The 288,358-nt window shown below is 40.9% G+C and overlaps 3 long non-coding RNA genes across 4 annotated transcripts; 1 reads left to right on the top strand and 2 right to left on the bottom strand.

The window, feature by feature from the left end:
- The first annotated feature begins 83,313 nt into the window (after nt 1-83,313).
- Nucleotides 83,314-252,337, top strand: LOC308096699. Its single transcript, XR_013934144.1, has 3 exons — nt 83,314-83,335; nt 83,603-83,779; nt 252,196-252,337. It is a non-coding gene; the product is annotated as an uncharacterized lncRNA (long non-coding RNA).
- Nucleotides 109,020-112,528, bottom strand: LOC308097548. The gene is made up of 9 exons (XR_013934224.1): nt 112,414-112,528; nt 112,038-112,074; nt 111,762-111,792; nt 110,839-110,901; nt 110,571-110,619; nt 110,328-110,374; nt 110,148-110,198; nt 109,750-109,825; nt 109,020-109,652 (listed from the first exon to the last, which is right to left on the bottom strand). It is a non-coding gene; the product is annotated as an uncharacterized lncRNA (long non-coding RNA).
- Nucleotides 113,510-274,056, bottom strand: LOC308096698. 2 transcript variants are annotated; one of them, XR_013934142.1, is made up of 3 exons: nt 273,887-274,056; nt 272,958-273,134; nt 113,510-113,651 (listed from the first exon to the last, which is right to left on the bottom strand). It is a non-coding gene; the product is annotated as an uncharacterized lncRNA (long non-coding RNA). The 2 variants fall into 2 exon arrangements; XR_013934143.1 differs by lacking the exon at nt 273,887-274,056 and adding an exon at nt 273,402-273,423.
- Nucleotides 274,057-288,358: the final 14,302 nt, after the last annotated feature.

Genomic DNA, 288,358 nt, shown 5'->3' with positions numbered 1-288,358 from the left:
GCCAAAAGGACACTGATGCCAAAAGGACACTAATGCCAAAAGGACAATGATAAGTGCCAAAAGGACACTGATGCTAAAAGGACACTGATGCCAAAAGGACAATGATAAGTGCCAAAAGGACACTGATGCTAAAAGGACACTGATGCCAAAAGGACATTGATGCCAAAAGGACACTGATGCCAAAAAGACACTAATGCCAAAAGGACAATGATAAGTGCCAAAAGGACACTGATGCTAAAAGGACACTAATGCCAAAAGGACAATGATAAGTGCCAAAAGGACAATGATAAGTGCCAAAAGGACACTGATGCTAAAAGGACACTAATGCCAAAAGGACAATGATAAGTGCCAAAAGGACACTGATGCTAAAAGGACACTGATGCCAAAAGGACATTGATGCCAAAAGGACACTGATGCCAAAAGGACACTAATGCCAAAAGGACAATGATAAGTGCCAAAAGGACACTGATGCTAAAAGGACACTAATGCCAAAAGGACAATGATAAGTGCCAAAAGGACACTGATGCTAAAAGGACACTAATGCCAAAAGGACAATGATAAGTGCCAAAAGGACACTGATGCTAAAAGGACACTAATGCCAAAAGGACAATGATAAGTGCCAAAAGGACACTGATGCTAAAAGGACACTAATGCCAAAAGGACAATGATAAGTGCCAAAAGGACACTGATGCTAAAAGGACACTAATGCCAAAAGGACAATGATAAGTGCCAAAAGGACACTGATGCTAAAAGGACACTAATGCCAAAAGGACAATGATAAGTGCCAAAAGGACACTGATGCTAAAAGGACACTAATGCCAAAAGGACAATGATAAGTGCCAAAAGGACACTGATGCTAAAAGGACACTAATGCCAAAAGGCCAATGATAACTGGGGTTATGTTTGTAACCTATAAGTGCCAAAAGGACACTGATGCCAAAAGGACACTAATGCCAAAAGGACAATGATAAGTGCCAAAAGGACACTGATGCTAAAAGGACACTGATGCCAAAAGGACATTGATGCCAAAAGGACACTGATGCCAAAAGGACACTAATGCCAAAAGGACAATGATAAGTGCCAAAAGGACACTGATGCTAAAAGGACACTAATGCCAAAAGGACAATGATAAGTGCCAAAAGGACACTGATGCTAAAAGGACACTGATGCCAAAAGGACATTGATGCCAAAAGGACACTGATGCCAAAAGGACACTAATGCCAAAAGGACAATGATAAGTGCCAAAAGGACACTGATGCTAAAAGGACACTAATGCCAAAAGGACAATGATAAGTGCCAAAAGGACACTGATGCTAAAAGGACACTAATGCCAAAAGGACAATGATAAGTGCCAAAAGGACACTGATGCTAAAAGGACACTAATGCCAAAAGGACAATGATAAGTGCCAAAAGGACACTGATGCTAAAAGGACACTAATGCCAAAAGGACAATGATAAGTGCCAAAAGGACACTGATGCTAAAAGGACACTGATGCCAAAAGGACATTGATGCCAAAAGGACACTGATGCCAAAAGGACACTAATGCCAAAAGGCCAATGATAACTGGGGTTATGTTTGTAACCTATAAGTGCCAAAAGGACACTGATGCCAAAAGGACACTAATGCCAAAAGGACAATGATAAGTGCCAAAAGGACACTGATGCTAAAAGGACACTGATGCCAAAAGGACAATGATAAGTGCCAAAAGGACACTGATGCTAAAAGGACACTGATGCCAAAAGGACATTGATGCCAAAAGGACACTGATGCCAAAAGGACACTAATGCCAAAAGGACAATGATAAGTGCCAAAAGGACACTGATGCTAAAAGGACACTAATGCCAAAAGGACAATGATAAGTGCCAAAAGGACAATGATAAGTGCCAAAAGGACACTGATGCTAAAAGGACACTAATGCCAAAAGGACAATGATAAGTGCCAAAAGGACACTGATGCTAAAAGGACACTGATGCCAAAAGGACATTGATGCCAAAAGGACACTGATGCCAAAAGGACACTAATGCCAAAAGGACAATGATAAGTGCCAAAAGGACACTGATGCTAAAAGGACACTAATGCCAAAAGGACAATGATAAGTGCCAAAAGGACACTGATGCTAAAAGGACACTAATGCCAAAAGGACAATGATAAGTGCCAAAAGGACACTGATGCTAAAAGGACACTAATGCCAAAAGGACAATGATAAGTGCCAAAAGGACACTGATGCTAAAAGGACACTAATGCCAAAAGGACAATGATAAGTGCCAAAAGGACACTGATGCTAAAAGGACACTAATGCCAAAAGGACAATGATAAGTGCCAAAAGGACACTGATGCTAAAAGGACACTAATGCCAAAAGGACAATGATAAGTGCCAAAAGGACACTGATGCTAAAAGGACACTAATGCCAAAAGGACAATGATAAGTGCCAAAAGGACACTGATGCTAAAAGGACACTAATGCCAAAAGGCCAATGATAACTGGGGTTATGTTTGTAACCTATAAGTGCCAAAAGGACACTGATGCCAAAAGGACACTAATGCCAAAAGGACAATGATAAGTGCCAAAAGGACACTGATGCTAAAAGGACACTGATGCCAAAAGGACATTGATGCCAAAAGGACACTGATGCCAAAAGGACACTAATGCCAAAAGGACAATGATAAGTGCCAAAAGGACACTGATGCTAAAAGGACACTAATGCCAAAAGGACAATGATAAGTGCCAAAAGGACACTGATGCTAAAAGGACACTGATGCCAAAAGGACATTGATGCCAAAAGGACACTGATGCCAAAAGGACACTAATGCCAAAAGGACAATGATAAGTGCCAAAAGGACACTGATGCTAAAAGGACACTAATGCCAAAAGGACAATGATAAGTGCCAAAAGGACACTGATGCTAAAAGGACACTAATGCCAAAAGGACAATGATAAGTGCCAAAAGGACACTGATGCTAAAAGGACACTAATGCCAAAAGGACAATGATAAGTGCCAAAAGGACACTGATGCTAAAAGGACACTAATGCCAAAAGGACAATGATAAGTGCCTAAAGGACACTGATGCTAAAAGGACACTGATGCCAAAAGGACAATGATAAGTGCCAAAAGGACACTGATGCTAAAAGGACACTAATGCCAAAAGGACAATGATAAGTGCCAAAAGGACACTGATGCTAAAAGGACACTAATGCCAAAAGGACAATGATAAGTGCCAAAAGGACACTGATGCTAAAAGGACACTAATGCCAAAAGGACAATGATAAGTGCCTAAAGGACACTGATGCTAAAAGGACACTGATGCCAAAAGGACAATGATAAGTGCCAAAAGGACACTGATGCTAAAAGGACACTGATGCCAAAAGAACATTGATGCCAAAAGGACACTGATGCCAAACGGACCCTAATGCCAAAAGGACAATGATAAGTGCCAAAAGGACACTGATGCCAAAAGGACACTAATGCCAAAAGGACAATGATAAGTGCCAAAAGGACACTGATGCTAAAAGGACACTAATGCCAAAAGGACAATGATAAGTGCCAAAAGGACACTGATGCTAAAAGGACACTAATGCCAAAAGGACAATGATAAGTGCCAAAAGGACACTGATGCTAAAAGGACACTAATGCCAAAAGGACAATGATAAGTGCCAAAAGGACACTGATGCTAAAAGGACACTAATGCCAAAAGGACAATGATAAGTGCCAAAAGGACACTGATGCTAAAAGGACACTAATGCCAAAAGGACAATGATAAGTGCCAAAAGGACACTGATGCTAAAAGGACACTAATGCCAAAAGGACAATGATAAGTGCCAAAAGGACACTGATGCTAAAAGGACACTAATGCCAAAAGGACAATGATAAGTGCCAAAAGGACACTGATGCTAAAAGGACACTGATGCCAAAAGGACATTGATGCCAAAAGGACACTGATGCCAAAAGGACACTAATGCCAAAAGGACAATGATAAGTGCCAAAAGGACACTGATGCTAAAAGGACACTAATGCCAAAAGGACAATGATAAGTGCCAAAAGGACACTGATGCCAAAAGGACACTAATGCCAAAAGGACAATGATAAGTGCCAAAAGGACACTGATGCTAAAAGGACACTAATGCCAAAAGGACAATGATAAGTGCCAAAAGGACACTGATGCTAAAAGGACACTAATGCCAAAAGGACAATGATAAGTGCCAAAAGGATACTGATGCTAAAAGGACACTAATGCCAAAAGGACAATGATAAGTGCCAAAAGGACACTGATGCTAAAAGGACACTAATGCCAAAAGGACATTGATGCCAAAAGGACACTGATGCCAAAAGGACACTAATGCCAAAAGGACAATGATAAGTGCCAAAAGGACACTGATGCTAAAAGGACACTAATGCCAAAAGGACAATGATAAGTGCCAAAAGGACACTGATGCTAAAAGGACACTAATGCCAAAAGGACAATGATAAGTGCCAAAAGGACACTGATGCTAAAAGGACACTAATGCCAAAAGGACAATGATAAGTGCCAAAAGGACACTGATGCTAAAAGGACACTAATGCCAAAAGGACAATGATAAGTGCCAAAAGGACACTGATGCTAAAAGGACACTGATGCCAAAAGGACATTGATGCCAAAAGGACACTGATGCCAAAAGGACACTAATGCCAAAAGGCCAATGATAACTGGGGTTATGTTTGTAACCTATAAGTGCCAAAAGGACACTGATGCCAAAAGGACACTAATGCCAAAAGGACAATGATAAGTGCCAAAAGGACACTGATGCTAAAAGGACACTGATGCCAAAAGGACAATGATAAGTGCCAAAAGGACACTGATGCTAAAAGGACACTGATGCCAAAAGGACATTGATGCCAAAAGGACACTGATGCCAAAAGGACACTAATGCCAAAAGGACAATGATAAGTGCCAAAAGGACACTGATGCTAAAAGGACACTAATGCCAAAAGGACAATGATAAGTGCCAAAAGGACAATGATAAGTGCCAAAAGGACACTGATGCTAAAAGGACACTAATGCCAAAAGGACAATGATAAGTGCCAAAAGGACACTGATGCTAAAAGGACACTGATGCCAAAAGGACATTGATGCCAAAAGGACACTGATGCCAAAAGGACACTAATGCCAAAAGGACAATGATAAGTGCCAAAAGGACACTGATGCTAAAAGGACACTAATGCCAAAAGGACAATGATAAGTGCCAAAAGGACACTGATGCTAAAAGGACACTAATGCCAAAAGGACAATGATAAGTGCCAAAAGGACACTGATGCTAAAAGGACACTAATGCCAAAAGGACAATGATAAGTGCCAAAAGGACACTGATGCTAAAAGGACACTAATGCCAAAAGGACAATGATAAGTGCCAAAAGGACACTGATGCTAAAAGGACACTAATGCCAAAAGGACAATGATAAGTGCCAAAAGGACACTGATGCTAAAAGGACACTAATGCCAAAAGGACAATGATAAGTGCCAAAAGGACACTGATGCTAAAAGGACACTAATGCCAAAAGGACAATGATAAGTGCCAAAAGGACACTGATGCTAAAAGGACACTAATGCCAAAAGGCCAATGATAACTGGGGTTATGTTTGTAACCTATAAGTGCCAAAAGGACACTGATGCCAAAAGGACACTAATGCCAAAAGGACAATGATAAGTGCCAAAAGGACACTGATGCTAAAAGGACACTGATGCCAAAAGGACATTGATGCCAAAAGGACACTGATGCCAAAAGGACACTAATGCCAAAAGGACAATGATAAGTGCCAAAAGGACACTGATGCTAAAAGGACACTAATGCCAAAAGGACAATGATAAGTGCCAAAAGGACACTGATGCTAAAAGGACACTGATGCCAAAAGGACATTGATGCCAAAAGGACACTGATGCCAAAAGGACACTAATGCCAAAAGGACAATGATAAGTGCCAAAAGGACACTGATGCTAAAAGGACACTAATGCCAAAAGGACAATGATAAGTGCCAAAAGGACACTGATGCTAAAAGGACACTAATGCCAAAAGGACAATGATAAGTGCCAAAAGGACACTGATGCTAAAAGGACACTAATGCCAAAAGGACAATGATAAGTGCCAAAAGGACACTGATGCTAAAAGGACACTAATGCCAAAAGGACAATGATAAGTGCCTAAAGGACACTGATGCTAAAAGGACACTGATGCCAAAAGGACAATGATAAGTGCCAAAAGGACACTGATGCTAAAAGGACACTAATGCCAAAAGGACAATGATAAGTGCCAAAAGGACACTGATGCTAAAAGGACACTAATGCCAAAAGGACAATGATAAGTGCCAAAAGGACACTGATGCTAAAAGGACACTAATGCCAAAAGGACAATGATAAGTGCCTAAAGGACACTGATGCTAAAAGGACACTGATGCCAAAAGGACAATGATAAGTGCCAAAAGGACACTGATGCTAAAAGGACACTGATGCCAAAAGAACATTGATGCCAAAAGGACACTGATGCCAAACGGACCCTAATGCCAAAAGGACAATGATAAGTGCCAAAAGGACACTGATGCCAAAAGGACACTAATGCCAAAAGGACAATGATAAGTGCCAAAAGGACACTGATGCTAAAAGGACACTAATGCCAAAAGGACAATGATAAGTGCCAAAAGGACACTGATGCTAAAAGGACACTAATGCCAAAAGGACAATGATAAGTGCCAAAAGGACACTGATGCTAAAAGGACACTAATGCCAAAAGGACAATGATAAGTGCCAAAAGGACACTGATGCTAAAAGGACACTAATGCCAAAAGGACAATGATAAGTGCCAAAAGGACACTGATGCTAAAAGGACACTAATGCCAAAAGGACAATGATAAGTGCCAAAAGGACACTGATGCTAAAAGGACACTAATGCCAAAAGGACAATGATAAGTGCCAAAAGGACACTGATGCTAAAAGGACACTAATGCCAAAAGGACAATGATAAGTGCCAAAAGGACACTGATGCTAAAAGGACACTGATGCCAAAAGGACATTGATGCCAAAAGGACACTGATGCCAAAAGGACACTAATGCCAAAAGGACAATGATAAGTGCCAAAAGGACACTGATGCTAAAAGGACACTAATGCCAAAAGGACAATGATAAGTGCCAAAAGGACACTGATGCCAAAATGACACTAATGCCAAAAGGACAATGATAAGTGCCAAAAGGACACTGATGCTAAAAGGACACTAATGCCAAAAGGACAATGATAAGTGCCAAAAGGACACTGATGCTAAAAGGACACTAATGCCAAAAGGACAATGATAAGTGCCAAAAGGACACTGATGCTAAAAGGACACTAATGCCAAAAGGACAATGATAAGTGCCAAAAGGACACTGATGCTAAAAGGACACTAATGCCAAAAGGACAATGATAAGTGCCAAAAGGACACTGATGCTAAAAGGACACTAATGCCAAAAGGACAATGATAAGTGCCAAAAGGACACTGATGCTAAAAGGACACTAATGCCAAAAGGACAATGATAAGTGCCAAAAGGACACTGATGCTAAAAGGACACTAATGCCAAAAGGACAATGATAAGTGCCAAAAGGACACTGATGCTAAAAGGACACTGATGCCAAAAGGACATTGATGCCAAAAGGACACTGATGCCAAAAGGACACTAATGCCAAAAGGACAATGATAAGTGCCAAAAGGACACTGATGCTAAAAGGACACTAATGCCAAAAGGACAATGATAAGTGCCAAAAGGACACTGATGCTAAAAGGACACTAATGCCAAAAGGACAATGATAAGTGCCAAAAGGACACTGATGCTAAAAGGACACTGATGCCAAAAGGACATTGATGCCAAAAGGACACTGATGCCAAAAGGACACTAATGCCAAAAGGACAATGATAAGTGCCAAAAGGACACTGATGCTAAAAGGACACTAATGCCAAAAGGACAATGATAAGTGCCAAAAGGACACTGATGCTAAAAGGACACTAATGCCAAAAGGACAATGATAAGTGCCAAAAGGACACTGATGCTAAAAGGACACTAATGCCAAAAGGACAATGATAAGTGCCAAAAGGACACTGATGCTAAAAGGACACTAATGCCAAAAGGACAATGATAAGTGCCAAAAGGACACTGATGCTAAAAGGACACTGATGCCAAAAGGACATTGATGCCAAAAGGACACTGATGCCAAAAGGACACTAATGCCAAAAGGCCAATGATAACTGGGGTTATGTTTGTACCTATAAGTGCCAAAAGGACACTGATGCCAAAAGGACACTAATGCCAAAAGGACAATGATAAGTGCCAAAAGGACACTGATGCTAAAAGGACACTGATGCCAAAAGGACAATGATAAGTGCCAAAAGGACACTGATGCTAAAAGGACACTGATGCCAAAAGGACATTGATGCCAAAAGGACACTGATGCCAAAAGGACACTAATGCCAAAAGGACAATGATAAGTGCCAAAAGGACACTGATGCTAAAAGGACACTAATGCCAAAAGGACAATGATAAGTGCCAAAAGGACAATGATAAGTGCCAAAAGGACACTGATGCTAAAAGGACACTAATGCCAAAAGGACAATGATAAGTGCCAAAAGGACACTGATGCTAAAAGGACACTGATGCCAAAAGGACATTGATGCCAAAAGGACACTGATGCCAAAAGGACACTAATGCCAAAAGGACAATGATAAGTGCCAAAAGGACACTGATGCTAAAAGGACACTAATGCCAAAAGGACAATGATAAGTGCCAAAAGGACACTGATGCTAAAAGGACACTAATGCCAAAAGGACAATGATAAGTGCCAAAAGGACACTGATGCTAAAAGGACACTAATGCCAAAAGGACAATGATAAGTGCCAAAAGGACACTGATGCTAAAAGGACACTAATGCCAAAAGGACAATGATAAGTGCCAAAAGGACACTGATGCTAAAAGGACACTAATGCCAAAAGGACAATGATAAGTGCCAAAAGGACACTGATGCTAAAAGGACACTGATGCCAAAAGACATTGATGCCAAAAGGACACTGATGCCAAAAGGACACTAATGCCAAAAGGACAATGATAAGTGCGAAAAGGACACTGATGCCAAAAGGACACTAATGCCAAAAGGACAATGATAAGTGCCAAAAGGACACTGATGCTAAAAGGACACTAATGCCAAAAGGACAATGATAAGTGCCAAAAGGACACTGATGCTAAAAGGACACTAATGCCAAAAGGACAATGATAAGTGCCAAAAGGACACTGATGCTAAAAGGACACTAATGCCAAAAGGACAATGATAAGTGCCAAAAGGACACTGATGCTAAAAGGACACTAATGCCAAAAGGACAATGATAAGTGCCAAAAGGACACTGATGCTAAAAGGACACTAATGCCAAAAGGACAATGATAAGTGCCAAAAGGACACTGATGCTAAAAGGACACTAATGCCAAAAGGACAATGATAAGTGCCAAAAGGACACTGATGCTAAAAGGACACTAATGCCAAAAGGACAATGATAAGTGCCAAAAGGACACTGATGCTAAAAGGAAACTGATGCCAAAAGGACATTGATGCCAAAAGGACACTGATGCCAAAAGGACACTAATGCCAAAAGGACAATGATAAGTGCCAAAAGGACACTGATGCCAAAAGGACACTAATGCCAAAAGGACAATGATAAGTGCCAAAAGGACACTGATGCTAAAAGGACACTAATGCCAAAAGGACAATGATAAGTGCCAAAAGGACACTGATGCTAAAAGGACACTAATGCCAAAAGGACAATGATAAGTGCCAAAAGGACACTGATGCTAAAAGGACACTGATGCTAAAAGGACACTAATGCCAAAAGGACAATGATAAGTGCCAAAAGGACACTGATGCTAAAAGGACACTGATGCCAAAAGGACACTAATGCCAAAAGGACAATGATAAGTGCCAAAAGGACACTGATGCTAAAAGGACACTAATGCCAAAAGGACAATGATAAGTGCCAAAAGGACACTGATGCTAAAAGGACACTAATGCCAAAAGGACAATGATAAGTGCCAAAAGGACACTGATGCTAAAAGGACACTGATGCCAAAAGGACATTGATGCCAAAAGGACACTGATGCCAAAAGGACACTAATGCCAAAAGGACAATGATAAGTGCCAAAAGGACACTGATGCTAAAAGGACACTAATGCCAAAAGGACAATGATAAGTGCCAAAAGGACACTGATGCTAAAAGGACACTAATGCCAAAAGGACAATGATAAGTGCCAAAAGGACACTGATGCTAAAAGGACACTAATGCCAAAAGGACAATGATAAGTGCCAAAAGGACACTGATGCTAAAAGGACACTAATGCCAAAAGGACAATGATAAGTGCCAAAAGGACACTGATGCTAAAAGGACACTGATGCCAAAAGGACATTGATGCCAAAAGGACACTGATGGCAAAAGGACACTAATGCCAAAAGGACAATGATAAGTGCCAAAAGGATACTGATGCTAAAAGGACACTAATGCCAAAAGGACAATGATAAGTGCCAAAAGGACACTGATGCTAAAAGGACACTAATGCCAAAAGGACAATGATAAGTGCCAAAAGGACACTGATGCTAAAAGGACACTAATGCCAAAAGGACAATGATAAGTGCCAAAAGGACACTGATGCTAAAAGGACACTAATGCCAAAAGGACAATGATAAGTGCCTTAAGGACACTGATGCTAAAAGGACACTAATGCCAAAAGGACAATGATAAGTGCCAAAAGGACACTGATGCTAAAAGGACACTAATGCCAAAAGGACAATGATAAGTGCCAAAAGGACACTGATGCTAAAAGGACACTAATGCCAAAAGGACAATGATAAGTGCCAAAAGGACACTGATGCTAAAAGGACACTAATGCCAAAAGGACAATGATAAGTGCCAAAAGGACACTGATGCTAAAAGGACACTAATGCCAAAAGGACAATGATAAGTGCCAAAAGGACACTGATGCTAAAAGGACACTAATGCCAAAAGGACAATGATAAGTGCCAAAAGGACACTGATGCTAAAAGGACACTAATGCCAAAAGGACAATGATAAGTGCCAAAAGGACATTGATGCCAAAAGGACACCGATGCCAAAAGGACACTAATGCCAAAAGGACAATGATAAGTGCCAAAAGGACACTGATGCTAAAAGGACACTAATGCCAAAAGGACAATGATAAGTGCCAAAAGGACACTGATGCTAAAAGGACACTAATGCCAAAAGGCCAATGATAACTGGGGTTATGTTTGTAACCTATAAGTGCCAAAAGGACACTGATGCCAAAAGGACACTAATGCCAAAAGGACAATGATAAGTGCCAAAAGGACACTGATGCTAAAAGGACACTGATGCCAAAATGACATTGATGCCAAAAGGACACTGATGCTAAAAGGACACTAATGCCAAAAGGACAATGATAAGTGCCAAAAGGACACTGATGCTAAAAGGACACTAATGCCAAAAGGACAATGATAAGTGCCAAAAGGACACTGATGCTAAAAGGACACTAATGCCAAAAGGACAATGATAAGTGCCAAAAGGACACTGATGCTAAAAGGACACTAATGCCAAAAGGACAATGATAAGTGCCAAAAGGACACTGATGCTAAAAGGACACTAATGCCAAAAGGACAATGATAAGTGCCAAAAGGACACTGATGCTAAAAGGACAATAATGCCAAAAGGACAATGATAAGTGCCAAAAGGACACTGATGCTAAAAGGACACTAATGCCAAAAGGACAATGATAAGTGCCAAAAGGACACTGATGCTAAAAGGACACTAATGCCAAAAGGACAATGATAAGTGCCAAAAGGACACTGATGCTAAAAGGACACTGATGCCAAAAGGACATTGATGCCAAAAGGACACTGATGCCAAAAGGACACTAATGCCAAAAGGACAATGATAAGTGCCAAAAGGACACTGATGCTAAAAGGACACTAATGCCAAAAGGACAATGATAAGTGCCAAAAGGACACTGATGCTAAAAGGACACTAATGCCAAAAGGACAATGATAAGTGCCAAAAGGACACTGATGCTAAAAGGACACTAATGCCAAAAGGACAATGATAAGTGCCAAAAGGACACTGATGCTAAAAGGACACTAATGCCAAAAGGACAATGATAAGTGCCAAAAGGACACTGATGCTAAAAGGACACTGATGCCAAAAGGACATTGATGCCAAAAGGACACTGATGGCAAAAGGACACTAATGCCAAAAGGACAATGATAAGTGCCAAAAGGACACTGATGCTAAAAGGACACTAATGCCAAAAGGACAATGATAAGTGCCAAAAGGACACTGATGCTAAAAGGACACTAATGTCAAAAGGACAATGATAAGTGCCAAAAGGACACTGATGCTAAAAGGACACTAATGCCAAAAGGACAATGATAAGTGCCAAAAGGACACTGATGCTAAAAGGACACTAATGCCAAAAGGACAATGATAAGTGCCTTAAGGACACTGATGCTAAAAGGACACTAATGCCAAAAGGACAATGATAAGTGCCAAAAGGACACTGATGCTAAAAGGACACTAATGCCAAAAGGACAATGATAAGTGCCAAAAGGACACTGATGCTAAAAGGACACTAATGCCAAAAGGACAATGATAAGTGCCAAAAGGACACTGATGCTAAAAGGACACTGATGCCAAAAGGACAATGATAAGTGCCAAAAGGACACTGATGCTAAAAGGACACTAATGCCAAAAGGACAATGATAAGTGCCAAAAGGACACTGATGCTAAAAGGACACTAATGCCAAAAGGACAATGATAAGTGCCAAAAGGACACTGATGCTAAAAGGACACTAATGCCAAAAGGACAATGATAAGTGCCAAAAGGACACTGATGCTAAAAGGACACTAATGCCAAAAGGACAATGATAAGTGCCAAAAGGACACTGATGCTAAAAGGACACTGATGCTAAAAGGACACTAATGCCAAAAGGACAATGATAAGTGCCAAAAGGACACTGATGCTAAAAGGACACTGATGCCAAAAGGACACTAATGCCAAAAGGACAATGATAAGTGCCAAAAGGACACTGATGCTAAAAGGACACTAATGCCAAAAGGACAATGATAAGTGCCAAAAGGACACTGATGCTAAAAGGACACTAATGCCAAAAGGACAATGATAAGTGCCAAAAGGACACTGATGCTAAAAGGACACTGATGCCAAAAGGACATTGATGCCAAAAGGACACTGATGCCAAAAGGACACTAATGCCAAAAGGACAATGATAAGTGCCAAAAGGACACTGATGCTAAAAGGACACTAATGCCAAAAGGACAATGATAAGTGCCAAAAGGACACTGATGCTAAAAGGACACTAATGCCAAAAGGACAATGATAAGTGCCAAAAGGACACTGATGCTAAAAGGACACTAATGCCAAAAGGACAATGATAAGTGCCAAAAGGACACTGATGCTAAAAGGACACTAATGCCAAAAGGACAATGATAAGTGCCAAAAGGACACTGATGCTAAAAGGACACTGATGCCAAAAGGACATTGATGCCAAAAGGACACTGATGGCAAAAGGACACTAATGCCAAAAGGACAATGATAAGTGCCAAAAGGATACTGATGCTAAAAGGACACTAATGCCAAAAGGACAATGATAAGTGCCAAAAGGACACTGATGCTAAAAGGACACTAATGCCAAAAGGACAATGATAAGTGCCAAAAGGACACTGATGCTAAAAGGACACTAATGCCAAAAGGACAATGATAAGTGCCAAAAGGACACTGATGCTAAAAGGACACTAATGCCAAAAGGACAATGATAAGTGCCTTAAGGACACTGATGCTAAAAGGACACTAATGCCAAAAGGACAATGATAAGTGCCAAAAGGACACTGATGCTAAAAGGACACTAATGCCAAAAGGACAATGATAAGTGCCAAAAGGACACTGATGCTAAAAGGACACTAATGCCAAAAGGACAATGATAAGTGCCAAAAGGACACTGATGCTAAAAGGACACTAATGCCAAAAGGACAATGATAAGTGCCAAAAGGACACTGATGCTAAAAGGACACTAATGCCAAAAGGACAATGATAAGTGCCAAAAGGACACTGATGCTAAAAGGACACTAATGCCAAAAGGACAATGATAAGTGCCAAAAGGACACTGATGCTAAAAGGACACTAATGCCAAAAGGACAATGATAAGTGCCAAAAGGACACTGATGCTAAAAGGACACTAATGCCAAAAGGACAATGATAAGTGCCAAAAGGACATTGATGCCAAAAGGACACCGATGCCAAAAGGACACTAATGCCAAAAGGACAATGATAAGTGCCAAAAGGACACTGATGCTAAAAGGACACTATTGCCAAAAGGACAATGATAAGTGCCAAAAGGACACTGATGCTAAAAGGACACTAATGCCAAAAGGCCAATGATAACTGGGGTTATGTTTGTAACCTATAAGTGCCAAAAGGACACTGATGCCAAAAGGACACTAATGCCAAAAGGACAATGATAAGTGCCAAAAGGACACTGATGCTAAAAGGACACTGATGCCAAAATGACATTGATGCCAAAAGGACACTGATGCTAAAAGGACACTAATGCCAAAAGGACAATGATAAGTGCCAAAAGGACACTGATGCTAAAAGGACACTAATGCCAAAAGGACAATGATAAGTGCCAAAAGGACACTGATGCTAAAAGGACACTAATGCCAAAAGGACAATGATAAGTGCCAAAAGGACACTGATGCTAAAAGGACACTAATGCCAAAAGGACAATGATAAGTGCCAAAAGGACACTGATGCTAAAAGGACACTAATGCCAAAAGGACAATGATAAGTGCCAAAAGGACACTGATGCTAAAAGGACACTAATGCCAAAAGGACAATGATAAGTGCCAAAAGGACACTGATGCTAAAAGGACACTAATGCCAAAAGGACAATGATAAGTGCCAAAAGGACACTGATGCTAAAAGGACACTAATGCCAAAAGGACAATGATAAGTGCCAAAAGGACACTGATGCTAAAAGGACACTGATGCCAAAAGGACATTGATGCCAAAAGGACACTGATGCCAAAAGGACACTAATGCCAAAAGGACAATGATAAGTGCCAAAAGGACACTGATGCTAAAAGGACACTAATGCCAAAAGGACAATGATAAGTGCCAAAAGGACACTGATGCTAAAAGGACACTAATGCCAAAAGGACAATGATAAGTGCCAAAAGGACACTGATGCTAAAAGGACACTAATGCCAAAAGGACAATGATAAGTGCCAAAAGGACACTGATGCTAAAAGGACACTAATGCCAAAAGGACAATGATAAGTGCCAAAAGGACACTGATGCTAAAAGGACACTGATGCCAAAAGGACATTGATGCCAAAAGGACACTGATGGCAAAAGGACACTAATGCCAAAAGGACAATGATAAGTGCCAAAAGGACACTGATGCTAAAAGGACACTAATGCCAAAAGGACAATGATAAGTGCCAAAAGGACACTGATGCTAAAAGGACACTAATGTCAAAAGGACAATGATAAGTGCCAAAAGGACACTGATGCTAAAAGGACACTAATGCCAAAAGGACAATGATAAGTGCCAAAAGGACACTGATGCTAAAAGGACACTAATGCCAAAAGGACAATGATAAGTGCCTTAAGGACACTGATGCTAAAAGGACACTAATGCCAAAAGGACAATGATAAGTGCCAAAAGGACACTGATGCTAAAAGGACACTAATGCCAAAAGGACAATGATAAGTGCCAAAAGGACACTGATGCTAAAAGGACACTAATGCCAAAAGGACAATGATAAGTGCCAAAAGGACACTGATGCTAAAAGGACACTGATGCCAAAAGGACAATGATAAGTGCCAAAAGGACACTGATGCTAAAAGGACACTAATGCCAAAAGGACAATGATAAGTGCCAAAAGGACACTGATGCTAAAAGGACACTAATGCCAAAAGGACAATGATAAGTGCCAAAAGGACACTGATGCTAAAAGGACACTAATGCCAAAAGGACAATGATAAGTGCCAAAAGGACACTGATGCTAAAAGGACACTAATGCCAAAAGGACAATGATAAGTGCCAAAAGGACACTGATGCTAAAAGGACACTAATGCCAAAAGGACAATGATAAGTGCCAAAAGGACACTGATGCTAAAAGGACACTGATGCCAAAAGGACATTGATGCCAAAAGGACACCGATGCCAAAAGGACACTAATGCCAAAAGGACAATGATAAGTGCCAAAAGGACACTGATGCTAAAAGGACACTAATGCCAAAAGGACAATGATAAGTGCCAAAAGGACACTAATGCTAAAAGGACACTAATGCCAAAAGGCCAATGATAACTGGGGTTATGTTTGTAACCTATAAGTGCCAAAAGGACACTGATGCCAAAAGGACACTAATGCCAAAAGGACAATGATAAGTGCCAAAAGGACACTGATGCTAAAAGGACACTGATGCCAAAAGGACATTGATGCCAAAAGGACACTGATGCCAAAAGGACACTAATGCCAAAAGGACAATGATAAGTGCCAAAAGGACACTGATGCTAAAAGGACACTAATGCCAAAAGGACAATGATAAGTGCCAAAAGGACACTGATGCTAAAAGGACACTGATGCCAAAAGGACATTGATGCCAAAAGGAAACTGATGCCAAAAGGACACTAATGCCAAAAGGACAATGATAAGTGCCAAAAGGACACTGATGCTAAAAGGACACTAATGCCAAAAGGACAATGATAAGTGCCAAAAGGACACTGATGCTAAAAGGACACTAATGCCAAAAGGACAATGATAAGTGCCAAAAGGACACTGATGCTAAAAGGACACTAATGCCAAAAGGACAATGATAAGTGCCAAAAGGACACTGATGCTAAAAGGACACTAATGCCAAAAGGACAATGATAAGTGCCTAAAGGACACTGATGCTAAAAGGACACTGATGCCAAAAGGACAATGATAAGTGCCAAAAGGACACTGATGCTAAAAGGACACTGATGCCAAAAGAACATTGATGCCAAAAGGACACTGATGCCAAAAGGACCCTAATGCCAAAAGGACAATGATAAGTGCCAAAAGGACACTGATGCCAAAAGGACACTAATGCCAAAAGGACAATGATAAGTGCCAAAAGGACACTGATGCTAAAAGGACACTAATGCCAAAAGGACAATGATAAGTGCCAAAAGGACACTGATGCTAAAAGGACACTAATGCCAAAAGGACAATGATAAGTGCCAAAAGGACACTGATGCTAAAAGGACACTAATGCCAAAAGGACAATGATAAGTGCCAAAAGGACACTGATGCTAAAAGGACACTAATGCCAAAAGGACAATGATAAGTGCCAAAAGGACACTGATGCTAAAAGGACACTAATGCCAAAAGGACAATGATAAGTGCCAAAAGGACACTGATGCTAAAAGGACACTAATGCCAAAAGGACAATGATAAGTGCCAAAAGGACACTGATGCTAAAAGGACACTAATGCCAAAAGGACAATGATAAGTGCCAAAAGGACACTGATGCTAAAAGGACACTGATGCCAAAAGGACATTGATGCCAAAAGGACACTGATGCCAAAAGGACACTAATGCCAAAAGGACAATGATAAGTGCCAAAAGGACACTGATGCTAAAAGGACACTAATGCCAAAAGGACAATGATAAGTGCCAAAAGGACACTGATGCTAAAAGGACACTAATGCCAAAAGGACAATGATAAGTGCCAAAAGGACACTGATGCTAAAAAGACACTAATGCCAAAAGGACAATGATAAGTGCCAAAAGGACACTGATGCTAAAAGGACACTAATGCCAAAAGGACAATGATAAGTGCCAAAAGGACACTGATGCTAAAAGGACACTAATGCCAAAAGGACAATGATAAGTGCCAAAAGGACACTGATGCTAAAAGGACACTAATGCCAAAAGGACAATGATAAGTGCCAAAAGGACACTGATGCTAAAAGGACACTAATGCCAAAAGGACAATGATAAGTGCCAAAAGGACACTGATGCTAAAAGGACACTGATGCCAAAAGGACATTGATGCCAAAAGGACACTGATGCCAAAAGGACACTAATGCCAAAAGGACAATGATAAGTGCCAAAAGGACACTGATGCTAAAAGGACACTAATGCCAAAAGGACAATGATAAGTGCCAAAAGGACACTGATGCTAAAAGGACACTAATGCCAAAAGGACAATGATAAGTGCCAAAAGGACACTGATGCTAAAAGGACACTAATGCCAAAAGGACAATGATAAGTGCCAAAAGGACACTGATGCTAAAAGGACACTAATGCCAAAAGGACAATGATAAGTGCCAAAAGGACACTGATGCTAAAAGGACACTGATGCCAAAAGGACATTGATGCCAAAAGAACACTGATGCCAAAAGGACACTAATGCCAAAAGGCCAATGATAACTGGGGTTATGTTTGTAACCTATAAGTGCCAAAAGGACACTGATGCCAAAAGGACACTAATGCCAAAAGGACAATGATAAGTGCCAAAAGGACACTGATGCTAAAAGGACACTGATGCCAAAAGGACAATGATAAGTGCCAAAAGGACACTGATGCTAAAAGGACACTGATGCCAAAAGGACATTGATGCCAAAAGGACACTGATGCCAAAAGGACACTAATGCCAAAAGGACAATGATAAGTGCCAAAAGGACACTGATGCTAAAAGGACACTAATGCCAAAAGGACAATGATAAGTGCCAAAAGGACAATGATAAGTGCCAAAAGGACACTGATGCTAAAAGGACACTAATGCCAAAAGGACAATGATAAGTGCCAAAAGGACACTGATGCTAAAAGGACACTGATGCCAAAAGGACATTGATGCCAAAAGGACACTGATGCCAAAAGGACACTAATGCCAAAAGGACAATGATAAGTGCCAAAAGGACACTGATGCTAAAAGGACACTAATGCCAAAAGGGCAATGATAAGTGCCAAAAGGACACTGATGCTAAAAGGACACTAATGCCAAAAGGACAATGATAAGTGCCAAAAGGACACTGATGCTAAAAGGACACTAATGACAAAAGGACAATGATAAGTGCCAAAAGGACACTGATGCTAAAAGGACACTAATGCCAAAAGCACAATGATAAGTGCCAAAAGGACACTGATGCTAAAAGGACACTAATGCCAAAAGGACAATGATAAGTGCCAAAAGGACACTGATGCTAAAAGGACACTGATGCCAAAAGAACATTGATGCCAAAAGGACACTGATGCCAAAAGGACACTAATGCCAAAAGGACAATGATAAGTGCGAAAAGGACACTGATGCCAAAAGGACACTAATGCCAAAAGGACAATGATAAGTGCCAAAAGGACACTGATGCTAAAAGGACACTAATGCCAAAAAGACAATGATAAGTGCCAAAAGGACACTGATGCTAAAAGGACACTAATGCCAAAAGGACAATGATAAGTGCCAAAAGGACACTGATGCTAAAAGGACACTAATGCCAAAAGGACAATGATAAGTGCCAAAAGGACACTGATGCTAAAAGGACACTAATGCCAAAAGGACAATGATAAGTGCCAAAAGGACACTGATGCTAAAAGGACACTAATGCCAAAAGGACAATGATAAGTGCCAAAAGGACACTGATGCTAAAAGGACACTAATGCCAAAAGGACAATGATAAGTGCCAAAAGGACACTGATGCTAAAAGGACACTAATGCCAAAAGGACAATGATAAGTGCCAAAAGGACACTGATGCTAAAAGGACACTGATGCCAAAAGGACATTGATGCCAAAAGGACACTGATGCCAAAAGGACACTAATGCCAAAAGGACAATGATAAGTGCCAAAAGGACACTGATGCCAAAAGGACACTAATGCCAAAAGGACAATGATAAGTGCCAAAAGGACACTGATGCTAAAAGGACACTAATGCCAAAAGGACAATGATAAGTGCCAAAAGGACACTGATGCTAAAAGGACACTAATGCCAAAAGGACAATGATAAGTGCCAAAAGGACACTGATGCTAAAAGGACACTGATGCTAAAAGGACACTAATGCCAAAAGGACAATGATAAGTGCCAAAAGGACACTGATGCTAAAAGGACACTGATGCCAAAAGGACACTAATGCCAAAAGGACAATGATAAGTGCCAAAAGGACACTGATGCTAAAAGGACACTAATGCCAAAAGGACAATGATAAGTGCCAAAAGGACACTGATGCTAAAAGGACACTAATGCCAAAAGGACAATGATAAGTGCCAAAAGGACACTGATGCTAAAAGGACACTGATGCCAAAAGGACATTGATGCCAAAAGGACACTGATGCCAAAAGGACACTAATGCCAAAAGGACAATGATAAGTGCCAAAAGGACACTGATGCTAAAAGGACACTAATGCCAAAAGGACAATGATAAGTGCCAAAAGGACACTGATGCTAAAAGGACACTAATGCCAAAAGGACAATGATAAGTGCCAAAAGGACACTGATGCTAAAAGGACACTAATGCCAAAAGGACAATGATAAGTGCCAAAAGGACACTGATGCTAAAAGGACACTAATGCCAAAAGGACAATGATAAGTGCCAAAAGGACACTGATGCTAAAAGGACACTGATGCCAAAAGGACATTGATGCCAAAAGGACACTGATGGCAAAAGGACACTAATGCCAAAAGGACAATGATAAGTGCCAAAAGGACACTGATGCTAAAAGGACACTAATGCCAAAAGGACAATGATAAGTGCCAAAAGGACACTGATGCTAAAAGGACACTAATGCCAAAAGGACAATGATAAGTGCCAAAAGGACACTGATGCTAAAAGGACACTAATGCCAAAAGGACAATGATAAGTGCCAAAAGGACACTGATGCTAAAAGGACACTAATGCCAAAAGGACAATGATAAGTGCCTTAAGGACACTGATGCTAAAAGGACACTAATGCCAAAAGGACAATGATAAGTGCCAAAAGGACACTGATGCTAAAAGGACACTAATGCCAAAAGGACAATGATAAGTGCCAAAAGGACACTGATGCTAAAAGGACACTAATGCCAAAAGGACAATGATAAGTGCCAAAAGGACACTGATGCTAAAAGGACACTAATGCCAAAAGGACAATGATAAGTGCCAAAAGGACACTGATGCTAAAAGGACACTAATGCCAAAAGGACAATGATAAGTGCCAAAAGGACACTGATGCTAAAAGGACACTAATGCCAAAAGGACAATGATAAGTGCCAAAAGGACACTGATGCTAAAAGGACACTAATGCCAAAAGGACAATGATAAGTGCCAAAAGGACACTGATGCTAAAAGGACACTGATGCCAAAAGGACATTGATGCCAAAAGGACACCGATGCCAAAAGGACACTAATGCCAAAAGGACAATGATAAGTGCCAAAAGGACACTGATGCTAAAAGGACACTAATGCCAAAAGGACAATGATAAGTGCCAAAAGGACACTGATGCTAAAAGGACACTAATGCCAAAAGGCCAATGATAACTGGGGTTATGTGTGTAACCTATAAGTGCCAAAAGGACACTGATGCCAAAAGGACACTAATGCCAAAAGGACAATGATAAGTGCCAAAAGGACACTGATGCTAAAAGGACACTGATGCCAAAAGGACATTGATGCCAAAAGGACACTGATGCCAAAAGGACACTAATGCCAAAAGGACAATGATAAGTGCCAAAAGGACACTGATGCTAAAAGGACACTAATGCCAAAAGGACAATGATAAGTGCCAAAAGGACACTGATGCTAAAAGGACACTGATGCCAAAAGGACATTGATGCCAAAAGGACACTGATGCCAAAAGGACACTAATGCCAAAAGGACAATGATAAGTGCCAAAAGGACACTGATGCTAAAAGGACACTAATGCCAAAAGGACAATGATAAGTGCCAAAAGGACACTGATGCTAAAAGGACACTAATGCCAAAAGGACAATGATAAGTGCCAAAAGGACACTGATGCTAAAAGGACACTAATGCCAAAAGGACAATGATAAGTGCCAAAAGGACACTGATGCTAAAAGGACACTAATGCCAAAAGGACAATGATAAGTGCCTAAAGGACACTGATGCTAAAAGGACACTGATGCCAAAAGGACAATGATAAGTGCCAAAAGGACACTGATGCTAAAAGGACACTGATGCCAAAAGAACATTGATGCCAAAAGGACACTGATGCCAAAAGGACCCTAATGCCAAAAGGACAATGATAAGTGCCAAAAGGACACTGATGCCAAAAGGACACTAATGCCAAAAGGACAATGATAAGTGCCAAAAGGACACTGATGCTAAAAGGACACTAATGCCAAAAGGACAATGATAAGTGCCAAAAGGACACTGATGCTAAAAGGACACTAATGCCAAAAGGACAATGATAAGTGCCAAAAGGACACTGATGCTAAAAGGACACTAATGCCAAAAGGACAATGATAAGTGCCAAAAGGACACTGATGCTAAAAGGACACTAATGCCAAAAGGACAATGATAAGTGCCAAAAGGACACTGATGCTAAAAGGACACTAATGCCAAAAGGACAATGATAAGTGCCAAAAGGACACTGATGCTAAAAGGACACTGATGCCAAAAGGACATTGATGCCAAAAGGACACTGATGCCAAAAGGACACTAATGCCAAAAGGACAATGATAAGTGCCAAAAGGACACTGATGCCAAAAGGACACTAATGCCAAAAGGACAATGATAAGTGCCAAAAGGACACTGATGCTAAAAGGACACTAATGCCAAAAGGACAATGATAAGTGCCAAAAGGACACTGATGCTAAAAGGACACTAATGCCAAAAGGACAATGATAAGTGCCAAAAGGACACTGATGCTAAAAGGACACTGATGCTAAAAGGACACTAATGCCAAAAGGACAATGATAAGTGCCAAAAGGACACTGATGCTAAAAGGACACTGATGCCAAAAGGACACTAATGCCAAAAGGACAATGATAAGTGCCAAAAGGACACTGATGCTAAAAGGACACTAATGCCAAAAGGACAATGATAAGTGCCAAAAGGACACTGATGCTAAAAGGACACTAATGCCAAAAGGACAATGATAAGTGCCAAAAGGACACTGATGCTAAAAGGACACTGATGCCAAAAGGACATTGATGCCAAAAGGACACTGATGCCAAAAGGACACTAATGCCAAAAGGACAATGATAAGTGCCAAAAGGACACTGATGCTAAAAGGACACTAATGCCAAAAGGACAATGATAAGTGCCAAAAGGACACTGATGCTAAAAGGACACTAATGCCAAAAGGACAATGATAAGTGCCAAAAGGACACTGATGCTAAAAGGACACTAATGCCAAAAGGACAATGATAAGTGCCAAAAGGACACTGATGCTAAAAGGACACTAATGCCAAAAGGACAATGATAAGTGCCAAAAGGACACTGATGCTAAAAGGACACTGATGCCAAAAGGACATTGATGCCAAAAGGACACTGATGGCAAAAGGACACTAATGCCAAAAGGACAATGATAAGTGCCAAAAGGACACTGATGCTAAAAGGACACTAATGCCAAAAGGACAATGATAAGTGCCAAAAGGACACTGATGCTAAAAGGACACTAATGCCAAAAGGACAATGATAAGTGCCAAAAGGACACTGATGCTAAAAGGACACTAATGCCAAAAGGACAATGATAAGTGCCAAAAGGACACTGATGCTAAAAGGACACTAATGCCAAAAGGACAATGATAAGTGCCTTAAGGACACTGATGCTAAAAGGACACTAATGCCAAAAGGACAATGATAAGTGCCAAAAGGACACTGATGCTAAAAGGACACTAATGCCAAAAGGACAATGATAAGTGCCAAAAGGACACTGATGCTAAAAGGACACTAATGCCAAAAGGACAATGATAAGTGCCAAAAGGACACTGATGCTAAAAGGACACTAATGCCAAAAGGACAATGATAAGTGCCAAAAGGACACTGATGCTAAAAGGACACTAATGCCAAAAGGACAATGATAAGTGCCAAAAGGACACTGATGCTAAAAGGACACTAATGCCAAAAGGACAATGATAAGTGCCAAAAGGACACTGATGCTAAAAGGACACTAATGCCAAAAGGACAATGATAAGTGCCAAAAGGACACTGATGCTAAAAGGACACTGATGCCAAAAGAACATTGATGCCAAAAGGACACTGATGCCAAAAGGACACTAATGCCAAAAGGACAATGATAAGTGCGAAAAGGACACTGATGCCAAAAGGACACTAATGCCAAAAGGACAATGATAAGTGCCAAAAGGACACTGATGCTAAAAGGACACTAATGCCAAAAGGACAATGATAAGTGCCAAAAGGACACTGATGCTAAAAGGACACTAATGCCAAAAGGCCAATGATAACTGGGGTTATGTTTGTAACCTATAAGTGCCAAAAGGACACTGATGCCAAAAGGACACTAATGCCAAAAGGACAATGATAAGTGCCAAAAGGACACTGATGCTAAAAGGACACTGATGCCAAAATGACATTGATGCCAAAAGGACACTGATGCTAAAAGGACACTAATGCCAAAAGGACAATGATAAGTGCCAAAAGGACACTGATGCTAAAAGGACACTAATGCCAAAAGGACAATGATAAGTGCCAAAAGGACACTGATGCTAAAAGGACACTAATGCCAAAAGGACAATGATAAGTGCCAAAAGGACACTGATGCTAAAAGGACACTAATGCCAAAAGGACAATGATAAGTGCCAAAAGGACACTGATGCTAAAAGGACACTAATGCCAAAAGGACAATGATAAGTGCCAAAAGGACACTGATGCTAAAAGGACACTAATGCCAAAAGGACAATGATAAGTGCCAAAAGGACACTGATGCTAAAAGGACACTAATGCCAAAAGGACAATGATAAGTGCCAAAAGGACACTGATGCTAAAAGGACACTAATGCCAAAAGGACAATGATAAGTGCCAAAAGGACACTGATGCTAAAAGGACACTGATGCCAAAAGGACATTGATGCCAAAAGGACACTGATGCCAAAAGGACACTAATGCCAAAAGGACAATGATAAGTGCCAAAAGGACACTGATGCTAAAAGGACACTAATGCCAAAAGGACAATGATAAGTGCCAAAAGGACACTGATGCTAAAAGGACACTAATGCCAAAAGGACAATGATAAGTGCCAAAAGGACACTGATGCTAAAAGGACACTAATGCCAAAAGGACAATGATAAGTGCCAAAAGGACACTGATGCTAAAAGGACACTAATGCCAAAAGGACAATGATAAGTGCCAAAAGGACACTGATGCTAAAAGGACACTGATGCCAAAAGGACATTGATGCCAAAAGGACACTGATGGCAAAAGGACACTAATGCCAAAAGGACAATGATAAGTGCCAAAAGGACACTGATGCTAAAAGGACACTAATGCCAAAAGGACAATGATAAGTGCCAAAAGGACACTGATGCTAAAAGGACACTAATGTCAAAAGGACAATGATAAGTGCCAAAAGGACACTGATGCTAAAAGGACACTAATGCCAAAAGGACAATGATAAGTGCCAAAAGGACACTGATGCTAAAAGGACACTAATGCCAAAAGGACAATGATAAGTGCCTTAAGGACACTGATGCTAAAAGGACACTAATGCCAAAAGGACAATGATAAGTGCCAAAAGGACACTGATGCTAAAAGGACACTAATGCCAAAAGGACAATGATAAGTGCCAAAAGGACACTGATGCTAAAAGGACACTAATGCCAAAAGGACAATGATAAGTGCCAAAAGGACACTGATGCTAAAAGGACACTAATGCCAAAAGGACAATGATAAGTGCCAAAAGGACACTGATGCTAAAAGGACACTAATGCCAAAAGGACAATGATAAGTGCCAAAAGGACACTGATGCTAAAAGGACACTAATGCCAAAAGGACAATGATAAGTGCCAAAAGGACACTGATGCTAAAAGGACACTGATGCCAAAAGGACATTGATGCCAAAAGGACACCGATGCCAAAAGGACACTAATGCCAAAAGGACAATGATAAGTGCCAAAAGGACACTGATGCTAAAAGGACACTAATGCCAAAAGGACAATGATAAGTGCCAAAAGGACACTGATGCTAAAAGGACACTAATGCCAAAAGGCCAATGATAACTGGGGTTATGTTTGTAACCTATAAGTGCCAAAAGGACACTGATGCCAAAAGGACAATGATAAGTGCCAAAAGGACAATGATAAGTGCCAAAAGGACACTGATGCTAAAAGGACACTGATGCCAAAAGGACATTGATGCCAAAAGGACACTGATGCCAAAAGGACACTAATGCCAAAAGGACAATGATAAGTGCCAAAAGGACACTGATGCTAAAAGGACACTAATGCCAAAAGGACAATGATAAGTGCCAAAAGGACACTGATGCTAAAAGGACACTGATGCCAAAAGGACATTGATGCCAAAAGGACACTAATGCCAAAAGGACAATGATAAGTGCCAAAAGGACACTGATGCTAAAAGGACACTGATGCCAAAAGGACACTGATGCCAAAAGGACACTAATGCCAAAAGGACAATGATAAGTGCCAAAAGGACACTGATGCTAAAAGGACACTAATGCCAAAAGGACAATGATAAGTGCCAAAAGGACACTGATGCTAAAAGGACACTAATGCCAAAAGGACAATGATAAGTGCCAAAAGGACACTGATGCTAAAAGGACACTAATGCCAAAAGGACAATGATAAGTGCCAAAAGGACACTGATGCTAAAAGGACACTAATGCCAAAAGGACAATGATAAGTGCCTAAAGGACACTGATGCTAAAAGGACACTGATGCCAAAAGGACAATGATAAGTGCCAAAAGGACACTGATGCTAAAAGGACACTGATGCCAAAAGAACATTGATGCCAAAAGGACACTGATGCCAAAAGGACCCTAATGCCAAAAGGACAATGATAAGTGCCAAAAGGACACTGATGCCAAAAGGACACTAATGCCAAAAGGACAATGATAAGTGCCAAAAGGACACTGATGCTAAAAGGACACTAATGCCAAAAGGACAATGATAAGTGCCAAAAGGACACTGATGCTAAAAGGACACTAATGCCAAAAGGACAATGATAAGTGCCAAAAGGACACTGATGCTAAAAGGACACTAATGCCAAAAGGACAATGATAAGTGCCAAAAGGACACTGATGCTAAAAGGACACTAATGCCAAAAGGACAATGATAAGTGCCAAAAGGACACTGATGCTAAAAGGACACTAATGCCAAAAGGACAATGATAAGTGCCAAAAGGACACTGATGCTAAAAGGACACTAATGCCAAAAGGACAATGATAAGTGCCAAAAGGACACTGATGCTAAAAGGACACTAATGCCAAAAGGACAATGATAAGTGCCAAAAGGACACTGATGCTAAAAGGACACTGATGCCAAAAGGACATTGATGCCAAAAGGACACTGATGCCAAAAGGACACTAATGCCAAAAGGACAATGATAAGTGCCAAAAGGACACTGATGCTAAAAGGACACTAATGCCAAAAGGACAATGATAAGTGCCAAAAGGACACTGATGCTAAAAGGACACTAATGCCAAAAGGACAATGATAAGTGCCAAAAGGACACTGATGCTAAAAAGACACTAATGCCAAAAGGACAATGATAAGTGCCAAAAGGACACTGATGCTAAAAGGACACTAATGCCAAAAGGACAATGATAAGTGCCAAAAGGACACTGATGCTAAAAGGACACTAATGCCAAAAGGACAATGATAAGTGCCAAAAGGACACTGATGCTAAAAGGACACTAATGCCAAAAGGACAATGATAAGTGCCAAAAGGACACTGATGCTAAAAGGACACTAATGCCAAAAGGACAATGATAAGTGCCAAAAGGACACTGATGCTAAAAGGACACTGATGCCAAAAGGACATTGATGCCAAAAGGACACTGATGCCAAAAGGACACTAATGCCAAAAGGACAATGATAAGTGCCAAAAGGACACTGATGCTAAAAGGACACTAATGCCAAAAGGACAATGATAAGTGCCAAAAGGACACTGATGCTAAAAGGACACTAATGCCAAAAGGACAATGATAAGTGCCAAAAGGACACTGATGCTAAAAGGACACTAATGCCAAAAGGACAATGATAAGTGCCAAAAGGACACTGATGCTAAAAGGACACTAATGCCAAAAGGACAATGATAAGTGCCAAAAGGACACTGATGCTAAAAGGACACTGATGCCAAAAGGACATTGATGCCAAAAGAACACTGATGCCAAAAGGACACTAATGCCAAAAGGCCAATGATAACTGGGGTTATGTTTGTAACCTATAAGTGCCAAAAGAACACTGATGCCAAAAGGACACTAATGCCAAAAGGACAATGATAAGTGCCAAAAGGACACTGATGCTAAAAGGACACTGATGCCAAAAGGACAATGATAAGTGCCAAAAGGACACTGATGCTAAAAGGACACTGATGCCAAAAGGACATTGATGCCAAAAGGACACTGATGCCAAAAGGACACTAATGCCAAAAGGACAATGATAAGTGCCAAAAGGACACTGATGCTAAAAGGACACTAATGCCAAAAGGACAATGATAAGTGCCAAAAGGACAATGATAAGTGCCAAAAGGACACTGATGCTAAAAGGACACTAATGCCAAAAGGACAATGATAAGTGCCAAAAGGACACTGATGCTAAAAGGACACTGATGCCAAAAGGACATTGATGCCAAAAGGACACTGATGCCAAAAGGACACTAATGCCAAAAGGACAATGATAAGTGCCAAAAGGACACTGATGCTAAAAGGACACTAATGCCAAAAGGACAATGATAAGTGCCAAAAGGACACTGATGCTAAAAGGACACTAATGCCAAAAGGACAATGATAAGTGCCAAAAGGACACTGATGCTAAAAGGACACTAATGCCAAAAGGACAATGATAAGTGCCAAAAGGACACTGATGCTAAAAGGACACTAATGCCAAAAGGACAATGATAAGTGCCAAAAGGACACTGATGCTAAAAGGACACTAATGCCAAAAGGACAATGATAAGTGCCAAAAGGACACTGATGCTAAAAGGACACTGATGCCAAAAGAACATTGATGCCAAAAGGACACTGATGCCAAAAGGACACTAATGCCAAAAGGACAATGATAAGTGCCAAAAGGACACTGATGCTAAAAGGACACTGATGCCAAAAGGACATTGATGCCAAAAGGACACCGATGCCAAAAGGACACTAATGCCAAAAGGACAATGATAAGTGCCAAAAGGACACTGATGCTAAAAGGACACTAATGCCAAAAGGACAATGATAAGTGCCAAAAGGACACTGATGCTAAAAGGACACTAATGCCAAAAGGCCAATGATAACTGGGGTTATGTTTGTAACCTATAAGTGCCAAAAGGACACTGATGCCAAAAGGACACTAATGCCAAAAGGACAATGATAAGTGCCAAAAGGACACTGATGCTAAAAGGACACTGATGCCAAAAGGACATTGATGCCAAAAGGACACTGATGCCAAAAGGACACTAATGCCAAAAGGACAATGATAAGTGCCAAAAGGACACTGATGCTAAAAGGACACTAATGCCAAAAGGACAATGATAAGTGCCAAAAGGACACTGATGCTAAAAGGACACTGATGCCAAAAGGACATTGATGCCAAAAGGACACTGATGCCAAAAGGACACTAATGCCAAAAGGACAATGATAAGTGCCAAAAGGACACTGATGCTAAAAGGACACTAATGCCAAAAGGACAATGATAAGTGCCAAAAGGACACTGATGCTAAAAGGACACTAATGCCAAAAGGACAATGATAAGTGCCAAAAGGACACTGATGCTAAAAGGACACTAATGCCAAAAGGACAATGATAAGTGCCAAAAGGACACTGATGCTAAAAGGACACTAATGCCAAAAGGACAATGATAAGTGCCTAAAGGACACTGATGCTAAAAGGACACTGATGCCAAAAGGACAATGATAAGTGCCAAAAGGACACTGATGCTAAAAGGACACTGATGCCAAAAGAACATTGATGCCAAAAGGACACTGATGCCAAAAGGACCCTAATGCCAAAAGGACAATGATAAGTGCCAAAAGGACACTGATGCCAAAAGGACACTAATGCCAAAAGGACAATGATAAGTGCCAAAAGGACACTGATGCTAAAAGGACACTAATGCCAAAAGGACAATGATAAGTGCCAAAAGGACACTGATGCTAAAAGGACACTAATGCCAAAAGGACAATGATAAGTGCCAAAAGGACACTGATGCTAAAAGGACACTAATGCCAAAAGGACAATGATAAGTGCCAAAAGGACACTGATGCTAAAAGGACACTAATGCCAAAAGGACAATGATAAGTGCCAAAAGGACACTGATGCTAAAAGGACACTAATGCCAAAAGGACAATGATAAGTGCCAAAAGGACACTGATGCTAAAAGGACACTAATGCCAAAAGGACAATGATAAGTGCCAAAAGGACACTGATGCTAAAAGGACACTAATGCCAAAAGGACAATGATAAGTGCCAAAAGGACACTGATGCTAAAAGGACACTGATGCCAAAAGGACATTGATGCCAAAAGGACACTGATGCCAAAAGGACACTAATGCCAAAAGGACAATGATAAGTGCCAAAAGGACACTGATGCTAAAAGGACACTAATGCCAAAAGGACAATGATAAGTGCCAAAAGGACACTGATGCCAAAAGGACACTAATGCCAAAAGGACAATGATAAGTGCCAAAAGGACACTGATGCTAAAAGGACACTAATGCCAAAAGGACAATGATAAGTGCCAAAAGGACACTGATGCTAAAAGGACACTAATGCCAAAAGGACAATGATAAGTGCCAAAAGGACACTGATGCTAAAAGGACACTAATGCCAAAAGGACAATGATAAGTGCCAAAAGGACACTGATGCTAAAAGGACACTAATGCCAAAAGGACAATGATAAGTGCCAAAAGGACACTGATGCTAAAAGGACACTAATGCCAAAAGGACAATGATAAGTGCCAAAAGGACACTGATGCTAAAAGGACACTAATGCCAAAAGGACAATGATAAGTGCCAAAAGGACACTGATGCTAAAAGGACACTGATGCCAAAAGGACATTGATGCCAAAAGGACACTGATGCCAAAAGGACACTAATGCCAAAAGGACAATGATAAGTGCCAAAAGGACACTGATGCTAAAAGGACACTAATGCCAAAAGGACAATGATAAGTGCCAAAAGGACACTGATGCTAAAAGGACACTAATGCCAAAAGGACAATGATAAGTGCCAAAAGGACACTGATGCTAAAAGGACACTGATGCCAAAAGGACATTGATGCCAAAAGGACACTGATGCCAAAAGGACACTAATGCCAAAAGGACAATGATAAGTGCCAAAAGGACACTGATGCTAAAAGGACACTAATGCCAAAAGGACAATGATAAGTGCCAAAAGGACACTGATGCTAAAAGGACACTAATGCCAAAAGGACAATGATAAGTGCCAAAAGGACACTGATGCTAAAAGGACACTAATGCCAAAAGGACAATGATAAGTGCCAAAAGGACACTGATGCTAAAAGGACACTAATGCCAAAAGGACAATGATAAGTGCCAAAAGGACACTGATGCTAAAAGGACACTGATGCCAAAAGGACATTGATGCCAAAAGGACACTGATGCCAAAAGGACACTAATGCCAAAAGGCCAATGATAACTGGGGTTATGTTTGTAACCTATAAGTGCCAAAAGGACACTGATGCCAAAAGGACACTAATGCCAAAAGGACAATGATAAGTGCCAAAAGGACACTGATGCTAAAAGGACACTGATGCCAAAAGGACAATGATAAGTGCCAAAAGGACACTGATGCTAAAAGGACACTGATGCCAAAAGGACATTGATGCCAAAAGGACACTGATGTCAAAAGGACACTAATGCCAAAAGGACAATGATAAGTGCCAAAAGGACACTGATGCTAAAAGGACACTAATGCCAAAAGGACAATGATAAGTGCCAAAAGGACAATGATAAGTGCCAAAAGGACACTGATGCTAAAAGGACACTAATGCCAAAAGGACAATGATAAGTGCCAAAAGGACACTGATGCTAAAAGGACACTGATGCCAAAAGGACATTGATGCCAAAAGGACACTGATGCCAAAAGGACACTAATGCCAAAAGGACAATGATAAGTGCCAAAAGGACACTGATGCTAAAAGGACACTAATGCCAAAAGGACAATGATAAGTGCCAAAAGGACACTGATGCTAAAAGGACACTAATGCCAAAAGGACAATGATAAGTGCCAAAAGGACACTGATGCTAAAAGGACACTAATGCCAAAAGGACAATGATAAGTGCCAAAAGGACACTGATGCTAAAAGGACACTAATGCCAAAAGGACAATGATAAGTGCCAAAAGGACACTGATGCTAAAAGGACACTAATGCCAAAAGGACAATGATAAGTGCCAAAAGGACACTGATGCTAAAAGGACACTAATGCCAAAAGGACAATGATAAGTGCCAAAAGGACACTGATGCTAAAAGGACACTAATGCCAAAAGGACAATGATAAGTGCCAAAAGGACACTGATGCTAAAAGGACACTAATGCCAAAAGGCCAATGATAACTGGGGTTATGTTTGTAACCTATAAGTGCCAAAAGGACACTGATGCCAAAAGGACACTAATGCCAAAAGGACAATGATAAGTGCGAAAAGGACACTGATGCCAAAAGGACACTAATGCCAAAAGGACAATGATAAGTGCCAAAAGGACACTGATGCTAAAAGGACACTAATGCCAAAAGGACAATGATAAGTGCCAAAAGGACACTGATGCTAAAAGGACACTAATGCCAAAAGGACAATGATAAGTGCCAAAAGGACACTGATGCTAAAAGGACACTAATGCCAAAAGGACAATGATAAGTGCCAAAAGGACACTGATGCTAAAAGGACACTAATGCCAAAAGGACAATGATAAGTGCCAAAAGGACACTGATGCTAAAAGGACACTAATGCCAAAAGGACAATGATAAGTGCCAAAAGGACACTGATGCTAAAAGGACACTAATGCCAAAAGGACAATGATAAGTGCCAAAAGGACACTGATGCTAAAAGGACACTAATGCCAAAAGGACAATGATAAGTGCCAAAAGGACACTGATGCTAAAAGGACACTGATGCCAAAAGGACATTGATGCCAAAAGGACACTGATGCCAAAAGGACACTAATGCCAAAAGGACAATGATAAGTGCCAAAAGGACACTGATGCCAAAAGGACACTAATGCCAAAAGGACAATGATAAGTGCCAAAAGGACACTGATGCTAAAAGGACACTAATGCCAAAAGGACAATGATAAGTGCCAAAAGGACACTGATGCTAAAAGGACACTAATGCCAAAAGGACAATGATAAGTGCCAAAAGGACACTGATGCTAAAAGGACACTGATGCTAAAAGGACACTAATGCCAAAAGGACAATGATAAGTGCCAAAAGGACACTGATGCTAAAAGGACACTGATGCCAAAAGGACACTAATGCCAAAAGGACAATGATAAGTGCCAAAAGGACACTGATGCTAAAAGGACACTAATGCCAAAAGGACAATGATAAGTGCCAAAAGGACACTGATGCTAAAAGGACACTAATGCCAAAAGGACAATGATAAGTGCCAAAAGGACACTGATGCTAAAAGGACACTGATGCCAAAAGGACATTGATGCCAAAAGGACACTGATGCCAAAAGGACACTAATGCCAAAAGGACAATGATAAGTGCCAAAAGGACACTGATGCTAAAAGGACACTAATGCCAAAAGGACAATGATAAGTGCCAAAAGGACACTGATGCTAAAAGGACACTAATGCCAAAAGGACAATGATAAGTGCCAAAAGGACACTGATGCTAAAAGGACACTAATGCCAAAAGGACAATGATAAGTGCCAAAAGGACACTGATGCTAAAAGGACACTAATGCCAAAAGGACAATGATAAGTGCCAAAAGGACACTGATGCTAAAAGGACACTGATGCCAAAAGGACATTGATGCCAAAAGGACACTGATGGCAAAAGGACACTAATGCCAAAAGGACAATGATAAGTGCCAAAAGGACACTGATGCTAAAAGGACACTAATGCCAAAAGGACAATGATAAGTGCCAAAAGGACACTGATGCTAAAAGGACACTAATGCCAAAAGGACAATGATAAGTGCCAAAAGGACACTGATGCTAAAAGGACACTAATGCCAAAAGGACAATGATAAGTGCCAAAAGGACACTGATGCTAAAAGGACACTAATGCCAAAAGGACAATGATAAGTGCCTTAAGGACACTGATGCTAAAAGGACACTAATGCCAAAAGGACAATGATAAGTGCCAAAAGGACACTGATGCTAAAAGGACACTAATGCCAAAAGGACAATGATAAGTGCCAAAAGGACACTGATGCTAAAAGGACACTAATGCCAAAAGGACAATGATAAGTGCCAAAAGGACACTGATGCTAAAAGGACACTAATGCCAAAAGGACAATGATAAGTGCCAAAAGGACACTGATGCTAAAAGGACACTAATGCCAAAAGGACAATGATAAGTGCCAAAAGGACACTGATGCTAAAAGGACACTAATGCCAAAAGGACAATGATAAGTGCCAAAAGGACACTGATGCTAAAAGGACACTAATGCCAAAAGGACAATGATAAGTGCCAAAAGGACACTGATGCTAAAAGGACACTAATGCCAAAAGGACAATGATAAGTGCCAAAAGGACATTGATGCCAAAAGGACACCGATGCCAAAAGGACACTAATGCCAAAAGGACAATGATAAGTGCCAAAAGGACACTGATGCTAAAAGGACACTAATGCCAAAAGGACAATGATAAGTGCCAAAAGGACACTGATGCTAAAAGGACACTAATGCCAAAAGGCCAATGATAACTGGGGTTATGTTTGTAACCTATAAGTGCCAAAAGGACACTGATGCCAAAAGGACACTAATGCCAAAAGGACAATGATAAGTGCCAAAAGGACACTGATGCTAAAAGGACACTGATGCCAAAATGACATTGATGCCAAAAGGACACTGATGCTAAAAGGACACTAATGCCAAAAGGACAATGATAAGTGCCAAAAGGACACTGATGCTAAAAGGACACTAATGCCAAAAGGACAATGATAAGTGCCAAAAGGACACTGATGCTAAAAGGACACTAATGCCAAAAGGACAATGATAAGTGCCAAAAGGACACTGACGCTAAAAGGACACTAATGCCAAAAGGACAATGATAAGTGCCAAAAGGACACTGATGCTAAAAGGACACTAATGCCAAAAGGACAATGATAAGTGCCAAAAGGACACTGATGCTAAAAGGACACTAATGCCAAAAGGACAATGATAAGTGCCAAAAGGACACTGATGCTAAAAGGACACTAATGCCAAAAGGACAATGATAAGTGCCAAAAGGACACTGATGCTAAAAGGACACTAATGCCAAAAGGACAATGATAAGTGCCAAAAGGACACTGATGCTAAAAGGACACTGATGCCAAAAGGACATTGATGCCAAAAGGACACTGATGCCAAAAGGACACTAATGCCAAAAGGACAATGATAAGTGCCAAAAGGACACTGATGCTAAAAGGACACTAATGCCAAAAGGACAATGATAAGTGCCAAAAGGACACTGATGCTAAAAGGACACTAATGCCAAAAGGACAATGATAAGTGCCAAAAGGACACTGATGCTAAAAGGACACTAATGCCAAAAGGACAATGATAAGTGCCAAAAGGACACTGATGCTAAAAGGACACTAATGCCAAAAGGACAATGATAAGTGCCAAAAGGACACTGATGCTAAAAGGACACTGATGCCAAAAGGACATTGATGCCAAAAGGACACTGATGGCAAAAGGACACTAATGCCAAAAGGACAATGATAAGTGCCAAAAGGACACTGATGCTAAAAGGACACTAATGCCAAAAGGACAATGATAAGTGCCAAAAGGACACTGATGCTAAAAGGACACTAATGTCAAAAGGACAATGATAAGTGCCAAAAGGACACTGATGCTAAAAGGACACTAATGCCAAAAGGACAATGATAAGTGCCAAAAGGACACTGATGCTAAAAGGACACTAATGCCAAAAGGACAATGATAAGTGCCTTAAGGACACTGATGCTAAAAGGACACTAATGCCAAAAGGACAATGATAAGTGCCAAAAGGACACTGATGCTAAAAGGACACTAATGCCAAAAGGACAATGATAAGTGCCAAAAGGACACTGATGCTAAAAGGACACTAATGCCAAAAGGACAATGATAAGTGCCAAAAGGACACTGATGCTAAAAGGACACTAATGCCAAAAGGACAATGATAAGTGCCAAAAGGACACTGATGCTAAAAGGACACTAATGCCAAAAGGACAATGATAAGTGCCAAAAGGACACTGATGCTAAAAGGACACTAATGCCAAAAGGACAATGATAAGTGCCAAAAGGACACTGATGCTAAAAGGACACTAATGCCAAAAGGACAATGATAAGTGCCAAAAGGACACTGATGCTAAAAGGACACTGATGCCAAAAGGACATTGATGCCAAAAGGACACCGATGCCAAAAGGACACTAATGCCAAAAGGACAATGATAAGTGCCAAAAGGACACTGATGCTAAAAGGACACTAATGCCAAAAGGACAATGATAAGTGCCAAAAGGACACTAATGCTAAAAGGACACTAATGCCAAAAGGCCAATGATAACTGGGGTTATGTTTGTAACCTATAAGTGCCAAAAGGACACTGATGCCAAAAGGACACTAATGCCAAAAGGACAATGATAAGTGCCAAAAGGACACTGATGCTAAAAGGACACTGATGCCAAAAGGACATTGATGCCAAAAGGACACTGATGCCAAAAGGACACTAATGCCAAAAGGACAATGATAAGTGCCAAAAGGACACTGATGCTAAAAGGACACTAATGCCAAAAGGACAATGATAAGTGCCAAAAGGACACTGATGCTAAAAGGACACTGATGCCAAAAGGACATTGATGCCAAAAGGACACTGATGCCAAAAGGACACTAATGCCAAAAGGACAATGATAAGTGCCAAAAGGACACTGATGCTAAAAGGACACTAATGCCAAAAGGACAATGATAAGTGCCAAAAGGACACTGATGCTAAAAGGACACTAATGCCAAAAGGACAATGATAAGTGCCAAAAGGACACTGATGCTAAAAGGACACTAATGCCAAAAGGACAATGATAAGTGCCAAAAGGACACTGATGCTAAAAGGACACTAATGCCAAAAGGACAATGATAAGTGCCTAAAGGACACTGATGCTAAAAGGACACTGATGCCAAAAGGACAATGATAAGTGCCAAAAGGACACTGATGCTAAAAGGACACTGATGCCAAAAGAACATTGATGCCAAAAGGACACTGATGCCAAAAGGACCCTAATGCCAAAAGGACAATGATAAGTGCCAAAAGGACACTGATGCCAAAAGGACACTAATGCCAAAAGGACAATGATAAGTGCCAAAAGGACACTGATGCTAAAAGGACACTAATGCCAAAAGGACAATGATAAGTGCCAAAAGGACACTGATGCTAAAAGGACACTAATGCCAAAAGGACAATGATAAGTGCCAAAAGGACACTGATGCTAAAAGGACACTGATGCCAAAAGGACATTGATGCCAAAAGGACACTGATGCCAAAAGGACACTAATGCCAAAAGGACAATGATAAGTGCCAAAAGGACACTGATGCTAAAAGGACACTAATGCCAAAAGGACAATGATAAGTGCCAAAAGGACACTGATGCTAAAAGGACACTAATGCCAAAAGGACAATGATAAGTGCCAAAAGGACACTGATGCTAAAAGGACACTAATGCCAAAAGGACAATGATAAGTGCCAAAAGGACACTGATGCTAAAAGGACACTAATGCCAAAAGGACAATGATAAGTGCCAAAAGGACACTGATGCTAAAAGGACACTGATGCCAAAAGGACATTGATGCCAAAAGGACACTGATGGCAAAAGGACACTAATGCCAAAAGGACAATGATAAGTGCCAAAAGGACACTGATGCTAAAAGGACACTAATGCCAAAAGGACAATGATAAGTGCCAAAAGGACACTGATGCTAAAAGGACACTAATGTCAAAAGGACAATGATAAGTGCCAAAAGGACACTGATGCTAAAAGGACACTAATGCCAAAAGGACAATGATAAGTGCCAAAAGGACACTGATGCTAAAAGGACACTAATGCCAAAAGGACAATGATAAGTGCCTTAAGGACACTGATGCTAAAAGGACACTAATGCCAAAAGGACAATGATAAGTGCCAAAAGGACACTGATGCTAAAAGGACACTAATGCCAAAAGGACAATGATAAGTGCCAAAAGGACACTGATGCTAAAAGGACACTAATGCCAAAAGGACAATGATAAGTGCCAAAAGGACACTGATGCTAAAAGGACACTAATGCCAAAAGGACAATGATAAGTGCCAAAAGGACACTGATGCTAAAAGGACACTAATGCCAAAAGGACAATGATAAGTGCCAAAAGGACACTGATGCTAAAAGGACACTAATGCCAAAAGGACAATGATAAGTGCCAAAAGGACACTGATGCTAAAAGGACACTAATGCCAAAAGGACAATGATAAGTGCCAAAAGGACACTGATGCTAAAAGGACACTGATGCCAAAAGGACATTGATGCCAAAAGGACACCGATGCCAAAAGGACACTAATGCCAAAAGGACAATGATAAGTGCCAAAAGGACACTGATGCTAAAAGGACACTAATGCCAAAAGGACAATGATAAGTGCCAAAAGGACACTAATGCTAAAAGGACACTAATGCCAAAAGGCCAATGATAACTGGGGTTATGTTTGAAACCTATAAGTGCCAAAAGGACACTGATGCCAAAAGGACACTAATGCCAAAAGGACAATGATAAGTGCCAAAAGGACACTGATGCTAAAAGGACACTGATGCCAAAAGGACATTGATGCCAAAAGGACACTGATGCCAAAAGGACACTAATGCCAAAAGGACAATGATAAGTGCCAAAAGGACACTGATGCTAAAAGGACACTAATGCCAAAAGGACAATGATAAGTGCCAAAAGGACACTGATGCTAAAAGGACACTGATGCCAAAAGGACATTGATGCCAAAAGGACACTGATGCAAAAGGACACTAATGCCAAAAGGACAATGATAAGTGCCAAAAGGACACTGATGCTAAAAGGACACTAATGCCAAAAGGACAATGATAAGTGCCAAAAGGACACTGATGCTAAAAGGACACTAATGCCAAAAGGACAATGATAAGTGCCAAAAGGACACTGATGCTAAAAGGACACTAATGCCAAAAGGACAATGATAAGTGCCAAAAGGACACTGATGCTAAAAGGACACTAATGCCAAAAGGACAATGATAAGTGCCTAAAGGACACTGATGCTAAAAGGACACTGATGACAAAAGGACAATGATAAGTGCCAAAAGGACACTGATGCTAAAAGGACACTGATGCCAAAAGAACATTGATGCCAAAAGGACACTGATGCCAAAAGGACCCTAATGCCAAAGGACAATGATAAGTGCCAAAAGGACACTGATGCCAAAAGGACACTAATGCCAAAAGGACAATGATAAGTGCCAAAAGGACACTGATGCTAAAAGGACACTAATGCCAAAAGGACAATGATAAGTGCCAAAAGGACACTGATGCTAAAAGGACACTAATGCCAAAAGGACAATGATAAGTGCCAAAAGGACACTGATGCTAAAAGGACACTAATGCCAAAAGGACAATGATAAGTGCCAAAAGGACACTGATGCTAAAAGGACACTAATGCCAAAAGGACAATGATAAGTGCCAAAAGGACACTGATGCTAAAAGGACACTAATGCCAAAAGGACAATGATAAGTGCCAAAAGGACACTGATGCTAAAAGGACACTAATGCCAAAAGGACAATGATAAGTGCCAAAAGGACACTGATGCTAAAAGGACACTGATGCCAAAAGGACATTGAATGCCAAAAGGACACTGATGCCAAAAGGACACTAATGCCAAAAGGACAATGATAAGTGCCAAAAGGACACTGATGCCAAAAGGACACTAATGCCAAAAGGACAATGATAAGTGCCAAAAGGACACTGATGCTAAAAGGACACTAATGCCAAAAGGACAATGATAAGTGCCAAAAGGACACTGATGCTAAAAGGACACTGAATGCCAAAAGGACAATGATAAGTGCCAAAAGGACACTGATGCTAAAAGGACACTGATGCTAAAAGGACACTAATGCCAAAAGGACAATGATAAGTGCCAAAAGGACACTGATGCTAAAAGGACACTGATGCCAAAAGGACACTAATGCCAAAAGGACAATGATAAGTGCCAAAAGGACACTGATGCTAAAAGGACACTAATGCCAAAAGGACAATGATAAGTGCCAAAAGGACACTGATGCTAAAAGGACACTAATGCCAAAAGGACAATGATAAGTGCCAAAAGGACACTGATGCTAAAAGGACACTGATGCCAAAAGGACCATTGATGCCAAAAGGACACTGATGCCAAAAGGACACTAATGCCAAAAGGACAATGATAAGTGCCAAAAGGACACTGATGCTAAAAGGACACTAATGCCAAAAGGACAATGATAAGTGCCAAAAGGACACTGATGCTAAAAGGACACTAATGCCAAAAGGACAATGATAAGTGCCAAAAGGACACTGATGCTAAAAGGACACTAATGCCAAAAGGACAATGATAAGTGCCAAAAGGGACACTGATGCTAAAAGGACACTAATGCCAAAAGGACAATGATAAGTGCCAAAAGGACACTGATGCTAAAGGACACTGATGCTAAAAGGACACTAATGCCAAAAGGACAATGATAAGTGCCAAAAGGACACTGATGCTAAAAGGACACTGATGCCAAAAGGACACTAATGCCAAAAGGACAATGATAAGTGCCAAAAGGACACTGATGCTAAAAGGACACTAATGCCAAAAGGACAATGATAAGTGCCAAAAGGACACTGATGCTAAAAGGACACTAATGCCAAAAGGACAATGATAAGTGCCAAAAGGACACTGATGCTAAAAGGACACTGATGCCAAAAGGACATTGATGCCAAAAGGACACTGATGCCAAAAGGACACTAATGCCAAAAGGACAATGATAAGTGCCAAAAGGACACTGATGCTAAAAGGACACTAATGCCAAAAGGACAATGATAAGTGCCAAAAGGACACTGATGCTAAAAGGACACTAATGCCAAAAGGACAATGATAAGTGCCAAAAGGACACTGATGCTAAAAGGACACTAATGCCAAAAGGACAATGATAAGTGCCAAAAGGACACTGATGCTAAAAGGACACTAATGCCAAAAGGACAATGATAAGTGCCAAAAGGACACTGATGCTAAAAGGACACTGATGCCAAAAGGACATTGATGCCAAAAGGACACTGATGGCAAAAGGACACTAATGCCAAAAGGACAATGATAAGTGCCAAAAGGACACTGATGCTAAAAGGACACTAATGCCAAAAGGACAATGATAAGTGCCAAAAGGACACTGATGCTAAAAGGACACTAATGCCAAAAGGACAATGATAAGTGCCAAAAGGACACTGATGCTAAAAGGACACTAATGCCAAAAGGACAATGATAAGTGCCAAAAGGACACTGATGCTAAAAGGACACTAATGCCAAAAGGACAATGATAAGTGCCTTAAGGACACTGATGCTAAAAGGACACTAATGCCAAAAGGACAATGATAAGTGCCAAAAGGACACTGATGCTAAAAGGACACTAATGCCAAAAGGACAATGATAAGTGCCAAAAGGACACTGATGCTAAAAGGACACTAATGCCAAAAGGACAATGATAAGTGCCAAAAGGACACTGATGCTAAAAGGACACTAATGCCAAAAGGACAATGATAAGTGCCAAAAGGACACTGATGCTAAAAGGACACTAATGCCAAAAGGACAATGATAAGTGCCAAAAGGACACTGATGCTAAAAGGACACTAATGCCAAAAGGACAATGATAAGTGCCAAAAGGACACTGATGCTAAAAGGACACTAATGCCAAAAGGACAATGATAAGTGCCAAAAGGACACTGATGCTAAAAGGACACTGATGCCAAAAGGACATTGATGCCAAAAGGACACCGATGCCAAAAGGACACTAATGCCAAAAGGACAATGATAAGTGCCAAAAGGACACTGATGCTAAAAGGACACTAATGCCAAAAGGACAATGATAAGTGCCAAAAGGACACTGATGCTAAAAGGACACTAATGCCAAAAGGCCAATGATAACTGGGGTTATGTTTGTAACCTATAAGTGCCAAAAGGACACTGATGCCAAAAGGACACTAATGCCAAAAGGACAATGATAAGTGCCAAAAGGACACTGATGCTAAAAGGACACTGATGCCAAAAGGACATTGATGCCAAAAGGACACTGATGCCAAAAGGACACTAATGCCAAAAGGACAATGATAAGTGCCAAAAGGACACTGATGCTAAAAGGACACTAATGCCAAAAGGACAATGATAAGTGCCAAAAGGACACTGATGCTAAAAGGACACTGATGCCAAAAGGACATTGATGCCAAAAGGACACTGATGCCAAAAGGACACTAATGCCAAAAGGACAATGATAAGTGCCAAAAGGACACTGATGCTAAAAGGACACTAATGCCAAAAGGACAATGATAAGTGCCAAAAGGACACTGATGCTAAAAGGACACTAATGCCAAAAGGACAATGATAAGTGCCAAAAGGACACTGATGCTAAAAGGACACTAATGCCAAAAGGACAATGATAAGTGCCAAAAGGACACTGATGCTAAAAGGACACTAATGCCAAAAGGACAATGATAAGTGCCTAAAGGACACTGATGCTAAAAGGACACTGATGCCAAAAGGACAATGATAAGTGCCAAAAGGACACTGATGCTAAAAGGACACTGATGCCAAAAGAACATTGATGCCAAAAGGACACTGATGCCAAAAGGACCCCTAATGCCAAAAGGACAATGATAAGTGCCAAAAGGACACTGATGCCAAAAGGACACTAATGCCAAAAGGACAATGATAAGTGCCAAAAGGACACTGATGCTAAAAGGACACTAATGCCAAAAGGACAATGATAAGTGCCAAAAGGACACTGATGCTAAAAGGACACTAATGCCAAAAGGACAATGATAAGTGCCAAAAGGACACTGATGCTAAAAGGACACTAATGCCAAAAGGACAATGATAAGTGCCAAAAGGACACTGATGCTAAAAGGACACTAATGCCAAAAGGACAATGATAAGTGCCAAAAGGACACTGATGCTAAAAGGACACTAATGCCAAAAGGACAATGATAAGTGCCAAAAGGACACTGATGCTAAAAGGACACTGATGCCAAAAGGACATTGATGCCAAAAGGACACTGATGCCAAAAGGACACTAATGCCAAAAGGACAATGATAAGTGCCAAAGGACACTGATGCAAAAGGACACTAATGCCAAAAGGACAATGATAAGTGCCAAAAGGACACTGATGCTAAAAGGACACTAATGCCAAAAGGACAATGATAAGTGCCAAAAGGACACTGATGCTAAAAGGACACTAATGCCAAAAGGACAATGATAAGTGCCAAAAGGACACTGATGCTAAAAGGACACTAATGCCAAAAGGGACAATGATAAGTGCCAAAAGGACACTGATGCTAAAAGGACACTGATGCCAAAAGGACATTGATGCCAAAAGGACACCGATGCCAAAAGGACACTAATGCCAAAAGGACAATGATAAGTGCCAAAAGGACACTGATGCTAAAAGGACACTAATGCCAAAAGGACAATGATAAGTGCCAAAAGGACACTAATGCTAAAAGGACACTAATGCCAAAAGGCCAATGATAACTGGGGTTATGTTTGTAACCTATAAGTGCCAAAAGGACACTGATGCCAAAAGGACACTAATGCCAAAAGGACAATGATAAGTGCCAAAAGGACACTGATGCTAAAAGGACACTGATGCCAAAAGGACATTGATGCCAAAAAGGACACTGATGCCAAAAGGACACTAATGCCAAAAGGACAATGATAAGTGCCAAAAGGACACTGATGCTAAAAGGACACTAATGCCAAAAGGACAATGATAAGTGCCAAAAGGACACTGATGCTAAAAGGACACTGATGCCAAAAGGACATTGATGCCAAAAGGACACTGATGCCAAAAGGACACTAATGCCAAAAGGACAATGATAAGTGCCAAAAGGACACTGATGCTAAAAGGACACTAATGCCAAAAGGACAATGATAAGTGCCAAAAGGACACTGATGCTAAAAGGACACTAATGCCAAAAGGACAATGATAAGTGCCAAAAGGACACTGATGCTAAAAGGACACTAATGCCAAAAGGACAATGATAAGTGCCAAAAGGACACTGATGCTAAAAGGACACTAATGCCAAAAGGACAATGATAAGTGCCTAAAGGACACTGATGCTAAAAGGACACTGATGCCAAAAGGACAATGATAAGTGCCAAAAGGACACTGATGCTAAAAGGACACTGATGCCAAAAGGACAATGATAAGTGCCAAAAGGACACTGATGCTAAAAGGACACTGATGCCAAAAGAACATTGATGCCAAAAGGACACTGATGCCAAAAGGACCCTAATGCCAAAAGGACAATGATAAGTGCCAAAAGGACACTGATGCCAAAAGGACACTAATGCCAAAAGGACAATGATAAGTGCCAAAAGGACACTGATGCTAAAAGGACACTAATGCCAAAAGGACAATGATAAGTGCCAAAAGGACACTGATGCTAAAAGGACACTAATGCCAAAAGGACAATGATAAGTGCCAAAAGGACACTGATGCTAAAAGGACACTAATGCCAAAAGGACAATGATAAGTGCCAAAAGGACACTGATGCTAAAAGGACACTAATGCCAAAAGGACAATGATAAGTGCCAAAAGGACACTGATGCTAAAAGGACACTAATGCCAAAAGGACAATGATAAGTGCCAAAAGGACACTGATGCTAAAAGGACACTAATGCCAAAAGGACAATGATAAGTGCCAAAAGGACACTGATGCTAAAAGGACACTGATGCCAAAAGGACATTGATGCCAAAAGGACACTGATGCCAAAAGGACACTAATGCCAAAAGGACAATGATAAGTGCCAAAAGGACACTGATGCCAAAAGGACACTAATGCCAAAAGGACAATGATAAGTGCCAAAAGGACACTGATGCTAAAAGGACACTAATGCCAAAAGGACAATGATAAGTGCCAAAAGGACACTGATGCTAAAAGGACACTAATGCCAAAAGGACAATGATAAGTGCCAAAAGGACACTGATGCTAAAAGGACACTGATGCTAAAAGGACACTAATGCCAAAAGGACAATGATAAGTGCCAAAAGGACACTGATGCTAAAAGGACACTGATGCCAAAAGGACACTAATGCCAAAAGGACAATGATAAGTGCCAAAAGGACACTGATGCTAAAAGGACACTAATGCCAAAAGGACAATGATAAGTGCCAAAAGGACACTGATGCTAAAAGGACACTAATGCCAAAAGGACAATGATAAGTGCCAAAAGGACACTGATGCTAAAAGGACACTGATGCCAAAAGGACATTGATGCCAAAAGGACACTGATGCCAAAAGGACACTAATGCCAAAAGGACAATGATAAGTGCCAAAAGGACACTGATGCTAAAAGGACACTAATGCCAAAAGGACAATGATAAGTGCCAAAAGGACACTGATGCTAAAAGGACACTAATGCCAAAAGGACAATGATAAGTGCCAAAAGGACACTGATGCTAAAAGGACACTGATGCTAAAAGGACACTAATGCCAAAAGGACAATGATAAGTGCCAAAAGGACACTGATGCTAAAAGGACACTAATGCCAAAAGGACAATGATAAGTGCCAAAAGGACACTGATGCTAAAAGGACACTGATGCTAAAAGGACACTAATGCCAAAAGGACAATGATAAGTGCCAAAAGGACACTGATGCTAAAAGGACACTGATGCCAAAAGGACACTAATGCCAAAAGGACAATGATAAGTGCCAAAAGGACACTGATGCTAAAAGGACACTAATGCCAAAAGGACAATGATAAGTGCCAAAAGGACACTGATGCTAAAAGGACACTAATGCCAAAAGGACAATGATAAGTGCCAAAAGGACACTGATGCTAAAAGGACACTGATGCCAAAAGGACATTGATGCCAAAAGGACACTGATGCCAAAAGGACACTAATGCCAAAAGGACAATGATAAGTGCCAAAAGGACACTGATGCTAAAAGGACACTAATGCCAAAAGGACAATGATAAGTGCCAAAAGGACACTGATGCTAAAAGGACACTAATGCCAAAAGGACAATGATAAGTGCCAAAAGGACACTGATGCTAAAAGGACACTAATGCCAAAAGGACAATGATAAGTGCCAAAAGGACACTGATGCTAAAAGGACACTAATGCCAAAAGGACAATGATAAGTGCCAAAAGGACACTGATGCTAAAAGGACACTGATGCCAAAAGGACATTGATGCCAAAAGGACACTGATGGCAAAAGGACACTAATGCCAAAAGGACAATGATAAGTGCCAAAAGGACACTGATGCTAAAAGGACACTAATGCCAAAAGGACAATGATAAGTGCCAAAAGGACACTGATGCTAAAAGGACACTAATGCCAAAAGGACAATGATAAGTGCCAAAAGGACACTGATGCTAAAAGGACACTAATGCCAAAAGGACAATGATAAGTGCCAAAAGGACACTGATGCTAAAAGGACACTAATGCCAAAAGGACAATGATAAGTGCCTTAAGGACACTGATGCTAAAAGGACACTAATGCCAAAAGGACAATGATAAGTGCCAAAAGGACACTGATGCTAAAAGGACACTAATGCCAAAAGGACAATGATAAGTGCCAAAAGGACACTGATGCTAAAAGGACACTAATGCCAAAAGGACAATGATAAGTGCCAAAAGGACACTGATGCTAAAAGGACACTAATGCCAAAAGGACAATGATAAGTGCCAAAAGGACACTGATGCTAAAAGGACACTAATGCCAAAAGGACAATGATAAGTGCCAAAAGGACACTGATGCTAAAAGGACACTAATGCCAAAAGGACAATGATAAGTGCCAAAAGGACACTGATGCTAAAAGGACACTAATGCCAAAAGGCCAATGATAACTGGGGTTATGTTTGTAACCTATAAGTGCCAAAAGGACACTGATGCCAAAAGGACACTAATGCCAAAAGGACAATGATAAGTGCCAAAAGGACACTGATGCTAAAAGGACACTGATGCCAAAAGGACATTGATGCCAAAAGGACACTGATGCCAAAAGGACACTAATGCCAAAAGGACAATGATAAGTGCCAAAAGGACACTGATGCTAAAAGGACACTAATGCCAAAAGGACAATGATAAGTGCCAAAAGGACACTGATGCTAAAAGGACACTGATGCCAAAAGGACATTGATGCCAAAAGGACACTGATGCCAAAAGGACACTAATGCCAAAAGGACAATGATAAGTGCCAAAAGGACACTGATGCTAAAAGGACACTAATGCCAAAAGGACAATGATAAGTGCCAAAAGGACACTGATGCTAAAAGGACACTAATGCCAAAAGGACAATGATAAGTGCCAAAAGGACACTGATGCTAAAAGGACACTAATGCCAAAAGGACAATGATAAGTGCCAAAAGGACACTGATGCTAAAAGGACACTAATGCCAAAAGGACAATGATAAGTGCCTAAAGGACACTGATGCTAAAAGGACACTGATGCCAAAAGGACAATGATAAGTGCCAAAAGGACACTGATGCTAAAAGGACACTGATGCCAAAAGAACATTGATGCCAAAAGGACACTGATGCCAAAAGGACCCTAATGCCAAAAGGACAATGATAAGTGCCAAAAGGACACTGATGCCAAAAGGACACTAATGCCAAAAGGACAATGATAAGTGCCAAAAGGACACTGATGCTAAAAGGACACTAATGCCAAAAGGACAATGATAAGTGCCAAAAGGACACTGATGCTAAAAGGACACTAATGCCAAAAGGACAATGATAAGTGCCAAAAGGACACTGATGCTAAAAGGACACTAATGCCAAAAGGACAATGATAAGTGCCAAAAGGACACTGATGCTAAAAGGACACTAATGCCAAAAGGACAATGATAAGTGCCAAAAGGACACTGATGCTAAAAGGACACTAATGCCAAAAGGACAATGATAAGTGCCAAAAGGACACTGATGCTAAAAGGACACTGATGCCAAAAGGACATTGATGCCAAAAGGACACTGATGCCAAAAGGACACTAATGCCAAAAGGACAATGATAAGTGCCAAAAGGACACTGATGCCAAAAGGACACTAATGCCAAAAGGACAATGATAAGTGCCAAAAGGACACTGATGCTAAAAGGACACTAATGCCAAAAGGACAATGATAAGTGCCAAAAGGACACTGATGCTAAAAGGACACTAATGCCAAAAGGACAATGATAAGTGCCAAAAGGACACTGATGCTAAAAGGACACTGATGCTAAAAGGACACTAATGCCAAAAGGACAATGATAAGTGCCAAAAGGACACTGATGCTAAAAGGACACTGATGCCAAAAGGACACTAATGCCAAAAGGACAATGATAAGTGCCAAAAGGACACTGATGCTAAAAGGACACTAATGCCAAAAGGACAATGATAAGTGCCAAAAGGACACTGATGCTAAAAGGACACTAATGCCAAAAGGACAATGATAAGTGCCAAAAGGACACTGATGCTAAAAGGACACTGATGCCAAAAGGACATTGATGCCAAAAGGACACTGATGCCAAAAGGACACTAATGCCAAAAGGACAATGATAAGTGCCAAAAGGACACTGATGCTAAAAGGACACTAATGCCAAAAGGACAATGATAAGTGCCAAAAGGACACTGATGCTAAAAGGACACTAATGCCAAAAGGACAATGATAAGTGCCAAAAGGACACTGATGCTAAAAGGACACTAATGCCAAAAGGACAATGATAAGTGCCAAAAGGACACTGATGCTAAAAGGACACTAATGCCAAAAGGACAATGATAAGTGCCAAAAGGACACTGATGCTAAAAGGACACTGATGCCAAAAGGACATTGATGCCAAAAGGACACTGATGGCAAAAGGACACTAATGCCAAAAGGACAATGATAAGTGCCAAAAGGACACTGATGCTAAAAGGACACTAATGCCAAAAGGACAATGATAAGTGCCAAAAGGACACTGATGCTAAAAGGACACTAATACCAAAAGGACAATGATAAGTGCCAAAAGGACACTGATGCTAAAAGGACACTAATGCCAAAAGGACAATGATAAGTGCCAAAAGGACACTGATGCTAAAAGGACACTAATGCCAAAAGGACAATGATAAGTGCCTTAAGGACACTGATGCTAAAAGGACACTAATGCCAAAAGGACAATGATAAGTGCCAAAAGGACACTGATGCTAAAAGGACACTAATGCCAAAAGGACAATGATAAGTGCCAAAAGGACACTGATGCTAAAAGGACACTAATGCCAAAAGGACAATGATAAGTGCCAAAAGGACACTGATGCTAAAAGGACACTAATGCCAAAAGGACAATGATAAGTGCCAAAAGGACACTGATGCTAAAAGGACACTAATGCCAAAAGGACAATGATAAGTGCCAAAAGGACACTGATGCTAAAAGGACACTAATGCCAAAAGGACAATGATAAGTGCCAAAAGGACACTGATGCTAAAAGGACACTAATGCCAAAAGGACAATGATAAGTGCCAAAAGGACACTGATGCTAAAGGACACTAATGCCAAAAGGACAATGATAAGTGCCAAAAGGACATTGATGCCAAAAGGACACCGATGCCAAAAGGACACTAATGCCAAAAGGACAATGATAAGTGCCAAAAGGACACTGATGCTAAAAGGACACTAATGCCAAAAGGACAATGATAAGTGCCAAAAGGACACTGATGCTAAAAGGACACTAATGCCAAAAGGCCAATGATAACTGGGGTTATGTTTGTAACCTATAAGTGCCAAAAGGACACTGATGCCAAAAGGACACTAATGCCAAAGGACAATGATAAGTGCCAAAAGGACACTGATGCTAAAAGGACACTGATGCCAAAATGACATTGATGCCAAAAGGGACACTGATGCTAAAAGGACACTAATGCCAAAAGGACAATGATAAGTGCCAAAAGGGACACTGATGCTAAAAGGTCACTAATGCCAAAAGGACAATGATAAGTGCCAAAAGGACACTGATGCTAAAAGGACACTAATGCCAAAAGGACAATGATAAGTGCCAAAAGGACACTGATGCTAAAAGGACACTAATGCCAAAAGGACAATGATAAGTGCCAAAAGGACACTGATGCTAAAAGGACACTAATGCCAAAAGGACAATGATAAGTGCCAAAAGGACACTGATGCTAAAAGGACACTAATGCCAAAAGGACAATGATAAGTGCCAAAAGGACACTGATGCTAAAAGGACACTAATGCCAAAAGGACAATGATAAGTGCCAAAAGGACACTGATGCTAAAAGGACACTAATGCCAAAAGGACAATGATAAGTGCCAAAAGGACACTGATGCTAAAAGGACACTGATGCCAAAAGGACATTGATGCCAAAAGGACACTGATGCCAAAAGGACACTAATGCCAAAAGGACAATGATAAGTGCAAAAGGACACTGATGCTAAAAGGACACTAATGCCAAAAGGACAATGATAAGTGCCAAAAGGACACTGATGCTAAAAGGACACTATGCCAAAAGGACAATGATAAGTGCCAAAAGGACACTGATGCTAAAAGGACACTAATGCCAAAAGGACAATGATAAGTGCCAAAAGGACACTGATGCTAAAAAGGACACTAATGCCAAAAGGACAATGATAAGTGCCAAAAGGACACTGATGCTAAAAGGACACTGATGCCAAAAGGACATTGATGCCAAAAGGACACTGATGGCAAAAGGACACTAATGCCAAAAGGACAATGATAAGTGCCAAAAGGACACTGATGCTAAAAGGACACTAATGCCAAAAGGACAATGATAAGTGCCAAAAAGGGACACTGATGCTAAAAGGACACTAATGTCAAAAGGACAATGATAAGTGCCAAAAGGCCACTGATGCTAAAAGGACACTAATGCCAAAAGGACAAACTAAAAGGACACTAATGCCAAAAGGACAATGATAAGTGCCTTAAGGACACTGATGCTAAAAGGACACTAATGCCAAAAGGACAATGATAAGTGCCAAAAGGACACTGATGCTAAAAGGACACTAATGCCAAAAGGACAATGATAAGTGCCAAAAGGACACTGATGCTAAAAGGACACTAATGCCAAAAGGACAATGATAAGTGCCAAAAGGACACTGATGCTAAAAGGACACTAATGCCAAAAGGACAATGATAAGTGCCAAAAGGACACTGATGCTAAAAGGACACTAATGCCAAAAGGACAATGATAAGTGCCAAAAGGACACTGATGCTAAAAGGACACTAATGCCAAAAGGACAATGATAAGTGCCAAAAGGACACTGATGCTAAAAGGACACTAATGCCAAAAGGACAATGATAAGTGCCAAAAGGACACTGATGCTAAAAGGACACTGATGCCAAAAGGACATTGATGCCAAAAGGACACCGATGCCAAAAGGACACTAATGCCAAAAGGACAATGATAAGTGCCAAAAGGACACTGATGCTAAAAGGACACTAATGCCAAAAGGACAATGATAAGTGCCAAAAGGACACTGATGCTAAAAGGACACTAATGCCAAAAGGCCAATGATAACTGGGGTTATGTTTGTAACCTATAAGTGCCAAAAGGACACTGATGCCAAAAGGACACTAATGCCAAAAGGACAATGATAAGTGCCAAAAGGACACTGATGCTAAAAGGACACTGATGCCAAAAGGACATTGATGCCAAAAGGACACTGATGCCAAAAGGACACTAATGCCAAAAGGACAATGATAAGTGCCAAAAGGACACTGATGCTAAAAGGACACTAATGCCAAAAGGACAATGATAAGTGCCAAAAGGACACTGATGCTAAAAGGACACTGATGCCAAAAGGACATTGATGCCAAAAGGACACTAATGCCAAAAGGACAATGATAAGTGCCAAAAGGACACTGATGCTAAAAGGACACTGATGCCAAAAGGACACTGATGCCAAAAGGACACTAATGCCAAAAGGACAATGATAAGTGCCAAAAGGACACTGATGCTAAAAGGACACTAATGCCAAAAGGACAATGATAAGTGCCAAAAGGACACTGATGCTAAAAGGACACTAATGCCAAAAGGACAATGATAAGTGCCAAAAGGACACTGATGCTAAAAGGACACTAATGCCAAAAGGACAATGATAAGTGCCAAAAGGACACTGATGCTAAAAGGACACTAATGCCAAAAGGACAATGATAAGTGCCTAAAGGACACTGATGCTAAAAGGACACTGATGCCAAAAGGACAATGATAAGTGCCAAAAGGACACTGATGCTAAAAGGACACTGATGCCAAAAGAACATTGATGCCAAAAGGACACTGATGCCAAAAGGACCCTAATGCCAAAAGGACAATGATAAGTGCCAAAAGGACACTGATGCCAAAAGGACACTAATGCCAAAAGGACAATGATAAGTGCCAAAAGGACACTGATGCTAAAAGGACACTAATGCCAAAAGGACAATGATAAGTGCCAAAAGGACACTGATGCTAAAAGGACACTAATGCCAAAAGGACAATGATAAGTGCCAAAAGGACACTGATGCTAAAAGGACACTAATGCCAAAAGGACAATGATAAGTGCCAAAAGGACACTGATGCTAAAAGGACACTAATGCCAAAAGGACAATGATAAGTGCCAAAAGGACACTGATGCTAAAAGGACACTAATGCCAAAAGGACAATGATAAGTGCCAAAAGGACACTGATGCTAAAAGGACACTAATGCCAAAAGGACAATGATAAGTGCCAAAAGGACACTGATGCTAAAAGGACACTAATGCCAAAAGGACAATGATAAGTGCCAAAAGGACACTGATGCTAAAAGGACACTGATGCCAAAAGGACATTGATGCCAAAAGGACACTGATGCCAAAAGGACACTAATGCCAAAAGGACAATGATAAGTGCCAAAAGGACACTGATGCTAAAAGGACACTAATGCCAAAAGGACAATGATAAGTGCCAAAAGGACACTGATGCTAAAAGGACACTAATGCCAAAAGGACAATGATAAGTGCCAAAAGGACACTGATGCTAAAAAGACACTAATGCCAAAAGGACAATGATAAGTGCCAAAAGGACACTGATGCTAAAAGGACACTAATGCCAAAAGGACAATGATAAGTGCCAAAAGGACACTGATGCTAAAAGGACACTAATGCCAAAAGGACAATGATAAGTGCCAAAAGGACACTGATGCTAAAAGGACACTAATGCCAAAAGGACAATGATAAGTGCCAAAAGGACACTGATGCTAAAAGGACACTAATGCCAAAAGGACAATGATAAGTGCCAAAAGGACACTGATGCTAAAAGGACACTGATGCCAAAAGGACATTGATGCCAAAAGGACACTGATGCCAAAAGGACACTAATGCCAAAAGGACAATGATAAGTGCCAAAAGGACACTGATGCTAAAAGGACACTAATGCCAAAAGGACAATGATAAGTGCCAAAAGGACACTGATGCTAAAAGGACACTAATGCCAAAAGGACAATGATAAGTGCCAAAAGGACACTGATGCTAAAAGGACACTAATGCCAAAAGGACAATGATAAGTGCCAAAAGGACACTGATGCTAAAAGGACACTAATGCCAAAAGGACAATGATAAGTGCCAAAAGGACACTGATGCTAAAAGGACACTGATGCCAAAAGGACATTGATGCCAAAAGAACACTGATGCCAAAAGGACACTAATGCCAAAAGGCCAATGATAACTGGGGTTATGTTTGTAACCTATATGTGCCAAAAGGACACTGATGCCAAAAGGACACTAATGCCAAAAGGACAATGATAAGTGCCAAAAGGACACTGATGCTAAAAGGACACTGATGCCAAAAGGACAATGATAAGTGCCAAAAGGACACTGATGCTAAAAGGACACTGATGCCAAAAGGACATTGATGCCAAAAGGACACTGATGCCAAAAGGACACTAATGCCAAAAGGACAATGATAAGTGCCAAAAGGACACTGATGCTAAAAGGACACTAATGCCAAAAGGACAATGATAAGTGCCAAAAGGACAATGATAAGTGCCAAAAGGACACTGATGCTAAAAGGACACTAATGCCAAAAGGACAATGATAAGTGCCAAAAGGACACTGATGCTAAAAGGACACTGATGCCAAAAGGACATTGATGCCAAAAGGACACTGATGCCAAAAGGACACTAATGCCAAAAGGACAATGATAAGTGCCAAAAGGACACTGATGCTAAAAGGACACTAATGCCAAAAGGACAATGATAAGTGCCAAAAGGACACTGATGCTAAAAGGACACTAATGCCAAAAGGACAATGATAAGTGCCAAAAGGACACTGATGCTAAAAGGACACTAATGCCAAAAGGACAATGATAAGTGCCAAAAGGACACTGATGCTAAAAGGACACTAATGCCAAAAGGACAATGATAAGTGCCAAAAGGACACTGATGCTAAAAGGACACTAATGCCAAAAGGACAATGATAAGTGCCAAAAGGACACTGATGCTAAAAGGACACTGATGCCAAAAGAACATTGATGCCAAAAGGACACTGATGCCAAAAGGACACTAATGCCAAAAGGACAATGATAAGTGCGAAAAGGACACTGATGCCAAAAGGACACTAATGCCAAAAGGACAATGATAAGTGCCAAAAGGACACTGATGCTAAAAGGACACTAATGCCAAAAGGACAATGATAAGTGCCAAAAGGACACTGATGCTAAAAGGACACTAATGCCAAAAGGACAATGATAAGTGCCAAAAGGACACTGATGCTAAAAGGACACTAATGCCAAAAGGACAATGATAAGTGCCAAAAGGACACTGATGCTAAAAGGACACTAATGCCAAAAGGACAATGATAAGTGCCAAAAGGACACTGATGCTAAAAGGACACTAATGCCAAAAGGACAATGATAAGTGCCAAAAGGACACTGATGCTAAAAGGACACTGATGCCAAAAGGACATTGATGCCAAAAGGACACTGATGCCAAAAGGACACTAATGCCAAAAGGACAATGATAAGTGCCAAAAGGACACTGATGCCAAAAGGACACTAATGCCAAAAGGACAATGATAAGTGCCAAAAGGACACTGATGCTAAAAGGACACTAATGCCAAAAGGACAATGATAAGTGCCAAAAGGACACTGATGCTAAAAGGACACTAATGCCAAAAGGACAATGATAAGTGCCAAAAGGACACTGATGCTAAAAGGACACTGATGCTAAAAGGACACTAATGCCAAAAGGACAATGATAAGTGCCAAAAGGACACTGATGCTAAAAGGACACTGATGCCAAAAGGACACTAATGCCAAAAGGACAATGATAAGTGCCAAAAGGACACTGATGCTAAAAGGACACTAATGCCAAAAGGACAATGATAAGTGCCAAAAGGACACTGATGCTAAAAGGACACTAATGCCAAAAGGACAATGATAAGTGCCAAAAGGACACTGATGCTAAAAGGACACTGATGCCAAAAGGACATTGATGCCAAAAGGACACTGATGCCAAAAGGACACTAATGCCAAAAGGACAATGATAAGTGCCAAAAGGACACTGATGCTAAAAGGACACTAATGCCAAAAGGACAATGATAAGTGCCAAAAGGACACTGATGCTAAAAGGACACTAATGCCAAAAGGACAATGATAAGTGCCAAAAGGACACTGATGCTAAAAGGACACTAATGCCAAAAGGACAATGATAAGTGCCAAAAGGACACTGATGCTAAAAGGACACTAATGCCAAAAGGACAATGATAAGTGCCAAAAGGACACTGATGCTAAAAGGACACTGATGCCAAAAGGACATTGATGCCAAAAGGACACTGATGGCAAAAGGACACTAATGCCAAAAGGACAATGATAAGTGCCAAAAGGACACTGATGCTAAAAGGACACTAATGCCAAAAGGACAATGATAAGTGCCAAAAGGACACTGATGCTAAAAGGACACTAATGCCAAAAGGACAATGATAAGTGCCAAAAGGACACTGATGCTAAAAGGACACTAATGCCAAAAGGACAATGATAAGTGCCAAAAGGACACTGATGCTAAAAGGACACTAATGCCAAAAGGACAATGATAAGTGCCTTAAGGACACTGATGCTAAAAGGACACTAATGCCAAAAGGACAATGATAAGTGCCAAAAGGACACTGATGCTAAAAGGACACTAATGCCAAAAGGACAATGATAAGTGCCAAAAGGACACTGATGCTAAAAGGACACTAATGCCAAAAGGACAATGATAAGTGCCAAAAGGACACTGATGCTAAAAGGACACTAATGCCAAAAGGACAATGATAAGTGCCAAAAGGACACTGATGCTAAAAGGACACTAATGCCAAAAGGACAATGATAAGTGCCAAAAGGACACTGATGCTAAAAGGACACTAATGCCAAAAGGACAATGATAAGTGCCAAAAGGACACTGATGCTAAAAGGACACTAATGCCAAAAGGACAATGATAAGTGCCAAAAGGACACTGATGCTAAAAGGACACTGATGCCAAAAGGACATTGATGCCAAAAGGACACCGATGCCAAAAGGACACTAATGCCAAAAGGACAATGATAAGTGCCAAAAGGACACTGATGCTAAAAGGACACTAATGCCAAAAGGACAATGATAAGTGCCAAAAGGACACTGATGCTAAAAGGACACTAATGCCAAAAGGCCAATGATAACTGGGGTTATGTTTGTAACCTATAAGTGCCAAAAGGACACTGATGCCAAAAGGACACTAATGCCAAAAGGACAATGATAAGTGCCAAAAGGACACTGATGCTAAAAGGACACTGATGCCAAAAGGACATTGATGCCAAAAGGACACTGATGCCAAAAGGACACTAATGCCAAAAGGACAATGATAAGTGCCAAAAGGACACTGATGCTAAAAGGACACTAATGCCAAAAGGACAATGATAAGTGCCAAAAGGACACTGATGCTAAAAGGACACTGATGCCAAAAGGACATTGATGCCAAAAGGACACTGATGCCAAAAGGACACTAATGCCAAAAGGACAATGATAAGTGCCAAAAGGACACTGATGCTAAAAGGACACTAATGCCAAAAGGACAATGATAAGTGCCAAAAGGACACTGATGCTAAAAGGACACTAATGCCAAAAGGACAATGATAAGTGCCAAAAGGACACTGATGCTAAAAGGACACTAATGCCAAAAGGACAATGATAAGTGCCAAAAGGACACTGATGCTAAAAGGACACTAATGCCAAAAGGACAATGATAAGTGCCTAAAGGACACTGATGCTAAAAGGACACTGATGCCAAAAGGACAATGATAAGTGCCAAAAGGACACTGATGCTAAAAGGACACTGATGCCAAAAGAACATTGATGCCAAAAGGACACTGATGCCAAAAGGACCCTAATGCCAAAAGGACAATGATAAGTGCCAAAAGGACACTGATGCCAAAAGGACACTAATGCCAAAAGGACAATGATAAGTGCCAAAAGGACACTGATGCTAAAAGGACACTAATGCCAAAAGGACAATGATAAGTGCCAAAAGGACACTGATGCTAAAAGGACACTAATGCCAAAAGGCCAATGATAACTGGGGTTATGTTTGTAACCTATAAGTGCCAAAAGGACACTGATGCCAAAAGGACACTAATGCCAAAAGGACAATGATAAGTGCCAAAAGGACACTGATGCTAAAAGGACACTGATGCCAAAAGGACATTGATGCCAAAAGGACACTGATGCCAAAAGGACACTAATGCCAAAAGGACAATGATAAGTGCCAAAAGGACACTGATGCTAAAAGGACACTAATGCCAAAAGGACAATGATAAGTGCCAAAAGGACACTGATGCTAAAAGGACACTGATGCCAAAAGGACATTGATGCCAAAAGGACACTGATGCCAAAAGGACACTAATGCCAAAAGGACAATGATAAGTGCCAAAAGGACACTGATGCTAAAAGGACACTAATGCCAAAAGGACAATGATAAGTGCCAAAAGGACACTGATGCTAAAAGGACACTAATGCCAAAAGGACAATGATAAGTGCCAAAAGGACACTGATGCTAAAAGGACACTAATGCCAAAAGGACAATGATAAGTGCCAAAAGGACACTGATGCTAAAAGGACACTAATGCCAAAAGGACAATGATAAGTGCCTAAAGGACACTGATGCTAAAAGGACACTGATGCCAAAAGGACAATGATAAGTGCCAAAAGGACACTGATGCTAAAAGGACACTGATGCCAAAAGAACATTGATGCCAAAAGGACACTGATGCCAAAAGGACCCTAATGCCAAAAGGACAATGATAAGTGCCAAAAGGACACTGATGCCAAAAGGACACTAATGCCAAAAGGACAATGATAAGTGCCAAAAGGACACTGATGCTAAAAGGACACTAATGCCAAAAGGACAATGATAAGTGCCAAAAGGACACTGATGCTAAAAGGACACTAATGCCAAAAGGACAATGATAAGTGCCAAAAGGACACTGATGCTAAAAGGACACTAATGCCAAAAGGACAATGATAAGTGCCAAAAGGACACTGATGCTAAAAGGACACTAATGCCAAAAGGACAATGATAAGTGCCAAAAGGACACTGATGCTAAAAGGACACTAATGCCAAAAGGACAATGATAAGTGCCAAAAGGACACTGATGCTAAAAGGACACTGATGCCAAAAGGACATTGATGCCAAAAGGACACTGATGCCAAAAGGACACTAATGCCAAAAGGACAATGATAAGTGCCAAAAGGACACTGATGCTAAAAGGACACTAATGCCAAAAGGACAATGATAAGTGCCAAAAGGACACTGATGCTAAAAGGACACTAATGCCAAAAGGACAATGATAAGTGCCAAAAGGACACTGATGCTAAAAGGACACTAATGCCAAAAGGACAATGATAAGTGCCAAAAGGACACTGATGCTAAAAGGACACTAATGCCAAAAGGACAATGATAAGTGCCAAAAGGACACTGATGCTAAAAGGACACTGATGCCAAAAGGACATTGATGCCAAAAGGACACTGATGCCAAAAGGACACTAATGCCAAAAGGCCAATGATAACTGGGGTTATGTTTGTAACCTATAAGTGCCAAAAGGACACTGATGCCAAAAGGACACTAATGCCAAAAGGACAATGATAAGTGCCAAAAGGACACTGATGCTAAAAGGACACTGATGCCAAAAGGACAATGATAAGTGCCAAAAGGACACTGATGCTAAAAGGACACTGATGCCAAAAGGACATTGATGCCAAAAGGACACTGATGCCAAAAGGACACTAATGCCAAAAGGACAATGATAAGTGCCAAAAGGACACTGATGCTAAAAGGACACTAATGCCAAAAGGACAATGATAAGTGCCAAAAGGACAATGATAAGTGCCAAAAGGACACTGATGCTAAAAGGACACTAATGCCAAAAGGACAATGATAAGTGCCAAAAGGACACTGATGCTAAAAGGACACTAATGCCAAAAGGACATTGATGCCAAAAGGACACTGATGCCAAAAGGACACTAATGCCAAAAGGACAATGATAAGTGCCAAAAGGACACTGATGCTAAAAGGACACTAATGCCAAAAGGACAATGATAAGTGCCAAAAGGACACTGATGCTAAAAGGACACTAATGCCAAAAGGACAATGATAAGTGCCAAAAGGACACTGATGCTAAAAGGACACTAATGCCAAAAGGACAATGATAAGTGCCAAAAGGACACTGATGCTAAAAGGACACTAATGCCAAAAGGACAATGATAAGTGCCAAAAGGACACTGATGCTAAAAGGACACTAATGCCAAAAGGACAATGATAAGTGCCAAAAGGACACTGATGCTAAAAGGACACTGATGCCAAAAGAACATTGATGCCAAAAGGACACTGATGCCAAAAGGACACTAATGCCAAAAGGACAATGATAAGTGCGAAAAGGACACTGATGCCAAAAGGACACTAATGCCAAAAGGACAATGATAAGTGCCAAAAGGACACTGATGCTAAAAGGACACTAATGCCAAAAGGACAATGATAAGTGCCAAAAGGACACTGATGCTAAAAGGACACTAATGCCAAAAGGACAATGATAAGTGCCAAAAGGACACTGATGCTAAAAGGACACTAATGCCAAAAGGACAATGATAAGTGCCAAAAGGACACTGATGCTAAAAGGACACTAATGCCAAAAGGACAATGATAAGTGCCAAAAGGACACTGATGCTAAAAGGACACTAATGCCAAAAGGACAATGATAAGTGCCAAAAGGACACTGATGCTAAAAGGACACTAATGCCAAAAGGACAATGATAAGTGCCAAAAGGACACTGATGCTAAAAGGACACTAATGCCAAAAGGACAATGATAAGTGCCAAAAGGACACTGATGCTAAAAGGACACTGATGCCAAAAGGACATTGATGCCAAAAGGACACTGATGCCAAAAGGACACTAATGCCAAAAGGACAATGATAAGTGCCAAAAGGACACTGATGCCAAAAGGACACTAATGCCAAAAGGACAATGATAAGTGCCAAAAGGACACTGATGCTAAAAGGACACTAATGCCAAAAGGACAATGATAAGTGCCAAAAGGACACTGATGCTAAAAGGACACTAATGCCAAAAGGACAATGATAAGTGCCAAAAGGACACTGATGCTAAAAGGACACTGATGCCAAAAGGACATTGATGCCAAAAGGACACTGATGCCAAAAGGACACTAATGCCAAAAGGCCAATGATAACTGGGGTTATGTTTGTAACCTATAAGTGCCAAAAGGACACTGATGCCAAAAGGACACTAATGCCAAAAGGACAATGATAAGTGCCAAAAGGACACTGATGCTAAAAGGACACTGATGCCAAAAGGACAATGATAAGTGCCAAAAGGACACTGATGCTAAAAGGACACTGATGCCAAAAGGACATTGATGCCAAAAGGACACTGATGCCAAAAGGACACTAATGCCAAAAGGACAATGATAAGTGCCAAAAGGACACTGATGCTAAAAGGACACTAATGCCAAAAGGACAATGATAAGTGCCAAAAGGACAATGATAAGTGCCAAAAGGACACTGATGCTAAAAGGACACTAATGCCAAAAGGACAATGATAAGTGCCAAAAGGACACTGATGCTAAAAGGACACTGATGCCAAAAGGACATTGATGCCAAAAGGACACTGATGCCAAAAGGACACTAATGCCAAAAGGACAATGATAAGTGCCAAAAGGACACTGATGCTAAAAGGACACTAATGCCAAAAGGACAATGATAAGTGCCAAAAGGACACTGATGCTAAAAGGACACTAATGCCAAAAGGACAATGATAAGTGCCAAAAGGACACTGATGCTAAAAGGACACTAATGCCAAAAGGACAATGATAAGTGCCAAAAGGACACTGATGCTAAAAGGACACTAATGCCAAAAGGACAATGATAAGTGCCAAAAGGACACTGATGCTAAAAGGACACTAATGCCAAAAGGACAATGATAAGTGCCAAAAGGACACTGATGCTAAAAGGACACTAATGCCAAAAGGACAATGATAAGTGCCAAAAGGACACTGATGCTAAAAGGACACTGATGCCAAAAGGACATTGATGCCAAAAGGACACTGATGCCAAAAGGACACTAATGCCAAAAGGACAATGATAAGTGCCAAAAGGACACTGATGCCAAAAGGACACTAATGCCAAAAGGACAATGATAAGTGCCAAAAGGACACTGATGCTAAAAGGACACTAATGCCAAAAGGACAATGATAAGTGCCAAAAGGACACTGATGCTAAAAGGACACTAATGCCAAAAGGACAATGATAAGTGCCAAAAGGACACTGATGCTAAAAGGACACTGATGCCAAAAGGACATTGATGCCAAAAGGACACTGATGCCAAAAGGACACTAATGCCAAAAGGCCAATGATAACTGGGGTTATGTTTGTAACCTATAAGTGCCAAAAGGACACTGATGCCAAAAGGACACTAATGCCAAAAGGACAATGATAAGTGCCAAAAGGACACTGATGCTAAAAGGACACTGATGCCAAAAGGACAATGATAAGTGCCAAAAGGACACTGATGCTAAAAGGACACTGATGCCAAAAGGACATTGATGCCAAAAGGACACTGATGCCAAAAGGACACTAATGCCAAAAGGACAATGATAAGTGCCAAAAGGACACTGATGCTAAAAGGACACTAATGCCAAAAGGACAATGATAAGTGCCAAAAGGACAATGATAAGTGCCAAAAGGACACTGATGCTAAAAGGACACTAATGCCAAAAGGACAATGATAAGTGCCAAAAGGACACTGATGCTAAAAGGACACTGATGCCAAAAGGACATTGATGCCAAAAGGACACTGATGCCAAAAGGACACTAATGCCAAAAGGACAATGATAAGTGCCAAAAGGACACTGATGCTAAAAGGACACTAATGCCAAAAGGAACAATGATAAGTGCCAAAAGGACACTGATGCTAAAAGGACACTAATGCCAAAAGGACAATGATAAGTGCCAAAAGGACACTGATGCTAAAAGGACACTAATGCCAAAAGGACAATGATAAGTGCCAAAAGGACACTGATGCTAAAAGGACACTAATGCCAAAAGGACAATGATAAGTGCCAAAAGGACACTGATGCTAAAAGGACACTAATGCCAAAAGGACAATGATAAGTGCCAAAAAGACACTGATGCTAAAAGGACACTGATGCCAAAAGAACATTGATGCCAAAAGGACACTGATGCCAAAAGGACACTAATGCCAAAAGGACAATGATAAGTGCGAAAAGGACACTGATGCCAAAAGGACACTAATGCCAAAAGGACAATGATAAGTGCCAAAAGGACACTGATGCCAAAAGGACACTAATGCCAAAAGGACAATGATAAGTGCCAAAAGGACACTGATGCTAAAAGGACACTAATGCCAAAAGGACAATGATAAGTGCCAAAAGGACACTGATGCTAAAAGGACACTAATGCCAAAAGGACAATGATAAGTGCCAAAAGGACACTGATGCTAAAAGGACACTAATGCCAAAAGGACAATGATAAGTGCCAAAAGGACACTGATGCTAAAAGGACACTAATGCCAAAAGGACAATGATAAGTGCCAAAAGGACACTGATGCTAAAAGGACACTAATGCCAAAAGGACAATGATAAGTGCCAAAAGGACACTGATGCTAAAAGGACACTAATGCCAAAAGGACAATGATAAGTGCCAAAAGGACACTGATGCTAAAAGGACACTGATGCCAAAAGGACATTGATGCCAAAAGGACACTGATGCCAAAAGGACACTAATGCCAAAAGGACAATGATAAGTGCCAAAAGGACACTGATGCCAAAAGGACACTAATGCCAAAAGGACAATGATAAGTGCCAAAAGGACACTGATGCTAAAAGGACACTAATGCCAAAAGGACAATGATAAGTGCCAAAAGGACACTGATGCTAAAAGGACACTAATGACAAAAGGACAATGATAAGTGCCAAAAGGACACTGATGCTAAAAGGACACTAATGCCAAAAGCACAATGATAAGTGCCAAAAGGACACTGATGCTAAAAGGACACTAATGCCAAAAGGACAATGATAAGTGCCAAAAGGACACTGATGCTAAAAGGACACTGATGCCAAAAGAACATTGATGCCAAAAGGACACTGATGCCAAAAGGACACTAATGCCAAAAGGACAATGATAAGTGCGAAAAGGACACTGATGCCAAAAGGACACTAATGCCAAAAGGACAATGATAAGTGCCAAAAGGACACTGATGCTAAAAGGACACTAATGCCAAAAGGACAATGATAAGTGCCAAAAGGACACTGATGCTAAAAGGACACTAATGCCAAAAGGACAATGATAAGTGCCAAAAGGACACTGATGCTAAAAGGACACTAATGCCAAAAGGACAATGATAAGTGCCAAAAGGACACTGATGCTAAAAGGACACTAATGCCAAAAGGACAATGATAAGTGCCAAAAGGACACTGATGCTAAAAGGACACTAATGCCAAAAGGACAATGATAAGTGCCAAAAGGACACTGATGCTAAAAGGACACTAATGCCAAAAGGACAATGATAAGTGCCAAAAGGACACTGATGCTAAAAGGACACTAATGCCAAAAGGACAATGATAAGTGCCAAAAGGACACTGATGCTAAAAGGACACTAATGCCAAAAGGACAATGATAAGTGCCAAAAGGACACTGATGCTAAAAGGACACTAATGCCAAAAGGACAATGATAAGTGCCAAAAGGACACTGATGCTAAAAGGACACTGATGCCAAAAGGACATTGATGCCAAAAGGACACTGATGCCAAAAGGACACTAATGCCAAAAGGACAATGATAAGTGCCAAAAGGACACTGATGCTAAAAGGACACTAATGCCAAAAGGACAATGATAAGTGCCAAAAGGACACTGATGCTAAAAGGACACTAATGCCAAAAGGACAATGATAAGTGCCAAAAGGACACTGATGCTAAAAGGACACTAATGCCAAAAGGACAATGATAAGTGCCAAAAGGACACTGATGCTAAAAGGACACTAATGCCAAAAGGACAATGATAAGTGCCAAAAGGACACTGATGCTAAAAGGACACTGATGCCAAAAGGACATTGATGCCAAAAGGACACTGATGCCAAAAGGACACTAATGCCAAAAGGCCAATGATAACTGGGGTTATGTTTGTAACCTATAAGTGCCAAAAGGACACTGATGCCAAAAGGACACTAATGCCAAAAGGACAATGATAAGTGCCAAAAGGACACTGATGCTAAAAGGACACTGATGCCAAAAGGACAATGATAAGTGCCAAAAGGACACTGATGCTAAAAGGACACTGATGCCAAAAGGACATTGATGCCAAAAGGACACTGATGCCAAAAGGACACTAATGCCAAAAGGACAATGATAAGTGCCAAAAGGACACTGATGCTAAAAGGACACTAATGCCAAAAGGACAATGATAAGTGCCAAAAGGACAATGATAAGTGCCAAAAGGACACTGATGCTAAAAGGACACTAATGCCAAAAGGACAATGATAAGTGCCAAAAGGACACTGATGCTAAAAGGACACTAATGCCAAAAGGACATTGATGCCAAAAGGACACTGATGCCAAAAGGACACTAATGCCAAAAGGACAATGATAAGTGCCAAAAGGACACTGATGCTAAAAGGACACTAATGCCAAAAGGACAATGATAAGTGCCAAAAGGACACTGATGAAGGACAATGATAAGTGCGAAAAGGACACTGATGCCAAAAGGACACTAATGCCAAAAGGACAATGATAAGTGCCAAAAGGACACTGATGCTAAAAGGACACTAATGCCAAAAGGACAATGATAAGTGCCAAAAGGACACTGATGCTAAAAGGACACTAATGCCAAAAGGACAATGATAAGTGCCAAAAGGACACTGATGCTAAAAGGACACTAATGCCAAAAGGACAATGATAAGTGCCAAAAGGACACTGATGCTAAAAGGACACTAATGCCAAAAGGACAATGATAAGTGCCAAAAGGACACTGATGCTAAAAGGACACTAATGCCAAAAGGACAATGATAAGTGCCAAAAGGACACTGATGCTAAAAGGACACTAATGCCAAAAGGACAATGATAAGTGCCAAAAGGACACTGATGCTAAAAGGACACTAATGCCAAAAGGACAATGATAAGTGCCAAAAGGACACTGATGCTAAAAGGACACTGATGCCAAAAGGACATTGATGCCAAAAGGACACTGATGCCAAAAGGACACTAATGCCAAAAGGACAATGATAAGTGCCAAAAGGACACTGATGCCAAAAGGACACTAATGCCAAAAGGACAATGATAAGTGCCAAAAGGACACTGATGCTAAAAGGACACTAATGCCAAAAGGACAATGATAAGTGCCAAAAGGACACTGATGCTAAAAGGACACTAATGCCAAAAGGACAATGATAAGTGCCAAAAGGACACTGATGCTAAAAGGACACTGATGCCAAAAGGACATTGATGCCAAAAGGACACTGATGCCAAAAGGACACTAATGCCAAAAGGCCAATGATAACTGGGGTTATGTTTGTAACCTATAAGTGCCAAAAGGACACTGATGCCAAAAGGACACTAATGCCAAAAGGACAATGATAAGTGCCAAAAGGACACTGATGCTAAAAGGACACTGATGCCAAAAGGACAATGATAAGTGCCAAAAGGACACTGATGCTAAAAGGACACTGATGCCAAAAGGACATTGATGCCAAAAGGACACTGATGCCAAAAGGACACTAATGCCAAAAGGACAATGATAAGTGCCAAAAGGACACTGATGCTAAAAGGACACTAATGCCAAAAGGACAATGATAAGTGCCAAAAGGACAATGATAAGTGCCAAAAGGACACTGATGCTAAAAGGACACTAATGCCAAAAGGACAATGATAAGTGCCAAAAGGACACTGATGCTAAAAGGACACTGATGCCAAAAGGACATTGATGCCAAAAGGACACTGATGCCAAAAGGACACTAATGCCAAAAGGACAATGATAAGTGCCAAAAGGACACTGATGCTAAAAGGACACTAATGCCAAAAGGACAATGATAAGTGCCAAAAGGACACTGATGCTAAAAGGACACTAATGCCAAAAGGACAATGATAAGTGCCAAAAGGACACTGATGCTAAAAGGACACTAATGCCAAAAGGACAATGATAAGTGCCAAAAGGACACTGATGCTAAAAGGACACTAATGCCAAAAGGACAATGATAAGTGCCAAAAGGACACTGATGCTAAAAGGACACTAATGCCAAAAGGACAATGATAAGTGCCAAAAGGACACTGATGCTAAAAGGACACTGATGCCAAAAGAACATTGATGCCAAAAGGACACTGATGCCAAAAGGACACTAATGCCAAAAGGACAATGATAAGTGCGAAAAGGACACTGATGCCAAAAGGACACTAATGCCAAAAGGACAATGATAAGTGCCAAAAGGACACTGATGCCAAAAGGACACTAATGCCAAAAGGACAATGATAAGTGCCAAAAGGACACTGATGCCAAAAGGACACTAATGCCAAAAGGACAATGATAAGTGCCAAAAGGACACTGATGCTAAAAGGACACTAATGCCAAAAGGACAATGATAAGTGCCAAAAGGACACTGATGCTAAAAGGACACTAATGCCAAAAGGACAATGATAAGTGCCAAAAGGACACTGATGCTAAAAGGACACTGATGCTAAAAGGACACTAATGCCAAAAGGACAATGATAAGTGCCAAAAGGACACTGATGCTAAAAGGACACTGATGCCAAAAGGACACTAATGCCAAAAGGACAATGATAAGTGCCAAAAGGACACTGATGCTAAAAGGACACTAATGCCAAAAGGACAATGATAAGTGCCAAAAGGACACTGATGCTAAAAGGACACTAATGCCAAAAGGACAATGATAAGTGCCAAAAGGACACTGATGCTAAAAGGACACTGATGCCAAAAGGACATTGATGCCAAAAGGACACTGATGCCAAAAGGACACTAATGCCAAAAGGACAATGATAAGTGCCAAAAGGACACTGATGCTAAAAGGACACTAATGCCAAAAGGACAATGATAAGTGCCAAAAGGACACTGATGCTAAAAGGACACTAATGCCAAAAGGACAATGATAAGTGCCAAAAGGACACTGATGCTAAAAGGACACTAATGCCAAAAGGACAATGATAAGTGCCAAAAGGACACTGATGCTAAAAGGACACTAATGCCAAAAGGACAATGATAAGTGCCAAAAGGACACTGATGCTAAAAGGACACTGATGCCAAAAGGACATTGATGCCAAAAGGACACTGATGGCAAAAGGACACTAATGCCAAAAGGACAATGATAAGTGCCAAAAGGACACTGATGCTAAAAGGACACTAATGCCAAAAGGACAATGATAAGTGCCAAAAGGACACTGATGCTAAAAGGACACTAATGCCAAAAGGACAATGATAAGTGCCAAAAGGACACTGATGCTAAAAGGACACTAATGCCAAAAGGACAATGATAAGTGCCAAAAGGACACTGATGCTAAAAGGACACTAATGCCAAAAGGACAATGATAAGTGCCTTAACACATTAACTGCCAAGACCGTAGTCCTACGGGCCGTTAAATCCAACTGTTAAGCGCCGAGACCGTAGCCCTACGGGCTGCGGTCTTTTCGCGCATGCGCGGTCCGGGTGCACTTTCGGAATTTTTTTGATCCACTTCCGTTTCCGGTTTGATGACAGGAAATAGAATTATTTGGGATCCGGTTTTCACGATCACGCCCGCCCTCGTTCTACAGACGAAACTGAAACTCAATTCTCTTCCTGTAGTTTTTTCTCCTCGCATTTCACTGTTTAACGTAATCCGCTCTAACTCAAACATGGATGCCCCGTTTGACACGTGGTTTTCACTGGGAGATACAGGGAGATCGCGCGGATGTAAACAGACTGTGTAGCGCTCAATCTTAAGGATTTTAACAAGATCTATGGCGACATGAAAAAAACAAAAAAACAACAAAAACACCTTGGCACTGGTGAGTACATTATGAGATTAGCCCTTGGCAGTGGATGTGTTAAGGACACTGATGCTAAAAGGACACTAATGCCAAAAGGACAATGATAAGTGCTAAAAGGACACTGATGCTAAAAGGACACTAATGCCAAAAGGACAATGATAAGTGCCAAAAGGACACTGATGCTAAAAGGACACTAATGCCAAAAGGACAATGATAAGTGCCAAAAGGACACTGATGCTAAAAGGACACTAATGCCAAAAGGACAATGATAAGTGCCAAAAGGACACTGATGCTAAAAGGACACTAATGCCAAAAGGACAATGATAAGTGCCAAAAGGACACTGATGCTAAAAGGACACTAATGCCAAAAGGACAATGATAAGTGCCAAAAGGACACTGATGCTAAAAGGACACTAATGCCAAAAGGACAATGATAAGTGCCAAAAGGACACTGATGCTAAAAGGACACTGATGCCAAAAGGACATTGATGCCAAAAGGACACCGATGCCAAAAGGACACTAATGCCAAAAGGACAATGATAAGTGCCAAAAGGACACTGATGCTAAAAGGACACTAATGCCAAAAGGACAATGATAAGTGCCAAAAGGACACTGATGCTAAAAGGACACTAATGCCAAAAGGACAATGATAAGTGCCAAAAGGACACTGATGCTAAAAGGACACTAATGCCAAAAGGACAATGATAAGTGCCAAAAGGACACTGATGCTAAAAGGACACTAATGCCAAAAGGACAATGATAAGTGCCAAAAGGACACTGATGCTAAAAGGACACTAATGCCAAAAGGACAATGATAAGTGCCAAAAGGACACTGATGCTAAAAGGACACTAATGCCAAAAGGACAATGATAAGTGCCAAAAGGACACTGATGCTAAAAGGACACTGATGCCAAAAGGACATTGATGCCAAAAGGACACTGATGCCAAAAGGACACTAATGCCAAAAGGACAATGATAAGTGCCAAAAGGACACTGATGCTAAAAGGACACTAATGCCAAAAGGACAATGATAAGTGCCAAAAGGACACTGATGCTAAAAGGACACTAATGCCAAAAGGACAATGATAAGTGCCAAAAGGACACTGATGCTAAAAAGACACTAATGCCAAAAGGACAATGATAAGTGCCAAAAGGACACTGATGCTAAAAGGACACTAATGTCAAAAGGACAATGATAAGTGCCAAAAGGACACTGATGCTAAAAGGACACTAATGCCAAAAGGACAATGATAAGTGCCAAAAGGACACTGATGCTAAAAGGACACTAATGCCAAAAGGACAATGATAAGTGCCAAAAGGACACTGATGCTAAAAGGACACTAATGCCAAAAGGACAATGATAAGTGCCAAAAGGACACTGATGCTAAAAGGACACTGATGCCAAAAGGACATTGATGCCAAAAGGACACTGATGCCAAAAGGACACTAATGCCAAAAGGACAATGATAAGTGCCAAAAGGACACTGATGCTAAAAGGACACTAATGCCAAAAGGACAATGATAAGTGCCAAAAGGACACTGATGCTAAAAGGACACTAATGCCAAAAGGACAATGATAAGTGCCAAAAGGACACTGATGCTAAAAGGACACTAATGCCAAAAGGACAATGATAAGTGCCAAAAGGACACTGATGCTAAAAGGACACTAATGCCAAAAGGACAATGATAAGTGCCAAAAGGACACTGATGCTAAAAGGACACTGATGCCAAAAGGACATTGATGCCAAAAGGACACTGATGCCAAAAGGACACTAATGCCAAAAGGCCAATGATAACTGGGGTTATGTTTGTAACCTATAAGTGCCAAAAGGACACTGATGCCAAAAGGACACTAATGCCAAAAGGACAATGATAAGTGCCAAAAGGACACTGATGCTAAAAGGACACTGATGCCAAAAGGACAATGATAAGTGCCAAAAGGACACTGATGCTAAAAGGACACTGATGCCAAAAGGACATTGATGCCAAAAGGACACTGATGCCAAAAGGACACTAATGCCAAAAGGACAATGATAAGTGCCAAAAGGACACTGATGCTAAAAGGACACTAATGCCAAAAGGACAATGATAAGTGCCAAAAGGACAATGATAAGTGCCAAAAGGACACTGATGCTAAAAGGACACTAATGCCAAAAGGACAATGATAAGTGCCAAAAGGACACTGATGCTAAAAGGACACTGATGCCAAAAGGACATTGATGCCAAAAGGACACTGATGCCAAAAGGACACTAATGCCAAAAGGACAATGATAAGTGCCAAAAGGACACTGATGCTAAAAGGACACTAATGCCAAAAGGACAATGATAAGTGCCAAAAGGACACTGATGCTAAAAGGACACTAATGCCAAAAGGACAATGATAAGTGCCAAAAGGACACTGATGCTAAAAGGACACTAATGCCAAAAGGACAATGATAAGTGCCAAAAGGACACTGATGCTAAAAGGACACTAATGCCAAAAGGACAATGATAAGTGCCAAAAGGACACTGATGCTAAAAGGACACTAATGCCAAAAGGACAATGATAAGTGCCAAAAGGACACTGATGCTAAAAGGACACTGATGCCAAAAGAACATTGATGCCAAAAGGACACTGATGCCAAAAGGACACTAATGCCAAAAGGACAATGATAAGTGCGAAAAGGACACTGATGCCAAAAGGACACTAATGCCAAAAGGACAATGATAAGTGCCAAAAGGACACTGATGCTAAAAGGACACTAATGCCAAAAGGACAATGATAAGTGCCAAAAGGACACTGATGCTAAAAGGACACTAATGCCAAAAGGACAATGATAAGTGCCAAAAGGACACTGATGCTAAAAGGACACTAATGCCAAAAGGACAATGATAAGTGCCAAAAGGACACTGATGCTAAAAGGACACTAATGCCAAAAGGACAATGATAAGTGCCAAAAGGACACTGATGCTAAAAGGACACTAATGCCAAAAGGACAATGATAAGTGCCAAAAGGACACTGATGCTAAAAGGACACTAATGCCAAAAGGACAATGATAAGTGCCAAAAGGACACTGATGCTAAAAGGACACTAATGCCAAAAGGACAATGATAAGTGCCAAAAGGACACTGATGCTAAAAGGACACTAATGCCAAAAGGACAATGATAAGTGCCAAAAGGACACTGATGCTAAAAGGACACTGATGCCAAAAGGACATTGATGCCAAAAGGACACTGATGCCAAAAGGACACTAATGCCAAAAGGACAATGATAAGTGCCAAAAGGACACTGATGCCAAAAGGACACTAATGCCAAAAGGACAATGATAAGTGCCAAAAGGACACTGATGCTAAAAGGACACTAATGCCAAAAGGACAATGATAAGTGCCAAAAGGACACTGATGCTAAAAGGACACTAATGCCAAAAGGACAATGATAAGTGCCAAAAGGACACTGATGCTAAAAGGACACTGATGCTAAAAGGACACTAATGCCAAAAGGACAATGATAAGTGCCAAAAGGACACTGATGCTAAAAGGACACTGATGCCAAAAGGACACTAATGCCAAAAGGACAATGATAAGTGCCAAAAGGACACTGATGCTAAAAGGACACTAATGCCAAAAGGACAATGATAAGTGCCAAAAGGACACTGATGCTAAAAGGACACTAATGCCAAAAGGACAATGATAAGTGCCAAAAGGACACTGATGCTAAAAGGACACTGATGCCAAAAGGACATTGATGCCAAAAGGACACTGATGCCAAAAGGACACTAATGCCAAAAGGACAATGATAAGTGCCAAAAGGACACTGATGCTAAAAGGACACTAATGCCAAAAGGACAATGATAAGTGCCAAAAGGACACTGATGCTAAAAGGACACTAATGCCAAAAGGACAATGATAAGTGCCAAAAGGACACTGATGCTAAAAGGACACTAATGCCAAAAGGACAATGATAAGTGCCAAAAGGACACTGATGCTAAAAGGACACTAATGCCAAAAGGACAATGATAAGTGCCAAAAGGACACTGATGCTAAAAGGACACTGATGCCAAAAGGACATTGATGCCAAAAGGACACTGATGGCAAAAGGACACTAATGCCAAAAGGACAATGATAAGTGCCAAAAGGACACTGATGCTAAAAGGACACTAATGCCAAAAGGACAATGATAAGTGCCAAAAGGACACTGATGCTAAAAGGACACTAATGCCAAAAGGACAATGATAAGTGCCAAAAGGACACTGATGCTAAAAGGACACTAATGCCAAAAGGACAATGATAAGTGCCAAAAGGACACTGATGCTAAAAGGACACTAATGCCAAAAGGACAATGATAAGTGCCTTAACACATTAACTGCCAAGACCGTAGTCCTACGGGCCGTTAAATCCAACTGTTAAGCGCCGAGACCGTAGCCCTACGGGCTGCGGTCTTTTCGCGCATGCGCGGTCCGGGTGCACTTTCGGAATTTTTTTGATCCACTTCCGTTTCCGGTTTGATGACAGGAAATAGAATTATTTGGGATCCGGTTTTCACGATCACGCCCGCCCTCGTTCTACAGACGAAACTGAAACTCAATTCTCTTCCTGTAGTTTTTTCTCCTCGCATTTCACTGTTTAACGTAATCCGCTCTAACTCAAACATGGATGCCCCGTTTGACACGTGGTTTTCACTGGGAGATACAGGGAGATCGCGCGGATGTAAACAGACTGTGTAGCGCTCAATCTTAAGGATTTTAACAAGATCTATGGCGACATGAAAAAAACAAAAAAACAACAAAAACACCTTGGCACTGGTGAGTACATTATGAGATTAGCCCTTGGCAGTGGATGTGTTAAGGACACTGATGCTAAAAGGACACTAATGCCAAAAGGACAATGATAAGTGCTAAAAGGACACTGATGCTAAAAGGACACTAATGCCAAAAGGACAATGATAAGTGCCAAAAGGACACTGATGCTAAAAGGACACTAATGCCAAAAGGACAATGATAAGTGCCAAAAGGACACTGATGCTAAAAGGACACTAATGCCAAAAGGACAATGATAAGTGCCAAAAGGACACTGATGCTAAAAGGACACTAATGCCAAAAGGACAATGATAAGTGCCAAAAGGACACTGATGCTAAAAGGACACTAATGCCAAAAGGACAATGATAAGTGCCAAAAGGACACTGATGCTAAAAGGACACTAATGCCAAAAGGACAATGATAAGTGCCAAAAGGACACTGATGCTAAAAGGACACTGATGCCAAAAGGACATTGATGCCAAAAGGACACCGATGCCAAAAGGACACTAATGCCAAAAGGACAATGATAAGTGCCAAAAGGACACTGATGCTAAAAGGACACTAATGCCAAAAGGACAATGATAAGTGCCAAAAGGACACTGATGCTAAAAGGACACTAATGCCAAAAGGACAATGATAAGTGCCAAAAGGACACTGATGCTAAAAGGACACTAATGCCAAAAGGACAATGATAAGTGCCAAAAGGACACTGATGCTAAAAGGACACTAATGCCAAAAGGACAATGATAAGTGCCAAAAGGACACTGATGCTAAAAGGACACTAATGCCAAAAGGACAATGATAAGTGCCAAAAGGACACTGATGCTAAAAGGACACTAATGCCAAAAGGACAATGATAAGTGCCAAAAGGACACTGATGCTAAAAGGACACTGATGCCAAAAGGACATTGATGCCAAAAGGACACTGATGCCAAAAGGACACTAATGCCAAAAGGACAATGATAAGTGCCAAAAGGACACTGATGCTAAAAGGACACTAATGCCAAAAGGACAATGATAAGTGCCAAAAGGACACTGATGCTAAAAGGACACTAATGCCAAAAGGACAATGATAAGTGCCAAAAGGACACTGATGCTAAAAAGACACTAATGCCAAAAGGACAATGATAAGTGCCAAAAGGACACTGATGCTAAAAGGACACTAATGTCAAAAGGACAATGATAAGTGCCAAAAGGACACTGATGCTAAAAGGACACTAATGCCAAAAGGACAATGATAAGTGCCAAAAGGACACTGATGCTAAAAGGACACTAATGCCAAAAGGACAATGATAAGTGCCAAAAGGACACTGATGCTAAAAGGACACTAATGCCAAAAGGACAATGATAAGTGCCAAAAGGACACTGATGCTAAAAGGACACTGATGCCAAAAGGACATTGATGCCAAAAGGACACTGATGCCAAAAGGACACTAATGCCAAAAGGACAATGATAAGTGCCAAAAGGACACTGATGCTAAAAGGACACTAATGCCAAAAGGACAATGATAAGTGCCAAAAGGACACTGATGCTAAAAGGACACTAATGCCAAAAGGACAATGATAAGTGCCAAAAGGACACTGATGCTAAAAGGACACTAATGCCAAAAGGACAATGATAAGTGCCAAAAGGACACTGATGCTAAAAGGACACTAATGCCAAAAGGACAATGATAAGTGCCAAAAGGACACTGATGCTAAAAGGACACTGATGCCAAAAGGACATTGATGCCAAAAGGACACTGATGCCAAAAGGACACTAATGCCAAAAGGCCAATGATAACTGGGGTTATGTTTGTAACCTATAAGTGCCAAAAGGACACTGATGCCAAAAGGACACTAATGCCAAAAGGACAATGATAAGTGCCAAAAGGACACTGATGCTAAAAGGACACTGATGCCAAAAGGACAATGATAAGTGCCAAAAGGACACTGATGCTAAAAGGACACTGATGCCAAAAGGACATTGATGCCAAAAGGACACTGATGCCAAAAGGACACTAATGCCAAAAGGACAATGATAAGTGCCAAAAGGACACTGATGCTAAAAGGACACTAATGCCAAAAGGACAATGATAAGTGCCAAAAGGACAATGATAAGTGCCAAAAGGACACTGATGCTAAAAGGACACTAATGCCAAAAGGACAATGATAAGTGCCAAAAGGACACTGATGCTAAAAGGACACTGATGCCAAAAGGACATTGATGCCAAAAGGACACTGATGCCAAAAGGACACTAATGCCAAAAGGACAATGATAAGTGCCAAAAGGACACTGATGCTAAAAGGACACTAATGCCAAAAGGACAATGATAAGTGCCAAAAGGACACTGATGCTAAAAGGACACTAATGCCAAAAGGACAATGATAAGTGCCAAAAGGACACTGATGCTAAAAGGACACTAATGCCAAAAGGACAATGATAAGTGCCAAAAGGACACTGATGCTAAAAGGACACTAATGCCAAAAGGACAATGATAAGTGCCAAAAGGACACTGATGCTAAAAGGACACTAATGCCAAAAGGACAATGATAAGTGCCAAAAGGACACTGATGCTAAAAGGACACTGATGCCAAAAGAACATTGATGCCAAAAGGACACTGATGCCAAAAGGACACTAATGCCAAAAGGACAATGATAAGTGCGAAAAGGACACTGATGCCAAAAGGACACTAATGCCAAAAGGACAATGATAAGTGCCAAAAGGACACTGATGCTAAAAGGACACTAATGCCAAAAGGACAATGATAAGTGCCAAAAGGACACTGATGCTAAAAGGACACTAATGCCAAAAGGACAATGATAAGTGCCAAAAGGACACTGATGCTAAAAGGACACTAATGCCAAAAGGACAATGATAAGTGCCAAAAGGACACTGATGCTAAAAGGACACTAATGCCAAAAGGACAATGATAAGTGCCAAAAGGACACTGATGCTAAAAGGACACTAATGCCAAAAGGACAATGATAAGTGCCAAAAGGACACTGATGCTAAAAGGACACTAATGCCAAAAGGACAATGATAAGTGCCAAAAGGACACTGATGCTAAAAGGACACTAATGCCAAAAGGACAATGATAAGTGCCAAAAGGACACTGATGCTAAAAGGACACTGATGCCAAAAGGACATTGATGCCAAAAGGACACTGATGCCAAACGGACACTAATGCCAAAAGGACAATGATAAGTGCCAAAAGGACACTGATGCCAAAAGGACACTAATGCCAAAAGGACAATGATAAGTGCCAAAAGGACACTGATGCTAAAAGGACACTAATGCCAAAAGGACAATGATAAGTGCCAAAAGGACACTGATGCTAAAAGGACACTAATGCCAAAAGGACAATGATAAGTGCCAAAAGGACACTGATGCTAAAAGGACACTGATGCTAAAAGGACACTCATGCCAAAAGGACAATGATAAGTGCCAAAAGGACACTGATGCTAAAAGGACACTGATGCCAAAAGGACACTGATGCCAAAAGGACACTAATGCCAAAAGGACAATGATAAGTGCCAAAAGGACACTGATGCTAAAAGGACACTAATGCCAAAAGGACAATGATAAGTGCCAAAAGGACATTGATGCTAAAAGGACACTAATGCCAAAAGGACAATGATAAGTGCCAAAAGGACACTGATGCTAAAAGGACACTAATGCCAAAAGGACAATGATAAGTGCCAAAAGGACACTGATGCTAAAAGGACACTAATGCCAAAAGGACAATGATAAGTGCCAAAAGGACACTGATGCTAAAAGGACACTAATGCCAAAAGGACAATGATAAGTGCCAAAAGGACACTGATGCTAAAAGGACACTAATGCCAAAAGGACAATGATAAGTGCCAAAAGGACACTGATGCTAAAAGGACACTAATGCCAAAAGGACAATGATAAGTGCCAAAAGGACACTGATGCTAAAAGGACACTAATGCCAAAAGGACAATGATAAGTGCCAAAAGGACACTGATGCTAAAAGGACACTAATGCCAAAAGGACAATGATAAGTGCCAAAAGGACACTGATGCTAAAAGGACACTAATGCCAAAAGGACAATGATAAGTGCCAAAAGGACACTGATGCCAAAAGGACACTAATGCCAAAAGGACAATGATAAGTGCCAAAAGGACACTGATGCTAAAAGGACACTAATGCCAAAAGGACAATGATAAGTGCCAAAAGGACACTGATGCTAAAAGGACACTAATGCCAAAAGGACAATGATAAGTGCCAAAAGGACACTGATGCTAAAAGGACACTGATGCTAAAAGGACACTGATGCTAAAAGGACACTGATGCCAAAAGAACATTGATGCCAAAAGGACACTGATGCCAAAAGGACACTGATGCCAAAAGGACACTAATGCCAAAAGGACAATGATAAGTGCGAAAAGGACACTGATGCCAAAAGGACACTAATGCCAAAAGGACAATGATAAGTGCCAAAAGGACACTGATGCTAAAAGGACACTAATGCCAAAAGGACAATGATAAGTGCCAAAAGGACACTGATGCTAAAAGGACACTAATGCCAAAAGGACAATGATAAGTGCCAAAAGGACACTGATGCTAAAAGGACACTAATGCCAAAAGGACAATGATAAGTGCCAAAAGGACACTGATGCTAAAAGGACACTAATGCCAAAAGGACAATGATAATTGCCAAAAGGACACTGATGCTAAAAGGACACTAATGCCAAAAGGACAATGATAAGTGCCAAAAGGACACTGATGCTAAAAGGACACTAATGCCAAAAGGACAATGATAAGTGCCAAAAGGACACTGATGCTAAAAGGACACTAATGCCAAAAGGACAATGATAAGTGCCAAAAGGACACTGATGCTAAAAGGACACTGATGCCAAAAGGACATTGATGCCAAAAGGACACTGATGCCAAAAGGACACTAATGCCAAAAGGACAATGATAAGTGCCAAAAGGACACTGATGCCAAAAGGACACTAATGCCAAAAGGACAATGATAAGTGCCAAAAGGACACTGATGCTAAAAGGACACTAATGCCAAAAGGACAATGATAAGTGCCAAAAGGACACTGATGCTAAAAGGACACTAATGCCAAAAGGACAATGATAAGGGCCAAAAGGACACTGATGCTAAAAGGACACTGATGCTAAAAGGACACTAATGCCAAAAGGACAATGATAAGTGCCAAAAGGACACTGATGCTAAAAGGACACTGATGCCAAAAGGACACTGATGCCAAAAGGACACTAATGCCAAAAGGACAATGATAAGTGCCAAAAGGACACTGATGCTAAAAGGACACTAATGCCAAAAGGACAATGATAAGTGCCAAAAGGACACTGATGCTAAAAGGACACTAATGCCAAAAGGACAATGATAAGTGCCAAAAGGACACTGATGCTAAAAGGACACTAATGCCAAAAGGACAATGATAAGTGCCAAAAGGACACTGATGCTAAAAGGACACTAATGCCAAAAGGACAATGATAAGTGCCAAAAGGACACTGATGCTAAAAGGACACTAATGCCAAAAGGACAATGATAAGTGCCAAAAGGACACTGATGCTAAAAGGACACTAATGCCAAAAGGACAATGATAAGTGCCAAAAGGACACTGATGCTAAAAGGACACTAATGCCAAAAGGACAATGATAAGTGCCAAAAGGACACTGATGCTAAAAGGACACTAATGCCAAAAGGACAATGATAAGTGCCAAAAGGACACTGATGCTAAAAGGACACTAATGCCAAAAGGACAATGATAAGTGCCAAAAGGACACTGATGCTAAAAGGACACTAATGCCAAAAGGACAATGATAAGTGCCAAAAGGACACTGATGCTAAAAGGACACTGATGCCAAAAGGACATTGATGCCAAAAGGACACTGATGCCAAAAGGACACTAATGCCAAAAGGACAATGATAAGTGCCAAAAGGACACTGATGCTAAAAGGACACTAATGCCAAAAGGACAATGATAAGTGCCAAAAGGACACTGATGCTAAAAGGACACTAATGCCAAAAGGACAATGATAAGTGCCAAAAGGACACTGATGCTAAAAGGACACTAATGCCAAAAGGACAATGATAAGTGCCAAAAGGACACTGATGCTAAAAGGACACTAATGCCAAAAGGACAATGATAAGTGCCAAAAGGACACTGATGCTAAAAGGACACTGATGCCAAAAGGACATTGATGCCAAAAGGACACTGATGCCAAAAGGACACTAATGCCAAAAGGACAATGATCAGTGCCAAAAGGACACTGATGCTTAAAGGACACTAATGCCAAAAGGCCAATGATAACTGGGGTTATGTTTGTAACCTATAAGTGCCAAAAGGACACTGATGCCAAAAGGACACTAATGCCAAAAGGACAATGATAAGTGCCAAAAGGACACTGATGCTAAAAGGACACTGATGCCAAAAGGACAATGATAAGTGCCAAAAGGACACTGATGCTAAAAGGACACTGATGCCAAAAGGACATTGATGCCAAAAGGACACTGATGCCAAAAGGACACTAATGCCAAAAGGACAATGATAAGTGCCAAAAGGACACTGATGCTAAAAGGACACTAATGCCAAAAGGACAATGATAAGTGCCAAAAGGACACTGATGCTAAAAGGACACTGATGCCAAAAGTACATTGATGCCAAAAGGACACTGATGCCAAAAGGACACTAATGCCAAAAGGACAATGATAAGTGCCAAAAGGACACTGATGCTAAAAGGACACTAATGCCAAAAGGACAATGATAAGTGCCAAAAGGACACTGATGCTAAAAGGACACTAATGCCAAAAGGACAATGATAAGTGCCAAAAGGACACTGATGCTAAAAGGACACTAATGCCAAAAGGACAATGATAAGTGCCAAAAGGACACTGATGCTAAAAGGACACTAATGCCAAAAGGACAATGATAAGTGCCAAAAGGACACTGATGCTAAAAGGACACTGATGCCAAAAGAACATTGATGCCAAAAGGACACTGATGCCAAAAGGACACTAATGCCAAAAGGACAATGATAAGTGCGAAAAGGACACTGATGCCAAAAGGACACTAATGCCAAAAGGACAATGATAAGTGCCAAAAGGACACTGATGCTAAAAGGACACTAATGCTAAAAGGACAATGATAAGTGCCAAAAGGACACTGATGCTAAAAGGACACTAATGCCAAAAGGACAATGATAAGTGCCAAAAGGACACTGATGCTAAAAGGACACTAATGCCAAAAGGACAATGATAAGTATGGAAGCGAATACATGCCATAATTAAAATGAAATTGCAAATTTGAAAATGCAATTGAAATAAGACAAATGCTTTTTAATCTTCAGGAAATTAACGCATTTTTTGAGACAAAAATAAATGTAAAATGCAATAGCATTTGCATTTAAACTACAGGTCTGCTCATTCTATGACAGAATTAAAATGATAAATAAAAGATCATTTGATTTTTTATTTTCCAAAAATGCCCAGCTAAATAGTGGACAATATTAAAAGGAAAATGCAATTTTGAAAATGAAAATGAAATATGAGAAATGCGTTTTAATCTTCAGATAATGAACGCATTTGTTGAGACAAAAATAAATGTAAAATGCAATAGCATTTGCATTTAAACTACAGGTGTGCTTATTCTATGACAGAAATAAAACGATAAATAAAAGATCATTTGATTTTTAATTTTCCAAAAATGGCCTGCTAAATAATGGACAATATTAAAATGAAAGGTTTATTTTGAAAATGTATATTAAATAAGGCTATTGCTTTTTCATCTTAAGCTAATAAATGCATTTTTTGAGACACAAATGAATGTATAATTCAATAGCATTTACATTTCATCTCCAGGTGTGCTCATTCTATGACCGAATGAAAAAGCAAAAGCAAATGACATTGCATTTTCATTTTCGAATCCTACCCTGCGCAGTGGGTGACAGAATTCAAATGCCTCCTTGTCTATTGATGGCGCGGGTAAGTGACGTCATTGGACGAATCCTTCAAGCTCTTCTCCTCCAACCGTGACATACCCAACCCGGTACGCTAGGTGGCAGTATTCCACTGCAGGTAGTCTCAGCTATCATCTGCACCCTGGCTTCCCAAGACTGAAGCCCAGGCAGGCAGGCATGAAGTCAGTTACGTCGGGAGCTATGAACCAGCGAAGAGACTCGATGAATGCTATCAAAAAAGAAATGTTTAATGGTATGCACCGTATGCACGCACACTTTATAACTACGCCAGCCTAAAGCAGGTTGCAATCCGCTTTGGAGCAGCAGCAAGAACATCTGTTTACCACCGTACCTTAGGCCTAAGGTAAAAAGCTAACTTTAGCTTTTAGCATCAACGGCAACGCTACGCTAACGCTACACAACAACATTGTTATTAGCATAGTATTTTTTAGCAACAAACTAATATGTATGTTTTGATTGTGATTTGTGTGCTATGGTTCACTCTGTATTGTATTATGTAACGTTATGGAAAGTATATATGATTATTTGGTGCTAGACACCTAGTGGTGGAAAACGTTTTTTACTCAAGTAAAAATATCAACGGCAATGCAGAAATAAGTAAAAGTCCGGAATTCAAGTATTGGCATCAACATGTACTTAATTTCACAAGTTTTCGAATGTTTAAAAATGTTATGAAAATAGCAGATCTACAAGCTCACAATGCATTGTAATGGAGCTTGTAGATCGGCCATTTTCATATGGCCGAAATGTATATAGGGCTGAAGTGGTTAATGTATGTTATGTAATAACAATCCAAATCTACAAAGTAACAAAAATTTCAAATAATTGAAGTGGAGTAAAAGTGCAATATTTGCCTCTGAGGTGTAGTGGAGTAGAAGTAAAAGTATTGGAAATACTCCAGTGAAGTAAAAAATACCTCAAAATTGTACTTTAGTACAGTACTTGAGTAAATGTACTTAGTTACTCAATACCACTGTAGACACCCCCATAAGAGTGGCATATGCCAGGGGTCTTCAACGTTTTTCAGGTCAAGAACCCCTTAGCTGAGAAATAGGTGAAGCAGGGTCCCCCACTACATATTGTATAAATGTGTTGCAAATTAAACTTTTTCATAGATTTCATCGATGGTTTCATAGACTTATTTGACAGCACTATCATCAGTGTTCATGTTTTTTTGTTTACACATAATCTATTAATATTTTGGATTCATGTCAATGCTTATTTCCAGACATTTAATGACTTGAACCCTCAATACTTGGTAAACTTGACCTTTGGCTATGTGCTTGGTTTACAATTACGTTGATTTAATCAACCATCAGTAATTCAAACTTTATGGTTTAGTTATTTTAATTGGTTAATCAATGTCATAGCTTTTTAATGCATTAATGATATTTGATATTTATATTTCTAACAGAACTTTGACGTGGGGCAAGGAACATCATCAGGAACGTCACCAGAACCAGGAAGGAACCACGTTGACATTTGTGAAAAGTAAGACATAAATTTCCATTTCCATTCATAAGAATTCTCTCACACATCACATTAACCTAAAACATCACTGGGCACAAGGTTACACATTCTAGATTTTTCTGCAATATTCCTCTGCTATACCACCACTAACACACGTCAAAAGACCCCATCACTCGTTCCTGTAGGTTCACACTATAACATTCAAAGGATTAGACCCTTCCTCAGCACAGCTCCTTATCCAGCCATCAGTCATATCAAAACCTGACTATTGTAACTCTCTCCTTACAGGCCTCCCGGCATGTGCACTTAAGCCTCTCCAAATGATCCAGAATGCAGCAGCACGCTTGGTCTTCAACCAGCCAAAATGTTCACATGTCACCCCCCTTCTCCTCTCCCTCCATTGGCTCCCAGTTACTGCCCGCACAGAGTACAAAACACTGACGTTGGCCAACAAAGCAACCAAAGGTATGGCACCACCGTATCTTCAAAGCCTGATCCAACCCTACAAGCCCTCCCGCTCTCTCAGATCAGCTAACACAGGGAAGCTTTCAGAACCTTCGCTAAAACATCCGGGCCAACGCTCCACACGTCCAAGACTCTTCTCCCTTCTGGCTCCCAAACTATGGAATGAACTCCCCATTGCAATTAGAACTGCAGACTCACTCCGTAATCTGAAGACTCACCTCTTCAGATTCCACCTCAGCCCGTAGCACTTGCCCTAGCCTTGATGACCTTGCAAGATTATGCAAAGGCTAAAATGTAACTTAGATAGCATGTTATGTAGACAGATGCCAGGTCATTGTTGACCTGGCATCCTATAGTGTGTATAGTTTCAATGTAGGCTGCATTTGATGTATTATTGATGTATTATCTTGTGTCCTTGCTTACTAAATCGCTCTGGATTAAGAGCGTCTGCTAAATGCCTAAACTGTAAACCACAATGGAAATAAGATCTCAAGCTTTGTGTTATTTTGACAGATATATAAAAATGATGAGGATGTTAATCAATGTCCAAGCTTTTTAATGGATTAGCTATATTTTATATTTATTTTTCTAACAGAACTGTGATGATGGGGAAAGAACGTCATCGGGAACTGCACAGAACCAGGAAATACACCAGGCAGTTCAGAGGGAACATCTTCGGTAGCCCAGCCTTCAACTTCAGGGTCGCTGTCAGACAGAAGAAGGATGCTGGAGAACTCGCAAAGGAACCCTGAGGGTCCCTGAACCCCACTTTGAGAACCACTGCATTACAATGTCATCCAGGCTTTAACTGGATTGTTATAGCCTAGTAACAGGCTCTGTGCTAACTTAAGTCCCAGGTTTCCAGTAGGTAGCATCCATTTCCTGCTGCGGTCCATTGTCCCATAGCTTCGTCTGATTGACTTGACAGCAGATTTAAACGGGTAACAATATTGACACCTGTATGTGTGTTAACCGTTCAAAAATCTGCTGCCGAGCCAATCGAATGATGCTATGGAAAAATGCCACGTTCTGATGTGAGATTATATAGTGTAGGAGGAAATGCTATATCTTGTGTAATTCAACACACAATATGGAAGTGTATGCCCAATGACATGAAACATTTGCATAATTAGGTGTACATTCCGTACAGATTTAGGTCCCAAAATCTGAGGTTTCCCTTAACCACAATGTTATTTGGAAGAAAGCTTTTACACAACTATATGTGGACTGTCAATACTAATGGTGAAAAAAGGGCATTTGTGTGTTGTTATGTGTGTTGAAATGTGTCATTTTCAACAACAAAAACAGTACAATATTTGTCTTTGAAATGTAGTAAAGTTAAAGCCATAAAACCCCCAAAATAGTATATTATAGTACCATTTCCAAGATCTGCAGCACAAGTGAGACCCAGAGGTAATTTTCTTATTACTGTACATTAGACTGTTAAGCACTATACATTATGACTTCATGAGACCCAGGTGTGATGGCAGTAGTGATATGACATATCAATTGTGTAGACTGGGGCCCCTTTAAAAACAAGCAACATAAAAAAACACTACATGTTAACTAATTTGGCATTTCTTAAATAAGTTCAAAGGTTCAATTCATAAATTACCGTTGCTCAGTGATCACAATTTAAGAATAAGTGATCACAATTTGTGCAATGTCCTGGTACATATTGCAATGCAAACCTTCATAAATATGCATGTTATTCTGTGATGCTTTAAAGGTCCAGTATAGATGTTCTGTCAAATGTGGAAGGCACAGATTCATGGTCCAACACATGCTTAAAAATGAACTGCTTTGTTGTAATGCATTTTACAGTGCAGGCTAGCATTGTTGCCATCCATAGCTTTATAAAAAGTTGATGTGTTTTACCATGCAAGCATACTACTGCACATAGTTTTATATTTACTTTTAAAATGTTTGGAGTTAATGTTACCACACCCGTTTTGTGAATGTTTACAGCTAGACTGAACTTAACATGTTGCACTATGCTGTGCCTTGAAAAATAGTTGCATTGATGTTTACCAAAGATTTACTGTAGTTTCAGGATATACACATTTAAGCTGATGTAGTTTTGTCAAGGAAATGTAATGCTAGATGTAGTCATAAAGTCAGACAAGCTCTGCAAAATGCAGGGTTGGGAGAGAAGAAAATAACGTTCCCAGGTTGGTCAAACTATTTTGTGTCTAAACTAATCCCACTGCTACAGATCAAATGAATGTATCCGTTGACCTTGCTTATTGTAAGTTGCTCTGTATAAGAACGTCTGCTAAATTATAAATGCATTGTAATGTTGAGCTCATTAATGAGAAACACAAAATATACTGCAAATAATCCAAAATCTAATAGTATTTGAGCCCTCTGAAACCTCTTGATTCTCAAATATTTGTCAAGGACTCACATTTATATGCAATTGATTTTGTGAAAAAATTAATAATACTAAATATTTGTTGTGCTATCTGCATTGTTATGTCTCTCTTACTCACCTCTTGGACCTACACTATCCTGACTAAGAATCAACCTGGGGACTGTAGGTTAAGATAAATACTTTCTTTTCTCCCTGTGTCACAGTTTTGATATTCTTGGCTATTAGAGTACAGTCTGATGTCATTTTCTGGCTAAAACCTAGTCCTGAGTTCTTCAGGTATGTCAGTGTGGAAAAAAATGTTCTCACAGAGATATGTAGTTGCAAAAAGATAAAACCTGGTCCCTGTTAGTGATGAGCCAAGACTTCGAACCATCAGTAAGGCCCTGCCCGAGGATCTCAGGTAGCAAATAATACATACTTATAGACCATTTACATTCACTGCCATTGGCAAAGGAACATGCTCTCTAGAACTCATTTCTAGACTGATCCAGTCTAGAGGCAAAACACTCTAAATGTGCTGTTCTTTACCAGAGACCTAGTGGTGCAACCGCTGGTATAAATCTACGGCTGACAAAAGCCCTGAGTTTACCATCAACTCAGAACTTATTTGTGTGTATGACCTACATGAGACATACACCTACCTAGGTCATACATTTAATATTGCAGGGGAATGGAAAGAACAGGTTGATTACATCACAACTGAGTTTACAGCTAGTCTGAATCTGATCAATACTTGGCACTGCTGATTGATTGAATATTTTATTAGGCAAAAATGTAAAACAGCACAATTAAATTTAAAATACTTTGTCTAAAAGGTCCGTTCAAAAAAGTGTTTCCAGTGAGGTCCTTGGACTCCACGATGCAGTTGGAGGCTATTAGGCAGGTGGCCCTGTCTAGAATTCAACACCTCTTCTCCAACGTTCACCTAGAATGCCAGTAATACTATTACATTATATTTCATGACCTCAAACATTGCTTACATAATTAGTGAAAAAGGGTAAAACATGTTGTCAGCTGGCAGCTCTCAATATGAAGCTTAATATGAATATGAACCACTTAGTGAACTAAATGACAAAATAGTTTATTTTGTGAGGAAGTGGTTTGGATTTAACACCCACACCACCAGAGACATTATTTTCCAGTCCAAACGGGGGTGGGTTTGGTTTCGTGGTTTCGTGGAGTGGACAACGCTGGCTCACTTGATGAGCATGCTGAACAGTGATGACAAAACTGTCAGGGAACTTGCAAGATCTTCTCTGTTTATAGATATGAAGCGGCGTAAAGTGCCCCTGGAAACTTTCCTGGGGTTCAGAAGAAAACCTAAGCTTAGAATGGACACACATGCTAGTGGGTTCTGTTAGATTGGCCTGACCTCAATGACCTTTGTGTGAGAACAGGATTATCCCTGCACTGTGTACGACCTGACTCGGTCACTGTAGATGTCTCTGAGGAGGACATTATTACCAACTGTTTGATCTCAGTAAGGGCTATTGCAAGTGATACCGAACACCATTTATCACCAGCTAATGCACAGAGGTATCTTGTAATGTTACAACAGCAAAAACAACACTGGACTGGTTTAAAACTACAAGGAAAGCTAACTTGCCTTCCTTCTGGAGATCACACCGTGTCTCATACACTATTCAAAGATTATGCAGTTGATGAGGATATAGTCATCGTTAAAGTCAAAGCCAGATTACAGATCCTTCGAACCACACTCAATCTTTCTCTGTGGTACCCTATTATGTTTCCTCCTCATTGTCTGCACCATGACCATAATCCAGTTACTTAAACTCTGTCACATATTCTGAATGGCTGCTACTGTATGTATATAAGGGAATGTATATTGCAACAGGATTGTGGATCTATTAGTTAAGGACATGTAAGTTCATATGTTTCATCATGTGTCAAAATGTATAAGCACTCTTGTGTCTCAACTGCCATGTTCAAACTGTGCAATATGAAAATGATGCCTTTTCAGATGTTACAGCTAATACAGCAGATGTTGTTGTTGATGGGAACAGTAGAGAAGTGACCCTTTTGGAAATGGGTTGTACATTCGGGAAATCCTTACCAAGCTGCTAAAGTAGGCCTACCAACGTCTTAAGGATGCTATTATACAGCTTGGTTACACATGTGAACTGCTTGTGTTCATATTTGGAAGCCTGGTAATGTCCATACTCCATACATTTGTTGTGAGAGGCCTGCAGATTGCAGAAATGCCCAAGCTGAGAGCTAAGGCAAACACTTATTGTTGAGTTTCCCAAGTTTGTGCATCTACTACTGTTTGTGTTCAAGAATCTTTTGGTTAAATGTGAACACAAATAAAGATGCGTGTGTGTGCGTGTGCGTGCGTGCGTGCGTGTGTGTGTGTGTGTGTGTGTGTGTGTGTGTGTGTGTGTGTGTGTAACGTGTGAGCGTGTAGATAGGGAGGTAGGTAGGAAGGTAGGTAGGTAGGTAGGTAGGTAGGTAGGGTATCTAAGTAATGTACAAACTGTATGTATGTTCATTGTATGTAGCATGATGGGACTGACCATCAATAACCAACACACAGGTAATGTGTCAGATGGGCAGTTGTGGAAAGTAAATAAGTACATTTACTGAAGTACTGCACTTAAGTACAATTTTGAGGTATTTGTACTTTACTGGAGAATTTTTCATTTTCAATAATTTTACTTCTACTCCACTACATCTCAGAGGCAAATATTATACTTTTACTCCACTACATTTATTTGAAAACTTTAATTACTAGTTAGTTTTTTGTTTTTGATTATTATTACAAAACATACATTAACCACTTCAACCATATACATTTCGGCCCTTTGAAAATAGCCCATCTACAAGCTTACAATGTGTTGCGATGCGCTTGTAGATATACTTTTTTCAAAAGATTTTAATATATTTTATACACATTCGAAATCTTGTGAATGGGACATTCTGCATAATGAGTACTTTCTACTTTTGTACTTTAAGTATATTTGGATACCAATACTTTTGTACTTTTACTCAAGTACATTTTGAATTCAGGACTTTTACTTCATAGTATTTCTACATTGCAGTATTGATACTTTTACTTAAGTAAAACATTTGAGTACTTTTCCCAGCACTGCAGAAGGGTGCCAGCCTCCCTATTAAGTATAATATCACACCTGCACAGTGGTTAATGACAGTTTGAAAATGTTTTGTAGTGGAGCAGAATAATTTAAAATTTGATATACTCTGGTAAACTACCCCTCTCACTCTTTCACGTCTAAGCTGTCAGTACCAGAGGTGTCCACAAGAATTTTCGTAAAGTGCTCTTCCGGTGCAGGGAGACCATTTTTGGTGCATAGGGGCGGTCCTCTTCCCGCATCCAGCCAATTGCAAGCAGGTAGGGCGGTGCTGGGAATGACACTGGTGTCAGCGCCGTATCTGACTGGTGTAGGCTAAAATTACGCGGGATCCACAGCTGGGTTAAAAGAAAAAGGCGCGCAGAAGCAGAAGTAAACAGAAGCGGCCAAGGACACTGAGGGGAACGCATTCGCAAGCAGACACAGGATCAACAAAATGGCGAAGCCAATGTACCAGATGCTAAGGGAGGCCGCCGATGCTTTGGAGGAGCAGGATAGGCACAATTCTGTGGACACAACACCACCGCCAGCAGTAGCACCACCTTCACCCAATATCAGCAGTGGACCGACCGCTCCAGACCGCCACAGCCGCGGCACCATAGCTCACGGTAAGGGGTTAGCTTTTAGCTTCCATGCTACAAACAAATATGTATATTTTGGTTGTGTTTCACCAGCTTGCTTGCAGAGCTGGTCTTTATCAATATTCACTTGCTTGCTGCAACCACGGTTATAATATATCGGTGTATAGTTTGTGTTATTGCCACTTAACCTTTTATCCTTTTTTCTTTTTGTTCATATCACCACCAGCTGAGGTGAGGGCGATGTTTACCCCTTACGCGAGTCCCGCCAGAGGATTGCGTAGATCATCTATGATCCCACCAGCCACGGTGCCCAAAAAAGTGAAGAAGCTCACATATACACATATCTTCTTCTGCCTGGCCGGTAGGAAGGACTGTGAGGTCCCTACTTCTCGTTCAGTCAGACAAGATCTGCAAAATGCAGGGTTGGGAGAGAAGAAAATAACGTTCCCAGGTTGGTCAAACTATTTTGTGTCTAAACTAATCCCACTGCTACAGAGCAAATGAATGTATCCGTTTACCTTGCTTATTGTAAGTTGCTCTGTATAAGAACGTCTGCTAAATTATAAATGCATTGTAATGTTGAGCTCATTAATGAGAAACACAAAATCTACTGCAAATAATCCAAAATCTAATAGTATTTGAGCCCCCTGAAACCTTGATTCTCAAATATTTGTTAAGGACTCACACATTTATATGCAATTGATTTTGTGCCAGACACCACCATAGGGATGATTTGTGAACATGTTACAAGCTCAACTTGACTATATAGCCAAAAATAATGGTTTAAACTTGTATCCATTTTGCTGGGGACCCCTGGAATGCCATCAAGGACCCATGGTGGTCTTGTGAACCCACTTTGAAAACCACTGCCCTAAGCATGCCATAAACGGGGGGAGGGGGCTTCTGGCAGAGAATCAACTCTTGATACCTATGGGATGTGAAAATGTGTAGTCATGATGTGTTTATTTTTTTTACTCCCTTAGACAAACAGTGCCATTCTTCTGAGTTCTCTGACACTCTTCAACACAACTTCCCACAACTGAAGGAATGTGGGGGTTTTGTGCTGTTGCGGAGCCGAGGTTCAACGAGGTCCAAGGCCTTGGATCTGATACCCTGTCCACAGGAGGGATATACACCGGTGTACCTGTGTCGCCAAGAGCTTGGTGTCGGTGCAGCTGTACTCTACATAAGGCCTCTACAAAAGGACATTGACCTTGAGGTAACTTTGTGGTTAAAGGAAAACTTCAAATGTTTTAACCTAAATATGTACGGAATGTAAACCCAAAACGATGTGTTTGGTGTCATTAGGCATACACTTCCATCATATTTCATGTCTAAATACACAGAAGATAAGATGGCATTTCCTCCTACACTATATGTATATCTCACAACAAAAAAGTGGAATTTTAGGTTCAAAATCTCTGAAATTTCCCTTAAGATGTAGTTTTGTCAAGGAAATGTATTGCTAGATGTAGTCATGTGACATTAATTCAGGTAAAACCTAGGGGAAAACTGCGGTTAATTTCTGTGTATTAACATATTTGTGGTCTTTTACTAGAGTCATCCCGATCAGCCAATGACTCAACAGGGAAGTGGCCCCTTTGTTGAGTGCGTCTACTGTGCAGAGATCATCGAGATGTCCCAAATGGAGGACCATGTCGATATTTGTGAAAAGTAAGACTTAATATGCAATTTCCATTTATAAAAATTGTCTCACATCACATTAACCTAAAACATCACTGCGCACAAGGTTACACATGATGTTGTGGTACTGTAGGACAGGTGATGCCTTGGACATTTTATTAAATTAATGTTTCGATTTTTCTGCAATAATCCACTGCTACACCGCCATAACACACAATGGAAATAAGATCTCAACAAGCCTTATTTTGACAGATATATAAAAATGATGAGGGATGTTAATCAATGGCTTTGCTTTTTAATGCATTAACTATATTTTCCTATTTCTAACATGCCAAGGAAATCCAACTTTGATGCGGGGGAAGGAACGTCGTCTGGAACAGGACCAGGAACGGCTTCAACAGGACCAGACCAGGCTTCAACTTCAGGGTAGGCCTCTCACTAATGTAACATAATATCATAATTGCCTAATCACAAATTTTGAATATCATCAATTGTTTCCATGTAGAACAACTTTTTCCAAGTGGTGGAAATGGCAGATCTACAAGCTCACTTAAATAGGCCTATTTTGACATTACAGTCAGTAATTTCTTTTATTTTTAAGGTATTTGCCCATACAACCTGGAACTGCAGAGGGGAGTTCATCAGGTACTTCAGAGGCAGAGGGGAGCTCAGCAGGAACCCAGCGTTCAGCGATGTCATGGGAAAAGCAGCCTTCAGGATATGAAGGTACCCAAGTTAGCTCATCAAGTAGAAAGTTAAAGTGTCTTTGAAGATGTCACTTTTTTTTTGTTCATGACTACATATGCTATGCAAATAAATGGGTGCTATGTATAACATTTTAATTCCAGTCTTGCAAAAGTTAAAAGCTTAAGCTAACAGAAGTATTTGATCTTATTTATTGGCTCTTTTTTTCAGAGTGGAAGACTGAGCCAAACCTCTTTAAGGCAGCATACCTCTTCCGCAGGCACTTAGTCCACGGGGCCCAACGGAACAGGGAGTTGGTGGTACGCCTGGACATTAGGTCCAGTGAGGAGGAGAGAGAACGGGAAATTCTCTCATTCTATAAAAGGCCAGGGATTGACTGGGCAAGCCCATTTGCGCTTGTAATGGATGGTAGGTATATCATTGAATGCTTTCCACTGTAAGTAGGTCAGAGTGTCTTTCATTTTTGGCTTCAGCTGTGCAATCACACTGACCCGACCAGGACATGATTCTGTGAACACAGAATCATGTCCTGGTCTGGTTGGTGTGATTAGCCACACACAGGTCACAGACAATCAACGAGACACTCGTACAGAGGAGTGTGATTGTCTGACACCTCTGAACGTGTGTATATGGGACCTTTTAAATTGTATGAACTAAAATTCATTTCACCCTGATATCATACACATTGCTTTAATCTGGATCAATACCCATTATGTTTTCTATTTCAGGTGAAGCAGCGTTTGGTGATGGCCTAAAAAAACAGTTCTTTCAGACAGTGATGGAGAAAGTAGAAACCGGCTTCGAGCTGAATCTTGGTGAGTTTTCAAAATGTATTATGTAAATTACCTAATTTGAACTCTATAGCAACACTTGCTAACATTATTTTAGGAAAGAATCACCCCAGTCCCCCCTTTTCCCATCAATCCTAGACAACACAGGCGGAACGTGGCTTTTCAACGGGGCAGAGGATCACAAGATCCCTTCTACATCTCGCGTCCTTGAAGAAGGAGACCTCTTCAGGGTGGCTGGGCGCATCTTTGGGCACTCCTTCCTGCATGGCGGTCCTACTTTCACTGGCCTGAGTCCAGTAGTTTTGCAGATCATCCAAGGTACAGCACTTCAGATATTTACATACTAGTTCATATATAGACATAGCTATGACTTTCCCCATATTATATGGAAATGATTAAAAATGAGCGTACTGATAGGGCAGCTGTACAGGAAAAGGAGTATTGACATCACGAGTGGAGGAAGTTGCTAGCTGTGCATAGTTTCTTGGTGTACAATATTGGCCTACATGTGTACATTGTAAATGTGTTGCATTCAAAACCAGCTACTTTTTCAATGCTTAGTCTTGAACCCTTTTTACATGGGGCTTGAGTAAGTAAGACTTCTTCCATTGCTAACATCGCATCCTTGAGTATGGGAATTGAGAGGGTGGGGCAGAGTTGGCCATTAAAACACAGATTTCCAATATTTTATAAATATTTATTTATGAGACTGCCAAATTATAACAAACAGGTGCCGTTTGTGCTCAATTGCTGAATTTCTAGCATTTACAGATTTATTTACAATTTCTGTTGCCCTGTCTTTAAAGGTGATAAAGACAATTTCCATGCCTTGGATCTCTGTGACTGCCCTGACACAGATGTTGTGGAGGTGGTGTCTCTAGTAAGTTATTCTTCCTGTAAAAATAATAATCAAAACACTTCATATGTTTAAATGATTGAAATAGAACTCTAGGATTCTTATGATTTAAAACTATGCTAACTTTTTTACTTACTGTGATGTACAAGAAAATACAACTGTTATACAACTATGCTCTTTAAATTGCAGCTTGAGAGTCAGAGGGATTTGACCCCCGAGGAAAAGTCCCAAGTAGACAGCCTCGGCGTGGCATGGTATTTCCCAGCCGTCAACAATGAGAACAGGAGGTGGTTGGCAGTCAACATCCTGCAGTATGCGGTACGTGTGAATGGATCTGGGCTTGAATTTTACATTACTTGAGTTCTGTACTTTCCTTTTTTTTGTTTCACTCTGCTACATTTCAAATAGAAATGTCACACTCTTGACTCTACTACATTTGTAGGAAGCGACTCCTGAGCCCCGAACTTACAAAAACATTATGAATTACTCCATTTGAATTGGTAAATAGCTGATCTACAAGCTCACAATTGCTTTTTGGGGCTGTACAGCAATGCATTGATATTAACAAGAAAATGTACTTCGGAGTATATACTTTGTCCATCACTGATGGTAGGACATCACTGGAGCTTTATGTAATATTCTAACATCTCCTGTCCCTCGCCCATCAATCTTCACTGAGGCTGTCTCTAGTCCAGTGAAGGATTTTTCTGCATTGAAAAAAGCTGAAAACATGGACTTGCATTACATGGAGATTAGATACTGTAATCTAAATAGTTTAATTTTAGAGCTAATGGCTAATTTAATTGCTTGACTTCTCCAGGTAATTGAACGGCGTAAAACCCAGGTCAAACAACTCCGTAAGGGGCTGAAGGACACAGGAGTACTTGAGATGGTAAAGGAGCGCCCCGCCCTGGCCGAGGTCCTCTTTCCAAGAGCAGCCTCAAAAGTGATATACCCAGAGGTAATTTTCTCATTACTGTACATTTGACTATACATTATTCTTAAAAAATCCAATCATATGGATATCGCTGAGATCTACATTGGAACGGCGTGGCTCCAATGTGGATCTCAGACTTCATGTGACCCAGGTGTGATGGTGTCAACATCAGCTGTGTATGACATATCAAGGCTTTTTTAAACGTTTTAGCATGATAAAAGTTGCCCTTTCTGCTCCCCCCCCTTCTCTAAACAAATTACATTACTTTTATTCTCAAATGTTTTATTCTCTAGATGGTGTTGAAGCGGATTATCTGGCCAATGACAGATAGTGACGACGAGGATGGCAATGTGGAGGAGACGTGCCGGGTCACAGGCTTTTTGCGTACCTACATCGAGACTGGTGAGGAGAATATGAATGCAAACCTAAACTTATGCATGTTTTGTGATACACTAATGGTTTTAAAAGTCCACTTCTGAAATATGACCATGTTTCTGTAGGCTCTTCTGATGACCTTAGAAAGCTGCTGGAGTTTTGGACAGCATGGACTGTCTTGCCCCAGCAAGGCGATTACCTCTACGTCGAAGTGGACCCAAAAGCGGAATTGCCGAAGGCCTCAACCTGCTCCACTACACTCAGACTGCCGTTGAACACCTGCACTTACCAGGAGTTCACCAAAAACTTGATGGCATCTGTGGAAAGCACCAAGTTTTGGTTTGGCATGGTCTGAAAAAAAAAAGGAAGGGGAAAAAAAAAAAAAAAAAGTGTGGGGTGGATCTCTAGGGCATTGTTCCTATCATTCTCATGGAAAGAACTCGAGTGGGTGGGGAGGGAGGAGAGGTAGAGGAAGGCCGAGGCAGCTGACCGTTGGTCGCGGTGAAGCTCATGTCCACTTTGGATTCTGTGGGGTCGGCTCCAAGGAGCTGGTTGGACCTCGGAAAAGTTCCTTCCTAGGTTTTATAAAATGTTTGCACTTTGTACCTGCGTACCTGTTTGCACTGACTTAGGTTACGGTTAATTAAATTGCACTGCAATTGTTGTTTACAAAAAATGTGTGTGTTGGCACTGGCTACATTCTGCGCCACATTACCAATCATGCACTTTACATGTGGTAAACTGTGAGTGTATATTTGTAAAAAAAACAAATAAAAGATGCACTGTCTGAATTTTGATGTCCCTTTTTAAAAATGCACCTCTTAACCACAAAAACCTGGTCTGTAGTTATCAAAAACAGCCAATCCACAAGCTCGCAATGTGCATATCGTGACATGTCGTGAGCTTGTAGATCTGCTATTTTTGGCAGAGATATGTAGAGAAAAGGAGTGTCTAGTACAGACTTCTGGGCACACTGGGAAGTATATAGGGTAAAAACAATACATTGAATATGAGAAATGGTGTTAAAGGGATTTGTGACATGAAAATGCATTAAAGTATGCTCATTCGGATAGAATGCCAAATAAGTTAGTCTGGCCTGAGGTGGGGTATGAAGTTTGGTATGGTTTTCTTTTATGGCCAAATGTCTACATTCATGAAACCACCGGCTGTCAGCATTGAACAAATGTCTTTGTATAGGGGTTATATGTATGTTACCGTATTACAAAAACACACTACTTGAATTTTCCTGTGCTCAAATGTTTTCTACCAACTTTATTATTGAAAGGTAATACATAGGCCAAGTATGAAATTAATATTGAACTGAGTGGCTTTGTTTTCTCAGTGTTGCAGACAGATCTCCCTTAACATTTGTAAAACGGAGCCAGACTGGCTGTGCAACCAAATGCCTTGGTTTTACTCCCAGGTTTTTTTTAAAATATTTTTTATTCAGCATATAGGTAGTAGTAGAAAAAAACATATGTAGTACTCATGCTTTTTCTCCCCCTTTTTTCCTACATACGACATCTAGTCAATGGTAATCTCTCAAGAACAGATTCTGCTGTGAGATAGTACAAACAGCAGAGGGTGCTGTTTTTCCTTCTCATTGGCTCAGGGTTCCCAGATTGAGTCAATGGTAATGTGACTGGTTGGAGAGACTTATTTGCCTTATTCCTCTCTCACCCATACTCAGTGGGATCTGCATTTTGGGGGCAGTCATTGAGGTAACATCGTACAAATGCATTTTGTTAATTGGGATACGACCGCTTCTATGGCTGCTGTCAGATCCCCAAGCAAACTTATGCTGCACTTGGCACCTTGAACAGTGAGTTTAAGGCATAGTCAATGGGGGCTCTTTCTTAGCGTGTCAGAATTAATGTCATGGTGCAGTGAAGTGATTGATAGGCTGTAGTAGTGACAAAGCTGCATAATGTAGACCAGAGGTCTTCAACAGGGGGTCTGGGACCCCTAGGGGGTCCTCAGAGTTACTACAGGGGGTCTGCCAAATCTTTGTGATTTTTACATTAACCACTTCAACCAAGCATCCATATTCTGAGGAGAACTTTAGCCAAAGTGGTTCGGTATAGGGGGAAAAAGAGTGAAAGTACAGAAAGTACAGAGTGAAAGGTCAGGTTTACTAAGTATTGTTTTTAGAGCATGGTTAAATGTCTGGAAATACACATTAACATGAATCCAACATGATAGTGCTGTGAAACAAGTCTATGAAGCTGCCTATGAAATCTATGAAAATAAAAAATACTTCATACAATATATAATGCGGGTCCCTGCTTTCTCTCTCAGCCAAGGGGTCCTTGGCCTGAAAACGTTGAAGACCCCTGATGTAGACATTGGTGTCATCAGCAACAACTCCAACACACGTTCCCTCCTCGGTTGCTGCATAGCCTGTGCCACGACTATTTCATCTGCCTCCTCATGGGTGATCTTTAGATCCTCTCTTGATATAGTGATGCCACCTGCTGATATCTCAGTGGGGGTAGGGTCCTGGCCACTATAACAAGTCTGCTCTGGTATCCTCCAGGAATTGTGGCTTCAGTCACAAGAACTTCTACTATGATCTGAATAAGTTGCTTCTTATTCTCTGGGATATTGAGAACTTGGTTGTGAGCAGGGAGTGGAGAGTTGGAGGACAGTTGGAACACCCTGTAGCCCCACGCCTCTAGCCTTGCGAGCAGAACACAGTGCTATACCTATCAAACACAATATAAACATTTCCAATTCTCAATTTGTGTTGCAGGTACTGCATGAAAGACTCCACATAGTCACTGACAAGAGCTTGGTTTGTTTTACTTGATGCTGGCCATGGGACAACCCATTGCACAGCCAACCAGAATAGTACAGTCGATCTGGTGAGCATTCCTCGAAGACACCTCAACCCTTGTCTTCAAATGTACTTTGGACTTGCATATCCTCATTTCCCCATAGTCATCAAATAGCTGTTGGGATGGGTGCTAGTACATTAGAGAGAACATCTTTGGCTATTAATATTCTAATTATGCACATTTCCCAACATTACATTTTTAGCAAACATTTCATATTTCATACACTAGGCCTATGGATTACATTTCAATAATAGAAAGTTAAAACTACATTCACTCAAAAAAATCCTAGTAGTGTATTTTTTTTAATAAAGAAATTGCTCAATGTTGACAGTCGGTTAGCAGGTGGTTTCATGAATGTATTTAGGCTATATAAAACTATATACCAAATGTCATACTATATACCAAATTTCATTAAAAAAAAAGGCCCTTTGGCTGCCGGACTGTTTTTATTTATCTTATTATCCTTCCACTCCAACGGTGGCAAGGTGGCATACCCACCCCGGTACGGTAGGTGGCGGTATGCCCGTGAAGACACCATATTTTAGAGACGGTACCTCTTTGAGGTGCCAGTCCCATACATAAAGACAGCTGAAGAAGTCCCATTGACCCTTGACAGCGAGAAGATGGCGTTCCTTGGAAGAGTCGCGCAGTCTTTAGTGCAGTTGGCTCATCTGGTGGAACAGAATAATATTTCTGAATCCAATGCTCATGACCGAGTTGAACAAATAATAGAGAATTTGGCAGAATATTCTGCCGTCACAGACACGAACATCAACGAGGTAGCTATCTCCAATCTCTTAGCTATCCGTGATCAACTTGTTGATGTGTTGCCTGCTCCGGTCATTGAAAGGGGACGGCCAGCTATTTACATCCCATTCGAAGTGATCGAGAGGTATTTACTGCAAGGGTTTAAAGTGAAGGAGATAGCAGAGCTGTTTGGCGTAAGCCTCCGGACCATCCATCGGAGAATGCAAACCAACGGATTGAGGTAAATTCTACTACTCGACTGTATGTGTAGCCACAAGCAACTTAGATCCTACATGCATCTATTCAGTGGTGGAAAAAGTACTCAAATTCTCTACTTAAGTAAAAGTACCAATACTGCAATATCAAAATACTCTGTTACAAGTAAATTCAAAATTTACTTGAGTTAAAGTACAAAAGTATTGGCATCAAAATGTACTTAAAGTACCAAAAGTAAAAGTACTAAATATTTGAAAATAGCAGATCTACAAGCTCACAACGCTTGTAGATCTGCTATTTTCAAATAGCCTAGGTATAAAATAGGGCTAAAGTGGTTAATGTGTGTTTCATAATATCATAATTTATATCTGAAAAGTAACTAGTAACTAAAGTTTTCAAGTAAATGTAGTGGAGTAAAAGTACAATATTTGCCTCTGAGATGTAGTGGAGTAAAAGTATTGGAAATTGGAAATACTAGTAAAGTACAAATGCCTCAACATTTTACTTAAGTACAGTACTTAAGTAAATGTACTTAGTTACTTTACACCACTGCATCTATTATCCTCCATTCTTGACACCCCATGTGATTGTATCAAACGGCGACAAAATAACCAATATTGCACCTGTACGGACAGCTTGGATTATCCTCTTTGTCTCAGTCAAGACTTTGTTTGAAAAAAATGATTGAAAATCATTCAACGTCTTGCGTACCACCTGTTACAAACATAAACACTACATGTATGTATGTATTATTAATGCATGTATGTATTGATATGTATGTATTCTTTTTTTACAGAGTATCTGACACATACTCTGAAATGAGTGACGTCGAGCTAGATGAAGTTATAGCTGACATTCATATAGCTCACCCTAACACCGGATACAGAATGATGGGAGCATTCTTGCGTGCCAGAGGCCTGCGAGTGCAAAGTAAGTGTGTGTGTGTGTGTGTGTGTGTGTGTGTGTGTGTGTGTGTGTACAAATGCAGTATATAAAGTAATATTTCGATTACTTGGGGTTCTATTTTGTTATAGTAATCATTGATGTAGTGTTTATTCAGTAACTGGTCTCTTCAGCTCTTTAATGAACATAAAATACACTTGCAGGTGGGACACCAATTTAATCCAACCAGGAGAGAGAACTCATTTATAAGCATACATTTGTATAGTGTTGTGGTTCCAATTAGTCCACTCATTGTTTGGTTTCATCACTTCCAATTTCACTTGTTTATACTATAACATGTATGAGTTCCCTCTCCTCATTGGATGAAATAACACAACAGGTATTGTCTGTTCACTAAAGGAAACTGAGAAACCGCCTTTACTGAACAAACACTCCATACTATATCAATGATTACAATATAGAGAAATGTAACACTTACTACACTTACTTTAAGAAAAAACATTACTTACTGCACCTTTTATTGGTGCATGTTTGTCATGTTTGGTGAGCATTTCTTTTCTCCCCCCCGCGTAGTTCCAAGAGTGCGCGATTCGTTAAGAAGAGTGGACCCAGATGGGACGGAATTGCGAGCCATAGCCAACCGCACTCTGAGACGCAGGCAATATTCTGTTCCAGCACCTAATGCAATGTGGCACATTGATGGAAACCATAAATTAATCCGGTATTTTCTTCCAGTATTTTTACATGCCTCAATACATGTATTACATTATCTGAGTATTCTTTCAAAGTAGGCATATTGTAACCTCCCTTTCTTTCTACACTACAGTACACTACAGTATGTTAAACACCCAGTTTTCTATTAGTATGAATACTTTTCAAAGTTCTAATGTCTTTTACATTTTAGTGTGGGATGTCATCCCCCTTAAGAGAGTCAGATTGTTTTAAAGCTTTGTGAATGATAAACTAGATTGGTATATCCTAGTAATTGTGATTAGAAAATAGTCAGTCAAATGTAGTTCTAATCTGTAATGTACTCTGTCCTTTTCTCCTTCTTATTAATAGCTGGAGATTTGTGGTTCATGGTGGAATAGACGGCTTCAGTCGTTTGATTGTTTTTCTGTCTGCTGCTACGAACAACCGAGCCTCTACGGTACTGCAGAGTTTCCTTGGTGCAGTCAACACATTTGGTTTGCCGTCTCGTGTACGCTCGGACAAGGGTGGTGAGAACGTTGACGTCGCCCATTTCATGGTGGAAAACCGGGGTCCGAACCGGAACTCGCACATTACAGGAAGGAGTGTCCATAACCAACGGTATGCTTTTCATAGTACTGTGTTTTAACCACTTGAACACTAGCACCGCTATTCTGGGAGGAACATTCTCTGAAAATTGTAGATTCGTTGTGAACTTGTAATGTTGTATTGATTTTTTTTCGGCTAAAAGATATTTAGTTGACGGAAAAAAGACCGGAAAAAGTACACATAGCCGACCCCGGTCAACTAAGTATTACCCTATTAAGTATAGAGGTTTATGTTGTTAAGAAAACTATGCTGGCTTCTATTTTCATTTAGAGCACATGAGACAAAGCTTATTGTTCTCCAATTAAATGTGGTTCCTTGAAAACAACTTTTGGGTACAATCCTTCTACACTGTTTAAGCGAGACATACCATTCAAACTTTTAAAATGTAGCTTTGATCAACTTGATACCAGACATAATACTAGTTTTACATTTTAAGTAAGGACTCCTAGGGTAGACCAGCCAGACATGTTCTGAAGCCACAAGTGCTCATTCCCTCAGAAAGCAATAATTGAACATTAAATTCCACTCAGAACATTCTAAAGGCCTACCATTTTAAACGTCAGCCAACCACCCCAGACTACCGTTCATAACTGCCAAGGAATCAGACCAAAGTGCTTAATTGTTTGTACTGTCACTCAATATTATTCACTTGTCTTTTATTTTTTTTATCAAAATTGTAGGATAGAGCGCCTATGGAGGGATGTGTACATGCAAGTCCTTGATGTGTTCCATCTTCTCTTCCGTAACCTTGAGAGAGAGGGGATGTTGAATCCTGATGACGAGGCACATCTTTTTGCACTCCATTGGACTTTTCTGCCTCAACTGCAGAGACAACTGGACTTCTTTATGGAGGCCTGGAACCATCACGGCTTGAGAACAGAAGGTAGCCAGTCTCCATACAGACTTTGGACACGATTCAGAAACCTTGAAGACTCGGATCAGGTATGACAACTGTTGGTTGTTACATTGTTTTAGGAACCACTATTTTGAATTGCAGCTTAAGGGCATATTGGCAACCGACCGTGTTGTCTTTGAATACGCTTTCACTGTTTATTGGTCATGCTACTCCTACAACATTTAATGCCATTTCAACTTGAAGGGAAAGGCCACCAATGCTAAATGTCTGCAGATATGCCTTTGACCAGCCATAGAGTGGCACACAAAACACAAATGTTTTGTGGAATTCCCCTTTAGAAATGTACATGTTGTCCGGTTAAGTGGAGTGCACTCGCACACAGAAAGGCCCAACTAAACATTCTGAAACAGTTAAAAGTTGCCACAGCCCGAATATTAGAGCTACTTAAGTATCCAGTCTGCTGAAACGACAAAAGTTGAATAAACTTTGCATTCTAATTGTCTTACAAGGTGGAGGCAGATTATGGAATTGATTGGACTGGACCATATGGCCACGATGACCGTGGAGGTTCTGGAGAACTACTTCGAGTCCCAGAAGTGCAGCTGCAGCGACCTCTTACTGCAGAGGACATTGCCAGATTACCCAACCCCAATGTTGACTTATTGGATTCACTTGACATCTACAATGCTACAGTGCAGCAGTTAACCACTTAAATAAAGTACAAATAATAGTTTTTGGTTTGAACAAAGTTGTTTATTTTTTATATATATATATATTCAGATGGTAATCATTGCTAGTGTTTTAACAGTGGTCTCCCCATCTTTACAGCGCTTTAATAAACAGACATTACGTTTTCAGGTGGGTTGCCAATTTCATATAATTTAACTTGTTTTTCATGAAATTGGTATCCTTAACTGGAAATGCAGTTTGCTGGTTACTCAAAAGCCCTATACAGAATAGAGATCTAGTTAACATAAATATGTAATGTGAAACACTGTGGCTATGATAAAAGCATTACTGATTGTACTGAAACAATCATTTTGCTGCATTTAAAACCTGTGAGCTTGTACATACCCTTGTATGATGTAGAGGTCTTCAACAGGGGGGGGGGGGGGGGGGGTCCAAATATTTTTGATTAGAACTTTTTTTTACATTAACCACTTGAACCATAGTATCTCTTCTGAGGGAAATATTTGCCAAAAATAGCTGATCTACAAGCTCACAATGCCTCGCACTGCAAGGCGTTGTGAGCTTGTAGAACGGCTATTTTTGGCAAAAACTTTTGGTGTAGAGGTAAAAACGGAGAACACCAAGTACAGAGCCAATGGTACGACCATCAATCTAACAATAGAGAAGTCAACAAACTAAAAAATAACATTAATTTACTCATCAGATGATAGTGCTGTCAAACAAGTCTATGAAATATATTAAGTTTAGTTGACTGTTTGCCCCAAAATACAGACACCAGGTACTTGTGGTTACAACACTGACATGAGTGCAGGATCAAGAGGCGTATTTATAAAGTGACATCATAAAAAATGCAGCCAGCACAATTATTCTTAATTGTGATCACTGAGCAACGGTAATTTATGAATTGCCAAATGTGTTAACATGTAGTGTTTTTAATGGGCCCCCAGTCTACACAAATAACGTTGATGGATATTGTGGTATCTGAACAGTGTGCAATTTAAAACATATTAAGAAATGATACTAAAGTAAAACCCTCATAACATAATGTACAAATCTAAAACCATATGTTAGCAGTACTGGGATCACAAGTCCACTTTGGCCTGTACACAGGAGAGCTTATTCAGAGGTGGCTGATGGGCCTAGCCAGGTGGGGGTGGAATTAGCATTCCCAATTGGGGAGACAAAAGGTCTCCACTCCCTTCCTCCATGCACTTGCAAATCATGTCACCTAATGTTCAAAGAAGTTAATCAACAGGTGGTGGGGGCTCTCCCCCACCCCACAGTCTGTGTTCTAAATGTAAATGTGAAATACAGGGCATAAAAGTAAACTGTAATGTGACTTTAGGAACACTCTCACAAGCCGTCAGGCTGGGGGGTGGACAGGGGCTCTGCTCCTGGCTGCTCCTCTGTATGCTGTTTGTTTGATGCTGAATAAACCACTGAAGGAACCTGGAAACCCTGACGTCTGTCTCTGTCTGTCTCTTCTCCTCCACTTCTTATAACAACTACAAGCCTGCTAACCTGCAGTTTATGCCTCATAATATACGACATTTGGCGAACCAGCGGCTATTGTTGCTTTCCATTTCGGAGGCGCTTTAGAGAAGAACCTGTGTATTTTGAGGTGGCCGTGATGCGGGCCTGTGAGGAGGATCGGGTCCGTGGATGTCTTCCTACGGCGAGGAGGACCGCCGCGGAGCAGACCATGGAGACTTCAGGGCGACCTACGATGAATGCCTTGCGACGGCGACGTTGTGATGACTGCGCGGCCGCTCGTGACCGGATCTCGGATGGCTACTCAACTAACTACTCTTCTCTGCGGAGCGCCTGGCTGTGGAGACGGCGGAGCGGAAAACTTTCTGTCGAAGTTGTCCGTGGGGGGAGGTGGTGAGAAGAGCGGCTATCTTTTTGGCTGGAACAATGATATCACCTGGAACTGCGCTCAGCTATTCTGTTGACGTGCGTGGACATTGAAATAGAGGCGACGAAAGCAGCATTTTTGGATGGAACACTGAACATTCGGGACAAGAGGTTGTATTTTAGTGATAAAGTGATTTGAACCACGGAGCGTTATTTTTGTTGCCGTGCGTAAAAGTGTGATGTGAGGATTTAGTTGTTACACTCTCTGGTCTATTTCATTGAAGAAACACTTTCTTCTGTTCAATGTCGGCACCTCCGTTGGTAGTTAGCATGTGTAGTTAATAGGAGTACTCGAAAGGTTCTATCTTTGGTTACAAGTTTGGTGACTCGGCGTGGGGGGACATTGGTAGAGGGAAGGGTTATCTTTAGTGTGAGAGTTTAAAGTAAACAGAGACCTGCGCACTATTGAATGAGAATGCATTTTGACTGGTGTTTTTATTTTCGAGACATGGTTATGATGAATTGAAGAAGTGGTATAAAGAGAAAGTTCAGCACCGTATTGATGTATTTTCTGTGAATAAGGTTTTCTGAGTTGTTTTATATTTTAAGCTTGTTTTATTTTTAAATGGTTTCAGTCTTTGCCTTTGGTGTCAGTCGAAAGTCATGTGATCCATGACGCACGCGTCCAATGTTAGCCGATCCGTTACTAAATACTGATATTCTTGCTTGATTTTGTGAAGCAGTTTGTCTATTTTATTTTGAAATTTAAGGTAAATCACTGTATGACCATTATGTAATTTTGATGCTTGTATCTAAGTTGTTTTGTCTGATGTGATGTTTGATGTTAATTCTTCCTAAATGTTCTTTGTTTAGGTTTCAGCCATTGATTGGTCTTGGGGGGTGTAGCAGGATGTTGTTTTTTGGTGTTTTCTCTTGCAAACTGTTCTATTTAATATACCTGGTTGCGGAAGAAGTTAAATTCTTCCGTGGGGGGAATAGTTGTGTGGTATCTGAACAGTGTGCAATTTAAAACATATTAAGAAATGATACTAAAGTAAAACCCTCATAACATAATGTACAAATCTAAAACCATATGTTAGCAGTACTGGGATCACAAGTCCACTTTGGCCTGTACACAGGAGAGCTTATTCAGAGGTGGCTGATGGGCCTAGCCAGGTGGGGGTGGAATTAGCATTCCCAATTGGGGAGACAAAAGGTCTCCACTCCCTTCCTCCATGCACTTGCAAATCATGTCACCTAATGTTCAAAGAAGTTAATCAACAGGTGGTGGGGGCTCTCCCCCACCCCACAGTCTGTGTTCTAAATGTAAATGTGAAATACAGGGCATAAAAGTAAACTGTAATGTGACTTTAGGAACACTCTCACAAGCCGTCAGGCTGGGGGGTGGACAGGGGCTCTGCTCCTGGCTGCTCCTCTGTATGCTGTTTGTTTGATGCTGAATAAACCACTGAAGGAACCTGGAAACCCTGACGTCTGTCTCTGTCTGTCTCTTCTCCTCCACTTCTTATAACAACTACAAGCCTGCTAACCTGCAGTTTATGCCTCATAATATACGACAATATTCTTCTCAGCATTCTCAATGTAGCTTTGTAAAGAACCTGTGATTTGGTAGGTCTCTTCCATATTGCTGTCGTGGTCCTCATCTTCACTATCTAGCCTTGATATGTCATATCACTACTGCCATCACACCTGGGTCTCATGAAGTCATAATGTATAGTGCTTAACAGTCTAATGTACAGTAATAAGAAAATTACCTCTGGGTCTCACTTGTGCTGCAGATCTTGGAAACGGTACTATAATATACCATTTGGTTTTTTGTATGGCTTTAACTCTACTACATTCCAAAGACATTGTACTTTTTGGGTTGTTGAAAATGACATTACAATACACAAATGCCTTTTTTCACCATTAGTATTGACAGTCCACATATATTTGTGTAAAAGCTTTCTTCCAGATAACATTGTACACACATTGTCTACACTATCCCACTGAGCATTTTTCGGGCTATTAGACGTTTAAATGACGTCTAAACGTCACCTAGCCGTCTAGGCTAAATCCGGTTTATGAGTGGTCTAGAATTGAAAGTTTTTTCAACGTCTAAACCTAGCCTAGACGTTATTTCAACGTCGTTTGGACGTCTAGATATAAATATATAACCGTTCAAATGACGTTGAAAGAACGTCTAGGCTTAGCCTAGACGTCGAAAAAACTTTCATTTTTAGACCACTCATAAACCGGATTTAGCCTAGACGTTATTTAGACGTCTAATAGACGCTCAGTGGGTTAAACCCTATTATAGACTATGAACGTTGTTTAGACGTCATGTAAACGTCTATTTAATAAGGATACTTATAATTAAATCATATGTTTAAATAACATCTAAACTTGTAGGCAATATACACCTTTAAGATCTATCAAATTATTCACACGAAACCTATATTAATGGATTTAAATGCCTCAATTTTAATGCAGATTCAGGTTCTCTACAAAAACTACCTGATGGACCAAATTTGACCTGTTTTGCTTACCTTGGTAGTAGTGTAGTCCCATGATGTTCTGATAATTTGTTAACATTATGTTGTTATCTTTCTGGATCTTTTAAATAGGTTGCAGTGTGACACTAATGTCATGCTACTCTTTATTGTACCACTGGATGAAATCATGTTTCTTAATGTTAACATTGATCTACTCTGAACATAACTATCCTTCATCCCTCCCGGTGAGCTGCGGGGTTCCTCAAGGCAGCATTCTAGGGCCGTTACTGTTCCTTCTATACATTAACGACATGAATGCTGCCTGTAACTGCAAACTGTTCCTGTTCGCTGATGACTCGGCACTCCTGATCTCGGGTGAGGACAAGTTGCAAGTTGAGGAAGCTCTCAGCTCTGAACTCTCAAAAATCCGTACCTGGCTTACCGATAACAAACTGTCTCTACACCTTGGGAAAACTGAATCCATCCTATTTGGGACAAAACATTCCCTCAGTAAAATGAAGGTAAATGACTTCAAGGTCAAAGTCGATGACACAATCATCACTAGCAAAGAAGAGATTACCTATTTGGGATGTATTCTGGACAAATACCTGTCAGGTGAAAGCATGGCAACAAAGGTGGTCAAAGGAGTAAACCAGAGAACCAGATTTATGGGCAGAGTTTCCTCTTTTGTCAACCCTCAGGCCCTCAGGACCCTCTCAGGGGCCCTGATTCAGCCCCTTTTTGACTATGCTAGCTCCTCTTGGTACTCCAACACCTCAGTGTCACTGCAGACTAAGCTTCAAACCTCCCAAAACAAACTGATCCGACTACTTCTCGGACTGGGGCCCATGACCCACCTCTCTCCCATTCACTTTGCCAGCCTAGGCTGGCTCAGGGTGGAAGACAGGGTTAAACAACTAAAAATGGGTCTGGTCTTCAAAATTGTAAATGCAGATTTGCCCGATATGCCCCCTATACCCGCATATCTGTATAAATACCTCGAAAAAGTTAGTGACACCCACAGCCACGAAACTAGAGGGAGCGTAAACAACAATCTGGTACCACCCACCCATAAAACAAACATGGGCAAATTCTCCTTCTATAGCACAGCCACCAAGGAATGGAATAGTCTAACCCCATCCCTCAAAAAATGCAGTTCGCTGGGCTCATTCAAAACAGCCCTAAAAACCCATCTTTCTGGAGGCCGAAAGAGGAGCTAGTACCAGTTTCCCTGTAGACAGACGACCCCCCCCCCTCCTCATTTTGTACATATTTTGTATTTCCTCATGCTTTTTTTGTATATAATTTTTTATTTTTCCATGCTTCCCCCCCCCCCTTCTTTTTGTACATATATTTTTAAATGCTTTTTTTGTACATAGTGGTACTTTTTCTGTATTATCTGTATTTTCATGTTGATTTTTGAACTGTTTGGTTGCTACTATATATGTCTATGAAATTAACTCAAGGACCCCAACGGAAACAAGTCCGCAAGGACTTTTTTGGCCGGACCTTTTAGACAAAAGCATTATAAATGTAACTGTGTTGTTTTACATTCTTTTGCCTAATAAAAATTTCAATCAAATCAATCAATCAACTGTAATTTCAATCACAATACATATTTCAACAAAAAAAAAAACATACCAAAGCTTGTACAATCGTTCTTTAATTTCTGCGCCTCTTAATGCTTTAAGCCATTAAGACCTGTCATGTTAGATTTTAAACACTTTAACACAGGGGTCTTCAACGTTTTCAGGCCAAGGACCCCCTAGCTGAGAGAGAGATGAAGCAGGGACCCCCATATCTATAACATTGTGTTGTAGATTCATCTTTTTTTCCCCCTCTACACCAAACCTCTTTGCCAAAAATAGCAGATCTACAAGCTCACAACGCCTCGCAGCGCAAGGCGTTGTGAGCTTGTAGATCTGCTATTTTTGGCTAAAGCTCTCTTCAGAAAAAGGATGCTAGGGTTCAAGTGGTTAATGTAATAGATATCATATCACACAAAGATTTGGCGGACCCCCTGTAGTAACTCTGAGGACCCCCTAGGGGTCCCGGACCCTCTGTTGAAGACCTCTGCTTTAACACATCTTATACTTGAGCTATTCAAAAATAGCAGATCTACAAGCTCATAGCACGGCACTCGGCGCTAGTAGATCTGCTATATTTTTGTTTTAACAATCTTGAACATTTTTGCAAATCTTTGAATGTATGTTTTTACGTCAAATCTTTGCTTTGCCTAGACTTGAGTTATAAATGTATATATATATATATATTTATTCAAAGATTTACACTTTTTTTTAATCTTCAAAAAATAGCAGATCTACAAGCTCTTAGCGCGGCACCGAGTTCCGCGCTATGAGCTTGTATATCTGCTATTTTTTGAATAGCCAAAGAAATCTTAAGTGACACAGATGCTTTCCCTGTCTTAATGCGTTAAACAACAAGAAAATACAAGTTTTAACAAAATGTTTTGACCAAATAATAACATTGGATTTGCTTCAAGGCGTTGCCCTCTTCTTGTATCCCCCTCCACCACTTCTACCAGGCGCCTGCTTGAAGTGGTCTGACCAGGTTCTCTCTGAATGTCTTCTGAACGGCTTCTGCAGTCAAAACAATGACAAATAACTCTCATACACACCGGTGTACAACATGAATAAGCAATCAACAAATAGCTAGCACTGACAAAGTTATTTTTACCATTGATGACAGAAAGATAGAAGGTAGTGCTTTTGAAAGCTCTCTCCTGCTGTCCGGCACCATGCTAGGCACCAGTCTGAAACAAAAAAAAACGTGAAGCTAAATTGTCAATAGGCATACTCTGCCAACAATAATGTTGATATGAAACAGAAATAATACACTAACACAGTGGAAAGTGATAAATAATACTTCCATTCTTACTTTTCTCCGACATGGGAAACTGAAATAAACAAACCTTGTGACAGTCTGCCTGTAATTTAGGATGTGAGGCTATACTTTGGCTGGTGCAGATCTTAATAAACAACATTACTTGTTTTACAAGTTCAACATCATCATCATCTCTCCCCAATTAAATCTTTGCCACAGTAAGATGACTTCCAAAGTTTATCCAAAGGTACCTTTTGAAATCCTGTGACTGTTTCTCCTCGGAGTTCTGATAAGATTTCCTGCTGGTGAAAGACAAGGCAATTACATGTCATACTTGCTACTTACTGTTGGGGGGAGAAAAGGAAATTAAACATCTTACTTGCACCATTGCAACCCATTTTGCTCACTGCTACAGTCAATTTTAAATTTACCTTGTGGTGTTATTTCTTCATTGGGGCTGGAGTAAGGCTTCGATTCACTGTTGGGGGTAAAGGAAATAAATTAGACATAGTCACCGTTATGATCACTCCTAGACTTAAAATCTAACTTGTGTAGGTAGTCCTTGCTCCATTTCATCTTGGAGTAAGGCTAAGATTCTGTTTGGTGGGGGTAGTTACTCATCTCACTTACAAACTCACCATTTATATCACTGCAAAACTCAAATAAAATTGTACCTTGTGGTTGTGTAGTCCTGGCACTGCTTTGGCATACGCCTTTGTTACACTGTTGAGGAGAAAACAAAGTAAATTACATGTCATAATTACACCATCACTATTGTGCTCAGCTATAGCAAATCAAATTCTACATTGTGTAGTCCTGACTCTTGCTTGCACCGGACTGAAGCCACAATTTACTATTAGGGGTGGAAGACAATGAAATTACATATTCAACAATGTTTTCAATGTCATCTCCAAATATCTCCACTTTGCCATCTACACATACCTTGTGATCTCTGTGTCCTCAGTCCATTCAGGGCAGCTTGAGCAAGCAGTGTATTGCTGTGATCTGTTTGAAAACAATGTCATTATTAATTTCACAGCTTGTCTCAGCCCCATATAGCAGTACTGACTCCACTGTAAATGGATCCACAACAGCACTGTTCCTCCGTAGCCTGGCCAAAACAAAATCTAAATGGCTTCTGCAATGAACATATAAACAAATTAATTAATTCTAAGATTGGGAGTATCAATAGCATAGGTTATGTAATCTAGAGTGTACACTGTACAGCTTGAAAATGAAATATATTTTTTTAGCCCTGACAATTACTGCAACATCACCCTGTTGACATAATGGTGATGTCTTTTTGAACTTCCTTTCCCTTGTTGACCTCCTCCATTCAAATTAAAGTGTGTCATAGGTGAGTAAAGAGTCCAACAACACTGGAATGACTCTTAACTAGTGTTGAGATTATTACAAACATGCATTTCTACAGGATATAAGACATTAAAGTTTGTAGTCATGTCATTCAATTGAATGTACAAGTGGCCAATACAAAGTATAAAGAGCTCCATTCTGATTGTTACTGATTAGCATGAGCCAAGTCTGTAGGAATTTGCTACATCTCAACATATGTGATACAAGAGGCTCCTGGATACTATAATAGCAGTTTAATTCAAATGTACAATTTTGCTGAACTACCAAGGAGACATAACATGTTTGTTTTAAACACCTTTGTGGTGTTTACAGCCTATTGCAAGTATGACCTGGTGTTGAGGTGTGGATAGGGGCTGTCAACGTGGTATTATGTGGGCAGTGTGTATAGTTTAAAAACAATCTGTAGAGTTTAGTTGTATAACTATCTAAACATTGGCACAACATCCACCACAGGACATGACAGCGTGGTTACATAATATAGCCAAACTCACATCTTTCCATCACCCTTTGCCATTTGTGTTCCTGAAACAAGATTGACAAAACAGACAGTTGTATGGCCTAATATTTCACATGTAGTCCTCACAAGAGGTGATAGCATTAACATTGGATATCACAAGTAGTGACAGAAGTGGTCTACACATTCCCTGAAATTAATTTGGTGGTTTTGGTGTCACTTTAAACAGAAGAGATCTATACATACATGGACAGTCACTTTATTCCAATTAAAAATAGTTAAAAATGATAAATCAACTAAATATTAGGCCTACCTTTCACGACACCTTCAACATGTTGGTACATGTTAGCCTGCAAATTGTTTAAGAGCAATAATTTATTACACTGTACCATATTCAACAAGGTTCACTCCAATTGGAACAAAATAAAAGATTATACACAATTTATGTTCCGTGGTTTTACTCATTGCAGTAAAGTAGTGGATGTACAAGCTCACACCGTGATGCAGATGCAAAGCGTTGAGCTTGTAAATCGACGTTTTTCACGGACTGCAAGTTAGCTGCTAGCTTTAGTTAGCTGCAACTAGCAGCTTAGCTAGCTAGCTGCAGCAGCTAGCAGCTAACTTTAGTAGTTATAAGCTTGCAAGCGGCTTAAGAAACGTTTTAAAATCAATAAGGAAAGAACACTCACCTCTATAGTCGTATTGCCATTTAAATAATTAAACTTCATGGTGATGAAAATCGTGATAACTCGCATGAAATGTATCTAGTTGAGTGTTGTCGTCCGTGCCGTGGCCGCGCTGGCTGGAACACTGTGTTATTATTGTGCTTGCAACGACCCACTAATGTTGCCATGTCTCGTCAGAGAAATCAGAAAAAACAACCTCCGAAACCAATCTGCGGTTTACTGTTGTTGTCAAACTAGCGTTGCCAAGTCTCATGAGAGAAATAAGCAAGCCGAACTATTAAAAAAATAAAAAAATAAGTAAATGTCATGGTTTAAAACGGGTCTAAATGTAGACGTTGATATATGGTTTTGATTTAAACGTCTAAATCTAGGCTAAATTTAAACTATACTGTATATTGATAAATGGCTATTCAAATTATTTTAGTCCAATATTTGGAGATCAGTTGTGCAGCTTCAGTTGTTTTTTTAATCAAAGTTTTCAAACAACATGATAAAAAAATTAAGTAAATGTCATGGTTCAAAACTGGTCTAAATGTAGACGTTGATATATGGTTTTGATTTAAACGTCTAAATCTAGGCTACATTTAAACTATACTGTATATTGATAAATGGCTAATCAAATTATTTTAGTCCAATATTTGGAGATCAGTTGTGCAGCTTACAGTTGTTTTTTTTAATCAAAGTTTATGGAATAATGGATTAAATTCAATCGTCTAGATTCGGTCTATAAAACGACCGAATCTAGACGGGTGAAATTAGGTCTAAACAAAAACTAGACGTCTAAATACCGACTATGGCTCACTGGGTATATAATCTCACATCAGAACGTGGCATTTTTCCATAGCATCATTCGATTGGCTCGGCAGCAGATTTGAACGGTTAACACACATACAGGTGTCAATATTGTTACCCGTTTAAATCTGCTGTCGAGTCAATCAGACGAAGCTATGGGACAATGGACCGCAGCAGGACTGGAAACCTGGGACTTAAGTTAGCACAGAGCTTGTTACTAGGCTATAACAATCCAGGTAAAGCCTGGATGACATTGTAATGCAGTGGTTCTCAAAGTGGGGTTCAGGGACCCTCAGGGTTCCTTTGCGAGTTCTCCAGCATCCTTCTTCTGTCTGACAGCGACCCTGAAGTTGAAGGCTGGGCTACCGAACATGTTCCCTCTGAGCTGCCTGGTGTATTTCCTGGTTCTGTGCAGTTCCCGATGATGTTCTTTCCCCAGCATCACAGTTCTGTTAGAAAAATTAATATAAAATATAGCTAATGCATTAAAAAGCTATGACATTGATTAACATCCTCATCATTTTTATATATTAGTCAAAATAACACAAAGCTTGAGATCTTATTTCCATTGTGGTTTACAGTTTAGGCATTTAGCAGACGCTCTTAATCCAGAGCGATTTAGTAAGCAAGGACACAAGATAATACATCAATAATACATCAAATGTATAGAAATAGTAATCTAGTAATAACTAATACATACGTAAACCCGGAACTTATCATCAGCCTACATTGAAACTATACACACTATAGGATGCCAGGTCAACAATGACCTGGCATCTGTCTACATAACATGCTATCTAAGTTACATTTTAGCCTTTGCATAATCTTGCAAGGTCATCAAGGCTAGGGCAAGTGCTACGGGCTGAGGTGGAATCTGAAGAGGTGAGTCTTCAGATTACGGAGTGAGTCTGCAGTTCTAATTGCAATGGGGAGTTCATTCCATAGTTTGGGAGCCAGAAGGGACAAGAGTCTTGGACGTGTGGAGCGTTGGCCCGGATGTTTTAGCGAAGGTTCTGACAGCTTCCCTGTGTTAGCTGATCTGAGAGAGCGGGAGGGCTTGTAGGGTTGGATCAGGCTTTGAAGATACGGGGGTGCCATACCTTTGGTTGCTTTGTTGGCCAACGTCAGTGTTTAGTACTCTGTGCGGGCAGTAACTGGGAGTAGAGAAGGGGGGTGACATGTGAACATTTTGGCTGGTTGAAGACCAAGCGTGCTGCTGCATTCTGGATCATTTGGAGAGGCTTAAGTGCACATGCCGGCAGGCCTGTAAGGAGAGAGTTACAATAGTCAAGTTTTGATATGACTGATGGCTGGATAAGGAGCTGTGCTGAGGAAGGGTCTAATCCTTTGAATGTTATAGTGTGAACCTACAGGAACGAGTGATGGGGTCTTTTGACGTGTGTTAGTGGTGGTATAGCAGAGGAATATTGCAGAAAAATCTAAACCGTGTAACCTTGTGCCCAGTGATGTTTTAGGTTAATGTGATGTGTGAGAGAATTCTTATGAATGGAAATGGAAATTTATGTCTTACTTTTCACAAATGTCAACGTGGTTCCTTCCTGGTTCTGGTGACGTTCCTGATGATGTTCCTTGCCCCACGTCAAAGTTCTGTTAGAAATATAAATATCAAATATCATTAATGCATTAAAAAGCTATGACATTGATTAACCAATTAAAATAACTAAACCATAAAGTTTGAATTACTGATGGTTGATTAAATCAACGTAATTGTAAACCAAGCACATAGCCAAAGGTCAAGTTTACCCAAGTATTGAGGGTTCAAGTCATTAAATGTCTGGAAATAAGCATTGACATGAATCCAAAATATTAATAGATTATGTGTAAACAAAAAAACATGAACACTGATGATAGTGCTGTCAAACAAGTCTATGAAACCATCGATGAAATCTATGAAAAAGTTTAATTTGCAACACATTTATACAATATGTAGTGGGGGACCCTGCTTCACCTATTTCTCAGCTAAGGGGTTCTTGACCTGAAAAACGTTGAAGACCCCTGGCATATGCCACTCTTATGGGGGTGTCTACAGTGGTATTGAGTAACTAAGTACATTTACTCAAGTACTGTACTAAAGTACAATTTTGAGGTATTTTTTACTTCACTGGAGTATTTCCAATACTTTTACTTCTACTCCACTACACCTCAGAGGCAAATATTGCACTTTTACTCCACTTCAATTATTTGAAATTTTTGTTACTTTGTAGATTTGGATTGTTATTACATAACATACATTAACCACTTCAGCCCTATATACATTTCGGCCATATGAAAATGGCCGATCTACAAGCTCCATTACAATGCATTGTGAGCTTGTAGATCTGCTATTTTCATAACATTTTTAAACATTCGAAAACTTGTGAAATTAAGTACATGTTGATGCCAATACTTGAATTCCGGACTTTTACTTATTTCTGCATTGCCGTTGATATTTTTACTTGAGTAAAAAACGTTTTCCACCACTAGGTGTCTAGCACCAAATAATCATATATACTTTCCATAACGTTACATAATACAATACAGAGTGAACCATAGCACACAAATCACAATCAAAACATACATATTAGTTTGTTGCTAAAAAATACTATGCTAATAACAATGTTGTTGTGTAGCGTTAGCGTAGCGTTGCCGTTGATGCTAAAAGCTAAAGTTAGCTTTTTACCTTAGGCCTAAGGTACGGTGGTAAACAGATGTTCTTGCTGCTGCTCCAAAGCGGATTGCAACCTGCTTTAGGCTGGCGTAGTTATAAAGTGTGCGTGCATACGGTGCATACCATTAAACATTTCTTTTTTGATAGCATTCATCGAGTCTCTTCGCTGGTTCATAGCTCCCGACGTAACTGACTTCATGCCTGCCTGCCTGGGCTTCAGTCTTGGGAAGCCAGGGTGCAGATGATAGCTGAGACTACCTGCAGTGGAATACTGCCACCTAGCGTACCGGGTTGGGTATGTCACGGTTGGAGAAGAAGAGCTTGAAGGATTCGTCCAATGACGTCACTTACCCGCGCCATCAATAGACAAGGAGGCATTTGAATTATGTCACCCACTGCGCAGGGTAGGATTCGAAAATGAAAATGCAATGTCATTTGCTTTTGCTTTTTCATTCGGTCATAGAATGAGCACACCTGGAGATGAAATGTAAATGCTATTGAATTATACATTCATTTGTGTCTCAAAAAATGCATTTATTAGCTTAAGATGAAAAAGCAATAGTCTTATTTAATATACATTTTCAAAATAAACTTTTCATTTTAATATTGTCCATTATTTAGCAGGCCATTTTTGGAAAATTAAAAATCAAATGATTACATTACATTACATTACATTACAGTCATTTAGCAGACGCTTTTATCCAAAGCGACTTACAATAAGTGTATTCAACATAGGTAGGGAACGAAAACTACTAATCACCAGAAGTCTTTAGTGCATTATCTGCAAAAACAAGCAACCAAGAGTATACCTAGCGCTAAGGTAAAAGTGCAATATATCAGCTACCTATTTCCTTAAACAGATGAGACAAAATAGCTAAATCAAATGAGCATGAGCTAAAACAAATAAGTGAATCGACTAAACAAGATCCAATAAACAATCCAATAATCCAATAAACAATACAGCAATAGAAAACAAGCGTTCGTACAACTAGTTAACAACAAGTAGGTCAGGCAGAGAGGAAGGGTAGTGTTTCCTGAAGAGGTGAGTTTTCAGCCTGCGGCGAAATATGGGCAGTGACTCTGCTGTCCTAACATCAGTGGGAAGTTCATTCCACCACTGTGGTGCCAGAACAGAAAAGAGTCGTGACCGTGTGGATCGGCCAGAAGGACCCTTGAGTGACGAGGCAATCAGTCGCCCCGAGGTGGCAGACCGAAGTGGTCGGGCAGGGGTGTAGGCATCGACCATAGCCCGGAGGTAGGAAGGAGCTGTTCCTTTCACTGCCCTATAGGCTAGCACCAGGGTTTTGAACTGGATGCGAGCCGCTACGGGGAGCCAGTGTAGAGAGCGGAGAAGGATGGTTGTGTGGGAGAACTTGGGGCGGTTGAACACCAGACGAGCCGCAGCTTTCTGAACAAGCTCCAGGGGTTTGATGGCAGATGCCGGAGCACCAGCAAGGAGGGAGTTGCAGTAGTCCAGGCGGGAGATGACGAGAGCCTGGATGAGCACCTGGGCTGCCTTCTCCGTGAGGAAGGGGCGAATCCTCCTGATGTTGTAGAGCAGGAATCTGCAGGACCTCGTCACTGATGCGATGTTTGCCGAGAACGTCAGTTGATCGTCCAGGGTCACACCCAGATTCTTCGCAGTCCGAGTTGAGGTCACCACAGCATTATCAATGGTGATGGCCATGTCTCGGTGCGGACAGCCCTTCCCCGGGAGGAACATCAGCTCGGTCTTGTCCAGGTTGAGCTTCAGGTGGTTTGTCGACATCCACTCCGAGATGTCAGCCAGACAAGCAGCAATGCGTGTCTCCACCTGGGTATCAGAGGGGGGGAATGAGAGGATTAGCTGGGTGTCATCGGCATAACAGTGGTAGGAAAAGCCATGGGAGTGGATGACAGCACCCAGAGATGTAGTGTAGAGAGAGAAAAGAAGAGGACCCAGAACCGAGCCTTGGGGAACCCCAGTTGTGAGCCTGTGTGGTTCTGACACAGACCCTCTCAGCATCACCTGGTAGGAGCGACCCGTCAGGTAGGATGCAAACAGGGAGAGTGCAGAGCCTGAGACACCCATCCCCTCGAGGGTGGAGAGGAGGATCTGATGGTTCACCGTGTCGAACGCTGCAGACAGGTCCAGGAGTATCAGAACGGAGGAGAGAGAGTTCGCTCTAGCGGCATGGAGCGACTCCGTCACTGCCAGGAGGGCAGTCTCTGTCGAGTGACCCACTTTGAACCCAGACTGGTTGGAGTCCAGGAGGTCGTTCTGGTGGAGATAGGAGGACAGTTGTTTAAAGACAGCACGTTCGAGAGTTTTAGATAGGAAGGATAGAAGGGAAACCGGTCTGTAGTTCTTGATCTCAGAGGGGTCAAGTGTCGGTTTCTTCAGGAGGGGGGTGACTCTGGCAGTCTTGAAAGTAGAGGGAAAGTAGCCAGATGTCAGAGAGGTGTTAATAAGGTGGGTTAAGAAGGGAAGAAGTTCAGGTGCAATAGACTGCAACAGAGTGGATGGGACCGGGTCCAGAGAGCATGAGGTGGGGCGACTAGGTGATCTTTTATTTATCGTTTTATTTCTGTCATAGAATAAGCACACCTGTAGTTTAAATGCAAATTCTATTGCATTTTACATTTATTTTTGTCTCAACAAATGCGTTCATTATCTGAAGATTAAAACGCATTTCTCATATTTCATTTTCATTTTCAAAATTGCATTTTCCTTTTAATATTGTCCACTATTTAGCTGGGCATTTTTGGAAAATTAAAAATCAAATGATCTTTTATTTATCATTTTAATTCTGTCATAGAATGAGCAGACCAGTAGATTAAATGCAAATGCTATTGCATTTGACATTTATTTTTGTCTCAAAAAATGCGTTAATTTCCTGAAGATTAAAAAGCATTTGTCTTATTTCAATTGCATTTTCGAATTTGCAATTTCATTTTAATTATGGCACGTATTCGCTTCCATAGATAAGTGCCAAAAGGACACTGATACTAAAAAGACACTAATGCCAAAAGGACAATGATAAGTGCCAAAAGGACACTGATGCCAAAAGGACACTAATGCCAAAAGGACAATGATAAGTGCCAAAAGGACACTGATGCCAAAAGGACACTAATGCCAAAAGGACAATGATAAGTGCCAAAAGGACACTGATGCTAAAAGGACACTAATGCCAAAAGGACAATGATAAGTGCCAAAAGGACACTGATGCTAAAAGGACACTAATGCCAAAAGGACAATGATAAGTGCCAAAAGGACACTGATGCTAAAAGGACACTAATGCCAAAAGGACAATGATAAGTGCCAAAAGGACACTGATGCTAAAAGGACACTGATGCCAAAAGGACATTGATGCCAAAAGGACACTGATGCCAAAAGGACACTAATGCCAAAAGGACAATGATAAGTGCCAAAAGGACACTGATGCTAAAAGGACACTAATGCCAAAAGGACAATGATAAGTGCCAAAAGGACACTGATGCTAAAAGGACACTAATGCCAAAAGGACAATGATAAGTGCCAAAAGGACACTGATGCTAAAAGGACACTAATGCCAAAAGGACAATGATAAGTGCCAAAAGGACACTGATGCTAAAAGGACACTAATGCCAAAAGGACAATGATAAGTGCCAAAAGGACACTGATGCTAAAAGGACACTAATGCCAAAAGGACAATGATAAGTGCCAAAAGGACACTGATGCTAAAAGGACACTGATGCCAAAAGGACATTGATGCCAAAAGGACACTGATGCCAAAAGGACACTAATGCCAAAAGGACAATGATAAGTGCCAAAAGGACATTGATGCTAAAAGGACACTAATGCCAAAAGGACAATGATAAGTGCCAAAAGGACACTGATGCTAAAAGGACACTAATGCCAAAAGGACAATGATAAGTGCCAAAAGGACACTGATGCTAAAAGGACACTAATGCCAAAAGGACAATGATAAGTGCCAAAAGGACACTGATGCTAAAAGGACACTAATGCCAAAAGGACAATGATAAGTGCCAAAAGGACACTGATGCTAAAAGGACACTAATGCCAAAAGGACAATGATAAGTGCCAAAAGGACACTGATGCTAAAAGGACACTGATGCCAAAAGGACATTGATGCCAAAAGGACACTGATGCCAAAAGGACACTAATGCCAAAAGGACAATGATAAGTGCCAAAAGGACATTGATGCTAAAAGGACACTAATGCCAAAAGGACAATGATAAGTGCCAAAAGGACACTGATGCTAAAAGGACACTAATGCCAAAAGGACAATGATAAGTGCCAAAAGGACACTGATGCTAAAAGGACACTAATGCCAAAAGGACAATGATAAGTGCCAAAAGGACACTGATGCTAAAAGGACACTAATGCCAAAAGGACAATGATAAGTGCCAAAAGGACACTGATGCTAAAAGGACACTGATGCCAAAAGGACATTGATGCCAAAAGGACACTGATGCCAAAAGGACACTAATGCCAAAAGGACAATGATAAGTGCCAAAAGGACACTGATGCTAAAAGGACACTAATGCCAAAAGGCCAATGATAACTGGGGTTATGTTTGTAACCTATAAGTGCCAAAAGGACACTGATGCCAAAAGGACACTAATGCCAAAAGGACAATGATAAGTGCCAAAAGGACACTGATGCTAAAAGGACACTGATGCCAAAAGGACATTGATGCCAAAAGGACACTGATGCCAAAAGGACACTAATGCCAAAAGGACAATGATAAGTGCCAAAAGGACACTGATGCTAAAAGGACACTAATGCCAAAAGGACAATGATAAGTGCCAAAAGGACACTGATGCTAAAAGGACACTGATGCCAAAAGGACATTGATGCCAAAAGGACACTGATGCCAAAAGGACACTAATGCCAAAAGGACAATGATAAGTGCCAAAAGGACACTGATGCTAAAAGGACACTAGTGCCAAAAGGACACTGATGCTAAAAGGACACTAATGCCAAAAGGACAATGATAAGTGCCAAAAGGACACTGATGCTAAAAGGACACTAATGCCAAAAGGACAATGATAAGTGCCAAAAGGACACTGATGCTAAAAGGACACTAATGCCAAAAGGACAATGATAAGTGCCAAAAGGACACTGATGCTAAAAGGACACTGATGCCAAAAGGACAATGATAAGTGCCAAAAGGACACTGATGCTAAAAGGACACTGATGCCAAAAGAACATTGATGCCAAAAGGACACTGATGCCAAAAGGACACTAATGCCAAAAGGACAATGATAAGTGCGAAAAGGACACTGATGCCAAAAGGACACTAATGCCAAAAGGACAATGATAAGTGCCAAAAGGACACTGATGCTAAAAGGACACTAATGCCAAAAGGACAATGATAAGTGCCAAAAGGACACTGATGCTAAAAGGACACTAATGCCAAAAGGACAATGATAAGTGCCAAAAGGACACTGATGCTAAAAGGACACTAATGCCAAAAGGACAATGATAAGTGCCAAAAGGACACTGATGCTAAAAGGACACTAATGCCAAAAGGACAATGATAAGTGCCAAAAGGACACTGATGCTAAAAGGACACTAATGCCAAAAGGACAATGATAAGTGCCAAAAGGACACTGATGCTAAAAGGACACTAATGCCAAAAGGACAATGATAAGTGCCAAAAGGACACTGATGCTAAAAGGACACTAATGCCAAAAGGACAATGATAAGTGCCAAAAGGACACTGATGCTAAAAGGACACTAATGCCAAAAGGACAATGATAAGTGCCAAAAGGACACTGATGCTAAAAGGACACTGATGCCAATAGGACATTGATGCCAAAAGGACACTGATGCCAAAAGGACACTAATGCCAAAAGGACAATGATAAGTGCCAAAAGGACACTGATGCTAAAAGGACACTAATGCCAAAAGGACAATGATAAGTGCCAAAAGGACACTGATGCTAAAAGGACACTAATGCCAAAAGGACAATGATAAGTGCCAAAAGGACACTGATGCTAAAAAGACACTAATGCCAAAAGGACAATGATAAGTGCCAAAAGGACACTGATGCTAAAAGGACACTAATGCCAAAAGGACAATGATAAGTGCCAAAAGGACACTGATGCTAAAAGGACACTGATGCCAAAAGGACATTGATGCCAAAAGGACACTGATGCCAAAAGGACACTAATGCCAAAAGGACAATGATAAGTGCCAAAAGGACACTGATGCCAAAAGGACACTAATGCCAAAAGGACAATGATAAGTGCCAAAAGGACACTGATGCCAAAAGGACACTAATGCCAAAAGGACAATGATAAGTGCCAAAAGGACACTGATGCTAAAAGGACACTAATGCCAAAAGGACAATGATAAGTGCCAAAAGGACACTGATGCTAAAAGGACACTAATGCCAAAAGGACAATGATAAGTGCCAAAAGGACACTGATGCTAAAAGGACACTAATGCCAAAAGGACAATGATAAGTGCCAAAAGGACACTGATGCTAAAAGGACACTAATGCCAAAAGGACAATGATAAGTGCCAAAAGGACACTGATGCTAAAAGGACACTAATGCCAAAAGGACAATGATAAGTGCCAAAAGGACACTGATGCTAAAAGGACACTGATGCCAAAAGGACATTGATGCCAAAAGGACACTGATGCCAAAAGGACACTAATGCCAAAAGGACAATGATAAGTGCCAAAAGAACACTGATGCTAAAAGGACACTAATGCCAAAAGGACAATGATAAGTGCCAAAAGGACACTGATGCTAAAAGGACACTAATGCCAAAAGGACAATGATAAGTGCCAAAAGGACACTGATGCTAAAAGGACACTAATGCCAAAAGGACAATGATAAGTGCCAAAAGGACACTGATGCTAAAAGGACACTAATGCCAAAAGGACAATGATAAGTGCCAAAAGGACACTGATGCTAAAAGGACACTGATGCCAAAAGGACATTGATGCCAAAAGGACACTGATGCCAAAAGGACACTAATGCCAAAAGGACAATGATAAGTGCCAAAAGGACACTGATGCTAAAAGGACACTGATGCCAAAAGGACATTGATGCCAAAAGGACACTGATGCCAAAAGGACACTAATGCCAAAAGGACAATGATAAGTGCCAAAAGGACACTGATGCTAAAAGGACACTAGTGCCAAAAGGACACTGATGCTAAAAGGACACTAATGCCAAAAGGACAATGATAAGTGCCAAAAGGACACTGATGCTAAAAGGACACTAATGCCAAAAGGACAATGATAAGTGCCAAAAGGACACTGATGCTAAAAGGACACTAATGCCAAAAGGACAATGATAAGTGCCAAAAGGACACTGATGCTAAAAGGACACTGATGCCAAAAGGACAATGATAAGTGCCAAAAGGACACTGATGCTAAAAGGACACTGATGCCAAAAGAACATTGATGCCAAAAGGACACTGATGCCAAAAGGACACTAATGCCAAAAGGACAATGATAAGTGCGAAAAGGACACTGATGCCAAAAGGACACTAATGCCAAAAGGACAATGATAAGTGCCAAAAGGACACTGATGCTAAAAGGACACTAATGCCAAAAGGACAATGATAAGTGCCAAAAGGACACTGATGCTAAAAGGACACTAATGCCAAAAGGACAATGATAAGTGCCAAAAGGACACTGATGCTAAAAGGACACTAATGCCAAAAGGACAATGATAAGTGCCAAAAGGACACTGATGCTAAAAGGACACTAATGCCAAAAGGACAATGATAAGTGCCAAAAGGACACTGATGCTAAAAGGACACTGATGCTAAAAGGACACTAATGCTAAAAGGACAATGATAAGTGCCAAAAGGACACTGATGCTAAAAGGACACTAATGCCAAAAGGACAATGATAAGTGCCAAAAGGACACTGATGCTAAAAGGACACTAATGCCAAAAGGACAATGATAAGTGCCAAAAGGACACTGATGCTAAAAGGACACTAATGCCAAAAGGACAATGATAAGTGCCAAAAGGACACTGATGCTAAAAGGACACTGATGCCAATAGGACATTGATGCCAAAAGGACACTGATGCCAAAAGGACACTAATGCCAAAAGGACAATGATAAGTGCCAAAAGGACACTGATGCTAAAAGGACACTAATGCCAAAAGGACAATGATAAGTGCCAAAAGGACACTGATGCTAAAAGGACACTAATGCCAAAAGGACAATGATAAGTGCCAAAAGGACACTGATGCTAAAAAGACACTAATGCCAAAAGGACAATGACAAGTGCCAAAAGGACACTGATGCTAAAAGGACACTAATGCCAAAAGGACAATGATAAGTGCCAAAAGGACACTGATGCTAAAAGGACACTGATGCCAAAAGGACATTGATGCCAAAAGGACACTGATGCCAAAAGGACACTAATGCCAAAAGGACAATGATAAGTGCCAAAAGGACACTGATGCCAAAAGGACACTAATGCCAAAAGGACAATGATAAGTGCCAAAAGGACACTGATGCCAAAAGGACACTAATGCCAAAAGGACAATGATAAGTGCCAAAAGGACACTGATGCTAAAAGGACACTAATGCCAAAAGGACAATGATAAGTGCCAAAAGGACACTGATGCTAAAAGGACACTAATGCCAAAAGGACAATGATAAGTGCCAAAAGGACACTGATGCTAAAAGGACACTAATGCCAAAAGGACAATGATAAGTGCCAAAAGGACACTGATGCTAAAAGGACACTAATGCCAAAAGGACAATGATAAGTGCCAAAAGGACACTGATGCTAAAAGGACACTAATGCCAAAAGGACAATGATAAGTGCCAAAAGGACACTGATGCTAAAAGGACACTGATGCCAAAAGGACATTGATGCCAAAAGGACACTGATGCCAAAAGGACACTAATGCCAAAAGGACAATGATAAGTGCCAAAAGAACACTGATGCTAAAAGGACACTAATGCCAAAAGGACAATGATAAGTGCCAAAAGGACACTGATGCTAAAAGGACACTAATGCCAAAAGGACAATGATAAGTGCCAAAAGGACACTGATGCTAAAAGGACACTAATGCCAAAAGGACAATGATAAGTGCCAAAAGGACACTGATGCTAAAAGGACACTAATGCCAAAAGGACAATGATAAGTGCCAAAAGGACACTGATGCTAAAAGGACACTGATGCCAAAAGGACATTGATGCCAAAAGGACACTGATGCCAAAAGGACACTAATGCCAAAAGGACAATGATAAGTGCCAAAAGGACACTGATGCTAAAAGGACACTAATGCCAAAAGGCCAATGATAACTGGGGTTATGTTTGTAACCTATAAGTGCCAAAAGGACACTGATGCCAAAAGGACACTAATGCCAAAAGGACAATGATAAGTGCCAAAAGGACACTGATGCTAAAAGGACACTGATGCCAAAAGGACAATGATAAGTGCCAAAAGGACACTGATGCTAAAAGGACACTGATGCCAAAAGGACATTGATGCCAAAAGGACACTGATGCCAAAAGGACACTAATGCCAAAAGGACAATGATAAGTGCCAAAAGGACACTGATGCTAAAAGGACACTAATGCCAAAAGGACAATGATAAGTGCCAAAAGGACACTGATGCTAAAAGGACACTGATGCCAAAAGGACATTGATGCCAAAAGGACACTTTGGAGAAGCACCAGGGGGCGCTACAGCGTAGAAAGCTCAGGTGGGCTGCGGAACACGGAACCAGGCATGACTTTGGTTACACCTGGCAGAGTGCTGTCCTCTTAAGGGGCCTCGGTTTGGCGTGGGGGGCCCCGCAAAACTGCATCTTCTGCAGTTTCGACTTAGAAGAATTCAGGGATATAAATGGATTTGTACCCCCCTGTCCCCGGGCCGAAATTGGCTTATACTCCCCTGTCCCCGGGCAACTAGCGCCCGCGGCTGTGGGTCCAGACTCCGGGGGGGGTGCTTAAGAGTGGGTCCCCGGGTTCGGATGGAGAGCCAGGTAGAGGACTTAGCTGGGCTCTGGCTGGGCACCCCGGTGGGGGCCGGAGGCTCCCCGGGGCCGCGTGGAGAGCCGGGCAAAACCCCATCTTTCGCCGTTTTGACTTCTGGACATAGTCATTTTCACAGATTTTGACTTCTGGACATAGTCATTTTCACAGATTTTTCCACAATCCAAGCCATAGAGGCTGCACTGATCGATCGATCGATCGATTGATCGGTTTGATCGGTCGAACACTTAACCCCGCCACACGGGCCCTCCCCTACCCGCTCTGTGGGCGTGGCCTATCGCTTCGGGGGGTGTGGTTTGAAGCCGGGGGCGTGGCCTATCGGTGAGGAGGGAGTGGGTTGGAGCTGTGGGCGTGTCCTATCACCCGGGGGGGGGGTGGTTTGGAGCTGTGGGCGTGGCCTGTCGGCTTGGGGGCGTGGCCTATCACCTTGGATTGGGGTTTTAAGCCGTGTGCTTGTCCTCTCTCGGCGAGGGGGGTGTGGTTTGAAGCTGGGGGCGTGGCCTTTCACCATCGGGGCGTGTTTTGGAGCCGTGGGCGTGGCTTATCAGCCTGGGGGCGTGGCCTATCACCTTGGATTGTGGTTTTAAGCCGTGTGCTTGTCCTCTCTCGGCGAGGGGGGTGTGGTTTGAAGCTGGGGGCGTGGCCTATCACCATGGGGCGTGTTTTGGAGCTGTGGGCGTGGCTTATCGGCCTGGGGGCGTGGCCTATCACCTTGGATTGTGGTTTAAAGCCGTGTGCTTGTCCTCTCTCGGCGAGCGGGGTGTGGTTTGAAGCTGGGGGCGTGGCCTATCACCATGGGGGCGTGTTGTGGAGCTGTGGGCGGGGCTTATCGGCCTGGGGGCGTGGCCTATCACCTTGGATTGTGGTTTAAAGCCGTGTGCTCGTCCTCTATCGGCGAGGGGGGTGTGGTTTGAAGCTGGGGGCGTGGCCTATCACCATGGGGGCGTGGTTTGGAGCTGTGGGCGTGGCCTATCACCTCGGGGGCCACTTGGGGGGACTTTGAAGCATTAAAAAATTTCGAAAAATAATTTTAAAAAATCTAAAATATTTTTTTTTCTCTATTTCCTCAAAATAGTTAAAAATGAGGAACGCTTCACGAATTTGCGTGTCATCCTTGCGCGAGCGGAAATTGGAGCGATACAGAGAAGATCAGGCAAATAGGACAAATAGGACACAAATTGGAACGATACAGAGAAGATTGGGACCCACCACAGGAATGAGCGGAAATTGGAGCGATACAGAGAAGATCAGGCAAATAGGACAAATAGGACACAAATTGGAACGATACAGAGAAGATTGGGACCCACCATAGGAATGAGCGGAAATTGGAGCGATACAGAGAAGATCAGGCAAATAGGCCACGCCAAATCATGCTATGTCGGCTTCTGTAAAGTAGCTAAAACAACACGTAAGGGAAAGGTGTCCGTTTGGCAGGAATTTTGTGTCCTTTTGGCTAATAAGCCCAATGCCAAAAAGACAAAAAGTCAACGCAGACCGCCGCGTTGGAGATAATTCTGACTTTTTGTCCTTTTGGGTATTAGGCAAGTGCCAAAAAGACTGTCTTTTTGGCATTTTTTGCCAAAAAGACAGTCTTTTTGGCTAGTAAGTTGTGTCCATTTGGCAAAAGGTACCTGCAGTCACATCCCTTTGGGGGGCAGCAGCGAGTTTTGTAGTGCCAAAAGGCCAGTGCCAAAAGGACACTGGTGCCAAAAGGACAATGATGCCAAAAGGACACTGATGCCAAAAGGACACTGATGCCAAAAGGACATTGATGCCAAAAGGACACTGATGCCAAAAGGACACTAATGCCAAAAGGACAATGATAAGTGCCAAAAGGACACTGATGCTAAAAGGACACTGATGCCAAAAGGACAATGATAAGTGCCAAAAGGACACTGATGCTAAAAGGACACTGATGCCAAAAGGACATTGATGCCAAAAGGACACTGATGCCAAAAGGACACTAATGCCAAAAGGACAATGATAAGTGCCAAAAGGACACTGATGCTAAAAGGACACTAATGCCAAAAGGACAATGATAAGTGCCAAAAGGACACTGATGCCAAAAGGACACTGATGCCAAAAGGACACTAATGCCAAAAGGACAATGATAAGTGCCAAAAGGACACTGATGCTAAAAGGACACTAATGCCAAAAGGACAATGATAAGTGCCAAAAGGACACTGATGCTAAAAGGACACTAATGCCAAAAGGACAATGATAAGTGCCAAAAGGACACTGATGCTAAAAGGACACTAATGCCAAAAGGACAATGATAAGTGCCAAAAGGACACTGATGCTAAAAAGACACTAATGCCAAAAGGACAATGATAAGTGCCAAAAGGACACTGATGCTAAAAGGACACTAATGCCAAAAGGACAATGATAAGTGCCAAAAGGACACTGATGCTAAAAGGACACTGATGCCAAAAGGACATTGATGCCAAAAGGACACTGATGCCAAAAGGACACTAATGCCAAAAGGACAATGATAAGTGCCAAAAGGACACTGATGCCAAAAGGACACTAATGCCAAAAGGACAATGATAAGTGCCAAAAGGACACTGATGCCAAAAGGACACTAATGCCAAAAGGACAATGATAAGTGCCAAAAGGACACTGATGCTAAAAGGACACTAATGCCAAAAGGACAATGATAAGTGCCAAAAGGACACTGATGCTAAAAGGACACTAATGCCAAAAGGACAATGATAAGTGCCAAAAGGACACTGATGCTAAAAGGACACTAATGCCAAAAGGACAATGATAAGTGCCAAAAGGACACTGATGCTAAAAGGACACTAATGCCAAAAGGACAATGATAAGTGCCAAAAGGACACTGATGCTAAAAGGACACTAATGCCAAAAGGACAATGATAAGTGCCAAAAGGACACTGATGCTAAAAGGACACTGATGCCAAAAGGACATTGATGCCAAAAGGACACTGATGCCAAAAGGACACTAATGCCAAAAGGACAATGATAAGTGCCAAAAGGACACTGATGCTAAAAGGACACTAATGCCAAAAGGACAATGATAAGTGCCAAAAGGACACTGATGCTAAAAGGACACTAATGCCAAAAGGACAATGATAAGTGCCAAAAGGACACTGATGCTAAAAGGACACTAATGCCAAAAGGACAATGATAAGTGCCAAAAGGACACTGATGCTAAAAGGACACTAATGCCAAAAGGACAATGATAAGTGGCAAAAGGACACTGATGCTAAAAGGACACTGATGCCAAAAGGACATTGATGCCAAAAGGACACTGATGCCAAAAGGACACTAATGCCAAAAGGACAATGATAAGTGCCAAAAGGACACTGATGCTAAAAGGACACTAATGCCAAAAGGACACTGATGCTAAAAGGACACTGATGCTAAAAGGACACTAATGCCAAAAGGACAATGATAAGTGCCAAAAGGACACTGATGCTAAAAAGACACTAATGCCAAAAGGACAATGATAAGTGCCAAAAGGACACTGATGCTAAAAGGACACTAATGCCAAAAGGACAATGATAAGTGCCAAAAGGACACTGATGCTAAAAGGACACTGATGCCAAAAGGACATTGATGCCAAAAGGACACTGATGCCAAAAGGACACTAATGCCAAAAGGACAATGATAAGTGCCAAAAGGACACTGATGCTAAAAGGACACTGATGCCAAAAGGACAATGATAAGTGCCAAAAGGACACTGATGCCAAAAGGACACTAATGCCAAAAGGACAATGATAAGTGCCAAAAGGACACTGATGCCAAAAGGACACTAATGCCAAAAGGACAATGATAAGTGCCAAAAGGACACTGATGCTAAAAGGACACTAATGCCAAAAGGACAATGATAAGTGTCAAAAGGACACTGATGCTAAAAGGACACTAATGCCAAAAGGACAATGATAAGTGCCAAAAGGACACTGATGCTAAAAGGACACTAATGCCAAAAGGACAATGATAAGTGCCAAAAGGACACTGATGCTAAAGGGACACTAATGCCAAAAGGACAATGATAAGTGCCAAAAGGACACTGATGCTAAAAGGACACTAATGCCAAAAGGACAATGATAAGTGCCAAAAGGACACTGATGCTAAAAGGACACTGATGCCAAAAGGACATTGATGCCAAAAGGACACTGATGCCAAAAGGACACTAATGCCAAAAGGACAATGATAAGTGCCAAAAGGACACTGATGCTAAAAGGACACTAATGCCAAAAGGACAATGATAAGTGCCAAAAGGACACTGATGCTAAAAGGACACTAATGCCAAAAGGACAATGATAAGTGCCAAAAGGACACTGATGCTAAAAGGACACTAATGCCAAAAGGACAATGATAAGTGCCAAAAGGACACTGATGCTAAAAGGACACTAATGCCAAAAGGACAATGATAAGTGCCAAAAGGACACTGATGCTAAAAGGACACTGATGCCAAAAGGACATTGATGCCAAAAGGACACTGATGCCAAAAGGACACTAATGCCAAAAGGACAATGATAAGTGCCAAAAGGACACTGATGCTAAAAGGACACTAATGCCAAAAGGCCAATGATAACTGGGGTTATGTTTGTAACCTATAAGTGCCAAAAGGACACTGATGCCAAAAGGACACTAATGCCAAAAGGACAATGATAAGTGCCAAAAGGACACTGATGCTAAAAGGACACTGATGCCAAAAGGACAATGATAAGTGCCAAAAGGACACTGATGCTAAAAGGACAATGATAAGTGCCAAAAGGACACTGATGCTAAAAGGACACTAATGCCAAAAGGACAATGATAAGTGCCAAAAGGACACTGATGCTAAAAGGACACTGATGCCAAAAGGACATTGATGCCAAAAGGACACTGATGCCAAAAGGACACTGATGCCAAAAGGACACTAATGCCAAAAGGACAATGATAAGTGCCAAAAGGACACTGATGCTAAAAGGACACTAATGCCAAAAGGACAATGATAAGTGCCAAAAGGACACTGATGCTAAAAGGACACTGATGCCAAAAGGACATTGATGCCAAAAGGACACTGATGCCAAAAGGACACTAATGCCAAAAGGACAATGATAAGTGCCAAAAGGACACTGATGCTAAAAGGACACTAATGCCAAAAGGCCAATGATAACTGGGGTTATGTTTGTAACCTATAAGTGCCAAAAGGACACTGATGCCAAAAGGACACTAATGCCAAAAGGACAATGATAAGTGCCAAAAGGACACTGATGCTAAAAGGACACTGATGCCAAAAGGACAATGATAAGTGCCAAAAGGACACTGATGCTAAAAGGACAATGATAAGTGCCAAAAGGACACTGATGCTAAAAGGACACTAATGCCAAAAGGACAATGATAAGTGCCAAAAGGACACTGATGCTAAAAGGACACTAATACCAAAAGGACAATGATAAGTGCCAAAAGGACACTGATGCTAAAAGGACACTGATGCCAAAAGGACATTGATGCCAAAAGGACACTGATGACAAAAGGACACTAATGCCAAAAGGACAGTGATAAGTGCCAAAAGGACACTGATGCTAAAAGGACACTAATGCCAAAAGGACAATGATAAGTGCCAAAAGGACACTGATGCTAAAAGGACACTAATGCCAAAAGGACAATGATAAGTGCCAAAAGGACACTGATGCTAAAAAGACACTAATGCCAAAAGGACAATGATAAGTGCCAAAAGGACACTGATGCTAAAAGGACACTAATGCCAAAAGGACAATGATAAGTGCCAAAAGGACACTGATGCTAAAAGGACACTGATGCCAAAAGGACATTGATGCCAAAAGGACACTGATGCCAAAAGGACACTAATGCCAAAAGGACAATGATAAGTGCCAAAAGGACACTGATGCCAAAAGGACACTAATGCCAAAAGGACAATGATAAGTGCCAAAAGGACACTGATGCCAAAAGGACACTAATGCCAAAAGGACAATGATAAGTGCCAAAAGGACACTGATGCTAAAAGGACACTAATGCCAAAAGGACAATGATAAGTGTCAAAAGGACACTGATGCTAAAAGGACACTAATGCCAAAAGGACAATGATAAGTGCCAAAAGGACACTGATGCTAAAAGGACACTAATGCCAAAAGGACAATGATAAGTGCCAAAAGGACACTGATGCTAAAAGGACACTAATGCCAAAAGGACAATGATAAGTGCCAAAAGGACACTGATGCTAAAAGGACACTAATGCCAAAAGGACAATGATAAGTGCCAAAAGGACACTGATGCTAAAAGGACACTGATGCCAAAAGGACATTGATGCCAAAAGGACACTGATGCCAAAAGGACACTAATGCCAAAAGGACAATGATAAGTGCCAAAAGGACACTGATGCTAAAAGGACACTGATGCCAAAAGGACATTGATGCCAAAAGGACACTGATGCCAAAAGGACACTAATGCCAAAAGGACAATGATAAGTGCCAAAAGGACACTGATGCTAAAAGGACACTAATGCCAAAAGGCCAATGATAACTGGGGTTATGTTTGTAACCTATAAGTGCCAAAAGGACACTGATGCCAAAAGGACACTAATGCCAAAAGGACAATGATAAGTGCCAAAAGGACACTGATGCTAAAAGGACACTGATGCCAAAAGGACAATGATAAGTGCCAAAAGGACACTGATGCTAAAAGGACAATGATAAGTGCCAAAAGGACACTGATGCTAAAAGGACACTAATGCCAAAAGGACAATGATAAGTGCCAAAAGGACACTGATGCTAAAAGGACACTGATGCCAAAAGGACATTGATGCCAAAAGGACACTGATGCCAAAAGGACACTAATGCCAAAAGGACAATGATAAGTGCCAAAAGGACACTGATGCTAAAAGGACACTAATGCCAAAAGGACAATGATAAGTGCCAAAAGGACACTGATGCTAAAAGGACACTGATGCCAAAAGGACATTGATGCCAAAAGGACACTGATGCCAAAAGGACACTAATGCCAAAAGGACAATGATAAGTGCCAAAAGGACACTGATGCTAAAAGGACACTAATGCCAAAAGGCCAATGATAACTGGGGTTATGTTTGTAACCTATAAGTGCCAAAAGGACACTGATGCCAAAAGGACACTAATGCCAAAAGGACAATGATAAGTGCCAAAAGGACACTGATGCTAAAAGGACACTGATGCCAAAAGGACAATGATAAGTGCCAAAAGGACACTGATGCTAAAAGGACAATGATAAGTGCCAAAAGGACACTGATGCTAAAAGGACACTAATGCCAAAAGGACAATGATAAGTGCCAAAAGGACACTGATGCTAAAAGGACACTAATACCAAAAGGACAATGATAAGTGCCAAAAGGACACTGATGCTAAAAGGACACTGATGCCAAAAGGACATTGATGCCAAAAGGACACTGATGACAAAAGGACACTAATGCCAAAAGGACAATGATAAGTGCCAAAAGGACACTGATGCTAAAAGGACACTAATGCCAAAAGGACAATGATAAGTGCCAAAAGGACACTGATGCTAAAAGGACACTAATGCCAAAAGGACAATGATAAGTGCCAAAAGGACACTGATGCTAAAAAGACACTAATGCCAAAAGGACAATGATAAGTGCCAAAAGGACACTGATGCTAAAAGGACACTAATGCCAAAAGGACAATGATAAGTGCCAAAAGGACACTGATGCTAAAAGGACACTGATGCCAAAAGGACATTGATGCCAAAAGGACACTGATGCCAAAAGGACACTAATGCCAAAAGGACAATGATAAGTGCCAAAAGGACACTGATGCCAAAAGGACACTAATGCCAAAAGGACAATGATAAGTGCCAAAAGGACACTGATGCCAAAAGGACACTAATGCCAAAAGGACAATGATAAGTGCCAAAAGGACACTGATGCTAAAAGGACACTAATGCCAAAAGGACAATGATAAGTGTCAAAAGGACACTGATGCTAAAAGGACACTAATGCCAAAAGGACAATGATAAGTGCCAAAAGGACACTGATGCTAAAAGGACACTAATGCCAAAAGGACAATGATAAGTGCCAAAAGGACACTGATGCTAAAAGGACACTAATGCCAAAAGGACAATGATAAGTGCCAAAAGGACACTGATGCTAAAAGGACACTAATGCCAAAAGGACAATGATAAGTGCCAAAAGGACACTGATGCTAAAAGGACACTGATGCCAAAAGGACATTGATGCCAAAAGGACACTGATGCCAAAAGGACACTAATGCCAAAAGGACAATGATAAGTGCCAAAAGGACACTGATGCTAAAAGGACACTAATGCCAAAAGGCCAATGATAACTGGGGTTATGTTTGTAACCTATAAGTGCCAAAAGGACACTGATGCCAAAAGGACACTAATGCCAAAAGGACAATGATAAGTGCCAAAAGGACACTGATGCTAAAAGGACACTGATGCCAAAAGGACAATGATAAGTGCCAAAAGGACACTGATGCTAAAAGGACAATGATAAGTGCCAAAAGGACACTGATGCTAAAAGGACACTAATGCCAAAAGGACAATGATAAGTGCCAAAAGGACACTGATGCTAAAAGGACACTAATACCAAAAGGACAATGATAAGTGCCAAAAGGACACTGATGCTAAAAGGACACTGATGCCAAAAGGACATTGATGCCAAAAGGACACTGATGACAAAAGGACACTAATGCCAAAAGGACAATGATAAGTGCCAAAAGGACACTGATGCTAAAAGGACACTAATGCCAAAAGGACAATGATAAGTGCCAAAAGGACACTGATGCTAAAAGGACACTAATGCCAAAAGGACAATGATAAGTGCCAAAAGGACACTGATGCTAAAAAGACACTAATGCCAAAAGGACAATGATAAGTGCCAAAAGGACACTGATGCTAAAAGGACACTAATGCCAAAAGGACAATGATAAGTGCCAAAAGGACACTGATGCTAAAAGGACACTGATGCCAAAAGGACATTGATGCCAAAAGGACACTGATGCCAAAAGGACACTAATGCCAAAAGGACAATGATAAGTGCCAAAAGGACACTGATGCCAAAAGGACACTAATGCCAAAAGGACAATGATAAGTGCCAAAAGGACACTGATGCCAAAAGGACACTAATGCCAAAAGGACAATGATAAGTGCCAAAAGGACACTGATGCTAAAAGGACACTAATGCCAAAAGGACAATGATAAGTGTCAAAAGGACACTGATGCTAAAAGGACACTAATGCCAAAAGGACAATGATAAGTGCCAAAAGGACACTGATGCTAAAAGGACACTAATGCCAAAAGGACAATGATAAGTGCCAAAAGGACACTGATGCTAAAAGGACACTAATGCCAAAAGGACAATGATAAGTGCCAAAAGGACACTGATGCTAAAAGGACACTAATGCCAAAAGGACAATGATAAGTGCCAAAAGGACACTGATGCTAAAAGGACACTGATGCCAAAAGGACATTGATGCCAAAAGGACACTGATGCCAAAAGGACACTAATGCCAAAAGGACAATGATAAGTGCCAAAAGGACACTGATGCTAAAAGGACACTGATGCCAAAAGGACATTGATGCCAAAAGGACACTGATGCCAAAAGGACACTAATGCCAAAAGGACAATGATAAGTGCCAAAAGGACACTGATGCTAAAAGGACACTAATGCCAAAAGGCCAATGATAACTGGGGTTATGTTTGTAACCTATAAGTGCCAAAAGGACACTGATGCCAAAAGGACACTAATGCCAAAAGGACAATGATAAGTGCCAAAAGGACACTGATGCTAAAAGGACACTGATGCCAAAAGGACAATGATAAGTGCCAAAAGGACACTGATGCTAAAAGGACAATGATAAGTGCCAAAAGGACACTGATGCTAAAAGGACACTAATGCCAAAAGGACAATGATAAGTGCCAAAAGGACACTGATGCTAAAAGGACACTGATGCCAAAAGGACATTGATGCCAAAAGGACACTGATGCCAAAAGGACACTAATGCCAAAAGGACAATGATAAGTGCCAAAAGGACACTGATGCTAAAAGGACACTAATGCCAAAAGGACAATGATAAGTGCCAAAAGGACACTGATGCTAAAAGGACACTGATGCCAAAAGGACATTGATGCCAAAAGGACACTGATGCCAAAAGGACACTAATGCCAAAAGGACAATGATAAGTGCCAAAAGGACACTGATGCTAAAAGGACACTAATGCCAAAAGGCCAATGATAACTGGGGTTATGTTTGTAACCTATAAGTGCCAAAAGGACACTGATGCCAAAAGGACACTAATGCCAAAAGGACAATGATAAGTGCCAAAAGGACACTGATGCTAAAAGGACACTGATGCCAAAAGGACAATGATAAGTGCCAAAAGGACACTGATGCTAAAAGGACAATGATAAGTGCCAAAAGGACACTGATGCTAAAAGGACACTAATGCCAAAAGGACAATGATAAGTGCCAAAAGGACACTGATGCTAAAAGGACACTAATACCAAAAGGACAATGATAAGTGCCAAAAGGACACTGATGCTAAAAGGACACTGATGCCAAAAGGACATTGATGCCAAAAGGACACTGATGACAAAAGGACACTAATGCCAAAAGGACAATGATAAGTGCCAAAAGGACACTGATGCTAAAAGGACACTAATGCCAAAAGGACAATGATAAGTGCCAAAAGGACACTGATGCTAAAAGGACACTAATGCCAAAAGGACAATGATAAGTGCCAAAAGGACACTGATGCTAAAAAGACACTAATGCCAAAAGGACAATGATAAGTGCCAAAAGGACACTGATGCTAAAAGGACACTAATGCCAAAAGGACAATGATAAGTGCCAAAAGGACACTGATGCTAAAAGGACACTGATGCCAAAAGGACATTGATGCCAAAAGGACACTGATGCCAAAAGGACACTAATGCCAAAAGGACAATGATAAGTGCCAAAAGGACACTGATGCCAAAAGGACACTAATGCCAAAAGGACAATGATAAGTGCCAAAAGGACACTGATGCCAAAAGGACACTAATGCCAAAAGGACAATGATAAGTGCCAAAAGGACACTGATGCTAAAAGGACACTAATGCCAAAAGGACAATGATAAGTGTCAAAAGGACACTGATGCTAAAAGGACACTAATGCCAAAAGGACAATGATAAGTGCCAAAAGGACACTGATGCTAAAAGGACACTAATGCCAAAAGGACAATGATAAGTGCCAAAAGGACACTGATGCTAAAAGGACACTAATGCCAAAAGGACAATGATAAGTGCCAAAAGGACACTGATGCTAAAAGGACACTAATGCCAAAAGGACAATGATAAGTGCCAAAAGGACACTGATGCTAAAAGGACACTGATGCCAAAAGGACATTGATGCCAAAAGGACACTGATGCCAAAAGGACACTAATGCCAAAAGGACAATGATAAGTGCCAAAAGGACACTGATGCTAAAAGGACACTAATGCCAAAAGGCCAATGATAACTGGGGTTATGTTTGTAACCTATAAGTGCCAAAAGGACACTGATGCCAAAAGGACACTAATGCCAAAAGGACAATGATAAGTGCCAAAAGGACACTGATGCTAAAAGGACACTGATGCCAAAAGGACAATGATAAGTGCCAAAAGGACACTGATGCTAAAAGGACAATGATAAGTGCCAAAAGGACACTGATGCTAAAAGGACACTAATGCCAAAAGGACAATGATAAGTGCCAAAAGGACACTGATGCTAAAAGGACACTAATACCAAAAGGACAATGATAAGTGCCAAAAGGACACTGATGCTAAAAGGACACTGATGCCAAAAGGACATTGATGCCAAAAGGACACTGATGACAAAAGGACACTAATGCCAAAAGGACAATGATAAGTGCCAAAAGGACACTGATGCTAAAAGGACACTAATGCCAAAAGGACAATGATAAGTGCCAAAAGGACACTGATGCTAAAAGGACACTAATGCCAAAAGGACAATGATAAGTGCCAAAAGGACACTGATGCTAAAAAGACACTAATGCCAAAAGGACAATGATAAGTGCCAAAAGGACACTGATGCTAAAAGGACACTAATGCCAAAAGGACAATGATAAGTGCCAAAAGGACACTGATGCTAAAAGGACACTGATGCCAAAAGGACATTGATGCCAAAAGGACACTGATGCCAAAAGGACACTAATGCCAAAAGGACAATGATAAGTGCCAAAAGGACACTGATGCCAAAAGGACACTAATGCCAAAAGGACAATGATAAGTGCCAAAAGGACACTGATGCCAAAAGGACACTAATGCCAAAAGGACAATGATAAGTGCCAAAAGGACACTGATGCTAAAAGGACACTAATGCCAAAAGGACAATGATAAGTGTCAAAAGGACACTGATGCTAAAAGGACACTAATGCCAAAAGGACAATGATAAGTGCCAAAAGGACACTGATGCTAAAAGGACACTAATGCCAAAAGGACAATGATAAGTGCCAAAAGGACACTGATGCTAAAAGGACACTAATGCCAAAAGGACAATGATAAGTGCCAAAAGGACACTGATGCTAAAAGGACACTGATGCCAAAAGGACATTGATGCCAAAAGGACACTGATGCCAAAAGGACACTAATGCCAAAAGGACAATGATAAGTGCCAAAAGGACACTGATGCTATAAGGACACTAATGCCAAAAGGACAATGATAAGTGCCAAAAGGACACTGATGCTAAAAGGACACTAATGCCAAAAGGACAATGATAAGTGCCAAAAGGACACTGATGCTAAAAGGACACTAATGCCAAAAGGACAATGATAAGTGCCAAAAGGACACTGATGCTAAAAGGACACTAATGCCAAAAGGACAATGATAAGTGCCAAAAGGACACTGATGCTAAAAGGACACTGATGCCAAAAGGACATTGATGCCAAAAGGACACTGATGCCAAAAGGACACTAATGCCAAAAGGACAATGATAAGTGCCAAAAGGACACTGATGCTAAAAGGACACTAATGCCAAAAGGCCAATGATAACTGGGGTTATGTTTGTAACCTATAAGTGCCAAAAGGACACTGATGCCAAAAGGACACTAATGCCAAAAGGACAATGATAAGTGCCAAAAGGACACTGATGCTAAAAGGACAATGATAAGTGCCAAAAGGACAATGATAAGTGCCAAAAGGACACTGATGCTAAAAGGACAATGATAAGTGCCAAAAGGACACTGATGCTAAAAGGACACTAATGCCAAAAGGACAATGATAAGTGCCAAAAGGACACTGATGCTAAAAGGACACTAATGCCAAAAGGACAATGATAAGTGCCAAAAGGACACTGATGCTAAAAGGACACTAATGCCAAAAGGACAATGATAAGTGCCAAAAGGACACTGATGCTAAAAGGACACTAATGCCAAAAGGACAATGATAAGTGCCAAAAGGACACTGATGCTAAAAGGACACTGATGCCAAAAGGACATTGATGCCAAAAGGACACTGATGACAAAAGGACACTAATGCCAAAAGGACAATGATAAGTGCCAAAAGGACACTGATGCTAAAAGGACACTAATGCCAAAAGGACAATGATAAGTGCCAAAAGGACACTGATGCTAAAAGGACACTAATGCCAAAAGGACAATGATAAGTGCCAAAAGGACACTGATGCTAAAAAGACACTAATGCCAAAAGGACAATGATAAGTGCCAAAAGGACACTGATGCTAAAAGGACACTAATGCCAAAAGGACAATGATAAGTGCCAAAAGGACACTGATGCTAAAAGGACACTGATGCCAAAAGGACATTGATGCCAAAAGGACACTGATGCCAAAAGGACACTAATGCCAAAAGGACAATGATAAGTGCCAAAAGGACACTGATGCCAAAAGGACACTAATGCCAAAAGGACAATGATAAGTGCCAAAAGGACACTGATGCCAAAAGGACACTAATGCCAAAAGGACAATGATAAGTGCCAAAAGGACACTGATGCCAAAAGGACACTAATGCCAAAAGGACAATGATAAGTGCCAAAAGGACACTGATGCTAAAAGGACACTAATGCCAAAAGGACAATGATAAGTGCCAAAAGGACACTGATGCTAAAAGGACACTAATGCCAAAAGGACAATGATAAGTGCCAAAAGGACACTGATGCTAAAAGGACACTAATGCCAAAAGGACAATGATAAGTGCCAAAAGGACACTGATGCCAAAAGGACACTAATGCCAAAAGGACAATGATAAGTGCCAAAAGGACACTGATGCTAAAAGGACACTAATGCCAAAAGGACAATGATAAGTGCCAAAAGGACACTAATGCTAAAAGGACACTAATGCCAAAAGGACAATGATAAGTGCCAAAAGGACACTGATGCTAAAAGGACACTGATGCCAAAAGGACATTGATGCCAAAAGGACACTGATGCCAAAAGGACACTAATGCCAAAAGGACAATGATAAGTGCCAAAAGGACACTGATGCTAAAAGGACACTAATGCCAAAAGGACAATGATAAGTGCCAAAAGGACACTGATGCTAAAAGGACACTAATGCCAAAAGGACAATGATAAGTGCCAAAAGGACACTGATGCTAAAAGGACACTAATGCCAAAAGGACAATGATAAGTGCCAAAAGGACACTGATGCTAAAAGGACACTAATGCCAAAAGGACAATGATAAGTGCCAAAAGGACACTGATGCTAAAAGGACACTAATGCCAAAAGGACAATGATAAGTGCCAAAAGGACACTGATACTAAAAGGACACTAATGCCAAAAGGACAATGATAAGTGCCAAAAGGACACTGATGCTAAAAGGACACTAATGCCAAAAGGACAATGATAAGTGCCAAAAGGACACTGATGCTAAAAGGACACTAATGCCAAAAGGACAATGATAAGTGCCAAAAGGACACTGATGCTAAAAGGACACTAATGCCAAAAGGACAATGATAAGTGCCAAAAGGACACTGATGCTAAAAGGACACTGATGCCAAAAGGACATTGATGCCAAAAGGACACTGATGCCAAAAGGACACTAATGCCAAAAGGACAATGATAAGTGCCAAAAGGACACTGATGCTAAAAGGACACTAATGCCAAAAGGCCAATGATAACTGGGGTTATGTTTGTAACCTATAAGTGCCAAAAGGACACTGATGCCAAAAGGACACTAATGCCAAAAGGACAATGATAAGTGCCAAAAGGACACTGATGCTAAAAGGACACTGATGCCAAAAGGACAATGATAAGTGCCAAAAGGACACTGATGCTAAAAGGACAATGATAAGTGCCAAAAGGACACTGATGCTAAAAGGACACTAATGCCAAAAGGACAATGATAAGTGCCAAAAGGACACTGATGCTAAAAGGACACTAATGCCAAAAGGACAATGATAAGTGCCAAAAGGACACTGATGCTAAAAGGACACTAATGCCAAAAGGACAATGATAAGTGCCAAAAGGACACTGATGCTAAAAGGACACTGATGCCAAAAGGACATTGATGCCAAAAGGACACTGATGACAAAAGGACACTAATGCCAAAAGGACAATGATAAGTGCCAAAAGGACACTGATGCTAAAAGGACACTAATGCCAAAAGGACAATGATAAGTGCCAAAAGGACACTGATGCTAAAAGGACACTAATGCCAAAAGGACAATGATAAGTGCCAAAAGGACACTGATGCTAAAAAGACACTAATGCCAAAAGGACAATGATAAGTGCCAAAAGGACACTGATGCTAAAAGGACACTAATGCCAAAAGGACAATGATAAGTGCCAAAAGGACACTGATGCTAAAAGGACACTGATGCCAAAAGGACATTGATGCCAAAAGGACACTGATGCCAAAAGGACACTAATGCCAAAAGGACAATGATAAGTGCCAAAAGGACACTGATGCCAAAAGGACACTAATGCCAAAAGGACAATGATAAGTGCCAAAAGGACACTGATGCCAAAAGGACACTAATGCCAAAAGGACAATGATAAGTGCCAAAAGGACACTGATGCTAAAAGGACACTAATGCCAAAAGGACAATGATAAGTGTCAAAAGGACACTGATGCTAAAAGGACACTAATGCCAAAAGGACAATGATAAGTGCCAAAAGGACACTGATGCTAAAAGGACACTAATGCCAAAAGGACAATGATAAGTGCCAAAAGGACACTGATGCTAAAAGGACACTAATGCCAAAAGGACAATGATAAGTGCCAAAAGGACACTGATGCTAAAAGGACACTAATGCCAAAAGGACAATGATAAGTGCCAAAAGGACTGATGCTAAAAGGACACTGATGCCAAAAGGACATTGATGCCAAAAGGACACTGATGCCAAAAGGACACTAATGCCAAAAGGACAATGATAAGTGCCAAAAGGACACTGATGCTAAAAGGACACTAATGCCAAAAGGACAATGATAAGTGCCAAAAGGACACTGATGCCAAAAGGACACTAATGCCAAAAGGACAATGATAAGTGCCAAAAGGACACTGATGCTAAAAGGACACTAATGCCAAAAGGACAATGATAAGTGCCAAAAGGACACTAATGCTAAAAGGACACTAATGCCAAAAGGACAATGATAAGTGCCAAAAGGACACTGATGCTAAAAGGACACTGATGCCAAAAGGACATTGATGCCAAAAGGACACTGATGCCAAAAGGACACTAATGCCAAAAGGACAATGATAAGTGCCAAAAGGACACTGATGCTAAAAGGACACTAATGCCAAAAGGACAATGATAAGTGCCAAAAGGACACTGATGCTAAAAGGACACTAATGCCAAAAGGACAATGATAAGTGCCAAAAGGACACTGATGCTAAAAGGACACTAATGCCAAAAGGACAATGATAAGTGCCAAAAGGACACTGATGCTAAAAGGACACTAATGCCAAAAGGACAATGATAAGTGCCAAAAGGACACTGATGCTAAAAGGACACTAATGCCAAAAGGACAATGATAAGTGCCAAAAGGACACTGATACTAAAAGGACACTAATGCCAAAAGGACAATGATAAGTGCCAAAAGGACACTGATGCTAAAAGGACACTAATGCCAAAAGGACAATGATAAGTGCCAAAAGGACACTGATGCTAAAAGGACACTAATGCCAAAAGGACAATGATAAGTGCCAAAAGGACACTGATGCTAAAAGGACACTAATGCCAAAAGGACAATGATAAGTGCCAAAAGGACACTGATGCTAAAAGGACACTGATGCCAAAAGGACATTGATGCCAAAAGGACACTGATGCCAAAAGGACACTAATGCCAAAAGGACAATGATAAGTGCCAAAAGGACACTGATGCTAAAAGGACACTAATGCCAAAAGGCCAATGATAACTGGGGTTATGTTTGTAACCTATAAGTGCCAAAAGGACACTGATGCCAAAAGGACACTAATGCCAAAAGGACAATGATAAGTGCCAAAAGGACACTGATGCTAAAAGGACACTGATGCCAAAAGGACAATGATAAGTGCCAAAAGGACACTGATGCTAAAAGGACAATGATAAGTGCCAAAAGGACACTGATGCTAAAAGGACACTAATGCCAAAAGGACAATGATAAGTGCCAAAAGGACACTGATGCTAAAAGGACACTAATGCCAAAAGGACAATGATAAGTGCCAAAAGGACACTGATGCTAAAAGGACACTAATGCCAAAAGGACAATGATAAGTGCCAAAAGGACACTGATGCTAAAAGGACACTAATGCCAAAAGGACAATGATAAGTGCCAAAAGGACACTGATGCTAAAAGGACACTGATGCCAAAAGGACATTGATGCCAAAAGGACACTGATGACAAAAGGACACTAATGCCAAAAGGACAATGATAAGTGCCAAAAGGACACTGATGCTAAAAGGACACTAATGCCAAAAGGACAATGATAAGTGCCAAAAGGACACTGATGCTAAAAGGACACTAATGCCAAAAGGACAATGATAAGTGCCAAAAGGACACTGATGCTAAAAAGACACTAATGCCAAAAGGACAATGATAAGTGCCAAAAGGACACTGATGCTAAAAGGACACTAATGCCAAAAGGACAATGATAAGTGCCAAAAGGACACTGATGCTAAAAGGACACTGATGCCAAAAGGACATTGATGCCAAAAGGACACTGATGCCAAAAGGACACTAATGCCAAAAGGACAATGATAAGTGCCAAAAGGACACTGATGCCAAAAGGACACTAATGCCAAAAGGACAATGATAAGTGCCAAAAGGACACTGATGCCAAAAGGACACTATTGCCAAAAGGACAATGACAAGTGCCAAAAGGACACTGATGCCAAAAGGACACTAATGCCAAAAGGACAATGATAAGTGCCAAAAGGACACTGATGCTAAAAGGACACTAATGCCAAAAGGACAATGATAAGTGCCAAAAGGACACTGATGCTAAAAGGACACTAATGCCAAAAGGACAATGATAAGTGCCAAAAGGACACTGATGCTAAAAGGACACTAATGCCAAAAGGACAATGATAAGTGCCAAAAGGACACTGATGCTAAAAGGACACTAATGCCAAAAGGACAATGATAAGTGCCAAAAGGACACTGATGCTAAAAGGACACTAATGCCAAAAGGACAATGATAAGTGCCAAAAGGACACTGATGCTAAAAGGACACTGATGCCAAAAGGACATTGATGCCAAAAGGACACTGATGCCAAAAGGACACTAATGCCAAAAGGACAATGATAAGTGCCAAAAGGACACTGATGCTAAAAGGACACTAATGCCAAAAGGCCAATGATAACTGGGGTTATGTTTGTAACCTATAAGTGCCAAAAGGACACTGATGCCAAAAGGACACTAATGCCAAAAGGACAATGATAAGTGCCAAAAGGACACTGATGCTAAAAGGACACTGATGCCAAAAGGACAATGATAAGTGCCAAAAGGACACTGATGCTAAAAGGACACTGATGCCAAAAGGACATTGATGCCAAAAGGACACTGATGCCAAAAGGACACTAATGCCAAAAGGACAATGATAAGTGCCAAAAGGACACTGATGCTAAAAGGACACTAATGCCAAAAGGACAATGATAAGTGCCAAAAGGACACTGATGCTAAAAGGACACTGATGCCAAAAGGACATTGATGCCAAAAGGACACTGATGCCAAAAGGACACTAATGCCAAAAGGACAATGATAAGTGCCAAAAGGACACTGATGCTAAAAGGACACTAATGCCAAAAGGACAATGATAAGTGCCAAAAGGACACTGATGCTAAAAGGACACTAATGCCAAAAGGACAATGATAAGTGCCAAAAGGACACTGATGCTAAAAGGACACTAATGCCAAAAGGACAATGATAAGTGCCAAAAGGACGCTGATGCTAAAAGGACACTGATGCCAAAAGAACATTGATGCCAAAAGGACACTGATGCCAAAAGGACACTAATGCCAAAAGGACAATGATAAGTGCGAAAAGGACACTGATGCCAAAAGGACACTAATGCCAAAAGGACAATGATAAGTGCCAAAAGGACACTGATGCTAAAAGGACACTAATGCCAAAAGGACAATGATAAGTGCCAAAAGGACACTGATGCTAAAAGGACACTAATGCCAAAAGGACAAAAGGACATTGATGCCAAAAGGACACTGATGCCAAAAGGACACTAATGCCAAAAGGACAATGATAAGTGCCAAAAGGACACTGATGCCAAAAGGACACTAATGCCAAAAGGACAATGATAAGTGCCAAAAGGACACTGATGCTAAAAGGACACTAATGCCAAAAGGACAATGATAAGTGCCAAAAGGACACTAATGCTAAAAGGACACTAATGCCAAAAGGACAATGATAAGTGCCAAAAGGACACTGATGCTAAAAGGACACTGATGCCAAAAGGACATTGATGCCAAAAGGACACTGATGCCAAAAGGACAATGATAAGTGCCAAAAGGACACTGATGCTAAAAGGACACTAATGCCAAAAGGACAATGATAAGTGCCAAAAGGACACTGATGCTAAAAGGACACTAATGCCAAAAGGACAATGATAAGTGCCAAAAGGACACTGATACTAAAAGGACACTAATGCCAAAAGGACAATGATAAGTGCCAAAAGGACACTGATGCTAAAAGGACACTAATGCCAAAAGGACAATGATAAGTGCCAAAAGGACACTGATGCTAAAAGGACACTAATGCCAAAAGGACAATGATAAGTGCCAAAAGGACACTGATGCTAAAAGGACACTAATGCCAAAAGGACAATGATAAGTGCCAAAAGGACACTGATGCTAAAAGGACACTGATGCCAAAAGGACATTGATGCCAAAAGGACACTGATGCCAAAAGGACACTAATGCCAAAAGGACAATGATAAGTGCCAAAAGGACACTGATGCTAAAAGGACACTAATGCCAAAAGGCCAATGATAACTGGGGTTATGTTTGTAACCTATAAGTGCCAAAAGGACACTGATGCCAAAAGGACACTAATGCCAAAAGGACAATGATAAGTGCCAAAAGGACACTGATGCTAAAAGGACACTGATGCCAAAAGGACAATGATAAGTGCCAAAAGGACACTGATGCTAAAAGGACAATGATAAGTGCCAAAAGGACACTGATGCTAAAAGGACACTAATGCCAAAAGGACAATGATAAGTGCCAAAAGGACACTGATGCTAAAAGGACACTAATGCCAAAAGGACAATGATAAGTGCCAAAAGGACACTGATGCTAAAAGGACACTAATGCCAAAAGGACAATGATAAGTGCCAAAAGGACACTGATGCTAAAAGGACACTAATGCCAAAAGGACAATGATAAGTGCCAAAAGGACACTGATGCTAAAAGGACACTGATGCCAAAAGGACATTGATGCCAAAAGGACACTGATGACAAAAGGACACTAATGCCAAAAGGACAATGATAAGTGCCAAAAGGACACTGATGCTAAAAGGACACTAATGCCAAAAGGACAATGATAAGTGCCAAAAGGACACTGATGCTATAAGGACACTAATGCCAAAAGGACAATGATAAGTGCCAAAAGGACACTGATGCTAAAAAGACACTAATGCCAAAAGGACAATGATAAGTGCCAAAAGGACACTGATGCTAAAAGGACACTAATGCCAAAAGGACAATGATAAGTGCCAAAAGGACACTGATGCTAAAAGGACACTGATGCCAAAAGGACATTGATGCCAAAAGGACACTGATGCCAAAAGGACACTAATGCCAAAAGGACAATGATAAGTGCCAAAAGGACACTGATGCCAAAAGGACACTAATGCCAAAAGGACAATGATAAGTGCCAAAAGGACACTGATGCCAAAAGGACACTATTGCCAAAAGGACAATGACAAGTGCCAAAAGGACACTGATGCCAAAAGGACACTAATGCCAAAAGGACAATGATAAGTGCCAAAAGGACACTGATGCTAAAAGGACACTAATGCCAAAAGGACAATGATAAGTGCCAAAAGGACACTGATGCTAAAAGGACACTAATGCCAAAAGGACAATGATAAGTGCCAAAAGGACACTGATGCTAAAAGGACACTAATGCCAAAAGGACAATGATAAGTGCCAAAAGGACACTGATGCTAAAAGGACACTAATGCCAAAAGGACAATGATAAGTGCCAAAAGGACACTGATGCTAAAAGGACACTAATGCCAAAAGGACAATGATAAGTGCCAAAAGGACACTGATGCTAAAAGGACACTGATGCCAAAAGGACATTGATGCCAAAAGGACACTGATGCCAAAAGGACACTAATGCCAAAAGGACAATGATAAGTGCCAAAAGGACACTGATGCTAAAAGGACACTAATGCCAAAAGGCCAATGATAACTGGGGTTATGTTTGTAACCTATAAGTGCCAAAAGGACACTGATGCCAAAAGGACACTAATGCCAAAAGGACAATGATAAGTGCCAAAAGGACACTGATGCTAAAAGGACACTGATGCCAAAAGGACAATGATAAGTGCCAAAAGGACACTGATGCTAAAAGGACACTGATGCCAAAAGGACATTGATGCCAAAAGGACACTGATGCCAAAAGGACACTAATGCCAAAAGGACAATGATAAGTGCCAAAAGGACACTGATGCTAAAAGGACACTAATGCCAAAAGGACAATGATAAGTGCCAAAAGGACACTGATGCTAAAAGGACACTGATGCCAAAAGGACATTGATGCCAAAAGGACACTGATGCCAAAAGGACACTAATGCCAAAAGGACAATGATAAGTGCCAAAAGGACACTGATGCTAAAAGGACACTAATGCCAAAAGGACAATGATAAGTGCCAAAAGGACACTGATGCTAAAAGGACACTAATGCCAAAAGGACAATGATAAGTGCCAAAAGGACACTGATGCTAAAAGGACACTAATGCCAAAAGGACAATGATAAGTGCCAAAAGGACACTGATGCTAAAAGGACACTGATGCCAAAAGAACATTGATGCCAAAAGGACACTGATGCCAAAAGGACACTAATGCCAAAAGGACAATGATAAGTGCGAAAAGGACACTGATGCCAAAAGGACACTAATGCCAAAAGGACAATGATAAGTGCCAAAAGGACACTGATGCTAAAAGGACACTAATGCCAAAAGGACAATGATAAGTGCCAAAAGGACACTGATGCTAAAAGGACACTAATGCCAAAAGGACAAAAGGACATTGATGCCAAAAGGACACTGATGCCAAAAGGACACTAATGCCAAAAGGACAATGATAAGTGCCAAAAGGACACTGATGCCAAAAGGACACTAATGCCAAAAGGACAATGATAAGTGCCAAAAGGACACTGATGCTAAAAGGACACTAATGCCAAAAGGACAATGATAAGTGCCAAAAGGACACTGATGCCAAAAGGACACTAATGCCAAAAGGACAATGATAAGTGCCAAAAGGACACTGATGCCAAAAGGACACTAATGCCAAAAGGACAATGATAAGTGCCAAAAGGACACTGATGCTAAAAGGACACTAATGCCAAAAGGACAATGATAAGTGCCAAAAGGACACTAATGCTAAAAGGACACTAATGCCAAAAGGACAATGATAAGTGCCAAAAGGACACTGATGCTAAAAGGACACTGATGCCAAAAGGACATTGATGCCAAAAGGACACTGATGCCAAAAGGACACTAATGCCAAAAGGACAATGATAAGTGCCAAAAGGACACTGATGCTAAAAGGACACTAATGCCAAAAGGACAATGATAAGTGCCAAAAGGACACTGATGCTAAAAGGACACTAATGCCAAAAGGACAATGATAAGTGCCAAAAGGACACTGATGCTAAAAGGACACTAATGCCAAAAGGACAATGATAAGTGCCAAAAGGACACTGATGCTAAAAGGACACTAATGCCAAAAGGACAATGATAAGTGCCAAAAGGACACTGATGCTAAAATGACACTAATGCCAAAAGGACAATGATAAGTGCCAAAAGGACACTGATACTAAAAGGACACTAATGCCAAAAGGACAATGATAAGTGCCAAAAGGACACTGATGCTAAAAGGACACTAATGCCAAAAGGACAATGATAAGTGCCAAAAGGACACTGATGCTAAAAGGACACTAATGCCAAAAGGACAATGATAAGTGCCAAAAGGACACTGATGCTAAAAGGACACTAATGCCAAAAGGACAATGATAAGTGCCAAAAGGACACTGATGCTAAAAGGACACTGATGCCAAAAGGACATTGATGCCAAAAGGACACTGATGCCAAAAGGACACTAATGCCAAAAGGACAATGATAAGTGCCAAAAGGATACTGATGCTAAAAGGACACTAATGCCAAAAGGCCAATGATAACTGGGGTTATGTTTGTAACCTATAAGTGCCAAAAGGACACTGATGCCAAAAGGACACTATTGCCAAAAGGACAATGATAAGTGCCAAAAGGACACTGATGCTAAAAGGACACTGATGCCAAAAGGACAATGATAAGTGCCAAAAGGACACTGATGCTAAAAGGACAATGATAAGTGCCAAAAGGACACTGATGCTAAAAGGACACTAATGCCAAAAGGACAATGATAAGTGCCAAAAGGACACTAATGCCAAAAGGACAATGATAAGTGCCAAAAGGACACTGATGCCAAAAGGACACTAATGCCAAAAGGACAATGATAAGTGCCAAAAGGACACTGATGCTAAAAGGACACTAATGCCAAAAGGACAATGATAAGTGCCAAAAGGACACTAATGCTAAAAGGACACTAATGCCAAAAGGACAATGATAAGTGCCAAAAGGACACTGATGCTAAAAGGACACTGATGCCAAAAGGACATTGATGCCAAAAGGACACTGATGCCAAAAGGACACTAATGCCAAAAGGACAATGATAAGTGCCAAAAGGACACTGATGCTAAAAGGACACTAATGCCAAAAGGACAATGATAAGTGCCAAAAGGACACTGATGCTAAAAGGACACTAATGCCAAAAGGACAATGATAAGTGCCAAAAGGACACTGATGCTAAAAGGACACTAATGCCAAAAGGACAATGATAAGTGCCAAAAGGACACTGATGCTAAAAGGACACTAATGCCAAAAGGACAATGATAAGTGCCAAAAGGACACTGATGCTAAAATGACACTAATGCCAAAAGGACAATGATAAGTGCCAAAAGGACACTGATACTAAAAGGACACTAATGCCAAAAGGACAATGATAAGTGCCAAAAGGACACTGATGCTAAAAGGACACTAATGCCAAAAGGACAATGATAAGTGCCAAAAGGACACTGATGCTAAAAGGACACTAATGCCAAAAGGACAATGATAAGTGCCAAAAGGACACTGATGCTAAAAGGACACTAATGCCAAAAGGACAATGATAAGTGCCAAAAGGACACTGATGCTAAAAGGACACTGATGCCAAAAGGACATTGATGCCAAAAGGACACTGATGCCAAAAGGACACTAATGCCAAAAGGACAATGATAAGTGCCAAAAGGATACTGATGCTAAAAGGACACTAATGCCAAAAGGCCAATGATAACTGGGGTTATGTTTGTAACCTATAAGTGCCAAAAGGACACTGATGCCAAAAGGACACTATTGCCAAAAGGACAATGATAAGTGCCAAAAGGACACTGATGCTAAAAGGACACTGATGCCAAAAGGACAATGATAAGTGCCAAAAGGACACTGATGCTAAAAGGACAATGATAAGTGCCAAAAGGACACTGATGCTAAAAGGACACTAATGCCAAAAGGACAATGATAAGTGCCAAAAGGACACTGATGCTAAAAGGACACTAATGCCAAAAGGACAATGATAAGTGCCAAAAGGACACTGATGCTAAAAGGACACTAATGCCAAAAGGACAATGATAAGTGCCAAAAGGACACTGATGCTAAAAGGACACTAATGCCAAAAGGACAATGATAAGTGCCAAAAGGACACTGATGCTAAAAGGACACTGATGCCAAAAGGACATTGATGCCAAAAGGACACTGATGACAAAAGGACACTAATGCCAAAAGGACAATGATAAGTGCCAAAAGGACACTGATGCTAAAAGGACACTAATGCCAAAAGGACAATGATAAGTGCCAAAAGGACACTGATGCTAAAAGGACACTAATGCCAAAAGGACAATGATAAGTGCCAAAAGGACACTGATGCTAAAAAGACACTAATGCCAAAAGGACAATGATAAGTGCCAAAAGGACACTGATGCTAAAAGGACACTAATGCCAAAAGGACAATGATAAGTGCCAAAAGGACACTGATGCTAAAAGGACACTGATGCCAAAAGGACATTGATGCCAAAAGGACACTGATGCCAAAAGGACACTAATGCCAAAAGGACAATGATAAGTGCCAAAAGGACACTGATGCCAAAAGGACACTAATGCCAAAAGGACAATGATAAGTGCCAAAAGGACACTGATGCCAAAAGGACACTAATGCCAAAAGGACAATGATAAGTGCCAAAAGGACACTGATGCCAAAAGGACACTAATGCCAAAAGGACAATGATAAGTGCCAAAAGGACACTGATGCTAAAAGGACACTAATGCCAAAAGGCCAATGATAACTGGGGTTATGTTTGTAACCTATAAGTGCCAAAAGGACACTGATGCCAAAAGGACACTAATGCCAAAAGGACAATGATAAGTGCCAAAAGGACACTGATGCTATAAGGACACTGATGCCAAAAGGACAATGATAAGTGCCAAAAGGACACTGATGCTAAAAGGACAATGATAAGTGCCAAAAGGACACTGATGCTAAAAGGACACTAATGCCAAAAGGACAATGATAAGTGCCAAAAGGACACTGATGCTAAAAGGACACTGATGCTAAAAGGACAATGATAAGTGCCAAAAGGACACTGATGCTAAAAGGACACTAATGCCAAAAGGACAATGATAAGTGCCAAAAGGACACTGATGCTAAAAGGACACTAATGCCAAAAGGACAATGATAAGTGCCAAAAGGACACTGATGCTAAAAGGACACTAATGCCAAAAGGACAATGATAAGTGCCAAAAGGACACTGATGCTAAAAGGACACTAATGCCAAAAGGACAATGATAAGTGCCAAAAGGACACTGATGCTAAAAGGACACTGATGCCAAAAGGACATTGATGCCAAAAGGACACTGATGACAAAAGGACACTAATGCCAAAAGGACAATGATAAGTGCCAAAAGGACACTGATGCTAAAAGGACACTAATGCCAAAAGGACAATGATAAGTGCCAAAAGGACACTGATGCTAAAAGGACACTAATGCCAAAAGGACAATGATAAGTGCCAAAAGGACACTGATGCTAAAAAGACACTAATGCCAAAAGGACAATGATAAGTGCCAAAAGGACACTGATGCTAAAAGGACACTAATGCCAAAAGGACAATGATAAGTGCCAAAAGGACACTGATGCTAAAAGGACACTGATGCCAAAAGGACATTGATGCCAAAAGGACACTGATGCCAAAAGGACACTAATGCCAAAAGGACAATGATAAGTGCCAAAAGGACACTGATGCCAAAAGGACACTAATGCCAAAAGGACAATGATAAGTGCCAAAAGGACACTGATGCCAAAAGGACACTAATGCCAAAAGGACAATGATAAGTGCCAAAAGGACACTGATGCCAAAAGGACACTAATGCCAAAAGGACAATGATAAGTGCCAAAAGGACACTGATGCTAAAAGGACACTAATGCCAAAAGGCCAATGATAACTGGGGTTATGTTTGTAACCTATAAGTGCCAAAAGGACACTGATGCCAAAAGGACACTAATGCCAAAAGGACAATGATAAGTGCCAAAAGGACACTGATGCTATAAGGACACTGATGCCAAAAGGACAATGATAAGTGCCAAAAGGACACTGATGCTAAAAGGACAATGATAAGTGCCAAAAGGACACTGATGCTAAAAGGACACTAATGCCAAAAGGACAATGATAAGTGCCAAAAGGACACTGATGCTAAAAGGACACTAATGCCAAAAGGACAATGATAAGTGCCAAAAGGACACTGATGCTAAAAGGACACTGATGCCAAAAGGACATTGATGCCAAAAGGACACTGATGACAAAAGGACACTAATGCCAAAAGGACAATGATAAGTGCCAAAAGGACACTGATGCTAAAAGGACACTAATGCCAAAAGGACAATGATAAGTGCCAAAAGGACACTGATGCTAAAAGGACACTAATGCCAAAAGGACAATGATAAGTGCCAAAAGGACACTGATGCTAAAAAGACACTAATGCCAAAAGGACAATGATAAGTGCCAAAAGGACACTGATGCTAAAAGGACACTAATGCCAAAAGGACAATGATAAGTGCCAAAAGGACACTGATGCTAAAAGGACACTGATGCCAAAAGGACATTGATGCCAAAAGGACACTGATGCCAAAAGGACACTAATGCCAAAAGGACAATGATAAGTGCCAAAAGGACACTGATGCCAAAAGGACACTAATGCCAAAAGGACAATGATAAGTGCCAAAAGGACACTGATGCCAAAAGGACACTAATGCCAAAAGGACAATGATAAGTGCCAAAAGGACACTGATGCTAAAAGGACACTAATGCCAAAAGGACAATGATAAGTGTCAAAAGGACACTGATGCTAAAAGGACACTAATGCCAAAAGGACAATGATAAGTGCCAAAAGGACACTGATGCTAAAAGGACACTAATGCCAAAAGGACAATGATAAGTGCCAAAAGGACACTGATGCTAAAAGGACACTAATGCCAAAAGGACAATGATAAGTGCCAAAAGGACACTGATGCTAAAAGGACACTAATGCCAAAAGGACAATGATAAGTGCCAAAAGGACACTGATGCTAAAAGGACACTGATGCCAAAAGGACATTGATGCCAAAAGGACACTGATGCCAAAAGGACACTAATGCCAAAAGGACAATGATAAGTGCCAAAAGGACACTGATGCTAAAAGGACACTAATGCCAAAAGGACAATGATAAGTGCCAAAAGGACACTGATGCTAAAAGGTTACTAATGCCAAAAGGACAATGATAAGTGCCAAAAGGACACTGATGCTAAAAGGACACTAATGCCAAAAGGACAATGATAAGTGCCAAAAGGACACTGATGCTAAAAGGACACTAATGCCAAAAGAACAATGATAAGTGCCAAAAGGACACTGATGCTAAAAGGACACTGATGCCAAAAGGACATTGATGCCAAAAGGACACTGATGCCAAAAGGACACTAATGCCAAAAGGACAATGATAAGTGCCAAAAGGACACTGATGCTAAAAGGACACTAATGCCAAAAGGCCAATGATAACTGGGGTTATGTTTGTAACCTATAAGTGCCAAAAGGACACTGATGCCAAAAGGACACTAATGCCAAAAGGACAATGATAAGTGCCAAAAGGACACTGATGCTAAAAGGACACTGATGCCAAAAGGACAATGATAAGTGCCAAAAGGACACTGATGCTAAAAGGACAATGATAAGTGCCAAAAGGACACTGATGCTAAAAGGACACTAATGCCAAAAGGACAATGATAAGTGCCAAAAGGACACTGATGCTAAAAGGACACTAATGCCAAAAGGACAATGATAAGTGCCAAAAGGACACTGATGCTAAAAGGACACTGATGCCAAAAGGACATTGATGCCAAAAGGACACTGATGCCAAAAGGACACTAATGCCAAAAGGACAATGATAAGTGCCAAAAGGACACTGATGCTAAAAGGACACTAATGCCAAAAGGCCAATGATAACTGGGGTTATGTTTGTAACCTATAAGTGCCAAAAGGACACTGATGCCAAAAGGACACTAATGCCAAAAGGACAATGATAAGTGCCAAAAGGACACTGATGCTAAAAGGACACTGATGCCAAAAGGACAATGATAAGTGCCAAAAGGACACTGATGCTAAAAGGACAATGATAAGTGCCAAAAGGACACTGATGCTAAAAGGACACTAATGCCAAAAGGACAATGATAAGTGCCAAAAGGACACTGATGCTAAAAGGACACTAATGCCAAAAGGACAATGATAAGTGCCAAAAGGACACTGATGCTAAAAGGACACTAATGCCAAAAGGACAATGATAAGTGCCAAAAGGACACTGATGCTAAAAGGACACTAATGCCAAAAGGACAATGATAAGTGCCAAAAGGACACTGATGCTAAAAGGACACTGATGCCAAAAGGACATTGATGCCAAAAGGACACTGATGACAAAAGGACACTAATGCCAAAAGGACAATGATAAGTGCCAAAAGGACACTGATGCTAAAAGGACACTAATGCCAAAAGGACAATGATAAGTGCCAAAAGGACACTGATGCTAAAAGGACACTAATGCCAAAAGGACAATGATAAGTGCCAAAAGGACACTGATGCTAAAAAGACACTAATGCCAAAAGGACAATGATAAGTGCCAAAAGGACACTGATGCTAAAAGGACACTAATGCCAAAAGGACAATGATAAGTGCCAAAAGGACACTGATGCTAAAAGGACACTGATGCCAAAAGGACATTGATGCCAAAAGGACACTGATGCCAAAAGGACACTAATGCCAAAAGGACAATGATAAGTGCCAAAAGGACACTGATGCTAAAAGGACACTAATGCCAAAAGGACAATGATAAGTGCCAAAAGGACACTGATGCTAAAAGGACACTAATGCCAAAAGGACAATGATAAGTGCCAAAAGGACACTGATGCTAAAAAGACACTAATGCCAAAAGGACAATGATAAGTGCCAAAAGGACACTGATGCTAAAAGGACACTAATGCCAAAAGGACAATGATAAGTGCCAAAAGGACACTGATGCTAAAAGGACACTGATGCCAAAAGGACATTGATGCCAAAAGGACACTGATGCCAAAAGGACACTAATGCCAAAAGGACAATGATAAGTGCCAAAAGGACACTGATGCCAAAAGGACACTAATGCCAAAAGGACAATGATAAGTGCCAAAAGGACACTGATGCCAAAAGGACACTAATGCCAAAAGGACAATGATAAGTGCCAAAAGGACACTGATGCTAAAAGGACACTAATGCCAAAAGGACAATGATAAGTGTCAAAAGGACACTGATGCTAAAAGGACACTAATGCCAAAAGGACAATGATAAGTGCCAAAAGGACACTGATGCTAAAAGGACACTAATGCCAAAAGGACAATGATAAGTGCCAAAAGGACACTGATGCTAAAAGGACACTAATGCCAAAAGGACAATGATAAGTGCCAAAAGGACACTGATGCTAAAAGGACACTGATGCTAAAAGGACACTAATGCCAAAAGGACAATGATAAGTGCCAAAAGGACACTGATGCCAAAAGGACACTAATGCCAAAAGGACAATGATAAGTGTCAAAAGGACACTGATGCTAAAAGGACACTAATGCCAAAAGGACAATGATAAGTGCCAAAAGGACACTGATGCTAAAAAGACACTAATGCCAAAAGGACAATGATAAGTGCCAAAAGGACACTGATGCTAAAAGGACACTAATGCCAAAAGGACAATGATAAGTGCCAAAAGGACACTGATGCTAAAAGGACACTGATGCCAAAAGGACATTGATGCCAAAAGGACACTGATGCCAAAAGGACACTAATGCCAAAAGGACAATGATAAGTGCCAAAAGGACACTGATGCCAAAAGGACACTAATGCCAAAAGGACAATGATAAGTGCCAAAAGGACACTGATGCCAAAAGGACACTAATGCCAAAAGGACAATGATAAGTGCCAAAAGGACACTGATGCTAAAAGGACACTAATGCCAAAAGGACAATGATAAGTGTCAAAAGGACACTGATGCTAAAAGGACACTAATGCCAAAAGGACAATGATAAGTGCCAAAAGGACACTGATGCTAAAAGGACACTAATGCCAAAAGGACAATGATAAGTGCCAAAAGGACACTGATGCTAAAAGGACACTAATGCCAAAAGGACAATGATAAGTGCCAAAAGGACACTGATGCTAAAAGGACACTAATGCCAAAAGGACAATGATAAGTGCCAAAAGGACACTGATGCTAAAAGGACACTGATGCCAAAAGGACATTGATGCCAAAAGGACACTGATGCCAAAAGGACACTAATGCCAAAAGGACAATGATAAGTGCCAAAAGGACACTGATGCTAAAAGGACACTAATGCCAAAAGGACAATGATAAGTGCCAAAAGGACACTGATGCCAAAAGGACACTAATGCCAAAAGGACAATGATAAGTGCCAAAAGGACACTGATGCTAAAAGGACACTAATGCCAAAAGGACAATGATAAGTGCCAAAAGGACACTAATGCTAAAAGGACACTAATGCCAAAAGGACAATGATAAGTGCCAAAAGGACACTGATGCTAAAAGGACACTGATGCCAAAAGGACATTGATGCCAAAAGGACACTGATGCCAAAAGGACACTAATGCCAAAAGGACAATGATAAGTGCCAAAAGGACACTGATGCTAAAAGGACACTAATGCCAAAAGGACAATGATAAGTGCCAAAAGGACACTGATGCTAAAAGGACACTAATGCCAAAAGGACAATGATAAGTGCCAAAAGGACACTGATACTAAAAGGACACTAATGCCAAAAGGACAATGATAAGTGCCAAAAGGACACTGATGCTAAAAGGACACTAATGCCAAAAGGACAATGATAAGTGCCAAAAGGACACTGATGCTAAAAGGACACTAATGCCAAAAGGACAATGATAAGTGCCAAAAGGACACTGATGCTAAAAGGACACTAATGCCAAAAGGACAATGATAAGTGCCAAAAGGACACTGATGCTAAAAGGACACTGATGCCAAAAGGACATTGATGCCAAAAGGACACTGATGCCAAAAGGACACTAATGCCAAAAGGACAATGATAAGTGCCAAAAGGACACTGATGCTAAAAGGACACTAATGCCAAAAGGCCAATGATAACTGGGGTTATGTTTGTAACCTATAAGTGCCAAAAGGACACTGATGCCAAAAGGACACTAATGCCAAAAGGACAATGATAAGTGCCAAAAGGACACTGATGCTAAAAGGACACTGATGCCAAAAGGACAATGATAAGTGCCAAAAGGACACTGATGCTAAAAGGACAATGATAAGTGCCAAAAGGACACTGATGCTAAAAGGACACTAATGCCAAAAGGACAATGATAAGTGCCAAAAGGACACTGATGCTAAAAGGACACTAATGCCAAAAGGACAATGATAAGTGCCAAAAGGACACTGATGCTAAAAGGACACTAATGCCAAAAGGACAATGATAAGTGCCAAAAGGACACTGATGCTAAAAGGACACTAATGCCAAAAGGACAATGATAAGTGCCAAAAGGACACTGATGCTAAAAGGACACTGATGCCAAAAGGACATTGATGCCAAAAGGACACTGATGACAAAAGGACACTAATGCCAAAAGGACAATGATAAGTGCCAAAAGGACACTGATGCTAAAAGGACACTAATGCCAAAAGGACAATGATAAGTGCCAAAAGGACACTGATGCTAAAAGGACACTAATGCCAAAAGGACAATGATAAGTGCCAAAAGGACACTGATGCTAAAAAGACACTAATGCCAAAAGGACAATGATAAGTGCCAAAAGGACACTGATGCTAAAAGGACACTAATGCCAAAAGGACAATGATAAGTGCCAAAAGGACACTGATGCTAAAAGGACACTGATGCCAAAAGGACATTGATGCCAAAAGGACACTGATGCCAAAAGGACACTAATGCCAAAAGGACAATGATAAGTGCCAAAAGGACACTGATGCCAAAAGGACACTAATGCCAAAAGGACAATGATAAGTGCCAAAAGGACACTGATGCCAAAAGGACACTATTGCCAAAAGGACAATGATAAGTGCCAAAAGGACACTGATGCCAAAAGGACACTAATGCCAAAAGGACAATGATAAGTGCCAAAAGGACACTGATGCTAAAAGGACACTAATGCCAAAAGGACAATGATAAGTGCCAAAAGGACACTGATGCTAAAAGGACACTAATGCCAAAAGGACAATGATAAGTGCCAAAAGGACACTGATGCTAAAAGGACACTAATGCCAAAAGGACAATGATAAGTGCCAAAAGGACACTGATGCTAAAAGGACACTAATGCCAAAAGGACAATGATAAGTGCCAAAAGGACACTGATGCTAAAAGGACACTAATGCCAAAAGGACAATGATAAGTGCCAAAAGGACACTGATACTAAAAGGACACTAATGCCAAAAGGACAATGATAAGTGCCAAAAAGACACTGATGCTAAAAGGACACTAATGCCAAAAGGACAATGATAAGTGCCAAAAGGACACTGATGCTAAAAGGACACTAATGCCAAAAGGACAATGATAAGTGCCAAAAGGACACTGATGCTAAAAGGACACTAATGCCAAAAGGACAATGATAAGTGCCAAAAGGACACTGGTGCTAAAAGGACACTGATGCCAAAAGGACATTGATGCCAAAAGGACACTGATGCCAAAAGGACACTAATGCCAAAAGGACAATGATAAGTGCCAAAAGGATACTGATGCTAAAAGGACACTAATGCCAAAAGGCCAATGATAACTGGGGTTATGTTTGTAACCTATAAGTGCCAAAAGGACACTGATGCCAAAAGGACACTAATGCCAAAAGGACAATGATAAGTGCCAAAAGGACACTGATGCTAAAAGGACACTGATGCCAAAAGGACAATGATAAGTGCCAAAAGGACACTGATGCTAAAAGGACAATGATAAGTGCCAAAAGGACACTGATGCTAAAAGGACACTAATGCCAAAAGGACAATGATAAGTGCCAAAAGGACACTGATGCTAAAAGGACACTAATGCCAAAAGGACAATGATAAGTGCCAAAAGGACACTGATGCTAAAAGGACACTAATGCCAAAAGGACAATGATAAGTGCCAAAAGGACACTGATGCTAAAAGGACACTAATGCCAAAAGGACAATGATAAGTGCCAAAAGGACACTGATGCTAAAAGGACACTGATGCCAAAAGGACATTGATGCCAAAAGGACACTGATGACAAAAGGACACTAATGCCAAAAGGACAATGATAAGTGCCAAAAGGACACTGATGCTAAAAGGACACTAATGCCAAAAGGACAATGATAAGTGCCAAAAGGACACTGATGCTAAAAGGACACTAATGCCAAAAGGACAATGATAAGTGCCAAAAGGACACTGATGCTAAAAAGACACTAATGCCAAAAGGACAATGATAAGTGCCAAAAGGACACTGATGCTAAAAGGACACTAATGCCAAAAGGACAATGATAAGTGCCAAAAGGACACTGATGCTAAAAGGACACTGATGCCAAAAGGACATTGATGCCAAAAGGACACTGATGCCAAAAGGACACTAATGCCAAAAGGACAATGATAAGTGCCAAAAGGACACTGATGCCAAAAGGACACTAATGCCAAAAGGACAATGATAAGTGCCAAAAGGACACTGATGCCAAAAGGACACTAATGCCAAAAGGACAATGATAAGTGCCAAAAGGACACTGATGCTAAAAGGACACTGATGCCAAAAGGACATTGATGCCAAAAGGACACTGATGCCAAAAGGACACTAATGCCAAAAGGACAATGATAAGTGCCAAAAGGACACTGATGCCAAAAGGACACTAATGCCAAAAGGACAATGATAAGTGCCAAAAGGACACTGATGCCAAAAGGACACTAATGCCAAAAGGACAATGATAAGTGCCAAAAGGACACTGATGCTAAAAGGACACTAATGCCAAAAGGACAATGATAAGTGTCAAAAGGACACTGATGCTAAAAGGACACTAATGCCAAAAGGACAATGATAAGTGCCAAAAGGACACTGATGCTAAAAGGACACTAATGCCAAAAGGACAATGATAAGTGCCAAAAGGACACTGATGCTAAAAGGACACTAATGCCAAAAGGACAATGATAAGTGCCAAAAGGACACTGATGCTAAAAGGACACTGATGCTAAAAGGACACTAATGCCAAAAGGACAATGATAAGTGCCAAAAGGACACTGATGCCAAAAGGACACTAATGCCAAAAGGACAATGATAAGTGTCAAAAGGACACTGATGCTAAAAGGACACTAATGCCAAAAGGACAATGATAAGTGCCAAAAGGACACTGATGCTAAAAAGACACTAATGCCAAAAGGACAATGATAAGTGCCAAAAGGACACTGATGCTAAAAGGACACTAATGCCAAAAGGACAATGATAAGTGCCAAAAGGACACTGATGCTAAAAGGACACTGATGCCAAAAGGACATTGATGCCAAAAGGACACTGATGCCAAAAGGACACTAATGCCAAAAGGACAATGATAAGTGCCAAAAGGACACTGATGCCAAAAGGACACTAATGCCAAAAGGACAATGATAAGTGCCAAAAGGACACTGATGCCAAAAGGACACTAATGCCAAAAGGACAATGATAAGTGCCAAAAGGACACTGATGCTAAAAGGACACTAATGCCAAAAGGACAATGATAAGTGTCAAAAGGACACTGATGCTAAAAGGACACTAATGCCAAAAGGACAATGATAAGTGCCAAAAGGACACTGATGCTAAAAGGACACTAATGCCAAAAGGACAATGATAAGTGCCAAAAGGACACTGATGCTAAAAGGACACTAATGCCAAAAGGACAATGATAAGTGCCAAAAGGACACTGATGCTAAAAGGACACTAATGCCAAAAGGACAATGATAAGTGCCAAAAGGACACTGATGCTAAAAGGACACTGATGCCAAAAGGACATTGATGCCAAAAGGACACTGATGCCAAAAGGACACTAATGCCAAAAGGACAATGATAAGTGCCAAAAGGACACTGATGCTAAAAGGACACTAATGCCAAAAGGACAATGATAAGTGCCAAAAGGACACTGATGCCAAAAGGACACTAATGCCAAAAGGACAATGATAAGTGCCAAAAGGACACTGATGCTAAAAGGACACTAATGCCAAAAGGACAATGATAAGTGCCAAAAGGACACTAATGCTAAAAGGACACTAATGCCAAAAGGACAATGATAAGTGCCAAAAGGACACTGATGCTAAAAGGACACTGATGCCAAAAGGACATTGATGCCAAAAGGACACTGATGCCAAAAGGACACTAATGCCAAAAGGACAATGATAAGTGCCAAAAGGACACTGATGCTAAAAGGACACTAATGCCAAAAGGACAATGATAAGTGCCAAAAGGACACTGATGCTAAAAGGACAGTAATGCCAAAAGGACAATGATAAGTGCCAAAAGGACACTGATACTAAAAGGACACTAATGCCAAAAGGACAATGATAAGTGCCAAAAGGACACTGATGCTAAAAGGACACTAATGCCAAAAGGACAATGATAAGTGCCAAAAGGACACTGATGCTAAAAGGACACTAATGCCAAAAGGACAATGATAAGTGCCAAAAGGACACTGATGCTAAAAGGACACTAATGCCAAAAGGACAATGATAAGTGCCAAAAGGACACTGATGCTAAAAGGACACTGATGCCAAAAGGACATTGATGCCAAAAGGACACTGATGCCAAAAGGACACTAATGCCAAAAGGACAATGATAAGTGCCAAAAGGACACTGATGCTAAAAGGACACTAATGCCAAAAGGCCAATGATAACTGGGGTTATGTTTGTAACCTATAAGTGCCAAAAGGACACTGATGCCAAAAGGACACTGATGCCAAAAGGACAATGATAAGTGCCAAAAGGACACTGATGCTAAAAGGACACTGATGCCAAAAGGACAATGATAAGTGCCAAAAGGACACTGATGCTAAAAGGACAATGATAAGTGCCAAAAGGACACTGATGCTAAAAGGACACTAATGCCAAAAGGACAATGATAAGTGCCAAAAGGACACTGATGCTAAAAGGACACTAATGCCAAAAGGACAATGATAAGTGCCAAAAGGACACTGATGCTAAAAGGACACTAATGCCAAAAGGACAATGATAAGTGCCAAAAGGACACTGATGCTAAAAGGACACTAATGCCAAAAGGACAATGATAAGTGCCAAAAGGACACTGATGCTAAAAGGACACTGATGCCAAAAGGACATTGATGCCAAAAGGACACTGATGACAAAAGGACACTAATGCCAAAAGGACAATGATAAGTGCCAAAAGGACACTGATGCTAAAAGGACACTAATGCCAAAAGGACAATGATAAGTGCCAAAAGGACACTGATGCTAAAAGGACACTAATGCCAAAAGGACAATGATAAGTGCCAAAAGGACACTGATGCTAAAAAGACACTAATGCCAAAAGGACAATGATAAGTGCCAAAAGGACACTGATGCTAAAAGGACACTAATGCCAAAAGGACAATGATAAGTGCCAAAAGGACACTGATGCTAAAAGGACACTGATGCCAAAAGGACATTGATGCCAAAAGGACACTGATGCCAAAAGGACACTAATGCCAAAAGGACAATGATAAGTGCCAAAAGGACACTGATGCCAAAAGGACACTAATGCCAAAAGGACAATGATAAGTGCCAAAAGGACACTGATGCCAAAAGGACACTATTGCCAAAAGGACAATGATAAGTGCCAAAAGGACACTGATGCCAAAAGGACACTAATGCCAAAAGGACAATGATAAGTGCCAAAAGGACACTGATGCTAAAAGGACACTAATGCCAAAAGGACAATGATAAGTGCCAAAAGGACACTGATGCTAAAAGGACACTAATGCCAAAAGGACAATGATAAGTGCCAAAAGGACACTGATGCTAAAAGGACACTAATGCCAAAAGGACAATGATAAGTGCCAAAAGGACACTGATGCTAAAAGGACACTAATGCCAAAAGGACAATGATAAGTGCCAAAAGGACACTGATGCTAAAAGGACACTAATGCCAAAAGGACAATGATAAGTGCCAAAAGGACACTGATGCTAAAAGGACACTGATGCCAAAAGGACATTGATGCCAAAAGGACACTGATGCCAAAAGGACACTAATGCCAAAAGGACAATGATAAGTGCCAAAAGGACACTGATGCTAAAAGGACACTAATGCCAAAAGGCCAATGATAACTGGGGTTATGTTTGTAACCTATAAGTGCCAAAAGGACACTGATGCCAAAAGGACACTAATGCCAAAAGGACAATGATAAGTGCCAAAAGGACACTGATGCTAAAAGGACACTGATGCCAAAAGGACAATGATAAGTGCCAAAAGGACACTGATGCTAAAAGGACACTGATGCCAAAAGGACATTGATGCCAAAAGGACACTGATGCCAAAAGGACACTAATGCCAAAAGGACAATGATAAGTGCCAAAAGGACACTGATGCTAAAAGGACACTAATGCCAAAAGGACAATGATAAGTGCCAAAAGGACACTGATGCTAAAAGGACACTGATGCCAAAAGGACATTGATGCCAAAAGGACACTGATGCCAAAAGGACACTAATGCCAAAAGGACAATGATAAGTGCCAAAAGGACACTGATGCTAAAAGGACACTAATGCCAAAAGGACAATGATAAGTGCCAAAAGGACACTAATGCTAAAAGGACACTAATGCCAAAAGGACAATGATAAGTGCCAAAAGGACACTGATGCTAAAAGGACACTGATGCCAAAAGGACATTGATGCCAAAAGGACACTGATGCCAAAAGGACACTAATGCCAAAAGGACAATGATAAGTGCCAAAAGGACACTGATGCTAAAAGGACACTAATGCCAAAAGGACAATGATAAGTGCCAAAAGGACACTGATGCTAAAAGGACACTAATGCCAAAAGGACAATGATAAGTGCCAAAAGGACACTGATGCTAAAAGGACACTAATGCCAAAAGGACAATGATAAGTGCCAAAAGGACACTGATGCTAAAAGGACACTAATGCCAAAAGGACAATGATAAGTGCCAAAAGGACACTGATACTAAAAGGACACTAATGCCAAAAGGACAATGATAAGTGCCAAAAGGACACTGATGCTAAAAGGACACTAATGCCAAAAGGACAATGATAAGTGCCAAAAGGACACTGATGCTAAAAGGACACTAATGCCAAAAGGACAATGATAAGTGCCAAAAGGACACTGATGCTAAAAGGACACTAATGCCAAAAGGACAATGATAAGTGCCAAAAGGACACTGATGCTAAAAGGACACTGATGCCAAAAGGACATTGATGCCAAAAGGACACTGATGCCAAAAGGACACTAATGCCAAAAGGACAATGATAAGTGCCAAAAGGATACTGATGCTAAAAGGACACTAATGCCAAAAGGCCAATGATAACTGGGGTTATGTTTGTAACCTATAAGTGCCAAAAGGACACTGATGCCAAAAGGACACTAATGCCAAAAGGACAATGATAAGTGCCAAAAGGACACTGATGCTAAAAGGACACTGATGCCAAAAGGACAATGATAAGTGCCAAAAGGACACTGATGCTAAAAGGACAATGATAAGTGCCAAAAGGACACTGATGCTAAAAGGACACTAATGCCAAAAGGACAATGATAAGTGCCAAAAGGACACTGATGCTAAAAGGACACTAATGCCAAAAGGACAATGATAAGTGCCAAAAGGACACTGATGCTAAAAGGACACTAATGCCAAAAGGACAATGATAAGTGCCAAAAGGACACTGATGCTAAAAGGACACTAATGCCAAAAGGACAATGATAAGTGCCAAAAGGACACTGATGCTAAAAGGACACTGATGCCAAAAGGACATTGATGCCAAAAGGACACTGATGACAAAAGGACACTAATGCCAAAAGGACAATGATAAGTGCCAAAAGGACACTGATGCTAAAAGGACACTAATGCCAAAAGGACAATGATAAGTGCCAAAAGGACACTGATGCTAAAAGGACACTAATGCCAAAAGGACAATGATAAGTGCCAAAAGGACACTGATGCTAAAAAGACACTAATGCCAAAAGGACAATGATAAGTGCCAAAAGGACACTGATGCTAAAAGGACACTAATGCCAAAAGGACAATGATAAGTGCCAAAAGGACACTGATGCTAAAAGGACACTGATGCCAAAAGGACATTGATGCCAAAAGGACACTGATGCCAAAAGGACACTAATGCCAAAAGGACAATGATAAGTGCCAAAAGGACACTGATGCCAAAAGGACACTAATGCCAAAAGGACAATGATAAGTGCCAAAAGGACACTGATGCCAAAAGGACACTAATGCCAAAAGGACAATGATAAGTGCCAAAAGGACACTGATGCCAAAAGGACACTAATGCCAAAAGGACAATGATAAGTGCCAAAAGGACACTGATGCTAAAAGGACACTAATGCCAAAAGGCCAATGATAACTGGGGTTATGTTTGTAACCTATAAGTGCCAAAAGGACACTGATGCCAAAAGGACACTAATGCCAAAAGGACAATGATAAGTGCCAAAAGGACACTGATGCTATAAGGACACTGATGCCAAAAGGACAATGATAAGTGCCAAAAGGACACTGATGCTAAAAGGACAATGATAAGTGCCAAAAGGACACTGATGCTAAAAGGACACTAATGCCAAAAGGACAATGATAAGTGCCAAAAGGACACTGATGCTAAAAGGACACTAATGCCAAAAGGACAATGATAAGTGCCAAAAGGACACTGATGCTAAAAGGACACTGATGCCAAAAGGACATTGATGCCAAAAGGACACTGATGACAAAAGGACACTAATGCCAAAAGGACAATGATAAGTGCCAAAAGGACACTGATGCTAAAAGGACACTAATGCCAAAAGGACAATGATAAGTGCCAAAAGGACACTGATGCTAAAAGGACACTAATGCCAAAAGGACAATGATAAGTGCCAAAAGGACACTGATGCTAAAAAGACACTAATGCCAAAAGGACAATGATAAGTGCCAAAAGGACACTGATGCTAAAAGGACACTAATGCCAAAAGGACAATGATAAGTGCCAAAAGGACACTGATGCTAAAAGGACACTGATGCCAAAAGGACATTGATGCCAAAAGGACACTGATGCCAAAAGGACACTAATGCCAAAAGGACAATGATAAGTGCCAAAAGGACACTGATGCCAAAAGGACACTAATGCCAAAAGGACAATGATAAGTGCCAAAAGGACACTGATGCCAAAAGGACACTAATGCCAAAAGGACAATGATAAGTGCCAAAAGGACACTGATGCTAAAAGGACACTAATGCCAAAAGGAAAATGATAAGTGTCAAAAGGACACTGATGCTAAAAGGACACTAATGCCAAAAGGACAATGATAAGTGCCAAAAGGACACTGATGCTAAAAGGACACTAATGCCAAAAGGACAATGACAAGTGCCAAAAGGACACTGATGCTAAAAGGACACTAATGCCAAAAGGACAATGATAAGTGCCAAAAGGACACTGATGCTAAAAGGACACTAATGCCAAAAGGACAATGATAAGTGCCAAAAGGACACTGATGCTAAAAGGACACTGATGCCAAAAGGACATTGATGCCAAAAGGACACTGATGCCAAAAGGACACTAATGCCAAAAGGACAATGATAAGTGCCAAAAGGACACTGATGCTAAAAGGACACTAATGCCAAAAGGACAATGATAAGTGCCAAAAGGACACTGATGCTAAAAGGTTACTAATGCCAAAAGGACAATGATAAGTGCCAAAAGGACACTGATGCTAAAAGGACACTAATGCCAAAAGGACAATGATAAGTGCCAAAAGGACACTGATGCTAAAAGGACACTAATGCCAAAAGAACAATGATAAGTGCCAAAAGGACACTGATGCTAAAAGGACACTGATGCCAAAAGGACATTGATGCCAAAAGGACACTGATGCCAAAAGGACACTAATGCCAAAAGGACAATGATAAGTGCCAAAAGGACACTGATGCTAAAAGGACACTAATGCCAAAAGGCCAATGATAACTGGGGTTATGTTTGTAACCTATAAGTGCCAAAAGGACACTGATGCCAAAAGGACACTAATGCCAAAAGGACAATGATAAGTGCCAAAAGGACACTGATGCTAAAAGGACACTGATGCCAAAAGGACAATGATAAGTGCCAAAAGGACACTGATGCTAAATGGACAATGATAAGTGCCAAAAGGACACTGATGCTAAAAGGACACTAATGCCAAAAGGACAATGATAAGTGCCAAAAGGACACTGATGCTAAAAGGACACTAATGCCAAAAGGACAATGATAAGTGCCAAAAGGACACTGATGCTAAAAGGACACTGATGCCAAAAGGACATTGATGCCAAAAGGACACTGATGCCAAAAGGACACTAATGCCAAAAGGACAATGATAAGTGCCAAAAGGACACTGATGCTAAAAGGACACTAATGCCAAAAGGCCAATGATAACTGGGGTTATGTTTGTAACCTATAAGTGCCAAAAGGACACTGATGCCAAAAGGACACTAATGCCAAAAGGACAATGATAAGTGCCAAAAGGACACTGATGCTAAAAGGACACTGATGCCAAAAGGACAATGATAAGTGCCAAAAGGACACTGATGCTAAAAGGACAATGATAAGTGCCAAAAGGACACTGATGCTAAAAGGACACTAATGCCAAAAGGACAATGATAAGTGCCAAAAGGACACTGATGCTAAAAGGACACTAATGCCAAAAGGACAATGATAAGTGCCAAAAGGACACTGATGCTAAAAGGACACTAATGCCAAAAGGACAATGATAAGTGCCAAAAGGACACTGATGCTAAAAGGACACTAATGCCAAAAGGACAATGATAAGTGCCAAAAGGACACTGATGCTAAAAGGACACTGATGCCAAAAGGACATTGATGCCAAAAGGACACTGATGACAAAAGGACACTAATGCCAAAAGGACAATGATAAGTGCCAAAAGGACACTGATGCTAAAAGGACACTAATGCCAAAAGGACAATGATAAGTGCCAAAAGGACACTGATGCTAAAAGGACACTAATGCCAAAAGGACAATGATAAGTGCCAAAAGGACACTGATGCTAAAAAGACACTAATGCCAAAAGGACAATGATAAGTGCCAAAAGGACACTGATGCTAAAAGGACACTAATGCCAAAAGGACAATGATAAGTGCCAAAAGGACACTGATGCTAAAAGGACACTGATGCCAAAAGGACATTGATGCCAAAAGGACACTGATGCCAAAAGGACACTAATGCCAAAAGGACAATGATAAGTGCCAAAAGGACACTGATGCTAAAAGGACACTAATGCCAAAAGGACAATGATAAGTGCCAAAAGGACACTGATGCTAAAAGGACACTAATGCCAAAAGGACAATGATAAGTGCCAAAAGGACACTGATGCTAAAAAGACACTAATGCCAAAAGGACAATGATAAGTGCCAAAAGGACACTGATGCTAAAAGGACACTAATGCCAAAAGGACAATGATAAGTGCCAAAAGGACACTGATGCTAAAAGGACACTGATGCCAAAAGGACATTGATGCCAAAAGGACACTGATGCCAAAAGGACACTAATGCCAAAAGGACAATGATAAGTGCCAAAAGGACACTGATGCTAAAAGGACACTAATGCCAAAAGGACAATGATAAGTGCCAAAAGGACACTGATGCTAAAAGGTTACTAATGCCAAAAGGACAATGATAAGTGCCAAAAGGACACTGATGCTAAAAGGACACTAATGCCAAAAGGACAATGATAAGTGCCAAAAGGACACTGATGCTAAAAGGACACTAATGCCAAAAGAACAATGATAAGTGCCAAAAGGACACTGATGCTAAAAGGACACTGATGCCAAAAGGACATTGATGCCAAAAGGACACTGATGCCAAAAGGACACTAATGCCAAAAGGACAATGATAAGTGCCAAAAGGACACTGATGCTAAAAGGACACTAATGCCAAAAGGCCAATGATAACTGGGGTTATGTTTGTAACCTATAAGTGCCAAAAGGACACTGATGCCAAAAGGACACTAATGCCAAAAGGACAATGATAAGTGCCAAAAGGACACTGATGCTAAAAGGACACTGATGCCAAAAGGACAATGATAAGTGCCAAAAGGACACTGATGCTAAATGGACAATGATAAGTGCCAAAAGGACACTGATGCTAAAAGGACACTAATGCCAAAAGGACAATGATAAGTGCCAAAAGGACACTGATGCTAAAAGGACACTAATGCCAAAAGGACAATGATAAGTGCCAAAAGGACACTGATGCTAAAAGGACACTGATGCCAAAAGGACATTGATGCCAAAAGGACACTGATGCCAAAAGGACACTAATGCCAAAAGGACAATGATAAGTGCCAAAAGGACACTGATGCTAAAAGGACACTAATGCCAAAAGGCCAATGATAACTGGGGTTATGTTTGTAACCTATAAGTGCCAAAAGGACACTGATGCCAAAAGGACACTAATGCCAAAAGGACAATGATAAGTGCCAAAAGGACACTGATGCTAAAAGGACACTGATGCCAAAAGGACAATGATAAGTGCCAAAAGGACACTGATGCTAAAAGGACAATGATAAGTGCCAAAAGGACACTGATGCTAAAAGGACACTAATGCCAAAAGGACAATGATAAGTGCCAAAAGGACACTGATGCTAAAAGGACACTAATGCCAAAAGGACAATGATAAGTGCCAAAAGGACACTGATGCTAAAAGGACACTAATGCCAAAAGGACAATGATAAGTGCCAAAAGGACACTGATGCTAAAAGGACACTAATGCCAAAAGGACAATGATAAGTGCCAAAAGGACACTGATGCTAAAAGGACACTGATGCCAAAAGGACATTGATGCCAAAAGGACACTGATGACAAAAGGACACTAATGCCAAAAGGACAATGATAAGTGCCAAAAGGACACTGATGCTAAAAGGACACTAATGCCAAAAGGACAATGATAAGTGCCAAAAGGACACTGATGCTAAAAGGACACTAATGCCAAAAGGACAATGATAAGTGCCAAAAGGACACTGATGCTAAAAAGACACTAATGCCAAAAGGACAATGATAAGTGCCAAAAGGACACTGATGCTAAAAGGACACTAATGCCAAAAGGACAATGATAAGTGCCAAAAGGACACTGATGCTAAAAGGACACTGATGCCAAAAGGACATTGATGCCAAAAGGACACTGATGCCAAAAGGACACTAATGCCAAAAGGACAATGATAAGTGCCAAAAGGACACTGATGCTAAAAGGACACTAATGCCAAAAGGACAATGATAAGTGCCAAAAGGACACTGATGCTAAAAGGACACTAATGCCAAAAGGACAATGATAAGTGCCAAAAGGACACTGATGCTAAAAAGACACTAATGCCAAAAGGACAATGATAAGTGCCAAAAGGACACTGATGCTAAAAGGACACTAATGCCAAAAGGACAATGATAAGTGCCAAAAGGACACTGATGCTAAAAGGACACTGATGCCAAAAGGACATTGATGCCAAAAGGACACTGATGCCAAAAGGACACTAATGCCAAAAGGACAATGATAAGTGCCAAAAGGACACTGATGCCAAAAGGACACTAATGCCAAAAGGACAATGATAAGTGCCAAAAGGACACTGATGCCAAAAGGACACTAATGCCAAAAGGACAATGATAAGTGCCAAAAGGACACTGATGCTAAAAGGACACTAATGCCAAAAGGACAATGATAAGTGTCAAAAGGACACTGATGCTAAAAGGACACTAATGCCAAAAGGACAATGATAAGTGCCAAAAGGACACTGATGCTAAAAGGACACTAATGCCAAAAGGACAATGATAAGTGCCAAAAGGACACTGATGCTAAAAGGACACTAATGCCAAAAGGACAATGATAAGTGCCAAAAGGACACTGATGCTAAAAGGACACTAATGCCAAAAGGACAATGATAAGTGCCAAAAGGACACTGATGCTAAAAGGACACTGATGCCAAAAGGACATTGATGCCAAAAGGACACTGATGCCAAAAGGACACTAATGCCAAAAGGACAATGATAAGTGCCAAAAGGACACTGATGCTAAAAGGACACTAATGCTAAAAGGACAATGATAAGTGCCAAAAGGACACTGATGCTAAAAGGACACTAATGCCAAAAGGACAATGATAAGTGCCAAAAGGACACTGATGCTAAAAGGACACTAATGCCAAAAGGACAATGATAAGTGCCAAAAGGACACTGATGCTAAAAGGACACTAATGCCAAAAGGACAATGATAAGTGCCAAAAGGACACTGATGCTAAAAGGACACTGATGCCAAAAGGACATTGATGCCAAAAGGACACTGATGCCAAAAGGACACTAATGCCAAAAGGACAATGATAAGTGCCAAAAGGACACTGATGCTAAAAGGACACTAATGCCAAAAGGCCAATGATAACTGGGGTTATGTTTGTAACCTATAAGTGCCAAAAGGACACTGATGCCAAAAGGACACTAATGCCAAAAGGACAATGATAAGTGCCAAAAGGACACTGATGCTAAAAGGACACTGATGCCAAAAGGACAATGATAAGTGCCAAAAGGACACTGATGCTAAAAGGACAATGATAAGTGCCAAAAGGACACTGATGCTAAAAGGACACTAATGCCAAAAGGACAATGATAAGTGCCAAAAGGACACTGATGCTAAAAGGACACTAATGCCAAAAGGACAATGATAAGTGCCAAAAGGACACTGATGCTAAAAGGACACTAATGCCAAAAGGACAATGATAAGTGCCAAAAGGACACTGATGCTAAAAGGACACTAATGCCAAAAGGACAATGATAAGTGCCAAAAGGACACTGATGCTAAAAGGACACTGATGCCAAAAGGACATTGATGCCAAAAGGACACTGATGACAAAAGGACACTAATGCCAAAAGGACAATGATAAGTGCCAAAAGGACACTGATGCTAAAAGGACACTAATGCCAAAAGGACAATGATAAGTGCCAAAAGGACACTGATGCTAAAAGGACACTAATGCCAAAAGGACAATGATAAGTGCCAAAAGGACACTGATGCTAAAAAGACACTAATGCCAAAAGGACAATGATAAGTGCCAAAAGGACACTGATGCTAAAAGGACACTAATGCCAAAAGGACAATGATAAGTGCCAAAAGGACACTGATGCTAAAAGGACACTGATGCCAAAAGGACATTGATGCCAAAAGGACACTGATGCCAAAAGGACACTAATGCCAAAAGGACAATGATAAGTGCCAAAAGGACACTGATGCCAAAAGGACACTAATGCCAAAAGGACAATGATAAGTGCCAAAAGGACACTGATGCCAAAAGGACACTAATGCCAAAAGGACAATGATAAGTGCCAAAAGGACACTGATGCCAAAAGGACACTAATGCCAAAAGGACAATGATAAGTGCCAAAAGGACACTGATGCTAAAAGGACACTAATGCCAAAAGGACAATGATAAGTGCCAAAAGGACACTGATGCTAAAAGGACACTAATGCCAAAAGGACAATGATAAGTGCCAAAAGGACACTGATGCTAAAAGGACACTAATGCCAAAAGGACAATGATACGTGCCAAAAGGACACTGATGCTAAAAGGACACTGATGCCAAAAGGACATTGATGCCAAAAGGACACTGATGCCAAAAGGACACTAATGCCAAAAGGACAATGATAAGTGCCAAAAGGACACTGATGCTAAAAGGACACTAATGCTAAAAGGACAATGATAAGTGCCAAAAGGACACTGATGCTAAAAGGACACTAATGCCAAAAGGACAATGATAAGTGCCAAAAGGACACTGATGCTAAAAGGACACTAATGCCAAAAGGACAATGATAAGTGCCAAAAGGACACTGATGCTAAAAGGACACTAATGCCAAAAGGACAATGATAAGTGCCAAAAGGACACTGATGCTAAAAGGACACTGATGCCAAAAGGACATTGATGCCAAAAGGACACTGATGCCAAAAGGACACTAATGCCAAAAGGACAATGATAAGTGCCAAAAGGACACTGATGCTAAAAGGACACTAATGCCAAAAGGCCAATGATAACTGGGGTTATGTTTGTAACCTATAAGTGCCAAAAGGACACTGATGCCAAAAGGACACTAATGCCAAAAGGACAATGATAAGTGCCAAAAGGACACTGATGCTAAAAGGACACTGATGCCAAAAGGACAATGATAAGTGCCAAAAGGACACTGATGCTAAAAGGACACTAATGCCAAAAGGACAATGATAAGTGCCAAAAGGACACTGATGCTAAAAGGACACTAATGCCAAAAGGACAATGATAAGTGCCAAAAGGACACTGATGCTAAAAGGACACTGATGCCAAAAGGACATTGATGCCAAAAGGACACTGATGACAAAAGGACACTAATGCCAAAAGGACAATGATAAGTGCCAAAAGGACACTGATGCTAAAAGGACACTAATGCCAAAAGGACAATGATAAGTGCCAAAAGGACACTGATGCTAAAAGGACACTAATGCCAAAAGGACAATGATAAGTGCCAAAAGGACACTGATGCTAAAAAGACACTAATGCCAAAAGGACAATGATAAGTGCCAAAAGGACACTGATGCTAAAAGGACACTAATGCCAAAAGGACAATGATAAGTGCCAAAAGGACACTGATGCTAAAAGGACACTGATGCCAAAAGGACATTGATGCCAAAAGGACACTGATGCCAAAAGGACACTAATGCCAAAAGGACAATGATAAGTGCCAAAAGGACACTGATGCCAAAAGGACACTAATGCCAAAAGGACAATGATAAGTGCCAAAAGGACACTGATGCCAAAAGGACACTAATGCCAAAAGGACAATGATAAGTGCCAAAAGGACACTGATGCTAAAAGGACACTAATGCCAAAAGGACAATGATAAGTGTCAAAAGGACACTGATGCTAAAAGGACACTAATGCCAAAAGGACAATGATAAGTGCCAAAAGGACACTGATGCTAAAAGGACACTAATGCCAAAAGGACAATGATAAGTGCCAAAAGGACACTGATGCTAAAAGGACACTAATGCCAAAAGGACAATGATAAGTGCCAAAAGGACACTGATGCTAAAAGGACACTGATGCCAAAAGGACATTGATGCCAAAAGGACACTGATGCCAAAAGGACACTAATGCCAAAAGGACAATGATAAGTGCCAAAAGGACACTGATGCTAAAAGGACACTAATGCCAAAAGGACAATGATAAGTGCCAAAAGGACACTGATGCTAAAAGGTTACTAATGCCAAAAGGACAATGATAAGTGCCAAAAGGACACTGATGCTAAAAGGACACTAATGCCAAAAGGACAATGATAAGTGCCAAAAGGACACTGATGCTAAAAGGACACTAATGCCAAAAGAACAATGATAAGTGCCAAAAGGACACTGATGCTAAAAGGACACTGATGCCAAAAGGACATTGATGCCAAAAGGACACTGATGCCAAAAGGACACTAATGCCAAAAGGACAATGATAAGTGCCAAAAGGACACTGATGCTAAAAGGACACTAATGCCAAAAGGCCAATGATAACTGGGGTTATGTTTGTAACCTATAAGTGCCAAAAGGACACTGATGCCAAAAGGACACTAATGCCAAAAGGACAATGATAAGTGCCAAAAGGACACTGATGCTAAAAGGACACTGATGCCAAAAGGACAATGATAAGTGCCAAAAGGACACTGATGCTAAAAGGACAATGATAAGTGCCAAAAGGACACTGATGCTAAAAGGACACTAATGCCAAAAGGACAATGATAAGTGCCAAAAGGACACTGATGCTAAAAGGACACTAATGCCAAAAGGACAATGATAAGTGCCAAAAGGACACTGATGCTAAAAGGACACTGATGCCAAAAGGACATTGATGCCAAAAGGACACTGATGCCAAAAGGACACTAATGCCAAAAGGACAATGATAAGTGCCAAAAGGACACTAATGCTAAAAGGACACTAATGCCAAAAGGCCAATGATAACTGGGGTTATGTTTGTAACCTATAAGTGCCAAAAGGACACTGATGCCAAAAGGACACTAATGCCAAAAGGACAATGATAAGTGCCAAAAGGACACTGATGCTAAAAGGACACTGATGCCAAAAGGACAATGATAAGTGCCAAAAGGACACTGATGCTAAAAGGACAATGATAAGTGCCAAAAGGACACTGATGCTAAAAGGACACTAATGCCAAAAGGACAATGATAAGTGCCAAAAGGACACTGATGCTAAAAGGACACTAATGCCAAAAGGACAATGATAAGTGCCAAAAGGACACTGATGCTAAAAGGACACTAATGCCAAAAGGACAATGATAAGTGCCAAAAGGACACTGATGCTAAAAGGACACTAATGCCAAAAGGACAATGATAAGTGCCAAAAGGACACTGATGCTAAAAGGACACTGATGCCAAAAGGACATTGATGCCAAAAGGACACTGATGACAAAAGGACACTAATGCCAAAAGGACAATGATAAGTGCCAAAAGGACACTGATGCTAAAAGGACACTAATGCCAAAAGGACAATGATAAGTGCCAAAAGGACACTGATGCTAAAAGGACACTAATGCCAAAAGGACAATGATAAGTGCCAAAAGGACACTGATGCTAAAAAGACACTAATGCCAAAAGGACAATGATAAGTGCCAAAAGGAAACTGATGCTAAAAGGACACTAATGCCAAAAGGACAATGATAAGTGCCAAAAGGACACTGATGCTAAAAGGACACTGATGCCAAAAGGACATTGATGCCAAAAGGACACTGATGCCAAAAGGACACTAATGCCAAAAGGACAATGATAAGTGCCAAAAGGACACTGATGCTAAAAGGACACTAATGCCAAAAGGACAATGATAAGTGCCAAAAGGACACTGATGCTAAAAGGACACTAATGCCAAAAGGACAATGATAAGTGCCAAAAGGACACTGATGCTAAAAAGACACTAATGCCAAAAGGACAATGATAAGTGCCAAAAGGACACTGATGCTAAAAGGACACTAATGCCAAAAGGACAATGATAAGTGCCAAAAGGACACTGATGCTAAAAGGACACTGATGCCAAAAGGACATTGATGCCAAAAGGACACTGATGCCAAAAGGACACTAATGCCAAAAGGACAATGATAAGTGCCAAAAGGACACTGATGCCAAAAGGACACTAATGCCAAAAGGACAATGATAAGTGCCAAAAGGACACTGATGCCAAAAGGACACTAATGCCAAAAGGACAATGATAAGTGCCAAAAGGACACTGATGCTAAAAGGACACTAATGCCAAAAGGACAATGATAAGTGTCAAAAGGACACTGATGCTAAAAGGACACTAATGCCAAAAGGACAATGATAAGTGCCAAAAGGACACTGATGCTAAAAGGACACTAATGCCAAAAGGACAATGATAAGTGCCAAAAGGACACTGATGCTAAAAGGACACTAATGCCAAAAGGACAATGATAAGTGCCAAAAGGACACTGATGCTAAAAGGACACTAATGCCAAAAGGACAATGATAAGTGCCAAAAGGACACTGATGCTAAAAGGACACTGATGCCAAAAGGACATTGATGCCAAAAGGACACTGATGCCAAAAGGACACTAATGCCAAAAGGACAATGATAAGTGCCAAAAGGACACTGATGCTAAAAGGACACTAATGCCAAAAGGACAATGATAAGTGCCAAAAGGACACTGATGCTAAAAGGACACTAATGCCAAAAGGACAATGATAAGTGCCAAAAGGACACTGATGCTAAAAGGACACTAATGCCAAAAGGACAATGATAAGTGCCAAAAGGACACTGATGCTAAAAGGACACTGATGCCAAAAGGACATTGATGCCAAAAGGACACTGATGCCAAAAGGACACTAATGCCAAAAGGACAATGATAAGTGCCAAAAGGACACTGATGCTAAAAGGACACTAATGCCAAAAGGACAATGATAAGTGCCAAAAGGACACTGATGCTAAAAGGACACTAATGCCAAAAGGACAATGATAAGTGCCAAAAGGACACTGATGCTAAAAGGACACTAATGCCAAAAGGACAATGATAAGTGCCAAAAGGACACTGATGCTAAAAGGACACTAATGCCAAAAGGACAATGATAAGTGCCAAAAGGACACTGATGCTAAAAGGACACTGATGCCAAAAGGACATTGATGCCAAAAGGACACTGATGCCAAAAGGACACTAATGCCAAAAGGACAATGATAAGTGCCAAAAGGACACTGATGCTAAAAGGACACTAATGCCAAAAGGACAATGATAAGTGCCAAAAGGACACTGATGCTAAAAGGACACTAATGCCAAAAGGACAATGATAAGTGCCAAAAGGACACTGATGCTAAAAGGACACTAATGCCAAAAGGACAATGATAAGTGCCAAAAGGACACTGATGCTAAAAGGACACTGATGCCAAAAGGACATTGATGCCAAAAGGACACTGATGCCAAAAGGACACTAATGCCAAAAGGACAATGATAAGTGCCAAAAGGACACTGATGCCAAAAGGACACTAATGCCAAAAGGACAATGATAAGTGCCAAAAGGACACTGATGCCAAAAGGACACTAATGCCAAAAGGACAATGATAAGTGCCAAAAGGACACTGATGCTAAAAGGACACTAATGCCAAAAGGACAATGATAAGTGTCAAAAGGACACTGATGCTAAAAGGACACTAATGCCAAAAGGACAATGATAAGTGCCAAAAGGACACTGATGCTAAAAGGACACTAATGCCAAAAGGACAATGATAAGTGCCAAAAGGACACTGATGCTAAAAGGACACTAATGCCAAAAGGACAATGATAAGTGCCAAAAGGACACTGATGCTAAAAGGACACTAATGCCAAAAGGACAATGATAAGTGCCAAAAGGACACTGATGCTAAAAGGACACTGATGCCAAAAGGACATTGATGCCAAAAGGACACTGATGCCAAAAGGACACTAATGCCAAAAGGACAATGATAAGTGCCAAAAGGACACTGATGCTAAAAGGACACTAATGCCAAAAGGACAATGATAAGTGCCAAAAGGACACTGATGCTAAAAGGACACTAATGCCAAAAGGACAATGATAAGTGCCAAAAGGACACTGATGCTAAAAGGACACTAATGCCAAAAGGACAATGATAAGTGCCAAAAGGACACTGATGCTAAAAGGACACTGATGCCAAAAGGACATTGATGCCAAAAGGACACTGATGCCAAAAGGACACTAATGCCAAAAGGACAATGATAAGTGCCAAAAGGACACTGATGCTAAAAGGACACTAATGCCAAAAGGACAATGATAAGTGCCAAAAGGACACTGATGCTAAAAGGACACTAATGCCAAAAGGACAATGATAAGTGCCAAAAGGACACTGATGCTAAAAGGACACTAATGCCAAAAGGACAATGATAAGTGCCAAAAGGACACTGATGCTAAAAGGACACTAATGCCAAAAGGACAATGATAAGTGCCAAAAGGACACTGATGCTAAAAGGACACTGATGCCAAAAGGACATTGATGCCAAAAGGACACTGATGCCAAAAGGACACTAATGCCAAAAGGACAATGATAAGTGCCAAAAGGACACTGATGCTAAAAGGACACTAATGCCAAAAGGACAATGATAAGTGCCAAAAGGACACTGATGCTAAAAGGACACTAATGCCAAAAGGACAATGATAAGTGCCAAAAGGACACTGATGCTAAAAGGACACTAATGCCAAAAGGACAATGATAAGTGCCAAAAGGACACTGATGCTAAAAGGACACTGATGCCAAAAGGACATTGATGCCAAAAGGACACTGATGACAAAAGGACACTAATGCCAAAAGGACAATGATAAGTGCCAAAAGGACACTGATGCTAAAAGGACACTAATGCCAAAAGGACAATGATAAGTGCCAAAAGGACACTGATGCTAAAAGGACACTAATGCCAAAAGGACAATGATAAGTGCCAAAAGGACACTGATGCTAAAAAGACACTAATGCCAAAAGGACAATGATAAGTGCCAAAAGGACACTGATGCTAAAAGGACACTAATGCCAAAAGGACAATGATAAGTGCCAAAAGGACACTGATGCTAAAAGGACACTGATGCCAAAAGGACATTGATGCCAAAAGGACACTGATGCCAAAAGGACACTAATGCCAAAAGGACAATGATAAGTGCCAAAAGGACACTGATGCCAAAAGGACACTAATGCCAAAAGGACAATGATAAGTGCCAAAAGGACACTGATGCCAAAAGGACACTAATGCCAAAAGGACAATGATAAGTGCCAAAAGGACACTGATGCCAAAAGGACACTAATGCCAAAAGGACAATGATAAGTGCCAAAAGGACACTGATGCTAAAAGGACACTAATGCCAAAAGGACAATGATAAGTGCCAAAAGGACACTGATGCTAAAAGGACACTAATGCCAAAAGGACAATGATAAGTGCCAAAAGGACACTGATGCTAAAAGGACACTAATGCCAAAAGGACAATGATAAGTGCCAAAAGGACACTGATGCTAAAAGGACACTAATGCCAAAAGGACAATGATAAGTGCCAAAAGGACACTGATGCTAAAAGGACACTAATGCCAAAAGGACAATGATAAGTGCCAAAAGGACACTGATGCTAAAAGGACACTGATGCCAAAAGGACATTGATGCCAAAAGGACACTGATGCCAAAAGGACACTAATGCCAAAAGGACAATGATAAGTGCCAAAAGGACACTGATGCTAAAAGGACACTAATGCCAAAAGGACAATGATAAGTGCCAAAAGGACACTGATGCTAAAAGGACACTAATGCCAAAAGGACAATGATAAGTGCCAAAAGGACACTGATGCTAAAAGGACACTAATGCCAAAAGGACAATGATAAGTGCCAAAAGGACACTGATGCTAAAAGGACACTAATGCCAAAAGGACAATGATAAGTGCCAAAAGGACACTGATGCTAAAAGGACACTGATGCCAAAAGGACATTGATGCCAAAAGGACACTGATGCCAAAAGGACACTAATGCCAAAAGGACAATGATAAGTGCCAAAAGGACACTGATGCTAAAAGGACACTAATGCCAAAAGGCCAATGATAACTGGGGTTATGTTTGTAACCTATAAGTGCCAAAAGGACACTGATGCCAAAAGGACACTAATGCCAAAAGGACAATGATAAGTGCCAAAAGGACACTGATGCTAAAAGGACACTGATGCCAAAAGGACAATGATAAGTGCCAAAAGGACACTGATGCTAAAAGGACACTGATGCCAAAAGGACATTGATGCCAAAAGGACACTGATGCCAAAAGGACACTAATGCCAAAAGGACAATGATAAGTGCCAAAAGGACACTGATGCTAAAAGGACACTAATGCCAAAAGGACAATGATAAGTGCCAAAAGGACACTGATGCTAAAAGGACACTGATGCCAAAAGGACATTGATGCCAAAAGGACACTGATGCCAAAAGGACACTAATGCCAAAAGGACAATGATAAGTGCCAAAAGGACACTGATGCTAAAAGGACACTAATGCCAAAAGGACAATGATAAGTGCCAAAAGGACACTGATGCTAAAAGGACACTGATGCCAAAAGAACATTGATGCCAAAAGGACACTGATGCCAAAAGGACACTAATGCCAAAAGGACAATGATAAGTGCGAAAAGGACACTGATGCCAAAAGGACACTAATGCCAAAAGGACAATGATAAGTGCCAAAAGGACACTGATGCTAAAAGGACACTAATGCCAAAAGGACAATGATAAGTGCCAAAAGGACACTGATGCTAAAAGGACACTAATGCCAAAAGGACAAAAGGACATTGATGCCAAAAGGACACTGATGCCAAAAGGACACTAATGCCAAAAGGACAATGATAAGTGCCAAAAGGACACTGATGCTAAAAGGACACTAATGCCAAAAGGACAATGATAAGTGCCAAAAGGACACTAATGCTAAAAGGACACTAATGCCAAAAGGACAATGATAAGTGCCAAAAGGACACTGATGCTAAAAGGACACTGATGCCAAAAGGACATTGATGCCAAAAGGACACTGATGCCAAAAGGACACTAATGCCAAAAGGACAATGATAAGTGCCAAAAGGACACTGATGCTAAAAGGACACTAATGCCAAAAGGACAATGATAAGTGCCAAAAGGACACTGATGCTAAAAGGACACTAATGCCAAAAGGACAATGATAAGTGCCAAAAGGACACTGATGCTAAAAGGACACTAATGCCAAAAGGACAATGATAAGTGCCAAAAGGACACTGATGCTAAAAGGACACTAATGCCAAAAGGACAATGATAAGTGCCAAAAGGACACTGATGCTAAAAGGACACTAATGCCAAAAGGACAATGATAAGTGCCAAAAGGACACTGATACTAAAAGGACACTAATGCCAAAAGGACAATGATAAGTGCCAAAAGGACACTGATGCTAAAAGGACACTAATGCCAAAAGGACAATGATAAGTGCCAAAAGGACACTGATGCTAAAAGGACACTAATGCCAAAAGGACAATGATAAGTGCCAAAAGGACACTGATGCTAAAAGGACACTAATGCCAAAAGGACAATGATAAGTGCCAAAAGGACACTGATGCTAAAAGGACACTGATGCCAAAAGGACATTGATGCCAAAAGGACACTGATGCCAAAAGGACACTAATGCCAAAAGGACAATGATAAGTGCCAAAAGGATACTGATGCTAAAAGGACACTAATGCCAAAAGGCCAATGATAACTGGGGTTATGTTTGTAACCTATAAGTGCCAAAAGGACACTGATGCCAAAAGGACACTAATGCCAAAAGGACAATGATAAGTGCCAAAAGGACACTGATGCTAAAAGGACACTGATGCCAAAAGGACAATGATAAGTGCCAAAAGGACACTGATGCTAAAAGGACAATGATAAGTGCCAAAAGGACACTGATGCTAAAAGGACACTAATGCCAAAAGGACAATGATAAGTGCCAAAAGGACACTGATGCTAAAAGGACACTAATGCCAAAAGGACAATGATAAGTGCCAAAAGGACACTGATGCTAAAAGGACACTAATGCCAAAAGGACAATGATAAGTGCCAAAAGGACACTGATGCTAAAAGGACACTGATGCCAAAAGGACATTGATGCCAAAAGGACACTGATGCCAAAAGGACACTAATGCCAAAAGGACAATGATAAGTGCCAAAAGGACACTGATGCTAAAAGGACACTAATGCCAAAAGGACAATGATAAGTGCCAAAAGGACACTGATGCTAAAAGGTTACTAATGCCAAAAGGACAATGATAAGTGCCAAAAGGACACTGATGCTAAAAGGACACTAATGCCAAAAGGACAATGATAAGTGCCAAAAGGACACTGATGCTAAAAGGACACTAATGCCAAAAGAACAATGATAAGTGCCAAAAGGACACTGATGCTAAAAGGACACTGATGCCAAAAGGACATTGATGCCAAAAGGACACTGATGCCAAAAGGACACTAATGCCAAAAGGACAATGATAAGTGCCAAAAGGACACTGATGCTAAAAGGACACTAATGCCAAAAGGCCAATGATAACTGGGGTTATGTTTGTAACCTATAAGTGCCAAAAGGACACTGATGCCAAAAGGACACTAATGCCAAAAGGACAATGATAAGTGCCAAAAGGACACTGATGCTAAAAGGACACTGATGCCAAAAGGACAATGATAAGTGCCAAAAGGACACTGATGCTAAAAGGACAATGATAAGTGCCAAAAGGACACTGATGCTAAAAGGACACTAATGCCAAAAGGACAATGATAAGTGCCAAAAGGACACTGATGCTAAAAGGACACTAATGCCAAAAGGACAATGATAAGTGCCAAAAGGACACTGATGCTAAAAGGACACTGATGCCAAAAGGACATTGATGCCAAAAGGACACTGATGCCAAAAGGACACTAATGCCAAAAGGACAATGATAAGTGCCAAAAGGACACTGATGCTAAAAGGACACTAATGCCAAAAGGCCAATGATAACTGGGGTTATGTTTGTAACCTATAAGTGCCAAAAGGACACTGATGCCAAAAGGACACTAATGCCAAAAGGACAATGATAAGTGCCAAAAGGACACTGATGCTAAAAGGACACTGATGCCAAAAGGACAATGATAAGTGCCAAAAGGACACTGATGCTAAAAGGACAATGATAAGTGCCAAAAGGACACTGATGCTAAAAGGACACTAATGCCAAAAGGACAATGATAAGTGCCAAAAGGACACTGATGCTAAAAGGACACTAATGCCAAAAGGACAATGATAAGTGCCAAAAGGACACTGATGCTAAAAGGACACTGATGCCAAAAGGACATTGATGCCAAAAGGACACTGATGACAAAAGGACACTAATGCCAAAAGGACAATGATAAGTGCCAAAAGGACACTGATGCTAAAAGGACACTAATGCCAAAAGGACAATGATAAGTGCCAAAAGGACACTGATGCTAAAAGGACACTAATGCCAAAAGGACAATGATAAGTGCCAAAAGGACACTGATGCTAAAAAGACACTAATGCCAAAAGGACAATGATAAGTGCCAAAAGGACACTGATGCTAAAAGGACACTAATGCCAAAAGGACAATGATAAGTGCCAAAAGGACACTGATGCTAAAAGGACACTGATGCCAAAAGGACATTGATGCCAAAAGGACACTGATGCCAAAAGGACACTAATGCCAAAAGGACAATGATAAGTGCCAAAAGGACACTGATGCTAAAAGGACACTAATGCCAAAAGGACAATGATAAGTGCCAAAAGGACACTGATGCTAAAAGGACACTAATGCCAAAAGGACAATGATAAGTGCCAAAAGGACACTGATGCTAAAAAGACACTAATGCCAAAAGGACAATGATAAGTGCCAAAAGGACACTGATGCTAAAAGGACACTAATGCCAAAAGGACAATGATAAGTGCCAAAAGGACACTGATGCTAAAAGGACACTGATGCCAAAAGGACATTGATGCCAAAAGGACACTGATGCCAAAAGGACACTAATGCCAAAAGGACAATGATAAGTGCCAAAAGGACACTGATGCCAAAAGGACACTAATGCCAAAAGGACAATGATAAGTGCCAAAAGGACACTGATGCCAAAAGGACACTAATGCCAAAAGGACAATGATAAGTGCCAAAAGGACACTGATGCTAAAAGGACACTAATGCCAAAAGGACAATGATAAGTGTCAAAAGGACACTGATGCTAAAAGGACACTAATGCCAAAAGGACAATGATAAGTGCCAAAAGGACACTGATGCTAAAAGGACACTAATGCCAAAAGGACAATGATAAGTGCCAAAAGGACACTGATGCTAAAAGGACACTAATGCCAAAAGGACAATGATAAGTGCCAAAAGGACACTGATGCTAAAAGGACACTGATGCTAAAAGGACACTAATGCCAAAAGGACAATGATAAGTGCCAAAAGGACACTGATGCCAAAAGGACACTAATGCCAAAAGGACAATGATAAGTGTCAAAAGGACACTGATGCTAAAAGGACACTAATGCCAAAAGGACAATGATAAGTGCCAAAAGGACACTGATGCTAAAAAGACACTAATGCCAAAAGGACAATGATAAGTGCCAAAAGGACACTGATGCTAAAAGGACACTAATGCCAAAAGGACAATGATAAGTGCCAAAAGGACACTGATGCTAAAAGGACACTGATGCCAAAAGGACATTGATGCCAAAAGGACACTGATGCCAAAAGGACACTAATGCCAAAAGGACAATGATAAGTGCCAAAAGGACACTGATGCCAAAAGGACACTAATGCCAAAAGGACAATGATAAGTGCCAAAAGGACACTGATGCCAAAAGGACACTAATGCCAAAAGGACAATGATAAGTGCCAAAAGGACACTGATGCTAAAAGGACACTAATGCCAAAAGGACAATGATAAGTGTCAAAAGGACACTGATGCTAAAAGGACACTAATGCCAAAAGGACAATGATAAGTGCCAAAAGGACACTGATGCTAAAAGGACACTAATGCCAAAAGGACAATGATAAGTGCCAAAAGGACACTGATGCTAAAAGGACACTAATGCCAAAAGGACAATGATAAGTGCCAAAAGGACACTGATGCTAAAAGGACACTAATGCCAAAAGGACAATGATAAGTGCCAAAAGGACACTGATGCTAAAAGGACACTGATGCCAAAAGGACATTGATGCCAAAAGGACACTGATGCCAAAAGGACACTAATGCCAAAAGGACAATGATAAGTGCCAAAAGGACACTGATGCTAAAAGGACACTAATGCCAAAAGGACAATGATAAGTGCCAAAAGGACACTGATGCCAAAAGGACACTAATGCCAAAAGGACAATGATAAGTGCCAAAAGGACACTGATGCTAAAAGGACACTAATGCCAAAAGGACAATGATAAGTGCCAAAAGGACACTAATGCTAAAAGGACACTAATGCCAAAAGGACAATGATAAGTGCCAAAAGGACACTGATGCTAAAAGGACACTGATGCCAAAAGGACATTGATGCCAAAAGGACACTGATGCCAAAAGGACACTAATGCCAAAAGGACAATGATAAGTGCCAAAAGGACACTGATGCTAAAAGGACACTAATGCCAAAAGGACAATGATAAGTGCCAAAAGGACACTGATGCTAAAAGGACACTAATGCCAAAAGGACAATGATAAGTGCCAAAAGGACACTGATACTAAAAGGACACTAATGCCAAAAGGACAATGATAAGTGCCAAAAGGACACTGATGCTAAAAGGACACTAATGCCAAAAGGACAATGATAAGTGCCAAAAGGACACTGATGCTAAAAGGACACTAATGCCAAAAGGACAATGATAAGTGCCAAAAGGACACTGATGCTAAAAGGACACTAATGCCAAAAGGACAATGATAAGTGCCAAAAGGACACTGATGCTAAAAGGACACTGATGCCAAAAGGACATTGATGCCAAAAGGACACTGATGCCAAAAGGACACTAATGCCAAAAGGACAATGATAAGTGCCAAAAGGACACTGATGCTAAAAGGACACTAATGCCAAAAGGCCAATGATAACTGGGGTTATGTTTGTAACCTATAAGTGCCAAAAGGACACTGATGCCAAAAGGACACTAATGCCAAAAGGACAATGATAAGTGCCAAAAGGACACTGATGCTAAAAGGACACTGATGCCAAAAGGACAATGATAAGTGCCAAAAGGACACTGATGCTAAAAGGACAATGATAAGTGCCAAAAGGACACTGATGCTAAAAGGACACTAATGCCAAAAGGACAATGATAAGTGCCAAAAGGACACTGATGCTAAAAGGACACTAATGCCAAAAGGACAATGATAAGTGCCAAAAGGACACTGATGCTAAAAGGACACTAATGCCAAAAGGACAATGATAAGTGCCAAAAGGACACTGATGCTAAAAGGACACTAATGCCAAAAGGACAATGATAAGTGCCAAAAGGACACTGATGCTAAAAGGACACTGATGCCAAAAGGACATTGATGCCAAAAGGACACTGATGACAAAAGGACACTAATGCCAAAAGGACAATGATAAGTGCCAAAAGGACACTGATGCTAAAAGGACACTAATGCCAAAAGGACAATGATAAGTGCCAAAAGGACACTGATGCTAAAAGGACACTAATGCCAAAAGGACAATGATAAGTGCCAAAAGGACACTGATGCTAAAAAGACACTAATGCCAAAAGGACAATGATAAGTGCCAAAAGGACACTGATGCTAAAAGGACACTAATGCCAAAAGGACAATGATAAGTGCCAAAAGGACACTGATGCTAAAAGGACACTGATGCCAAAAGGACATTGATGCCAAAAGGACACTGATGCCAAAAGGACACTAATGCCAAAAGGACAATGATAAGTGCCAAAAGGACACTGATGCCAAAAGGACACTAATGCCAAAAGGACAATGATAAGTGCCAAAAGGACACTGATGCCAAAAGGACACTATTGCCAAAAGGACAATGATAAGTGCCAAAAGGACACTGATGCCAAAAGGACACTAATGCCAAAAGGACAATGATAAGTGCCAAAAGGACACTGATGCTAAAAGGACACTAATGCCAAAAGGACAATGATAAGTGCCAAAAGGACACTGATGCTAAAAGGACACTAATGCCAAAAGGACAATGATAAGTGCCAAAAGGACACTGATGCTAAAAGGACACTAATGCCAAAAGGACAATGATAAGTGCCAAAAGGACACTGATGCTAAAAGGACACTAATGCCAAAAGGACAATGATAAGTGCCAAAAGGACACTGATGCTAAAAGGACACTAATGCCAAAAGGACAATGATAAGTGCCAAAAGGACACTGATGCTAAAAGGACACTAATGCCAAAAGGACAATGATAAGTGCCAAAAGGACACTGATACTAAAAGGACACTAATGCCAAAAGGACAATGATAAGTGCCAAAAGGACACTGATGCTAAAAGGACACTAATGCCAAAAGGACAATGATAAGTGCCAAAAGGACACTGATGCTAAAAGGACACTAATGCCAAAAGGACAATGATAAGTGCCAAAAGGACACTGATGCTAAAAGGACACTAATGCCAAAAGGACAATGATAAGTGCCAAAAGGACACTGGTGCTAAAAGGACACTGATGCCAAAAGGACATTGATGCCAAAAGGACACTGATGCCAAAAGGACACTAATGCCAAAAGGACAATGATAAGTGCCAAAAGGATACTGATGCTAAAAGGACACTAATGCCAAAAGGCCAATGATAACTGGGGTTATGTTTGTAACCTATAAGTGCCAAAAGGACACTGATGCCAAAAGGACACTAATGCCAAAAGGACAATGATAAGTGCCAAAAGGACACTGATGCTAAAAGGACACTGATGCCAAAAGGACAATGATAAGTGCCAAAAGGACACTGATGCTAAAAGGACAATGATAAGTGCCAAAAGGACACTGATGCTAAAAGGACACTAATGCCAAAAGGACAATGATAAGTGCCAAAAGGACACTGATGCTAAAAGGACACTAATGCCAAAAGGACAATGATAAGTGCCAAAAGGACACTGATGCTAAAAGGACACTAATGCCAAAAGGACAATGATAAGTGCCAAAAGGACACTGATGCTAAAAGGACACTAATGCCAAAAGGACAATGATAAGTGCCAAAAGGACACTGATGCTAAAAGGACACTGATGCCAAAAGGACATTGATGCCAAAAGGACACTGATGACAAAAGGACACTAATGCCAAAAGGACAATGATAAGTGCCAAAAGGACACTGATGCTAAAAGGACACTAATGCCAAAAGGACAATGATAAGTGCCAAAAGGACACTGATGCTAAAAGGACACTAATGCCAAAAGGACAATGATAAGTGCCAAAAGGACACTGATGCTAAAAAGACACTAATGCCAAAAGGACAATGATAAGTGCCAAAAGGACACTGATGCTAAAAGGACACTAATGCCAAAAGGACAATGATAAGTGCCAAAAGGACACTGATGCTAAAAGGACACTGATGCCAAAAGGACATTGATGCCAAAAGGACACTGATGCCAAAAGGACACTAATGCCAAAAGGACAATGATAAGTGCCAAAAGGACACTGATGCCAAAAGGACACTAATGCCAAAAGGACAATGATAAGTGCCAAAAGGACACTGATGCCAAAAGGACACTAATGCCAAAAGGACAATGATAAGTGCCAAAAGGACACTGATGCTAAAAGGACACTGATGCCAAAAGGACATTGATGCCAAAAGGACACTGATTCCAAAAGGACACTAATGCCAAAAGGACAATGATAAGTGCCAAAAGGACACTGATGCCAAAAGGACACTAATGCCAAAAGGACAATGATAAGTGCCAAAAGGACACTGATGCCAAAAGGACACTAATGCCAAAAGGACAATGATAAGTGCCAAAAGGACACTGATGCTAAAAGGACACTAATGCCAAAAGGACAATGATAAGTGTCAAAAGGACACTGATGCTAAAAGGACACTAATGCCAAAAGGACAATGATAAGTGCCAAAAGGACACTGATGCTAAAAGGACACTAATGCCAAAAGGACAATGATAAGTGCCAAAAGGACACTGATGCTAAAAGGACATTGATGCCAAAAGGACACTGATGCCAAAAGGACACTAATGCCAAAAGGACAATGATAAGTGCCAAAAGGACACTGATGCCAAAAGGACACTAATGCCAAAAGGACAATGATAAGTGCCAAAAGGACACTGATGCCAAAAGGACACTAATGCCAAAAGGACAATGATAAGTGCCAAAAGGACACTGATGCTAAAAGGACACTAATGCCAAAAGGACAATGATAAGTGTCAAAAGGACACTGATGCTAAAAGGACACTAATGCCAAAAGGACAATGATAAGTGCCAAAAGGACACTGATGCTAAAAGGACACTAATGCCAAAAGGACAATGATAAGTGCCAAAAGGACACTGATGCTAAAAGGACACTAATGCCAAAAGGACAATGATAAGTGCCAAAAGGACACTGATGCTAAAAGGACACTAATGCCAAAAGGACAATGATAAGTGCCAAAAGGACACTGATGCTAAAAGGACACTGATGCCAAAAGGACATTGATGCCAAAAGGACACTGATGCCAAAAGGACACTAATGCCAAAAGGACAATGATAAGTGCCAAAAGGACACTGATGCTAAAAGGACACTAATGCCAAAAGGACAATGATAAGTGCCAAAAGGACACTGATGCCAAAAGGACACTAATGCCAAAAGGACAATGATAAGTGCCAAAAGGACACTGATGCTAAAAGGACACTAATGCCAAAAGGACAATGATAAGTGCCAAAAGGACACTAATGCTAAAAGGACACTAATGCCAAAAGGACAATGATAAGTGCCAAAAGGACACTGATGCTAAAAGGACACTGATGCCAAAAGGACATTGATGCCAAAAGGACACTGATGCCAAAAGGACACTAATGCCAAAAGGACAATGATAAGTGCCAAAAGGACACTGATGCTAAAAGGACACTAATGCCAAAAGGACAATGATAAGTGCCAAAAGGACACTGATGCTAAAAGGACACTAATGCCAAAAGGACAATGATAAGTGCCAAAAGGACACTGATACTAAAAGGACACTAATGCCAAAAGGACAATGATAAGTGCCAAAAGGACACTGATGCTAAAAGGACACTAATGCCAAAAGGACAATGATAAGTGCCAAAAGGACACTGATGCTAAAAGGACACTAATGCCAAAAGGACAATGATAAGTGCCAAAAGGACACTGATGCTAAAAGGACACTAATGCCAAAAGGACAATGATAAGTGCCAAAAGGACACTGATGCTAAAAGGACACTGATGCCAAAAGGACATTGATGCCAAAAGGACACTGATGCCAAAAGGACACTAATGCCAAAAGGACAATGATAAGTGCCAAAAGGACACTGATGCTAAAAGGACACTAATGCCAAAAGGCCAATGATAACTGGGGTTATGTTTGTAACCTATAAGTGCCAAAAGGACACTGATGCCAAAAGGACACTAATGCCAAAAGGACAATGATAAGTGCCAAAAGGACACTGATGCTAAAAGGACACTGATGCCAAAAGGACAATGATAAGTGCCAAAAGGACACTGATGCTAAAAGGACAATGATAAGTGCCAAAAGGACACTGATGCTAAAAGGACACTAATGCCAAAAGGACAATGATAAGTGCCAAAAGGACACTGATGCTAAAAGGACACTAATGCCAAAAGGACAATGATAAGTGCCAAAAGGACACTGATGCTAAAAGGACACTAATGCCAAAAGGACAATGATAAGTGCCAAAAGGACACTGATGCTAAAAGGACACTAATGCCAAAAGGACAATGATAAGTGCCAAAAGGACACTGATGCTAAAAGGACACTGATGCCAAAAGGACATTGATGCCAAAAGGACACTGATGACAAAAGGACACTAATGCCAAAAGGACAATGATAAGTGCCAAAAGGACACTGATGCTAAAAGGACACTAATGCCAAAAGGACAATGATAAGTGCCAAAAGGACACTGATGCTAAAAGGACACTAATGCCAAAAGGACAATGATAAGTGCCAAAAGGACACTGATGCTAAAAAGACACTAATGCCAAAAGGACAATGATAAGTGCCAAAAGGACACTGATGCTAAAAGGACACTGATGCCAAAAGGACATTGATGCCAAAAGGACACTGATGCCAAAAGGACACTAATGCCAAAAGGACAATGATAAGTGCCAAAAGGACACTGATGCCAAAAGGACACTAATGCCAAAAGGACAATGATAAGTGCCAAAAGGACACTGATGCCAAAAGGACACTATTGCCAAAAGGACAATGATAAGTGCCAAAAGGACACTGATGCCAAAAGGACACTAATGCCAAAAGGACAATGATAAGTGCCAAAAGGACACTGATGCTAAAAGGACACTAATGCCAAAAGGACAATGATAAGTGCCAAAAGGACACTGATGCTAAAAGGACACTAATGCCAAAAGGACAATGATAAGTGCCAAAAGGACACTGATGCTAAAAGGACACTAATGCCAAAAGGACAATGATAAGTGCCAAAAGGACACTGATGCTAAAAGGACACTAATGCCAAAAGGACAATGATAAGTGCCAAAAGGACACTGATGCTAAAAGGACACTAATGCCAAAAGGACAATGATAAGTGCCAAAAGGACACTGATGCTAAAAGGACACTGATGCCAAAAGGACATTGATGCCAAAAGGACACTGATGCCAAAAGGACACTAATGCCAAAAGGACAATGATAAGTGCCAAAAGGACACTGATGCTAAAAGGACACTAATGCCAAAAGGCCAATGATAACTGGGGTTATGTTTGTAACCTATAAGTGCCAAAAGGACACTGATGCCAAAAGGACACTAATGCCAAAAGGACAATGATAAGTGCCAAAAGGACACTGATGCTAAAAGGACACTGATGCCAAAAGGACAATGATAAGTGCCAAAAGGACACTGATGCTAAAAGGACACTGATGCCAAAAGGACATTGATGCCAAAAGGACACTGATGCCAAAAGGACACTAATGCCAAAAGGACAATGATAAGTGCCAAAAGGACACTGATGCTAAAAGGACACTAATGCCAAAAGGACAATGATAAGTGCCAAAAGGACACTGATGCTAAAAGGACACTGATGCCAAAAGGACATTGATGCCAAAAGGACACTGATGCCAAAAGGACACTAATGCCAAAAGGACAATGATAAGTGCCAAAAGGACACTGATGCTAAAAGGACACTAATGCCAAAAGGACAATGATAAGTGCCAAAAGGACACTGATGCTAAAAGGACACTAATGCCAAAAGGACAATGATAAGTGCCAAAAGGACACTGATGCTAAAAGGACACTGATGCCAAAAGAACATTGATGCCAAAAGGACACTGATGCCAAAAGGACACTAATGCCAAAAGGACAATGATAAGTGCGAAAAGGACACTGATGCCAAAAGGACACTAATGCCAAAAGGACAATGATAAGTGCCAAAAGGACACTGATGCTAAAAGGACACTAATGCCAAAAGGACAATGATAAGTGCCAAAAGGACACTGATGCTAAAAGGACACTAATGCCAAAAGGACAAAAGGACATTGATGCCAAAAGGACACTGATGCCAAAAGGACACTAATGCCAAAAGGACAATGATAAGTGCCAAAAGGACACTGATGCTAAAAGGACACTAATGCCAAAAGGACAATGATAAGTGCCAAAAGGACACTAATGCTAAAAGGACACTAATGCCAAAAGGACAATGATAAGTGCCAAAAGGACACTGATGCTAAAAGGACACTGATGCCAAAAGGACATTGATGCCAAAAGGACACTGATGCCAAAAGGACACTAATGCCAAAAGGACAATGATAAGTGCCAAAAGGACACTGATGCTAAAAGGACACTAATGCCAAAAGGACAATGATAAGTGCCAAAAGGACACTGATGCTAAAAGGACACTAATGCCAAAAGGACAATGATAAGTGCCAAAAGGACACTGATGCTAAAAGGACACTAATGCCAAAAGGACAATGATAAGTGCCAAAAGGACACTGATGCTAAAAGGACACTAATGCCAAAAGGACAATGATAAGTGCCAAAAGGACACTGATGCTAAAAGGACACTAATGCCAAAAGGACAATGATAAGTGCCAAAAGGACACTGATACTAAAAGGACACTAATGCCAAAAGGACAATGATAAGTGCCAAAAGGACACTGATGCTAAAAGGACACTAATGCCAAAAGGACAATGATAAGTGCCAAAAGGACACTGATGCTAAAAGGACACTAATGCCAAAAGGACAATGATAAGTGCCAAAAGGACACTGATGCTAAAAGGACACTAATGCCAAAAGGACAATGATAAGTGCCAAAAGGACACTGATGCTAAAAGGACACTGATGCCAAAAGGACATTGATGCCAAAAGGACACTGATGCCAAAAGGACACTAATGCCAAAAGGACAATGATAAGTGCCAAAAGGATACTGATGCTAAAAGGACACTAATGCCAAAAGGCCAATGATAACTGGGGTTATGTTTGTAACCTATAAGTGCCAAAAGGACACTGATGCCAAAAGGACACTAATGCCAAAAGGACAATGATAAGTGCCAAAAGGACACTGATGCTAAAAGGACACTGATGCCAAAAGGACAATGATAAGTGCCAAAAGGACACTGATGCTAAAAGGACAATGATAAGTGCCAAAAGGACACTGATGCTAAAAGGACACTAATGCCAAAAGGACAATGATAAGTGCCAAAAGGACACTGATGCTAAAAGGACACTAATGCCAAAAGGACAATGATAAGTGCCAAAAGGACACTGATGCTAAAAGGACACTAATGCCAAAAGGACAATGATAAGTGCCAAAAGGACACTGATGCTAAAAGGACACTAATGCCAAAAGGACAATGATAAGTGCCAAAAGGACACTGATGCTAAAAGGACACTGATGCCAAAAGGACATTGATGCCAAAAGGACACTGATGACAAAAGGACACTAATGCCAAAAGGACAATGATAAGTGCCAAAAGGACACTGATGCTAAAAGGACACTAATGCCAAAAGGACAATGATAAGTGCCAAAAGGACACTGATGCTAAAAGGACACTAATGCCAAAAGGACAATGATAAGTGCCAAAAGGACACTGATGCTAAAAAGACACTAATGCCAAAAGGACAATGATAAGTGCCAAAAGGACACTGATGCTAAAAGGACACTAATGCCAAAAGGACAATGATAAGTGCCAAAAGGACACTGATGCTAAAAGGACACTGATGCCAAAAGGACATTGATGCCAAAAGGACACTGATGCCAAAAGGACACTAATGCCAAAAGGACAATGATAAGTGCCAAAAGGACACTGATGCCAAAAGGACACTAATGCCAAAAGGACAATGATAAGTGCCAAAAGGACACTGATGCCAAAAGGACACTAATGCCAAAAGGACAATGATAAGTGCCAAAAGGACACTGATGCCAAAAGGACACTAATGCCAAAAGGACAATGATAAGTGCCAAAAGGACACTGATGCTAAAAGGACACTAATGCCAAAAGGCCAATGATAACTGGGGTTATGTTTGTAACCTATAAGTGCCAAAAGGACACTGATGCCAAAAGGACACTAATGCCAAAAGGACAATGATAAGTGCCAAAAGGACACTGATGCTATAAGGACACTGATGCCAAAAGGACAATGATAAGTGCCAAAAGGACACTGATGCTAAAAGGACAATGATAAGTGCCAAAAGGACACTGATGCTAAAAGGACACTAATGCCAAAAGGACAATGATAAGTGCCAAAAGGACACTGATGCTAAAAGGACACTAATGCCAAAAGGACAATGATAAGTGCCAAAAGGACACTGATGCTAAAAGGACACTGATGCCAAAAGGACATTGATGCCAAAAGGACACTGATGACAAAAGGACACTAATGCCAAAAGGACAATGATAAGTGCCAAAAGGACACTGATGCTAAAAGGACACTAATGCCAAAAGGACAATGATAAGTGCCAAAAGGACACTGATGCTAAAAGGACACTAATGCCAAAAGGACAATGATAAGTGCCAAAAGGACACTGATGCTAAAAAGACACTAATGCCAAAAGGACAATGATAAGTGCCAAAAGGACACTGATGCTAAAAGGACACTAATGCCAAAAGGACAATGATAAGTGCCAAAAGGACACTGATGCTAAAAGGACACTGATGCCAAAAGGACATTGATGCCAAAAGGACACTGATGCCAAAAGGACACTAATGCCAAAAGGACAATGATAAGTGCCAAAAGGACACTGATGCCAAAAGGACACTAATGCCAAAAGGACAATGATAAGTGCCAAAAGGACACTGATGCCAAAAGGACACTAATGCCAAAAGGACAATGATAAGTGCCAAAAGGACACTGATGCTAAAAGGACACTAATGCCAAAAGGACAATGATAAGTGTCAAAAGGACACTGATGCTAAAAGGACACTAATGCCAAAAGGACAATGATAAGTGCCAAAAGGACACTGATGCTAAAAGGACACTAATGCCAAAAGGACAATGATAAGTGCCAAAAGGACACTGATGCTAAAAGGACACTAATGCCAAAAGGACAATGATAAGTGCCAAAAGGACACTGATGCTAAAAGGACACTAATGCCAAAAGGACAATGATAAGTGCCAAAAGGACACTGATGCTAAAAGGACACTGATGCCAAAAGGACATTGATGCCAAAAGGACACTGATGCCAAAAGGACACTAATGCCAAAAGGACAATGATAAGTGCCAAAAGGACACTGATGCTAAAAGGACACTAATGCCAAAAGGACAATGATAAGTGCCAAAAGGACACTGATGCTAAAAGGTTACTAATGCCAAAAGGACAATGATAAGTGCCAAAAGGACACTGATGCTAAAAGGACACTAATGCCAAAAGGACAATGATAAGTGCCAAAAGGACACTGATGCTAAAAGGACACTAATGCCAAAAGAACAATGATAAGTGCCAAAAGGACACTGATGCTAAAAGGACACTGATGCCAAAAGGACATTGATGCCAAAAGGACACTGATGCCAAAAGGACACTAATGCCAAAAGGACAATGATAAGTGCCAAAAGGACACTGATGCTAAAAGGACACTAATGCCAAAAGGCCAATGATAACTGGGGTTATGTTTGTAACCTATAAGTGCCAAAAGGACACTGATGCCAAAAGGACACTAATGCCAAAAGGACAATGATAAGTGCCAAAAGGACACTGATGCTAAAAGGACACTGATGCCAAAAGGACAATGATAAGTGCCAAAAGGACACTGATGCTAAAAGGACAATGATAAGTGCCAAAAGGACACTGATGCTAAAAGGACACTAATGCCAAAAGGACAATGATAAGTGCCAAAAGGACACTGATGCTAAAAGGACACTAATGCCAAAAGGACAATGATAAGTGCCAAAAGGACACTGATGCTAAAAGGACACTGATGCCAAAAGGACATTGATGCCAAAAGGACACTGATGCCAAAAGGACACTAATGCCAAAAGGACAATGATAAGTGCCAAAAGGACACTGATGCTAAAAGGACACTAATGCCAAAAGGCCAATGATAACTGGGGTTATGTTTGTAACCTATAAGTGCCAAAAGGACACTGATGCCAAAAGGACACTAATGCCAAAAGGACAATGATAAGTGCCAAAAGGACACTGATGCTAAAAGGACACTGATGCCAAAAGGACAATGATAAGTGCCAAAAGGACACTGATGCTAAAAGGACAATGATAAGTGCCAAAAGGACACTGATGCTAAAAGGACACTAATGCCAAAAGGACAATGATAAGTGCCAAAAGGACACTGATGCTAAAAGGACACTAATGCCAAAAGGACAATGATAAGTGCCAAAAGGACACTGATGCTAAAAGGACACTAATGCCAAAAGGACAATGATAAGTGCCAAAAGGACACTGATGCTAAAAGGACACTAATGCCAAAAGGACAATGATAAGTGCCAAAAGGACACTGATGCTAAAAGGACACTGATGCCAAAAGGACATTGATGCCAAAAGGACACTGATGACAAAAGGACACTAATGCCAAAAGGACAATGATAAGTGCCAAAAGGACACTGATGCTAAAAGGACACTAATGCCAAAAGGACAATGATAAGTGCCAAAAGGACACTGATGCTAAAAGGACACTAATGCCAAAAGGACAATGATAAGTGCCAAAAGGACACTGATGCTAAAAAGACACTAATGCCAAAAGGACAATGATAAGTGCCAAAAGGACACTGATGCTAAAAGGACACTAATGCCAAAAGGACAATGATAAGTGCCAAAAGGACACTGATGCTAAAAGGACACTGATGCCAAAAGGACATTGATGCCAAAAGGACACTGATGCCAAAAGGACACTAATGCCAAAAGGACAATGATAAGTGCCAAAAGGACACTGATGCTAAAAGGACACTAATGCCAAAAGGACAATGATAAGTGCCAAAAGGACACTGATGCTAAAAGGACACTAATGCCAAAAGGACAATGATAAGTGCCAAAAGGACACTGATGCTAAAAAGACACTAATGCCAAAAGGACAATGATAAGTGCCAAAAGGACACTGATGCTAAAAGGACACTAATGCCAAAAGGACAATGATAAGTGCCAAAAGGACACTGATGCTAAAAGGACACTGATGCCAAAAGGACATTGATGCCAAAAGGACACTGATGCCAAAAGGACACTAATGCCAAAAGGACAATGATAAGTGCCAAAAGGACACTGATGCCAAAAGGACACTAATGCCAAAAGGACAATGATAAGTGCCAAAAGGACACTGATGCCAAAAGGACACTAATGCCAAAAGGACAATGATAAGTGCCAAAAGGACACTGATGCTAAAAGGACACTAATGCCAAAAGGACAATGATAAGTGTCAAAAGGACACTGATGCTAAAAGGACACTAATGCCAAAAGGACAATGATAAGTGCCAAAAGGACACTGATGCTAAAAGGACACTAATGCCAAAAGGACAATGATAAGTGCCAAAAGGACACTGATGCTAAAAGGACACTAATGCCAAAAGGACAATGATAAGTGCCAAAAGGACACTGATGCTAAAAGGACACTAATGCCAAAAGGACAATGATAAGTGCCAAAAGGACACTGATGCTAAAAGGACACTGATGCCAAAAGGACATTGATGCCAAAAGGACACTGATGCCAAAAGGACACTAATGCCAAAAGGACAATGATAAGTGCCAAAAGGACACTGATGCTAAAAGGACACTAATGCTAAAAGGACAATGATAAGTGCCAAAAGGACACTGATGCTAAAAGGACACTAATGCCAAAAGGACAATGATAAGTGCCAAAAGGACACTGATGCTAAAAGGACACTAATGCCAAAAGGACAATGATAAGTGCCAAAAGGACACTGATGCTAAAAGGACACTAATGCCAAAAGGACAATGATAAGTGCCAAAAGGACACTGATGCTAAAAGGACACTGATGCCAAAAGGACATTGATGCCAAAAGGACACTGATGCCAAAAGGACACTAATGCCAAAAGGACAATGATAAGTGCCAAAAGGACACTGATGCTAAAAGGACACTAATGCCAAAAGGCCAATGATAACTGGGGTTATGTTTGTAACCTATAAGTGCCAAAAGGACACTGATGCCAAAAGGACACTAATGCCAAAAGGACAATGATAAGTGCCAAAAGGACACTGATGCTAAAAGGACACTGATGCCAAAAGGACAATGATAAGTGCCAAAAGGACACTGATGCTAAAAGGACAATGATAAGTGCCAAAAGGACACTGATGCTAAAAGGACACTAATGCCAAAAGGACAATGATAAGTGCCAAAAGGACACTGATGCTAAAAGGACACTAATGCCAAAAGGACAATGATAAGTGCCAAAAGGACACTGATGCTAAAAGGACACTAATGCCAAAAGGACAATGATAAGTGCCAAAAGGACACTGATGCTAAAAGGACACTAATGCCAAAAGGACAATGATAAGTGCCAAAAGGACACTGATGCTAAAAGGACACTGATGCCAAAAGGACATTGATGCCAAAAGGACACTGATGACAAAAGGACACTAATGCCAAAAGGACAATGATAAGTGCCAAAAGGACACTGATGCTAAAAGGACACTAATGCCAAAAGGACAATGATAAGTGCCAAAAGGACACTGATGCTAAAAGGACACTAATGCCAAAAGGACAATGATAAGTGCCAAAAGGACACTGATGCTAAAAAGACACTAATGCCAAAAGGACAATGATAAGTGCCAAAAGGACACTGATGCTAAAAGGACACTAATGCCAAAAGGACAATGATAAGTGCCAAAAGGACACTGATGCTAAAAGGACACTGATGCCAAAAGGACATTGATGCCAAAAGGACACTGATGCCAAAAGGACACTAATGCCAAAAGGACAATGATAAGTGCCAAAAGGACACTGATGCCAAAAGGACACTAATGCCAAAAGGACAATGATAAGTGCCAAAAGGACACTGATGCCAAAAGGACACTAATGCCAAAAGGACAATGATAAGTGCCAAAAGGACACTGATGCCAAAAGGACAATAATGCCAAAAGGACAATGATAAGTGCCAAAAGGACACTGATGCTAAAAGGACACTAATGCCAAAAGGACAATGATAAGTGCCAAAAGGACACTGATGCTAAAAGGACACTAATGCCAAAAGGACAATGATAAGTGCCAAAAGGACACTGATGCTAAAAGGACACTAATGCCAAAAGGACAATGATACGTGCCAAAAGGACACTGATGCTAAAAGGACACTGATGCCAAAAGGACATTGATGCCAAAAGGACACTGATGCCAAAAGGACACTAATGCCAAAAGGACAATGATAAGTGCCAAAAGGACACTGATGCTAAAAGGACACTAATGCTAAAAGGACAATGATAAGTGCCAAAAGGACACTGATGCTAAAAGGACACTAATGCCAAAAGGACAATGATAAGTGCCAAAAGGACACTGATGCTAAAAGGACACTAATGCCAAAAGGACAATGATAAGTGCCAAAAGGACACTGATGCTAAAAGGACACTAATGCCAAAAGGACAATGATAAGTGCCAAAAGGACACTGATGCTAAAAGGACACTGATGCCAAAAGGACATTGATGCCAAAAGGACACTGATGCCAAAAGGACACTAATGCCAAAAGGACAATGATAAGTGCCAAAAGGACACTGATGCTAAAAGGACACTAATGCCAAAAGGCCAATGATAACTGGGGTTATGTTTGTAACCTATAAGTGCCAAAAGGACACTGATGCCAAAAGGACACTAATGCCAAAAGGACAATGATAAGTGCCAAAAGGACACTGATGCTAAAAGGACACTGATGCCAAAAGGACAATGATAAGTGCCAAAAGGACACTGATGCTAAAAGGACACTAATGCCAAAAGGACAATGATAAGTGCCAAAAGGACACTGATGCTAAAAGGACACTAATGCCAAAAGGACAATGATAAGTGCCAAAAGGACACTGATGCTAAAAGGACACTAATGCCAAAAGGACAATGATAAGTGCCAAAAGGACACTGATGCTAAAAGGACACTGATGCCAAAAGGACATTGATGCCAAAAGGACACTGATGACAAAAGGACACTAATGCCAAAAGGACAATGATAAGTGCCAAAAGGACACTGATGCTAAAAGGACACTAATGCCAAAAGGACAATGATAAGTGCCAAAAGGACACTGATGCTAAAAGGACACTAATGCCAAAAGGACAATGATAAGTGCCAAAAGGACACTGATGCTAAAAAGACACTAATGCCAAAAGGACAATGATAAGTGCCAAAAGGACACTGATGCTAAAAGGACACTAATGCCAAAAGGACAATGATAAGTGCCAAAAGGACACTGATGCTAAAAGGACACTGATGCCAAAAGGACATTGATGCCAAAAGGACACTGATGCCAAAAGGACACTAATGCCAAAAGGACAATGATAAGTGCCAAAAGGACACTGATGCCAAAAGGACACTAATGCCAAAAGGACAATGATAAGTGCCAAAAGGACACTGATGCCAAAAGGACACTAATGCCAAAAGGACAATGATAAGTGCCAAAAGGACACTGATGCCAAAAGGACACTAATGCCAAAAGGACAATGATAAGTGCCAAAAGGACACTGATGCTAAAAGGACACTAATGCCAAAAGGCCAATGATAACTGGGGTTATGTTTGTAACCTATAAGTGCCAAAAGGACACTGATGCCAAAAGGACACTAATGCCAAAAGGACAATGATAAGTGCCAAAAGGACACTGATGCTAAAAGGACACTGATGCCAAAAGGACAATGATAAGTGCCAAAAGGACACTGATGCTAAAAGGACAATGATAAGTGCCAAAAGGACACTGATGCTAAAAGGACACTAATGCCAAAAGGACAATGATAAGTGCCAAAAGGACACTGATGCTAAAAGGACACTAATGCCAAAAGGACAATGATAAGTGCCAAAAGGACACTGATGCTAAAAGGACACTGATGCCAAAAGGACATTGATGCCAAAAGGACACTGATGACAAAAGGACACTAATGCCAAAAGGACAATGATAAGTGCCAAAAGGACACTGATGCTAAAAGGACACTAATGCCAAAAGGACAATGATAAGTGCCAAAAGGACACTGATGCTAAAAGGACACTAATGCCAAAAGGACAATGATAAGTGCCAAAAGGACACTGATGCTAAAAAGACACTAATGCCAAAAGGACAATGATAAGTGCCAAAAGGACACTGATGCTAAAAGGACACTAATGCCAAAAGGACAATGATAAGTGCCAAAAGGACACTGATGCTAAAAGGACACTGATGCCAAAAGGACATTGATGCCAAAAGGACACTGATGCCAAAAGGACACTAATGCCAAAAGGACAATGATAAGTGCCAAAAGGACACTGATGCCAAAAGGACACTTATGCCAAAAGGACAATGATAAGTGCCAAAAGGACACTGATGCCAAAAGGACACTAATGCCAAAAGGACAATGATAAGTGCCAAAAGGACACTGATGCTAAAAGGACACTAATGCCAAAAGGACAATGATAAGTGTCAAAAGGACACTGATGCTAAAAGGACACTAATGCCAAAAGGACAATGATAAGTGCCAAAAGGACACTGATGCTAAAAGGACACTAATGCCAAAAGGACAATGATAAGTGCCAAAAGGACACTGATGCTAAAAGGACACTAATGCCAAAAGGACAATGATAAGTGCCAAAAGGACACTGATGCTAAAAGGACACTGATGCCAAAAGGACATTGATGCCAAAAGGACACTGATGCCAAAAGGACACTAATGCCAAAAGGACAATGATAAGTGCCAAAAGGACACTGATGCTAAAAGGACACTAATGCCAAAAGGACAATGATAAGTGCCAAAAGGACACTGATGCTAAAAGGTTACTAATGCCAAAAGGACAATGATAAGTGCCAAAAGGACACTGATGCTAAAAGGACACTAATGCCAAAAGGACAATGATAAGTGCCAAAAGGACACTGATGCTAAAAGGACACTAATGCCAAAAGAACAATGATAAGTGCCAAAAGGACACTGATGCTAAAAGGACACTGATGCCAAAAGGACATTGATGCCAAAAGGACACTGATGCCAAAAGGACACTAATGCCAAAAGGACAATGATAAGTGCCAAAAGGACACTGATGCTAAAAGGACACTAATGCCAAAAGGCCAATGATAACTGGGGTTATGTTTGTAACCTATAAGTGCCAAAAGGACACTGATGCCAAAAGGACACTAATGCCAAAAGGACAATGATAAGTGCCAAAAGGACACTGATGCTAAAAGGACACTGATGCCAAAAGGACAATGATAAGTGCCAAAAGGACACTGATGCTAAAAGGACAATGATAAGTGCCAAAAGGACACTGATGCTAAAAGGACACTAATGCCAAAAGGACAATGATAAGTGCCAAAAGGACACTGATGCTAAAAGGACACTAATGCCAAAAGGACAATGATAAGTGCCAAAAGGACACTGATGCTAAAAGGACACTGATGCCAAAAGGACATTGATGCCAAAAGGACACTGATGCCAAAAGGACACTAATGCCAAAAGGACAATGATAAGTGCCAAAAGGACACTGATGCTAAAAGGACACTAATGCCAAAAGGCCAATGATAACTGGGGTTATGTTTGTAACCTATAAGTGCCAAAAGGACACTGATGCCAAAAGGACACTAATGCCAAAAGGACAATGATAAGTGCCAAAAGGACACTGATGCTAAAAGGACACTGATGCCAAAAGGACAATGATAAGTGCCAAAAGGACACTGATGCTAAAAGGACAATGATAAGTGCCAAAAGGACACTGATGCTAAAAGGACACTAATGCCAAAAGGACAATGATAAGTGCCAAAAGGACACTGATGCTAAAAGGACACTAATGCCAAAAGGACAATGATAAGTGCCAAAAGGACACTGATGCTAAAAGGACACTAATGCCAAAAGGACAATGATAAGTGCCAAAAGGACACTGATGCTAAAAGGACACTAATGCCAAAAGGACAATGATAAGTGCCAAAAGGACACTGATGCTAAAAGGACACTGATGCCAAAAGGACATTGATGCCAAAAGGACACTGATGACAAAAGGACACTAATGCCAAAAGGACAATGATAAGTGCCAAAAGGACACTGATGCTAAAAGGACACTAATGCCAAAAGGACAATGATAAGTGCCAAAAGGACACTGATGCTAAAAGGACACTAATGCCAAAAGGACAATGATAAGTGCCAAAAGGACACTGATGCTAAAAAGACACTAATGCCAAAAGGACAATGATAAGTGCCAAAAGGAAACTGATGCTAAAAGGACACTAATGCCAAAAGGACAATGATAAGTGCCAAAAGGACACTGATGCTAAAAGGACACTGATGCCAAAAGGACATTGATGCCAAAAGGACACTGATGCCAAAAGGACACTAATGCCAAAAGGACAATGATAAGTGCCAAAAGGACACTGATGCTAAAAGGACACTAATGCCAAAAGGACAATGATAAGTGCCAAAAGGACACTGATGCTAAAAGGACACTAATGCCAAAAGGACAATGATAAGTGCCAAAAGGACACTGATGCTAAAAAGACACTAATGCCAAAAGGACAATGATAAGTGCCAAAAGGACACTGATGCTAAAAGGACACTAATGCCAAAAGGACAATGATAAGTGCCAAAAGGACACTGATGCTAAAAGGACACTGATGCCAAAAGGACATTGATGCCAAAAGGACACTGATGCCAAAAGGACACTAATGCCAAAAGGACAATGATAAGTGCCAAAAGGACACTGATGCCAAAAGGACACTAATGCCAAAAGGACAATGATAAGTGCCAAAAGGACACTGATGCCAAAAGGACACTAATGCCAAAAGGACAATGATAAGTGCCAAAAGGACACTGATGCTAAAAGGACACTAATGCCAAAAGGACAATGATAAGTGTCAAAAGGACACTGATGCTAAAAGGACACTAATGCCAAAAGGACAATGATAAGTGCCAAAAGGACACTGATGCTAAAAGGACACTAATGCCAAAAGGACAATGATAAGTGCCAAAAGGACACTGATGCTAAAAGGACACTAATGCCAAAAGGACAATGATAAGTGCCAAAAGGACACTGATGCTAAAAGGACACTAATGCCAAAAGGACAATGATAAGTGCCAAAAGGACACTGATGCTAAAAGGACACTGATGCCAAAAGGACATTGATGCCAAAAGGACACTGATGCCAAAAGGACACTAATGCCAAAAGGACAATGATAAGTGCCAAAAGGACACTGATGCTAAAAGGACACTAATGCTAAAAGGACAATGATAAGTGCCAAAAGGACACTGATGCTAAAAGGACACTAATGCCAAAAGGACAATGATAAGTGCCAAAAGGACACTGATGCTAAAAGGACACTAATGCCAAAAGGACAATGATAAGTGCCAAAAGGACACTGATGCTAAAAGGACACTAATGCCAAAAGGACAATGATAAGTGCCAAAAGGACACTGATGCTAAAAGGACACTGATGCCAAAAGGACATTGATGCCAAAAGGACACTGATGCCAAAAGGACACTAATGCCAAAAGGACAATGATAAGTGCCAAAAGGACACTGATGCTAAAAGGACACTAATGCCAAAAGGACAATGATAAGTGCCAAAAGGACACTGATGCTAAAAGGACACTAATGCCAAAAGGACAATGATAAGTGCCAAAAGGACACTGATGCTAAAAGGACACTAATGCCAAAAGGACAATGATAAGTGCCAAAAGGACACTGATGCTAAAAGGACACTGATGCCAAAAGGACATTGATGCCAAAAGGACACTGATGACAAAAGGACACTAATGCCAAAAGGACAATGATAAGTGCCAAAAGGACACTGATGCTAAAAGGACACTAATGCCAAAAGGACAATGATAAGTGCCAAAAGGACACTGATGCTAAAAGGACACTAATGCCAAAAGGACAATGATAAGTGCCAAAAGGACACTGATGCTAAAAAGACACTAATGCCAAAAGGACAATGATAAGTGCCAAAAGGACACTGATGCTAAAAGGACACTAATGCCAAAAGGACAATGATAAGTGCCAAAAGGACACTGATGCTAAAAGGACACTGATGCCAAAAGGACATTGATGCCAAAAGGACACTGATGCCAAAAGGACACTAATGCCAAAAGGACAATGATAAGTGCCAAAAGGACACTGATGCCAAAAGGACACTAATGCCAAAAGGACAATGATAAGTGCCAAAAGGACACTGATGCCAAAAGGACACTAATGCCAAAAGGACAATGATAAGTGCCAAAAGGACACTGATGCCAAAAGGACACTAATGCCAAAAGGACAATGATAAGTGCCAAAAGGACACTGATGCTAAAAGGACACTAATGCCAAAAGGACAATGATAAGTGCCAAAAGGACACTGATGCTAAAAGGACACTAATGCCAAAAGGACAATGATAAGTGCCAAAAGGACACTGATGCTAAAAGGACACTAATGCCAAAAGGACAATGATAAGTGCCAAAAGGACACTGATGCTAAAAGGACACTAATGCCAAAAGGACAATGATAAGTGCCAAAAGGACACTGATGCTAAAAGGACACTAATGCCAAAAGGACAATGATAAGTGCCAAAAGGACACTGATGCTAAAAGGACACTGATGCCAAAAGGACATTGATGCCAAAAGGACACTGATGCCAAAAGGACACTAATGCCAAAAGGACAATGATAAGTGCCAAAAGGACACTGATGCTAAAAGGACACTAATGCCAAAAGGACAATGATAAGTGCCAAAAGGACACTGATGCTAAAAGGACACTAATGCCAAAAGGACAATGATAAGTGCCAAAAGGACACTGATGCTAAAAGGACACTAATGCCAAAAGGACAATGATAAGTGCCAAAAGGACACTGATGCTAAAAGGACACTAATGCCAAAAGGACAATGATAAGTGCCAAAAGGACACTGATGCTAAAAGGACACTGATGCCAAAAGGACATTGATGCCAAAAGGACACTGATGCCAAAAGGACACTAATGCCAAAAGGACAATGATAAGTGCCAAAAGGACACTGATGCTAAAAGGACACTAATGCCAAAAGGCCAATGATAACTGGGGTTATGTTTGTAACCTATAAGTGCCAAAAGGACACTGATGCCAAAAGGACACTAATGCCAAAAGGACAATGATAAGTGCCAAAAGGACACTGATGCTAAAAGGACACTGATGCCAAAAGGACAATGATAAGTGCCAAAAGGACACTGATGCTAAAAGGACACTGATGCCAAAAGGACATTGATGCCAAAAGGACACTGATGCCAAAAGGACACTAATGCCAAAAGGACAATGATAAGTGCCAAAAGGACACTGATGCTAAAAGGACACTAATGCCAAAAGGACAATGATAAGTGCCAAAAGGACACTGATGCTAAAAGGACACTGATGCCAAAAGGACATTGATGCCAAAAGGACACTGATGCCAAAAGGACACTAATGCCAAAAGGACAATGATAAGTGCCAAAAGGACACTGATGCTAAAAGGACACTAATGCCAAAAGGACAATGATAAGTGCCAAAAGGACACTGATGCTAAAAGGACACTGATGCCAAAAGAACATTGATGCCAAAAGGACACTGATGCCAAAAGGACACTAATGCCAAAAGGACAATGATAAGTGCGAAAAGGACACTGATGCCAAAAGGACACTAATGCCAAAAGGACAATGATAAGTGCCAAAAGGACACTGATGCTAAAAGGACACTAATGCCAAAAGGACAATGATAAGTGCCAAAAGGACACTGATGCTAAAAGGACACTAATGCCAAAAGGACAAAAGGACATTGATGCCAAAAGGACACTGATGCCAAAAGGACACTAATGCCAAAAGGACAATGATAAGTGCCAAAAGGACACTGATGCTAAAAGGACACTAATGCCAAAAGGACAATGATAAGTGCCAAAAGGACACTAATGCTAAAAGGACACTAATGCCAAAAGGACAATGATAAGTGCCAAAAGGACACTGATGCTAAAAGGACACTGATGCCAAAAGGACATTGATGCCAAAAGGACACTGATGCCAAAAGGACACTAATGCCAAAAGGACAATGATAAGTGCCAAAAGGACACTGATGCTAAAAGGACACTAATGCCAAAAGGACAATGATAAGTGCCAAAAGGACACTGATGCTAAAAGGACACTAATGCCAAAAGGACAATGATAAGTGCCAAAAGGACACTGATGCTAAAAGGACACTAATGCCAAAAGGACAATGATAAGTGCCAAAAGGACACTGATGCTAAAAGGACACTAATGCCAAAAGGACAATGATAAGTGCCAAAAGGACACTGATGCTAAAAGGACACTAATGCCAAAAGGACAATGATAAGTGCCAAAAGGACACTGATACTAAAAGGACACTAATGCCAAAAGGACAATGATAAGTGCCAAAAGGACACTGATGCTAAAAGGACACTAATGCCAAAAGGACAATGATAAGTGCCAAAAGGACACTGATGCTAAAAGGACACTAATGCCAAAAGGACAATGATAAGTGCCAAAAGGACACTGATGCTAAAAGGACACTAATGCCAAAAGGACAATGATAAGTGCCAAAAGGACACTGATGCTAAAAGGACACTGATGCCAAAAGGACATTGATGCCAAAAGGACACTGATGCCAAAAGGACACTAATGCCAAAAGGACAATGATAAGTGCCAAAAGGATACTGATGCTAAAAGGACACTAATGCCAAAAGGCCAATGATAACTGGGGTTATGTTTGTAACCTATAAGTGCCAAAAGGACACTGATGCCAAAAGGACACTAATGCCAAAAGGACAATGATAAGTGCCAAAAGGACACTGATGCTAAAAGGACACTGATGCCAAAAGGACAATGATAAGTGCCAAAAGGACACTGATGCTAAAAGGACAATGATAAGTGCCAAAAGGACACTGATGCTAAAAGGACACTAATGCCAAAAGGACAATGATAAGTGCCAAAAGGACACTGATGCTAAAAGGACACTAATGCCAAAAGGACAATGATAAGTGCCAAAAGGACACTGATGCTAAAAGGACACTAATGCCAAAAGGACAATGATAAGTGCCAAAAGGACACTGATGCTAAAAGGACACTAATGCCAAAAGGACAATGATAAGTGCCAAAAGGACACTGATGCTAAAAGGACACTGATGCCAAAAGGACATTGATGCCAAAAGGACACTGATGACAAAAGGACACTAATGCCAAAAGGACAATGATAAGTGCCAAAAGGACACTGATGCTAAAAGGACACTAATGCCAAAAGGACAATGATAAGTGCCAAAAGGACACTGATGCTAAAAGGACACTAATGCCAAAAGGACAATGATAAGTGCCAAAAGGACACTGATGCTAAAAAGACACTAATGCCAAAAGGACAATGATAAGTGCCAAAAGGACACTGATGCTAAAAGGACACTAATGCCAAAAGGACAATGATAAGTGCCAAAAGGACACTGATGCTAAAAGGACACTGATGCCAAAAGGACATTGATGCCAAAAGGACACTGATGCCAAAAGGACACTAATGCCAAAAGGACAATGATAAGTGCCAAAAGGACACTGATGCCAAAAGGACACTAATGCCAAAAGGACAATGATAAGTGCCAAAAGGACACTGATGCCAAAAGGACACTAATGCCAAAAGGACAATGATAAGTGCCAAAAGGACACTGATGCCAAAAGGACACTAATGCCAAAAGGACAATGATAAGTGCCAAAAGGACACTGATGCCAAAAGGACACTAATGCCAAAAGGACAATGATAAGTGCCAAAAGGACACTGATGCTAAAAGGACACTAATGCCAAAAGGACAATGATAAGTGCCAAAAGGACACTGATGCTAAAAGGACACTAATGCCAAAAGGACAATGATAAGTGCCAAAAGGACACTGATGCTAAAAGGACACTAATGCCAAAAGGACAATGATAAGTGCCAAAAGGACACTGATGCTAAAAGGACACTGATGCCAAAAGGACATTGATGCCAAAAGGACACTGATGCCAAAAGGACACTAATGCCAAAAGGACAATGATAAGTGCCAAAAGGATACTGATGCTAAAAGGACACTAATGCCAAAAGGCCAATGATAACTGGGGTTATGTTTGTAACCTATAAGTGCCAAAAGGACACTGATGCCAAAAGGACACTAATGCCAAAAGGACAATGATAAGTGCCAAAAGGACACTGATGCTAAAAGGACACTGATGCCAAAAGGACAATGATAAGTGCCAAAAGGACACTGATGCTAAAAGGACAATGATAAGTGCCAAAAGGACACTGATGCTAAAAGGACACTAATGCCAAAAGGACAATGATAAGTGCCAAAAGGACACTGATGCTAAAAGGACACTAATGCCAAAAGGACAATGATAAGTGCCAAAAGGACACTGATGCTAAAAGGACACTAATGCCAAAAGGACAATGATAAGTGCCAAAAGGACACTGATGCTAAAAGGACACTAATGCCAAAAGGACAATGATAAGTGCCAAAAGGACACTGATGCTAAAAGGACACTGATGCCAAAAGGACATTGATGCCAAAAGGACACTGATGACAAAAGGACACTAATGCCAAAAGGACAATGATAAGTGCCAAAAGGACACTGATGCTAAAAGGACACTAATGCCAAAAGGACAATGATAAGTGCCAAAAGGACACTGATGCTAAAAGGACACTAATGCCAAAAGGACAATGATAAGTGCCAAAAGGACACTGATGCTAAAAAGACACTAATGCCAAAAGGACAATGATAAGTGCCAAAAGGACACTGATGCTAAAAGGACACTAATGCCAAAAGGACAATGATAAGTGCCAAAAGGACACTGATGCTAAAAGGACACTGATGCCAAAAGGACATTGATGCCAAAAGGACACTGATGCCAAAAGGACACTAATGCCAAAAGGACAATGATAAGTGCCAAAAGGACACTGATGCCAAAAGGACACTAATGCCAAAAGGACAATGATAAGTGCCAAAAGGACACTGATGCCAAAAGGACACTAATGCCAAAAGGACAATGATAAGTGCCAAAAGGACACTGATGCCAAAAGGACACTAATGCCAAAAGGACAATGATAAGTGCCAAAAGGACACTGATGCTAAAAGGACACTAATGCCAAAAGGACAATGATAAGTGCCAAAAGGACACTGATGCTAAAAGGACACTAATGCCAAAAGGACAATGATAAGTGCCAAAAGGACACTGATGCTAAAAGGACACTAATGCCAAAAGGACAATGATAAGTGCCAAAAGGACACTGATGCTAAAAGGACACTAATGCCAAAAGGACAATGATAAGTGCCAAAAGGACACTGATGCTAAAAGGACACTAATGCCAAAAGGACAATGATAAGTGCCAAAAGGACACTGATGCTAAAAGGACACTGATGCCAAAAGGACATTGATGCCAAAAGGACACTGATGCCAAAAGGACACTAATGCCAAAAGGACAATGATAAGTGCCAAAAGGACACTGATGCTAAAAGGACACTAATGCCAAAAGGACAATGATAAGTGCCAAAAGGACACTGATGCTAAAAGGACACTAATGCCAAAAGGACAATGATAAGTGCCAAAAGGACACTGATGCTAAAAGGACACTAATGCCAAAAGGACAATGATAAGTGCCAAAAGGACACTGATGCTAAAAGGACACTAATGCCAAAAGGACAATGATAAGTGCCAAAAGGACACTGATGCTAAAAGGACACTAATGCCAAAAGGACAATGATAAGTGCCAAAAGGACACTGATGCTAAAAGGACACTAATGCCAAAAGGACAATGATAAGTGCCAAAAGGACACTGATGCTAAAAGGACACTAATGCCAAAAGGACAATGATAAGTGCCAAAAGGACACTGATGCTAAAAGGACACTGATGCCAAAAGGACATTGATGCCAAAAGGACACTGATGCCAAAAGGACACTAATGCCAAAAGGACAATGATAAGTGCCAAAAGGATACTGATGCTAAAAGGACACTAATGCCAAAAGGCCAATGATAACTGGGGTTATGTTTGTAACCTATAAGTGCCAAAAGGACACTGATGCCAAAAGGACACTAATGCCAAAAGGACAATGATAAGTGCCAAAAGGACACTGATGCTAAAAGGACACTGATGCCAAAAGGACAATGATAAGTGCCAAAAGGACACTGATGCTAAAAGGACAATGATAAGTGCCAAAAGGACACTGATGCTAAAAGGACACTAATGCCAAAAGGACAATGATAAGTGCCAAAAGGACACTGATGCTAAAAGGACACTAATGCCAAAAGGACAATGATAAGTGCCAAAAGGACACTGATGCTAAAAGGACACTAATGCCAAAAGGACAATGATAAGTGCCAAAAGGACACTGATGCTAAAAGGACACTAATGCCAAAAGGACAATGATAAGTGCCAAAAGGACACTGATGCTAAAAGGACACTGATGCCAAAAGGACATTGATGCCAAAAGGACACTGATGACAAAAGGACACTAATGCCAAAAGGACAATGATAAGTGCCAAAAGGACACTGATGCTAAAAGGACACTAATGCCAAAAGGACAATGATAAGTGCCAAAAGGACACTGATGCTAAAAGGACACTAATGCCAAAAGGACAATGATAAGTGCCAAAAGGACACTGATGCTAAAAAGACACTAATGCCAAAAGGACAATGATAAGTGCCAAAAGGACACTGATGCTAAAAGGACACTAATGCCAAAAGGACAATGATAAGTGCCAAAAGGACACTGATGCTAAAAGGACACTGATGCCAAAAGGACATTGATGCCAAAAGGACACTGATGCCAAAAGGACACTAATGCCAAAAGGACAATGATAAGTGCCAAAAGGACACTGATGCCAAAAGGACACTAATGCCAAAAGGACAATGATAAGTGCCAAAAGGACACTGATGCCAAAAGGACACTAATGCCAAAAGGACAATGATAAGTGCCAAAAGGACACTGATGCCAAAAGGACACTAATGCCAAAAGGACAATGATAAGTGCCAAAAGGACACTGATGCTAAAAGGACACTAATGCCAAAAGGACAATGATAAGTGCCAAAAGGACACTGATGCTAAAAGGACACTAATGCCAAAAGGACAATGATAAGTGCCAAAAGGACACTGATGCTAAAAGGACACTAATGCCAAAAGGACAATGATAAGTGCCAAAAGGACACTGATGCTAAAAGGACACTAATGCCAAAAGGACAATGATAAGTGCCAAAAGGACACTGATGCTAAAAGGACACTGATGCCAAAAGGACATTGATGCCAAAAGGACACTGATGCCAAAAGGACACTAATGCCAAAAGGACAATGATAAGTGCCAAAAGGATACTGATGCTAAAAGGACACTAATGCCAAAAGGCCAATGATAACTGGGGTTATGTTTGTAACCTATAAGTGCCAAAAGGACACTGATGCCAAAAGGACACTAATGCCAAAAGGACAATGATAAGTGCCAAAAGGACACTGATGCTAAAAGGACACTGATGCCAAAAGGACAATGATAAGTGCCAAAAGGACACTGATGCTAAAAGGACAATGATAAGTGCCAAAAGGACACTGATGCTAAAAGGACACTAATGCCAAAAGGACAATGATAAGTGCCAAAAGGACACTGATGCTAAAAGGACACTAATGCCAAAAGGACAATGATAAGTGCCAAAAGGACACTGATGCTAAAAGGACACTAATGCCAAAAGGACAATGATAAGTGCCAAAAGGACACTGATGCTAAAAGGACACTAATGCCAAAAGGACAATGATAAGTGCCAAAAGGACACTGATGCTAAAAGGACACTGATGCCAAAAGGACATTGATGCCAAAAGGACACTGATGACAAAAGGACACTAATGCCAAAAGGACAATGATAAGTGCCAAAAGGACACTGATGCTAAAAGGACACTAATGCCAAAAGGACAATGATAAGTGCCAAAAGGACACTGATGCTAAAAGGACACTAATGCCAAAAGGACAATGATAAGTGCCAAAAGGACACTGATGCTAAAAAGACACTAATGCCAAAAGGACAATGATAAGTGCCAAAAGGACACTGATGCTAAAAGGACACTAATGCCAAAAGGACAATGATAAGTGCCAAAAGGACACTGATGCTAAAAGGACACTGATGCCAAAAGGACATTGATGCCAAAAGGACACTGATGCCAAAAGGACACTAATGCCAAAAGGACAATGATAAGTGCCAAAAGGACACTGATGCCAAAAGGACACTAATGCCAAAAGGACAATGATAAGTGCCAAAAGGACACTGATGCCAAAAGGACACTAATGCCAAAAGGACAATGATAAGTGCCAAAAGGACACTGATGCCAAAAGGACACTAATGCCAAAAGGACAATGATAAGTGCCAAAAGGACACTGATGCTAAAAGGACACTAATGCCAAAAGGACAATGATAAGTGCCAAAAGGACACTGATGCTAAAAGGACACTAATGCCAAAAGGACAATGATAAGTGCCAAAAGGACACTGATGCTAAAAGGACACTAATGCCAAAAGGACAATGATAAGTGCCAAAAGGACACTGATGCTAAAAGGACACTAATGCCAAAAGGACAATGATAAGTGCCAAAAGGACACTGATGCTAAAAGGACACTAATGCCAAAAGGACAATGATAAGTGCCAAAAGGACACTGATGCTAAAAGGACACTGATGCCAAAAGGACATTGATGCCAAAAGGACACTGATGCCAAAAGGACACTAATGCCAAAAGGACAATGATAAGTGCCAAAAGGACACTGATGCTAAAAGGACACTAATGCCAAAAGGACAATGATAAGTGCCAAAAGGACACTGATGCTAAAAGGACACTAATGCCAAAAGGACAATGATAAGTGCCAAAAGGACACTGATGCTAAAAGGACACTAATGCCAAAAGGACAATGATAAGTGCCAAAAGGACACTGATGCTAAAAGGACACTAATGCCAAAAGGACAATGATAAGTGCCAAAAGGACACTGATGCTAAAAGGACACTGATGCCAAAAGGACATTGATGCCAAAAGGACACTGATGCCAAAAGGACACTAATGCCAAAAGGACAATGATAAGTGCCAAAAGGACACTGATGCTAAAAGGACACTAATGCCAAAAGGCCAATGATAACTGGGGTTATGTTTGTAACCTATAAGTGCCAAAAGGACACTGATGCCAAAAGGACACTAATGCCAAAAGGACAATGATAAGTGCCAAAAGGACACTGATGCTAAAAGGACACTGATGCCAAAAGGACAATGATAAGTGCCAAAAGGACACTGATGCTAAAAGGACACTGATGCCAAAAGGACATTGATGCCAAAAGGACACTGATGCCAAAAGGACACTAATGCCAAAAGGACAATGATAAGTGCCAAAAGGACACTGATGCTAAAAGGACACTAATGCCAAAAGGACAATGATAAGTGCCAAAAGGACACTGATGCTAAAAGGACACTGATGCCAAAAGGACATTGATGCCAAAAGGACACTGATGCCAAAAGGACACTAATGCCAAAAGGACAATGATAAGTGCCAAAAGGACACTGATGCTAAAAGGACACTAATGCCAAAAGGACAATGATAAGTGCCAAAAGGACACTGATGCTAAAAGGACACTGATGCCAAAAGAACATTGATGCCAAAAGGACACTGATGCCAAAAGGACACTAATGCCAAAAGGACAATGATAAGTGCGAAAAGGACACTGATGCCAAAAGGACACTAATGCCAAAAGGACAATGAAAAGTGCCAAAAGGACACTGATGCTAAAAGGACACTAATGCCAAAAGGACAATGATAAGTGCCAAAAGGACACTGATGCTAAAAGGACACTAATGCCAAAAGGACAAAAGGACATTGATGCCAAAAGGACACTGATGCCAAAAGGACACTAATGCCAAAAGGACAATGATAAGTGCCAAAAGGACACTGATGCTAAAAGGACACTAATGCCAAAAGGACAATGATAAGTGCCAAAAGGACACTAATGCTAAAAGGACACTAATGCCAAAAGGACAATGATAAGTGCCAAAAGGACACTGATGCTAAAAGGACACTGATGCCAAAAGGACATTGATGCCAAAAGGACACTGATGCCAAAAGGACACTAATGCCAAAAGGACAATGATAAGTGCCAAAAGGACACTGATGCTAAAAGGACACTAATGCCAAAAGGACAATGATAAGTGCCAAAAGGACACTGATGCTAAAAGGACACTAATGCCAAAAGGACAATGATAAGTGCCAAAAGGACACTGATGCTAAAAGGACACTAATGCCAAAAGGACAATGATAAGTGCCAAAAGGACACTGATGCTAAAAGGACACTAATGCCAAAAGGACAATGATAAGTGCCAAAAGGACACTGATGCTAAAAGGACACTAATGCCAAAAGGACAATGATAAGTGCCAAAAGGACACTGATACTAAAAGGACACTAATGCCAAAAGGACAATGATAAGTGCCAAAAGGACACTGATGCTAAAAGGACACTAATGCCAAAAGGACAATGATAAGTGCCAAAAGGACACTGATGCTAAAAGGACACTAATGCCAAAAGGACAATGATAAGTGCCAAAAGGACACTGATGCTAAAAGGACACTAATGCCAAAAGGACAATGATAAGTGCCAAAAGGACACTGATGCTAAAAGGACACTGATGCCAAAAGGACATTGATGCCAAAAGGACACTGATGCCAAAAGGACACTAATGCCAAAAGGACAATGATAAGTGCCAAAAGGATACTGATGCTAAAAGGACACTAATGCCAAAAGGCCAATGATAACTGGGGTTATGTTTGTAACCTATAAGTGCCAAAAGGACACTGATGCCAAAAGGACACTAATGCCAAAAGGACAATGATAAGTGCCAAAAGGACACTGATGCTAAAAGGACAATGATAAGTGCCAAAAGGACACTGATGCTAAAAGGACACTAATGCCAAAAGGACAATGATAAGTGCCAAAAGGACACTGATGCTAAAAGGACACTAATGCCAAAAGGACAATGATAAGTGCCAAAAGGACACTGATGCTAAAAGGACACTGATGCCAAAAGGACATTGATGCCAAAAGGACACTGATGCCAAAAGGACACTAATGCCAAAAGGACAATGATAAGTGCCAAAAGGACACTGATGCTAAAAGGACACTAATGCCAAAAGGACAATGATAAGTGCCAAAAGGACACTGATGCTAAAAGGACACTAATGCCAAAAGGACAATGATAAGTGCCAAAAGGACACTGATGCTAAAAGGACACTAATGCCAAAAGGACAATGATAAGTGCCAAAAGGACACTGATGCTAAAAGGACACTAATGCCAAAAGGACAATGATAAGTGCCAAAAGGACACTGATGCTAAAAGGACACTAATGCCAAAAGGACAATGATAAGTGCCAAAAGGACACTGATGCTAAAAGGACACTAATGCCAAAAGGACAATGATAAGTGCCAAAAGGACACTGATGCTAAAAGGACACTAATGCCAAAAGGACAATGATAAGTGCCAAAATGACACTGATGCTAAAAGGACACTGATGCCAAAAGGACATTGATGCCAAAAGGACACTGATGCCAAAAGGACACTAATGCCAAAAGGACAATGATAAGTGCCAAAAGGACACTGATGCTAAAAGGACAATGATAAGTGCCAAAAGGACACTGATGCTAAAAGGACACTAATGCCAAAAGGACAATGATAAGTGCCAAAAGGACACTGATGCTAAAAGGACACTAATGCCAAAAGGACAATGATAAGTGCCAAAAGGACACTGATGCTAAAAGGACACTAATGCCAAAAGGACAATGATAAGTGCCAAAAGGACACTGATGCTAAAAGGACACTGATGCCAAAAGGACATTGATGCCAAAAGGACACTGATGCCAAAAGGACACTAATGCCAAAAGGACAATGATAAGTGCCAAAAGGACACTGATGCTAAAAGGACACTAATGCCAAAAGGACAATGATAAGTGCCAAAAGGACACTGATGCTAAAAGGACACTAATGCCAAAAGGACAATGATAAGTGCCAAAAGGACACTGATGCTAAAAGGACACTAATGCCAAAAGGACAATGATAAGTGCCAAAAGGACACTGATGCTAAAAGGACACTAATGCCAAAAGGACAATGATAAGTGCCAAAAGGACACTGATGCTAAAAGGACACTAATGCCAAAAGGACAATGATAAGTGCCAAAAGGACACTGATGCTAAAAGGACACTAATGCCAAAAGGACAATGATAAGTGCCAAAAGGACACTGATGCTAAAAGGACACTGATGCCAAAAGGACATTGATGCCAAAAGGACACTGATGACAAAAGGACACTAATGCCAAAAGGACAATGATAAGTGCCAAAAGGACACTGATGCTAAAAGGACACTAATGCCAAAAGGACAATGATAAGTGCCAAAAGGACACTGATGCTAAAAGGACACTAATGCCAAAAGGACAATGATAAGTGCCAAAAGGACACTGATGCTAAAAAGACACTAATGCCAAAAGGACAATGATAAGTGCCAAAAGGACACTGATGCTAAAAGGACACTAATGCCAAAAGGACAATGATAAGTGCCAAAAGGACACTGATGCTAAAAGGACACTGATGCCAAAAGGACATTGATGCCAAAAGGACACTGATGCCAAAAGGACACTAATGCCAAAAGGACAATGATAAGTGCCAAAAGGACACTGATGCCAAAAGGACACTAATGCCAAAAGGACAATGATAAGTGCCAAAAGGACACTGATGCCAAAAGGACACTAATGCCAAAAGGACAATGATAAGTGCCAAAAGGACACTGATGCCAAAAGGACACTAATGCCAAAAGGACAATGATAAGTGCCAAAAGGACACTGATGCTAAAAGGACACTAATGCCAAAAGGACAATGATAAGTGCCAAAAGGACACTGATGCTAAAAGGACACTAATGCCAAAAGGACAATGATAAGTGCCAAAAGGACACTGATGCTAAAAGGACACTAATGCCAAAAGGACAATGATAAGTGCCAAAAGGACACTGATGCTAAAAGGACACTAATGCCAAAAGGACAATGATAAGTGCCAAAAGGACACTGATGCTAAAAGGACACTAATGCCAAAAGGACAATGATAAGTGCCAAAAGGACACTGATGCTAAAAGGACACTGATGCCAAAAGGACATTGATGCCAAAAGGACACTGATGCCAAAAGGACACTAATGCCAAAAGGACAATGATAAGTGCCAAAAGGACACTGATGCTAAAAGGACACTAATGCCAAAAGGACAATGATAAGTGCCAAAAGGACACTGATGCTAAAAGGACACTAATGCCAAAAGGACAATGATAAGTGCCAAAAGGACACTGATGCTAAAAGGACACTAATGCCAAAAGGACAATGATAAGTGCCAAAAGGACACTGATGCTAAAAGGACACTAATGCCAAAAGGACAATGATAAGTGCCAAAAGGACACTGATGCTAAAAGGACACTGATGCCAAAAGGACATTGATGCCAAAAGGACACTGATGCCAAAAGGACACTAATGCCAAAAGGACAATGATAAGTGCCAAAAGGACACTGATGCTAAAAGGACACTAATGCCAAAAGGCCAATGATAACTGGGGTTATGTTTGTAACCTATAAGTGCCAAAAGGACACTGATGCCAAAAGGACACTAATGCCAAAAGGACAATGATAAGTGCCAAAAGGACACTGATGCTAAAAGGACACTGATGCCAAAAGGACAATGATAAGTGCCAAAAGGACACTGATGCTAAAAGGACACTGATGCCAAAAGGACATTGATGCCAAAAGGACACTGATGCCAAAAGGACACTAATGCCAAAAGGACAATGATAAGTGCCAAAAGGACACTGATGCTAAAAGGACACTGATGCCAAAAGGACATTGATGCCAAAAGGACACTGATGCCAAAAGGACACTAATGCCAAAAGGACAATGATAAGTGCCAAAAGGACACTGATGCTAAAAGGACACTAATGCCAAAAGGACAATGATAAGTGCCAAAAGGACACTGATGCTAAAAGGACACTAATGCCAAAAGGACAATGATAAGTGCCAAAAGGACACTGATGCTAAAAGGACACTAATGCCAAAAGGACAATGATAAGTGCCAAAAGGACACTGATGCTAAAAGGACACTGATGCCAAAAGAACATTGATGCCAAAAGGACACTGATGCCAAAAGGACACTAATGCCAAAAGGACAATGATAAGTGCGAAAAGGACACTGATGCCAAAAGGACACTAATGCCAAAAGGACAATGATAAGTGCCAAAAGGACACTGATGCTAAAAGGACACTAATGCCAAAAGGCCAATGATAACTGGGGTTATGTTTGTAACCTATAAGTGCCAAAAGGACACTGATGCCAAAAGGACACTAATGCCAAAAGGACAATGATAAGTGCCAAAAGGACACTGATGCTAAAAGGACACTGATGCCAAAAGGACAATGATAAGTGCCAAAAGGACACTGATGCTAAAAGGACAATGATAAGTGCCAAAAGGACACTGATGCTAAAAGGACACTAATGCCAAAAGGACAATGATAAGTGCCAAAAGGACACTGATGCTAAAAGGACACTAATGCCAAAAGGACAATGATAAGTGCCAAAAGGACACTGATGCTAAAAGGACACTGATGCCAAAAGGACATTGATGCCAAAAGGACACTGATGACAAAAGGACACTAATGCCAAAAGGACAATGATAAGTGCCAAAAGGACACTGATGCTAAAAGGACACTAATGCCAAAAGGACAATGATAAGTGCCAAAAGGACACTGATGCTAAAAGGACACTAATGCCAAAAGGACAATGATAAGTGCCAAAAGGACACTGATGCTAAAAGGACACTAATGCCAAAAGGACAATGATAAGTGCCAAAAGGACACTGATGCTAAAAGGACACTAATGCCAAAAGGACAATGATAAGTGCCAAAAGGACACTGATGCTAAAAGGACACTGATGCCAAAAGGACACTGATGCCAAAAGGACACTAATGCCAAAAGGACAATGATAAGTGCCAAAAGGACACTGATGCCAAAAGGACACTAATGCCAAAAGGACAATGATAAGTGCCAAAAGGACACTGATGCCAAAAGGACACTAATGCCAAAAGGACAATGATAAGTGCCAAAAGGACACTGATGCTAAAAGGACACTAATGCCAAAAGGACAATGATAAGTGTCAAAAGGACACTGATGCTAAAAGGACACTAATGCCAAAAGGACAATGATAAGTGCCAAAAGGACACTGATGCTAAAAGGACACTAATGCCAAAAGGACAATGATAAGTGCCAAAAGGACACTGATGCTAAAAGGACACTAATGCCAAAAGGACAATGATAAGTGCCAAAAGGACACTGATGCTAAAAGGACACTAATGCCAAAAGGACAATGATAAGTGCCAAAAGGACACTGATGCTAAAAGGACACTGATGCCAAAAGGACATTGATGCCAAAAGGACACTGATGCCAAAAGGACACTAATGCCAAAAGGACAATGATAAGTGCCAAAAGGACACTGATGCTAAAAGGACACTAATGCCAAAAGGACAATGATAAGTGCCAAAAGGACACTGATGCTAAAAGGTTACTAATGCCAAAAGGACAATGATAAGTGCCAAAAGGACACTGATGCTAAAAGGACACTAATGCCAAAAGGACAATGATAAGTGCCAAAAGGACACTGATGCTAAAAGGACACTAATGCCAAAAGGACAATGATAAGTGCCAAAAGGACACTGATGCTAAAAGGACACTGATGCCAAAAGGACATTGATGCCAAAAGGTTACTAATGCCAAAAGGACAATGATAAGTGCCAAAAGGACACTGATGCTAAAAGGACACTAATGCCAAAAGGACAATGATAAGTGCCAAAAGGACACTGATGCCAAAAGGACACTAATGCCAAAAGGACAATGATAAGTGCCAAAAGGACACTGATGCTAAAAGGACACTAATGCCAAAAGGACATTGATGCCAAAAGGACACTGATGCCAAAAGGACACTAATGCCAAAAGGACAATGATAAGTGCCAAAAGGACACTGATGCTAAAAGGACACTGATGCCAAAAGGACATTGATGCCAAAAGGACACTGATGCCAAAAGGACACTAATGCCAAAAGGACAATGATAAGTGCCAAAAGGACACTGATGCTAAAAGGACACTAATGCCAAAAGGACAATGATAAGTGCCAAAAGGACACTGATGCTAAAAGGACACTAATGCCAAAAGGACAATGATAAGTGCCAAAAGGACACTGATGCTAAAAGGACACTAATGCCAAAAGGACAATGATAAGTGCCAAAAGGACACTGATGCTAAAAGGACACTAATGCCAAAAGGACAATGATAAGTGCCAAAAGGACACTGATGCTAAAAGGACACTAATGCCAAAAGGACAATGATAAGTGCCAAAAGGACACTGATGCTAAAAGGACACTGATGCCAAAAGGACATTGATGCCAAAAGGACACTGATGCCAAAAGGACACTAATGCCAAAAGGACAATGATAAGTGCCAAAAGGACACTGATGCTAAAAGGACACTAATGCCAAAAGGACAATGATAAGTGCCAAAAGGACACTGATGCTAAAAGGTTACTAATGCCAAAAGGACAATGATAAGTGCCAAAAGGACACTGATGCTAAAAGGACACTAATGCCAAAAGGACAATGATAAGTGCCAAAAGGACACTGATGCTAAAAGGACACTAATGCCAAAAGGACAATGATAAGTGCCAAAAGGACACTGATGCTAAAAGGACACTGATGCCAAAAGGACATTGATGCCAAAAGGTTACTAATGCCAAAAGGACAATGATAAGTGCCAAAAGGACACTGATGCTAAAAGGACACTAATGCCAAAAGGACAATGATAAGTGCCAAAAGGACACTGATGCCAAAAGGACACTAATGCCAAAAGGACAATGATAAGTGCCAAAAGGACACTGATGCTAAAAGGACACTAATGCCAAAAGGACATTGATGCCAAAAGGACACTGATGCCAAAAGGACACTAATGCCAAAAGGACAATGATAAGTGCCAAAAGGACACTGATGCTAAAAGGACACTGATGCCAAAAGGACATTGATGCCAAAAGGACACTGATGCCAAAAGGACACTAATGCCAAAAGGACAATGATAAGTGCCAAAAGGACACTGATGCTAAAAGGACACTAATGCCAAAAGGACAATGATAAGTGCCAAAAGGACACTGATGCTAAAAGGACACTAATGCCAAAAGGACAATGATAAGTGCCAAAAGGACACTGATGCTAAAAGGACACTAATGCCAAAAGGACAATGATAAGTGCCAAAAGGACACTGATGCTAAAAGGACACTGATGCCAAAAGAACATTGATGCCAAAAGGACACTGATGCCAAAAGGACACTAATGCCAAAAGGACAATGATAAGTGCGAAAAGGACACTGATGCCAAAAGGACACTAATGCCAAAAGGACAATGATAAGTGCCAAAAGGACACTGATGCTAAAAGGACACTAATGCCAAAAGGACAATGATAAGTGCCAAAAGGACACTGATGCTAAAAGGACACTGATGCCAAAAGGACATTGATGCCAAAAGGACACTGATGCCAAAAGGACACTAATGCCAAAAGGACAATGATAAGTGCCAAAAGGACACTGATGCCAAAAGGACACTAATGCCAAAAGGACAATGATAAGTGCCAAAAGGACACTGATGCCAAAAGGACACTAATGCCAAAAGGACAATGATAAGTGCCAAAAGGACACTGATGCCAAAAGGACACTAATGCCAAAAGGACAATGATAAGTGCCAAAAGGACACTGATGCTAAAAGGACACTAATGCCAAAAGGACAATGATAAGTGCCAAAAGGACACTGATGCTAAAAGGACACTAATGCCAAAAGGACAATGATAAGTGCCAAAAGGACACTGATGCTAAAAGGACACTAATGCCAAAAGGACAATGATAAGTGCCAAAAGGACACTGATGCTAAAAGGACACTAATGCCAAAAGGACAATGATAAGTGCCAAAAGGACACTGATGCTAAAAGGACACTAATGCCAAAAGGACAATGATAAGTGCCAAAAGGACACTGATGCTAAAAGGACACTGATGCCAAAAGGACATTGATGCCAAAAGGACACTGATGCCAAAAGGACACTAATGCCAAAAGGACAATGATAAGTGCCAAAAGGACACTGATGCTAAAAGGACACTAATGCCAAAAGGACAATGATAAGTGCCAAAAGGACACTGATGCTAAAAGGACACTAATGCCAAAAGGACAATGATAAGTGCCAAAAGGACACTGATGCTAAAAGGACACTAATGCCAAAAGGACAATGATAAGTGCCAAAAGGACACTGATGCTAAAAGGACACTAATGCCAAAAGGACAATGATAAGTGCCAAAAGGACACTGATGCTAAAAGGACACTGATGCCAAAAGGACATTGATGCCAAAAGGACACTGATGCCAAAAGGACACTAATGCCAAAAGGACAATGATAAGTGCCAAAAGGACACTGATGCTAAAAGGACACTAATGCCAAAAGGCCAATGATAACTGGGGTTATGTTTGTAACCTATAAGTGCCAAAAGGACACTGATGCCAAAAGGACACTAATGCCAAAAGGACAATGATAAGTGCCAAAAGGACACTGATGCTAAAAGGACACTGATGCCAAAAGGACAATGATAAGTGCCAAAAGGACACTGATGCTAAAAGGACACTGATGCCAAAAGGACATTGATGCCAAAAGGACACTGATGCCAAAAGGACACTAATGCCAAAAGGACAATGATAAGTGCCAAAAGGACACTGATGCTAAAAGGACACTAATGCCAAAAGGACAATGATAAGTGCCAAAAGGACACTGATGCTAAAAGGACACTGATGCCAAAAGGACATTGATGCCAAAAGGACACTGATGCCAAAAGGACACTAATGCCAAAAGGACAATGATAAGTGCCAAAAGGACACTGATGCTAAAAGGACACTAATGCCAAAAGGACAATGATAAGTGCCAAAAGGACACTGATGCTAAAAGGACACTAATGCCAAAAGGACAATGATAAGTGCCAAAAGGACACTGATGCTAAAAGGACACTAATGCCAAAAGGACAATGATAAGTGCCAAAAGGACACTGATGCTAAAAGGACACTGATGCCAAAAGAACATTGATGCCAAAAGGACACTGATGCCAAAAGGACACTAATGCCAAAAGGACAATGATAAGTGCGAAAAGGACACTGATGCCAAAAGGACACTAATGCCAAAAGGACAATGATAAGTGCCAAAAGGACACTGATGCTAAAAGGACACTAATGCCAAAAGGACAATGATAAGTGCCAAAAGGACACTGATGCTAAAAGGACACTAATGCCAAAAGGACAATGATAAGTGCCAAAAGGACACTGATGCCAAAAGGACACTAATGCCAAAAGGACAATGATAAGTGCCAAAAGGACACTGATGCTAAAAGGACACTAATGCCAAAAGGACAATGATAAGTGCCAAAAGGACACTAATGCTAAAAGGACACTAATGCCAAAAGGACAATGATAAGTGCCAAAAGGACACTGATGCTAAAAGGACACTGATGCCAAAAGGACATTGATGCCAAAAGGACACTGATGCCAAAAGGACACTAATGCCAAAAGGACAATGATAAGTGCCAAAAGGACACTGATGCTAAAAGGACACTAATGCCAAAAGGACAATGATAAGTGCCAAAAGGACACTGATGCTAAAAGGACACTAATGCCAAAAGGACAATGATAAGTGCCAAAAGGACACTGATGCTAAAAGGACACTAATGCCAAAAGGACAATGATAAGTGCCAAAAGGACACTGATGCTAAAAGGACACTAATGCCAAAAGGACAATGATAAGTGCCAAAAGGACACTGATGCTAAAAGGACACTAATGCCAAAAGGACAATGATAAGTGCCAAAAGGACACTGATACTAAAAGGACACTAATGCCAAAAGGACAATGATAAGTGCCAAAAGGACACTGATGCTAAAAGGACACTAATGCCAAAAGGACAATGATAAGTGCCAAAAGGACACTGATGCTAAAAGGACACTAATGCCAAAAGGACAATGATAAGTGCCAAAAGGACACTGATGCTAAAAGGACACTAATGCCAAAAGGACAATGATAAGTGCCAAAAGGACACTGATGCTAAAAGGACACTGATGCCAAAAGGACATTGATGCCAAAAGGACACTGATGCCAAAAGGACACTAATGCCAAAAGGACAATGATAAGTGCCAAAAGGACACTGATGCTAAAAGGACACTAATGCCAAAAGGCCAATGATAACTGGGGTTATGTTTGTAACCTATAAGTGCCAAAAGGACACTGATGCCAAAAGGACACTAATGCCAAAAGGACAATGATAAGTGCCAAAAGGACACTGATGCTAAAAGGACACTGATGCCAAAAGGACAATGATAAGTGCCAAAAGGACACTGATGCTAAAAGGACAATGATAAGTGCCAAAAGGACACTGATGCTAAAAGGACACTAATGCCAAAAGGACAATGATAAGTGCCAAAAGGACACTGATGCTAAAAGGACACTAATGCCAAAAGGACAATGATAAGTGCCAAAAGGACACTGATGCTAAAAGGACACTGATGCCAAAAGGACATTGATGCCAAAAGGACACTGATGACAAAAGGACACTAATGCCAAAAGGACAATGATAAGTGCCAAAAGGACACTGATGCTAAAAGGACACTAATGCCAAAAGGACAATGATAAGTGCCAAAAGGACACTGATGCTAAAAGGACACTAATGCCAAAAGGACAATGATAAGTGCCAAAAGGACACTGATGCTAAAAGGACACTAATGCCAAAAGGACAATGATAAGTGCCAAAAGGACACTGATGCTAAAAGGACACTGATGCCAAAAGAACATTGATGCCAAAAGGACACTGATGCCAAAAGGACACTAATGCCAAAAGGACAATGATAAGTGCGAAAAGGACACTGATGCCAAAAGGACACTAATGCCAAAAGGACAATGATAAGTGCCAAAAGGACACTGATGCTAAAAGGACACTAATGCCAAAAGGACAATGATAAGTGCCAAAAGGACACTGATGCTAAAAGGACACTAATGCCAAAAGGACAATGATAAGTGCCAAAAGGACACTGATGCCAAAAGGACACTAATGCCAAAAGGACAATGATAAGTGCCAAAAGGACACTGATGCTAAAAGGACACTAATGCCAAAAGGACAATGATAAGTGCCAAAAGGACACTAATGCTAAAAGGACACTAATGCCAAAAGGACAATGATAAGTGCCAAAAGGACACTGATGCTAAAAGGACACTGATGCCAAAAGGACATTGATGCCAAAAGGACACTGATGCCAAAAGGACACTAATGCCAAAAGGACAATGATAAGTGCCAAAAGGACACTGATGCTAAAAGGACACTAATGCCAAAAGGACAATGATAAGTGCCAAAAGGACACTGATGCTAAAAGGACACTAATGCCAAAAGGACAATGATAAGTGCCAAAAGGACACTGATGCTAAAAGGACACTAATGCCAAAAGGACAATGATAAGTGCCAAAAGGACACTGATGCTAAAAGGACACTAATGCCAAAAGGACAATGATAAGTGCCAAAAGGACACTGATGCTAAAAGGACACTAATGCCAAAAGGACAATGATAAGTGCCAAAAGGACACTGATACTAAAAGGACACTAATGCCAAAAGGACAATGATAAGTGCCAAAAGGACACTGATGCTAAAAGGACACTAATGCCAAAAGGACAATGATAAGTGCCAAAAGGACACTGATGCTAAAAGGACACTAATGCCAAAAGGACAATGATAAGTGCCAAAAGGACACTGATGCTAAAAGGACACTAATGCCAAAAGGACAATGATAAGTGCCAAAAGGACACTGATGCTAAAAGGACACTGATGCCAAAAGGACATTGATGCCAAAAGGACACTGATGCCAAAAGGACACTAATGCCAAAAGGACAATGATAAGTGCCAAAAGGACACTGATGCTAAAAGGACACTAATGCCAAAAGGCCAATGATAACTGGGGTTATGTTTGTAACCTATAAGTGCCAAAAGGACACTGATGCCAAAAGGACACTAATGCCAAAAGGACAATGATAAGTGCCAAAAGGACACTGATGCTAAAAGGACACTGATGCCAAAAGGACAATGATAAGTGCCAAAAGGACACTGATGCTAAAAGGACAATGATAAGTGCCAAAAGGACACTGATGCTAAAAGGACACTAATGCCAAAAGGACAATGATAAGTGCCAAAAGGACACTGATGCTAAAAGGACACTAATGCCAAAAGGACAATGATAAGTGCCAAAAGGACACTGATGCTAAAAGGACACTGATGCCAAAAGGACATTGATGCCAAAAGGACACTGATGACAAAAGGACACTAATGCCAAAAGGACAATGATAAGTGCCAAAAGGACACTGATGCTAAAAGGACACTAATGCCAAAAGGACAATGATAAGTGCCAAAAGGACACTGATGCTAAAAGGACACTAATGCCAAAAGGACAATGATAAGTGCCAAAAGGACACTGATGCTAAAAGGACACTAATGCCAAAAGGACAATGATAAGTGCCAAAAGGACACTGATGCTAAAAGGACACTAATGCCAAAAGGACAATGATAAGTGCCAAAAGGACACTGATGCTAAAAGGACACTGATGCCAAAAGGACACTGATGCCAAAAGGACACTAATGCCAAAAGGACAATGATAAGTGCCAAAAGGACACTGATGCCAAAAGGACACTAATGCCAAAAGGACAATGATAAGTGCCAAAAGGACACTGATGCCAAAAGGACACTAATGCCAAAAGGACAATGATAAGTGCCAAAAGGACACTGATGCTAAAAGGACACTAATGCCAAAAGGACAATGATAAGTGTCAAAAGGACACTGATGCTAAAAGGACACTAATGCCAAAAGGACAATGATAAGTGCCAAAAGGACACTGATGCTAAAAGGACACTAATGCCAAAAGGACAATGATAAGTGCCAAAAGGACACTGATGCTAAAAGGACACTAATGCCAAAAGGACAATGATAAGTGCCAAAAGGACACTGATGCTAAAAGGACACTAATGCCAAAAGGACAATGATAAGTGCCAAAAGGACACTGATGCTAAAAGGACACTGATGCCAAAAGGACATTGATGCCAAAAGGACACTGATGCCAAAAGGACACTAATGCCAAAAGGACAATGATAAGTGCCAAAAGGACACTGATGCTAAAAGGACACTAATGCCAAAAGGACAATGATAAGTGCCAAAAGGACACTGATGCTAAAAGGTTACTAATGCCAAAAGGACAATGATAAGTGCCAAAAGGACACTGATGCTAAAAGGACACTAATGCCAAAAGGACAATGATAAGTGCCAAAAGGACACTGATGCTAAAAGGACACTAATGCCAAAAGGACAATGATAAGTGCCAAAAGGACACTGATGCTAAAAGGACACTGATGCCAAAAGGACATTGATGCCAAAAGGTTACTAATGCCAAAAGGACAATGATAAGTGCCAAAAGGACACTGATGCTAAAAGGACACTAATGCCAAAAGGACAATGATAAGTGCCAAAAGGACACTGATGCCAAAAGGACACTAATGCCAAAAGGACAATGATAAGTGCCAAAAGGACACTGATGCTAAAAGGACACTAATGCCAAAAGGCCAATGATAACTGGGGTTATGTTTGTAACCTATAAGTGCCAAAAGGACACTGATGCCAAAAGGACACTAATGCCAAAAGGACAATGATAAGTGCCAAAAGGACACTGATGCTAAAAGGACACTGATGCCAAAAGGACAATGATAAGTGCCAAAAGGACACTGATGCTAAAAGGACAATGATAAGTGCCAAAAGGACACTGATGCTAAAAGGACACTAATGCCAAAAGGACAATGATAAGTGCCAAAAGGACACTGATGCTAAAAGGACACTAATGCCAAAAGGACAATGATAAGTGCCAAAAGGACACTGATGCTAAAAGGACACTGATGCCAAAAGGACATTGATGCCAAAAGGACACTGATGCCAAAAGGACACTAATGCCAAAAGGACAATGATAAGTGCCAAAAGGACACTGATGCTAAAAGGACACTAATGCCAAAAGGCCAATGATAACTGGGGTTATGTTTGTAACCTATAAGTGCCAAAAGGACACTGATGCCAAAAGGACACTAATGCCAAAAGGACAATGATAAGTGCCAAAAGGACACTGATGCTAAAAGGACACTGATGCCAAAAGGACAATGATAAGTGCCAAAAGGACACTGATGCTAAAAGGACAATGATAAGTGCCAAAAGGACACTGATGTTAAAAGGACACTAATGCCAAAAGGACAATGATAAGTGCCAAAAGGACACTGATGCTAAAAGGACACTAATGCCAAAAGGACAATGATAAGTGCCAAAAGGACACTGATGCTAAAAGGACACTAATGCCAAAAGGACAATGATAAGTGCCAAAAGGACACTGATGCTAAAAGGACACTAATGCCAAAAGGACAATGATAAGTGCCAAAAGGACACTGATGCTAAAAGGACACTGATGCCAAAAGGACATTGATGCCAAAAGGACACTGATGACAAAAGGACACTAATGCCAAAAGGACAATGATAAGTGCCAAAAGGACACTGATGCTAAAAGGACACTAATGCCAAAAGGACAATGATAAGTGCCAAAAGGACACTGATGCTAAAAGGACACTAATGCCAAAAGGACAATGATAAGTGCCAAAAGGACACTGATGCTAAAAAGACACTAATGCCAAAAGGACAATGATAAGTGCCAAAAGGACACTGATGCTAAAAGGACACTAATGCCAAAAGGACAATGATAAGTGCCAAAAGGACACTGATGCTAAAAGGACACTGATGCCAAAAGGACATTGATGCCAAAAGGACACTGATGCCAAAAGGACACTAATGCCAAAAGGACAATGATAAGTGCCAAAAGGACACTGATGCCAAAAGGACACTAATGCCAAAAGGACAATGATAAGTGCCAAAAGGACACTGATGCCAAAAGGACACTAATGCCAAAAGGACAATGATAAGTGCCAAAAGGACACTGATGCCAAAAGGACACTAATGCCAAAAGGACAATGATAAGTGCCAAAAGGACACTGATGCTAAAAGGACACTAATGCCAAAAGGACAATGATAAGTGCCAAAAGGACACTGATGCTAAAAGGACACTAATGCCAAAAGGACAATGATAAGTGCCAAAAGGACACTGATGCTAAAAGGACACTAATGCCAAAAGGACAATGATAAGTGCCAAAAGGACACTGATGCTAAAAGGACACTAATGCCAAAAGGACAATGATAAGTGCCAAAAGGACACTGATGCTAAAAGGACACTGATGCCAAAAGGACATTGATGCCAAAAGGACACTGATGCCAAAAGGACACTAATGCCAAAAGGACAATGATAAGTGCCAAAAGGACACTGATGCTAAAAGGACACTAATGCCAAAAGGACAATGATAAGTGCCAAAAGGACACTGATGCTAAAAGGACACTAATGCCAAAAGGACAATGATAAGTGCCAAAAGGACACTGATGCTAAAAGGACACTAATGCCAAAAGGACAATGATAAGTGCCAAAAGGACACTGATGCTAAAAGGACACTGATGCCAAAAGGACATTGATGCCAAAAGGACACTGATGCCAAAAGGACACTAATGCCAAAAGGACAATGATAAGTGCCAAAAGGACACTGATGCTAAAAGGACACTAATGCCAAAAGGCCAATGATAACTGGGGTTATGTTTGTAACCTATAAGTGCCAAAAGGACACTGATGCCAAAAGGACACTAATGCCAAAAGGACAATGATAAGTGCCAAAAGGACACTGATGCTAAAAGGACACTGATGCCAAAAGGACAATGATAAGTGCCAAAAGGACACTGATGCTAAAAGGACACTGATGCCAAAAGGACATTGATGCCAAAAGGACACTGATGCCAAAAGGACACTAATGCCAAAAGGACAATGATAAGTGCCAAAAGGACACTGATGCTAAAAGGACACTAATGCCAAAAGGACAATGATAAGTGCCAAAAGGACACTGATGCTAAAAGGACACTGATGCCAAAAGGACATTGATGCCAAAAGGACACTGATGCCAAAAGGACACTAATGCCAAAAGGACAATGATAAGTGCCAAAAGGACACTGATGCTAAAAGGACACTAATGCCAAAAGGACAATGATAAGTGCCAAAAGGACACTGATGCTAAAAGGACACTAATGCCAAAAGGACAATGATAAGTGCCAAAAGGACACTGATGCTAAAAGGACACTAATGCCAAAAGGACAATGATAAGTGCCAAAAGGACACTGATGCTAAAAGGACACTGATGCCAAAAGAACATTGATGCCAAAAGGACACTGATGCCAAAAGGACACTAATGCCAAAAGGACAATGATAAGAGCGAAAAGGACACTGATGCCAAAAGGACACTAATGCCAAAAGGACAATGATAAGTGCCAAAAGGACACTGATGCTAAAAGGACACTAATGCCAAAAGGACAAAAGGACATTGATGCCAAAAGGACACTGATGCCAAAAGGACACTAATGCCAAAAGGACAATGATAAGTGCCAAAAGGACACTGATGCTAAAAGGACACTAATGCCAAAAGGACAATGATAAGTGCCAAAAGGACACTGATGCTAAAAGGACACTAATGCCAAAAGGACAATGATAAGTGCCAAAAGGACACTGATGCTAAAAAGACACTGATGCCAAAAGGACAATGATAAGTGCCAAAAGGACACTGATGCTAAAAGGACACTAATGCCAAAAGGACAATGATAAGTGCCAAAAGGACACTGATGCTAAAAGGACACTAATGCCAAAAGGACAATGATAAGTGCCAAAAGGACACTGATGCTAAAAGGACACTAATGCCAAAAGGACAATGATAAGTGCCAAAAGGACACTGATGCTAAAAGGACACTGATGCCAAAAGGACATTGATGCCAAAAGGACACTGATGCCAAAAGGACACTAATGCCAAAAGGACAATGATAAGTGCCAAAAGGACACTGATGCCAAAAGGACACTAATGCCAAAAGGACAATGATAAGTGCCAAAAGGACACTGATGCCAAAAGGACACTAATGCCAAAAGGACAATGATAAGTGCCAAAAGGACACTGATGCCAAAAGGACACTAATGCCAAAAGGACAATGATAAGTGCCAAAAGGACACTGATGCTAAAAGGACACTAATGCCAAAAGGACAATGATAAGTGCCAAAAGGACACTGATGCTAAAAGGACACTAATGCCAAAAGGACAATGATAAGTGCCAAAAGGACACTGATGCTAAAAGGACACTAATGCCAAAAGGACAATGATAAGTGCCAAAAGGACACTGATGCTAAAAGGACACTGATGCCAAAAGGACATTGATGCCAAAAGGACACTGATGCCAAAAGGACACTAATGCCAAAAGGACAATGATAAGTGCCAAAAGGACACTGATGCCAAAAGGACACTAATGCCAAAAGGACAATGATAAGTGCCAAAAGGACACTGATGCCAAAAGGACACTAATGCCAAAAGGACAATGATAAGTGCCAAAAGGACACTGATGCTAAAAGGACACTAATGCCAAAAGGACAATGATAAGTGCCAAAAGGACACTGATGCTAAAAGGACACTAATGCCAAAAGGACAATGATAAGTGCCAAAAGGACACTGATGCTAAAAGGACACTAATGCCAAAAGGACAATGATAAGTGCCAAAAGGACACTGATGCTAAAAGGACACTAATGCCAAAAGGACAATGATAAGTGCCAAAAGGACACTGATGCTAAAAGGACACTGATGCCAAAAGGACATTGATGCCAAAAGGACACTGATGCCAAAAGGACACTAATGCCAAAAGGACAATGATAAGTGCCAAAAGGACACTGATGCTAAAAGGACACTAATGCCAAAAGGACAATGATAAGTGCCAAAAGGACACTGATGCTAAAAGGACACTAATGCCAAAAGGACAATGATAAGTGCCAAAAGGACACTGATGCTAAAAGGACACTAATGCCAAAAGGACAATGATAAGTGCCAAAAGGACACTGATGCTAAAAGGACACTAATGCCAAAAGGACAATGATAAGTGCCAAAAGGACACTGATGCTAAAAGGACACTGATGCCAAAAGGACATTGATGCCAAAAGGACACTGATGCCAAAAGGACACTAATGCCAGAAGGACAATGATAAGTGCCAAAAGGACACTGATGCTAAAAGGACACTAATGCCAAAAGGCCAATGATAACTGGGGTTATGTTTGTAACCTATAAGTGCCAAAAGGACACTGATGCCAAAAGGACACTAATGCCAAAAGGACAATGATAAGTGCCAAAAGGACACTGATGCTAAAAGGACACTAATGCCAAAAGGACAATGATAAGTGCCAAAAGGACACTGATGCTAAAAGGACACTGATGCCAAAAGGACATTGATGCCAAAAGGACACTGATGCCAAAAGGACACTAATGCCAAAAGGACAATGATAAGTGCCAAAAGGACACTGATGCTAAAAGGACACTAATGCCAAAAGGACAATGATAAGTGCCAAAAGGACACTGATGCTAAAAGGACACTAATGCCAAAAGGACAATGATAAGTGCCAAAAGGACACTGATGCTAAAAAGACACTAATGCCAAAAGGACAATGATAAGTGCCAAAAGGACACTGATGCTAAAAGGACACTAATGCCAAAAGGACAATGATAAGTGCCAAAAGGACACTGATGCTAAAAGGACACTAATGCCAAAAGGACAATGATAAGTGCCAAAAGGACACTGATGCTAAAAAGACACTAATGCCAAAAGGACAATGATAAGTGCCAAAAGGACACTGATGCTAAAAGGACACTAATGCCAAAAGGACAATGATAAGTGCCAAAAGGACACTGATGCTAAAAGGACACTGATGACAAAAGGACATTGATGCCAAAAGGACACTGATGCCAAAAGGACACTAATGCCAAAAGGACAATGATAAGTGCCAAAAGGACACTGATGCCAAAAGGACACTAATGCCAAAAGGACAATGATAAGTGCCAAAAGGACACTGATGCCAAAAGGACACTAATGCCAAAAGGACAATGATAAGTGCCAAAAGGACAGTGATGCTAAAAGGACACTAATGCCAAAAGGACAATGATAAGTGCCAAAAGGACACTGATGCTAAAAGGACACTAATGCCAAAAGGACAATGATAAGTGCCAAAAGGACACTGATGCTAAAAGGACACTAATGCCAAAAGGACAATGATAAGTGCCAAAAGGACACTGATGCTAAAAGGACACTAATGCCAAAAGGACAATGATAAGTGCCAAAAGGACACTGATGCTAAAAGGACACTAATGCCAAAAGGACAATGATAAGTGCCAAAAGGACACTGATGCTAAAAGGACACTGATGCCAAAAGGACATTGATGCCAAAAGGACACTGATGCCAAAAGGACACTAATGCCAAAAGGACAATGATAAGTGCCAAAAGGACACTGATGCTAAAAGGACACTAATGCCAAAAGGACAATGATAAGTGCCAAAAGGACACTGATGCTAAAAGGACACTAATGCCAAAAGGACAATGATAAGTGCCAAAAGGACACTGATGCTAAAAGGACACTAATGCCAAAAGGACAATGATAAGTGCCAAAAGGACACTGATGCTAAAAGGACACTAATGCCAAAAGGACAATGATAAGTGCCAAAAGGACACTGATGCTAAAAGGACACTGATGCCAAAAGGACATTGATGCCAAAAGGACACTGATGCCAAAAGGACACTAATGCCAAAAGGACAATGATAAGTGCCAAAAGGACACTGATGCTAAAAGGACACTAATGCCAAAAGGCCAATGATAACTGGGGTTATGTTTGTAACCTATAAGTGCCAAAAGGACACTGATGCCAAAAGGACACTAATGCCAAAAGGACAATGATAAGTGCCAAAAGGACACTGATGCTAAAAGGACACTGATGCCAAAAGGACAATGATAAGTGCCAAAAGGACACTGATGCTAAAAGGACAATGATAAGTGCCAAAAGGACACTGATGCTAAAAGGACACTAATGCCAAAAGGACAATGATAAGTGCCAAAAGGACACTGATGCTAAAAGGACACTAATGCCAAAAGGACAATGATAAGTGCCAAAAGGACACTGATGCTAAAAGGACACTAATGCCAAAAGGACAATGATAAGTGCCAAAAGGACACTGATACTAAAAGGACACTAATGCCAAAAGGACAATGATAAGTGCCAAAAGGACACTGATGCTAAAAGGACACTAATGCCAAAAGGACAATGATAAGTGCCAAAAGGACACTGATGCTAAAAGGACACTAATGCCAAAAGGACAATGATAAGTGCCAAAAGGACACTGATGCTAAAAGGACACTAATGCCAAAAGGACAATGATAAGTGCCAAAAGGACACTGATGCTAAAAGGACACTAATGCCAAAAGGACAATGATAAGTGCCAAAAGGACACTGATGCTAAAAGGACACTGATGCCAAAAGGACATTGATGCCAAAAGGACACTGATGACAAAAGGACACTAATGCCAAAAGGACAATGATAAGTGCCAAAAGGACACTGATGCTAAAAGGACACTAATGCCAAAAGGACAATGATAAGTGCCAAAAGGACACTGATGCTAAAAGGACACTAATGCCAAAAGGACAATGATAAGTGCCAAAAGGACACTGATGCTAAAAAGACACTAATGCCAAAAGGACAATGATAAGTGCCAAAAGGACACTGATGCTAAAAGGACACTGATGCCAAAAGGACATTGATGCCAAAAGGACACTGATGCCAAAAGGACACTAATGCCAAAAGGACAATGATAAGTGCCAAAAGGACACTGATGCCAAAAGGACACTAATGCCAAAAGGACAATGATAAGTGCCAAAAGGACACTGATGCCAAAAGGACACTAATGCCAAAAGGACAATGATAAGTGCCAAAAGGACACTGATGCTAAAAGGACACTAATGCCAAAAGGACAATGATAAGTGTCAAAAGGACACTGATGCTAAAAGGACACTAATGCCAAAAGGACAATGATAAGTGCCAAAAGGACACTGATGCTAAAAGGACACTAATGCCAAAAGGACAATGATAAGTGCCAAAAGGACACTGATGCTAAAAGGACACTAATGCCAAAAGGACAATGATAAGTGCCAAAAGGACACTGATGCTAAAAGGACACTAATGCCAAAAGGACAATGATAAGTGCCAAAAGGACACTGATGCTAAAAGGACACTGATGCCAAAAGGACATTGATGCCAAAAGGACACTGATGCCAAAAGGACACGAATGCCAAAAGGACAATGATAAGTGCCAAAAGGACACTGATGCTAAAAGGACACTAATGCCAAAAGGCCAATGATAACTGGGGTTATGTTTGTAACCTATAAGTGCCAAAAGGACACTGATGCCAAAAGGACACTAATGCCAAAAGGACAATGATAAGTGCCAAAAGGACACTGATGCTAAAAGGACACTGATGCCAAAAGGACAATGATAAGTGCCAAAAGGACACTGATGCTAAAAGGACACTGATGCCAAAAGGACATTGATGCCAAAAGGACACTGATGCCAAAAGGACACTAATGCTAAAAGGACACTGATGCCAAAAGGACATTGATGCCAAAAGGACACTGATGCCAAAAGGACACTAATGCCAAAAGGACAATGATAAGTGCCAAAAGGACACTGATGCTAAAAGGACACTAATGCCAAAAGGACAATGATAAGTGCCAAAAGGACACTGATGCTAAAAGGACACTAATGCCAAAAGGACAATGATAAGTGCCAAAAGGACACTGATGCTAAAAGGACACTAATGCCAAAAGGACAATGATAAGTGCCAAAAGGACACTGATGCTAAAAAGACACTAATGCCAAAAGGACAATGATAAGTGCCAAAAGGACACTGATGCTAAAAGGACACTAATGCCAAAAGGACAATGATAAGTGCCAAAAGGACACTGATGCTAAAAGGACACTGATGCCAAAAGGACATTGATGCCAAAAGGACACTGATGCCAAAAGGACACTAATGCCAAAAGGACAATGATAAGTGCCAAAAGGACACTGATGCCAAAAGGACACTAATGCCAAAAGGACAATGATAAGTGCCAAAAGGACACTGATGCCAAAAGGACACTAATGCCAAAAGGACAATGATAAGTGCCAAAAGGACACTGATGCTAAAAGGACACTAATGCCAAAAGGACAATGATAAGTGTCAAAAGGACACTGATGCTAAAAGGACACTAATGCCAAAAGGACAATGATAAGTGCCAAAAGGACACTGATGCTAAAAGGACACTAATGACAAAAGGACAATGATAAGTGCCAAAAGGACACTGATGCTAAAAGGACACTAATGCCAAAAGGACAATGATAAGTGCCAAAAGGACACTGATGCTAAAAGGACACTAATGCCAAAAGGACAATGATAAGTGCCAAAAGGACACTGATGCTAAAAGGACACTGATGCCAAAAGGACATTGATGCCAAAAGGACACTGATGCCAAAAGGACACTAATGCCAAAAGGACAATGATAAGTGCCAAAAGGACACTGATGCTAAAAGGACACTAATGCCAAAAGGCCAATGATAACTGGGGTTATGTTTGTAACCTATAAGTGCCAAAAGGACACTGATGCCAAAAGGACACTAATGCCAAAAGGACAATGATAAGTGCCAAAAGGACACTGATGCTAAAAGGACACTGATGCCAAAAGGACAATGATAAGTGCCAAAAGGACACTGATGCTAAAAGGACACTGATGCCAAAAGGACATTGATGCCAAAAGGACACTGATGCCAAAAGGACACTAATGCTAAAAGGACACTGATGCCAAAAGGACATTGATGCCAAAAGGACACTGATGCCAAAAGGACACTAATGCCAAAAGGACAATGATAAGTGCCAAAAGGACACTGATGCTAAAAGGACACTAATGCCAAAAGGACAATGATAAGTGCCAAAAGGACACTGATGCTAAAAGGACACTAATGCCAAAAGGACAATGATAAGTGCCAAAAGGACACTGATGCTAAAAGGACACTAATGCCAAAAGGACAATGATAAGTGCCAAAAGGACACTGATGCTAAAAGGACACTAATGCCAAAAGGACAATGATAAGTGCCAAAAGGACACTGATGCTAAAAGGACACTGATGCCAAAAGGACATTGATGCCAAAAGGACACTGATGCCAAAAGGACACTAATGCCAAAAGGACAATGATAAGTGCCAAAAGGACACTGATGCTAAAAGGACACTAATGCCAAAAGGCCAATGATAACTGGGGTTATGTTTGTAACCTATAAGTGCCAAAAGGACACTGATGCCAAAAGGACACTAATGCCAAAAGGACAATGATAAGTGCCAAAAGGACACTGATGCTAAAAGGACACTAATGCCAAAAGGACAATGATAAGTGCCAAAAGGACACTGATGCTAAAAGGACACTGATGCCAAAAGGACATTGATGCCAAAAGGACACTGATGCCAAAAGGACACTAATGCCAAAAGGACAATGATAAGTGCCAAAAGGACACTGATGCTAAAAGGACACTAATGCCAAAAGGACAATGATAAGTGCCAAAAGGACACTGATGCTAAAAGGACACTAATGCCAAAAGGACAATGATAAGTGCCAAAAGGACACTGATGCTAAAAAGACACTAATGCCAAAAGGACAATGATAAGTGCCAAAAGGACACTGATGCTAAAAGGACACTAATGCCAAAAGGACAATGATAAGTGCCAAAAGGACACTGATGCTAAAAGGACACTAATGCCAAAAGGACAATGATAAGTGCCAAAAGGACACTGATGCTAAAAAGACACTAATGCCAAAAGGACAATGATAAGTGCCAAAAGGACACTGATGCTAAAAGGACACTAATGCCAAAAGGACAATGATAAGTGCCAAAAGGACACTGATGCTAAAAGGACACTGATGACAAAAGGACATTGATGCCAAAAGGACACTGATGCCAAAAGGACACTAATGCCAAAAGGACAATGATAAGTGCCAAAAGGACACTGATGCCAAAAGGACACTAATGCCAAAAGGACAATGATAAGTGCCAAAAGGACACTGATGCCAAAAGGACACTAATGCCAAAAGGACAATGATAAGTGCCAAAAGGACAGTGATGCTAAAAGGACACTAATGCCAAAAGGACAATGATAAGTGCCAAAAGGACACTGATGCTAAAAGGACACTAATGCCAAAAGGACAATGATAAGTGCCAAAAGGACACTGATGCTAAAAGGACACTAATGCCAAAAGGACAATGATAAGTGCCAAAAGGACACTGATGCTAAAAGGACACTAATGCCAAAAGGACAATGATAAGTGCCAAAAGGACACTGATGCTAAAAGGACACTAATGCCAAAAGGACAATGATAAGTGCCAAAAGGACACTGATGCTAAAAGGACACTGATGCCAAAAGGACATTGATGCCAAAAGGACACTGATGCCAAAAGGACACTAATGCCAAAAGGACAATGATAAGTGCCAAAAGGACACTGATGCTAAAAGGACACTAATGCCAAAAGGACAATGATAAGTGCCAAAAGGACACTGATGCTAAAAGGACACTAATGCCAAAAGGACAATGATAAGTGCCAAAAGGACACTGATGCTAAAAGGACACTAATGCCAAAAGGACAATGATAAGTGCCAAAAGGACACTGATGCTAAAAGGACACTAATGCCAAAAGGACAATGATAAGTGCCAAAAGGACACTGATGCTAAAAGGACACTGATGCCAAAAGGACATTGATGCCAAAAGGACACTGATGCCAAAAGGACACTAATGCCAAAAGGACAATGATAAGTGCCAAAAGGACACTGATGCTAAAAGGACACTAATGCCAAAAGGCCAATGATAACTGGGGTTATGTTTGTAACCTATAAGTGCCAAAAGGACACTGATGCCAAAAGGACACTAATGCCAAAAGGACAATGATAAGTGCCAAAAGGACACTGATGCTAAAAGGACACTGATGCCAAAAGGACAATGATAAGTGCCAAAAGGACACTGATGCTAAAAGGACAATGATAAGTGCCAAAAGGACACTGATGCTAAAAGGACACTAATGCCAAAAGGACAATGATAAGTGCCAAAAGGACACTGATGCTAAAAGGACACTAATGCCAAAAGGACAATGATAAGTGCCAAAAGGACACTGATGCTAAAAGGACACTAATGCCAAAAGGACAATGATAAGTGCCAAAAGGACACTGATACTAAAAGGACACTAATGCCAAAAGGACAATGATAAGTGCCAAAAGGACACTGATGCTAAAAGGACACTAATGCCAAAAGGACAATGATAAGTGCCAAAAGGACACTGATGCTAAAAGGACACTAATGCCAAAAGGACAATGATAAGTGCCAAAAGGACACTGATGCTAAAAGGACACTAATGCCAAAAGGACAATGATAAGTGCCAAAAGGACACTGATGCTAAAAGGACACTAATGCCAAAAGGACAATGATAAGTGCCAAAAGGACACTGATGCTAAAAGGACACTGATGCCAAAAGGACATTGATGCCAAAAGGACACTGATGACAAAAGGACACTAATGCCAAAAGGACAATGATAAGTGCCAAAAGGACACTGATGCTAAAAGGACACTAATGCCAAAAGGACAATGATAAGTGCCAAAAGGACACTGATGCTAAAAGGACACTAATGCCAAAAGGACAATGATAAGTGCCAAAAGGACACTGATGCTAAAAAGACACTAATGCCAAAAGGACAATGATAAGTGCCAAAAGGACACTGATGCTAAAAGGACACTAATGCCAAAAGGACAATGATAAGTGCCAAAAGGACACTGATGCTAAAAGGACACTGATGCCAAAAGGACATTGATGCCAAAAGGACACTGATGCCAAAAGGACACTAATGCCAAAAGGACAATGATAAGTGCCAAAAGGACACTGATGCCAAAAGGACACTAATGCCAAAAGGACAATGATAAGTGCCAAAAGGACACTGATGCCAAAAGGACACTAATGCCAAAAGGACAATGATAAGTGCCAAAAGGACACTGATGCTAAAAGGACACTAATGCCAAAAGGACAATGATAAGTGTCAAAAGGACACTGATGCTAAAAGGACACTAATGCCAAAAGGACAATGATAAGTGCCAAAAGGACACTGATGCTAAAAGGACACTAATGCCAAAAGGACAATGATAAGTGCCAAAAGGACACTGATGCTAAAAGGACACTAATGCCAAAAGGACAATGATAAGTGCCAAAAGGACACTGATGCTAAAAGGACACTAATGCCAAAAGGACAATGATAAGTGCCAAAAGGACACTGATGCTAAAAGGACACTGATGCCAAAAGGACATTGATGCCAAAAGGACACTGATGCCAAAAGGACACTAATGCCAAAAGGACAATGATAAGTGCCAAAAGGACACTGATGCTAAAAGGACACTAATGCCAAAAGGCCAATGATAACTGGGGTTATGTTTGTAACCTATAAGTGCCAAAAGGACACTGATGCCAAAAGGACACTAATGCCAAAAGGACAATGATAAGTGCCAAAAGGACACTGATGCTAAAAGGACACTGATGCCAAAAGGACAATGATAAGTGCCAAAAGGACACTGATGCTAAAAGGACACTGATGCCAAAAGGACATTGATGCCAAAAGGACACTGATGCCAAAAGGACACTAATGCCAAAAGGACAATGATAAGTGCCAAAAGGACACTGATGCTAAAAGGACACTAATGCCAAAAGGACAATGATAAGTGCCAAAAGGACACTGATGCTAAAAGGACACTGATGCCAAAAGGACATTGATGCCAAAAGGACACTGATGCCAAAACACTAATGCCAAAAGGACAATGATAAGTGCCAAAAGGACACTGATGCTAAAAGGACACTAATGCCAAAAGGACAATGATAAGTGCCAAAAGGACACTGATGCTAAAAGGACACTAATGCCAAAAGGACAATGATAAGTGCCAAAAGGACACTGATGCTAAAAGGACACTAATGCCAAAAGGACAATGATAAGTGCCAAAAGGACACTGATGCTAAAAGGACACTAATGCCAAAAGGACAATGATAAGTGCCAAAAGGACACTGATGCTAAAAGGACACTGATGCCAAAAGGACAATGATAAGTGCCAAAAGGACACTGATGCTAAAAGGACACTGATGCCAAAAGGACATTGATGCCAAAAGGACACTGATGCCAAAAGGACACTAATGCCAAAAGGACAATGATAAGTGCCAAAAGGACACTGATGCTAAAAGGACACTAATGCCAAAAGGACAATGATAAGTGCCAAAAGGACACTGATGCTAAAAGGACACTAATGCCAAAAGGACAATGATAAGTGCCAAAAGGACACTGATGCTAAAAGGACACTAATGCCAAAAGGACAATGATAAGTGCCAAAAGGACACTGATGCTAAAAGGACACTGATGCCAAAAGGACATTGATGCCAAAAGGACACTGATGCCAAAAGGACACTAATGCCAAAAGGACAATGATAAGTGCCAAAAGGACACTGATGCTAAAAGGACACTAATGCCAAAAGGCCAATGATAACTGGGGTTATGTTTGTAACCTATAAGTGCCAAAAGGACACTGATGCCAAAAGGACACTAATGCCAAAAGGACAATGATAAGTGCCAAAAGGACACTGATGCTAAAAGGACACTGATGCCAAAAGGACAATGATAAGTGCCAAAAGGACACTGATGCTAAAAGGACACTGATGCCAAAAGGACATTGATGCCAAAAGGACACTGATGCCAAAAGGACACTAATGCCAAAAGGACAATGATAAGTGCCAAAAGGACACTGATGCTAAAAGGACACTAATGCCAAAAGGACAATGATAAGTGCCAAAAGGACACTGATGCTAAAAGGACACTGATGCCAAAAGGACATTGATGCCAAAAGGACACTGATGCCAAAACACTAATGCCAAAAGGACAATGATAAGTGCCAAAAGGACACTGATGCTAAAAGGACACTAATGCCAAAAGGACAATGATAAGTGCCAAAAGGACACTGATGCTAAAAGGACACTGATGCCAAAAGGACAATGATAAGTGCCAAAAGGACACTGATGCTAAAAGGACACTGATGCCAAAAGGACATTGATGCCAAAAGGACACTGATGCCAAAAGGACACTAATGCCAAAAGGACAATGATAAGTGCCAAAAGGACACTGATGCTAAAAGGACACTAATGCCAAAAGGACAATGATAAGTGCCAAAAGGACACTGATGCTAAAAGGACACTAATGCCAAAAGGACAATGATAAGTGCCAAAAGGACACTGATGCTAAAAAGACACTAATGCCAAAAGGACAATGATAAGTGCCAAAAGGACACTGTTGCTAAAAGGACACTAATGCCAAAAGGACAATGATAAGTGCCAAAAGGACACTGATGCTAAAAGGACACTGATGCCAAAAGGACATTGATGCCAAAAGGACACTGATGCCAAAAGGACACTAATGCCAAAAGGACAATGATAAGTGCCAAAAGGACACTGATGCTAAAAGGACACTAATGCCAAAAGGACAATGATAAGTGCCAAAAGGACACTGATGCTAAAAGGACACTAATGCCAAAAGGACAATGATAAGTGCCAAAAGGACACTGATGCTAAAAGGACACTAATGCCAAAAGGACAATGATAAGTGCCAAAAGGACACTGATGCTAAAAGGACACTAATGCCAAAAGGACAATGATAAGTGCCAAAAGGACACTGATGCTAAAAGGACACTAATGCCAAAAGGACAATGATAAGTGCCAAAAGGACACTGATGCTAAAAGGACACTAATGCCAAAAGGACAATGATAAGTGCCAAAAGGACACTGATGCTAAAAGGACACTAATGCCAAAAGGACAATGATAAGTGCCAAAAGGACACTGATGCTAAAAGGACACTGATGCCAAAAGGACATTGATGCCAAAAGGACACTGATGCCAAAAGGACACTAATGCCAAAAGGACAATGATAAGTGCCAAAAGGACACTGATGCTAAAAGGACACTAATGCCAAAAGGACAATGATAAGTGCCAAAAGGACACTGATGCTAAAAGGACACTAATGCCAAAAGGACAATGATAAGTGCCAAAAGGACACTGATGCTAAAAGGACACTAATGCCAAAAGGACAATGATAAGTGCCAAAAGGACACTGATGCTAAAAGGACACTAATGCCAAAAGGACAATGATAAGTGCCAAAAGGACACTGATGCTAAAAGGACACTGATGCCAAAAGGACATTGATGCCAAAAGGACACTGATGCCAAAAGGACACTAATGCCAAAAGGACAATGATAAGTGCCAAAAGGACACTGATGCTAAAAGGACACTAATGCCAAAAGGCCAATGATAACTGGGGTTATGTTTGTAACCTATAAGTGCCAAAAGGACACTGATGCCAAAAGGACACTAATGCCAAAAGGACAATGATAAGTGCCAAAAGGACACTGATGCTAAAAGGACACTGATGCCAAAAGGACAATGATAAGTGCCAAAAGGACACTGATGCTAAAAGGACACTGATGCCAAAAGGACAATGATAAGTGCCAAAAGGACACTGATGCTAAAAGGACACTGATGCCAAAAGGACATTGATGCCAAAAGGACACTGATGCCACAAGGACACTAATGCCAAAAGGACAATGATAAGTGCCAAAAGGACACTGATGCTAAAAGGACACTAATGCCAAAAGGACAATGATAAGTGCCAAAAGGACACTGATGCTAAAAGGACACTAATGCCAAAAGGACAATGATAAGTGCCAAAAGGACACTGATGCTAAAAGGACACTAATGCCAAAAGGACAATGATAAGTGCCAAAAGGACACTGATGCTAAAAGGACACTAATGCCAAAAGGACAATGATAAGTGCCAAAAGGACACTGATGCTAAAAGGACACTAATGCCAAAAGGACAATGATAAGTGCCAAAAGGACACTGATGCTAAAAGGACACTGATGCCAAAAGGACATTGATGCCAAAAGGACACTGATGCCAAAAGGACACTAATGCCAAAAGGACAATGATAAGTGCCAAAAGGACACTGATGCTAAAAGGACACTAATGCCAAAAGGACAATGATAAGTGCCAAAAGGACACTGATGCTAAAAGGACACTAATGCCAAAAGGACAATGATAAGTGCCAAAAGGACACTGATGCTAAAAAGACACTAATGCCAAAAGGACAATGATAAGTGCCAAAAGGACACTGATGCTAAAAGGACACTAATGCCAAAAGGACAATGATAAGTGCCAAAAGGACACTGATGCTAAAATGACACTAATGCCAAAAGGACAATGATAAGTGCCAAAAGGACACTGATGCTATAAAGGACACTAATGCCAAAAGGACAATGATAAGTGCCAAAAGGACACTGATGCTAAAAGGACACTAATGCCAAAAGGACAATGATAAGTGCCAAAAGGACACTGATGCTAAAAGGACACTGATGCCAAAAGGACATTGATGCCAAAAGGACACTGATGCCAAAAGGACACTAATGCCAAAAGGACAATGATAAGTGCCAAAAGGACACTGATGCTAAAAGGACACTAATGCCAAAAGGACAATGATAAGTGCCAAAAGGACACTGATGCTAAAAGGACACTAATGCCAAAAGGACAATGATAAGTGCCAAAAGGACACTGATGCTAAAAAGACACTAATGCCAAAAGGACAATGATAAGTGCCAAAAGGACACTGATGCTAAAAGGACACTAATGCCAAAAGGACAATGATAAGTGCCAAAAGGACACTGATGCTAAAAGGACACTGATGCCAAAAGGACATTGATGCCAAAAGGACACTGATGCCAAAAGGACACTAATGCCAAAAGGACACTAATGCCAAAAGGACAATTATAAGTGCCAAAAGGACACTGATGCCAAAAGGACACTAATGCCAAAAGGACAATGATAAGTGCCAAAAGGACACTGATGCCAAAAGGACACTAATGCCAAAAGGACAATGATAAGTGCCAAAAGGACACTGATGCTAAAAGGACACTAATGCCAAAAGGACAATGATAAGTGCCAAAAGGACACTGATGCTAAAAGGACACTAATGCCAAAAGGACAATGATAAGTGCCAAAAGGACACTGATGCTAAAAGGACACTAATGCCAAAAGGACAATGATAAGTGCCAAAAGGACACTGATGCTAAAAGGACACTAATGCCAAAAGGACAATGATAAGTGCCAAAAGGACACTGATGCTAAAAGGACACTAATGCCAAAAGGACAATGATAAGTGCCAAAAGGACACTGATGCTAAAAGGACACTGATGCCAAAAGGACATTGATGCCAAAAGGACACTGATGCCAAAAGGACACTAATGCCAAAAGGACAATGATAAGTGCCAAAAGGACACTGATGCTAAAAGGACACTAATGCCAAAAGGACAATGATAAGTGCCAAAAGGACACTGATGCTAAAAGGACACTAATGCCAAAAGGACAATGATAAGTGCCAAAAGGACACTGATGCTAAAAGGACACTAATGCCAAAAGGACAATGATAAGTGCCAAAAGGACACTGATGCTAAAAGGACACTAATGCCAAAAGGACAATGATAAGTGCCAAAAGGACACTGATGCTAAAAGGACACTGATGCCAAAAGGACATTGATGCCAAAAGGACACTGATGCCAAAAGGACACTAATGTATGGAAGCGAATACGTGCCATAATTAAAATGAAATTGCAAATTCGAAAATGCAATTGAAATGAAATGCTTTTTAATCTTCAGGAAATTAACGCATTTTTTGAGACAAAAATAAATGTCAAATGCAATAGCATTTGCATTTAATCTACTGGTCTGCTCATTCTATGACAGAATTAAAATGATAAATAAAAGATCATTTGATTTTTAATTTTCCAAAAATGCCCAGCTAAATAGTGGACAATATTAAAAGGAAAATGCAATTTTGAAAATGAAAATGAAATATGAGAAATGCGTTTTAATCTTCAGATAATGAACGCATTTGTTGAGACAAAAATAAATGTAAAATGCAATAGAATTTGCATTTAAACTACAGGTGTGCTTATTCTATGACAGAAATAAAACGATAAATAAAAGATCATTTGATTTTTAATTTTCCAAAAATGGCCTGCTAAATAATGGACAATATTAAAATGAAAAGTTTATTTTGAAAATGTATATTAAATAAGACTATTGCTTTTTCATCTTAAGCTAATAAATGCATTTTTTGAGACACAAATGAATGTATAATTCAATAGCATTTACATTTCATCTCCAGGTGTGCTCATTCTATGACCGAATGAAAAAGCAAAAGCAAATGACATTGCATTTTCATTTTCGAATCCTACCCTGCGCAGTGGGTGACAGAATTCAAATGCCTCCTTGTCTATTGATGGCGCGGGTAAGTGACGTCATTGGACGAATCCTTCAAGCTCTTCTCCTCCAACCGTGACATACCCAACCCGGTACGCTAGGTGGCAGTATTCCACTGCAGGTAGTCTCAGCTATCATCTGCACCCTGGCTTCCCAAGACTGAAGCCCAGGCAGGCAGGCATGAAGTCAGTTACGTCGGGAGCTATGAACCAGCGAAGAGACTCGATGAATGCTATCAAAAAAGAAATGTTTAATGGTATGCACCGTATGCACGCACACTTTATAACTACGCCAGCCTAAAGCAGGTTGCAATCCGCTTTGGAGCAGCAGCAAGAACATCTGTTTACCACCGTACCTTAGGCCTAAGGTAAAAAGCGAACTTTAGCTTTTAGCATCAACGGCAACGCTACGCTAACGCTACACAACAACATTGTTATTAGCATAGTATTTTTTAGCAACAAACTAATATGTATGTTTTGATTGTGATTTGTGTGCTATGGTTCACTCTGTATTGTATTATGTAACGTTATGGAAAGTATATATGATTATTTGGTGCTAGACACCTAGTGGTGGAAAAAGTTTTTTACTCAAGTAAAAATATCAACGGCAATGCAGAAATAAGTAAAAGTCCGGAATTCAAGTATTGGCATCAACATGTACTTAATTTCACAAGTTTTCGAATGTTTAAAAATGTTATGAAAATAGCAGATCTACAAGCTCACAATGCATTGTAATGGAGCTTGTAGATCGGCCATTTTCATATGGCCGAAATGTATATAGGGCTGAAGTGGTTAATGTATGTTATGTAATAACAATCCAAATCTACAAAGTAACAAAAATTTCAAATAATTGAAGTGGAGTAAAAGTGCAATATTTGCCTCTGAGGTGTAGTGGAGTAGAAGTAAAAGTATTGGAAATACTCCAGTGAAGTAAAAAATACCTCAAAATTGGACTTTAGTACAGTACTTGAGTAAATGTACTTAGTTACTCAATACCACTGTAGACACCCCCATAAGAGTGGCATATGCCAGGGGTCTTCAACGTTTTTCAGGTCAAGAACCCCTTAGCTGAGAAATAGGTGAAGCAGGGTCCCCCACTACATATTGTATAAATGTGTTGCAAATTAAACTTTTTCATAGATTTCATCGATGGTTTCATAGACTTGTTTGACAGCACTATCATCAGTGTTCATGTTTTTTTTGTTTACACATAATCTATTAATATTTTGGATTCATGTCAATGCTTATTTCCAGACATTTAATGACTTGAACCCTCAATACTTGGGTAAACTTGACCTTTGGCTATGTGCTTGGTTTACAATTACGTTGATTTAATCAACCATCAGTAATTCAAACTTTATGGTTTAGTTATTTTAATTGGTTAATCAATGTCATAGCTTTTTAATGCATTAATGATATTTGATATTTATATTTCTAACAGAACTTTGACGTGGGGCAAGGAACATCATCAGGAACGTCACCAGAACCAGGAAGGAACCACGTTGACATTTGTGAAAAGTAAGACATAAATTTCCATTTCCATTCATAAGAATTCTCTCACACATCACATTAACCTAAAACATCACTGGGCACAAGGTTACACGGTTTAGATTTTTCTGCAATATTCCTCTGCTATACCACCACTAACACACGTCAAAAGACCCCATCACTCGTTCCTGTAGGTTCACACTATAACATTCAAAGGATTAGACCCTTCCTCAGCACAGCTCCTTATCCAGCCATCAGTCATATCAAAACTTGACTATTGTAACTCTCTCCTTACAGGCCTGCCGGCATGTGCACTTAAGCCTCTCCAAATGATCCAGAATGCAGCAGCACGCTTGGTCTTCAACCAGCCAAAATGTTCACATGTCACCCCCCTTCTCTACTCCCAGTTACTGCCCGCACAGAGTACTAAACACTGACGTTGGCCAACAAAGCAACCAAAGGTATGGCACCCCCGTATCTTCAAAGCCTGATCCAACCCTACAAGCCCTCCCGCTCTCTCAGATCAGCTAACACAGGGAAGCTGTCAGAACCTTCGCTAAAACATCCGGGCCAACGCTCCACACGTCCAAGACTCTTGTCCCTTCTGGCTCCCAAACTATGGAATGAACTCCCCATTGCAATTAGAACTGCAGACTCACTCCGTAATCTGAAGACTCACCTCTTTAGATTCCACCTCAGCCCGTAGCACTTGCCCTAGCCTTGATGACCTTGCAAGATTATGCAAAGGCTAAAATGTAACTTAGATAGCATGTTATGTAGACAGATGCCAGGTCATTGTTGACCTGGCATCCTATAGTGTGTATAGTTTCAATGTAGGCTGATGATAAGTTCCGGGTTTACGTATGTATTAGTTATTACTAGATTACTATTTCTATACATTTGATGTATTATTGATGTATTATCTTGTGTCCTTGCTTACTAAATCGCTCTGGATTAAGAGCGTCTGCTAAATGCCTAAACTGTAAACCACAATGGAAATAAGATCTCAAGCTTTGTGTTATTTTGACTAATATATAAAAATGATGAGGATGTTAATCAATGTCATAGCTTTTTAATGCATTAGCTATATTTTATATTAATTTTTCTAACAGAACTGTGATGCTGGGGAAAGAACATCATCGGGAACTGAACAGAACCAGGAAATACACCAGGCAGCTCAGAGGGAACATGTTCGGTAGCCCAGCCTTCAACTTCAGGGTCGCTGTCAGACAGAAGAAGGATGCTGGAGAACTCGCAAAGGAACCCTGAGGGTCCCTGAACCCCACTTTGAGAACCACTGCATTACAATGTCATCCAGGCTTTACCTGGATTGTTATAGCCTAGTAACAGGCTCTGTGCTAACTTAAGTCCCAGGTTTCCAGTCCTGCTGCGGTCCATTGTCCCATAGCTTCGTCTGATTGACTCGACAGCAGATTTAAACGGGTAACAATATTGACACCTGTATGTGTGTTAACCGTTCAAATCTGCTGCCGAGCCAATCGAATGATGCTATGGAAAAATGCCACGTTCTGATGTGAGATTATATAGTGTAGACAATGTGTGTACAATGTTATCTGGAAGAAAGCTTTTACACAAATATATGTGGACTGTCAATACTAATGGTGAAAAAAGGCATTTGTGTATTGTAATGTCATTTTCAACAACCCAAAAAGTACAATGTCTTTGGAATGTAGTAGAGTTAAAGCCATAAAAAAAACCAAATGGTATATTATAGTACCGTTTCCAAGATCTGCAGCACAAGTGAGACCCAGAGGTAATTTTCTTATTACTGTACATTAGACTGTTAAGCACTATACATTATGACTTCATGAGACCCAGGTGTGATGGCAGTAGTGATATGACATATCAAGGCTAGATAGTGAAGATGAGGACCACGACAGCAATATGGAAGAGACCTACCAAATCACAGGTTCTTTACAAAGCTACATTGAGAATGCTGAGAAGAATATCCATCAACGTTATTTGTGTAGACTGGGGGCCCATTAAAAACACTACATGTTAACACATTTGGCAATTCATAAATTACCGTTGCTCAGTGATCACAATTAAGAATAATTGTGCTGGCTGCATTTTTTATGATGTCACTTTATAAATACGCCTCTTGATCCTGCACTCATGTCAGTGTTGTAACCACAAGTACCTGGTGTCTGTATTTTGGGGCAAACAGTCAACTAAACTTAATATATTTCATAGACTTGTTTGACAGCACTATCATCTGATGAGTAAATTAATGTTATTTTTTAGTTTGTTGACTTCTCTATTGTTAGATTGATGGTCGTACCATTGGCTCTGTACTTGGTGTTCTCCGTTTTTACCTCTACACCAAAAGTTTTTGCCAAAAATAGCCGTTCTACAAGCTCACAACGCCTTGCAGTGCGAGGCATTGTGAGCTTGTAGATCAGCTATTTTTGGCAAATATTTCCCTCAGAAGAGATACTATGGTTCAAGTGGTTAATGTAAAAAAAAGTTCTAATCAAAAATATTTGGACCCCCCCCCCCCCCCCCCCCCCCTGTTGAAGACCTCTACATCATACAAGGGTATGTACAAGCTCACAGGTTTTAAATGCAGCAAAATGATTGTTTCAGTACAATCAGTAATGCTTTTATCATAGCCACAGTGTTTCACATTACATATTTATGTTAACTAGATCTCTATTCTGTATAGGGCTTTTGAGTAACCAGCAAACTGCATTTCCAGTTAAGGATACCAATTTCATGAAAAACAAGTTAAATTATATGAAATTGGCAACCCACCTGAAAACGTAATGTCTGTTTATTAAAGCGCTGTAAAGATGGGGAGACCACTGTTAAAACACTAGCAATGATTACCATCTGAATATATATATATATAAAAAATAAACAACTTTGTTCAAACCAAAAACTATTATTTGTACTTTATTTAAGTGGTTAACTGCTGCACTGTAGCATTGTAGATGTCAAGTGAATCCAATAAGTCAACATTGGGGTTGGGTAATCTGGCAATGTCCTCTGCAGTAAGAGGTCGCTGCAGCTGCACTTCTGGGACTCGAAGTAGTTCTCCAGAACCTCCACGGTCATCGTGGCCATATGGTCCAGTCCAATCAATTCCATAATCTGCCTCCACCTTGTAAGACAATTAGAATGCAAAGTTTATTCAACTTTTGTCGTTTCAGCAGACTGGATACTTAAGTAGCTCTAATATTCGGGCTGTGGCAACTTTTAACTGTTTCAGAATGTTTAGTTGGGCCTTTCTGTGTGCGAGTGCACTCCACTTAACCGGACAACATGTACATTTCTAAAGGGGAATTCCACAAAACATTTGTGTTTTGTGTGCCACTCTATGGCTGGTCAAAGGCATATCTGCAGACATTTAGCATTGGTGGCCTTTCCCTTCAAGTTGAAATGGCATTAAATGTTGTAGGAGTAGCATGACCAATAAACAGTGAAAGCGTATTCAAAGACAACACGGTCGGTTGCCAATATGCCCTTAAGCTGCAATTCAAAATAGTGGTTCCTAAAACAATGTAACAACCAACAGTTGTCATACCTGATCCGAGTCTTCAAGGTTTCTGAATCGTGTCCAAAGTCTGTATGGAGACTGGCTACCTTCTGTTCTCAAGCCGTGATGGTTCCAGGCCTCCATAAAGAAGTCCAGTTGTCTCTGCAGTTGAGGCAGAAAAGTCCAATGGAGTGCAAAAAGATGTGCCTCGTCATCAGGATTCAACATCCCCTCTCTCTCAAGGTTACGGAAGAGAAGATGGAACACATCAAGGACTTGCATGTACACATCCCTCCATAGGCGCTCTATCCTACAATTTTGATAAAAAAAATAAAAGACAAGTGAATAATATTGAGTGACAGTACAAACAATTAAGCACTTTGGTCTGATTCCTTGGCAGTTATGAACGGTAGTCTGGGGTGGTTGGCTGACGTTTAAAATGGTAGGCCTTTAGAATGTTCTGAGTGGAATTTAATGTTCAATTATTGCTTTCTGAGGGAATGAGCACTTGTGGCTTCAGAACATGTCTGGCTGGTCTACCCTAGGAGTCCTTACTTAAAATGTAAAACTAGTATTATGTCTGGTATCAAGTTGATCAAAGCTACATTTTAAAAGTTTGAATGGTATGTCTCGCTTAAACAGTGTAGAAGGATTGTACCCAAAAGTTGTTTTCAAGGAACCACATTTAATTGGAGAACAATAAGCTTTGTCTCATGTGCTCTAAATGAAAATAGAAGCCAGCATAGTTTTCTTAACAACATAAACCTCTATACTTAATAGGGTAATACTTAGTTGACCGGGGTCGGCTATGTGTACTTTTTCCGGTCTTTTTTCCGTCAACTAAATATCTTTTAGCCGAAAAAAAATCAATACAACATTACAAGTTCACAACGAATCTACAATTTTCAGAGAATGTTCCTCCCAGAATAGCGGTGCTAGTGTTCAAGTGGTTAAAACACAGTACTATGAAAAGCATACCGTTGGTTATGGACACTCCTTCCTGTAATGTGCGAGTTCCGGTTCGGACCCCGGTTTTCCACCATGAAATGGGCGACGTCAACGTTCTCACCACCCTTGTCCGAGCGTACACGAGACGGCAAACCAAATGTGTTGACTGCACCAAGGAAACTCTGCAGTACCGTAGAGGCTCGGTTGTTCGTAGCAGCAGACAGAAAAACAATCAAACGACTGAAGCCGTCTATTCCACCATGAACCACAAATCTCCAGCTATTAATAAGAAGGAGAAAAGGACAGAGTACATTACAGATTAGAACTACATTTGACTGACTATTTTCTAATCACAATTACTAGGATATACCAATCTAGTTTATCATTCACAAAGCTTTAAAACAATCTGACTCTCTTAAGGGGGATGACATCCCACACTAAAATGTAAAAGACATTAGAACTTTGAAAAGTATTCATACTAATAGAAAACTGGGTGTTTAACATACTGTAGTGTACTGTAGTGTAGAAAGAAAGGGAGGTTACAATATGCCTACTTTGAAAGAATACTCAGATAATGTAATACATGTATTGAGGCATGTAAAAATACTGGAAGAAAATACCGGATTAATTTATGGTTTCCATCAATGTGCCACATTGCATTAGGTGCTGGAACAGAATATTGCCTGCGTCTCAGAGTGCGGTTGGCTATGGCTCGCAATTCCGTCCCATCTGGGTCCACTCTTCTTAACGAATCGCGCACTCTTGGAACTACGCGGGGGGGAGAAAAGAAATGCTCACCAAACATGACAAACATGCACCAATAAAAGGTGCAGTAAGTAATGTTTTTTCTTAAAGTAAGTGTAGTAAGTGTTACATTTCTCTATATTGTAATCATTGATATAGTATGGAGTGTTTGTTCAGTAAAGGCGGTTTCTCAGTTTCCTTTAGTGAACAGACAATACCTGTTGTGTTATTTCATCCAATGAGGAGAGGGAACTCATACATGTTATAGTATAAACAAGTGAAATTGGAAGTGATGAAACCAAACAATGAGTGGACTAATTGGAACCACAACACTATACAAATGTATGCTTATAAATGAGTTCTCTCTCCTGGTTGGATTAAATTGGTGTCCCACCTGCAAGTGTATTTTATGTTCATTAAAGAGCTGAAGAGACCAGTTACTGAATAAACACTACATCAATGATTACTATAACAAAATAGAACCCCAAGTAATCGAAATATTACTTTATATACTGCATTTGTACACACACACACACACACACACACACACACACACACACACACACACTTACTTTGCACTCGCAGGCCTCTGGCACGCAAGAATGCTCCCATCATTCTGTATCCGGTGTTAGGGTGAGCTATATGAATGTCAGCTATAACTTCATCTAGCTCGACGTCACTCATTTCAGAGTATGTGTCAGATACTCTGTAAAAAAAGAATACATACATATCAATACATACATGCATTAATAATACATACATACATGTAGTGTTTATGTTTGTAACAGGTGGTACGCAAGACGTTGAATGATTTTCAATCATTTTTTTCAAACAAAGTCTTGACTGAGACAAAGAGGATAATCCAAGCTGTCCGTACAGGTGCAATATTGGTTATTTTGTCGCCGTTTGATACAATCACATGGGGTGTCAAGAATGGAGGATAATAGATGCAGTGGTGTAAAGTAACTAAGTACATTTACTTAAGTACTGTACTTAAGTAAAATGTTGAGGCATTTGTACTTTACTAGTATTTCCAATTTCCAATACTTTTACTCCACTACATCTCAGAGGCAAATATTGTACTTTTACTCCACTACATTTACTTGAAAACTTTAGTTACTAGTTACTTTTCAGATATAAATTATGATATTATGAAACACACATTAACCACTTTAGCCCTATTTTATACCTAGGCTATTTGAAAATAGCAGATCTACAAGCGTTGTGAGCTTGTAGATCTGCTATTTTCAAATATTTAGTACTTTTACTTTTGGTACTTTAAGTACATTTTGATGCCAATACTTTTGTACTTTAACTCAAGTAAATTTTGAATTTACTTGTAACAGAGTATTTTGATATTGCAGTATTGGTACTTTTACTTAAGTAGAGAATTTGAGTACTTTTTCCACCACTGAATAGATGCATGTAGGATCTAAGTTGCTTGTGGCTACACATACAGTCGAGTAGTAGAATTTACCTCAATCCGTTGGTTTGCATTCTCCGATGGATGGTCCGGAGGCTTACGCCAAACAGCTCTGCTATCTCCTTCACTTTAAACCCTTGCAGTAAATACCTCTCGATCACTTCGAATGGGATGTAAATAGCTGGCCGTCCCCTTTCAATGACCGGAGCAGGCAACACATCAACAAGTTGATCACGGATAGCTAAGAGATTGGAGATAGCTACCTCGTTGATGTTCGTGTCTGTGACGGCAGAATATTCTGCCAAATTCTCTATTATTTGTTCAACTCGGTCATGAGCATTGGATATTATGCTAGATATTATGCTAGAAATATTATTCTGTTCCACCAGATGAGCCAACTGCACTAAAGACTGCGCGACTCTTCCAAGGAACGCCATCTTCTCGCTGTCAAGGGTCAATGGGACTTCTTCAGCTGTCTTTATGTATGGGACTGGCACCTCAAAGAGGTACCGTCTCTAAAATATGGTGTCTTCACGGGCATACCGCCACCTACCGTACCGGGGTGGGTATGCCACCTTGCCACCGTTGGAGTGGAAGGATAATAAGATAAATAAAAACAGTCCGGCAGCCAAAGGGCCTTTTTTTTTAATGAAATTTGGTATATAGTATGACATTTGGTATATAGTTTTATATAGCCTAAATACATTCATGAAACCACCTGCTAACCGACTGTCAACATTGAGCAATTTCTTTATTAAAAAAAATACACTACTAGGATTTTTTTGAGTGAATGTAGTTTTAACTTTCTATTATTGAAATGTAATCCATAGGCCTAGTGTATGAAATATGAAATGTTTGCTAAAAATGTAATGTTGGGAAATGTGCATAATTAGAATATTAATAGCCAAAGATGTTCTCTCTAATGTACTAGCACCCATCCCAACAGCTATTTGATGACTATGGGGAAATGAGGATATGCAAGTCCAAAGTACATTTGAAGACAAGGGTTGAGGTGTCTTCGAGGAATGCTCACCAGATCGACTGTACTATTCTGGTTGGCTGTGCAATGGGTTGTCCCATGGCCAGCATCAAGTAAAACAAACCAAGCTCTTGTCAGTGACTATGTGGAGTCTTTCATGCAGTACCTGCAACACAAATTGAGAATTGGAAATGTTTATATTGTGTTTGATAGGTATAGCACTGTGTTCTGCTCGCAAGGCTAGAGGCGTGGGGCTACAGGGTGTTCCAACTGTCCTCCAACTCTCCACTCCCTGCTCACAACCAAGTTCTCAATATCCCAGAGAATAAGAAGCAACTTATTCAGATCATAGTAGAAGTTCTTGTGACTGAAGCCACAATTCCTGGAGGATACCAGAGCAGACTTGTTATAGTGGCCAGGACCCTACCCCCACTGAGATATCAGCAGGTGGCATCACTATATCAAGAGAGGATCTAAAGATCACCCATGAGGAGGCAGATGAAATAGTCGTGGCACAGGCTATGCAGCAACCGAGGAGGGAACGTGTGTTGGAGTTGTTGCTGATGACACCAATGTCTACATCAGGGGTCTTCAACGTTTTCAGGCCAAGGACCCCTTGGCTGAGAGAGAAAGCAGGGACCCGCATTATATATTGTATGAAGTATTTTTTATTTTCATAGATTTCATAGGCAGCTTCATAGACTTGTTTCACAGCACTATCATGTTGGATTCATGTTAATGTGTATTTCCAGACATTTAACCATGCTCTAAAAACAATACTTAGTAAACCTGACCTTTCACTCTGTACTTTCTGTACTTTCACTCTTTTTCCCCCTATACCGAACCACTTTGGCTAAAGTTCTCCTCAGAATATGGATGCTTGGTTGAAGTGGTTAATGTAAAAATCACAAAGATTTGGCAGACCCCCTGTAGTAACTCTGAGGACCCCTTAGGGGTCCCAGACCCCCTGTTGAAGACCTCTGGTCTACATTATGCAGCTTTGTCACTACTACAGCCTATCAATCACTTCACTGCACCATGACATTAATTCTGACACGCTAAGAAAGAGCCCCCATTGACTATGCCTTAAACTCACTGTTCAAGGTGCCAAGTGCAGCATAAGTTTGCTTGGGGATCTGACAGCAGCCATAGAAGCGGTCGTATCCCAATTAACAAAATGCATTTGTACGATGTTACCTCAATGACTGCCCCCAAAATGCAGATCCCACTGAGTATGGGTGAGAGAGGAATAAGGCAAATAAGTCTCTCCAACCAGTCACATTACCATTGACTCAATCTGGGAACCCTGAGCCAATGAGAAGGAAAAACAGCACCCTCTGCTGTTTGTACTATCTCACAGCAGAATCTGTTCTTGAGAGATTACCATTGACTAGATGTCGTATGTAGGAAAAAAGGGGGAGAAAAAGCATGAGTACTACATATGTTTTTTTCTACTACTACCTATATGCTGAATAAAAATTATTTAAAAAAAAACCTGGGAGTAAAACCAAGGCATTTGGTTGCACAGCCAGTCTGGCTCCGTTTTACAAATGTTAAGGGAGATCTGTCTGCAACACTGAGAAAACAAAGCCACTCAGTTCAATATTAATTTCATACTTGGCCTATGTATTACCTTTCAATAATAAAGTTGGTAGAAAACATTTGAGCACAGGAAAATTCAAGTAGTGTGTTTTTGTAATACGGTAACATACATATAACCCCTATACAAAGACATTTGTTCAATGCTGACAGCCGGTGGTTTCATGAATGTAGACATTTGGCCATAAAAGAAAACCATACCAAACTTCATACCCCACCTCAGGCCAGACTAACTTATTTGGCATTCTATCCGAATGAGCATACTTTAATGCATTTTCATGTCACAAATCCCTTTAACACCATTTCTCATATTCAATGTATTGTTTTTACCCTATATACTTCCCAGTGTGCCCAGAAGTCTGTACTAGACACTCCTTTTCTCTACATATCTCTGCCAAAAATAGCAGATCTACAAGCTCACGACATGTCACGATATGCACATTGCGAGCTTGTGGATTGGCTGTTTTTGATAACTACAGACCAGGTTTTTGTGGTTAAGAGGTGCATTTTTAAAAAGGGACATCAAAATTCAGACAGTGCATCTTTTATTTGTTTTTTTACAAATATACACTCACAGTTTACCACATGTAAAGTGCATGATTGGTAATGTGGCGCAGAATGTGGCCAGTGCCAACACACACATTTTTTGTAAACAACAATTGCAGTGCAATTTAATTAACCGTAACCTAAGTCAGTGCAAACAGGTACGCAGGTACAAAGTGCAAACATTTTATAAAACCTAGGAAGGAACTTTTCCGAGGTCCAACCAGCTCCTTGGAGCCGACCCCACAGAATCCAAAGTGGACATGAGCTTCACCGCGACCAACGGTCAGCTGCCTCGGCCTTCCTCTACCTCTCCTCCCTCCCCACCCACTCGAGTTCTTTCCATGAGAATGATAGGAACAATGCCCTAGAGATCCACCCCACACTTTTTTATTTTTTTTTCCCCTTCCTTTTTTTTTTCAGACCATGCCAAACCAAAACTTGGTGCTTTCCACAGATGCCATCAAGTTTTTGGTGAACTCCTGGTAAGTGCAGGTGTTCAACGGCAGTCTGAGTGTAGTGGAGCAGGTTGAGGCCTTCGGCAATTCCGCTTTTGGGTCCACTTCGACGTAGAGGTAATCGCCTTGCTGGGGCAAGACAGTCCAAGCTGTCCAAAACTCCAGCAGCTTTCTAAGGTCATCAGAAGAGCCTACAGAAACATGGTCATATTTCAGAAGTGGACTTTTAAAACCATTAGTGTATCACAAAACATGCATAAGTTTAGGTTTGCATTCATATTCTCCTCACCAGTCTCGATGTAGGTACGCAAAAAGCCTGTGACCCGGCACGTCTCCTCCACATTGCCATCCTCGTCGTCACTATCTGTCATTGGCCAGATAATCCGCTTCAACACCATCTAGAGAATAAAACATTTGAGAATAAAAGTAATGTAATTTGTTTAGAGAAGGGGGGGGAGCAGAAAGGGCAACTTTTATCATGCTAAAACGTTTAAAAAGCCTTGATATGTCATACACAGCTGATGTTGACACCATCACACCTGGGTCACATGAAGTCTGAGATCCACATTGGAGCCACGCCGTTCCAATGTAGATCTCAGCGATATCCATATGATTGGATTTTTTAAGAATAATGTATAGTCAAATGTACAGTAATGAGAAAATTACCTCTGGGTATATCACTTTTGAGGCTGCTCTTGGAAAGAGGACCTCGGCCAGGGCGGGGCGCTCCTTTACCATCTCAAGTACTCCTGTGTCCTTCAGCCCCTTACGGAGTTGTTTGACCTGGGTTTTACGCCGTTCAATTACCTGGAGAAGTCAAGCAATTAAATTAGCCATTAGCTCTAAAATTAAACTATTTAGATTACAGTATCTAATCTCCATGTAATGCAAGTCCATGTTTTCAGCTTTTTTCAATGCAGAAAAATCCTTCACTGGACTAGAGACAGCCTCAGTGAAGATTGATGGGCGAGGGACAGGAGATGTTAGAATATTACATAAAGCTCCAGTGATGTCCTACCATCAGTGATGGACAAAGTATATACTCCGAAGTACATTTTCTTGTTAATATCAATGCATTGCTGTACAGCCCCAAAAAGCAATTGTGAGCTTGTAGATCAGCTATTTACCAATTCAAATGGAGTAATTCATAATGTTTTTGTAAGTTCGGGGCTCAGGAGTCGCTTCCTACAAATGTAGTAGAGTCAAGAGTGTGACATTTCTATTTGAAATGTAGCAGAGTGAAACAAAAAAAAGGAAAGTACAGAACTCAAGTAATGTAAAATTCAAGCCCAGATCCATTCACACGTACCGCATACTGCAGGATGTTGACTGCCAACCACCTCCTGTTCTCATTGTTGACGGCTGGGAAATACCATGCCACGCCGAGGCTGTCTACTTGGGACTTTTCCTCGGGGGTCAAATCCCTCTGACTCTCAAGCTGCAATTTAAAGAGCATAGTTGTATAACAGTTGTATTTTCTTGTACATCACAGTAAGTAAAAAAGTTAGCATAGTTTTAAATCATAAGAATCCTAGAGTTCTATTTCAATCATTTAAACATATGAAGTGTTTTGATTATTATTTTTACAGGAAGAATAACTTACTAGAGACACCACCTCCACAACATCTGTGTCAGGGCAGTCACAGAGATCCAAGGCATGGAAATTGTCTTTATCACCTTTAAAGACAGGGCAACAGAAATTGTAAATAAATCTGTAAATGCTAGAAATTCAGCAATTGAGCACAAACGGCACCTGTTTGTTATAATTTGGCAGTCTCATAAATAAATATTTATAAAATATTGGAAATCTGTGTTTTAATGGCCAACTCTGCCCCACCCTCTCAATTCCCATACTCAAGGATGCGATGTTAGCAATGGAAGAAGTCTTACTTACTCAAGCCCCATGTAAAAAGGGTTCAAGACTAAGCATTGAAAAAGTAGCTGGTTTTGAATGCAACACATTTACAATGTACACATGTAGGCCAATATTGTACACCAAGAAACTATGCACAGCTAGCAACTTCCTCCACTCGTGATGTCAATACTCCTTTTCCTGTACAGCTGCCCTATCAGTACGCTCATTTTTAATCATTTCCATATAATATGGGGAAAGTCATAGCTATGTCTATATATGAACTAGTATGTAAATATCTGAAGTGCTGTACCTTGGATGATCTGCAAAACTACTGGACTCAGGCCAGTGAAAGTAGGACCGCCATGCAGGAAGGAGTGCCCAAAGATGCGCCCAGCCACCCTGAAGAGGTCTCCTTCTTCAAGGACGCGAGATGTAGAAGGGATCTTGTGATCCTCTGCCCCGTTGAAAAGCCACGTTCCGCCTGTGTTGTCTAGGATTGATGGGAAAAGGGGGGACTGGGGTGATTCTTTCCTAAAATAATGTTAGCAAGTGTTGCTATAGAGTTCAAATTAGGTAATTTACATAATACATTTTGAAAACTCACCAAGATTCAGCTCGAAGCCGGTTTCTACTTTCTCCATCACTGTCTGAAAGAACTGTTTTTTTAGGCCATCACCAAACGCTGCTTCACCTGAAATAGAAAACATAATGGGTATTGATCCAGATTAAAGCAATGTGTATGATATCAGGGTGAAATTAATTTTAGTTCATACAATTTAAAAGGTCCCATATACACACGTTCAGAGGTGTCAGACAATCACACTCCTCTGTACGAGTGTCTCGTTGATTGTCTGTGACCTGTGTGTGGCTAATCACACCAACCAGACCAGGACATGATTCTGTGTTCACAGAATCATGTCCTGGTCGGGTCAGTGTGATTGCACAGCTGAAGCCAAAAATGAAAGACACTCTGACCTACTTACAGTGGAAAGCATTCAATGATATACCTACCATCCATTACAAGCGCAAATGGGCTTGCCCAGTCAATCCCTGGCCTTTTATAGAATGAGAGAATTTCCCGTTCTCTCTCCTCCTCACTGGACCTAATGTCCAGGCGTACCACCAACTCCCTGTTCCGTTGGGCCCCGTGGACTAAGTGCCTGCGGAAGAGGTATGCTGCCTTAAAGAGGTTTGGCTCAGTCTTCCACTCTGAAAAAAAGAGCCAATAAATAAGATCAAATACTTCTGTTAGCTTAAGCTTTTAACTTTTGCAAGACTGGAATTAAAATGTTATACATAGCACCCATTTATTTGCATAGCATATGTAGTCATGAACAAAAAAAAAGTGACATCTTCAAAGACACTTTAACTTTCTACTTGATGAGCTAACTTGGGTACCTTCATATCCTGAAGGCTGCTTTTCCCATGACATCGCTGAACGCTGGGTTCCTGCTGAGCTCCCCTCTGCCTCTGAAGTACCTGATGAACTCCCCTCTGCAGTTCCAGGTTGTATGGGCAAATACCTTAAAAATAAAAGAAATTACTGACTGTAATGTCAAAATAGGCCTATTTAAGTGAGCTTGTAGATCTGCCATTTCCACCACTTGGAAAAAGTTGTTCTACATGGAAACAATTGATGATATTCAAAATTTGTGATTAGGCAATTATGATATTATGTTACATTAGTGAGAGGCCTACCCTGAAGTTGAAGCCTGGTCTGGTCCTGTTGAAGCCGTTCCTGGTCCTGTTCCAGACGACGTTCCTTCCCCCGCATCAAAGTTGGATTTCCTTGGCATGTTAGAAATAGGAAAATATAGTTAATGCATTAAAAAGCAAAGCCATTGATTAACATCCCTCATCATTTTTATATATCTGTCAAAATAAGGCTTGTTGAGATCTTATTTCCATTGTGTGTTATGGCGGTGTAGCAGTGGATTATTGCAGAAAAATCGAAACATTAATTTAATAAAATGTCCAAGGCATCACCTGTCCTACAGTACCACAACATCATGTGTAACCTTGTGCGCAGTGATGTTTTAGGTTAATGTGATGTGAGACAATTTTTATAAATGGAAATTGCATATTAAGTCTTACTTTTCACAAATATCGACATGGTCCTCCATTTGGGACATCTCGATGATCTCTGCACAGTAGACGCACTCAACAAAGGGGCCACTTCCCTGTTGAGTCATTGGCTGATCGGGATGACTCTAGTAAAAGACCACAAATATGTTAATACACAGAAATTAACCGCAGTTTTCCCCTAGGTTTTACCTGAATTAATGTCACATGACTACATCTAGCAATACATTTCCTTGACAAAACTACATCTTAAGGGAAATTTCAGAGATTTTGAACCTAAAATTCCACTTTTTTGTTGTGAGATATACATATAGTGTAGGAGGAAATGCCATCTTATCTTCTGTGTATTTAGACATGAAATATGATGGAAGTGTATGCCTAATGACACCAAACACATCGTTTTGGGTTTACATTCCGTACATATTTAGGTTAAAACATTTGAAGTTTTCCTTTAACCACAAAGTTACCTCAAGGTCAATGTCCTTTTGTAGAGGCCTTATGTAGAGTACAGCTGCACCGACACCAAGCTCTTGGCGACACAGGTACACCGGTGTATATCCCTCCTGTGGACAGGGTATCAGATCCAAGGCCTTGGACCTCGTTGAACCTCGGCTCCGCAACAGCACAAAACCCCCACATTCCTTCAGTTGTGGGAAGTTGTGTTGAAGAGTGTCAGAGAACTCAGAAGAATGGCACTGTTTGTCTAAGGGAGTAAAAAAAATAAACACATCATGACTACACATTTTCACATCCCATAGGTATCAAGAGTTGATTCTCTGCCAGAAGCCCCCTCCCCCCGTTTATGGCATGCTTAGGGCAGTGGTTTTCAAAGTGGGTTCACAAGACCACCATGGGTCCTTGATGGCATTCCAGGGGTCCCCAGCAAAATGGATACAAGTTTAAACCATTATTTTTGGCTATATAGTCAAGTTGAGCTTGTAACATGTTCACAAATCATCCCTATGGTGGTGTCTGGCACAAAATCAATTGCATATAAATGTGTGAGTCCTTAACAAATATTTGAGAATCAAGGTTTCAGGGGGCTCAAATACTATTAGATTTTGGATTATTTGCAGTAGATTTTGTGTTTCTCATTAATGAGCTCAACATTACAATGCATTTATAATTTAGCAGACGTTCTTATACAGAGCAACTTACAATAAGCAAGGTAAACGGATACATTCATTTGCTCTGTAGCAGTGGGATTAGTTTAGACACAAAATAGTTTGACCAACCTGGGAACGTTATTTTCTTCTCTCCCAACCCTGCATTTTGCAGATCTTGTCTGACTGAACGAGAAGTAGGGACCTCACAGTCCTTCCTACCGGCCAGGCAGAAGAAGATATGTGTATATGTGAGCTTCTTCACTTTTTTGGGCACCGTGGCTGGTGGGATCATAGATGATCTACGCAATCCTCTGGCGGGACTCGCGTAAGGGGTAAACATCGCCCTCACCTCAGCTGGTGGTGATATGAACAAAAAGAAAAAAGGATAAAAGGTTAAGTGGCAATAACACAAACTATACACCGATATATTATAACCGTGGTTGCAGCAAGCAAGTGAATATTGATAAAGACCAGCTCTGCAAGCAAGCTGGTGAAACACAACCAAAATATACATATTTGTTTGTAGCATGGAAGCTAAAAGCTAACCCCTTACCGTGAGCTATGGTGCCGCGGCTGTGGCGGTCTGGAGCGGTCGGTCCACTGCTGATATTGGGTGAAGGTGGTGCTACTGCTGGCGGTGGTGTTGTGTCCACAGAATTGTGCCTATCCTGCTCCTCCAAAGCATCGGCGGCCTCCCTTAGCATCTGGTACATTGGCTTCGCCATTTTGTTGATCCTGTGTCTGCTTGCGAATGCGTTCCCCTCAGTGTCCTTGGCCGCTTCTGTTTACTTCTGCTTCTGCGCGCCTTTTTCTTTTAACCCAGCTGTGGATCCCGCGTAATTTTAGCCTACACCAGTCAGATACGGCGCTGACACCAGTGTCATTCCCAGCACCGCCCTACCTGCTTGCAATTGGCTGGATGCGGGAAGAGGACCGCCCCTATGCACCAAAAATGGTCTCCCTGCACCGGAAGAGCACTTTACGAAAATTCTTGTGGACACCTCTGGTACTGACAGCTTAGACGTGAAAGAGTGAGAGGGGTAGTTTACCAGAGTATATCAAATTTTAAATTATTCTGCTCCACTACAAAACATTTTCAAACTGTCATTAACCACTGTGCAGGTGTGATATTATACTTAATAGGGAGGCTGGCACCCTTCTGCAGTGCTGGGAAAAGTACTCAAATGTTTTACTTAAGTAAAAGTATCAATACTGCAATGTAGAAATACTATGAAGTAAAAGTCCTGAATTCAAAATGTACTTGAGTAAAAGTACAAAAGTATTGGTATCCAAATATACTTAAAGTACAAAAGTAGAAAGTACTCATTATGCAGAATGTCCCATTCACAAGATTTCGAATGTGTATAAAATATATTAAAATCTTTTGAAAAAAGTATATCTACAAGCGCATCGCAACACATTGTAAGCTTGTAGATGGGCTATTTTCAAAGGGCCGAAATGTATATGGTTGAAGTGGTTAATGTATGTTTTGTAATAATAATCAAAAACAAAAAACTAACTAGTAATTAAAGTTTTCAAATAAATGTAGTGGAGTAAAAGTATAATATTTGCCTCTGAGATGTAGTGGAGTAGAAGTAAAATTATTGAAAATGAAAAATTCTCCAGTAAAGTACAAATACCTCAAAATTGTACTTAAGTGCAGTACTTCAGTAAATGTACTTATTTACTTTCCACAACTGCCCATCTGACACATTACCTGTGTGTTGGTTATTGATGGTCAGTCCCATCATGCTACATACAATGAACATACATACAGTTTGTACATTACTTAGATACCCTACCTACCTACCTACCTACCTACCTACCTTCCTACCTACCTCCCTATCTACACGCTCACACGTTACACACACACACACACACACACACACACACACACACACGCACGCACGCACGCACACGCACACACACGCATCTTTATTTGTGTTCACATTTAACCAAAAGATTCTTGAACACAAACAGTAGTAGATGCACAAACTTGGGAAACTCAACAATAAGTGTTTGCCTTAGCTCTCAGCTTGGGCATTTCTGCAATCTGCAGGCCTCTCACAACAAATGTATGGAGTATGGACATTACCAGGCTTCCAAATATGAACACAAGCAGTTCACATGTGTAACCAAGCTGTATAATAGCATCCTTAAGACGTTGGTAGGCCTACTTTAGCAGCTTGGTAAGGATTTCCCGAATGTACAACCCATTTCCAAAAGGGTCACTTCTCTACTGTTCCCATCAACAACAACATCTGCTGTATTAGCTGTAACATCTGAAAAGGCATCATTTTCATATTGCACAGTTTGAACATGGCAGTTGAGACACAAGAGTGCTTATACATTTTGACACATGATGAAACATATGAACTTACATGTCCTTAACTAATAGATCCACAATCCTGTTGCAATATACATTCCCTTATATACATACAGTAGCAGCCATTCAGAATATGTGACAGAGTTTAAGTAACTGGATTATGGTCATGGTGCAGACAATGAGGAGGAAACATAATAGGGTACCACAGAGAAAGATTGAGTGTGGTTCGAAGGATCTGTAATCTGGCTTTGACTTTAACGATGACTATATCCTCATCAACTGCATAATCTTTGAATAGTGTATGAGACACGGTGTGATCTCCAGAAGGAAGGCAAGTTAGCTTTCCTTGTAGTTTTAAACCAGTCCAGTGTTGTTTTTGCTGTTGTAACATTACAAGATACCTCTGTGCATTAGCTGGTGATAAATGGTGTTCGGTATCACTTGCAATAGCCCTTACTGAGATCAAACAGTTGGTAATAATGTCCTCCTCAGAGACATCTACAGTGACCGAGTCAGGTCGTACACAGTGCAGGGATAATCCTGTTCTCACACAAAGGTCATTGAGGTCAGGCCAATCTAACAGAACCCACTAGCATGTGTGTCCATTCTAAGCTTAGGTTTTCTTCTGAACCCCAGGAAAGTTTCCAGGGGCACTTTACGCCGCTTCATATCTATAAACAGAGAAGATCTTGCAAGTTCCCTGACAGTTTTGTCATCACTGTTCAGCATGCTCATCAAGTGAGCCAGCGTTGTCCACTCCACGAAACCACGAAACCAAACCCACCCCCGTTTGGACTGGAAAATAATGTCTCTGGTGGTGTGGGTGTTAAATCCAAACCACTTCCTCACAAAATAAACTATTTTGTCATTTAGTTCACTAAGTGGTTCATATTCATATTAAGCTTCATATTGAGAGCTGCCAGCTGACAACATGTTTTACCCTTTTTCACTAATTATGTAAGCAATGTTTGAGGTCATGAAATATAATGTAATAGTATTACTGGCATTCTAGGTGAACGTTGGAGAAGAGGTGTTGAATTCTAGACAGGGCCACCTGCCTAATAGCCTCCAACTGCATCGTGGAGTCCAAGGACCTCACTGGAAACACTTTTTTGAACGGACCTTTTAGACAAAGTATTTTAAATTTAATTGTGCTGTTTTACATTTTTGCCTAATAAAATATTCAATCAATCAGCAGTGCCAAGTATTGATCAGATTCAGACTAGCTGTAAACTCAGTTGTGATGTAATCAACCTGTTCTTTCCATTCCCCTGCAATATTAAATGTATGACCTAGGTAGGTGTATGTCTCATGTAGGTCATACACACAAATAAGTTCTGAGTTGATGGTAAACTCAGGGCTTTTGTCAGCCGTAGATTTATACCAGCGGTTGCACCACTACGTCTCTGGTAAAGAACAGCACATTTAGAGTGTTTTGCCTCTAGACTGGATCAGTCTAGAAATGAGTTCTAGAGAGCATGTTCCTTTGCCAATGGCAGTGAATGTAAATGGTCTATAAGTATGTATTATTTGCTACCTGAGATCCTCGGGCAGGGCCTTACTGATGGTTCGAAGTCTTGGCTCATCACTAACAGGGACCAGGTTTTATCTTTTTGCAACTACATATCTCTGTGAGAACATTTTTTTCCACACTGACATACCTGAAGAACTCAGGACTAGGTTTTAGCCAGAAAATGACATCAGACTGTACTCTAATAGCCAAGAATATCAAAACTGTGACACAGGGAGAAAAGAAAGTCTTTATCTTAACCTACAGTCCCCAGGTTGATTCTTAGTCAGGATAGTGTAGGTCCAAGAGGTGAGTAAGAGAGACATAACAATGCAGATAGCACAACAAATATTTAGTATTATTACTTTTTTCACAAAATCAATTGCATATAAATGTGAGTCCTTGACAAATATTTGAGAATCAAGAGGTTTCAGAGGGCTCAAATACTATTAGATTTTGGATTATTTGCAGTATATTTTGTGTTTCTCATTAATGAGCTCAACATTACAATGCATTTATAATTTAGCAGACGTTCTTATACAGAGCAACTTACAATAAGCAAGGTCAACGGATACATTCATTTGATCTGTAGCAGTGGGATTAGTTTAGACACAAAATAGTTTGACCAACCTGGGAACGTTATTTTCTTCTCTCCCAACCCTGCATTTTGCAGAGCTTGTCTGACTTTATGACTACATCTAGCATTACATTTCCTTGACAAAACTACATCAGCTTAAATGTGTATATCCTGAAACTACAGTAAATCTTTGGTAAACATCAATGCAACTATTTTTCAAGGCACAGCATAGTGCAACATGTTAAGTTCAGTCTAGCTGTAAACATTCACAAAACGGGTGTGGTAACATTAACTCCAAACATTTTAAAAGTAAATATAAAACTATGTGCAGTAGTATGCTTGCATGGTAAAACACATCAACTTTTTATAAAGCTATGGATGGCAACAATGCTAGCCTGCACTGTAAAATGCATTACAACAAAGCAGTTCATTTTTAAGCATGTGTTGGACCATGAATCTGTGCCTTCCACATTTGACAGAACATCTATACTGGACCTTTAAAGCATCACAGAATAACATGCATATTTATGAAGGTTTGCATTGCAATATGTACCAGGACATTGCACAAATTGTGATCACTTATTCTTAAATTGTGATCACTGAGCAACGGTAATTTATGAATTGAACCTTTGAACTTATTTAAGAAATGCCAAATTAGTTAACATGTAGTGTTTTTTTATGTTGCTTGTTTTTAAAGGGGCCCCAGTCTACACAATTGATATGTCATATCACTACTGCCATCACACCTGGGTCTCATGAAGTCATAATGTATAGTGCTTAACAGTCTAATGTACAGTAATAAGAAAATTACCTCTGGGTCTCACTTGTGCTGCAGATCTTGGAAATGGTACTATAATATACTATTTTGGGGGTTTTATGGCTTTAACTTTACTACATTTCAAAGACAAATATTGTACTGTTTTTGTTGTTGAAAATGACAACATTTCAACACACATAACAACACACAAATGCCCTTTTTTCACCATTAGTATTGACAGTCCACATATAGTTGTGTAAAAGCTTTCTTCCAAATAACATTGTGGTTAAGGGAAACCTCAGATTTTGGGACCTAAATCTGTACGGAATGTACACCTAATTATGCAAATGTTTCATGTCATTGGGCATACACTTCCATATTGTGTGTTGAATTACACAAGATATAGCATTTCCTCCTACACTATATAATCTCACATCAGAACGTGGCATTTTTCCATAGCATCATTCGATTGGCTCGGCAGCAGATTTTTGAACGGTTAACACACATACAGGTGTCAATATTGTTACCCGTTTAAATCTGCTGTCAAGTCAATCAGACGAAGCTATGGGACAATGGACCGCAGCAGGAAATGGATGCTACCTACTGGAAACCTGGGACTTAAGTTAGCACAGAGCCTGTTACTAGGCTATAACAATCCAGTTAAAGCCTGGATGACATTGTAATGCAGTGGTTCTCAAAGTGGGGTTCAGGGACCCTCAGGGTTCCTTTGCGAGTTCTCCAGCATCCTTCTTCTGTCTGACAGCGACCCTGAAGTTGAAGGCTGGGCTACCGAAGATGTTCCCTCTGAACTGCCTGGTGTATTTCCTGGTTCTGTGCAGTTCCCGATGACGTTCTTTCCCCATCATCACAGTTCTGTTAGAAAAATAAATATAAAATATAGCTAATCCATTAAAAAGCTTGGACATTGATTAACATCCTCATCATTTTTATATATCTGTCAAAATAACACAAAGCTTGAGATCTTATTTCCATTGTGGTTTACAGTTTAGGCATTTAGCAGACGCTCTTAATCCAGAGCGATTTAGTAAGCAAGGACACAAGATAATACATCAATAATACATCAAATGCAGCCTACATTGAAACTATACACACTATAGGATGCCAGGTCAACAATGACCTGGCATCTGTCTACATAACATGCTATCTAAGTTACATTTTAGCCTTTGCATAATCTTGCAAGGTCATCAAGGCTAGGGCAAGTGCTACGGGCTGAGGTGGAATCTGAAGAGGTGAGTCTTCAGATTACGGAGTGAGTCTGCAGTTCTAATTGCAATGGGGAGTTCATTCCATAGTTTGGGAGCCAGAAGGGAGAAGAGTCTTGGACGTGTGGAGCGTTGGCCCGGATGTTTTAGCGAAGGTTCTGAAAGCTTCCCTGTGTTAGCTGATCTGAGAGAGCGGGAGGGCTTGTAGGGTTGGATCAGGCTTTGAAGATACGGTGGTGCCATACCTTTGGTTGCTTTGTTGGCCAACGTCAGTGTTTTGTACTCTGTGCGGGCAGTAACTGGGAGCCAATGGAGGGAGAGGAGAAGGGGGGTGACATGTGAACATTTTGGCTGGTTGAAGACCAAGCGTGCTGCTGCATTCTGGATCATTTGGAGAGGCTTAAGTGCACATGCCGGGAGGCCTGTAAGGAGAGAGTTACAATAGTCAGGTTTTGATATGACTGATGGCTGGATAAGGAGCTGTGCTGAGGAAGGGTCTAATCCTTTGAATGTTATAGTGTGAACCTACAGGAACGAGTGATGGGGTCTTTTGACGTGTGTTAGTGGTGGTATAGCAGAGGAATATTGCAGAAAAATCTAGAATGTGTAACCTTGTGCCCAGTGATGTTTTAGGTTAATGTGATGTGTGAGAGAATTCTTATGAATGGAAATGGAAATTTATGTCTTACTTTTCACAAATGTCAACGTGGTTCCTTCCTGGTTCTGGTGACGTTCCTGATGATGTTCCTTGCCCCACGTCAAAGTTCTGTTAGAAATATAAATATCAAATATCATTAATGCATTAAAAAGCTATGACATTGATTAACCAATTAAAATAACTAAACCATAAAGTTTGAATTACTGATGGTTGATTAAATCAACGTAATTGTAAACCAAGCACATGAATTCCGGACTTTTACTTATTTCTGCATTGCCGTTGATATTTTTACTTGAGTAAAAAACTTTTTCCACCACTAGGTGTCTAGCACCAAATAATCATATATACTTTCCATAACGTTACATAATACAATACAGAGTGAACCATAGCACACAAATCACAATCAAAACATACATATTAGTTTGTTGCTAAAAAATACTATGCTAATAACAATGTTGTTGTGTAGCGTTAGCGTAGCGTTGCCGTTGATGCTAAAAGCTAAAGTTAGCTTTTTACCTTAGGCCTAAGGTACGGTGGTAAACAGATGTTCTTGCTGCTGCTCCAAAGCGGATTGCAACCTGCTTTAGGCTGGCGTAGTTATAAAGTGTGCGTGCATACGGTGCATACCATTAAACATTTCTTTTTTGATAGCATTCATCGAGTCTCTTCGCTGGTTCATAGCTCCCGACGTAACTGACTTCATGCCTGCCTGCCTGGGCTTCAGTCTTGGGAAGCCAGGGTGCAGATGATAGCTGAGACTACCTGCAGTGGAATACTGCCACCTAGCGTACCGGGTTGGGTATGTCACGGTTGGAGGAGAAGAGCTTGAAGGATTCGTCCAATGACGTCACTTACCCGCGCCATCAATAGACAAGGAGGCATTTGAATTCTGTCACCCACTGCGCAGGGTAGGATTCGAAAATGAAAATGCAATGTCATTTGCTTTTGCTTTTTCATTCGGTCATAGAATGAGCACACCTGGAGATGAAATGTAAATGCTATTGAATTATACATTCATTTGTGTCTCAAAAAATGCATTTATTAGCTTAAGATGAAAAAGCAATAGCCTTATTTAATATACATTTTCAAAATAAACCTTTCATTTTAATATTGTCCATTATTTAGCAGGCCATTTTTGGAAAATTAAAAATCAAATGATCTTTTATTTATCGTTTTATTTCTGTCATAGAATAAGCACACCTGTAGTTTAAATGCAAATGCTATTGCATTTTACATTTATTTTTGTCTCAACAAATGCGTTCATTATCTGAAGATTAAAACGCATTTCTCATATTTCATTTTCATTTTCAAAATTGCATTTTCCTTTTAATATTGTCCACTATTTAGCTGGGCATTTTTGGAAAATAAAAAATCAAATGATCTTTTATTTATCATTTTAATTCTGTCATAGAATGAGCAGACCTGTAGTTTAAATGCAAATGCTATTGCATTTTACATTTATTTTTGTCTCAAAAAATGCGTTAATTTCCTGAAGATTAAAAAGCATTTGTCTTATTTCAATTGCATTTTCAAATTTGCAATTTCATTTTAATTATGGCACGTATTCGCTTCCATACTTTCGGCACTTATCATTGTCCTTTTGGCATTAGTGTCCTTTTGGCATCAATGTCCTTTTGGCATCAATGTCCTTTTGGCATCAGTGTCCTTTTAGCATCAGTGTCCTTTTGGCACTTATCATTGTCCTTTTGGCATTAGTGTCCTTTTAGCATCAGTGTCCTTTTGGCACTTATCATTGTCCTTTTGGCATTAGTGTCCTTTTAGCATCAGTGTCCTTTTGGCACTTATCATTGTCCTTTTGGCATTAGTGTCCTTTTAGCATCAGTGTCCTTTTGGCACTTATCATTGCCCTTTTGGCATTAGTGTCCTTTTAGCATCAGTGTCCTTTTGGCACTTATCATTGTCCTTTTGGCATTAGTGTCCTTTTAGCATCAGTGTCCTTTTGGCACTTATCATTGTCCTTTTGGCATCAGTGTCCTTTTAGCATCAGTGTCCTTTTGGCACTTATCATTGTCCTTTTGGCATTAGTGTCCTTTTAGCATCAGTGTCCTTTTGGCATTAGTGTCCTTTTAGCATCAGTGTCCTTTTGGCACTTATCATTGTCCTTTTGGCATTAGTGTCCTTTTGGCATCAGTGTCCTTTTGGCATCAATGTCCTTTTGGCATCAGTGTCCTTTTGGCACTTATTCATTGTCCTTTTGGCATTAGTGTCCTTTTAGCATCAGTGTCCTTTTGGCACTTATCATTGTCCTTTTGGCATTAGATGCCAAAAGGACACTGATGCCAAAAGGACACTAATGCCAAAAGGACAATGATAAGTGCCAAAAGGACACTGATGCTAAAAGGACACTAATGCCAAAAGGACAATGATAAGTGCCAAAAGGACACTGATGCTAAAAGGACACTAATGCCAAAAGGACAATGATAAGTGCCAAAAGGACACTGATGCTAAAAGGACACTAATGCCAAAAGGACAATGATAAGTGCCAAAAGGACACTGATGCTAAAAGGACACTGATGCCAAAAGGACAATGATAAGTGCCAAAAGGACACTGATGCTAAAAGGACACTGATGCCAAAAGGACATTGATGCCAAAAGGACACTGATGCCAAAAGGACACTAATGCCAAAAGGACAATGATAAGTGCCAAAAGGACACTGATGCTAAAAGGACACTAATGCCAAAAGGACAATGATAAGTGCCAAAAGGACACTGATGCTAAAAGGACACTAATGCCAAAAGGACAATGATAAGTGCCAAAAGGACACTGATGCTAAAAGGACACTAATGCCAAAAGGACAATGATAAGTGCCAAAAGGACACTGATGCTAAAAGGACACTAATGCCAAAAGGACAATGATAAGTGCCAAAAGGACACTGATGCTAAAAGGACACTAATGCCAAAAGGACAATGATAAGTGCCAAAAGGACACTGATGCTAAAAGGACACTAATGCCAAAAGGACAATGATAAGTGCCAAAAGGACACTGATGGTAAAAGGACACTAATGCCAAAAGGACAATGATAAGTGCCAAAAGGACACTGATGCTAAAAGGACACTAATGCCAAAAGGACAATGATAAGTGCCAAAAGGACACTGATGCTAAAAGGACACTAATGCCAAAAGGACAATGATAAGTGCCAAAAGGACACTGATGCTAAAAGGACACTAATGCCAAAAGGACAATGATAAGTGCCAAAAGGACACTGATGCTAAAAGGACACTGATGCCAAAAGGACATTGATGCCAAAAGGACACTGATGCCAAAAGGACACTAATGCCAAAAGGACAATGATAAGTGCCAAAAGGACACTGATGCTAAAAGGACACTAATGCCAAAAGGACAATGATAAGTGCCAAAAGGACACTGATGCTAAAAGGACACTGATGCCAAAAGGACATTGATGCCAAAAGGACACTGATGCCAAAAGGACACTAATGCCAAAAGGACAATGATAAGTGCCAAAAGGACACTGATGCTAAAAGGACACTAATGCCAAAAGGACAATGATAAGTGCCAAAAGGACACTGATGCTAAAAGGACACTGATGCCAAAAGGACATTGATGCCAAAAGGACACTGATGCCAAAAGGACACTAATGCCAAAAGGCCAATGATAACTGGGGTTATGTTTGTAACCTATAAATGCCAAAAGGACACTGATGCCAAAAGGACACTGATGCCAAAAGGACAATGATAACTTTTTTTTTTCCCTAAGGAAAGCATCCTTAAAAAAAAAAATGAAATATCGGACACTTTGGAGAAGCACCAGGGGGCGCTACAGCGTAGAAAGCTCAGGTGGGCTGCGGAACACGGAACCAGGCATGACTTTGGTTACACCTGGCAGAGTGCTGTCCTCTTAAGGGGCCTCGGTTTGGCGTGGGGGGCCCCGCAAAACTGCATCTTCTGCAGTTTCGACTTAGAAGAATTCAGGGATATAAATGGATTTGTACCCCCCTGTCCCCGGGCCGAAATTGGCTTATACTCCCCTGTCCCCGGGCAACTAGCGCCCGCGGCTGTGGGTCCAGACTCCGGGGGGGGTGCTTAAGAGTGGGTCCCCGGGTTCGGATGGAGAGCCAGGTAGAGGACTTAGCTGGGCTCTGGCTGGGCACCCCGGTGGGGGCCGGAGGCTCCCCGGGGCCGCGTGGAGAGCCAGGCAAAACCCCATCTTTCGCCGTTTTGACTTCTGGACATAGTCATTATCACCGATTTTGACTTCTGGACATAGTCATTTGGAGAGATTTTTCCACAATCCAAGCCATAGAGGCTGCACTGATCGATCGATCGATCGATTGATCGGTTTGATCGGTCGAACACTTAACCCCGCCCCCCGGGCCCTCCCCTACCCGCTCTGTGGGCGTGGCCTATCGCTTCGGGGGGTGTGGTTTGAAGCCGGGGGCGTGGCCTATCGGTGAGGAGGGAGTGGTTTGGAGCTGTGGGCGTGTCCTATCACCCGGGGGGGGGGGGGTGGTTTGGAGCTGTGGGCGTGGCCTGTCGGCTTGGGGGCGTGGCCTATCACCTTGGATTGTGGTTTAAAGCCGTGTGCTTGTCCTCTATCGGCGAGGGGGGTGTGGTTTGAAGCTGGGGGCGTGGCCTATCGCCATGGGGGTGTGTTTTGCAGCTGTGGGCGTGGCTTATCGGCCTGGGGGCGTGGCCTATCACCTTGGACTGGGGTTTTAAGCCGTGTGCTTGTCCTCTCTCGGCGAGGGGGGTGTGGTTTGAAGCTGGGGGCGTGGCCTATCACCATGGGGGCGTGTTTTGTGGGCGTGGCTTATCGGCCTGGGGGCGTGGCCTATCACCTTGGATTGGGGTTTTAAGCCGTGTGCTTGTCCTCTCTCGGCGAGGGGGGTGTGGTTTGAAGCTGGGGGCGTGGCCTATCACCATGGGGGCGTGTTTTGGAGCCGTGGGCGTGGCTTATCAGCCTGGGGGCGTGGCCTATCACCTTGGATTGTGGTTTTAAGCCGTGTGCTTGTCCTCTCTCGGCGAGGGGGGTGTGGTTTGAAGCTGGGGGCGTGGCCTATCACCATGGGGCGTGTTTTGGAGCTGTGGGCGTGGCTTATCGGCCTGGGGGCGTGGCCTATCACCTTGGATTGTGGTTTAAAGCCGTGTGCTTGTCCTCTCTCGGCGAGCGGGGTGTGGTTTGAAGCTGGGGGCGTGGCCTATCACCATGGGGGCGTGTTGTGGAGCTGTGGGCGGGGCTTATCGGCCTGGGGGCGTGGCCTATCACCTTGGATTGTGGTTTAAAGCCGTGTGCTTGTCCTCTGGTGCCAAAAGGACAATGATGCCAAAAGGACACTGATGCCAAAAGGACACTGATGCCAAAAGGACACTGATGCCAAAAGGACATTGATGCCAAAAGGACACTGATGCCAAAAGGACACTAATGCCAAAAGGCCAATGATAACTGGGGTTATGTTTGTAACCTATAAGTGCCAAAAGGACACTGATGCCAAAAGGACACTAATGCCAAAAGGACAATGATAAGTGCCAAAAGGACACTGATGCTAAAAGGACACTGATACCAAAAGGACAATGATAAGTGCCAAAAGGACACTGATGCTAAAAGGACACTGATGCCAAAAGGACATTGATGCCAAAAGGACACTGATGCCAAAAGGACACTAATGCCAAAAGGACAATGATAAGTGCCAAAAGGACACTGATGCTAAAAGGACACTAATGCCAAAAGGACAATGATAAGTGCCAAAAGGACACTGATGCTAAAAGGACACTGATGCCAAAAGGACATTGATGCCAAAAGGACACTGATGCCAAAAGGACACTAATGCCAAAAGGACAATGATAAGTGCCAAAAGGACACTGATGCTAAAAGGACACTAATGCCAAAAGGACAATGATAAGTGCCAAAAAGACACTGATGCTAAAAGGACACTAATGCCAAAAGGACAATGATAAGTGCCAAAAGGACACTGATGCTAAAAGGACACTAATGCCAAAAGGACAATGATAAGTGCCAAAAGGACACTGATGCTAAAAGGACACTAATGCCAAAAGGACAATGATAAGTGCCAAAAGGACACTGATGCTAAAAGGACACTAATGCCAAAAGGACAATGATAAGTGCCAAAAGGACACTGATGCTAAAAGGACACTGATGCCAAAAGAACATTGATGCCAAAAGGACACTGATGCCAAAAGGACACTGATGCCAAAAGGACACTAAAGCCAAAAGGACAATGATAAGTGCCAAAAGGACACTGATGCCAAAAGGACACTAATGCCAAAAGGACAATGATAAGTGCCAAAAGGACACTGATGCTAAAAGGACACTAATGCCAAAAGGACAATGATAAGTGCCAAAAGGACACTGATGCTAAAAGGACACTAATGCCAAAAGGACAATGATAAGTGCCAAAAGGACACTGATGCTAAAAGGACACTAATGCCAAAAGGACAATGATAAGTGCCAAAAGGACACTGATGCTAAAAGGACACTGATGCCAAAAGGACAATGATAAGTGCCAAAAGGACACTGATGCTAAAAGGACACTGATGCCAAAAGGACATTGATGCCAAAAGGACACTGATGCCAAAAGGACACTAATGCCAAAAGGACAATGATAAGTGCCAAAAGGACACTGATGCTAAAAGGACACTAATGCCAAAAGGACAATGATAAGTGCCAAAAGGACACTGATGCTAAAAGGACACTAATGCCAAAAGGACAATGATAAGTGCCAAAAGGACACTGATGCTAAAAGGACACTAATGCCAAAAGGACAATGATAAGTGCCAAAAGGACACTGATGCTAAAAGGACACTAATGCCAAAAGGACAATGATAAGTGCCAAAAGGACACTGATGCTAAAAGGACACTAATGCCAAAAGGACAATGATAAGTGCCAAAAGGACACTGATGCTAAAAGGACACTAATGCCAAAAGGACAATGATAAGTGCCAAAAGGACACTGATGGTAAAAGGACACTAATGCCAAAAGGACAATGATAAGTGCCAAAAGGACACTGATGCTAAAAGGACACTAATGCCAAAAGGACAATGATAAGTGCCAAAAGGACACTGATGCTAAAAGGACACTAATGCCAAAAGGACAATGATAAGTGCCAAAAGGACACTGATGCTAAAAGGACACTAATGCCAAAAGGACAATGATAAGTGCCAAAAGGACACTGATGCTAAAAGGACACTGATGCCAAAAGGACATTGATGCCAAAAGGACACTGATGCCAAAAGGACACTAATGCCAAAAGGACAATGATAAGTGCCAAAAGGACACTGATGCTAAAAGGACACTAATGCCAAAAGGACAATGATAAGTGCCAAAAGGACACTGATGCTAAAAGGACACTGATGCCAAAAGGACATTGATGCCAAAAGGACACTGATGCCAAAAGGACACTAATGCCAAAAGGACAATGATAAGTGCCAAAAGGACACTGATGCTAAAAGGACACTAATGCCAAAAGGACAATGATAAGTGCCAAAAGGACACTGATGCTAAAAGGACACTGATGCCAAAAGGACATTGATGCCAAAAGGACACTGATGCCAAAAGGACACTAATGCCAAAAGGCCAATGATAACTGGGGTTATGTTTGTAACCTATAAATGCCAAAAGGACACTGATGCCAAAAGGACACTGATGCCAAAAGGACACTAATGCCAAAAGGCCAATGATAACTGGGGTTATGTTTGTAACCTATAAGTGCCAAAAGGACACTGATGCCAAAAGGACACTAATGCCAAAAGGACAATGATAAGTGCCAAAAGGACACTGATGCTAAAAGGACACTGATACCAAAAGGACAATGATAAGTGCCAAAAGGACACTGATGCTAAAAGGACACTGATGCCAAAAGGACATTGATGCCAAAAGGACACTGATGCCAAAAGGACACTAATGCCAAAAGGACAATGATAAGTGCCAAAAGGACACTGATGCTAAAAGGACACTAATGCCAAAAGGACAATGATAAGTGCCAAAAGGACACTGATGCTAAAAGGACACTGATGCCAAAAGGACATTGATGCCAAAAGGACACTGATGCCAAAAGGACACTAATGCCAAAAGGACAATGATAAGTGCCAAAAGGACACTGATGCTAAAAGGACACTAATGCCAAAAGGACAATGATAAGTGCCAAAAAGACACTGATGCTAAAAGGACACTAATGCCAAAAGGACAATGATAAGTGCCAAAAGGACACTGATGCTAAAAGGACACTAATGCCAAAAGGACAATGATAAGTGCCAAAAGGACACTGATGCTAAAAGGACACTAATGCCAAAAGGACAATGATAAGTGCCAAAAGGACACTGATGCTAAAAGGACACTAATGCCAAAAGGACAATGATAAGTGCCAAAAGGACACTGATGCTAAAAGGACACTGATGCCAAAAGAACATTGATGCCAAAAGGACACTGATGCCAAAAGGACACTGATGCCAAAAGGACACTAAAGCCAAAAGGACAATGATAAGTGCCAAAAGGACACTGATGCCAAAAGGACACTAATGCCAAAAGGACAATGATAAGTGCCAAAAGGACACTGATGCTAAAAGGACACTAATGCCAAAAGGACAATGATAAGTGCCAAAAGGACACTGATGCTAAAAGGACACTAATGCCAAAAGGACAATGATAAGTGCCAAAAGGACACTGATGCTAAAAGGACACTAATGCCAAAAGGACAATGATAAGTGCCAAAAGGACACTGATGCTAAAAGGACACTGATGCCAAAAGGACAATGATAAGTGCCAAAAGGACACTGATGCTAAAAGGACACTGATGCCAAAAGGACATTGATGCCAAAAGGACACTGATGCCAAAAGGACACTAATGCCAAAAGGACAATGATAAGTGCCAAAAGGACACTGATGCTAAAAGGACACTAATGCCAAAAGGACAATGATAAGTGCCAAAAGGACACTGATGCTAAAAGGACACTAATGCCAAAAGGACAATGATAAGTGCCAAAAGGACACTGATGCTAAAAGGACACTAATGCCAAAAGGACAATGATAAGTGCCAAAAGGACACTGATGCTAAAAGGACACTAATGCCAAAAGGACAATGATAAGTGCCAAAAGGACACTGATGCTAAAAGGACACTAATGCCAAAAGGACAATGATAAGTGCCAAAAGGACACTGATGCTAAAAGGACACTAATGCCAAAAGGACAATGATAAGTGCCAAAAGGACACTGATGGTAAAAGGACACTAATGCCAAAAGGACAATGATAAGTGCCAAAAGGACACTGATGCTAAAAGGACACTAATGCCAAAAGGACAATGATAAGTGCCAAAAGGACACTGATGCTAAAAGGACACTAATGCCAAAAGGACAATGATAAGTGCCAAAAGGACACTGATGCTAAAAGGACACTAATGCCAAAAGGACAATGATAAGTGCCAAAAGGACACTGATGCTAAAAGGACACTGATGCCAAAAGGACATTGATGCCAAAAGGACACTGATGCCAAAAGGACACTAATGCCAAAAGGACAATGATAAGTGCCAAAAGGACACTGATGCTAAAAGGACACTAATGCCAAAAGGACAATGATAAGTGCCAAAAGGACACTGATGCTAAAAGGACACTAATGCCAAAAGGACAATGATAAGTGCCAAAAGGACACTGATGCTAAAAGGACACTAATGCCAAAAGGACAATGATAAGTGCCAAAAGGACACTGATGCTAAAAGGACACTAATGCCAAAAGGACAATGATAAGTGCCAAAAGGACACTGATGGTAAAAGGACACTAATGCCAAAAGGACAATGATAAGTGCCAAAAGGACACTGATGCTAAAAGGACACTAATGCCAAAAGGACAATGATAAGTGCCAAAAGGACACTGATGCTAAAAGGACACTAATGCCAAAAGGACAATGATAAGTGCCAAAAGGACACTGATGCTAAAAGGACACTAATGCCAAAAGGACAATGATAAGTGCCAAAAGGACACTGATGCTAAAAGGACACTGATGCCAAAAGGACATTGATGCCAAAAGGACACTGATGCCAAAAGGACACTAATGCCAAAAGGACAATGATAAGTGCCAAAAGGACACTGATGCTAAAAGGACACTAATGCCAAAAGGACAATGATAAGTGCCAAAAGGACACTGATGCTAAAAGGACACTGATGCCAAAAGGACATTGATGCCAAAAGGACACTGATGCCAAAAGGACACTAATGCCAAAAGGACAATGATAAGTGCCAAAAGGACACTGATGCTAAAAGGACACTAATGCCAAAAGGACAATGATAAGTGCCAAAAGGACACTGATGCTAAAAGGACACTGATGCCAAAAGGACATTGATGCCAAAAGGACACTGATGCCAAAAGGACACTAATGCCAAAAGGCCAATGATAACTGGGGTTATGTTTGTAACCTATAAATGCCAAAAGGACACTGATGCCAAAAGGACACTGATGCCAAAAGGACACTAATGCCAAAAGGCCAATGATAACTGGGGTTATGTTTGTAACCTATAAGTGCCAAAAGGACACTGATGCCAAAAGGACACTAATGCCAAAAGGACAATGATAAGTGCCAAAAGGACACTGATGCTAAAAGGACACTGATACCAAAAGGACAATGATAAGTGCCAAAAGGACACTGATGCTAAAAGGACACTGATGCCAAAAGGACATTGATGCCAAAAGGACACTGATGCCAAAAGGACACTAATGCCAAAAGGACAATGATAAGTGCCAAAAGGACACTGATGCTAAAAGGACACTAATGCCAAAAGGACAATGATAAGTGCCAAAAGGACACTGATGCTAAAAGGACACTGATGCCAAAAGGACATTGATGCCAAAAGGACACTGATGCCAAAAGGACACTAATGCCAAAAGGACAATGATAAGTGCCAAAAGGACACTGATGCTAAAAGGACACTAATGCCAAAAGGACAATGATAAGTGCCAAAAAGACACTGATGCTAAAAGGACACTAATGCCAAAAGGACAATGATAAGTGCCAAAAGGACACTGATGCTAAAAGGACACTAATGCCAAAAGGACAATGATAAGTGCCAAAAGGACACTGATGCTAAAAGGACACTAATGCCAAAAGGACAATGATAAGTGCCAAAAGGACACTGATGCTAAAAGGACACTAATGCCAAAAGGACAATGATAAGTGCCAAAAGGACACTGATGCTAAAAGGACACTGATGCCAAAAGAACATTGATGCCAAAAGGACACTGATGCCAAAAGGACACTGATGCCAAAAGGACACTAAAGCCAAAAGGACAATGATAAGTGCCAAAAGGACACTGATGCCAAAAGGACACTAATGCCAAAAGGACAATGATAAGTGCCAAAAGGACACTGATGCTAAAAGGACACTAATGCCAAAAGGACAATGATAAGTGCCAAAAGGACACTGATGCTAAAAGGACACTAATGCCAAAAGGACAATGATAAGTGCCAAAAGGACACTGATGCTAAAAGGACACTAATGCCAAAAGGACAATGATAAGTGCCAAAAGGACACTGATGCTAAAAGGACACTGATGCCAAAAGGACAATGATAAGTGCCAAAAGGACACTGATGCTAAAAGGACACTGATGCCAAAAGGACATTGATGCCAAAAGGACACTGATGCCAAAAGGACACTAATGCCAAAAGGACAATGATAAGTGCCAAAAGGACACTGATGCTAAAAGGACACTAATGCCAAAAGGACAATGATAAGTGCCAAAAGGACACTGATGCTAAAAGGACACTAATGCCAAAAGGACAATGATAAGTGCCAAAAGGACACTGATGCTAAAAGGACACTAATGCCAAAAGGACAATGATAAGTGCCAAAAGGACACTGATGCTAAAAGGACACTAATGCCAAAAGGACAATGATAAGTGCCAAAAGGACACTGATGCTAAAAGGACACTAATGCCAAAAGGACAATGATAAGTGCCAAAAGGACACTGATGCTAAAAGGACACTAATGCCAAAAGGACAATGATAAGTGCCAAAAGGACACTGATGGTAAAAGGACACTAATGCCAAAAGGACAATGATAAGTGCCAAAAGGACACTGATGCTAAAAGGACACTAATGCCAAAAGGACAATGATAAGTGCCAAAAGGACACTGATGCTAAAAGGACACTAATGCCAAAAGGACAATGATAAGTGCCAAAAGGACACTGATGCTAAAAGGACACTAATGCCAAAAGGACAATGATAAGTGCCAAAAGGACACTGATGCTAAAAGGACACTGATGCCAAAAGGACATTGATGCCAAAAGGACACTGATGCCAAAAGGACACTAATGCCAAAAGGACAATGATAAGTGCCAAAAGGACACTGATGCTAAAAGGACACTAATGCCAAAAGGACAATGATAAGTGCCAAAAGGACACTGATGCTAAAAGGACACTGATGCCAAAAGGACATTGATGCCAAAAGGACACTGATGCCAAAAGGACACTAATGCCAAAAGGACAATGATAAGTGCCAAAAGGACACTGATGCTAAAAGGACACTAATGCCAAAAGGACAATGATAAGTGCCAAAAGGACACTGATGCTAAAAGGACACTGATGCCAAAAGGACATTGATGCCAAAAGGACACTGATGCCAAAAGGACACTAATGCCAAAAGGCCAATGATAACTGGGGTTATGTTTGTAACCTATAAATGCCAAAAGGACACTGATGCCAAAAGGACACTGATGCCAAAAGGACAATGATAACTTTTTTTTTTCCCTAAGGAAAGCATCCTTAAAAAAAAAAATGAAATATCGGACACTTTGGTGAAGCACCAGGGGGCGCTACAGCGTAGAAAGCTCAGGTGGGCTGCGGAACACGGAACCAGGCATGACTTTGGTTACACCTGGCAGAGTGCTGTCCTCTTAAGGGGCCTCGGTTTGGCGTGGGGGGCCCCGCAAAACTGCATCTTCTGCAGTTTCGACTTAGAAGAATTCAGGGATATAAATGGATTTGTACCCCCCTGTCCCCGGGCCGAAATTGGCTTATACTCCCCTGTCCCCGGGCAACTAGCGCCCGCGGCTGTGGGTCCAGACTCCGGGGGGGGTGCTTAAGAGTGGGTCCCCGGGTTCGGATGGAGAGCCAGGTAGAGGACTTAGCTGGGCTCTGGCTGGGCACCCCGGTGGGGGCCGGAGGCTCCCCGGGGCCGCGTGGAGAGCCGGGCAAAACCCCATCTTTCGCCGTTTTGACTTCTGGACATAGTCATTATCACCGATTTTGACTTCTGGACATAGTCATTTGGAGAGATTTTTCCACAATCCAAGCCATAGAGGCTGCACTGATCGATCGATCGATCGATTGATCGGTTTGATCGGTCGAACACTTAACCCCGCCCCCCGGGCCCTCCCCTACCCGCTCTGTGGGCGTGGCCTATCGCTTCGGGGGGTGTGGTTTGAAGCCGGGGGCGTGGCCTATCGGTGAGGAGGGAGTGGTTTGGAGCTGTGGGCGTGTCCTATCACCCGGGGGGGGGGGGGGTGGTTTGGAGCTGTGGGCGTGGCCTGTCGGCTTGGGGGCGTGGCCTATCACCTTGGATTGTGGTTTAAAGCCGTGTGCTTGTCCTCTATCGGCGAGGGGGGTGTGGTTTGAAGCTGGGGGCGTGGCCTATCGCCATGGGGGTGTGTTTTGCAGCTGTGGGCGTGGCTTATCGGCCTGGGGGCGTGGCCTATCACCTTGGACTGGGGTTTTAAGCCGTGTGCTTGTCCTCTCTCGGCGAGGGGGGTGTGGTTTGAAGCTGGGGGCGTGGCCTATCACCATGGGGGCGTGTTTTGTGGGCGTGGCTTATCGGCCTGGGGGCGTGGCCTATCACCTTGGATTGGGGTTTTAAGCCGTGTGCTTGTCCTCTCTCGGCGAGGGGGGTGTGGTTTGAAGCTGGGGGCGTGGCCTATCACCATGGGGGCGTGTTTTGGAGCCGTGGGCGTGGCTTATCAGCCTGGGGGCGTGGCCTATCACCTTGGATTGTGGTTTTAAGCCGTGTGCTTGTCCTCTCTCGGCGAGGGGGGTGTGGTTTGAAGCTGGGGGCGTGGCCTATCACCATGGGGCGTGTTTTGGAGCTGTGGGCGTGGCTTATCGGCCTGGGGGCGTGGCCTATCACCTTGGATTGTGGTTTAAAGCCGTGTGCTTGTCCTCTCTCGGCGAGCGGGGTGTGGTTTGAAGCTGGGGGCGTGGCCTATCACCATGGGGGCGTGTTGTGGAGCTGTGGGCGGGGCTTATCGGCCTGGGGGCGTGGCCTATCACCTTGGATTGTGGTTTAAAGCCGTGTGCTTGTCCTCTGGTGCCAAAAGGACAATGATGCCAAAAGGACACTGATGCCAAAAGGACACTGATGCCAAAAGGACACTGATGCCAAAAGGACATTGATGCCAAAAGGACACTGATGCCAAAAGGACACTAATGCCAAAAGGCCAATGATAACTGGGGTTATGTTTGTAACCTATAAGTGCCAAAAGGACACTGATGCCAAAAGGACACTAATGCCAAAAGGACAATGATAAGTGCCAAAAGGACACTGATGCTAAAAGGACACTGATACCAAAAGGACAATGATAAGTGCCAAAAGGACACTGATGCTAAAAGGACACTGATGCCAAAAGGACATTGATGCCAAAAGGACACTGATGCCAAAAGGACACTAATGCCAAAAGGACAATGATAAGTGCCAAAAGGACACTGATGCTAAAAGGACACTAATGCCAAAAGGACAATGATAAGTGCCAAAAGGACACTGATGCTAAAAGGACACTGATGCCAAAAGGACATTGATGCCAAAAGGACACTGATGCCAAAAGGACACTAATGCCAAAAGGACAATGATAAGTGCCAAAAGGACACTGATGCTAAAAGGACACTAATGCCAAAAGGACAATGATAAGTGCCAAAAAGACACTGATGCTAAAAGGACACTAATGCCAAAAGGACAATGATAAGTGCCAAAAGGACACTGATGCTAAAAGGACACTAATGCCAAAAGGACAATG

The sequence above is a fragment of the Gymnoscopelus braueri genome (assembly GCF_963280865.1).
Source record: "Gymnoscopelus braueri genome assembly, chromosome: 12".
Taxonomy (NCBI): Eukaryota; Metazoa; Chordata; class Actinopteri; order Myctophiformes; family Myctophidae; genus Gymnoscopelus; species Gymnoscopelus braueri.
The sequence above is the reverse complement of the archived record's forward strand: the minus strand, read 5'-3'. Positions and strand labels throughout refer to the sequence as shown.